At 34.5% G+C, this 288,358-nt stretch overlaps 2 protein-coding genes across 5 annotated transcripts; one reads left to right on the top strand and one right to left on the bottom strand.

Annotated features, from left to right (window-relative positions):
* Positions 1-52,421: 52,421 nt before the first annotated feature.
* Positions 52,422-260,774, bottom strand: CDK19 (cyclin dependent kinase 19). 4 transcript variants are annotated; one of them, XM_031964407.1, is made up of 14 exons: positions 260,429-260,497; positions 219,188-219,249; positions 191,919-191,994; positions 139,514-139,624; positions 136,987-137,127; positions 102,662-102,719; positions 95,113-95,244; positions 79,392-79,535; positions 79,134-79,203; positions 68,344-68,416; positions 65,002-65,099; positions 64,104-64,182; positions 59,911-60,192; positions 52,422-56,253 (listed from the first exon to the last, which is right to left on the bottom strand). In XM_031964407.1, exons 3-14 carry the CDS (start codon positions 191,940-191,942, stop codon positions 56,122-56,124), a joined length of 1,344 nt encoding a protein of 447 aa, XP_031820267.1. In that variant the 5' UTR covers positions 191,943-191,994; positions 219,188-219,249; positions 260,429-260,497; the 3' UTR covers positions 52,422-56,121. The 4 variants fall into 4 exon arrangements, with proteins under 4 accessions (XP_031820267.1, XP_031820265.1, XP_031820266.1 ...); XM_031964405.1 differs by lacking the exon at positions 219,188-219,249 and having other exon boundaries at positions 260,429-260,619; XM_031964406.1 differs by lacking the exons at positions 95,113-95,244; positions 219,188-219,249 and having other exon boundaries at positions 260,429-260,774.
* On the top strand, positions 157,474-185,938 carry LOC105750469 (DNA damage-inducible transcript 4 protein). The gene is given in 4 exon segments (XM_031967130.1): positions 157,474-157,636; positions 185,256-185,552; positions 185,555-185,632; positions 185,635-185,938. Coding segments are annotated over 4 exon segments (720 nt in total). The 3' UTR covers positions 185,817-185,938.
* Positions 260,775-288,358: the final 27,584 nt, after the last annotated feature.

Raw genomic sequence — 288,358 nt, 5'->3', positions numbered from 1 at the left:
AGTTAAGAAGAGGGTGAGAGGAAAAAAAAATTTCCCTCACTTTTGTCCACCATACTTTTCAGGATCCATGACCTCTAAGAGATATACTCTGAGAAAAAGAGGCTTTAGACTATCAGTGACTAGTTTTGTTTTGGTATTTTCATTCTGAGACCTTCAGACAACTTTCCAATCTAGTCATCCCCAAGGATATTTGTCCTTCTTGAATGGGCAATGTTCCATCAGAATGCAAAGATACACATGAAGGTACTTTCTGCAACCCTACTATCTCCCTGTTCCTAAGACAGTTTTTGATCCTTTTTTCTCTTTTTTCTCTTGAATTGCTCAATCTGACTTCAGAATTATGATGTTCATTTTAAGAAGTAAATATCAGCAATATCAGTTGTTCCTTGTAGCTAAATTATATTGACTATTTTGGAAATTAAAATACTGGTGTATTTCTTGGTGCTATTTCTGTACTTGCCTCTTTCTTCCCCCTGCCACCTTGTTACACAGTCTTCCTTGTTCTACTAAAAAATCACCAAAAGGCAAAATTTTAGCTCAAATCTTTTTGCCAATTTTCTTTTTTTTTTATTAAAGCTTTTTATTTTCAAAACATATGCACAGATAATTTTAAACATTCACCCTTATAAAACCTTGTGTTCCAAAATTTTTTGCCTCCCCCCACTCCCATCCCTAGGCAGCAAGTAATACAATATGTTAAACATGTGAAATTCTTCCACACACATTTCTACATTTATGATGCTGCACAAGAAAAATCAGATGAAAAAGGGGGAAAAAAATGAGAAATAAAACAAAAAGAAAGCAAACAGCAATAAAAAAGTGAAAATACTGGGGCAGCTAGATGGTGCAATGGATAGAGAACCAGCCCAGAAATCAGGAGGACCTGAATTCAAATTTGACTTCAACCACTTAAATATTTCCTAGCTGTGTGACTCTGGGCAAGTCACTTAACCCCAATTGCCTCAGCAAAAAAAAAAAAAAAAAAAAAAAAAAAAAAAAAAAAAAAAAAAAAGTGAAAATACTATGTTGTGATCCACACTCAGTCCCCAAGTCCTCTCTCTGGTTGCAAATGATTCTGTTCATCACAAGACCATTGGAAATGCCCTGAATCACCTCACTGTTGGAAAGAGCCATGTCCATCAGAATTGATCACTGTCTAATCTTGTATTGCAGTGTTCTCCTGGTTCTACTCACTTCACCTAGCATCAGTTCATGTAAATCTCTCCAGGCCTTTCTGAAATCATCCTGTTGGTCATTTCTTACAGAACAATAATATTCCATAACATTCATATACCATAACTTATTCAGCCATTCTCCAGCTGATGGGCATCACTCAGTTTCCAGTTTCTTGCCACTACAAAAAGGGCTGATATAAACATTTTTGCAGATGGAGTCCTTTTCCCTTTTTTATAATTTCTTTGGGATACAGAGGCAATAGACACACTGCTTTACTCCACATCTATCACTCTATCAACAGTCATATTGTATGACTTTTTTTAAAACTTGTAATCATATATTATATCATTTAATTTTTACATGTGTATATATAGGCATACATACATATTATATTTCTCCAACAAGATTCTAAAGTCTCTGCATCACACCTCTTTGACTTTCTCACAACTCCCAACACAGTTATTTATATAATTGCTGCTTAAAATATTTTAGAAATTCATTTTTTTAAAAACCCACAGTATCTTATTCATATCCAGATCTTGGTACAACCCTAATTATTCTCTCTTCACAATGACTCCTAACTAATCTCTTCCTTTCTTTAAAAAAAAAAATATTTTATTATGAACTTAACAATCACTAACTTTCAGTGACTCCTTAGTTTCCATAGGCTATGGTCCAAATTCTTTAGTCTGCCATCTAAGGTCTTCTTAGACCAACAATTAAAGTTCTCTAAAATCTGAACCCAACCTGACTTTCTAATTTTATTTTCTTCTATACAGATTTTTTAATTTAGCTAATGGTCCACTTAATATTTCTTGAATTCTCTTGTGTTTTTCCACTTCCCTGCCTTTATCTCTCCTGGGATACTTATCCTTTCTACCAACATAAATCCTGTTCAACCTTTAAGGTCCAGGCAAAGCTCTGCTTCTCTTGCTACAGCAACTCCTGCTACACCAAAGTTACCAAGGTAACTTTGCCTTTCTCTGAAATTCTTTTGGACTCCCTAGTTATGACACTTAAAGTCAATATGTAAAGTTAGGCACAACAGCCTCCCAATGCTTGAGTCCTATAAGTTGATACTTTTGTATGGCCCACAAATGATGTCATAAATATCCAAATGGTTCTTGACAGAAAAATGGTTTCCCATCCCAACCTAAGGCTTTGACCCAGTATGTTCTGGAGGTACAACTGACATAATTAAGAGAAGTTAGGATGAAGAGACTGTTTGGGGAGGAAGGTGATGAATTTGGTTTTAGAAATGCTGAATTTGAGATGGTGCATCAATATCCAGATCGATATGTCCAGCATTGAGAGATAAGAGGCTGAATCTTGGGAAAGGTCATGACTATAGAGGCACAGATTTAGGTGTCATTCCAGTAGAAGAGATCATTGAAACTGTGGACATAGGTAACATCACATATATGTAGAGTACATGATACTCAGTGCTTGTTTAATACTCTCAGTTGCTTCTTCTCTGATTGAAGGGCTAGAAGACAGAACAATGAATTCCTCTAAGATCTCCTTTTATAAAAGACAGACTTTTCCAGCTAACTTCATTGACCATCACCCGTTCTACTTAAATTTGAGTAGAATACCCTCTGGCAACATCCTTTTCTTTTTCTGTTTCCTTCTGTGTATTGTCTTTCTCCATTAGGTTGTGAGCTCCTTGAAGGCCAAGCTTGTATTTCTTTTTTTTATTTTTATTTTGGGCCAAATCCAGTGCCTAGCACATGTAGGGACTTAATAATTGCTTATTGACTGTTGAGAAAGAAGTAGAACACATTGTAGGCACTTAATAAATATTTATTGACTATTGAGAAAGAAGCAAAGGGCCAGGAAAGAATCTTGGAGAGGTCCCATTTTAGATTTGAGTTTGGACAGATGGTAGCAGTTTGATTTACTCAATATACTGATTCAGCACCAATAAGTTTAGTGTTTTGTTAGTACTCTCCAGAGTGAGTTGGACCAAACCTTCTGTTCCTTTGCTAGAGGCCATTTTTACTACAAGAACCTTTTTGGCTTAAAATTTAAAAGGGGTAATTAATGAGTACTGGAAGGTTAGGTTAAGATCCTATCTGAAAACCCATGCCTGAACATGATACCAGATTGAAGGGTCAGCTGACAAAGCTGAGGATTTATGAACTTCAGGCTCACTCCAGAGGAAAAGCATAGCACCTGTTTATCTGGGATCTGGCCCTATTTGTAATTGGTGCTGTAGAGGTTTGAAGTGGGGGTAACCAAGTTCTAAATGTAATAACATTATTAAGCAGAAAGATCAGCTCAGGGATTCAGGTGCTTAGAAATGAAAGACCCAGAATTACTTATATTCCTCTCCCAATATACCTTCCTACTCTTCTTTTGCCACTTCTAGGTCATGAAAAGGGAGAGAAAGGAAGGGATGTTGAGACATGCCTCATTAGTCATAGCATGTTGATTTTTTTATAAGCTTTTTTGGATGCCTTTTGTGTTACTTTTTCACTATACTCACTTTCTGCTTTTTATTCTTTCTCTGACTCTTTCTTTTACTCTCTGTCTCTGTCTCTTTCTCTCTTACAATTCAGGGAAACCAAAGGCTTCTGGTGATTTACTTTGTATCCCCAAAGAGTATCAATGTCTGACATTTTTAAGGACTTAGTGAATGTTTATTGATTGACTGATAGACCAATGAACACAACTGTGTTCCATATCTATAAAGCTCCTCTTCTTTAGTAAGAAGAGGGAAGCATACTTCATCATAATAAAACAATAATAAATAATAACAAAAATAACCATAATTTTGTTTTTCAGTCATGTCAGACTTTTCATGACCAGATATGGACTTTTCTTGGTAGAGATAATAGAGTGGTTTACCATTTTCTTCTACAGATCATTTGACAGATGAAGAAACTGCCTAGAATCACACAGGTAGTAAGTATTTGAACTCAAGTCTTCCTGATTCTAGGAAAAATTCTATTCACTGTACCTCCTAGCTATTCTAATAACATCAGTAATATCATTTAACACTTAAATAGCATCTACTATGTGCCAGGCCCTATGCTAAGTACTTTACATTATTTGTTTGACCCTCACAAAAATCTTGGGAAGCACCTGCTATTATTATCCTTATTTTGCACTTGAGGAAAGTAGTCAAACAGAGGTTACATGACTTGTTCAGGCTCCTAAATGGTGACCCCATTGCACTATTCATTGTGCCTACTAGTTGCCTAGGCAAGATTGGCACTATAGTTTTTCAGATGCCTTTTAATGATGTTTTCATTTACAAGATTGTTAAACCAACAAGTATTTGTTACATGATCCCTATGTGCCGGCCTCTGATATGAAGCCTTGAGGCTGCAAAGATAGCCTCTCCCCTAAAAGAGCTTATGTTCTAATGAAGCAGACATGTAAACCACTCAGCAGATAGCAAATGTAGAGAGAAAGTTGATGAGAGGCTCTCTTGAGAGAGGAAGACATGAACAGATGGAGATGATCAGGCTTCTTGGAATAGGTGGGACTTGAGTTGAATCTGGAAAGAAGCCAGGGGTAGAAATGAAGGAGAAGAGCATTCTATTTGGGAGGGACTAATACAAATACACAGCCAAGGTAGAAGATGGAGTTTTGTATTGAAGAAACTGGAAAGACATCAGAGCTACTGGAAGAGTCAGTGGAGAAAGCAAGGTATAGGAAGTTTGGAAAGATAGGAAAGGGTCACGTTATAAAGGAGTTTAAATGCCTAACAAAGAAATTTCTATTTGTTTCAGCAGATAATAGGAAGCTCATTGAACATGGGGTCAGACCTATTCTTCAGAAAAATCACCTTGACAACAGAGAGGTGAACATATATTATAAAATGTTGGCATGGATAGCCCAAACATACAAATTGGAGGTCACAAACACAGGAGTTGGAGACAGGAAAATAAAGGAAAATATCTTGAAACAATAAAAATCTTTTCAGAAATTAAAATGGGGCAGAGAAAAGGATTTCTTCAATTGTTCGAGGTCTGACTGCCATTCTTTGAGCTCCAAAATAATTATGAAAATCCTATTAAATAGTTCCTTTTCTTCTTAATCAATCGTCCAAGATCATGAAACCAGAGATTCTGACCTGAGAGAAGATAACCAGATTACTTACCTTGTAGTCATTCACCTCTTCTTCCCTGTTCAGGACAGGAAATAAACTAGGGATCATTTTCATTTTGATGAGGTTTAGATTTGGGGAACCCAAATGAAATTAGGGTTTCTGGTGGTCAGGGAATTAAATGAGGTCTAGTGGCAAGTTTGGGGTTCAGGGAGTCAAATGGAGTTCCCCTGCAACCGCTTGGGATTCGGAGCAAGGATAGGGAGTTTTGGGGACTCAACTTCTGGCAGTGCAGAGGTTCTCTGTAAAGGAATTTACAGACCTGAAAACCTAGATTAGAAAAATCTCCATAATATTATGGAGATTGGAAGTAAAGTTAAAGTCTGGTTAGGGAAATAGGTGAGGGTAAAGAGAGGATGGCAATGGAAAGCATATTCCAGTGGACAGATCTTTGGAAAATGGAGTTTTGCACTGAGAGAATGTAGTTCTCAGTGGGCAGAAGATCCTGGCAGTAAAGGGAACTGCCAAGGTCCATCTGCAAAGACCTTAGTTAATGGAAGCTCATTATATTACTTGTCTTGGTGGGGGTTGGGAACCCGAGCAGATCATCAGAATGGAGGCTGGGAGAGCCCAAGTTGACTCAGATCCGATGGGGGTTGGGACAAACCAGGACTTCCTTTTGGAAGTCAAAGGGATGCTTTTGACCAGGATTTGTGAATCAAAGGCCCTGGCATCCTGAACTGATAATTCGTCAGCCAGGAGGGGCTGGGAGTCTGAAAGGAATCACAAATCAATAGGAAATACAGTTTCTTAAAGGGACCACAACCCGCTTCAATTTCATCTGTAATTAGAATCAGGCTTTTATTCTCTCATAGAAGGCTCCAAGCAGGAGAATAATAGCCCCTTCCAGGACTGGGACATTTGCCAGCTGACTCACCTATTGGAAGAGGAAGAGGATCAGATATATTGTTCTTTGTTCCCCCTCCCCCCTTTTCAATTGTCAAAAAGACTCCCATTACAGATAATGGAACAATGCAGTAATAAAAATGGAAGACTTCAAATCCTAGAGCCTCAGGATAGGCAACCAAACAGTCCTAGAATCCCAGATAGGGAGTGGGGAAGGTTTAGGGAGAAGGGTTGTTTTTGTCCTCAGAGATAGCCAATAGCAGCAGAGAAAATGCTGGGTCCTGCACTTTCCTCCTGGCATATGGCTACCTGGCATTTTCCAAACCCCTGACCTTCTCTCAAGAGATAGCATCAGAGTCCTTTAAAGAATTTCACCCTTCAAGCAGCAACAAAAGGAAAGGAGAAGGCATTTTGGAAGCTCAGCTGTAAAATCCCTGTATGTTGGAATAAAACAAACTTCTTGATCTTTTTGACAATCCTAAAAGTTAGATGCTGCTTTTGCTCAGCACTCTTGCCCTTCCCATGTATCTCGGAGGCAACTAAGAACTCCAGAAACGGCTTCAGTGATAGACTGCTTGGACCTTCAGCCCCTTCCTTCTCTAGTCTATTGAATATCAATGAGAGAAGTGATTTGATCAAGAGAAAAATCTCTGAAATTTAGTGACATCTGGCATGAGTCAAGTGATTGATTTTTTTGGTTGTTGTTGCCTCTTAGAATTTTTTGTTAACAACAACAACAAAAAGAATCCACTTTCACAGGATCATAGAATTTTAGAGCACGAAGGGAATGGGGTATCCAACTGGTCCAGAAATTATTAAGCTTTTTTTTTGCGTCATGGACTTGTTTGGCAGTCAAGTGAAGACTATGTCCCCTTTTCAGAAGAGCATTTTAATATTCATAAAGTAAAATACATAGGATGACAGAAGAAACTTAAACTGAAATAAAAATATGATTTTCCCCCCATCCAAATTCATGGAATCCCTGATTTCCATGTTTAGACCCTCAGTACTCTTGGATTCTAGTGCAATTCATACCTGCAAAACAATACTGACTACAAACTAGGAGGCATCTAGCCTTTGCATGAAGACCTCAAAGCAGAAAAAATTTTCCAAAATTACCCATTTTGATGCTGTTTGAGTGGTCTAGATTATTGGCTATAAGAGAGTGTTAAGCATCTACTGGTCATTCTGCCATCTGGGGGAGGGAGTGGGGGGTAAGAGGTGAAAAATTGGAACAAGAGGTTTGGCAATTGTTAATGCTGTAAAGTTACCCATGCATATATCCTGTAAATAAAAGGCTATTAAATAAAAAAAAAAAAAAAAAAAAAGAGTGTTAAGAATCCCCTTTAAATCGGCCGCAGGTTTTAGGAGTGAAAGAATTCACTCATTCCCGAATTATTAGTTGCAAAATGAAAGTTTATTGTTAGATAGAAATCAGTTTACCAAGAGACTGATTTCTATAGTGGCAGATCTATGGAAAAAGGAATTTTGCACTGAGAGAATGCAGTTCTCAGTGGACAGAAGATCCTGGCAGCAAAGGGAGCTGCCAAAGTCCATCTGCAAAGGACTTTAGTTGAAGGAAGCCATTATACTGGGTGTCTTGGTGGAGGCTGGGACAGCCTGAGCAAGTCAGACCCAGTGGGGGCTAGTGGGTGGAGTCCCGAGTTGGCTCATCTACAAGCTGGATTTCCCCTTGAGCTGAAATTTGAATAGAAGTGAATGAGTTTCTTTAATTCAATAGGGTTGGAATTCTTTTGCTCAGGACTGACTCAACTCCACCTAAATAACAAGGTTTGTCTTGTTTCCCTCTGTTGGGGTCCCTCACTGAGGCAGAGTTGAAGGAGATTTTCTTCTTCAAGGATTTTTAGAGTTTCGGGGTCTCTTCTTCAATTTCACTTTGGAACAGTTTCTCTCTGTCTCTCTCTCTCTCTCTCTCTGTCTCTCTCTCTCACACACACACACACACACACACACCAGGGAGATAGATTTTTTTCTGACATGAAGTCGGCCTCAATTCTACCTACTACTCCAGGGCCAAACATAACAAATCTAATTTCTTTTCCACATGTCAGCCTTTCAAATATTTGAAAACAACTAATATGTCTCTCTTTTATTTATTTTGGAGGAAATTAGGTTAAGTGACCTGCCCAAGGTCACATAGATACTAAGTATCTGTGGTTAAACAAATAACAACAGCTTAGTATCAGGAGGCTAATCACCAACATTGTAGCATTGTACTTGAGATCTTAGAGAAGATCAGCCTTCTCTTTCTTTTTCCCTGAGACAATTGGGGTTAAGTGACCTGCCCAGGGTCACACAGCTAGGAAGCTTTAAGTGTCTGAGACCAGATTTGAACTCAGATCCTCCTGACCTCAGGGTTAGTGCTCTATCCACTGCACCAACTAGCTGCCCCAAGAGTAGCCTTCTCAAAAAGAACCCACATGTACAAAAATATTTATAGCAACTTTTTTTATGGTGGCAGAAATATTAGAAATTAAGTTCATACCCATCAATTAGGGAATGGCTGAATAAGTTGTGAATGTAATAAAATATTATTGTTTTAAAGGAAATGATGACCAGGCAGATTTTAGAAAAGCCTGGAAAGACTTACATGAACTGCTGAGTGAAGTGAGCAAAATCAGGAGAACATTGTACACAATAACAGCAAGATTATGTAATGATCAATTATGACAGACTTAATTCCTTTCAGCAATACAATAATCTAAGATAATTCCAAAGGACTTGAGAGAAAATACTGACCATATCAGCACTAGATGAGAACTAGAGTCTGAATCCAGAATCAAAGCATAATATTTACCCCCCCCCCTTTTTTTCTTTATTGTGGTTTGTCCCTTTTGTTCTGAGTCTTCTTTCACAATGTGACTAAGATGCAAATATATTTAACATGATTGTATATATATATAACTTAAATCACATTGCTTGTTATCTTGTGGGGGGAGAGAAAGGGAGAGAGAGAGAAAAATTTGGAGCTCAAAATCTTACCAAGATGAAAGCTGAAAACTATCTTTACATGTAATTGGAAAAATACTATTAAATAATAAATTAAACTAATAAATACAAACTAATGTAAAAAAAAAAAAAAAAAAAAGATCAGCACTCTCATTTTAAAGATGAAAGAACTAAGGCCCAAGAAATGCTTAGACCAGGATTTCTTTTTCTTTGTCATGTATTCTTTTGGCAACATGATGAAGTTTTACAGAATTAGATTTTTAACTAGTTAAAGGAAATGCTAAATTTCAATTAGAGGTTAATGAAAATAAAGATGTAATTTTTTTCTCACCAAATTTCAAGGATCCCATGAAATCTACCAAGAATATCTTATTAAAGTAGAATACTACGATGCAATAAGAAATTACAAACAGGGTTTCAGAAAAACAGAAGAACTTATATGATCTGATATAAAGTGAAGTGAACAGAACCAGGAGAACATTGTACACAGTACCAGCAATATTATGTGAAGATGAACTGTGAATAACTTAGCTATTCTCAGCAAAACAACAATCCAAGAAAATTCCAAAGGATTCATCATAAAACATGCTATCCTCCTCTAGAGAAAAAACTGATAGAATCTGAATATAGATCAAAGCATACTATTTTTAAATTTCTTTATTTTTTGGTGGAGTTTTTATCAGCATTTTCTTTTGTAACATGACTATTAATGGAAATATGTTTTGCATGATTGCAAATGTATAACCTATATTAAATGGCTTGCTTTCTCAGGGAGGGGAGAGAAGAAATGGGAGGAAGAGAATTTGAATTTTAAATTCAAAATTTTTCAAAATGAATGTTAAAAAGGATAATTTGGGTTTTTTTTTTAGTTTAAATAAAATTATTTTGAATTTTTAATTAAAACATTGTCAAAGATGAGTGAAAGAACAAAATTCTATAACAAGAACAATCTGACCCCATTCTCTTTTCATTGCCATTCTGCCTTGGGATAGTTGTTTAACAAGATAGGAGACATAACTGAAGTAGTCAAACAGGATGATTTTAGAAAAGGCCTTGAAAGATTTACATGAACTGATGCTAAGTGAAGCAAGCAGAACCAGGAAAACATTGCACAAAGCAATAACAAGATTGTATGGGAATAAACTACGATAGACTTGGTTCTTCTCAGCAATTTAGTGATCCAAGGCACTTTGGATGACTTTGGTGTATATATATAACTTTGGATAAAAAATGCTATCTGTATCCAGAAAGAGAGACCTATGGAGGATTAATGTGGATGTAGTAGATGTGGATCCATGTGGATCAATACACACTATTTTCACCGCTTTTTTCCCCCCATTTTGTTCTGATTTATCTCTCCCAACATGACTTATATGGAAATATGTAAAAAATGAATGTATGTGTATAACTTTAACAAAATTAAATCATTTTTAAAAATTAATAAATGAATGTTAAAAATTGCTTTTATAGGTAACTAGTAAAAATAATTTTTTTTAATAAAAGAATATGTATTAAGAATCCCTGGACTAGTTAGTTAATTGGCATTGGCAATCCCTTGAAGTAGATAAAAATGGTCTTCAGATTAATGTAATGCTGTTTCTGTCCTGATGGTAATAGAGGGATTGAAAAGGCAAATATAAGCTGCTGGAATTTAGACATCTTCAAACATCTACTTAACTACTAATGCTTAAATGAAAATAGGCATCATGGCATACAGTCTTGGAATCTGGAAGAATTATCCTCAAGCTCTGCCTTTGATACTTAGCAATTGTGTGATTCTGGGCAAGTCACTTAAACTCTGAGTATCCCTGGTAGCTCAGACTATAAATTTCAACACAGATATATATATATCTAGGAATTCTCTGTTCAAATGAAAGAACTTTGTCTAATTTCTTAGTTGAACCCCAATTCAAGGAATTGGATCTAACACAGTATAGCACTAACACTTAAAAAGCACTTTCCTCTGTGAGGTAGGTAGTGAATATATAATAATCACATTTTTTCTATGTAATAATATTTCATAGATGAGGACTGTAAAGCTCAGAGAGATCATGGTTATTATCATCATCACCATAGCTAATCTTTATAGATTATATCTTTATTGTATCTATAATATAATATCTATATCTATATCTATAATCTTTATAGAGCATTTTAAATTGTGTAACACTTTATAGCGTCAATTGATCTTCATAACAATCTATGTGATATTATTGTTCCCATTTTACAGATGAGAAAATTGAAACTCAACATGGTTTGATGATTTACTTCTGGTTATCCAGATAGGTTCAGAGAAGAGATTTGGACCCAAATTCTTTCCTTAAGACCCAAAGTTCTTTTCTTTGCAAGGACTTATTCATGGTTATAGGGCTATATATAGAAGTACCTGAGCTAGGAGCTGAATTCCAGTCTCCTGTCTTTAGGTACAATGCTTTTTTTCCACTAAATACTATTTTTGGAAATATGCAGCATGTGATCACATTAATCTACATAACTCCATTAATCTTTATTAATCCTAAGCATTAAGCACTTCTTAGACTGTTTTTTGCATGGATGAGTGACAAAGAATACACTTTCATACGGCAGGTTTTGACTTTAGATTCATCTAACTTGGACAAGGATCATATCAGCAACCCCTTCAGTAAAAAGTTGAGAAATTTCTGATTCCCTATTACCCTTAATTTGCCACATCAAGTATGTTGCCAGATTTCTATTTCTCCTGTATGTAGCTTGCTTTTTGTTTTTATTTAATTGATTAGTCATGTCCAACTCTTTGTGATTCCATTTGGGGTTTTCCTGCCAAAGATACTGAAGTGGTTTGTCATTTCTTTATGAGACAAACAGAAAAAAGAAAGCCTCTATGTACCAATGAAGTTACATCGCTTTTATGGGTTTGAATTTTCTGCAGAACTGAAGGTGCTACCCATTTTAAGATCTGGGAATTTCTAGGGTGGGGCCTTGAATCTTTCCCAAAAAGGGATCTAGACAGAAGCATCAACTAATTCACCAACTTACATGGTTGGCTTTGTCAGTGGCTGAGAAAGTTTCCTGGCTTGGAATCAGGAACAACTTAGTAACAAGAATTCATCATAGTAGGGTGTATCGGGAAGGACAAACAAAATGTTTTACAAAGGTATCATTTCATCCAATGTATCTTGATGAGCTCTGGTATTTCAATTCTTTTCCCACTCCTCCCAAATTTTCTCTCAGGCCTGCACTTTAGACTAGGGGCCAATTTATGGCTATGAATCATGGGGCTCAAACTTTTCTCCTTAGTCTCAGGACCAAGTTTCTCCTTTATCACTTGAGCTAAATAGATATAACATTGAAAGGTAGAATTCTAGCAGTGAGAACCTTGACTAAAGTCATGGTTCCACCTAGGGACAGGGAAGGACTTTTAGTCAGCTGTTGAAATACATTGCAAGGAACTATAGAGTAAAGCTGAAAGATCATCTAGTCTACCCCTTAATTTTATATATGAGGAAGCTGAGGCTTGGTGAGGTTATGACTTATTTAAAGTAACACAAATAGTAGTAGTACCTAGACTAGAATGCAAGTTTCCTGCAACCTCAATTTCACAAAAAAGATGCTATCTTGAAAATGTTTTTCCCAATTACCTGTAAAAACAGCTTTTTGCATTTATTTTTTAAATTTTAGTTCCATATATTTCCTTCCCTACTCATCATCCCCCTCCTTGAAAAGGCAAGCAATTTGATATAGATTATGACACATGAAGTCATGTAAAACATATTTCCACATTGCAAAACACAGACCAAAAACAGACTTGCCCCCACCCTGCAAAAAATAAAGGAAGTTAAAAAAAAAAAAAAGTATGTTTTGATCTGCATTAAGATTCATCAGTTTTTTTTTCTAGAGGTGGATAGCATTTTTCATCATAAAGCTTTCAAAATTGTCTTGGATCATTGCATTGTTGTGAATAGTCAAATCATTCACAGTTGATCATTAGTTCACATAAGTCTTTACAGGTTTTTCTGAAACCATCCCGCATGTCAATTAAAAACTCCATTTTAAAAAATTTTACAACTTATAATAAAGATTTCATGTTTTAAGGAAAAAGAAAATTATTTCTTTTTAGTTACCTCCAAAGAACTATACCTAAACCACCAAACTAATATCTAGTTGAAACTAACAATCAATTCATCAATTAACAGACATTTATTAAACTTTTTGTGCCAGACACTGTGCTAGGTGATAGAAATCAGAAGACAAAATAAAACAAACCCTTGCATTCAGGAAACTTAATTCTACCAGGGAAAATATTTTGTATTAAGTGATATATACAGACTATTCACAAAAATAAATGCATGGCAACTTGGAAGGGATGGTATTGGGAAAGACCTCTATGTTAAAATTGTGTTTCAGAATGTTTTAAAAGGTTTTTTTGCTCATGTTTTAAAAGCAGTTAAGATAGAAAGGGAAACTAGGTGACAAATGGATAGATAGAGTCTGAAGTCAGAAAGACTTAACTTCCTAAGTTCAAATCTGGCTTCAGTTGGGCAAGTCACTTAATTCTTGGTTTTAGTTCCTTATCTATAAAATGAACAAGAAAACAGCAAACCACTGCAGTGTGTCTGCCAAGAAAGCCCAAATAGGGTCAAGGAGAGATGTCTACGGCTGAAAAAGGACAACGATAACAAGAGAGAAAGTTTTAAACCCTGCGACCCAGAAATCATACCACTGGGCAGATACCAGGGAGATCAAAGACAGAAAGAAAAGATGTATATACACTAAAATATTTGTAGCACCAATTTTTTTGGGTAGCAGCCAATTACTAGAAACAAAGTAGTTGTCCATAAACTTAGATGGGAAAAATTATATCTTTATTTCAATACAATAGATTTCTTTTGAAATTTCCTATGTTTTTCACTTACTACATTTAAAAACATTATTCTAAGAAGGAAGCCATTGGCTTTACCAGATTGCTAAGTGACTTGTGGAAAATAAATGCAAAGGAACATTACTATGTCATAAGAACACTATCTTTTTTTTTTTTTTTAATAGCCTTTTATTTACAGGATGTATGCATGGGTAACTTTACAGCATTAACAATTGCCAAACCTCTTGTTCCAATTTTTCACCTCTTACCCCCCACCCCTCCCTAGATGGCAGGATGACCAGTAGATGTTAAATATATTAAAATATAAATTAGATACACAATAAGTATACATGACAAAACGTTATTTTGCTGTACAAAAGAATCAGACTCTGAAATATTGTACAATTAGCTTGTGAAGGAAATCAAAATGCAGGTAGGCAAAATATAGGGATTGGGAATTCAATGTAATGGTTTTAGTCATCTCCCAGAGTTCTTTTTCTGGGCATAGCTGGTTCAGTTCATTACTGCTCCATTAGAAATGATTTGGTTGATCTCGTTGCTGAGGATAGAACACTATCTTTAACAGGGTTCAGCCTAGCTAAGTACAGAGATGTTTGTCACTTAAAGGTGATGGAGTTGTTGACCACAGCAATTCATGAATATGGTCTACTAAGGATAGGGAACTTATTATCTGTATTATAAGAGGAAGTACTGACAGTGATGAAATCATAGATCCCCCAAGTAGTAAATCAGTCCACATTGTGGTGTGCTGCACTTTGGGTCCTCCATTAACAAAAATATTGGTGTATTGGTCATTGATCTAGAGTAGCCTTGAGAGACAGCATAGGGGAGTGGATAGAGGGCTGGTCTTGGAAGATTCGAGTTCAAATCCTATCACTGACATGTATTGGTCGTCTGATCATTGGCAAGTCAGTAAGTAACCTTCTGATGCAACTCTAATTTACAGAAGAGCCGTCAATTTGCATTGGTGGAATGAGTTGCCATTTAAATGAAATCTGACATCTGAACCAAGCCCCCCAAAAAAAAAAATCCAGCTGGAATAACAAGTTCAAAGATTTGAATTCTCATTCTAACTTTACCATTTAGTAGTAGCTATGTAACCATGAACAAATCTTTAAAAAAAAAAAAAAAAACTCTTTTGATTTCAACTTCCTTATCTATTAATGATAAATGTAGAGTCAGAAATTATATTATTACAAAACAGTGGTTATGCTTTGGTTAGAACACTTTATATGTTTAAATTATTTTATTTAAGAAAAACTTGGGTTGTCCATCTAATCCAAGGATTCTTAACCTTTCTTCATATGAAATATTGCTTTGGCATTCTGGTGAAGCCTGTGGACCTCTTCTGAGAATAAAGTTTTTAAATGCATTATGTAAAATACACAGAAAATTTCAAAGGAAACCATTTATATTGAAACAAAAATATAATTTTCCTCTCTTCCAAATTTGTGGAATTCTGAAATCTGTTTTCACACCCACATTTAAGAATTCCTTACTTCTAGTTAAACCCATATCTGCAAAAGAACATCAAAGTCTCCCCTCCCCAAAAAAAGTAGGCAGTTAGTTTCTGTTTGAAGACCCCGAAGCAGGAGGAAAACAACTACATCTCAAGGCAGCCCATTATACTTTGGGACAGCTCTAATTTTCTAATTTTCCTGCCATCAATCTAAAATCTCCAGTCTCTTATCTACTACCTCTCATTCAGTCCTTCAAGCCAAGATGAATACAGCTAATCCCTTTTCCATATGACAGCCTTCCAAATACAATAAGTTCTACTATAATATAGCATATGGTTCCCCAAAAGCACTGCACTGTGCAAATTCTGGCAGTAAAAACATAGGGGAAAATGAGTCTGGGGGTACAATGCTGAAAACTTTATCAATGTCATATAAAAAAAAAAGCTCAGAACTTAAATATGGCAGCACAATTTTCTACAAGTTAGATAGTTAAAAGAGAAAAATACTACATAGTGGAGTCACAGTTTTAGGGCCCGCATCCCAGGCTATCCCCTGCAGAGGCAAGTTGGACATGGCCTCAACTCCAGTCCCTGGGACTAGAAACCTTAGCAGAAGGTGGGGGGTGGGATTGGTGAAATGTTCACCAGTTTTTCTCAACTAATAGCTTTTACTGTTCCAGATATAAGATAATAAATTATCTTTGATAAATACTCGAAGTTTGCTTGAGGGTGTCAGAAAGGTTGCAGCTTTTGAATTATTATGAAAGTGGTTTTATGAATTCTCACAGTTTCTTGTGGGAAAAATTTTCCATAAGCAGGAGATATATATATATATATATATATATATATATATATATATTCCCTGATAAATCAATCCTATCAGGATAAATTTATATTTTTATAAGACATGTGACAGCAGAATTGATTGTACTTAATACTTAAGACTACTGAGTGTCTTATCTGAGTCTTCCTTTCTCTAGTCTAAACATATCTGGTTTCTCCAACTAACTCATAAAGCATAAACTCATGCTTCTTCACCATATTTCTTTCTTTTTTTTTTTTTTTTTTTTAATTTAATAGCCTTTTATTTACAGGATATATACATGGGTAACTTTACAGCATTAACAATTGCCAAACCTCTTGTTCCAATTTTTCACCTCTTACCCCCACCCTCCCTAAATGGCAGGATGACCAGTAGATGTTAAATATATTAAAATATAACTTAGATACATAATAAGTATACAAGACCAAAACATTATTTTGCTGTACAAAAAGAATCAGACTCTGAATTATTGTACAATTAGCTTGTGAAGGAAGTCAAAAATGCAGGTGTGCATAAATATAGGGATTGGGAATTCAATGTAATGGTTTTTAGTCATCTCCCAGAGTTCTTTTTCTGGGCATAGCTGGTTCAGTTCATTACTGCTCCATTAGAAATGATTTGGTTGATCTTGTTGCTGAGGATGGCCTGATCCATAGAACTGGTCATCTAGTATTGTTGTTGAAGTATATAATGATCTCCTGGTCCTGCTCATTTCACTCAGCATCAGTTCGTGTAAGTCTCTCCAGGCCTTTCTGAAATCATCCTGTTCTTCACCATATTTCTTGCTCTTCATTTTATGAATAGATGGCCTCTCTAAACCATGAATGATGCCCAGAACTGAGTATTTCTGGCTCGTAGTTGGGATTGGGGAGATTGATGAATGAAAACTAGTAGTGATGCTGACAATTCACTAGAGGTTGATTGGTTTATTTTTTAATTAATGAAAATCACAAGTTAAAGGTTAGAAAAGTGAAATTCATACTCAAGGGAAGTTCCTCAGTCCATTAAAGTAGGGAAATAAGAAAATTGTTGTTCAGTCATTTTTCAGTTTGTTGTGATGATCAAAGGAAATAATATTTGTGAAACACATAGTTGGTGGTTATAGTTCAATCACTTTCGATTATGTCTGAATCTTTGTAATCTCATTTGGTTTTTGTTTGTTTGTTTTGTTTCTTTTGACAAAGATCCTGGAATGGTTTGCCATTTCCTTCTCCAGCTCATTTTACAGAGGAGGAAACTGAGGCAAACAGAGTTGAGTGACTTGCCCAGGAAGTGTCTGAGACTAAATTTGAACTCAAGAAGATGAGTTTTCCTAACTCCAATCCCAGCATTCTATCTACTTCACCACCTAAATGTCCTAAATAACATTTATTAACCAAAATTAATTGTAAATTGTCTTTTACATGAAAGAATTTAACATTCAAATTTTCACAGAACTCCTAGAAAAAATCACAGCATATCTTTTCAGAACTACTGCTCTAAAACAATAGAAAATTACCAGAATCTTTCCTTAATTTGTTGAAGGCGGGTAGGAGTCGCAGGATTTGGAAATGAAATGAAAGACACTTTGGAAATCATCTGTTTGCTCAGTGAAAATGGACCAGATCTGCTGGAAATAGAAGTTAACATTTCAATCCCATGAGAATTACAGATGCATAAAATAGAAACAAATTCGATTAGCAAGAACAGTGAGTGTGTAACTGTCTCAAAGGAGAAGTAAGTTAAGAGAAAGGCATGATAGAAGGATGTATGAATGAGATGAGATAAGATCTCTGGTCTTCATAATTCCTTATGAATTGACTCCAGCACCAGGTGTAGGGAATTCTTTTCTAGTGATAAAGGTAAAGGGACTTTGGAACAGAAAGACAGGGAGGAAGAAAAACGCTGGAAAATGTAACAGCAAAGAAAGTTGCTATTTGTCTTATTTCTCCTTAACTTCCCCTAGCAAAAGTTGTCATATTAATGTCCATATATGTGCTGACAACACTGTTTTCACCCAGTATTAGTATCACTGATAGCAAAAACGTATGCTAATTTCTGCTTCATTAACCAAAGTAAAAATCATCTGTTTGCTCAGTGAAAATGGACTAGATCTGCTGAAAATGGAAATTAAAATTTCAAATCTCCATGAGAGTTACAGATAATAAAGAATAAGTAAATAGCATATGCTATTTTTTTTCTTTTTTTTTTTTTTATTTAATAGCCTTTTATTTACAGGATATATACATGGGTAACTTTACAGCATTAAAAATTGCCAAACCTCTTGTTCCAATTTTTCACCTCTTACCCCCCCACCACCTCCCCTAGATGGTAGGATGACCAGTAGATGTTAAATATATTAAAATATAAATTAGATACACAATAAGTATACATGACCAAAACGTTATTTTGCTGTACAAAAAAAATCAGACTCTGAAATATTGTACAATTAGCTTGTGAAGGAAATCAAAAATGCAGGTATGCATAAATATAGGGATTGGGAATTCAATGTAATGGTTTTTAGTCATCTCCCAGAGTTCTTTTTCTGGGCATAGCTGGTTCAGTTCATTACTGCTCCATTAGAAATGATTTGGTTGATCTCGTTGCTGAGGATGGCCTGATCCATCAGAACTGGTCATCATCTAGTATTGTTGTTGAAGTATATAATGATCTCCTGGTCCTGCTCATTTCACTCAGCATCAGTTCGTGTAAGTCTCTCCAGGCCTTTCTGAAATCATCCTGTTGGTCATTTCTTACAGAACAGTAATATTCCATAATTTTCATATACCACAATTTATTCAGCCATTCTCCAACTGATGGACATCCATTCAGTTTCCAGTTTTTAGCCACTACAAAAAGGGCTGCCACAAACATTCGTGCACATACAGGTCCCTTTCCCTTCTTTATAATCTCTTTGGGATATAATCCCAGTAGTAACACTGCTGGATCAAAGGGTAGCATATGCTATTTTTAACATTTTAAATTTGCCAATAGATCTCTTCTATTCTTTCTTGAAAAGGAAATTTATTGTTTTATACTTTGATTCCTCCCTGATGTTCTAAGATGGACACATAATAATGATTCCCCCCCCCTTTTTTTTCTTTTTCTATTCTGTTTTTTCTTATTTTGTATTTAGTTCAATTTTTTAAAATGTATATACCTTCCCATATTATTCCCTCCTTAATTCTTTATAGATTTTGGAGGGTGTTATATCCTTCTATGTGTGTATACATATATATAAATACTCTTATACAAATATATAAATACTTATATATATAGTGTGTGTTTACATATATATGTAACACACACAAATATATATTAATTCATTCCTGATATGAGTAGAATTTGAGAACTTCCAGTCCTCCAGTCCCATCTAATTTCTCTCTGTCAGTTCTTGCTCTTGCAATCTCATTCATATAGCATAATTACTATTCTTACCTTTTCTTACACAGTTTTGCTTTTTAGAGTCCCATTGTATTAAGCTCTAGTCCAGTCTTTCTTTTGGATTACCCAATTACTAATGACAATCTTAGGCATATGATTTACATTTGTACAATCTTATTGAGTCCTTCAAATTAGTCTTTGATGTTGGCTCTCATATATCAATTTTTTTATTGAGTTCAGGTTTGTTTGCAATAAAACCTGAAAATCTGACAATTAATTAAATGTCTTTTTTTTAATTCAGCATTATATTAATTTTGCTGGATATAATATTTTCACAACTCTAGTTCTTTTGATTGTCAATATATAGTATTCCAGGACCTGTGGTCTTTTATTGTAGCCACTGAAAGGACTTGTGTAACTCTTCAATTGTAGCTCTAGCATATTTGAATTGGTGGTAGTTGTTTTTTTGGTTGTTATTGTTGCTTGTAAATGTTTCTATTTGATCTAGGAGTTTAGGAATTTAGCAATGATATTCCTGTATGTTTTTCTTGTAAGATTTCTTTCAGGTGATGATGGATGGATTTTTTCTGTTTCTATTTTCTTCTCTTGTTCTATAACTTCAGGACAATTTTCTTCAATTATATCTTATATTATTGTAACATGAGTTTTTTTTTTATCTTAGTTTTTAGGTAGTCCAGTTATTTTTATGTTATCTCTTTTTGATCAGTTCTCCAAATCTTTTGCTTTTCTTATGAATGTCTCATATTTTCTTCTTTTTTTTTTCATTCTTTATATTTTCTTTTGTTTCTCAATCTCTTATAACTTCACTGGCTTTCCCTTGCCCAACTGCAGTTTTCAAGGAGTCTTTTTCATTATAATTATACATATCTCCTTTTCTAGTTGGTTGACTTGTTTTTCCATTATCTTGTTTTTCTTGGATTGTTCTTTTTTAAAAAAAAAAAATTCCCTCAGTCTCTCACATTTGATTTTTAAAGTCTTTTTAAAAATTCTTCTATGAATTCTTTTTGTTCAGATTACCACTTAACATTACTGTTTGGGGTGGCACTTTTTTTTTTTTATTTCTAGACTATCCTCTGAAAATGAACCCTGGTCTTCTCTATTCCCATAGTAACTTTCTATAGTTGGGTTCTTTCTCCTTTGCCTGCTCATTTTTTCAAAATAAGAGCTTGTTAGTGTAATGAGTACTAGGGTGGAAGGAGATGTGGTGCTTTTCATTCCATGTCTTCCTTCAGTTCTCCCCTGTGGAGAGTAGCTGCTCAAGTGTCTCTGGATTCAAATTACTCCCTCTTCCCTATAGATACATGTATGAAGGTTGAGTGGCTGCCCAAATTTCTGCCCAACCCATAAATAATTCAATGTTCTCCTTTTCCAACTTTCCTATCAGTGACTAATAGAGTTCTATCTCATCTTCTTTAATCTAAGGTTTTAAATATACAAATTTATTACTGGGACACTAACACATTATTGGTAGAGTTGTGAATGGATCCAACCATTCTGGAGAGCAATTTGGAATTATACCCAAAGGGCTATATAACTGTGCATACCTTTTGATCAGCAGTGTCTCTACTGGATCTGTATTCCAAAGAGATCATGAAAAAGGGAAAAGAACCCATATGTGCAAAAATGTTTGTAGCAGCTCTTTTTGTAGTGGCAAGGAACTAGAAACTAAGCTGATGCCCATCAGTTGGAGAATGACTGAATAAGTTATGGTATATGAATGTTATAGAATATTATTGTTCTATAAGAAACTATCAGCAGGATGATTTCAGAAAGGCCTGGAGAGACTTAGATGGACTGCTGCTGAGTGAAATGAGCAGAACCAAGAGATCATTGTACACAGCAAAAAGATTATTCAATATTCTATTCTGAAGGGTGTGGATCTTTCCAACAGTGATGTGATTCCAGCCAATTCCAACAGCCGTGTAATGAAGAGTCATCTGCATTCAGAGAGAGGATTTCAGGACTGAATGTGGATCACAACCTACATAGTATTTGTACCTTTTTTGTTGTTGCGTGCTTGCTTTTTGCTTTCTTTCTCATTTTTTTTTCCGTTTTGATCTGATTTTTCTTGTGTGACATGATAAACGTATAGAAGAATTGTACATGTTTGATATATATTAGATTCCTTGCTGTCTAGAAGGGGGGGGGGGGGGAGAAACGGAGAGAAAAATCTGAAACACAAGGTTTTTCAAGGGTGAATGCTAAAAACTCTTTGCATATATTTTGAAAATAAACTATTATCTTAAAATATAAAATATGCAGTTTATCACACAATATTTGGCTTATACCCTTATCTCCAATGAGTTTTTATGTTTTTAGGGACATCATGAGGTTCAAAAGAATAGATATTTTCCATAACCTATATAGTTAGGATATATTTCCCAAATAGAATTGAAGATAACCATACAATCTTGAAATTCCTGAATGGTTGACAACCTGCTGCTTCTAATGAAACAACCTCACAGCTGTCAGAGCCATTTCCATTAAGTTCTGAATACTCAGTTTCAATTTTGCCAAGGAAACAGATGTGTTCAAAGGCTGTTTGCAGAAGAGTTACCAAGCATCCCTCCAATATCAAGGTCATAAAGAGGAGAGAGGAAGAATCTCATCACATGGCAACTGGCAATCCCCACTCTGACTCCTGTAGATATAACTGTTGTTTCCTAGTTAATGGCCAGATGAAGGTTCACTGTGCCTGGTGGTTCTCTGTTATTTATGACATCACCATACGCTGTCTTTGTCAGTCTTCATTACCCACAAACTCTATTGCAATCTCCATATTCCACCTCAAACTGGCTTGCTATATAGTATTCTCATTTAAGCCTCTCTCAACATTCCTGCTATAATATCATTCACTCTCCTGGTTAGAAGTGCTTTGCTATATAATGTGCCTCCTTTCCTCTCCCCTTTTGGACTGGATTTGTGATTTTATTGTTGTAGGGAACTTCCAGTAAGGAAACTCCCTTTCTTAACAAGTCAGTATATTTTCTGCACTTTAATAGCCTCAGAAGGTTGCCTGGGGTACAAATACACTAAGTGAATTGTTGATGGTCACTCAACCAGAATGTGTCAGAAGAGGTACATAAAGCAAAGTCTTTTTGACTCTGAGGCTAGCATACTCTCCACTTTATTATGCTACCTTTCCCATAGGAGGACAAGAACTTTTTGCCAAACTCTTTTGTATTAATCTTCTGAGGGTACATAAACCACAGACTCTTCCCTGATCCTTGGGACCTTTCATGTAAAAATAAAAACAGGAAAACACTAAAGAAAGCCTAACATGGAGCTGCAGACATTGTACACACACAAACATACACATATTTAGCTAATCTTTTTAATTCAACTGGTCTTTATTAAATACCTATTCTGATGCCTTATCATGTCATGGAGGTGATCAAAGGCTATTTTGGAACACCAAACTGGCAAGGTTTCCAGTGTGAGCCTGGGAACATCAGTATAGGAGGGATATACGATACAGAAAGGATATCGAAATATAGGAAGGATATATTAACAGGATGGGCAGTTCAGGCTCAACAATATATGATATTGTATAACAATATAGACAATAATAACAATTGGGCTCAACACTTGTCAAGTAAATATAGATAGTTAAAACTGGAACCTACCACATGGAGCACAGGTGAAGATACCCCACTTGAGTTTGTCCTCAACCTGCTCTGCATCTCCTCCTCACCCAATATGAGGTTGCATTTTGTGATATTGGTACTAAGTGTAAAATTCCTAAATATAGATCTGACAGAGAGATGTTCTGAAAGGTTAAGCACAGAGTAACTGTACATTGCATAATAGGTATTAATCTGCATTAGTAGAGGAAGTTTCCTCAATGGAAATTCAGTTTAAAATCGCAGATCTGGTCCAAGAAAAAAAAATTGGAGAAGGGAGGAAGGAATATGTTATAGTAGAGTACTTAAAATAAGGAAGGTCTCCTCTACTTGGTACAAACAGTCTTTTGAGTATAAACCTTGAGCCATGAGGGGAAAAAACTTTATTACCTGGAAAATAAATTGGAGATTAGGTAAATCGCTTACTTTCTGTGGTGTAGTGGATAGAGTTCCAGGCCTATGTCAAGGGTTCAAACCTGGCCTCAGACATTGCCTAGCTGTGTGACCCTGGGTAAGTCCCTTCACCATATTTGCCTCAGTTTCCTCATTATAAAGTGATGCAAAGAAGAAAAATGGCAAAGCTCTCCCATATTTTTGCCAAGACAATTTCAAATGGGATCACAAAAAGTTGAACACAAACTGAACAGAGAAAGAGAGAGAGAAAGTGGAGAGAGGGAAGGAAAAAGGGAAAGAGGGAGGGAGAACTTTGACTTTATTGGTATAGGGAATTCTCTCTATTTATAGTCTTACAGAGTTGCCTAAAGCAGAAGTGTCAAACCTGGGATCATTTGGTTATCATTTGTTACCCATGGGGGGTCTCAACCATAATCCAAAGTAGATTAAAATGTTATTGGGAAATATTTAACAAAATAAACAAAAATACAACAGATTATAAATAATGTTAATATGTGGGTCATATTAGGGACAGGCAGTTAGATTGTGCTGTGGTAGATTGTCAGGCCTGAGTCAGGACACCAGAGTGGGAGTTCAGCATGCAGTCCTGGTGCAGGTCTGCCAGCACAGCCCCACCCAGACGTTAATCTCAGTCCTAGTCCCACACCAATAAAGCAGGAACAGATCTAGGGCTCTCTGAATCAGCATCAGTATTGGGGGTTTCTAGATCTCTAAGCTCAAAGACACCAAAGATGACTAGGAAGGTCAGCAGAAAAGGCTGTGGAGCCAGGGTGGGAGTCCAGCATGCAATCCCAGTGCAAGCCACACCAGCACAGCCCCAGCATTGGTTAAGTGGGACTCCATTGCTTTAGCACACTAGATCTTGCAGCTAAAGTGCAGCAGGGACACTCCTAATAATTCTAGGACAGAAAAGAGTGCTTATAGTCAGATTCCTAGAAGGATTCTGAAAACAGCTATACAAAACACCTAAAGCTTGGAGCAGGGCACCCTCCACCCTGGAAACAGAGCCCTACTTTAACAAAAAATTAAAAGCTAAGTAATAAGCTAGGAAAATGAGCAGACAACAAAAAAAACGTTTCTGACCACAGAAAGTTACTATGGTGATAAGGAAGATCAAAACACATACTCAGAAGATGATAACAAAGTCAAAGTATCCAAAGTCTCCAAGAAAAATAAGAATTAGGCTCAGGCCATAGAAGAGTTCAAAGGGGATTTTGAAAATCAAACAAGAGAGATAGAGGAAAAATCAATAAAAGAATTGAGAGTGGTACAAAAGAAAATCCAAAAAGCTGATAAAGAGAAGAATGTCTTAAAAAGAAAAATTGTCCAATTGGGAAAGGAGGTACAAAAGCTCAGTGAGAAAAATAATTCCTTAAAAATTAGAATTGAGCAAATGGAAACTAATGACTTGATGAGAAATCAAGATACAATAAAGCAAAATCAAAAAGATGAAAAAATGGGGGGAAATGTAAAAATATTGCATAGGAAAAACAACTGACCTAGAAAATAGATCCAGGAGAGATAATTTTAAAATTATTGGTCTACCTGAAAGTCAAGATCAAAAAAAGAGCCTGGACATCATCTTTCAAGAAATTATCAAGAAAAACTGTCCTGATATTCTAGAACTAGAGGGTAAAAATAGAAATCTAAAGAATCCACTCATCATCTCCTGAAAGAGATCCCAAAATGAAAATTTCCAGGAATATTATAATCAAATTCTAGACTTCAAAGGTCAAGGAGAAAATATTGCAAGCAGTCAGAAAGAAACAATTTAAGTATAATGGAGCCACAGTCAGGATTACACAAGATTTAGCAGCTTCTTTAGGACTGGAGGACTTGTAATATGATATTGCAGAGAGGAATGGAGCCAGGATTACAACTAAGAATCACCTACTGAGAAAAACTGAATATAAATAATTCTTCAGGAGGAAAAGTGAATATTCAATGAAATAGAGGATTTTTCAAGCATTCATGATGAAAAAAACCAGAGCTGAATGGAAAATCTGATTTTTAAATACAGCACTCAGGAGAAGCATAAGAAAGTGATATAGGAGACTTAAGGTTTATCTGTTTACATTCCTCCATGGGAGGATGATTCTTGCAACTCATTAGAACTTTCTCATTATTATGGCAGTTTGAAGAAGTATATATAGACAGAAGGTATAAGTATGAGTTGATATGAAGGGATAATATCTTTTTCTAAATGATGTAATTAAGGGGTGAGAGAGGAATATTCTGGGAGAAAGGAAAAGAAAGAAGTGAAATGATATAAATTATCTGCTATAAAAAGAGGAAAGAAAAAGTTTTTATCGTAGAGAGGAAGGGGGGAGGGAAAGGGGAGTGAGTCTCAAAGAGGAAATAACATACATACTCAATATGGGCATATAAAATTATCTTATCCTGCAGGAAAATAGAAAGGGAATGGGATGGAGTAAGGATGATAAAAAAAAGAAGACATATTAGGAGAGGGAGTAGTCAGTAGCAAAATACTTTTGAGGCTGGGGTGAAAGGAGAGAGAGAATAGAATAAATGAGGGAAAACATTAGCAATAGAAGTAAAAGAAGAATTTTGAAGCAAGGCCTTCAAAACATAGAGGAAACTGAGTCAAATTTATAAAAAATAAGAGCCATGTCCCAATTGATAAATGATCAAAATGATTGAAAAAATTGATAAAAGATTTAATAATATGGATAAAAGATTTAAATATGATCTATGTTCAAAGGACTATAAATTCATGCATGCCCTTTGACTAAGAATACTACTACTAGTCATGAATACAAAAAAAAAAGATTTTTTTTTAAAAGGAAAAGGATCTATCTGTACAAAAATAAATTTGTAGCAGCTCTCTTCTCAGGGCAAAACAATGGAAATTGAGGGGATGCCTATCAACTGAGGAATGGCTAGATAAATTGTGGTATGTGATTGCCATGGAATATTATTGTTCTGTGGGAAAAGATGAACAGGATGTTCTTAGAGAAAAATCAGGAAAGTCCTTCATGAACTCAAGTGAAATGTACTATATACAAAGTAATAGCAATGTTCTGGGATGACCAACTATAAATGACTTTGCTATTGTCAGCAATACAATGATCCATGGCTACCTTGAAGGACTTATGATGAAAAATATTATCCATATCCAGAAATGAAACTGATTGTGTCTGAATAAAGATTGAAGCATACTCTCTTTGTCTCTGTCTCTGCCTATTTTTCTTGAGGATTTTTTTTTAGGTGGGATGTCTACGTTTTCTTTCACAACATGACTTTTATGGAAATGTTTTGTATAACTTCCCATGTGGTTTCTTAATGGGGGTTAGAGGGGATAAGCGAGAGAATCTGGAGCTCAAAAGCATTAAAAATAAATGAAAAAATATTTTAATTGTTACTGGGAAAAATATTAAATAAAAACAATAAAATGAAATGTCATCTTAAAAAAAAGATATGCTGATTCTGAAGAAGGGGTGGAAAGATACTGAAGATACACTTTGCCAAACTTTACAGTTTTATGTATACTTGGTGACTGGTTGACTATTGACTTGGTGTGAATTTACCTTACCTAGTTCTGATCCAAGTTTTTGGAACTCAATATTAAATTTGGCTGAAATTTTTAGGTTTTCCCACAGCTATGGCTGTGGATAATAGTGCCTGAAAAGCATGAGCTGAGCATGAAGTTATACCCATGTATTGCAAGGGACAGGGAGGCTGGGAGTGAGATTTGTTCTCAGTACAAAGAATGTCAGTCATTGCCAACAGAATTCCAGGAGCATGGAAATTAAATGTCTCAAAACATGCTGGGTCTGGGCCACTTGCTACTCAGAATTGCAGGTGCTTAAAATACTCTGACGACTTGAAGAAGAACGTCAGAGAACTTGAAGGAGTCCAGTCCTGAAATTAGACCCCGGGTCTTTGAATCGTGACCATTTTGGACATAGAATGTGAGGCATGAGGAATGTATGACCAAAAGAGTCCAGGAGGGACAGAGTGTATGTCATGTAGTTATCTCAGAAGCCCCAAGCCTGCTGACAGAAATAGCCTGCTCATTCTGAGAGGTTGATCAGCTTACCATGACAGGGACATGGGCTGTATAATGAGGACCTCAACAGATTTAGAATGTTTCCTGAGCCTTCAATCATATGCAGCGTGGGGGCCGAGTTCTTGGAGCTGGCAATCACATCAGGACAGGCCATCAGGCTTCACCACAAGCCAATTTTGTTGGTTGGGACTCTATATTTAGCACAGAGAAACCATGATGTAATCTTCCTATTATATTCAGCTTCTTTCAGAAACCCAAGGCCCAAAGGGAATGGCTTAAGCAATGGGTAATATTTAGACAGGTGGTAAAGAGGCTGCTGAATAGCTTCAGAACCATCTATGTGTACTTTAGGGATTAGAGTCTTGGACAACTATTGTCATCATTTCCAAATAGACACAAATAAAAAGAACAAAATTTAAGAAGCAGCATAGAGGGGTGGAGAGAAGAGAATAAGCATTTATTAGGTGCTTACTGTGTGCCAAACTAAGTCCTAAATGCTTTATAAATATTGTCCTCACAGTAACCCTCTGAGGGATGTGATATTATTATTCCCATTTTACAGTTGGGGAAACCAAGGCAGATACAGGTTAACATGATGTGCCCAGGGTCACAAGCTAGAAAGCATCTAAAGGCTAAATTTGAATTTATGTCTTCCTTACTCTAGGCTCAGTGCTTTAATCTACTGAAGGCTGTGGAAGGCTTTAGACTCTAGGACAGACTTGATAATATAAATATAGAACAAACATGGAATGAATACTACACAATTCCAACAGTATTTGAGTATCAATTATTCAAATAGAGAATGATTTAAAAAGATTGCAGTGTTTTGTATAAATGTGTTTAATTTTATTAATTTCTTTTTAAAGTATTTTATCAAAGTCTTTTTTAAACATTACAATTAATTCTGTTTATAGCTCCTTTTCAACTCCCAGAGCTGAACCTGTTCTTTTAACTAGAAAAACGGCTAAGAAAAAATAACCAATATGTAACTGCATGTGGCAATGTAATAAGTCATCAACCAACAAACATTTATGAAGTGAATTTTGTTGTTGAAATGTTTTCAGTCACGCCAACTCTTGGCAACAACACTGGAGTGGTTTGCCATTTCTTTCTCCAGCTCATTTTACGGATGGAAAAACTGAGATAAATAGGGTGAAGAGATTTGCCCATGATCACACAGATTAGTAAGTGTCTGATACCAATTTTGATAAACTTCATAGTTTTGATAAACTTCCCTCTCTTTGCATGAACTGTACTTCAGTGGCCCCTGTGAACCAGTTTTCAAAAAATTTAAAGTTTTTGTTATTCTTATATTTTCCATATGATAAGATCCCACATCACATTTTTCTAACCTGAAAATTCATGTTTACCTGAGGTAAATATACCTATTAGAAATAAGCTGTCAATTAAGACAATGATCAATTATAGCGCTTCTCAGCGATATATTGATCCAAGACAATTCCAACACAATGGGATGGAAAATGTCATCTGCATCAAAGAAAGAACCATGGATTCTGAATGTGGGATCAAAGCATAATATTTTCACATTTTTTATTTGTTTGCTTTTTTTTTTCTTATGGTTTTTCCCTTTTGTTCTGATTTTTCTTTTACAACATTAACAATATGGAAATATTTAAAATTATATATAACCTATATCAGATTGCTTGCTGTCTTGAGGAAGGGGAGATAAGAAGAGGCAAAAAAAAAAAAATTAGAACTTAAAATCTTACAAAAATGATTGCTTTCCATGAAATTGGAAAAATAAAATACTGAATTTTTTAAAAAAAGAAACTGTTTTACATAAACGTGAGATTGTCTTTTTTATTATCTTTCTAGTCCTTTCTCAACATCACTACTCACTGTGAGTTCCATATTATTTGTATACTTTGACCACTTATTTCCAATAGTATTAATAATTTCTTGTATACATTTTGTTATAATAACTTTTTGGGCCAACATAAATCATAATCCATAATAATGTTCAAAAACAAATTAATAACTTTTATTCCTTCATTTTCTGTCAGTTTTTAAGCCTTCACCTATGTTAATTCTTTAAATGAAAAACATTAAATGATTGCTATGAGTCAAACACTATTCAGTAAACTGGAGTGAGGACCTTCTTGGAGGCCACACCATGAAGGTAGCTGTTTATTCTAGCTCTCCATAAAGGAGACTCTGGTCCCAACAAATTGGTACTTCCAAATTGATATAAACCAAATAAGGTAGATCTTGCTGAGGATATTACAAAGCCATTCAGGAAGTGGACTAGCACTTTAAGGATCTTAGAAATAGACAACAGAGTTCTTTTTGATTGAGAATTGGTCAGCTCAAAATTTTAACTTTTAATAACTCTATCTTTGTTACACTTGACCATATTTTATGTTTTTACCATATTTTCACTGGATTAACTGGGTTCTCACTTACAGCTTCCTGTCACTGGCTCTCCTAATCTTTCAAAGCTTCTAGTATCAGTTCACAACTCCTTTTTTATTTTTCTTTTCTTTTTTTTTTTCCCTTTTCTTCTTCTTCTTCCTTTTTTTTTTTTTTTTTTTGGTGGTAGGGGAGTTAATTGGGGTTAAGTGATTTGCCCAAGAACAAACTGCTAGTAAGTGTGAGACTGTATTTGAACTCACATCTTTTCACATCCTCCTGACTCTAGGGTTGATGCTCTATTCATTTTTGCCCCCAATCACCAGAATCAGAAACAATATACTTTCCTTTCATAGGACACCATAAAGAAAGGAATCATCAGGTGATTCCCTATTCTATCCATTATATTTTATATTTACCTTATGGATTGGCTGCTCCTGGATGAATAGAATCAATCCTGGGTGTGGTTATGCTTATTTTGGCTGTAGATAATATCACTTTTTTTTTCTTTTTTAAAGAACACTATATTTTTTGGGAAAGAGTCAATATCCCTCACCACCAAACTAGGACTTGAGACAAAGAAGGGGAAGCCTGGGGAGAACAGGCACTCCAGTTACTGGGATTGTTGAAACACAGGAAATTTGATTATTTATTTTGGAAACATCTCTCCTGAGCAGAGGGATGATGGCAAGCTATTGTACTGACCAGATTAGGTACAAGAGGAAATTTCTGGGCAGTTCTGCTTTAGAAAGGCTTGGGATAAACAACTTTTACTGGACCAGTGAGAGCCTTAGAGAACCTTAGGAAATCTTACCACCTGAAAGTCAGGCAATACCACATCTTCTACTGGCAAAAATGTGAAAAGAAGAGTGAATTTTAAACTGACCTCAAAGCAAGATGACCACTTTTTCTAAATCTGATTGAAGTTTATTTGAGGAAATATAACCATTTGCAAAGCTGAAATTTACCAGTCCTGTCCAAGTCGGGAAGAACCAATCTGAACTATTTGGGCCATTAGCTGTTTACTTAAAAAGAATAAATGAATTCTCACCCTCTCCTCTTCAAAATTGTCAGAGCAAACTTCTTAGGGACAAAACATTTTTAAGTACCCATGTCCACTGTTGTATTTATTCTTCTATATTTTTTATTCAGTGTTATAATCAGGGGGTTTTCCAAATATAATGAGACTTTGATTTTTAAGACCACTAACTGGTTTGCTGCACTTGTGTATTCTTCTCTGAGTAGTGGCAAAAAAGACTACTTATCTGCAAAAGGACAGATCCCTGAGTCACAATTCTTGGTCAAGTTCTCACTAACTATATTACATATACCTTACATGAACATTACATATACTTTACATGATTATGCCATACCTGGGAGGTCTTGATCCTTTATCTCAAAGCTCCAGGCCTGGAACTCCAGGGCCCCATGGTCCTGATTGTTGAGCACCTCATACAGCCCACTTTATCTAGGCTACATACAGCTGTGCTTCATGTTACTCCCCAGACACCTTCCTTGAAGGAATCAAATGAAATAACATATGTAAAGTACTTTGCAACACTTCATAAAGGCTAACTATCTTAATTTTTTTTTCTCCCCAGGTCCTTGACACCATTTGTATACCTACTATGTTTCCCACTCTTATCCTGTTTTTCGGTTCCAGAATCATACTCAAATTAATACTGTTATTACAATAGGAAAGGGCATATCAATCTATTGTTCTATAGCTCCACTTACCATTCCCATAATTACAAATCAAAATACTTTTCCTTGGCTACACAGAGGATTTGAGATTTAGAAATAACTAGGAAGTAGCATGGTAGAACTAGGATAAAGAAAGATAGATAAAGTGAAATTTTACCAGTCAGAGTCCATGGCCTCTATGGAGAGGAATCAGAAGTCCAGTGGGAGGAGAAGGTTGGATGGCAGGTAACCTGACTTGGAGATGACTAGAAAATGAATTTTAAAAATAAGTAAATGCTATGGAATAAGAGAAAGGAATACATTGTCCAGGAAGAGATCAGAAGGCAAGACAATAAATGAGCTAAACACTATGCTAGGAATACAAAGGCAAAAATGAACGCCCCCACCTTCAAGGAGCTTACAATCTATGTGAGAAAATAACATATATACATATAAGTATGGAAGGTATAAAATATGGTTTCGTTGGTGTTGAATCATTTCAATTGTACCTGACTTCCATGACCCTATTTGGGGTTTTCTTGACAAAGATTTGGAGTGGTATACCATTTCCTTCTCTAGCTCATTTTACAGATGAGGAAACTGAGACACACAAGGTCAAGTGACTTGCTAAGGCTGGATTTACATTTAGGTTTTCCTGACTCCAAATTCTATCCATTGGATTCATGGAGCAGTTCTAAATCAAAGTTCAGCACAAATACCAGTTTGAACAGAAGGCCTATCCCAATCCCTCTGATTATTAATACCCTCTTTCTACCCCACAAAATTACATTGTCTGTATTTGTATATCATTTATGTTTACTTTTCTTTATTCCTGTTGTTTCATTCATTAGAATGTAACTTTAAAAGGCAATGTTTTATTTTTAACCTTTGTGTTTTAAATACCTAGGACAAGTATCTATTACTAGATCTTTAATAAATACTCATTGAATGAATGAATGAATTTAATGGAAATTCTTTGAAATCTCAAAAAATGATATAAATGTAAGTTACAACTATTATGGGATAACTCATAGAAGTTGGATGGGGGAAAGTTCCATATGTCAGTTTTCCAATCTTTGATGATTATCCTTCATAAAAATAACAGAAGAGAACAAAAAGAACAAAAGAGAGATAGGTTGTGAGCAGGAAAGAACCAAGAGAGAGAAGTATTCCTTACAACTCCCTAGATGGAAGAAGAAACAGAAGCTATGTTGTCAGTGGAATAGATTATAGATTACTTGGGCATCTGCTAGATTTGACTTTATCAGCCCAAAACAGAGTAGTAGTTAATTATATCTTGATTTGCCTTAATGATCATTTCATTGTTCAAAAAATAGAGGAATTAACAAGGGGAATTACTATTCTGGATCTAATCCTCTTTAATAAGAAGGAACTGCTTTGTCCCTCATTTGAATGAAAGTTGTTTGAGGTTAGAGACGTCTTTCTGATGCTTTAAATTTTGTTTAGAGTCATTATTTAAAAGAATTTGGAGCAGTTTGGGGTAGTGGTTGTGGGGTAGTGGTTGGTTTATTCTGCCATCTTGGCTTTGCCTCCTTGATGCTTTATTAGAATAGAAATGATAGTAAACCTTGGGTGAAATAGATTTGTGATAGAGGATTTGGGAAAGTTAAGCATAACTTGAAATATGTGATAGAGAAGGACATGAAAGTTGAGCATTGTCTGACTGTCTCTGAACTTTTGGGAGAATAGATTTCAAATTCAAATAAATGCATTTATTAAGTATCTACCACGTGCCAGGCACTGTGTTAAGCACTGTGGATACTATAAAAGGCAAAAAATAGTCTTTATTCTCAAGGTGCTCAGAATCTATGGTGGAGACTACATGCAAATAATTATGTATAAACAAGATTATTGTTGCTGTTGTTTGTGTAATTTGTCCTGTGTCCTGGAAAAGGGTCATGATTTGCAAGTGAATTGGATTTAAGTGAAGCAGGACAGTGCAAAGTCCCAGGCTTATTTTCTTTAGAGTTATCTTAGTCCAGTGGCAAGATAAAGATCATAATGACTGAAGATGTATTGGAAGACCTTGGCCTTTTTAAGCTAAGGTTTTCCACAGGTCTCAGTTTGTCTGAAGAAATACTCATTTAGTTATTAAAAACTAGGTAAGGAATGAGACAAAATGACTAATATGGAAATGTTTTACAGAATTGCACACAAATAACCTATATCTGATTGCTTACTGACTTGAAGAAGGGGAAAAAGGGAGGGAGGGATAGAATTTGGAATTCAAAACTTTAAATAAAAATGTTTTTTTTTTAAATTAAAAAAAAGAAATGAGGCAAAAAAAATGACCTGGCTATATATACAGAATAAATTTGAGTTAATCAAAAGAAGGAAGGCTCTAGCATTAAGGGAGTTGAGGAAAGTCTTCTTGTAGATGACTTGTAGATAGATTTTTAGCTGTAGTTTAAAGGAAGTCTGGAGATGAAAATGTGGAGGGAGAGAATTCTAGGCATTAATTCTAGGCCAGGGAAAATGCCCAGCAGAAAGAAAAAAGATATGATGTGAATGCATAGGGAGCTCACAGACCAATTTTGATTTTAAAAAGTTGTAACAAAAGATGGGGGTGAGAAGAACAGATAACAGACTATAAAAGCATAGCATAAGCGTATAAGATTAGTGTCAATAAAGCTAAAACTCATTATGAGCTAAGTGTTCTGAGGAAAACTAGAATTATATTTAGGGATATTGGGAGAAAGGCTCAAAAAAGAACTAAGGACAGCTACTTGGGGAACACAGGATGGGACAATTCTAATTAATAAAGGAGAGAAAGTGGACTGGGCCTCTCTAAATAAGCTTCTATTTACCTCTGCCAAGGAAAATATCTTTGGACAGTCAAGGATGTAACAAAAACATGGATAATAGGGAGCTACATATATATCAAGACTGAAGTATCTACTTGCCCTTGTTAAAAAATGTATTGTAGAGTACTGAAAGATTTGGGAGAAGTGATTACTGTGCTGCTGGTAGTTGTCTTTGAAAGTGCATAGAGGATAGGAGAGGTACTAAAGTACCAGAGAATTTTGTTATAAACTTTAAAAAAAAGACAAGAGAATGGAAACTGTACATCATAGATCAATGAATTTGACTTTAATTCCAGGTAAAATTCTAGAACACTTTAATTAAAGGTAATAAACATCTTTTTAAAAATGCTATTACAAATAGCTAGCCTGCCTTAATTAAAAATAAGTCATGTTGGTTTAAACTCATTTTTTTCTTTGTCTTTTTTTGGACAGTTACTAGATTGGTTATAGAAAACATTTAGATATTATTTATCAATATTTTAGTGGAGCACCTGACAATTTCTCATGCAGTTTTTATAGAAAGATATGGGCTAGACAAAGAGACAATAGTTAGGTGGATTTGAAACTGGTTGAATAACTAGATTCCAAAAGTTATTAACAATTCAATCTCAACTTGGAAGGTCTCCATTAAAGCACTCTAGGGATCTGTAGTTGGCCCTACACTATTGATTAGTAACTAGAATATGGCAAAAATGGCATGCGTATCATATATGCAGAAGACACAACGCTGGGAGAGATGACTAATCTACTTCCTTGCTAACCAACATCAGCTGCTGATCATTTGGTAACAATGTCAAATAGTTCAACATCAGAAATCATGATGATTTTATCAATAGAAATGACAAAGATGTAGTGCCATCTCGTTTGCAGAGGCCTATTAGACCTTTCCTTCTCCCATCAGAAGATGAATTCTTTGGGAAAAGAGACTTTCTTGTTTTTCTACTTGTATCCCTAATGTTCTGTGTTCTGCATTTAACAGAATGCAGTTAAGTGTTACACTTAACAATAAACACATAACAAAAATTGTATCATTCCTTCTTTCATTCATTCTACTTCTACAATATTTCTTGTATTCATCCAAAAAGTTCTGGCTCAGGCTTCCCCAACTTCTCCACTGGACTATTGCAATAGCCTTCTAATTGGTCTCCCTGTTTCTAGTCTATTTTCTTTCCAATCCATTCTCTACACAGATACCAAAATAGACTTTAGTCTGATTTGTCCTTTTGCCAGCTCAAAATGACTTCCCATGCCTCTAGGATAAAATACAAATTTTCTTGGCTCGGCACTTACAGACCTTCAATGCTGGTTTTGGGCCTACTTTTCTAAACTTATTTCACATCCCTTCAAGCACTCTAAGTTCCCAACAAACTGGCTTGCTTATGATATTATCTGCTGCCTCAGTTTCTATGCATAAACTATTTTCTATCCCTAGAATGTACTTCCACTGTTTTAGAATTCTTAGCTATTTTTGAGGCTACATTTAGGTACTACTTACTGTGCTAATTCACCATATTTTTCCCAATAATATTTTATTTTTCCAAATCCATGTAAAGATAGTTTTCAAAATTCATCAAAATTTTTTTTTTACTTTCTCCAATTACATGTAGAAACATTTTATAGGAGTTATATATGTGCATTCTTTTTTTTTTCTTTTTTTAAACATTTCCTTATGAATCATATTGAAGGAGAAAAATCATAATGAAAGGAAAAAAAACACAAGAGGAAAAAAAAACAGAAGAAAAGAAAGAAAAAGTGAATATAGCATGTCATTCAATGACCCAAAGCAATCCCAATAAACTTTGAATGGGAAATGCTCTCCAAATACAGAAAGAGAACTATGAAGACTGAACCACTGAGAAGAAACAAATATGTCATAGTTGATCATCAACCAGTCTTACTGTTGCGACATATGGTGTTTTCTTGGTTTTACCTGTTTCATTGTAAATCATAGTTATACGTAGATTCAGTTATATGGGACTCTTCATGATCCCATGGACCATAGCATGCCAGGACCCTGTATCCTCCATCATCTCTCAAAGTCTGTCCAACTTCATTTTAATTGCTTCCATGACATGATCTATCCATTTCATTCTTTGCCATCTGCCTGTCTTTTTGCCTTCAATCTTTCCCAACAGCAGACTCTTTTCCAATGAGTCCTGTCTTCTCTTTATATGGTCAAAGTATTTAACCTTCCACTTCAATTTCTGACCTTCCACTGAATAGCCTGAAATAATTTATTTAAGTATTGACTGATTTGATCTTCTTACTGTCCACGAGACTCTCAAAAGTGTTCTTCAACACCATAATTTGAAAATGCTGAGTCTGAGAGGCTTAATTTTCCTTTTAGTCCAACTTTCACAATCATATGGCTGTGAAAAACTATAGTTTTGACTATTTGGGCCTCTGCCAGCTAGATAATACCTCTGCTTTTTAGTATGCTATCCAGATTTGCCACAGTTCTCCTTTCTAGGAGCAAGCATCTTAATTTCATGGCTGCAGTCACCATCTGCAGTAATCTTTCAGCCTAAGAATATAAAATCTGATACTGCTTCCATTTTTTCTCCCTCTATTTGCCAGGAAGTGATAGGGCCAGTTGCCAAGATCTTAGTTTTGGGGAATTTTTTTTATGTTAAGCTTCAAGCCAACTTTTATACCCTCCCCCTTTACCCTCATCAAGAGGCTTCTTCATATTCTGCCATCAAAGTAGAATTTTTGCATATCTGAGGTTATTGATTTTTCTCTTGGCAACCTTAATTCAGACTTTCAATTCATTCAGCTTGCATTTCACAGTGGTATACTTTGAATAAAAGTTACATTGAGTAACTTTAAGGAGACAACTCTCAGGGTCAGGAGTTTTGGGGTACCCCTGGTTTCCAAGTGTTCCCTATATATATCCTTCTGTATTTTTGTGCTTCAAGTCTGAGCCCATTCTCCCCAGGTACTTTCTATGTATGACTGGTATGGGGAGGAAGAAGAGAGAGAGAAAGATGTTTTCTACCAACTACTTTAAGCATGATCTTCCTCTCCCTTGTCTCTCCCTCCCTCTTCTGGAGAAAAACTTACCCCAAGCTTTGGTGGACGTTTTTTGTACTTTTGCCCTTGCTATACCTTCTTTTGTAAAAGTAAACTGAAACTAACTGGTTGATTGATATTGGGGGCTTGTAATAATATTAGAAACTCTTAATATTATCCCAAGTACCTGCATCATAAGAATAGCCAGCCAACCTATGGACTTCCAATCTATCAGTTCAAGGAGCAGGGTTGGGATAATATTAGAGTAACCTACAGAGATTCTCAGGAGAATTGAATGGAAGCTGCCCCCAAGATACATAGTTTAGGTTTTGATGCTGGAGTTTTTACTCAAAAAAAAAAAAAAAAAAGGTGGAAATAAATAAGTGAAATACTGAAAAATTAATCCTATCCACTTTTGCCTTCTATTTTTATAGCTTTGGGTTTTTTAAGTCTTTATTTGCATGATGCCCTTGAAAGAGAGACTTTATTTTTTTAGCTAATTTTTAAAAAAATATTTCATTTCCAACATTGTTTCTATTGGATTTGTATCCCAAAGAGATCGTTAAAAAGGGGAAAGGAAAAAAATGTTTGTAGCAGACCTTTTGTATAAATTGTATAAATTATAAATTGAGTGTATATCCATCATTTGGGGAATAGCTGACTGTTATGGTATATGAATATAATGGAATATTATTGTTCTATAAGAATTGACAAGCAGGCTGAAATCAGAAAAGTCTGGAAAGACTTCTATCAACCTGATGCTAAGTGAAGTGAGTAGAACCAAGAAAACATTATATACAGCAACAGGATTATATGATGATCAACTGTGATGGACTTGGCTCTTTTCTACAATTAGTTGATTTGAGGCGATTCCAATAGACGATTTGGAAAGAGTCATCTGTATCCAGAGGGAGAACTACAGAGACTAAATGTGGATCAAAGCATAGTGTTTTCATCTTTTGTTATTGTGGTTATTTATTTGCTTTTTTTTCTTTCTCATGTTTTTTCCCCCTTTGATTTGATTTTTCTTGTGGAAATATGTTTAGAAGAATTGCATATGTTTAACCTTTATTGGATTGCTTGCTGTTTAGGAAAAGGGAATGGAGGGGAAGGAGAAAGAAAAATTTTCTATCAATCAATTTTCTATCATCCCATGCTAACTCTATGGTTACAATTGATTCTTTCTCCTTAGGTAAAAATTAAAGAAGCAAGCTGATTTCTATTAGTAGTCCTATGTCTCTTCCTCCACAAGGACTTTAATTGTGAAGACTTTTGATGCTAATTTATCAACCTTGATTCATTTGTTCCCACTAATCTGAAAACAAGAATTTTGGAAGTCAGGCCTGTCCTGCTCTTTCAGTTCTGGGCAACGCTAATAAACCTAGTCAAGGAACAGTTTTGAAACTGAAAATATTTAATCAAGATGGAAATGAACATTAAACTAACAAAAACCATCTCAGCCACATTGCCATTCCTTTCCATTTCCTATTAAGTGGATAGGACTTCTCATGCTTTCAGTTCTCATGCACTCAATTCACTTCTCTGGTAAGGAAAGTTCAAGTTCAGCCTGTCGGTTACCCCTTCCACATTTCAATTTTCCCTATCATACTTTTAATATATGATGGGTCAACATAAGAAATTAATCGGGAATTTTGAAGGGGGAGTTTGTGGAAGCCTCACATGACACACAAGGATCACACAGAAAAATATTTAACCCAAAATTTACAAAAGGTACTATAAACATTTCACGAAAGAAAAAGAAAAAAAATCTTCTCTGATATGAAGGGAGGACCAAAAAATTTTATGTGGGTTTTCCAGATTGAGGAATCCCCATGTTCCTAAATCCCACATTGTGGAAGGGATAATTGTATATCTGGAGGGAATTTTGAATTATCCTAGGGATGAAAAATTCAGTGAAGGGTCAAGTTTGTGACTGGGATGAACTGCTTCCCCAGTCCATATCCATGGGCCTGACTCAAAATTATTTTTCTCCATGAGGTTCCTTTATGAACATGTCCATGACTATTCCATCTTATTGTGCAGAGGGGGAAAACATTTCCTCCCTGATTGTTTGAATGGAGAAGAGGGCCATAGTAACTTCCTGGCTGTTGGTGGGAAGAATTCCTTTCCTTCACAGGGAAGGACAAGAGGTGGGGAATATTATACATATATTGATCCCCTGCTCTGAAGAACCACCATTTACATATGAATAACTCTGGTTGTGCCTAACCAGGGCAGGGGAGGTTAGGGGAAATTGTCAACTTCACTATTTTTGTCTTAATGGTCTTTTTTTCTTTCTTCAGAGTATCCAGAGTTTAGAGTAGGAAGGGAACTTTAGAGATTCTCTTTCATTTTACAGGTGAAGAAACAGGACCTGAGAGAGGGAAAATTTTCTCAAGGCCACATAGTTACTAATGTGGTACTAATTTAAATTTACCTTAACATTTCTTTTTTCTTATAGTTTTAAGTCTGGTACAAGTAGGCTACCTTCATTTGCATTTTTTCATTAATTCCCTTAATCTTGATCTTCATTTTTCCAGATGAACTTTGTTATTTTTTTCTAGCTCTGTAATTTCTCGGCAATTTGATTGGTATGGCATTGAATAAGTAGATTAATTTAGGTAGAATTGTCATTTTTATTATATTAGCTCAGCCTAGTCTACAGCAGAATTATTGTGAGAAAAACAGGTGAATTTTAGAATGTAGCTGTAAGGTATTGTTTTTCTGCCTACGGCACCAGGCACCTCTCAAAACTGCTAGGGAAATAAAAATTTGTGGTCTAACATAAAAACATTCAAATAATGACAATTAGAGCTCTGCAACTTTTAACATTATGATTGCAGATAAGGACAAAAATAGTCACTATTTATTATTGACAAGATTTCTAAAGCCCTAGCAGTGTGAAAGTCCTTATATGAGAGTTTTAGATATCAGTTTTATACCTTTGTTAAGTAATTAATGAAAGATTAAAACTTTGCCAATTTCTCTGACTTTCTTAATGTTGAGGCTGATTTACTTGTTAACAAAATTGCATGGAGAAATGAAATGAGGCAGCTAGGTGGCACAGTGGATAGAGTGCTGGTCTTGGAATAAAGAAAACTTGCCATGAATACTTCCTATCTGTGTGACCCAGGGGAGGTCACATAACCTTTTTCTGCTTCAGTTTCTTAATCTGTAAAATGGACATTATAATAGCACCTATCTCAGAGGGTTCTATTACTACTACTACCACACCACTACAACCATCACCATCAATAATTATAGCTAGCATTTATATAGGATCTCTTATGTGCCAATTACTATGCTAAGTACTTTTAAAAATATTCTCTCAATTGACTCCCACAACAAATATAGAAGGTAGGCACTAGGGAAAAACAATAAAACCCCGACAAAAAGACCACAGGTCCTTGACAATTAGATGGTTCATAGACAAGGACTAATGATAGGAAAAGGCTTTTGAATTTAAGTGGGCTTCTGTTGCAGTAGGCCCTAGCTAAATTCCTTGTAGAATTCCTTGCACTGGCAAAATTATTGTGACTTCACAATTACTGTATCCAACCAGAAGGCCAAGCTACAGATGTCAAATCCCTGAAAGTTCTTTTTCTTCTATAAAAGAACCTGCTGGTACCCCACTTCTTCCCTAATACCTTTTTGGGAACTCCACCAGTTAATGGCATAATCCCCTGCTAATTTCTTTTAGGAATTTAATCCACTTATTAAGAGTCACAATGGCAAGTTCATTAAGGAATTTAATGAACTTACTTAAGGTGTCTTCCCCCTTGTAATGGTGAGTTCCCTAGAACTTAGTCCACATCTTTCCCCTTATTAATCACTACTCCCTTATAAAACTTAGCACACCAGTCAATGGTGTAATAATAAAATCTTTGCCTCCTGACTTGGAGGTAAAAGGCTGCAAATTCTTTTGAGACATCTTATGACATCAGCCCTAAACCCCAATGATTTGGGGGGAGTCAACTCCACACCCATACAGGGGAGAGTCCTAGAATCCCAACATATTTTGGAGGTTCGATGCTTCTACACTCCTATACCTTATCACTATTATTATACTCATTTTACAGTTGAAAAAATTGAGACAAAGGTTAAGTGACAGCCAAGGTCAAATACCTAGAAACTGTTCTGAGACCAGATTTGAACTTTAGATCGAACACTATCCACTGAACCACTTAGCTGCCTAAGTTGTTGTAAGGATAAAATGTGATAATATTCATAAAGTGCTTTGTAAATCTTAGAGCACAATGTAAATGCTGGTTCTATTATTATTTAAAGGCATTTATAAAAGTTTTAATAACAGCTTGCATATATAAGCATGATGTAAGGTTTATGTGATATTTTCCTCATTGCTATTCTAGACAGCAGCTAGCATAAGTATTATTATGTTGATTTTACAGAGGAAGAAACTGAGAGCTTTAGCCATAGAGAGGATAAGTGACTTTTAAGAGATCACACATCTGCTAAGAACAAAGATTTGAACTAAGGTCCTCTGACTATAAAAGCAATATCTTCTCCACGACACTATAGTATCTTTCAACCATGAATATTTTAACATGACATGTTCATCTTGAGTTTTTAAAAAGCATCCAAATATCATAAGAATACTTTTCATGCCTTTTCATAATGCAAAGAAAGGGTGCAATTATAGTAGATTGGTAATTTATTTGCTGGAACAACATTTGGCCAAAAAAGAAAATCTATAACCAGTGTTTTCATTCCTTGACCTTGAGGGAAAAACAAAAGTTAATTCTGTTGACTAGAAAAAATTTCAAGATTTCTGTCCTGTTTACTAGATCACAGACTAGAGAGGTGGCAACAGAATTTACTGAATTGTTTGGATGGGAAATGGTTTTGAGTAGTTATAAATTAGTAAATATGCTGTTTCTGACAGATAAGTGGTCAAAGGATATGGCCAGATAATTTTCAAAAGTTATAAACAACCACATGAAGAATGCTCCAAATCACGTAAAATAGGAGAAACAAAAATTGAAATGCTTCTAAAGGTATAGTATAGAGAAGGAGCAGGAAAAGATCCTATCAGTCAGATATAAGCACTTATTGTGTTGTGCAAATTAAGACATCTTTTTAAAATGCTTCATTAATATGCAGTCCTATTTTTATATCATTATCATTTCTTTTCCAAGCCAATAGAGCTCTCTCTTACAAGTAAGTACAATCAAACAGATCATGTTAACCATGATTAAATATGTATGCCTCATATTTACCTGAGGTCTATCACTTCTCTTTTGAAAAGTGGGAAACATATTTCACTATCTGTCTTCTGAAGGGTCCTGCATTAGTCATTGCATTAATCCAAGTATTGACTTTGTAAGTGTTTGTTTCATATTATTGTGGTCATTGTATATGTTGTGCTACAGATTCTTTGTTCTCTCTCAGTTCATACAAATTCATACATCTATCATATTAGCAAAGAAGACAAAAGATAAAAACAGTAAATGTAGGAAGTGGGAAGAGAGCCACTTTAAAGCACAGTTAGTGGAGTTACAGTAGTTTAATATATTCTGTAAAACAATTTTACAATCTTTTGATTCAGTGATCCCTCTACTAGAGTGTATAACCCAAGAAAGACAAACAGGGAAAGTCACAAATGTACAAAATTTTGCTAAGTAGCAAAGAGCTGGGAGCAAATTGTGTGCTTGTAGTTGAGGAATGGCTGACAGATTGTGATTTATAAGTAGAATAATAGAATATTAGTGCACTGTAAGAAACTAAGAACATGAAGTCAGAGACAGTTTAAGACTTGTATTAACTGAGACAAAGCAAAGAATCAGTAGCACAACATATATAAATGATTACAATAATATTAAAGGAAGCTTTATATTATATTTATATTTTAATTTATATTTATATAATATACAAAGAAACACTTAACATTGTCAACACCAGATTAATACAATGCCTAATGCACTATACTTCAGAGGACAGATGTTGAAGTATGTTTCCTACTTTTCAGAAGAGAGGTGATAAGACCACAGCTAAATATGAGGCATACATATTCAATCTTTGTGAAGTATGGGCTCAGTCACTGGAGGGCCTCAGGGTCAGCCAGAGTCAGGATAAATTAAAGTCCTTTAACTTTAACTTTAATTTTAAGGGAAGAAGTGAAGGAGGCAAACAAACAAAATCCTAGATTCTGGAGTCCAGAGTCACCAGCCTCTCTTCTCTTTGTCCTGCAGCCAAGTGCCTCTGCCCTCTCTCCCTCCGCCCTCCAATCCTTAACTAGGATTATTTTCACAGCAAACATTCAGCAAACTCCAACTGTGAGAAAAGCCATTTATCCAAATATATGCTAATAGAGTATTGTCTCACATCGAATAGGTACTTACCCTTAAGTGTTCGGTTGTGATTCAAGCATACCTCTACTAAGAGTATTTACTTACTTACTTGTTATAGAGGAGAGTTCTATTGATTTGGAAAAGAAGTGGTAGTAATATAAAGATAGGACTGTATATTAATGAAGCATTTTAAAAAGATGTCTCTAATTTTCTTTTTTTTATTATTATTATAGCTTTTTATTGACCGAACATATGCATGGGTAATTTTTCAACATTGACCCTTGCAAACACTTCTGTTCCAACTGTTCCCATCCCTCCCTCCACTCCCTCCCCTAGATGGCAGGTAGTCTCATACATGTTAAATATGTTAAAGTATGTCATATATAATATATGTGTACATATTTATATAGTTATCTTGTTGCACAAGAAAAATCAGATTTAGAAAGAAAGTAAAAATAATCTGGGAAGAAAAACAAAAATCAACCAAACAACAACAGAGAGTGTAAATGCTATACTGTGGTCCATACTCATTTCCCAGTGTTCTTTCACTGGGTGTAGCTGGTTCTGTTCATCACTGATCAATTGGAATTGAACTGGATCCTCTCATTGCCAAAGATAGACACATCCATCAGAATTGATAATCATAAGTCTTGTTGTTGAAGTGTTTAATGATCTCCTGGTTCTGCTCATTTCACTCATCATCAGTTCATGTAAGTCTCTCCAGGCCTTTCTGAAATCATCCTGCTGGTCATTTTTTATAGAAAAATAATATTCCATAACATTCATATACCACAATTTATTCAGCCATTCTCCAATTGATGGGCATCCACTCAGTTTCCAGTTTCTGGCCACTACAAACAGGGCTGCCACAAACATTCTTGCACATACAGGTCCCTTTCCCTTCTTTATGATCTCTTTGGGATATAAGCCCAGTAGTAACACTGTTGGATCAAAGGGTATGCACAGTTTGATAACTCTTTGAGCATAGTTCCAAATTACTCTCCAGAATGATTGGATCCATTCACAATTTCACCAACAACGTATCCCCTCCAATATTCGTCATTATCTTTTCTTGTCATCCTAGCCAATCTGAGAGGTGTGTAGTGGTATTTCAGAATTGTCTTAATTTGCATTTCTCTGATCATTAGTGATGTGGAACACTCTTTCATATGAATAGAAATAGTTTCAGTTTCATCATCTGAAAATTGTCTGTTCATATCCTTTGGATGTCTAATTTCCATAACATAATGAGTGATTATATCTGATATAACTATCTTTTTCTGCTCCCTCTCTATACCATACCTTTGCCATTCCTGCACACTTCCGTTATATTGGTTTGTTATATCAACTCTCATTCACCTTAACTCTAACCTCTATCCTACCTAAATGTTGAAGATGGCATTTTTTCTTGGTTCATTAATCTTTAAATCAATTCCCTTGCTTAGACTTGATTAGGCATCCCAAATTAGGAATCTTAATGGGCTATGATGAGGTCCTTCTATTTAATAGGTAGAAAATAGGTAGAGAAATTTAATGATAGATGTCATTCCCAGCTTCTCTCTCTGACTTTACATATTCAATTAGTTGCTGTCATCATCTGTTAATTTTACCTTGTAATGTCTCTTGTATATTCTTCCTTCCTCCTCACACAATGTAACCATCCGGATCTAAGTCCTTATCCTTTAACACCTGGATTAATAGAAGAGACTTCTTCTTGGTCTCCCAGATGAAAAAGTGCTTCTCATGCCTCCAGGGCATCTGCCACTCAGTTGTCAAATTGATCTTCCTAAAGTGCAGGTCACATCTCTTCATACAATATATTCCATTAGCTCCCTATTACTCTTAAGATCAAATATAGAATCTTCTATTTTTGCTTTCAAAGACTTTCAAAATCTGGCCCCTCCATACTTTTAGTCTTATTATATTTTATTTATTCTCTACATACTCTGAAATCCAGCATGAGTTAAAATTATAGTTTGTTCTGTTTCCCCTGACCAACCTTCTCCTTCTATTCAGTAAAATAAACAGTCCATGTAAAGGTAATAGCAGGAAAAAAGATTGCAAATGGGGAACCTGGAAGTCGCAAACTGTCTCAAAGGTCAAAGGGGCATAACTTAAAACAGTATCATATATTAACTAAAATTCACATGCTGGTAATATGTGCTTAATCGGGGAGACTATCTAGGCATTGTTAGTCTAGGTTCTGGTCCTGCAATATGTAAATTCCAGAACAAAATCCAGACCTTCATATCAATAATTTACTGATGATTTTGGGATGACTTTCCAGTTTTACTGATAATTCTGAGATGATTTCAATATGTTAATGAATCCCAAGGTACCACAGATTGGAATTGTCTGTTTCAAAACCATCACCACCACCAAAAAAAAAAAAAAAACAAACCTTCAAACTCCTGCCTACCCACCCAATACTCATCCATTTCCATTGAGTCCTTGCTTCTAATTGTAATTCATGGCAATGTAAGTAGTATTTTCTGCCTCTCCCTTTCCCTACTCTCTTCTGCCTTCCTTTACCATTTCATTCCCTGTCCCAATACCACCATCTGCCTCTCTATCACTTTTGCTGCTTGTCTCAGCCTTTCTGGGCTTTTTGCCCCCAAATCCTCTGTATTTAATTAAAATGTGATTGCTGCCCTGTTTCCCACTGCCAATTGTGGTCTTTCCCGGCGAGCACCCAAAAAGCCAGGCATGCCAACCCCAATTTTATAAATTATCTTTTCAAAATGACACTGCCTTCTCCTTGCTGTTCAACACTCCATCTGCATTCCTCCTGGCTGTCTTCCAGGCCTGAAGCACTCACCCTCTTCATTGCTACCTCCTAGATAGCTTCCCAAGTTTCCTCAAGTGTTGGCTAAAATTCCACCTTCTACCCATCTTCCTTAATGTAATGCTTTTCTCTTTGTCATTATCTTTCACTTGCTTGCATGTTGCCTCATTAGATCATCAGCTCCTTGAGGAGGGAATGGGTATGTTTTGGAGGTTTGTCTACTCTTTAAAATCTCTTTTTATATCCCCAGTGCTTAATATTATGCCTGTCCCATAAGTGGATACTTAACTTGTTAACTTGATTTGTTGACTTGGTTATGTCTATACAGTAACAAACAAATGTTCTGGAGAATATTAACAAACTACTGCATCTGGTGCACAGATCTTTAACATGAGAATTGGTTCTGCTTATTAAACATCAAAGCAATAGTTTCAAGTCATATTGTTCCTCTTTAATGAGGGACTTTTCCATGGTTGGAAAAATTAGTTGTCATGAAAACCATCTCATGAAGTTTCTACTGTGCCTTATATTTAACACCCCTTTGACAAAGCTGTGCAAAAAGGGGAAAAAAGATTTGCGGACGAATGATACAGAACTGGGCAAAAATGCCTGACTCACACCGACATGGATTGTATGTGTCCACGTTTCACACTTTACATAAATTTCTGCAGATGGATGCAGATCAACCAAAGTCAAATTTAGTACAGTTAACTGAAACACAACATATAGCACACCTTCTAGGGTTACCTTTGGTTGTTAAGAGTTCTAGCTTTCTCTAGTTTTAGTGTGGGATATTTGGAAGGTAGGTACATAAAGCACAGCTTGGATGCTCATTTGGTACGTGTATTCAGAGAGTCTAAAGGAACCATAAATCCACAACAGAATTTTATTTTTCCAATTACATGTAAAGATAGTTTTCAACATTCATTTCTGTAAGATTTTGATCAAGATCTTCACATTTTTTGTTTTTCCTTTCTTCTTGTTTTTCCCTCTTCTTCTGATTTCTTTCTCAACATGACTAATATGGAAATATCTTAAAATTATTGAGAAAGGAAAAACAAAAAAACGTGAAGATAGCATACTTCAATTGGTATTGTCTTCACAGTTCTCTGGATATGGATGGCATTTTCTATTTCAAGTCTATTGGAATTGTCTTGCATCACTGCATTTCTGAGAAAAATGATCACATAATCTTGTGGTTACTGTGTACAGTGTTCTGCTCCTGTTCACTTTATTCAGAATCAGGAACCACAAATCAAATAACAAAAAAATTAAGTTAGAATAGTAATGTAATTCACAGGATAATAATTGGACAACAGAGTCATCCTTTTTTATGTACTTTTATTAGAATATTTCTTTTCCCCCCTTGCCCCACTTCCTATAGTACTGAAATTGGGGGCACTAGAATGGATAAAATGCAGATAATAAGAAATAATCAAAGTGGTAGGGTAGATAATCTACAGACTTTATGGTTGGGGGATCAGCACTAGGTATTAATCAATCAACAATTTATTAAATGTCTTCTATATGCCAGGCACTATGGGAAGTTCTTGGATTATAAAAAACAAAAAAATGAAACAGTTTCTGCTCCTCAGAACACTTGTATTGTATCAGGAAAGAATATACATACATAGATGAATACATACAGAATAAATATTTTAAAAGTGTGGAATACATACAAAGAAAAATACAAGAAAAAAGTTTAGGCACTATCAGTCAGGGAGAGAGAAAAGTCTTCTAGTGTTTTATGGCTGTCTACAAGTTTTAGAAAAGAGGAGCAGAATTAATTGCCGATTAAGAAGATAGTATCTAAGAATGGGATTTGAATTTCTGTGCCAGATACAGAAAAGATGAATTATTTGCCAGAAACTGAGTTGCTATAATAAGGGCTAGAAAAAATTTCTTTCCCTAGAGACTTATTAGATATTTAGCACAGCTAAAAAGCAAGCCACATATAATGGAGACTTGTGGATTTATATATAATTCTCTTTTTGTTCTATGTATTCATTTTATTTGGTGTTTTAAGTTTAAAATTTCAGAATAGTTAAAGTGGGACAGTAGATAAAGCACCAGGCCTGAAGTCAAGAAGACTCACCTTCTTGAGTTCAAATTTTGCCTCAGACATGTACTAACTGTGTGATTGTGGGCAAGTCACTTTGCCCTGTTCGCCTCTGTTTCCCGGAGAAGGAAATGACAAATCATCTATTTCTTTGCCAAGAAAATCCCAAATGGGGTCATGAAGAGACAGACATAGCTGAAAAACAACTGAACAAAATAGATCCCTTTTCTATATACACACTCACTCAGATGTGTTTCTGACTGGGTCAAGAGAAGGTCCTGAAATATCAAAAATCTGGCATGGAGAAAGTAATAGGGGCTTTAGATTATCTGCTAAAGCTTTTACCAACTGTAAATTGAGCAGCCAATAAACTCATGATTTGCCTTTATGATCATTACTTCATTTCTTCAAAAAGTTGAAGATATAATTATGGATAGTAATTTTGAATCTAATTCTGAATAATAATGTAGAACTGATCTGGTAGAAAGGATCTGGTAGAAAATAACCATGGAGTTAAAATAAAATATAAATGGAAAAGCCCACCCTAGATTCTGGGGAGAAGATTTCAAAGGACTGAGAGAAAGTTGGTGGTATAGTTTAACAGAAAGCTAGACTTAGAGTTAGGAATAACCAGAATTTCAAACTTGCCTCAAACATTTATTAGCTGTGTGACCCTGTATAAGTCTTTAAGTCTTGGTTTCTTCACCTATAGAACAGAGATGATAATAATAATAATACTCAATGTCAGAATGCTTATAAAGCTTAAATGAGTAATATATGTACAATTTTTTACAACGCTTAAAGCCTTTGTTAGTTACTATTTATTGTCATTATCATCTTCATCATTATTATTCCTGGGCCTAAAATTTCATATAAATGATGTGAACAATATTATTACCACATAAACAAAAATAATTCTGATGATGAATAAAAGGAGGCTTGTCTAAAGAGATTAAAGGTGATGCCCAAGGAATGCAATAATCAGCATAGATGAAAACAAAACAAAACAAAAACAACATGGATGGCAAATGGAAATGTGCAGAACTGAGGACAAAAATATAACTGGAATATTAAAACTCAGAATTAGTTGTAGTTGGCAATGAATACTAAAAGACACTAGAAAGAGCTTTTAGAATTAAGTTTTTTACCAAGAGCAAGATCAAAGGAGGGACATCCCACTTGAAAAAAAAAATGGAATTAAAAGCAAAGGGTGACAGGAAAAAAGCACTATTCAACTTGCTTCTGTTTTGTCTAATTTTTCAAGAATAATGGTCTTTAGAGTGGGAAAGACTGAACAAAAATAATTACTAAGGAGTAAATGAGGAGATGAGAGAATACCTAGTTGCCTTCAACAAGTTCAAGTCACAAAGCCAGGACAAATCATATCCTCACAAATAAACTTAATGAACAAGAAATTATATGAATACATGTAGTTTGACATACTAACAGATGTCTACACAAACCTTTTAGAAACTGTCTTTTCTCTGAATATTTATTAAGTCCATTTATAGTTAGTCATAAACTAGCATATATTTCCTCTTTCCCCTAAATTGTATTGCCTTTTGCCTAAACAAATGAATGAATTATATGGAATGATATGTACTATCATGTGCTGGAAGCAGAAAATTCTTCAGAGTAAAAAAAAAAACAAAACAAGATATGATTTCTAGGGTGCATTAGTAGGTTCTCATAATTTTGCTTCATTTTCCTTCATTCATGTGAATGAAAAAAAAGTATTAGGTGCTACTTAATTGTGTTGGGAAAGTGTAGAGGGTTGGAACTCTAGAGAAGTAAACTTAAAACAAGGTATTAATTCAGTGGAATTGATAATGGTTCTCTAGTTCACATATATACTTAGTATGGTGATGTAATGGTTCTCCAAGTTCACACATATTCAGTATGATGTAAAGATGTAATTACAATAAGGTATGTAAGGGCTGAGAAGGACTGGAAATGGGACATTCTATCTTTGACCAGTCTCCTGGTGGCTCTCATACTTCCTGCACTAAGATCAAGACTGGGCCAGAAGAAAGAATCTATAGATATTTTTGACCATTCTCGTGGTGTCTATACTGCTGAGACCAAGGCTCTTCTGGAGGACCTCCAGAAAGCTAGCCTGAACATTACAGGAAAGCAATTTTTTTTCTTTTGAGAAAGATATTGGCAATCCTATGTTTTAAGCAGACAGAAAAATGGGATTCACTAAACTAAAATTTATATTGAAGGCATCCATTTTGAAAAAAGCAAATGAGACTATAGCTAGTTTAATTGTTCCCTCCACCAAAGTAAGGCTCATTTCTTCCCACAAAGTATGCATAGCAAGTTATAGGAACATGATAATATGCTTTCAGTGCATTCATAAAGTAGTATGATGCTAATGGCCTGTTGTCATCAGAATTTTTTGCAACAGCAGTGAGAAGTGCTTAACCACTCATGAACTTTTGCCCAAGTGAGTGGAGAAGAGGCTCAGCCTGTAATTTCAAACTTCCTTAAGTAGGAAATCAAACAAAATTCACAGTTTTGAATATTCATTAAGACCATATTCCAGCTAATCAAACAACAGCCCAGACTTAAGAAAATCAGTAAAATGGAAGTAGAAATGTTATACTTAATGATTTTGTACTTCTGGTTTATTTCATCATGTAGTAATATCTTTTAACAAAAAATATTTGTAAGATTAACTTGCTTAGTCACAAAATGCAAATCCTGTAAAAAATAGAATACATAAAATGGGAGAAAATTCCTAGAGAAGAGGCTTTTTTGTCTGTTTTTGTTTTTCCCTTGAAAATAGCTTTGTTTTCATATATTTAAAAAATGTCATTTTCCTAAGAACACTTAAAAAAAACCCTAATTTTATCCTTGAGGTTTTGCAAGCTTGATTTCTGTGGTTTTGTGATATCATAAACATCCTAAACAAAATTACAGACTGCTGCTCTGTGGGAGACCATTTACACCCTCCGCAGTCCCAGTGTAATCTTTATAATCTTACAAGTACACTAATCTCATCTCTAGTTTCTTTTCTATTATTATTATAAATGTATATTATTTCAGATTTTAAAAATTCACACAGAAACAAAGTCAATTAAATTTTATTACAACCAAGAATATAAAATAAATGCAATTAACTCATTTTTAGTTTCAACAGTCATTTCGAGAACGATGTCAAGACAACTCAAATGCAGTAAACTCTTAACTCGAAAGTAAGCAAGCGGTTCTTCCTGCACCCCTATCAGAAGGGGTACAGCTGTCTGGCTACCATGTCAGTAGGGTAGCAAACCTTTGCGGCAGCATGAAAAGCATATATAGTACTCTGTGTAATAATCAGAAAATGAAGAATGCGTGCATGTAATTATTGAAAGAGGAAACAGACAGGCACACTTTCACAAATAGGAAACATTGGGAAAATACAAACTAGAGCAATTTGGAAAGTATATACTACATGACATATATAAAAAGTTATTTAAATTGCTATTAAAAAGGACATCTTCAGTCCACATTTTGTGTAATACTTTTAGTGTCTACACAGACAGATCTTTTAAAAAAATTAAATAGTATTAATTTACTAAATATTTAAGAGATAACAGTGCATTAAGGATTTTTTTTTCCATATAGTAATACATATCACTCCTTTGTAGTGATATCATAAAAGAGTATGTATGGCCTTATGTACAATACATTATTTTTTTTAATCCTATAACAATTATCTTTGCTTAATGATATTTGTGGACCATTCCTGAAGTTTTATAAAGGGAACCTAAGCTGCTATGTTTTATATAAAATTTACATGTATTTGAATACTTCGAAACTCTTTTTCTGAATGCTATTTCTGAACCCTCACCCATCAAGAAGACAGTATTGCAGATATAGTGCAGGCAGGATTTGCAATTTTCATAAAATTTTTCCTTCATTGTATAGTTTTTTGCTACATACATTTACTCAAAGTAGACAAAGTGGCTTATCTGATTCCCCTTTCTGTCTTTTTTTTTTTTTTTTTAATCCCTTTAACAGAATCACATCATTACAGGGAGTGATCTGTTGTTTTACTAAAGGAACCAGGCCATAAACAAATAAATAAGCAAATGTTACTTCCTATGTTTAACTGCAAAATGTGAAATGCTTTTGTGAGAGCAGAGAAGCTATGCAGAAAGCCAAAATTCCAAGTACTAAGTATTTTTTCAAAAATCACACAAGATACAAAAATATACTTCCTAGTCCTTGGTCTTTGCAAGTTACTGCATTATCTTTTTACAAAGGTAATTCCAACCTCATTATATCAGCCCTGACATGAGGAAGTCTAACCTTTACTCTTATATACCTTATAATTTTAGAACACCTTTCTTCTAGATATACATTCATCTCACTGTAAAAACCAGAGAGAAAGCTGTTGTAAGATGATTTGCAATAGTAATGGCAGCAAACATGCCAAAAAACAATGCCTATTTTTACTTCATTTCCTGTTTTAATTTTAAATACCCTGGTTTGGGGGTCTCCATACACTCTACCTTTGAGCATACAGAGAAAATATTTCTCTTATTTCAAATGAAGTTATGTTCATTTGGGTATAGGAAAATTGAAATGTAAAAATGCAGTGTTTTCAAATTCTGCCCTTTGAAGTGAAATAAAATAAATTAAAACAAAAGCAAAATTGTTCTAAAACAAGGTGAGAATGAGCATGCTGACCAAACCAAAAAACCCTAAAGCCAAAAACTAATAGGCTCTAATAAAATTCAGTACCAGTCTATAAAATTCATGACATACATAGTACTGTGAAATGTTTGCAAATGTCTCAAGTACTAAAGAGTATGACATTTTGGCCTCTGTTTCTTTTGCTTTCTCTTTGTTTCTCTCTCCACCTATTCTCATCACCACCTAAAAAAGTAATCTCTCCTTTAGGACAGGAATACTTTCCTTCTAAATTCCTAAAGCACTTGGTTTAGCTTGGGCCACAATAGAGAATATTGAAAAGACCTTTATTAGCATCCCAAGTACAATTTAATTTGCTTTCATTGCATTTACTTTGGTGCTTTCTCTCTTCTGAAGTTGGATTCACAATGAAACCTCTCTAATAGAACACTGCTTGCTTATAGGATCAGAAACTGAAATAACCCATCCTTAATGGGTTTATTAACACCTAATGATCTTGTTATAGCCTGCCTATAAGGCAATCATCACAAGATGTGGAACTCTTCACCACAAAGGACACCTTAGTTTTATTTCCCCAACTAGAATGTAAGTCCCTTTAGGACCTGGACCAGGGTTCTGCATTTTAAAGGGTATCTAGTCCAACACTAGGCACATAGTATGTGCTCAATAATTACTTAACTGACAGGTTTATATTGTGATTTAGTGTATATGATAAACTTATAATGTTGGCATGACTATAATGATTTAATTCAACATGCACTTATTGAATACCTACTATGTGCAAGGCACTGTACTAGACACCGGCTCTTAGCTGCTTTCTCACAAAAAGAACGAAAGGGGAAAAAATTTCGAACAAAAAATTTCTTTGAATGCAGCCTGTGGCCTGGTCTATAATTAGTCTTCATAGTTTTTATAAATGGTTAATTATTAACTATAAACCTTATGCCGAGAGAAGTAAGACCTTCTGCAGGCCAAAACAATACATTATTAGTGCAAAATGTATACTGGATTCTCTCTAAAGTTTTATTTTATTTGAGTCTAGACCTAGATTATCAAAATCAGGTAGATGAGTTCACAAATAGTAAAAAATTGTACATAATAAATCAAGGTTATTTCTAATTCTGGAAAACAATTTGTGAAATAAGGCTGGTAGCCACTTCCATGGTTAAAAGCATTCTGAAGAACCCAGATATTTTCTCTCTTCTACTGTGATAAGAGTTGTCCATTTTTATATTACTTTATAAACACTAAAAAAAAAAAAAATAAAAAAATAAAAAAAATTTACCTTCCCCAAATCATTACTTTTCTTTTGAGCAGGGGCTCCTACAACTAAACAATGATGGGATGTCTGATTTGAGGACTATGGTAATTGGAATATTCATGATAGCTATTATAGTCTTACAATTATCTGCCTATAGATTTTAGGCACATTCATAAAGTTTTCTTCTAGGGCAAAAGAAATATTTCAGTGCAATGTAAAGCCTCTTAATAGAAAGTTGCATCAACAATAGCAATATTATGTATACATAATACTTATCTTAAATATGAAAAAATCTAGATGTTTTAACATGCTTTTGAAATAGTTATATTTAATGCAAAGTGAATGGGAATCATCAAATTTGTATTTTAAAAGATTAGTTTGTAAGCTTCTATTTGATTAACTTTAATTATTTAAGCTATTTATGCAAGCTGGCCAAAATTGAAAAAAGAGATAAATCTTTAGAGAAGCCAACTGTATATACAATATGCATGAAAAATTTTCCTTTGAAAGGTTAGGTAATGCACTCTTTAATCAACATTCACTCCTTTCTAATCAAAGTCTAAGGTAGTTAAAATGTTTTTCTTGCCTGCTGGTGTGAAAGGCCAGAGGACAACATTTCACCAAAGTTCTGAAACCTTAACTAAGGTGGTCTTAGCTACATTAAAGGATGCCCTAGAAAAATATAAAACCATAAAACTTAATTACTGAAAACTATGTGAAACAAGACAATGATTCTTAAAATGGTGCTCCCTATGGATGATTAACATATCAATCACAATCCCTTAATTGGTATTCAGTTCACTAGTATGAAACATATTAATTGTATGGACCTAGAATGTTTTTCTGTTGTGGGTTCTCCCCTCCCCCCTCCCTTTAACATACCTTCCCTGAAAACTAGACTAATAAAAACAATCAGTAAATACTCTGGAATAGTTAAAATGTTCTGTTTGTGACATCCATGAGCAAAACAGTAACATCCTGTGAAAACAACGTAGTGCTTTAAAAAGGTGCATTTCATCTGTGTTGCTGAACCAATATGCTTAGTATAAAACTATATACAGCTGAAATTCCAATCTAAAACATTAAAATTCTATTAAAGAGCTTTGAAAAGATTAAATCATGACAATTGCTACAGCATGAGAAAGGTGCACCAGGAATCCTTCAAAACAATACTGAAGGTTAGAAAAGTTAAGTGCTGGGTTTAGATCAGACGTTTTATCAGAGTAACCACAATGGAACACATGCATGGGGAAGGGAGCTGGGAAACTTCACAAGGACCTTCTTTAAGCTAATAAAGAAGGATGATAAGTCCACTGCAAAATACTCAGTCAAGAAGGTTCTTCTCATAAACTTAAGAATCTTCAATCTGTATCACAGTTGGCATTTTTGGTTCTTCTCACTGTGACCTTCATATTGCTAGAGCCTTTGACTTTTGGTTCATTCATTCCATGCTGAGGGGAATCTGCTGGGCTCCTCAGTACCGGTGAGCCTGATGAGTTGGATGGTACTGGGAGCTCTGCTGAGATGATGAGGAATAGCCCATGGTACTCTGGGACTGAGAGGATCCCTGAACATTGCTTTGGTAACTCAGGCGTGAACTGGAGTGCTATGAAAAATACAAGGAAAATTGTTGTCAGAGGGACTGAATGTTCACAATGATGACTACAATAACAATTGAGGAGAAGTGGGGGGGGAGAGGGAGAAAGCTAGAGAGAGGAAGGGGTGGGGAGAGAGGGAGGGAGGGAGGAAGAAGGAAAGAGACAGAGAGAGAGAGAGAGAGAGAGAACATTTTTTTTTCCCCCATCATTAGGCTTCTGATTTAGAGGGAAACAAGCAAAATAAAGTAGTTCTTAAAAAATACATGTAAAATACATATATACAGGTATATAAAGTTTATATAACTATATAATACACAATCATATTATTGAATTCAAAGGTTTTTTTTTTAATCTTTCATAATCCTAACCTTTCTGAGTAGAAAATATTTAAAAAAGGAAAAAAATGTTTCTAGATAAAGAACAGATTAGGACTGGGTGGATTAAATGGCTGTAGGAAAGAAGGCATTATTGATTTTAAGGAGTCTTTGGGATGATTTCTGTTATGTGAAACATGGAAGGAAAACACTGTGCACAGAAAAATTTTAACTAGGAATTTAAAAATGTAGAAGACCTTGAATTGTCTTTGGAGGATGGAGAGAAGAAATAATAGGTAAAGATGTCCTCTTACTAGTGTTCAACACTAGTTGTTAAACTTGATTTGCAACATATTAACTAAAAGAACAGTACAATAAAATAGTCATGGTAAAAAACAATTTGACAATCCCTCTCTACCTCCCTGCCTTTCAATTATATAATTATAATAACTTATGATGCAGAAAGTACTTTTAGCAACGTTGAATTTCTTAACTATTAAATATATTTAACTATTTCCATTCATAAAACACTGACAACAATTTATATTAGGATGTGACTTAACATTATATGCAATTCCAAAATATTCCTCTGTGTTCTACAGACAAGAATTTCAAGGATACTTTCTAGTTAAATAGATCGCAGAGTGCTTGGTTTACAAGTACTGATTGTACTAGACCACAACTCATAGCTGAGGCATTCCCAAAAGGTTTACTACAGTACAACTACTGGCATGAACTAAAATAAAGATATAACCTCTCTGCAAAAAATAAGAGAAGGCTCTCTGACTTCATTTATGATATGGGGGGGGAGGGAGGGGGAAGAGAAGAAATCAATTAAATAAAATCAGGGCCAACAAGTTCACAATCATTTGAAATACCCATTACAGAAAAAGAAATGGGCTTAGTCTTAAGACCTGAATTTAAGATCCAGCCCCAGTACTTCTTAACAATGTAACTATAACTTAAACTTGTTCTTTTCCCTTTATTTTCCTTTTAATGGAGAAGATGGCCTTAATGATTTTAAATTTCCTTTTTGCTCCAAAAAGTCTCTCTAAGTCCAGGAAACTAAAGCTCAGGCTACTAAAGTATGTTATTCAAACCTTATTATGTAGACTGTGTCATATATGTGAAAATAAGTTCTTGAAAAGGTCAAGATGACAAAACACAGAAATTGAATTACCATAAGATTAATATTAACAACGATTACTTTTCAAACTCTAGAGAAAACTTCTGGGTTAATTCATTAGATATGTCAAAACAACAGGCCTTTGGTACTATGTTTAAAAAAAGATTCTGTAATGTGGTAGAAAACAAATCATCTGGTATAAGAAACAAAGAATATCCCAATGAAAGTCTTTTTCTTTAAATTGGTAATTAAAAAAAAAATCAGCATATAGATTATCCACTGCCTAGAAACATTATGTTAAGGAGGTATTTGCTTTATCAGATGGCATGGTAATTCTAAGGAAGAAGACTGAGGAATTTTAAGCTTTATAGTAAGAACCATTCTTAATTCTGGCGGGAAAAGACAGAATTTAAGTTGTATTCTCACCATTTAATTGCTTAACTAAAACAAACAAATGGCAGCAAATTCATGAAGGTGACCCAAAATATGATTTAAGTCTTTTGCTCATCTACTGGGAACAAATAGACCTTAAATGGGAGGGGTGGAGAAGGAAGGGGGAGGGGAGACTAAATTTACATAATACACATAAAGACAATAAAATACTTTTATCCTGGTTGCTGAAAAAGGCAAATTATTTTTACTCAATCAAATTTGAAGTCTTGATTGGTTTAATGATACAAAGTATAGGTATAACATTTCTACTTGCATTGAATCTTGCAATTTTCAGTGAAGATTATTGTGGGGAAAAAAGAAGTGTGTTGAAATGTTCAAAATGGAAAGCCAAAAAGTAAGCAAACCATCTATTACGTTTTTTCTGATTGCCACATCTTTCCCACTTCATGCTAGACCCTTACCTCCTATTTAATGATTTTTATTCCTTTAGCATTAAAAGCATATCTTCAAGTTTCTATAGTCCTTCTGCTTCTCTTTTTTCTAGAGGATTATGTTCTTTAATTTAATCATCTTTTTTCCCCCTTCATGCTCCATCTTTGTTTTCTTTTATTTTACTGCTACTCTGAAAGTTTTTGTTACTAATTTCCATTATTTATTTTTCTTTCTCCAAATACTGATCTTTTTCAGCTTCCTTTTTTTCCCTTAAGTCATAGTTTCTTAGTTATAAGGTGATTTATAGTCTCAAAATTTTATTCACTTAAAAGTTATTTTTTTTAGAACTTTTAAAATCTGACTTCCTTTCTCTTCCATTATTATGGCTAGCTCCCACTGTCTCCTATTAAAAGAAAATCAGTTCACATAATTTCGTTCAAAGTAAAGATGACTTTTCTTCCCTTCTGTGTCTTAGTTGCTTATGTAGGTTACTGCCTGATTAAAAGTAGATAGGCAGCTCCCAAACAATCAAGGGAATATTTTGTCTCACTCCATGCCTATGAATAAAAAGAATGAAACCATAACAGATAATTAACTCATGGTACTCTTGGAATTATATTAAATATGATAATACAACTTTCATTTCCATGTAAAAAAATATATCAAGTAGCTCCAGCTTTTGGACACATCAGATTGTAAAATTCCCACCTCAATAATACTTCATTTTACAAAAGGAACACAAGTAATGTTGGTAAAGCTATAAATGAATAAAAAGTATTCTAGAAATCAATTTGGAACTATGCAAAGTCAAGTGACTAAAATACTAATACACTTAAGACTCAAAAGACTTCCTTGCTGGGAGTACACCCCAGCAAAGAATAAGAAAGTAGGTACCCATAAATGGGGAATGGCTAAACAAAGTGTGCTACATGAATGTAATGGAATATTAGTTGTTCTGTAAGAAATGACAAATATGATGAGTAAAGAAAAGCTCAGAAAGATTCATATGAATTAATATAAAGAGTAAAAGATAATATGACTACATCAATGCAAATGGAAAGAAAAAACCACAAAACAAACAAAAGTGGTTGCTATAAAATTACAAAATACAAATTTGATCCCAAAGAAGAGATAGCTATAAAGACACCTCTGCTCTTTGCCTTAGCAAAAGGGTATATGGGAAATAGAAGGATGGGAGAGTTATGAATGAAAAACATTACATATAACATCAATTTTTTTTGGATGTATTTTTTTAAAAGTTCTTTAGGGGATCATTCTATAGAATATGGAATTCTATGGAATAAATCCAATTAAATAAAACTCTAAAGTAACTTATTAACATTTTGATCATTTTATAAAATAAATAATTGGCAAAAGGTCTCAAAACCACAAGCTAATACCTGATATTCAGAAGGCATGACAGGCCCGCCTGAGTTAGTGCCTGAAGGTCCTAGCCGTGGTTTCTTATTTGGAGGCACTGGATTAAGGCCTGAGTCCTGGCTGTGCTGGAGCCCTGCCCCAGTACCCCCTGCTCCTGCTCCTGCTCCTGCTCCTGTTCCATTTGTCTGAGTGCTGTTTTGCTGTTGCTGCTGTTGCTGCTGCTGTTGTGGTGGTGGTGGCGCTGCCTGCTGTGGCTGCTGAGGTGCTGTTTGTTGCTGATGTTGATTCTGCTGCTGCTGATTCTTTAAAAAAAAATTAAAAGGCAGGTATGAAATTCAAGTATGATTATTTTGTTACATGAATACTATTTTGAGTGTTATTATTTTTATTTCTTGAGTACTTAAATTTCCCTTGTCAGATCCAGTGGGAGTGATTCAAAAACAGTGGAATGAAATAGGAAGAGCAGGTAACTGGATACATTTCCTAACAGGGAGCTATTTAGGCTATAGAAAATGGTTTCAAGGTAAATTTGGCATATTCTACTGGTTAGGATTTTTTAATACTACTACCCCAAAGTAGGTGACATTCTGAAATCAATCCTGTACAGATTAAAAACAGCTACAGGGAATCTTTTCCATCTTTACTTTGGAAGTTATTCAGAGAGAATGGCAAAGACAGAAAAGGTTTAAAAGAAGATAGTAATAACATGATGAAGTGAAGCCAGGAAGCTGCTCAAGCTCTCCCAGTTTCCCTCCAAAACCTCATGAAACCAAGCCTCTGAACAGAATCTGATAGAATAAAACCAGTCTCCAGCTCAAGATATATTAGAAGGACTTCAAGAAAGTCAGACAGTGGCCAGGAAAGCCTATGAGAGGATCTTAATCAGCAGATCAACAACTGAGACCCTTGAGCCTATCTCAGTAGCAGAGCAGACCAGTGGGGCAGCCTCCAGATCCAGCACAGAAGGCACATTGTCAGTCCAGGGAAATGAGAATGCTGCCTGAGAGACCAGGCAGGGCTACTCCTACTGTGAGCAAGATACCAAACACAAGGGGCCCTTGTGCTCAAAGCCAAGGCTCAGAGAGCACAAGAAGATTGGGACAGCACCTCCTGAAGCCCAGGGGAAGAACCTGACCTTAAAATTCACAAAAGTGAAGAAAGGAAGGGAAGGAGGGTAGATGGAAGAAACAGGAAAGAACTTTGACTTTAGAAAGTGATAGGAAAAAGCAAAATACTAACTCAAAAGAGGACAAAATGACCACATGGGAAATCTCATCAAGAATCAAACATACTAAAAAGAATGAAAAAATGGAAAATGTAAAATACTTCATTGGAAAAACAACTAACCTAGAATATAAATTGTGGAGAGGAAATTTTAAAATGATTGGTCTACCTGAAAGCCACAAATTTAAAAAAAAAAAAAAAAAAAGTCCTACAGAGTATTCTTCAAGAAATCATCAAGGGAAAATGCTGATAACTAGAACCAGAGGACAAAATAGTCATTGAAAAAATCCATCAATCACCTCCAGAATGAGATCCCGAAAGGAAAACCCCAAGAAACACTGTGGCAAAACTCCAGAACTATAATCTGAAGAAAAAAATACTGTAAACTGCCAGGAAAAAAAACAAAACAAAACAAAACGGAAAAACAATTCAAGTATCAAGTAGCCACATCTCCTCCCTCAATCCTTTGCATGATTATCCAAGATCTGGCAGGTTCTACAATAAAGGACTGGAGGGCCTTCTGGAATAGGCAAAGGAGCTGAAATTACAACCAGAAATCAACTATTCAATGAGGCTGAGCATCACCTTTCAGGGGAAAAGAATCAAGTATATACAGGGGAGAATATAGGATGGAGGGAAATACACAGATGGTAATAATAACTATGAATGTGAATGGGATGAACTGTCTCTTAAAATGGAAGAAGATAGCTGAATGGATTAAAGCAGAATTCTACAATATTTTGTTTAGAAGAAACACATTTGAAACACAGAGATATATTCAGAATAAGCTTTAAAGGCTGAAGCAGAATTTATTATGTTTCACCCACAGCAAAAATAAATAAATAAAGAAAGAAAGAAAGAAAGAAAGAAAGAAAGAAAGAAAGGGTATAGCAATTCTGATTTAGATAAAGCAAAATACAGATTTTATCAAAAGAGATAAGAAAGGAAACTACATCTTGTTAAAGGATACTAGACACTGAAATATTATTGATACTAATTTTATACACATCAAATGGCACAGCATCCAAATTCTTAGAGAAGAAATTAAGTCAGTTCAAGAAGATACAGACAACAAAAGTATACTAGTGGGGTAACGCAAGCTCCTGCTCTCAGAATTAGATAAATTTAACCATAAATGAACCAGAAAGAAACTAGGAAAGTTATCCCATTTTAAAACAAGAAACTGAACAAGTCATCAGTGAACTCCCTTAAAACAAACAAATAAACAAACAAAAAACTCTAGGGTCAGATGGATTTACAAGAGAATTCTACCAAACACTCAAAGAAAAATTAATTTGGGGGAAATTAGCCAAACTATGAGAAAATAGCCAAATTCCTTCTGTGATATAGAATGGTGATAACACAAAAGTAAGAAGGGCCAAAACAGAGAAAGAAAATTACAGACCGATCTCCCTAATGAATATTGATGCAAAAATTTTAAATAAAATATTAGAAAAGAAATTATAATAACTTATCAGCAAGATAGTATATACTAATCAAGTGGGATTTATATCAGTAATGCAGGGCTAATTCAATCTAAGGAAAATTACCATTAATCATATCAATAACAAAACTAACAGAAATCATTAATTTCAATAAATGCATGAAAAGCTTTTGACAAATTACAGCACCTATAAAAGAGCATAGGAATAAATGGAGTTTTCCTTAAAATGTTAAGCAGCATCTATCTAAAACCATCAGCAAGCATTATTTATAATGGGAAGAAACTAGATGCATTCTCAATAAGATCGGGGTAAAACAAGGATTCCCATTATCACTACTATTATGAAATGTTGGCTTTAAAAAAAAAATTAAAGGAATTAGAGTAGGCAATGAGGAGATAAAACTATCACTTTTTGCAGATGATACACTTAGAGAATCTAAGAGAGTCATATAACCATCTATAGTCATGAAAAAAATGCTCTAAAACGCTAATGATTAAAGAAATGCAAATGAAAACAAATCTAACATAAGATTAGTTAAGATGACAGGAATAGATAATGATAAATGTTAGAGAATGTGGGAAAACTGGGACACTAATTTGGAATAATGCCCAAAGGGTTATAAAACAATTTCATACCCATTGATCCAGCAGAGCCACTATTGGGTCCGTATTTCAAAGAAATAATAAAAAAGGGGAAAGGACCCACATGTCCAAAAATGTTTGTAGCAGCTCTTTTTGTGGCAAAGAACTGGAAAATGAATATATGTCCATCAACTGGGGAATGGATGAATAAGTTATGGTATGAAAGTAATGGAATTGTATTGATCTATAAAAAATGATGAACAGGCTGATTTTAGGAAGGCCTGGAAAGATTTATATGACTTAATGCTAAGTAAAACAAGCAGAACCAGGAAAATATTGTACACAACAAAAGCAAGATTGGGTAATGAACAATTACGATAGACTTGGTTTTGAGTTTTTCTCAGTCGTTCAGTGATCCAAGACAATCCCAATAAACTTTGTATGGAAAATGCCATCCACATCCAAAGAAAATTATGTAAACTGAATGTAAGTCAACACATGCTATGGTCATTTTTTTTTCTTCTTTTTTTTTTTCTTCTTGTGGTTTTTTCCTTTTCTTCTGCTTTTTCTCTCCCAACATAATTCATAAGGAGATATGGGGAAAAAATACCCTACCCGTTTTTTAAAAACATAACTGGGGAAAATAATTTTTTTAAGTTAAAAAAAAGATAGTAATGTCACTCAAATGCATCTAATAATAATTAGCTATAAATAATGATAAATAGTCTTGAGCCTATAACTTTGTTTACTATATTTTGGACTTATAAGTATATTTTACAATACCTGGACCTCCCTGAGAACTGAAGGAAACAGACTATTAACTATTTTTCTGGGCATAATAATTGTACTTGCTCATTTATTACTTGCTATCTGGAGAAAGTTGTGGGAGTGACTGGGGCAAAGGGAGATAGCAAGAAACATGAGCAAAAAAAAGGACTTTTAATTATACCATGTAATTTGTACCTTGTCTCCTTTTTCTTCAGGCTCATCCTCATTAAGAAATTCTCGTTTGGGATATGGAATCTGACAGCCAGCAAATACACTGGAAAACACCATAAAATAAATGACTATGAATTATTTCTCAAAACTACATATAAATCTTTAAATCTTGCGAGTGTAATAATGTCATGTGGTTGCTCACCCTTCCCTCATTTCAATCTATGTCTCTCTATGTTTAACCCCAATTTGCCAATACCATCTGGGTGCCTTTCATTACAATATCTCTCCATAGAAGCAAAAATACAAATACAATTATTTATGTTATTTTAGTGCCGAGTTGCCATCTCCAAACTCAAGCCTTATGACAATAATAATATTTTGATTTCTAACAGCTAAAGTTGAACACAATTTGCCTGTACAACTGGAACAAATTTCTCTGAGAGATATTTGTTCTATTTCTGAATCAGTGCAGAAAATTGCTTTAATGGGTATGACAAAGATGATGATGATGATGAGGTACTGGGCATACAGCACAAGTTTCCAATTTTGTATTCCTTTACTGGTTTATTAGCTCCTTGCAGAACTAAGGCAACCTTAAGAGGCCACTTGCCTCTTTAAACTGTAGTTCTGCATCATAAAACTGAATGTTCTCTCTCAATAACTTGTTGAAGGTTTTTCTCATTCTATACCTGACCTGGTTCACAACTTATTGAAATTTGTTTGTTTTGTTTGGTAAGTGGGGTGGACAGAGGGAAACCCAGAATCCCAAATTCTTTTTCTCTATAAATTTCTCTAAGGTAAACTTAGGAGAAGACGACCCTTTATTTTCAAGTACAAATTCTGTTTTAAAATGTCCTTTCTGTGTTCAAATTTTTATCACTACATACAAAGAAGGTAAAAAGATGTGGGGTGGGATACGTACTCTGATGTAGGTAGAGGGTCCTCTTGGAAATAGGGATCCTGCAAAGCTTGTTCTGAGGTAATTCTCTTTGTGGGATCCATTGTAAGAAGTTTCTGAAGCTAGAGACATGACAGAGACATGGAATGAATATTTAAAATTAAATTTGGTAGGTATAGGTAGAGGGTATATATGTGTGGGGAAGTGGATATAATGTATGTATATGTGCATGCATGCATGTGCATTTTACAAAGGTATACTCTGGCTCACTTAATCATGAGAAGAATTCACTTATATAATATGGTTATATAACTGGCAGAAATCATCAGTTGAAATATTTTATCATTTCCTATTCATGGCAGTTACTAGAAATGAATTCAGAATGAGAAGAAAAAGTATTTCTTTGTCAAAATAGGTGATACAGGAGAAAAAAAGAAATGGCAATTTGAAGACAAAGAGTCAAATTCATCTTCTAACACTATTTGTATGACCTTGGGCAAATTACTTAAGTTCTCTATGATTCAATTTCCTCATCTGTTAAATAAAGTGGGCAGCTAGATGGCCCAATGGATAGAGTACAAGGCCTGTAATCAGGAAGTCTTGAGTTCAAATCTGCCCTAAGACATGTAGCTATGTGACCCTGGACAAGTCACTTAGCCCTGTTTGTTTCAGTTTTCTCAAATGTAAAATGAATTGGAAAAGGAAATGGCAAACCCCTGTAGTAGCTTTGCCAAGAAAACCCCAAATGGGGTGTGGAAGAGTTAGTAATGACTGAAAAGACTGAATAACACCAAAAAATAAAGTAGTTGAATTAAATGCCCCTAAAGGTCTCTTCTCTCAATATATGATCCTTTGTTTCAGATATTGAATTTCTGTGCATCAACATCATAGAAAAGATCTGAGAATAAAACTAAATTCAAACATTATTTATTGGGAACATACTATCTATTCAAATGGATGGTATTACACATACAAGGAAATAAAAGTAAAAAATACAGCTGCTATTCTCATTGAGCTTTCAAGTTTCAAGTTTAAGATACATGAGGAGACAGTTTAGGGATTAGAGAAAGATTATTTAGGAAGAGCCTGATGAGAGGAAACAAGAAATGAATGTGAAGTAAACAAGATATCAGGCCTGAACTAGGGTGGCATTAAGAAATGGAAAGTAGGAATGGAGTATGACAATCTTGTTTGAATTCGTGGTAACTGGAAGGATTACCAATGCAATCAATATACAGAAAAGCCAAGAAAAGGAGCCAGTTTCCTTAAAATTGGGGAGTGGTGGGATAGCTAGGAGAAGATACTCTAGGAGGGCGTTGGAGATGCTATTAGGAGATAGGTCTATGCTAGAGAGAGAATTGGCAGGCAAACATCTGCACAGAAGTAATAGCTTGTGCCACAGAGATCAGTGATATCAGTAAACAGTACAGGGAAAGAAGACTAAAGACCAAACAATGCCATATCTAAGAAGCAGAAGAAAGAAGAACGAATGGAGGGGAGAAGAAAGGAATTATCAAAATAGCTACCACTATCAAATACAAATGCTTCTGTTGAGTATGTAAGTCCTTCACAATTTGAATGCACATTCTCATTCCACTATCATGAAAACTGATTGCATGGTGGTTTCTTACACATGCCATTTCATCTCTAATCTCTGTTCCTTTGCAAAGACTGTCAACATACCAAGAATGAATTCTCTTCTGATCTCTACCTTTGTGAATCCCTAATTCTGTAAGGCTTAGATTAAATGTTCACTATGACACAAAACCACTCCTAATATAATACCCTCAAGCTGCTGGTGTCTCTGTTACTTTATATATTTTTTGAATATGTGTTGCATGTACTTTTATGTGCATATGCCATCTTCCTTGATAAAATGCAAGCTCTTTGAGTACAGCAATTTTTGTTTTTGTCATCGATTCCCAGTACCTGGTATACAATAAACATTTCATTACGGCCAACTGATTACCACCTTTATGTATAACATATATAATATAAATATATATAAAATATATATTTATATATAAACATACTTTTATCAGAAACATTTCAAAGAGAAAATGGTGTTCAACAAAGTCAAATGCAATAGACCACAGAATCAGTTTTAGAACTGGAAGAATCCTTGAAAACACACCAAGTCAACTTCACATTTTACAGATGAGGAAACTGAAGTAGAGAGGTCAAGAGAGTCCCAATGGGTTCCACAGCTATAAGAGCATCTAGGGGAGATTTGAATCCAGCTCAAGAAAAGATAAGGAATGGGAGAAGAAAAGGATACTACATTTAACAATTAGACTGTAAGAAGACAGTTTCAGTAAAGTAGTGAAGATAGAAATTAAACTGCAAAGAAAACAGGCATAAATAGGTAAAGCAGAAACAATGAGTACATACTGCTTTTCTGAAAGACTTAAGGATTGAAAGAATGAAGACAGGACACTAATTGGAAGGTGTATCAAAAAAGATTTTAGAATGGGGAACCACAAGCTGAAGAGGAGTTAGAAAATAAGTAAGATGTAAGGAATAGGAGATTAGTGATGAAGCAAGATTTTCCAAGAGATAAGAAAATATGAGATTTGAAGATAGACAAGGCAACAAACTTGGGCGGGGGGGGGGGGGGGGGGGGGGGGGGGGGGGGGGGGGAGGGAGGGGGGGGGGGAGGGAGGGAGGGAAGAAGGGTTGTTGGAAAAGAAGGCAACAGAATATACAGGGAAAGAATGATCAAAAATGTTGGTGGAGCAGACAAAAGATAAAAGAAAAATTTTGAGGTGAAGAGGAAGGTATTTGAGAGAAAGGAGAAGGAAGGGAGAAAAGAGAATTTGCTTTTATGTAAGCAAAAACTGTGTGCCAGAAACTAGGCTAATCATTTTTCAAATATGTTTCATTTGATCCTCAAAGCACCTTTGAGATAGGTGCTATTATTGTCCCTATTTTACAGTCCAATAGTACTGAAGCAACTGCAGTTAAGGAGATAATGTGGTAATAGATTTGAATAGTTCTTTAATAATACAATAGATTCAATGATTAGTAAAATTTTTTAAAAAATTCTCTTAATGCTGATTAGAACTTTATATCAGTGAGATTCAAAAATTACCATAGTAATTCACAGTTGGAAGTGGTGATGAGGGGAAAAAAATTTCAGGAAAGAAATGAAACAAGGATCCCCCTTTTGCTATGCAAGTTCCATATTGTTACAAAACTGTAATTTTTTATAACCATAAATTTTCTTAGAGGGGAATAAAAAGTATAAATTCTTCAATAAATTATTAAATGTCATAACACAAAGTTCTCTCCCATTCTCATGAAATTTTAAAAAAGAGAATAGTTATTTTTTCCTGATAAATTATTGCTTTAAAAAAATAAACTTACCAAAAGGAAAACTTTGCTGTCAGGCTTCACTTTGTGTTTTTCCATATATTTTATGAGGCTACTATTGGCATACCTGAAAAAAAAAAACGCATTAAAAATTATATTTCAATAGTTATAAAAATCTCTGATTAAGAAAATCAGTCACCAGAAAAAAGTATTAAATATTTTGTCACCCGTGCCTCATATAATTTTTCCTTTTAATAGCGGATGTTTCAAAGCTGTCTTTCTTATGTACATGTACATTCAGTAAAAAAAAATTTATCTGTGTAATGACTGAAAGTGGTATTGAGAGTGAAGTAACAATGGGTAAAGGAAAAGTGATAAGTATTTCTATTTTCTTGGTCTTAATATTAGACCTCCTCTTTCTTTGGGCAATCTTCACCATTTTTGGCTCCTATGTTTTCACCCCTAAAAAAGAAATCTGTAGGCTAATATGATTACTGAAGCATCCTATTGTTCTATTCCAACCAAGTTTTTTCAATCTGATTGGAGGGCTAGAGGGCAGAGTGACAAATTCTTCCCAATGCCTTCCTTTAGAGAAGACAGAAACTGGACTTTATTCCACTTTACATCTTCTTCTCTTGCCTAGTTTTAAGTCTGTAAAATTTTCATCTCCTTTAGAACTCCCACTCCTGCTTTGCCGTCCCCTTCTTTTATGTATAAGATTTTAGATTGTAATCTCCATAAAGGCAGAGACTATCCTTCCTTACTTCCTTGGTTCTTTCCTTCTCTCCCTTCTTTAAAACTGGATCCCTCAGTACTTAGCATGGTACCTAGCACAAAGTAGCTACTAAATAAACATTTACTGGATTATTAGATTGGTTTGTAAAATGTAAACTCTTTGAGTGTAAGAATTTTTTTTTGGTCATTTTTTTCCTTATTCCTAGTACTTAGCCCACCATCACAAAAAATGAAATGTATTATAGTTTAACAGATAGAAAGCAACTTGTTACTGATGTAGGAGCCATCCCTCAATCAGCTATTTGAGTATAGTTAGATTACCAACTTGTTACAGTCAATATCAAATGAATACAAAACTAGAAGGAAATATATTATATGAACCTGAAAGAACGTCAACTTGACCTAATTTAATCAAATTACTGATGTCAAATATCAGAAAATTAAGAGGAAAAAGGTATTGAAAGTTTAGCCAATTACAATAAAAAGAAGACCAAAAAATTTCTCAATCAAATAAACATTTATTAAATAACTTCTATATGACACTCAACATGCCAAGACTGGGTATGCAAAAAGGAGCAAAAGAAAGTCCCTGCCTTGAAGACTTCACAATCAAGGAGACAACCAAAATATGTAAAAACAATCTATATATATACGATAAACAGGAAACAATTAATAGAGAGAAGACACTAGAATTAAGAAAGTTGAAGAAGACTTCCTGTAAAAGGTAGGATTTTGGAACAGCCAAAAAACCAGTACCACTGGGCTAAAGTGTAAGGGAAGTAGAATATGAAGATGAGGAGAATGGGAGGCAGAGGAGGAGGAGAATTCTGAATGACAAAAGGAACATTTTGTATTTGTTCCTGAAGGCACTAAGAAGTCACTAAAGTTTACTTGGGGAGATAGGAGAAAGGAGAAGAGGTGGTAATGAGGGGATGGGAGGGAATGACATGGTCCAATGTGTGGTTTAGGAAAAAAGACTTTAGTAGATGAATGGAGAATGGATTGGAACAGGGAGAGACTTGAGTTAGACAAACCGACCAAAAGACTAAATAATTCAAGTATGAGGTGATAAGGGCCAGAACTACAGTGATGGCAGTATCAGAGAAAAGAAGGAGGTGTTTCAAGATTTTCAAAGGTGATGTCAGCAGGCCCTGAGAAAGGACCTGATATTATGAAATGAGAGATAAGATAATAAGGAATCCAGGATGATTCCTAAGTAGTGAGCCTGGGGGATTTAGAGCATAGCTCTTTACATTAACAGGGAATTTGTAAGGGAGGTAGAAGGAAAGATAATGGGTTCTTGTTTGAACAAAATGAATTTAAGATATGTGAAAGGCAGCTAGAGATGTGAGATTGGAAATCATCTGAGAGACTGGGGCAGGATAGTTAGATTTGAGAAACACAACACAGGGAAGATAATTCAACTCATGGGAGCAGTATGGCCAGGGGGCATTATCTTGATGAATACATAGCAAAGGAACTTGAGGAATTATCAGAAAAGTAGGAGAATCAGAAAAGAATAGTGTCCCAAAAACCAAGAGAGAAATGAGTATTAAAAAGGAGAAAGTGATTAACAGTGTCAAAAGTTACAAAGAGGTTAATGAAAATGAGGATTAATAGAAGAGTCTCAAAAATAATCTTTGTAAGTAAATATTTGGCTTACTTGCCATATGGAAAGATATGGCAGGTTTGAAAAACCCTTAGAATGGCGGTGAAAGTGAACAATAGCTCATTATAAAATAGTAAGAAGTTGTGGAAAGAAAAATCAGTTTAAAGAAAGATTTTTGAGAGACCTAAGTTATCCAAAGGGAGCATTTAAGATTGAAACTGTAAGGTAAATTCAGCAAAGATTTACAGCAAAAATTAGAATAACTAAATATTAGTTAGAGTAACTAAAATACTTAGACTCTAACATCACAATCCTAGATATGCTTTTTTAAAAAAGGTAGAAATGTAGAAGTAGAAAAGTAGAAAGAAAATAAAGATGGAGAAAGCAGTTGGATTAAATAATTGCATGTTGGTGACAACATGTTTAAAAAGTCATCTTTTTGACAATGTGGAAGAATTGATTCTCACAGTATCTGAAGGCACATGTGAAAAAAAATTTTTTTTTCTATTCTTCCCTAGCTTTATAATTTCATTGGTGTATACAATTCCCAGTGATCAAACTCGTTCTACCAAAGCAAATCAGAAATCTCTTTATAAATTATAATATTAGAGTTGATTGGGGCACTGAAAGGTTAAAAGACTTGAAAACAGTCAACAAGACATATAGTGCATGTGTCAAAGGCAGAACTGGAACCAAAGTTATTCTGACTCCAAAACTGGGCTCTTTTCCCACTATGCTACACAGTCTATCATCATCATCATGAGGAACAGCATCATTAAAAGGATTGAGAAAATCAGTAACTATTTGCCCATATGCCTAAATTCCCATCTAAATAATATTATTAAGAAAATAATCCAAGGGCAGCTAGGTGGTACAGTGGACAGAGCACTAGCTTGGAAGTCAGGAGGGCCTGAGTTTAAATGTAACCTCAGACGCTTAACTCCTAGCTGTGTGATCCTGGCCTAGTCACTTAAGCCCAATCACTTCAGCAAAAAAAAAAAAAAATCCATACGTTCATTATAGGGACTCCTTTGATAAGGATATTAGAAGAGAATAGGCAGTATTTTATAACCAATATACTACAAACCATATTTTTATTATCAAAAAAAATGATTAAAAGAGTATTAGATTTCAATGTGTTTACTATTTTGTTAACAACAAAACTTTATTTTTTTTTTACTTTTTTATTATAATAACTTTTTATTGACAGAACACTTCCTGTTCCGATTTTTCCCTCCCACCCTCCACCCCTTCCCCTAGATGGCAAGCAGTCCTATATATGTTGAATATGTCCTACTATATCCTAGATACAATATATGTGTGCAGAACCAAACAGTTTTCTTGTTGCACAGGGAGAATTGGATTGAAGGTAAAATAACTAGGAAGAAAAAACAAAAAACAAAAGTTTTTCATTTACAGTGTTTTTTTTTTTGGGTGTCCATCATTGATCAATTGAAAAGAATTAGGTCTCTTTTTAAAGAAAATACTTCCATCAGAGTTCTTCAATAGTATTGTTGTTGAAATAAATATTCCCTTTCTGCTATTTCATTAGATCAGTTTCTAAGTTTCCAAATTTTTGTTTATCCTTGGTCTTTTTAAAAAATATTCCATAAATTTATACCACAATTTAAAATTTCCCAAATGTGGGATCATTCTTTTCCAGTTTTAGCCCTATGAAAGGGCCAAAAATTTTGGTACATAAGGGGGTTTTTTTTTAGTATTCCCGGGTATGGTAGTAGATGTGGGTCAAGAGTATGAAGTTTGATAATTTTTGGGCATTTGTTTTCTAGAATGGGGATTGCCAAATACCATGTGTCCCAGTTTTCGATCCCTCCAAAATATTTTTTTTTCTGTATTTTGCAACTGAAGGTTATAGGGTATCTCAGAGTTGTTTAATTTGATTTGATTAATGATTTGGAAAACTTTTTCATTGAGGGTATAGTTGAATTTTCATTAAAATTGTTGTTCATATCCTTTGACTATTTTCAATTGTAGAATGGTTGTTTCTTTAAATTAGAGTCAGTTTTCATAATTTTTTTGGGAAATAGGTTTTTAGAATTTAACTGTGAAGATGTTTTCCCGTTTGTTGCTTTTCAATTTTGTTTGTTAGTTTTGTTTGTACAGAAGTTTTTAATTTGATGTAATTTTTTTATTTTGTGATCTTGGTTTGTTTGTTTTGGTCAAAACTTCCTCCCTAAAGTCTGAGAGATAAATATCCATGTTTTCCAATTTTATTTATAATTTTATTTTTAGTTTAAATATGGACCCATTTTACTTTTTTTGGTTTAAGTGGGTTCTTAATTTTGCTACTTTTAGTTATCCCGTTTTTTAAATAATGAATTTTTACCCAAAAGGATTTTTGTTTGTAAACTTGATTGTAAGGATATTTGTTTTGTGAAATTTACTGATTAATTTAATCTTTTTTAGCCAATACCAAATGGTTTTGGTGATTGCTTTATAATATAGTTTTAATCAGGTAAGTAGGCATTTTATTTATTTTTTTTTTTTTTTAATTTCTTTGAGATTTTCAATTTTATTATTCCATAAATTTTGTTGTTATTTTTTCAGATCATTAAAAATATTTTTTTTAAGTCTGATGGTATAGTATAAATAAATAGATTAGTTTAGGGAGTATTGTCTTTTATTATATTTGTTTGCCTATCCAGGAGACTTAATATTTTTTCCAAATTATTTAAGTCGATTTTATTTTGTGGGAAAGTTTTTTGTAATTTTGCTGATATAATTTCTGGATTTCCTTTTGGAGAAGATTCCCAAATATTTTATGTTGTCAAAGTTATTTTGAATGGAATTTTTTTGTATCTTTGTGTTGGATTTGGTTGGTGATGTATAAAAAATGTGAGGATTTATAGGGGATTTATTTTAAACTGAACTTTATGTTATGAATTATTTCTAATAGCTTTTTAGTGAATTTTTAAGTTTTTCCTTTTTGGTTTTTTATTCTATTTTAATTTTCTCATTTTTTGTTGAGGTAGTGTTTAACAATATTAAATAATATTGGTGATAGGGCAAACTTGTTTTCACTGCAGATCTTACTGGAAAGGTTCCAGTTTTTCCCCGGGTTTATGATGCTTACTGATGGTTTTAAATATATGCCCTGACTATTTTAAGAAAAAGTCCATTTATTCCTTATACTTTCAAGTGTTTTATTAGAATGGATGTTGGATTTTATCAAATGCTTTTTCTGATCTATTGAGATGATCAATGTTTTTGTTATTTGGTTATTGATATAGTCAATTATGCTAATAGTTTTCCTTTATTGAACAGTTCATTCTGGTATAAACTACTTGGCCATAGTGTATTAATTATCCTGGGATGATTTTCGTAATTTTTGCTAAATTTTTGTTTTAAGATTTTGACTTATTCATTAGGGAGATTGGTCTATAATTTTCTTTCTCTTTTTCAGCCACCTGTTTAGGGTATCAAATTTGTTTGAAAAGGAGTTTTTAGGACTCCTTAGTCCCTTATTTTTTCAAATAGTTTATATAGCATTGGGGTTAATTGTTCTTTAAATGTTTGGTAGAATTACATGTAAATCCATCTGGTCCTGGGGATTTTTTCTTAGGGAGTTGGAATAGCTTGTTCTATTTCTTTTCTAAGATGGGACTGTTTAGGATATTTACTTTTCCTCTGTTAATCTGGGAAACATATTTTGAAGGTTTTCTTTCATTTATTTGTTGTTTAATTTATTGCCATAAAGTCGGGCAAGATAATTCTAATTATTGCCATTTCTCTTCGTTGGGGTTCTCCTTTTCATTTTTAAGACTAAAATTTGATTTTCCTTTCCTTTTTTTTAATCAGATTTACTAAGGATTTGTCTATTTTGTTGGTTTTTCATAGAACCAACTCTTAGTTTTATTAATTAATTCAATAGTTTTTTTACTTTCAATTTTATTGATCTCTTTTATTTTTAGAATTTCAAGTTTAGTGTTTGACTGGGAGTTTTTAATTTGTTCCTTTTCTAGCATTTTTAGTTGCAAGCCCAATTGCTGACCTTCTCTTTTCTATTTTATGCAAGTAGGCCTCTAGAGATATGAAATTTTCCCTTATTACCGCTTTGGCTGCATCCCACACATTGTGGTATGATGTCTCATTATTGTCATTTTCTTGGGTGAAGTTATTAATTATGTCTATGATTTGCTGTTTCACCCAATCATTCTTTAGTACGAGATTATTTAGTTTCCAGTTATTTCTTGGTCTACTTTCCCCTGGCTTTTTGTTGAGTGTAATTTTTATTGCATCGTGGTCTGAAAAGGATGCATTTATTATTTCTGCCTTACTGCATTTGAGTTTGAGGTTTTTATGTCCTAATATATAGTCTATTTTTGTATAGGTTCCATGAACTGCTAAAAAGAAAGTGTACTCCTTTCTGTCTCCATTTTGTTTTCTCCAGAGATGTATCATATCTAACTTTTCTAGTATTCTATTTACCTCTTTGACTTCTTTCTTATTTATTTTGTGGTTTGATTTATCTAATTCTGAGAGTGCAAGGTTGAGATCTCCCACTATTATAGTTTTGCTAACAACAAAACTTTAATCTGAGAAAATACATGCTAAGGTTTTCTTACCTGCAGGAATTCTGCCTAAAGGAATGTATATCTTGGGGTTATGGGTTAGATTTATTTCTTAAAGACCAGGCATTAAATCCAAATCACTCTATATCTCCCTGATAACAAAAGGTCTCAGGTAAAGCCCCACTTGGTCATTGTTTGGGCCCAGATTGGCGTGAATGTAAATAGCAATTGTTTCTGTTTTGCCGGGAATCTATGAGGGTCTTCCCCTCTCAGATTGATTTTCTTTCTTTGGACTAGATAAAAGAGGCCATTCTTTGCCTCATTTCTTACCTAGCTTTAATCACTGATTGGGCTTTGCCTCAAACTGAGATCTGTTAATAAAAAAAAACCAACCAAACAAACAAACAACAAAAAAAAACACCTTAGCTTTAAAAGGCCAAGGTCTCCCACTGCATCCAGGGACATTTCCAATCATCCTGATCTATTATCTAGTCACAGGACCCAGTGGAGGCTCCTGTGGAGGACAAAGTAAGATTGATGACTCTGCAAAGCCATGTCTCACTTAAATTCAATTTACTCGTATGTCATGGCATCACTCCCCTGATGTCATGTTCCTCTTTGAGAAGGAAAGACAAAAAAAAGATAATCTCTGACACAAAACTACAATGAGTTAGATACAGAATTGAATGGAGAATATGCTGAATCACACAGAAAACTGTTAGGTTCTATTAAGGAGCCTAAGTTTTTCTTAAAACAAGGACTCATTTTTTTTATTACCAACATTTTTCTGGCACTGTTGTAAGCCTAAAAAGCAGGAAACATTAGCTGCCAAAAATTAGTGATAGATCCATCAAAAAACAATGGAGATGGGGGGACGGAGCCAAGATGGCGGAGAGGACACGCATTTCTTTCTGACCTTCTCCTACAACCCTCAGACTAATTAGCAAATTCAGCCTTTGAATTAGCTCTGGACCAGCAAAATCCACAAATATTGGAAGTGCAGCAAATTACCAGCAGGAGATAATTTTGAAGATCGAAAAAACAGGCAGCGAAGCACAAGCAGCACAAGCACAGATACTGGGGCATGCAGGCAGTGCAGACCTGGGACAGTGAAGACACTGAAGAATCTATTGGGAGGAATCTACACGAGTACTGGCTACTCTGCCCTGGTTACAAGCCAGTAGATCAGCAGAGAAGTTATAAAACATCCAACATGAACACAAAAGGCAAATAATGAACCTTGAAACACAAGAATCTCATGGGACCTGGATACGCTCACCCAGCACTGGGAGTGAGTCAGCACGGACCCAGCGTGGCTGAGGCTGCTTATAGAGGAAGCTTGGACAACCTCCCTTGTCCTAAAAATAGATTTTAACTTTTAAAAAATGAGTAAAAAAAGCAAAAGAAGCAGGACCATAGACAGTTTTTATGGTGAAAGAGAAGAACAGATTTTAAATCCTGAGGAGAGTAAAAGCAGGTTGTTTCCAGATGATGCCCTAAAGGGTGATATAAATTGATCCCCATCACAAAAGGCTCTCCTTGAAAAAATTAAAACAGATCTCAAAAGAGAGCTAAAAGAAAAATGGGGAAAGGAAATGAGAACTTTACAAAAGGGTTTGGAAAAGAAAACAAATTATCTGAAGAAAATTTATTATAAAATAGACTTAGTGAAATGGAAAAAGCATATTACTCCTTAAAAAATAGATCTGACAAAATGGAAAAAGAAAATAACTTCTTAAAAAACAGAATTTGTGAAATGGAAAAAGAAAATAGCACCTTAAAAGACTGAATTTGTGAAATGGAAAAAAAATCCATAGAACAACTCATTTAAAAATTCAATTGGACCAAAAAAAAAAAAGTAAATGAAGAAAATAATTCACTAAAAATCGTAAGTGAACAAATGGAAATGAATGACTCAATGAGACATCAAGAATCAGTCAAGCAAAACCAAAAATATGAAAAAACAGAAGGAAATGTAAAATACCTACTTGGGAAAACAACTGACCTGAAAAAATAGATCTATGAGAGACAATTTAAGGATTATTGGACTTCCTGAAAACCATGATGAAAAAAAGAGCCTAGACATTATTTTTCAGGAACTCATAAAAGAGAACTGCCCAGATGTAATAGGATCAAAAGGTAAAATAAGCACTGAAAGAATTTATTGAACACCTCCTGGAAGAGATCCCCAAATTAAAACTCCAAGGAATATCATGGCTAACTTTCAGAACTAATGGACCAAGATAAGAATATTGCAAGCAGCCAGAAAAAAAAAATTCAAATACAGAAGAGCCACAATGAGGATTACCCAGGATCTTGCAGCTTCCACCTTAAAGGATCAAAGGGCCTGGAATTTGATATTCCAAAAGGCAAAGGAACTTGGAATGCATCCAAGAATAAACTACACTGCTAAACTGAGCATTTTCTTTCAAAAAAGAAGATGGACATTCAATGAAATAGGTGAATTCGATTCATTTCTGATGAAAAGACCAGAGTTGAATAAAAAATGTGACTTCCAAATATAGAACTCAAGAGAAGAATAAAAAAGTATAAAGAAAAGAATTCTTGAGAACTGTATTTCTATTATGGGTATACATAGAGAATGCATGTGTAAGTTGATTTTTCTGATATAATATAAAAAAGAAACTAAAGGTGGAAAGAGGATTATACCAGAAAATGGGCAAAGTGGAGGTAAAATGAGGGAAATTACATCTCATGGAAGAGGAAAAAAAATTCTATTATAATTGAGGGAAAAAAGGAAGAGGGATGAGCATTGTGTGAATATTAGTCTCATCAGATTTGGAGAGATATTAGACATATTTGGATACACAGAGTAACTTCTCTCACCTTATAGAAGAGTGGAAGGGGAAAGGGAAAAAGGGAGGGGTAGGCTAATAGAAGGGAAAACATTAAGAAAGGGGGAGGGGCTCTAAAGAGGGAAGGCTTTAAAGCAAGTGGTGCTCATAAGTAAAATACTGAGGAAGAGGGAAAGGGGAAAAGGAAAGAGAAAAGTATAATTTGAGATAAATAACATGGCGGGAAAAACAGAATTAGTAATCTTAACTGTAAATGTGAATGGGGTGAACTCTCTCATAAAGCGGAAGTGGATAGCAGACTGGATTAAAAGCCAGGCTCCTACAATATGTTGTTTACAAGAAACATATTTAAAGCAGAGTGATGCAATATCAATACTAAACATATATGCACCAGGTGGTTTCGCATCTAAATTCCTAAAGGAGAAGTTAAGAGAGTTACAAAAAGAAATAGACAACAAAACTATAATAGTGGGAGATCTCAACCTTGCATTCTCAGAACTAGATAACTCAAACCACAAAATAAATAATAAAGAAGTTAAGAAGGTAAATAGAATACCAGAAAAGTTAAATATGATAGATCTTTGGAGAAAAGTGAATGGAGACAGAAAGGAGTACACTTTTTTCCCCCCCTAAAAAAGCATTCCTTTTTAAAAATGGTCTAAGATACCCACAGTCTTGTTAATATGTTTTCCTGCCAGTGTGGAATTTCTAATAAACTCTTAGATGGCATCTTTATTCTTCAAATAGATTCTTTACTTACTTATTCTTCATCAATTCTAGGATACATCAAATAAATATATCATTTTTATTTTCTCTCCCCCATTCATCAGTCTAACTCTTTGATATTCAATGATACATGTTATTTTATCATTTTAAATATAGTAATAAAATCATGTGACCTTGAAGTACTTTTATTGTACTAGAATAGAAGAAATATTTAAAGTATCTATTGATAATACCTTTTATATATCTAGAATCCGTCCTTTATTTAAAGTCTTTTTTCTTTTTCATAACTATTGTACATGAATCATTTCCTACTTTCACAAACAATGATTCACACCTAGTAAAAAGTATGATTTAAAAAAAAAAAAGCTTCAAACATTCTCATTGGGAGTTTTTGTTCCGGCTATATTTTACATAAAAAGTACTTACGTTGTTCTTCTGAAGTCTTTTTGAAGTGTGGGATATTCTGGCATTTTTCTAATATCTTCCCAATCTTTATCTTACAAAAGAAAAAAAAGTTCTAATTATGGACACAGATTGATATAAAGAAGAGATATTATGGTTTATCCTTCCTTAATATTTCAATGGTTACTGGATCCTAAGATATAATTATCTTAAAAGCTCACCATCATATTTAAAAATAAAACATACATATTATACACATTTTCTTTAATAAGAACAAATTACCTGCTGGGAATCCCATGACACTAAAAATACGATCTAGTTGATCATGATGAAAAGGATTGCTTGTTTTAATATCTTCTTGACGACAATGAAAAATAGGCTCTGAAGTCAATAGTTCAGCAAATATGCAACCAATTGCCCATATATCTATGAAGGAGGAAAAGACAACTTATCATATGGATGTATTATTACATTCATTGATTTAAATTCTCTTTATCATAGAAAAATTAAACTCTACATATATAATTTAGTTTGTTCACTAAATAACTGAAAAGAACTACATCAAAGATATTTACATATATATGGTTAGTACATACACATGAGAGTCAGTGTTGCATAGTAAATAGCATGATGGTTTTAAAATCAAGAAGACTCAGTTTCAATTTCTACCTCAGACTAGCTATTTGACTCCAGAGAAAATGAATTAATCTTTTCTTTTCTTTTTTTTGGCGGGGGGGAGAGAAAGGGAGGCAGTTGTGGTTAAGTGACTTGTCTAGGGTCACACAGCTAGTTAAAAAAAAAAAAAAAAGAGACTAGAATTGAACTCAGATCCTCCTGATTCCAGGGTCACTGCTGCCTCATGACTAAACATTTCTGACTCTCGTGTTCTTCACTTATAAAATGTGGCTTATGTGAGTTCCTTTCTCACAAGGTTATTAATGAGGATAAAATGAGATTATCTGCAAACTTTAATGACCTACATAACTGCATGCTAATGTTGTTGCTAAGATGGCTGTATTGCCACATTCCAGGTCAAAAACCAAACAAAAAATATTTGTAAATTTCTAGGTAAAGGTTACTTTTTAGCTATTGTCCTCAGTAAGCAATGTATTCCAGTGACTTAGAGCAAAACACCATTTTCCAAATACCAATGACAACTTAAGCACCAAGATATTCAAATGATAACTTAAAGCAGAACATGATGCTCCAGATAATGATATTATAAAACAAAAACTCTAAATATAGTTGTTATTCTCCTTCAAGATAATCAAAAACATAGTGATAAAGTAGTATTTATGAAAGCTTTTTTCAATCTAAAAAGCAGTACATACTACAACAAATACCTAGAAGAGATCCAACTTTTATATGAAAGTCTATCAACTTTAGCTTTCTCAGTGTATAGACCCAAATGCTAGCTAAGTAACACTGACAGCAGGGTTTAAACAAGTCTAACAAATGTGATTTAACAGTTCAGCAGACTAACTAAATAAAAACAAATTCTTATTAAAAAACATGTCAGATTTTATTATTTGTTATATGAAACAAAAACACCTTATTAGAAAATTAGTATAAAAATTATTTAAAATTCAAGTCACTGAATCTCAGGAATAGTATATCCCATTGAAGTCATATTTTCAGATAACAGAAGCTAACCATTTCAAGCAAAAGAACCATTTTTGCTAATATATTTCTTCCTTAAATAAAGATAATAAATGTTTCTTATAGTTCAGGCTCTTTGTTATAATATTCTTTAATGAATGAACAGTTATATTTCTTCTTGTGGGTTTCTTATTTCCTTCCTCTAGGATAGACCATTATTAACTTTCCCTCTAACAACACTCTTCTAGGATGCTATTTCTATTCTGCTAATAATAATTTATCTTAAAATCACTGAGGTTCTGAGTGAAGTATACAATTATAGCATAAAGGATTGTGGTATTTATTTCTGCTAACTTTCCTGTTGAGTGGCTACAAGTCTAATCTTCATTTAAAGTGAGGATAACTATATTAAATCTTATGAGTGATCTCTATAAAATTAATTTACATAAAAAATATGTATGGGCGATTTATGAACAATCTGAATATACATTTATACAAATTTTAACACAGAAGCTGCTGAATGAAATTATCATTTAGAACAGAATCACCACTAATTACAAAGGTAAAGTGTAAAAAAAATTTTTAAAGAGGGTCTAACTTTTCATTTGAAATGGGATGATGGTACTATCTTAAGAATAAAATGTTTATCATTTTAATAAAGAATATTCATTGAGAACTTGCTATAAGTAAAATAGTACAATAGATACTATAACAATACCAGAAAATAAGTAAAGCTCCCATTCTTAATGAATTTATAAAGAACTGGCCTAGGAAAAGAAAGGAAATGCAGAATACAGGGTATCAAGCTGCTTATTGTTTTTTTTTTTTTTTCTAATTAAGACAGAATATTTTTCTAAGCAAGAAAAAAATTTTATTTTTTTAACACAATGTAATTTAATATATTATATAATTAATAAAATTAATTATTTTAATATAATAATATAGAATAGAATAGAATTTTTAAACTTTACATTTGAGAGGACTCAAAGCTAAAATATATCTGAAGGTTTTGTCATTGCTTGTTTAGTCATTTTAATTGTGTCCAATTCTCCATGACCCTGTTTGGGGTTTTCTTGACAAAGATATAGGAGTAATCTGACATTTCCTTTTCTAGCTCATTTTATTTTTAAGATAACCATAAAGTTAACTGACTTGCCCCAGATCACACACCTAATAAATGTGTGAGGCCAGATGCTCATTCCAAAGAAGAGTTAAAAGGGCCATGGTGGTTATATTCAAATGTTTAAAAGAATGTCATGTAAAAGAGGGATGAATCCTACTCTCATTGGTTTTAGAATTAAGAGCAATGGGTCAAATTTGCAAATACAAATATTGTCCTGATGTAAGGAAAAGCATGTTGCCAGTCATTATACTCAAGTAAAAATTCAATCCAGGAGGTAGTGAGTGAGTTCTCTCTCATTAAGAAGTCTTCAAGTATAAATGAGATGATAACTTATTGGGAACATCTTAAAAGGGGTTTGGGGTTGGAAATAATCCTTCCATTTTATGATTATATCTGATTTTAAAACTTTTGGTGAAGAAAAGAATAAAGCTGTGCCAAACCCTTTAGCAAATTAGGTACTGCATCACCTCTAAAGTGCTAAGACTGTTAGAAGTGTAATGTAGTACTTCTGGACTTTAAAAACATCTTTTTGCCAAGTCATTTTCCTTTCTCATCCTGAAAGTCACTGTCAGGAACCTGCTGAAGCCTCCTGAGTAGGGAAGTGAAATCTTGAGATCAATGCTTTAGGAATATGTGGGGATATAAAATTTTAATAAAGTTGGACTAGAAGCTTAGAAAATTATTAAGAGGTTGTTACAATAGTCCAGATGCACACCTGTGTTCTCATAATAAGCATGGAAAAAGCTGGAGAACACTCAGCATGGAACAGGGTAACAAAAGACAAAATAATAAATGCTGGAAGAACTAAGAGAAAAGACAGGCACGTGAACATATTGTGATATTGTGATATCCCAATATTCTATTTAAAAAAAACAGAAAAACTTGTGACTACAATAAAAAATTTATTAAATTATGCATGTTCTTTGACAGCTAGGTAGTTGCACAATGGATAAGACTCTTATTCAAATCTAGCCACAGAAAATTCCTGTGTAACCTTGGGCAAGTTACTTAACCTGTTTGCTAATGGAGAAGAAAACAGCCAACCATTTCAGTATCTTTCAAGAAAGCCCCAAGTCCACATGGTTATGAAGAATCAGACACAACTGAAAAATAACATTTTTAACTCAGGAATATGGTGCACATACCCCAAGGAGATCAAAGATAAAGAAAAAGATGACATTTATGAAAATATTCATTGTAGCCTCTTTTGTGATAGTAAAGTACTAGAAGAAAAGTAGGTTTTCACTAACTGGAGAATGGTTAAACAAATTGCAATAGATACATGTAATAAAATGTTATTCAGTTATTTTAGTTGTATCTGGCTTTTCATGACCCCAATAGGGGGGATTCTTGCATAAGAGTGGTTTGTCTTTTCCTTCTTCAGCTAATTTTACAAATTAGAAAACTGAGGTAAACAGGGTTAAATGACTTGCCCAGGGTCATACAGCTAATAGGTGGCTGAGGCTCAGGAACATGACCTAGGATTTTATTCACTATGTCACCTTAAACATGAATAACTCAGAGAAGCCCTGGGAAAATCATGTGAACTGATAAAGATTGTAGTAAGCAGAGCAAAAAGAGCAATTTTTACACAATGACCACAAAAATGTAAAGTAAAACACCAAAGGAATTGAGCAATATGATTACCAATTATAATTTCAGAGGACAGATGGTAAACCATGCTCCTTCTCCTCCTCTTGGAAAATAGACCATAGAATTACTCATAGCTTTTCAGCCATGGACAAAATGTTGGTTTATTTTGCTTAACTATCCATCATTGGATAGTTAAGCAAAATAAACAAGACAAGAGAGTCTTCCATGGTGTATTTTTGTTTATCCTTCAATTTTAGACCTGCTAATGCTTTCCATCTATGGAGATACTCCAGACTAAGGTCCCAAACAGACCCAGGAACCTAATAGATAGCAAATATTCCCCAAAATAAGTCTCACTGTGTATACTAAAAATCAGGACTTCTGAGACACACAGGCAACCATGCTACAGAAAGGGCTATAGGTGTGGCTTACCCACATCATTTTGGTACAGTATATTTCCTGTCTTAACCCAGTTTCTGAAAGAAGTCATCAGATAAACTGATAGAGTTAAATTAACAGTCAGCATAAAAAATTGGAGCTCTTACTCCAAGGACTATTATGCACAAAAGAGCAAAAGGGACTTTACACCTCACAGAGTTAGCTTGGTGTGAGAATATGTGTAAACTTGCTGAAGCAACTCCCTCTTTTAACTAAGATCTGTCAGTCAGTCAAGAAAGATCACTAAGCATCTATAACGTAGCAGATACTTTATTTGAGCCCTGGGAACACAAATAGGTTTAAAAAAAAAAAATCCTTGCCTTCAAGCAGTTTATAATCTAAAGAGAAAAGACAAAAGGAAGCTGAAAAGATGGGAAGGTATTTAAGGAATGATGGAGAAATCAAAAAAGTCCCAGAGTAGTGCAGTCAGGTAGAAAATGAGAAGTTTGGACAGAACTCTTTCTTTACTTAGATGCAGGTTCTGGTATACAAAGAACTATTGTTCAATTTGTAGAGTGCTTCACTCCCCACTTTGTCAGTCACCCACATTCACAATCTTAATGTCATCTTTGACTCCTCATTGTAATATTTAACTAATCAGTTATCAAAACTTATTTCAATCTTCACAATGTCTCTCCCTCTTCACTCATATAACGCCTAGTTCATGCCCTCTTTGCCTCTCACATTACTGAAGCCTATTACTGGGCAACTCTGTTTTCAAAATTATTCTTTCTCCATTGTATCCTCCTCTATCCTGCTTCTAGTCAGATGCAAAAAGCCTATATTCCTATGGTGATAATAGTTTTGTAGAAAAATAAATGTTTCTTTTATTTCTTAATAAAAAGCAACTGAGTAAATGACATGGGTGAGGAAACATTTATTTTTTATTTCAGAAATTATGGGCAATGGAGTGGAGAATTTAAAAATTAATTACATTATTCTGATATCTAAATGGTCACTGCCTATAATTTGGTTCCATTGAAGGAGATAGGATGGGGAATGAGTTTGGCACCAGAAAACTTCAGTTCAAGGATCAACCTTAAATACCAATACAATCACAAACACGTTGCTCAACCTCTTTGACTTCAGATTGCTCATCTGTAAAATTATGGAACTAAAATACATGATATAAAGTTCCTTTCTAGTTTTAAATCTATGAATCTAGATGAATGTGTAGAATAGGATTAGACACAATTCCTTTGTAAAATATCCCCCAACCTCCTGAACCATTGATGGAATATAGTTTCTAGGGGAGACAGTAGTAGGGAGATCCCCCTGACGTTAAAGTGCTTTTGTTCTAATAATCTGTCCATCAATGACTGTAAAAGTCTTCTGGCCTAGGATTATAATAATAATTCTTCCCTTAGACATTAGGGAAGATATATTAGTGATCCTGAGACTTTCTTACCTTAGAGTGTTATTGTTCTAACAGTCTTGTCTGTCAATGATTCTAAAGTCTTCCGGCCTTAGGATAGTCCTAGATCTTTGGTCAGATATAACCAAATTCCTAAGACCACTACTCAGTTCTACCTTTAGGTCATAAAATTAGCATATCAATGACAAGAACTGGATAAATGGAAATGGATAAAATCCTTGCTCCTGGTCCTTTCCTAAAATTCTTTTGGAACTTAGCCCACTTCAACTGCAATTACAATAAACTTTATCCTTTGACTTGGATATGGATTCAAGCCTGCAAATTCTTGAGACCCCAATCTTTTGCAGTCTCTTCTGAGCCTTAACATGATGCTATTTGGTGCAAAGGAGAAAGTATATTTAGGTTGGCCTTGAAAAGGACACTGCATCTTATTACATTGCAAAGATAGTTTTGGTTTAATAACAATGAAAAAATATAAATATGTTCAAAAGAGAGAGGTTTCAATCTTTTTAATGCACACACTGAAAAGAATCTATCAAAGGTAGTGTTTTGCTAAAGAGCTATATCATTTAGGTAGTAAGGTTCAGAAGCTCACTTCTAATAAATTGTAAACATTAAGCTAAAGGACAAAAGTAAAAAACATTTACCTCACAGTGAATGTGTATGTGTGTGTACACACACATACCTTATTACACTTCAGTATGTGGTATTCAGTTTCTACAATATTAAGTTTGGCAATGTGTTTCATAATTCTGAAATAAAATACTTTGAGGACCTGCTTAATTTGATTTTCTTATTATTTAGCATGTGATCCTAATATGATAACTTCACCCTGTTATGGTCAAGGGCTATTGTAAAGGGCTGAAATTCTTGAGTAGGTGCACTTGGACAACCAAGCATTTAAGGCTAATTACTTATTGGACAATACTCTATTTGTATATGAAAATGGCCCACCCCACTATTCTGTGCTGGCTCAATGATTGGTGTATATATAGAATTGTAGGAGGGAATAGGGAGTGGAGTAAGACAAGCCAAAGTAATTTTTGGGCAGGAGACAAAGAGGAGAGGTGTGGAGATTCCTGTGTCCATTCCCTTAACTTCTACCCCTAAAGACCAAGGACTTTTGCTTATCCTGATTCTGGCTGATTCTAAGTTATCCAGGGTGCTAACGCGGTCATCACATTTGGTGCCCAATGTATGGACCAAGGACCCTCATTTCACTGAAGAAGTCTCCTGTGACCAGGAAACAGGGTGAGTATTTTAATACACAAATAGGGAACTTACTTTGTTAAGGGCTAAACTAGTAACCATTTCTAGCTGAAATGGGGCAGATGTTGGGAAAAGATTCTTCCCCCAGACCCACCCCTGCCCTGAGGGGGCGCTATAGAAAGTATATTTAAGTTGATCAAGGGACAAGGCTTAATTGTAACTTGGTTGCAGATCTCTAGACTCTTGGGTACATTAGAGCGCATGTTCCCTTGGTTCTTAGAGGAAGAAGAGATAGAGCCAGATAATTGGAAGCTGGTAGATCAACTAGGTGAATACTACAATGATAAAGATTCTCATTCAATTTCCAAGGAAGCATTCTACACATACAACATAATACAATTGGCCTTAAAGAATCCTGCAAGTTATAGAAAAAAGGAAAATTTTAAGAATGGCCAGATGAGGAAGTGTGAGGAAAAAAAAGATTAATGACATTATCACCAGAGGGCATGAGGAATTAAGTCAGGTTCAAGGGCGTGGTGATTCTCATTCTCACAAGGCAGTTTCAACTCTACCTACTGAACAGATCCTTAACCTGCCACCATCAACTTCACCTTCCGGGATGGAGGGAGGAAGAGTAGTGGGAGGGGCAATGACTCCACCAGCACCTTCCCCAGCAATCACCCCCCATGACTAGATTGCAAAGAGCAGTACTTAAAGCCACAGAAGAAGGACAGGATTTAGCTGATTTGAAAATAAAGGTGTGTATCCTGTGATTCAACAGTTTAACTCTTCAGGTCAAGAAAGTAGAAGATACAGTCCTTTTGATATAGACATCCTCAAAGACCTGAAAAAGGCTCGCACTATTTGTGGGGTTACATCAGCTTATGTTAAGATGTTATTACAGAATTTGGCTTATGAAGTCTTAACCCCGAGGGACTGGAAATCTATAGCAAGGACATGCTTAGAACCTGGACAAAACTTGTGGTGTTCTGAATATAGTGAGCACTGTAGGATACAAGCCCAACAAAATAATCAGAGTGGAGTTAATCCTCCAATCACCTATGACCAACTAACAGGTTCTTATGCAGAAATTTCAGTACAGATTAATTACCCCTTAGTAGCATATAAGCAAATTGCTGCTGCTGCTATCAAAGCATGGATTTTTCTCCCCAGTTAAAACGACAAGAGTAAGGACTTCACAAAATTAACACAAGGGCCAAATGAACCCTTTGCTGATTTTGTGGGACATTTGCAAACAGCTGTTGTACGAACTTTGGTAAAAATGCAGCAACAGAAATTATGAGAAGACAACTTGCTAAAGAAAATGCTAATGAGGTTTGCAGAAGAATTACACTAGGACTGTGCAAGGATGCTCCTTTAGAGGAGATCATAAGACGCTGTGCCACGGTGGGCACAAATGCCTTTTATAGCCAGGCTATGATGCAGACTTCCCAAGATCCCAACATGGGAAGAGAAGGTTCCTTTTGGCAAGGGACTTCCAGAGAAACTAGTCAATGCTTTCAATGTGGTAAAGTAGGGCATCTGAAAGCTCAATGTTGGCATAGAGACAGAGTGAGAAAACAGGGTGGGAGAACAAGACCCAATACCCCATGTCCAAAATGCAACAGAGGCTTCCATTGGGCCTCAGAACGTAGACTGATTCAGGGAAACGGGATGAGGGGCCCAAGGCCAAAAATACTTGGGGCATGATGGCAGTCAATGTTGCACCCAAAGAGTGCCGAGAAGTCCAATATCCAGATATGACCAATCAGCCAGGAAGCCATCTGATGGGAGAAAGGGATTACAATTGGGGAGAATAGAGCTGCATGCAGCTGGGACAACTGAGATACCCCCTGGAGAGGTGAAATCTGTTCCTCTCCAGAATATGGATCCCTTGCCTCTAGGCACAGTAGGCTTGACCATTTCACCTCCTGAGTGTACATACAAAACAGTGTCCATCCCCACACTGATGTGGGAAACCGGGGAATGTGCAGATAATATCCCAGTCACTAATACAGGTAGACAATGTGTGACTTATCAACCAAAAGAAGTAGTAGTATCAGGTTTACTGATACAGACTCTCTAATAAGCAATCTGGTCATAGTAGCCCAGATTCTGACTCCAAGCAACAAAATCCAGGAATATATTGGACAACAGCTGGATTGGTAGACACAGGTGGAAATTGTACAGTCATTAGAGGTGCCAACTGGCCCAGTCACTGGCCAAAGATTAAGGCAGACACCTACATGTCTGGTGTAGGAGGATCAATAGCAGCTGAGATGGACTTATGAAGGCGAAACAGGAGTTTTTGTTCCTTTTATAGTTGAAAAAATCCCCATCAATCTCTGGGGAAGAGACAATTTACAATTAGGATTAAAAACGAGTACCTTGTTTTTTTTAGGGAGGGCTGCTGTTGAACCCTCCCAGCACAACTAGTGAGTGAACCTCCCAGCACAACTAGAACAAAGCCTTACTCCTTACCCAGTGCTTGCGCTAGAATTTTATTAAAGGCCATTAAGCGATCAGTACAATTATCTGGGATAAGACCTGACAAGATAGATATGCACCTTTTTTTTACTAATACACAAATTAATGTATGCTGTGAAACCATCCCAGAGTGGCAAATTTTATTAGAGGCAACATGGAACAGTGCAAAAAAAGATCAGAGTAGAAGCTGAGCAATGAAAGTTCTAATAGGATTTGGCCACTCACTAATTATGTAACTTGGCAAGTCATTTAGCATTTGTATTCTAATTTTCTCTTTGGTAAATGAAAATGAAACAACTACATTTGTATGCAATTCAGGCACAATTATAAGAACTATTCAAAGACAAGGCACTCTTAATGTATTTAATTTATATATAAAAATATATAAACAAACAAAAGTCTTGAAAAAGTTTGAAAAAAGAAGAAAAATTTTGCCTGTAGAAAAATCACTGTTAAAATTTTCTAGCTAACCATTAAAACTGATGATGGGTATCACTTAATTAGGAGTTGACTCATTCTAAATTTCTCTACTTCAATGGTAAATGACAGAAATTTTTATGTCTGCTTCTGTTTGGGCACAGGAAAAGAGATAACATCTAATTAGCCAACGAACAGCATTAAAATGAACAGACGATCAAAATACTATCAGAAATTATGTAGCTTCTCAATTTCACTTTTGCAAAAATCTCTCTCAATATACTCCTCTTCACAGATTTTTATCTCCACAAACCTAGATTATTACAGTGGTCTGCTAGTTGATCTCTCTCCATTCCAATCCATCCTTCATTCAGCCAAAGTGATTTTATTAAAGTGTAGGTTTGACCCTGTCACTACCTCCCTTTATCCCAACAAACAAAACCGGTTATCCTACGTCTCCAGGATCAAATGCAAAATTCTCTGTTGGGTATTCAAAGTCCTACATAAGATGACAGGAAAAAATAATGATGATTGTTGGAGGGGATGCGGGAAAACTGGGACATTGATGCATTGTTGGTGGAGTTGTGAACGAATCCAACCATTTTGGAGAGTAGTTTGGAACTATGCTCAAAGACAAACTGTCATACCCTTTGATCCAGAGACTTAGGGATTATATCCGAGATTATAAAGAAGGGAAAGGGACCTGATGACGAATGTTTTGGGGCCCTTTTTGTTTAAAACTGAAACTGAATGGATGTCCATCAGTTGAGAATGGCTGAATAAACTGTGGTATATGAAAATTTGGAATATTACTGCTGTAAGAAATGACCAACAGGATAATTTTGGGCCTGAGAGACTTAACCAACTGATGCTGAGTGAAATGGAGGACCAGGAATTATATAATTCAACAAAATATATATGATGACAGTTCTGATGGACCACCTCCTGCAAGGAGATCAACCAAACATTTCTAATGGAGCAGTGAACTGAACTAGCATGCCAGAAAAAGAACTCTGGGAGATGATAAAACCATTACATTGAATTCTAATCCCTATACTTATGCACACCTGATTTTTTGATTTTCCGTAATTGTAAAATTTCAGAGTCTGACTTTTGTACAGCAAAATAACGTTTTGGTCATGTATACTTATTGTGTTTAATTTATATTTTAATATATTTAAAATCTTCATCCTGCCATCTAGGGAGGGGTGGAGGGGAGGGAAAATTGGAACAAGAGGTTTGGCAATTGTTAATGCTGTAAAGTTACCCATGTATATATCCTGTAAATAAAAGGCTATTAAAAAAAAAAAAACAAAAAAACAAAGTCCTACATAATCTCCCCCTCCCCATCTCAAACTTTTTTCAATCTTGTTCCACTTTATATCACTCCACCCCTACCCCTAAATACTCTTCAATATAGTGAAACTGGATTCCTTGTTGTTCCTAGAACAAAAACCTCCAACTCCTGGCTTTAGGCATTTCCAGTTGCTGTCCCCGCATACTTAGAAAGTCTTCCCTCTTCTCATCTCCACCTCCTAGCTTCCCTGACCTCCTTCAAGGTCTAACTAAATTCCTGCCTTCTACAAGAAGCATCTCCCAACACTTAAAAAGGATCTGAAGTTTTTCCTCTGTTGATTTTTTATATTGTATATAGAGTATTTACATTTTCTTGCATGAGATTTCCTCCTTTGTATTATAACCTTTTGAGGGCTGGGACTACTTTTTAACTTTTTTTCTATCTCTAGTACTTAGCACAGTGTCTAGCACTATAAATGCTTACCAATTGACTATATTGCAATCAAGTTTTTCTATTAGCTATTCTCACAATTATACTCCATTTTCCACTTCTGCACATTTTTGCCTTTACTTTTCAAAAGAGCTGATTCATCTTTGCAGATGGGAAATATTTTGTTTGTCTTTGCATCCCAAAAGCCAAGTACAGTAGTAAACTTTGCATACTGAAAGCAACTAAAAAATATTTGTTGTGTGTGCTTTTGGATCTAAAACTAAAATTCACCAGATAAGTTTCAAGTAAGGAGAGACATTTTTGGGATACTGTCAAAAATATATGGGCCAAATCTAGATTGTTCACAATGTGGCAATGCAATAAATATGGACCAAATTCACTAAATGTTCTGCTTCCTCATTTCTGCCTTTCTACTATCTTTATGGGTTATATCTATATAAATTTTTAGAAAATATCTTCTCTTCTATTACATACTAGAACTTAAGACTAAAGATGACCCTATGAATTATTTAGTTCTATCTTCATAATGTAAGGACCTCTCAAGAATGGATATATATCTGCCAAGGGCCAACTAAGCTAAGCTGTAGTAGGCCTACCACCATGTTGGACATTAAGGTAATTTTTCTATCTACACTGACAAAATAATAGATCATTTTAACTTGATAATATAAGTAGGACTAGAATATGTTTTTTTCTCAACTACTTCAAAGGATTCCTGACTTCATCAATATTAAGTACTTCTTCCATGAAGTTGGGTCACAAACTTTCTTAAACTATCCTTCAGGAGCTCATGTGCCCCCCACAGAAAATCCATTATTTGACAGCCAACATTTGATTTAATGGTTATCTCTTTACTATGTTGGTCCATGATTCAGTCAATATCCAACTTCAAAGCCTTTTCATCTTAATAGCATCTGACGTAATTTAAGCTAGTACTATACACTAAGTACAAGGAAACAAAACTGGAAATCTAACATCATAGTCCTAGATGCAAAAATGAATGAATGAAAAAATACTTATTAAGTGCTTACTATATGCAAAGTACTGTGCTGGCAATATGAATACAAATTCATACAAGTTCTGAACCTTACTTCCTAAATACAAATTTTAAAATGAGATAATTCTGCTTTGAAAGAGCTTATATTCTAATATGAAAAATAATACATATAGGGGACCAAAGGCCAGAGAAGGGATTTTTGATTTAGAGAGTCATAAAACTGATAAAATGATCCACAGGGAATCCTTAACAGAAGTAAGAGTAACAAAGTAATCTATCCAAAGCAGGAGGCAAAGGTAAAAGGGAGAAAATCTTATGTAGGAAAAGGACAGATGAAAAAACAGGAAGAACAAAAAGAGAGACATGAAGAACAGGTAGAGTAGAGTAAAGGCACATACAGGAGATTTGTACTTGACAACACTGTGACGGCTCTGAGGAATTAATTTTTAAGATAACTTAAGGAGGGGATGAACACTAAGACAGGAGGGAAGGGGAGGATTTATTTTTAATTTATTATTAGTAGTAGTAATAATTATAAATGGGAGAATTCTGGGAAGATGATGGAATAGGCCAGAAAATTCCAAGCTCTCCAGATTACCCCCACAAACAAGGTGCTAATAAAATTGTACCTCAGGACAAACATAGACCAGTGAAAAATAAGTAAGACTTGGGGCAGAACAAGTAATTTATAGAGGAACTCAAACAAGACTTCAAAAATGAAATAAAAGACAATGAGGGGAAAAAAATAAAAACCATCCAAGAAAAACAAGATCATGGGGGGGGGGGGGGGAGAGGGGGGAGGGAGCTAACCAATTAGAAAAGGAAATAAAGTCTTAAGGGAAAAAATTCTAAAAAATTAGAATTGGGCAAGGAGAAACCAGTGAAATTAAAGCAAACCAAAAAAATAACAACAACAACAACAAAGAATGAAAAAATAAAGGAAATGTGAAACATTTTGTAAGAAAAACAACAGATTTGGAGAACAGATCAAGAGGAGAAAATATAAGAATAATTGGACTCCCTAAAAGCTCCAAGAAAAAGAATCTTGACAAAATAATGGAAGAAATAATCGAAGAAAACTGTCCCGGAGTGACAGAACAAGAGAGTAAAGTAGAAATAGAAAAAAAAATCCACCAATCACAACCTCAATGATATCCTACATGGAAAATGCTGCTATATAATTGTTAAATTTTGAAAAATCCTTCTTACCCCACATCAAAAAGAAAATTCTACAAGAAAAAAAAAATAAAACAAAACAAAACAAAAATTCAAATATGCTGGAGCTACAATTAGAATTGTATAGGATACAATCTGTAGATTAATGGGAATGGGATAAAGAAGAAGGAGAAAAGTGGAGAAAGAAATTGAGAAATCCATGAGTTGAGGGAGGTGACATAATGGCACAGCAGGTTAAGGAACTGAATTAAAGTACAAAAGTAAGCAGGGATAGAAAATAAGAGATATACAAAAACACCGTAACAAAAAGCAGGAGTATAATTCGTTAGGAAAAAAAATAGAACTAATAATCATTAAACTCAAATTCAAACTTAAAGATTCAATCAAGAGGGAAATATATTTATACAATAGCCATGTTAATATTATTTTTGATGCATATCTACATGTGTAAATGCATGTATGTATGCTTATGGCCATGTATGTAAATATGTACGTGGATATTGGTGTGGATGCATGTATGTATGTATACACACATGTATTTAACTGTAGCCTACTTGGGAGAGGTAAGGAAAAAAGGAAAAACTACATAGCAGAAAACAAAAGAATAATTTACGAGAAAGCAAAGAAAAGATGGATGTCATGAATATAATTTCTTCTGTTATTATATGTGGTTTGTTGAAATGGAATTTTGTTATATATTTTGAATTTTCCCTGATGTTCTGCTGTGCACATGACAATGTTTTGTATTTTATTTTTCTTTTCTTTCTTTTCCTATTTTGTTATTTCTGTGTATTTAGTTTTAAATAAATATACGCAACCTAAAAAAATAAGTTGTAAGTTATTAAGGGAACATCAATGACTATTTATATGCTTAAGTTACCATATATAAAAATGATTATGAGAATGAACTACACACAAACACACACACACACACCTTCAGGATGAAAGTAAGTAGAAAGATATAAATAGGTTTTTGCAGGTAACATTCTATAGTAGACCTATGGGATTCAAAAATTAAAAAGCATTATTCTTATTAAAGTATTCCATTTCTATTAGGGTAACAGATTCTTAACTATCCTTAGGCTTGAATGGAATGAACTAAAACCATATCTTAGTTCACATCCCTTTATAGGCCTTAATTTTTAGACTTATACAGAATTCTAGAATGTGTAGCAATATCACCAGGTTACCAGAACTGAAGCTCTTCTTCAAGATATTTCAGCTCCCACAGTTACGTTTTTGTTTTTGATATAAGATCCCATATTCAGTCATCAATTCTTAGCACTCTGATGATAAAATTGTCTATGAAAATTGCTTTATATATCTCAAAGGAAAAAAAGCCCAAGGCAAATGACAGCTATCAATATTATTATTATTATTACTTCTTAAGTAAACTGTTCCTGACTCCTGTTCCGAGAAAATATACTTCTAAAAAAGAAATATTACAATCCCTCTCCTGGTCAAGATGATTATCTTTTCCCCCACCTAAAAATTCCTCTACCCACGTTATTGGCTTACTACTTTTTTTTTTTTTTTTTTGAGGGAAACTTCTAATCTTCTACCCACATAATTTTGTACAAAATAAAATTTGCATTCAATCATTTCCATAGCAACAGGATCACATATTTCTGCTATATGAAAGAGAGTTCTTTCCATTAAAGGGACCATATCCTGTTTCCAAGAACCAAGTCTAAGCTTACCAAAAAAACTTTTTGAAACAACATGAAATTAGAATATAAGTTTTTAAAATAAATAGCTTTGTCTAACAAGACTACTTCATAACATTAAAATATTTAAGATAAGAGTATTGCCAAGGTGGTAAATTATTTTAAGCTAACTTACCAATGGCCTTTGTATAATGCCTTGCACCAAGCAACAGTTCTGGAGCTCGATACCAAAATGTCACTACTACTGGATCCAAGTCTGCTAAGGGTTTTAAGGGAGAATTGAATAATCTGGCAAAACCCATGTCAGCTAAAAAATAAAACAATAAAAATAAATCAACTTAATATGTTATACAAAACAAAATATTGCTTTTTAGCATTTTCCTATTTTTAAAACAATGTTACTCAAACTGGGAAAACATTTTTATGTTCAAAGGTTCTGATGAAGGCCTAATTTCTAAAACATAGAAAACTGACCAAAATTTATAAGAATTCAAGCCATTCTCCAATTGATAAATGGTCAAAGGGTAATTACAGATGAAGAAATTGAAACTATTTCTACTCATATGAAAGGGTATCCCAAATCACCATTGATCAGAAAAGAGCAAATTAAGACAACTCTTGAGATATCACTACACATCTGTCAGACTGGCTAAGATGACTGGAAAAGATAATGAGGAATGTTGGAGGGGATGTAGGAAAAGTGGGATACTTATACATTGTTGGTGGAGTTGTGAACGGATCCAACCATTCTGGAGAGCAGTTTGGAACTATGCTCAAAAAGTTATGAAACTGTGCATACCCTTTGATCCAGCAGTGTTACTACTGGGCTTATATCCCAAAGAGATCTTAAAGGAGAGAAAAGGACCTGTATGTGCAAGAATATTTGTGGCAGCCCTTTGGTAGTGGCCAGAAACTGGAAACTGAGCAGATGCTCATCAAGTGGGGACTGGCTGAATAAAATGTGATATATGAATGTTATGGAATATTATTGTTTTGTAAGAAATGACCAACAGGATGATTTCAGAAAGTCCTGGAAAGACTTACATGCACTGATGCTAAGTGAAGTGAGCAGAACCAGGAGATCTGCTCCTGGTACGCAGCAACAAGATTATCCGATGATGAATTCTTTTTTTTTTTCCTGAGACAATTGGAATTAAATGACTTGCCCAGGGTCACACAGCCAGAAAGTGTTAAGTGTCTGAGATCAGATTCAAACTCTGGTCTTCCAGACTTTAGGGCTGGTGCTCTATCCACTGTGCCACCTAGCTGTTCCATGATGATCGATTCTGATGGACATGGCTCTCTTCAACAATGAGCTGATTCAAATCCAATTGTTCAGTGATGAAGAGAGTCATCTATCCCCAGAAAGAGGGCTGTGAGAACTGAATGTGGTTCACAATATAGCATGTTCACTTTTTGCTACTGCTTGTTTACATTTTATTTTATTGCTGCTTCTTTATTTTGCATTTTCTTTTGCTGCTTTCTGCAACAAGATTATACGATGACCAATTTTTTTTTTTACTGGTTTGATTTTACTTTTCTTGTGCAGCACTATAATTGTATAAATATGTATGCATAGTTAGATTTCAAATATATTTCTACCATGTTTAACATATATTGTACTATTTGCATTCTAGGGGAGGGTGGGGGGATGGGAGGGAAAATTGGAACACGAAGTTTTGCAAAGGCTATTGTTGAAGAATTGTCCATGCATGTTTTGAAAAATAAAAAGCTTTAATTTAAAAAAAAAATTACTTTATTCTATAAATCCTTATATTAATGATGCCTAGAAGTCTAAACTTCCTAAAGCATAAAATCAGCCCTAAGCTTATTTTTGTGTTTACGCACACATGTACACACATGCATTTCATTTAACAAACATTTATTCATAAATAATAACTGAGCTAATCACATGCATTATGTGTATATATAAGAGTCTTGTATATACAAGAGTCATAGGGATACTAAAAAAGTAGAGACTATCCTCCATTTATTCCATAATTAATCCCTGGAGATTTATTGTAAAGTCTTCTCATAAGACAAATATAATTAATAGCTATATTCTTTGCCAAAATGTTGCCATCAAATAAGTTACAAATACAACCAACCAATGGGCTATAAAAACCAAATAAATAATTACATGGATCAGTATGAATTTAAAATAAGAAAATTGTGTTGCAAGTTCTATAAAATAGACATAAATGTACTGTAGATAAAGATTACAAGAGGAACCACAAAATTCAACAGCTATATTGAATCATAAATCTGCTATAAAATATTACGACCATAGTAAGAATTAAATATTTAATTAATAATGATTATGTTTTTCTTCATAGAATTTGAAAGGGATTAATAGAGATGATCCTACTCTCTTAAAAAGCCACACAATTAAGTTTAAGCTGATATTTTCTCTCATCTCAATAAATTTCCTAATCACAAAGATAAAATCATTTCATTGATCTTAAAGCTGCTCTGCTTTTAGTACAGTGATAGTGTTCAATAAATATTTACTTCCTTGATATGATATTCTTCTCACTAAGAAGTTTTATTGTTATTATTGTTTAAACTAAAAAAAACTAAACCAACATTTCTCCCTTTATCTTGTCTTACCTCTTTTTCAAAATGTTTTCATCTTTCAGTTAAGAGATTTAAACTAGATATCCTCTAAGTCTCTACCATTTCAAATTCATATGTAACTGTATTTATTTTAGATACCACGCCTCACAAAATCAAGAAATAATTATTCTACTAGGTACTTTGTTGACAGCTATCACAGTATTTTACTTTTAGAGAGCTACAGAAACAATTTGTACATTATTATAAAACTTTAAGGAGAAATCAAAACATTTTTCCCAGAATACTATAATAGACTATATAATAGATTAACTATTAAATTCACCTACTGCTTTCAGTATCTTGAAGCACTCTTAGAACTGATGAATGTTAATACTAATCTATTTAAATAGGATATACACAAAAGCAAAAGATTTAAAGAAATGTAAACAGTTATATTTTACCTTATTTATGAATTCTTCATTATATTCAAGGATTGTTTTTTGAAGAAGTACAAGTAGAACAGAAGACTCTAGAGAACAGGGGCTCTTTCAAATTTATTAACATACCCCAGCAACTAGACTGAGTGTTTTAGAAGTGTTTTATAAAAGCACTAAGCTGAGCTGAATTAAACTATCTCACCTTGAAAACCTTAAAAGTAAAGATGGGCCAGGATGAATGGTTCCTACTGAATACTAAAGAAAAATAAAAACTTGATAAATGGGATATAGATTGAAACTATATTAACCTCTGAATGGTATATTAAGGGATTTGAACTTTATTCTATGAGTATGAATAGTACATTAGAAAGTACAATGGACTAAGGATTAGAAAACACAGGTGCTAATTCTGGTTGTCATGCATTAGCTATACAAGATTTATGATTCAGAACAGCTGTCAAACTAGTACATTTTTAAACTTTTTCCACTCACGACCCCTTTTTTGCCCAAGAAATGTTTATGTGATTCCAGGTATATAGATATACAAAATGGGTAAACAAATCAAACACTTACTGATAATAAATCATAAAGATATTTGATTTAAACAATTCTTTGGTATACATATAAGTTTACCAATTATTAAAAACAGAACCAAATTTGTATACTTATGAGATGGATATGCTTGTTTATTTTGACATAAAAATCTTCCCAGAATATTTGATACCTTTTACTATTACCAAATTTTTTCATGAGCCCTTTCAGTTACTTTCTTTTTCATTTTCAGTTACTCAATCCCATGTGGGATTTAATATCTAATAACTATTTAATAATTATTTAATAATAGTTTAATAACTATTTAATAGTTAAATAGTTTAACTAAGTTTAATAAGTATTGAACTATAATAGAGCAAGTCACTTCTCTTCTCTGGAACCCAATTTCCTTATCTATAAAGTTAGGAATTGAGTTAGATAGTTTCTAGCTCTCTTCCAACTTTAATTCCTAATAACAAGCCATTAGAAGTTTTTATGCAGGAAAATGACAGGACGAAATCCATACTTGGAAAATAAAGGCAAAAAACCCACTCAGGATGGCTATTATTAATCTGAATAATCAATTTCTTTTCCTAAAGACGTTTTGTAAAACCCCAACTTTCACCCTATTCTCAAATTATTTTCTGTTTACATACTATATTTCCAAGTACAATATAAGTTCCTTGAGTTTGGAGAATAATTGGTTTTTGCTTACTTTTAGTAAACAAATTAACAAGCATTTATTAAAAGCTTAATATGTATCAGGTACTATGCTAAGCACTGGGGCTACAAAGAAAGGTAAAAATACAGTCTCTGTCCACAAAAAAGCATACATTCTAGTTGGGGAAACAATATGGAAACAAATAGACACACACAAAATCTATACAGTGAAAATGGGAAGTAATCTCAGAGGGAAGACATTAACAGAGTAAGAAATTTAAAAAGGCCTCTTGTAGAAGATGGAATTTGAGGTAAATCTTAAAAAGAAGCCCAGGAAGTCACGATGCAAAAATAAAGAGGGAGAGCATTCTAGACACAAAGAAAGTCCAGTACAAAGATAGGAGATTATGTATTATTAGCAAAGATTAGGAAGAAGTCCCATACTGCTAGATTGTAGAGTATGTTGAGAGAAATATGTAAAAGCCTGGAAAGATAGGAAGGGATCAGGTTTTAATGGGTTTAAAATGCCAAGTAGAAAATTTTATATTTTATGCTGAAGGAAGTCACTAGAAGTTACTGAATAAGACGGTAAAACATTCAGATCTGTGCTTTAAGAAAATGACTGACAACTGAGTAGAAAATGGACTAAAATGGAAATATTTGGGGAAAGAAGATAATAAACCAGAAGGCAACTATTAGAAAAAGCAATAATCCAGATATGGTGATGAGGCCCATAGTAGTCGAGTGATAGAAAAAGGGGATACATGTAAAGTTGTTATTAAGTAAATATGATAATACTCAGCAAGAAATTGGATATGTGGGGTGAGTGCAAGTGAGAAATCAAGGGTGACATTAAGGTTGCAAGCATGGTGACTGAGAGAATCAATATTAAATAAAAAGCTGGCCTGGGAGCCAGGAAGATCTAAGTTCTAAATTTTGCCAGTGACCCAAATTGGTTGTGTGGACCTGACAAGTCACAATCTCTCAGTTGTCTAGTATTAGATGAAACTTGTACTAGTGAATGGAATTTCCTCAGGCTAGAGTTCTCTATATCAGTATATCAATTACAGGTCCACAATCTCCATTTTTATCCCTAGCATCTAGTGCAATACTTTGCAGATAGCAGGTTTTTAATAAATATCTGTTGAATTCAAGTGACTGTAATAATAAGCCTGAGTAAGAAAATGGAAGTAGTTGTAAAAAGGAGAAATTTTGAAAGAAAAATCACTAGGATTTGATGACTGGTTAGGTATAGAGGGCCAAAAAAAAAAAAAAGCCAAAGATGATGCTCAGGTTTTGGAGTGAATAGAAGAATTATAATGCTGTTGATAGAAATGGGTAAGCATTCTAGTCATTAGTTTTGGACATAATGTGTTTGAAGTGATTGGACACAATTCAAGTTGAAAGTTTAACCAGAATATGGAACTAGATCCTGAATGAAAAAACCAACTGGTAAATAGAGATAGTCATGGATTAATTTTCTGAATAAACAAACAGAAAGAAGAGTTAATAGTTAAGAACGAAAAGCCTTTTCAACTTCCAGTTAAAATATGAACAGGGGACTGGAAGGTTGGGGAGAGGAGAGGAATAAAAAAGGAGCTAAAAGAGAACAAGATAGGGAACATCACAAAAGTCATGAAGGAATTAGAACAAATGTCTGACACTTAAAACTGTAAATACTACAAAGTCATATAGGAAAATTACTGATCATAAATAATTTCATATTGGAGAGTTAAAAAAGGAATACATAATAAAGTAACTAGAGGGAATGTGTATGTACATACTCAAGGAATCTAGTAGGAGAAGGAAATATGAAAACAAAGGTTTGAGTACAGCAAGGTGAAGCAAAGGTAAGTGACCTATATATGAATGGAATAAAGGAAAATGAGTGAACACAGCGGAGAAGTAAAGATACTTCAATGAAAAGAGGATATGTGTGAAAGCATATGTAAGTCAGAAAAGGATGGGTCCCATGTAAAAATGTTAGCCTTCAATGATTACTTATCTCTTATGATTCAAGCAAAGATAGACCTAACTTGAGATGAAGAAGTAAGTACATCCATCAAGTTTGATGACATCAGGTTAAGAAGTAGAATTTAGGTCTTAAGAAAAATGTGAAATCTAGAATCCAGATTTTTGTAGTTTCATACATACATACATACAACATACATTTTACAAAGCACTTATCAGGGGATTAGAAGGAACAAGCATTAATTAAGCTCCTATTATATGCCAAGAACTGTGCTAAAATATTATCTCATTTTATCCTCAACAGCCCTGGAAAATAGATGCTCTTCTTATTCTCATTTTACAATTGAGGAAACCAAGGCAGATAGGGATTAAGTGACTTGACCAGTTATTAGATGACTGAGGTAAATTTGAAGTCAGATATTCTTCACACCAAGCTCAGGACTCTACTATAGTATATTACCTGGTTACTAATATTAATATAATAATCTAAGTGAGACTAGAAAGTTTGAAACAGAATTGCCTTACAGGTGAAGAAATTGAGACCCCACCCTGAAAGGTTGACTCATCCAACATCATACAAGTGGAAAATTGGCAAGCAATATCTAAACTGAAATCTTTGACTAAAGTTTGAATTCTTTCAAATGCATTGTTTGGTCTTAATCATGGACAGGGGCTTTAAATTTAAAATTTTATATATATATGTGTGTGTGTGTGTGTGTGTGTGTGTGTGTGTGTGTGTGTGTTTGTATAAAAATATAAACACATTTAACATATATTGGACTATCTGCCAAACTAGGGTAGGGGGTGGAGGAAAAGAGGGAAGGAGAGGAAAATTTGGAACAGAAAATTTTGCAAGGGTCAGTGTTGAAAAATTACTCATGCTTATGTTTTGTAAATAAAAAGCTTTAATAAATAAAATAAAAGAATAAAGATTATGAATTTCTGGGATATGCTAGAGATCAGCAGTGGCATATATATGATATGATCAACTAAGTTTTATAACATGGTGCATACTAGGCACCAAATGTGTATGGAATTATCTGTTTTAGATACTAAAAGATCATTATGCTGAGGAGGTAATATTAGTAAAGTTGAGTCTGAGAATTTAAGGTTAAGTGATTATGTGTATGGATTTTTCTTGCACTATGTAAGATACTACAAGAAATTTAATATTTTAGTAACTTACCAATGCTGCTCTATTTTAGATTCATGGAATCTAGAACACCAGCCCTGAAGTCAGGAGGATTTGAACTCAAATCTGGCCTCAGACACTTAACACTTCCTAGCTGTGTGACCCTGGGCAAGTCACTTAACCCCAATTGCCTCAGCATAAATAAATAAATAAATAAATAAATAAATGGATAAATAAATAGTTAGATGAATAGAATTTTATGGATATATATATAATATTACACACACAAAATACATTTTTACAAAAAAATGTTATGTCTAGATTTTCCAATACTAAATTTCTGCATAATTCTCATAAAATTTGATATGGTATTAATTTTATAATTAATAACTATTACAGATGCTCTAAGCAATAACAATCACAATAAATTTACCTACCTATTTTGACTCTCCCCCTTTCTGGGCCTTCTCCCATTACTAGGATATTTGCTGGTTTCTAAAAAATAAAATAAAATATTCAAACAATTAAATGAATACTCCTGACATGCTCAAAAACTATCAAAAATGTTTTCATAAAAGGATGGCAATATCAAATTAGTATTTTGTTCAAAATGGCAAACCAATTAGCAAATGTTTACTGAGACCTTAATATATGTCGTTTGTATTTATTTCAAATGAATACTAACAGCTATTGTCAGTAAGAGTTATGAAAACTAGATGTATTTTAGAGGTAAACCTGATTTATATAAAGTCAATATTTAGACTACATTTTTATGTGATACATCATAAAATTACCATTTTTAGAATGAATTCTCTTACTATAATACTTTCACATCATAAAATTGATACATCACTAATACATCATAACAATTTTAGAATAAATTCTCATCAAAATATTTATGCTAATTTTTAAATCTAAACATTTCTTTCATTAAAATAAATATAATACTATCACTTTTAATACATAAAGAAACTATGCTGGGGGGAGGGGGGAGGAAATTCAACAGTTTTCTAAACAGACATAGTTGACAATTCTCTCAAGCTGCCCTTACACAAGCATGAGAAATATAAAATAATTTCATGTGTTTTATTCTGATTGCATCTGTTCCAAGATTGTTATCCCTATAATTTTAAAGAGATTTAGAGGGAGACCCTAGCACAGGATGGAAAGGTAAGAATGGATTGTTATCTGTACTCATTCAGTGCAACTCAGCGAATACCTCTTCATAAATCCAAACTCTGGGTCCATCAAATATGCTAAATATGCTCTAGATCTCTAACATTGTGTTGGATGGAATATCTGAAGTGTCAGTTGCTTACCTTTTGCTCTTACTACACAGTTATCTCACATTCTTTTCTGTACATATAGTATCACTCCATGTATGCTATTCCTGTGCAATTTTTCATTGATAACATGCTATAATGTCCTCTTAACTAATCATGTAATTTACCATTGCCATCTGCGTAATCTGCAGTTATTTGAGTGCAATGATTTTATGACTTATTGGCACAAAGAATAATTTCATTCAGCCAAGGAGCAGAAATCCACAAAACCCAGTCTATCTAGCCAGCCTCAAGTCACCAATCCATACACTCAGATACCAGCCCTGACCATCTTCTTGCCATTTACTTTGCTTCGTGAAAGTAACATCACTCTTCTTCTTGAAATTTTCCATATCTTGTTTCTAGATATTATGATGAAGAAAACATTACCACTCCTTCTAGAAAAAATTTTTTTAAGGCAAAACACTTTTCCTCCTGGTCACTATTTCCCTTTTATATATTCCTAAAAATTGTCATAGGGCTTGGCAAAAATGCATAAAAAAGACTTTTCATTCATCAATTCACTGAAAGGATAATGATATTTTAAAGGGAAAATTTAGGTACAATACACAATTTCCTAAAGGCAATCCAGTCTACATGACACCTTTCTAGGACACTATTGAACTATTGTATTTGTCCAAGCTGTATATACATTGATGAGCCAACTATAAGCTATTTAGTCAACTATATTTTATACTATGAAAACCTCTGAAAAATGAAACCATTCTGAACCACATTTTCAGACATGATCAATATATGGATTTATTTTGCTTAACTATCCTCATTTGTTACAACAGGGCAGTAGGGGAGAGTGACGGTAATAAAATTTTTAAAAAACAAAAAAAGAAAAAAGAGTGAATATTTAATATACACAAAACTGAAATCAAGTTTACAAAGGCACTGCATAATCCTTTTTCACTTTTTATTTGCATAAGTAAATGTTCAAAAGTATTAATGTTTTTCAAGCTTATAATAACAAAAAACAGATGATCCACAAAATGATGTTGATTATTGCCTTGAGAGACATAATGCCAATGCTATTAATTCATTGTATAAAGTTACTAACTCAATTACTATCTGCTTAATATGTGGATAAAATCCACAGATATCATTAATTTAATTTTATTAATATGAATAACAAAAAACTTTAAAATAATTATGGATTACACAGCAGAGGCTTTATAAAACTCTTGGAATTAATGAAAATAAAACTGCCATTTAAGAAAAATGAATTATTTGCAGAACTTTGGGCTTGATACAGGTAAAACTTTGGCACCTGAGAAAATGAGCATTTTTAAAACTTCATCATTAACAGGGAGTTCTCTAACAAATCCTTCATGACTCTAGGAAACAGTTTAGCAAAAATCTCTCAGTTTTTACACCATTAGAATCAAGTGAACCACACTGAATCCATCTTGTGACTTAATTTTGGATCAAATTCACTCCCTTTTTGTTCAATTATGAGTCTAATCCAATGTCTGTCTTGTGAGAAAACTCTATTCAATTATGGAAATCATGAAGAAACTTTATTGCATTGTTTGAATCTAGCGTTATATGACTGAGAAGCTGAACTACCTTTACTTGTTGCTTAGAGACTCTTAAGTAAGGATTTAGGTTATGCTGACCAGAAACCCATTCAGATCCAAAAACTAATGCAAGGAATTTTCACACAATTAAACAAATCAAGAAAACCATGCCTTGTTTGAAAGTCGGTTCCATATTGGCCAATCAGTTACTGAATCCTAATTCCTTTGACTGAACACAAACAACAAGAGACAACTTTTTTCCTTACTTTGAGGTATGAAACCTGTTTAAGTTCTCTCAACTTGAAAAGTTACTAATTTTTTTTTCTCCAATTAGAAATCAGAATACCTAATCTGAAGAATACAAGCCATTCTCCAATTGAATCAAATTTTTTTAAAAAAATAAGCTACTCTCCCATTGACAAATGGTCAAAAGATATAAAAATAAGTTTTAGATGAAGAAATTAAAACCATTTCTAGTCACATGAAAAAAGTGCTCTAATCCACTATTGATCAGAGAAATACAAATTAAGGCAACTTTGAGGTAGCCCTACATACTTCTCAGATTGGCTAAGATGACAAGGAAAGATAATGGATGCAGGAAAACTGAGACACTAATACATTGTTGGTCGAGTTGTAAATTGATGAAATCATTCTGGAGAGTAATTTGAAACTATGCCCAAAGAGGTATCAAACTGCATATCTTTTGATCCAGCAGTGTTTCTACTGGGCTTATATCCCAAAGAGATCTTAAAGGAGAGAAAGGGAACCACATGTGCAAAAATGTTTGTGGCAGCCTTTTTTGTAGTGACAAGGAACTGGAAACTGAGTTGATGCCCATCAGTTAGAGAATGGCTGAATAAGCCATTATGATAAATGAATGTTATGGAATAAGAAACAATACTCTATATAAGAAACAATAAGCAAGATGATTTCAGAAAACCCTAACGAGACTTACATGAACAGATGCTAAGTGATGTAAGTAGAATCAAAAGAACAATGTACAAAGCAACAACATGATTATGTGATGATCAATTCTTATGGACTTGATTCTTTTAAACAATGAGGTGATCCAGGTAAATTCCAATAAACTTGTGATGAAGAGAGCCATCTGCACCCAGAGAGAAGACTGTAGGGAATGAATGTGGATCACAAAATAGTATTTTCCATCTTTTTTTGTTGTTGCTTGCTTTATTTTTCTCATTTTTTCCCCTCTTTGATCTGATTTTTCTTGTGCAGTATAATAAATATAGTAATATGTATAGAAGAACTGCACATGTTTAATCTATATTGGATTACTTTCCATCTAGAGGTGAGGATGGAGAAGGGTGGGAGAAAAATTTGGTATGCAAGGTTTTGCAAGAGTGAATGCTGACAACGATCATGTATTTTGAAAATAAAAGCTATTATTAAAAAAACCTCACACACCAAAAAAAAAAATATATATATATATATATATATATATATATATATATACTTGACTTGAGAGCAGTTTATTACCCCAAAGACTACCTTTCAACATGTCTGTCATTTACATATTAAAATCATTATATGTATACACTAAAATAAACTGCTTATACAGATTACACACACACACATATATACACACATAATTTCTTTGACCCTATAATTATTTGTAAAATGAGAGATTTATGCTCACCAAAAATTATTTCTCATCATCACAATGATATCAATTGCAGAATATAAATGCTTTCTTGAATCAAATTCTGGAACACTTTAGAGGCTGACATTCAAAAGAGTTGGCCTTAACAATCAATAGGGGGGGGGGGGGAACTGGAAAAGAATGTCTAATGCTTCTAACTAAAGAAGCATGTTGAAGGATGGACCATAGAACTGGTCTTTTAGAAGATAGCTTGTAAATGAATAATGAACTAAACCAGTTCCTGAATACAAGGAGATGGAGTTGGTTTGCATTGGTTTGGGGAAATTTTATGGTGTTTTTAATGAGTCCAAGTTTATAACAAAATAAAAGTTTACTAAGTTTGCAAACAATTCCACTTAGGCCAACACTTTACATTACACATCACAATAAGCTTTCAAATATGAAAGGTTATATAATTAAAAAAAATACACAAAAACAAATAACTTTCACAACAACTATAGACAGTAAAAAATTCTTAACCAAAACAAGAGACAAAAGAGATAATAAAAGATAAAAACTTTTGCACAAACAAAATCTAGTGAAGAAAAACGATTAATGGGAGAGAGGAAAAATGCCATCTTTTTTCAAATGTTTCTGAACAGTATGACATCCAAGATACAAACATATACATATGTACAATACATATTCATACATATATGTGCATATGAGTATGTAGGTGGTAACACACTACATATATACATATACACACATATACGTGTGTGTGTGTGTGCAAGTGATGCAAATCATTAGACCATTAATCATAAGTGACGCAAATCATAAGACCATTAATACTAATTTGGGATTGGGGAGAGGAAGCTGGTACAGAGAATTCTTTTTAAGATCTTATGAGCCCAAGAAATTATTTTATAAATGTAGAAAAAATAATGAAGTTCATCTGGAAGAACAAAAGATCAAGAATTCAGGGGAATTAATTTTTTAAAAAAAGCCAATAAAGGTGGTCTAGCTGTGCTAGACCAAACCAGTGATCATCAAAACCATTTGGTACTGGCTAAGAAATGGAGTAGTCTATCAGTGGAATTGGTTAGATTCACAGGACAAAATAGCCAATGACTATACTAATCTAGTATTTGACAAACCTAAAGACCTTAGCTTTTGGGATAAAAAATCAGTATTTGACAAAAACTGCTGGGAAAATTGGAAACTAGTATGGTAGAAACTAGGCAGTGATCCACACCTAACACCTAACACTATATATCTAACCAAAACACCACATACCATGATTGAAATGGGCTCATGATTTAGACATAAAAAGTATTTAGACATAAAGAATATCACTCTTTATGATATTACAAGCAAATTACAAAAACATAGGATAGTTCACCTCTCAGATCTATGGAGAAGGAAGAAATACATGATCAAAGAAGAACCAGAGTTCGTTATTGAATACAAAATAGATAATTTAGATTATATTAAATTAAAAGGCTTTTAAACAAATAAAACTAATGCAGACAAGATTAGAAGGGAAGCAATAAAATGGGAAAACATTCTTACACTCCAGGGTTCTGATAAAGGCCTCATTTTTAAAATATATAGAGAATTGACTCAAATTATAACAATTCAAGCCATTCTCCAATTGAAAATGCTCAAAAAATATGAACAATTTTCAGATGAAGAAATTAAAACCATTTCTAGTCATATGAAAAGGTGCTCTAAGAAATATAAATTAAGACAACTCTGAAGTACCACTGCACACCTCTCAAATTGGTTAAAATGACAGGAAAAGATAATGAATGTTGGAAGGGATGTGGGAAAACTGGAACACCAATATATTGTTGGTGGAGTTGTGAATAGATTCAGCCATTCTGGAGAGCAATTTGGAACTATGCTCAAAGAATTATCAAACTCTGTATACCCTTTGATCCAGCAGTGTTACTACTGGGCTTATATCCCAAAGAGATCTTAAAGGAGGGAAAAGGACCTATATGTGCAAGAATGTTTGTGGCAGCCCTCTTTGTAGTGGCCAGAAACTGGAAACTGAGTAGATGCCCATCAATTGGAGAATGGCTGAATAAGTTATGGAATATGAATGTTATAGAATATTATTGTTCTTTAAGAAACAATCAGCAGAATGATTTCAGAGATCCATGAACTGATGCTAAGTGAAATGAGCAGAATCAGAAGATCATTGTACATAGCAACAACAGGATTATATGACTGATTTTGATGGACATGGATCTTTTCAACAATGACATGACTGAGGCCAGTTTTAATGATCTTGTGATGGTGAGAGTGGTCTGTACTCAGAAAGAGGACTGTGGGAATTGAATGTGGATCACAACATAGCATTTTCCACTTCTTTTTGTTGTTGTTTGCTTGAATTTTATTTTCTTTCTCATCTTTTCCCTGCTTGATCTGATTTTTCTTGTGCAGCAAGATAATTGTATAAATATGTATGTCTATATTGGATTTACATATATTTTGACCATGTTTAACATATAGATCAGGAGAAGAGGAGGGAAAATTGAAACACAAAATTTTGCAAGGCTTAATGTTTAAAAACCATCCTTGCATATGTTTTGAAAAAAAAAAAAAAACAGAACAAAAAAAAAAAAAAAGAAAAAAGATATGATGAGCAGTGAATACCCTAATGATGGCATTTGAAATATTTGGGTATGAATGGGATAAACTGAGGTAAAGATTTCTCATAAGAATGTGGCCTCAACCTATACCTTAATTATAACTTGAAACTTTGCAAAAACAAGTTGTGCTATAGCCAAAAGCTACAGGTGTTCACTTATCTTAGATAAACATACATTTCCCTCCTGTTCCCCAAGACTTTTTTTGCTACATTAATATTTAAAGTTTGAATGAGACTGATTGGATGAAGTATTTCTCAGTACTGAGTCACATGATCCCTGTTCCCAGAACTGGGACCTTGGGAAGGTCATCTGATCTCTGAAGGGATAAACTTTGAACCCTGAGATACAGGAAGTTGCAGGAAGTGACGTGACCTGTGGGAGGCAGCCAATATTGATGACCATTGGTCAAGGATGGTTACGTCCTTTTAGTCTATCAATGAGAAGGGTCAAGTCTTTTGCTTTTAAGCCCTGGACAAGCCAGAAGCTGGTCAGGTTCCAGGAGCACATGACGGAATTGAGATGGCTACCAGGTGTGTGTCTGGGCCTTTCCCTGCAGGGATTAAAGAAATGCTTTTTCTTTGTACCTGATATCTCTGATTAGTTAATTGGGAAGGGGGTCTTGCACCAGGCCTGTCCCAGACAAGGTAAATGTGGTAAAAAGTGTGTCATTGGCTACTGTTTTTAGTCATTGGGTAGTTTTTTTTAAGTTATTCTCTGGGTAGAATAGATGAGCCTAGAATTCCCAATCAATGGGAGAAAAAGTCAGGAAGGGATGGGGGCTTCCACATTAGAATCCCTATAGTCCTGTGTATTGCAGTTTGTGCTTGCCACTCCTTTATTGGGGATACCTTATCTGTTGGAAATTGCTCTTTCCCACGAGATCATAATAAATTCTTTTTTTGCTTTTTTTTACCTTGAGAGATTCTGATTTCAATTTGGGTAGGGGTCATTGCTGCCTACACAGCTTTGAGGGCTCATTCTGGTATATTTCCTATTCATGGGGGGTCTCTTCCATACTGAATCCTTGGGCAAACACCCTGGGGAGAATTTTCCCGAAGTCCTTAAACTTGACTGGGGAACCCCTGCTGTGATCAGGTAAATTCCCAAAGAGAGATACTTGGAGAAATCAAAAAGGAAAGTAAATGGAGCTTCTGACCAGGCTAGTGAAGATAGAGAATTAATTCAGCTCAGGAGATAAGCCAGCAGAGAAAAGTTTGGAATGAGTTACTTAAGTTGTATGCACAAGCAAGAACTGGTGAACCAGGAGACTCTAAGCGGTTTTAGTTTTTAAGAGTGCTGTCATTTCCTTTTGGTACCATTGGGTGAATCCTCCATCAAGGGGGAGAAAATATTGTGAACCATGGGAAAGGAACAATCTAAAGTAACTAGCTCCAAAAACCAACTAATGTCCTAGAAGATAATTCTTTAGGAAGCAGACTTAATAATTGAGATGAAGTACCAAAATATACAGGGAAGAACAAAAAGAAAATCATTAAATACTGTTACTTTATTTAGGCAGGCAATGTCTTCTGAAGAAAGTATGGATCCCCTCAGGACTGGGTGTACCAAGAATTGAATTTATATGTAAATTCAAAGGAGTCATTTAATTCTGAGGAAAGTATGCAGGCTTGTGCAGGAAAATGTATAATAAAGGAGGAAAAGGAACTAGAGAAATCCCATTCTTCTCTGAACCTTCTCATGGCAGTGCCACCTCCCTATACCCCTAGACAGTCACTGCTCCTATGGTGGTGGCTCAATTACTCCCTTCCTCACCTCCATGCTGGGGAGAAGCCGATAAAGGGAGCTTGATTGATTTAGAACTACCAACTATTTCCTCTCTTTAGGATCCTCCTTCATATTAAGCAAATCTTAAAGGATCAAGAGAACTTTCCACTCCCCAAATAGACTAACTAATTCCCACTTAGGGAAGTCCCATTTGCCCAGGGAAGAATCAAATTTGTGAATGCTCCCCTGTGTAGCATGGAAGTGGAAAACCTTAAAAAAGAAATGAAGGCCCTTTTAGATGATCCATCTGGGTTACCAGAACAATTCCTCGATCCTAACATCTACATTTGGCCAGAATTGATGTCAATTTTAGGGATTGTCTTCACAGAGAAAAACAAGGGCAGATTAGCAGAGCTGCAATGCAGGCCTAGGATGAGGCCTATTCAGTTGCACAGGGAGGTCCCAGAGGAGAACAAAGACTTACCTTCAGGATCCTATTGGGATTATAACATTTCAGGTCATAGAGAAAGTATGAGGGACCCAAGACAGATGATTGTTCAAGGTATTGGAAACAAATTAGACAAGAAAAAAAGAGACACCCTCAGCCTTTCTAAACAGACTCATAAAAGTATGAGGAAGTATTCAGGATTATGAGAAAATGATGTCACCATCCAGAGCCTGCTAAGAGTATATTTTGTCAGGGGGCACCTAAGTGGTACAGTGGATAGAGCACCAGCCCTGAAGAGGATTTGAGTTCAAATTTGGTCTTAGACACTTAACACTTCTTAGCTGTATAACCCTGGGCAGGTCACTTGACTCCAACTGCCTCAGCAAAAAACAAAAAAAAAACCAAAAACAACAAATATATATATATATATACATATATATAAAGAGAGAGTCAAAAATTTATGGCCAGATATAAACAAAAAGCTCCAGAAGCAAGAGGGGTGGTCTATTATAGATGGCCAAGTGACAAAAAGAGTAGCTAAATCTATAATTTGAAATCGGCAGAGTTCAGGGGACAAGTTATTCTGGATTCCAACCTATGGTTAAGAACAGAGGGAGAGGTTACTCAGGGAGGATTCTGACTTGCTTTGAATATGGACTAGAAGGGCATATGAAGAGGGCTTGCCAATTTTTAATATGGTAAAAAGTGTGTCATTGGCTATTGTTCTTAGTCTCTAGGTAGATTTTTAGTAAGTCTCTGGGTAGAATTTTAATCTCTGGGAAGATTTCCACATTAGGATGTAGTCAGGATTTCTTAGCCAATGGGAGAAACGGTCAGAAGGAAATGGGGGTTTCTGCATTAGGATCTATATAATCCTGTATTTTGCAGTTTGTGCTTTGCACTCCTCACAGAGGACACCTTGTCTATTGGGAGTTACCTTTTCTCGAGAGATAGTGATAAATCTTTTTTGCTTTTCTACCTTGAGAGTCTCTGCTTTCAGAGACTACTCTCTGACTGGGTAGAGGTCACTGCTATCCCACACAGGAGTGAGAGGGTAAGAACTGGAGACAAAAGTAATCTTAAATTCACATTTTGCATTCTAAAATTCTTATATTCAGAAACAATACAAGTAGTGGGTTTCAGGACAGTTCAAAAACTCTAATTGAGCTCTAAAGCATAAATACCATGTATCATCGAATGTAGTAACCATATTGAACAATGTTTCTGTGAGAAAATACATTTAAGAATTTCACCACATAGTTTTGAACTAATCCAACCATTCTGGAGAGCAATTTGGAATTATGCACAAAAAGTTATCAAACTGTGCATACCCTTTGATCCAGCAGTGTTACTACTGGGCTTATATCCCAAAGAGATAGTAAAGAAGGGAAAGGGACCTGTATGTGACAAAATGTTTGTGGTAGCCGTTTGTAGTGGCTATAACCTGGAAAATGAATGGATACCCATCAACTGGAGAATGATTGGGTAAATTGTGGTATATGAATGTTATGGAATATTATTGTTCTGTAAGAAATGACCAGCAGAATGAATACAGAGAGGCTTGAAAAGACTTACATAAACTGATGTTGAGTGAAATGAGCAGAACCAGGAGATCATTATATACTTCAACAACAATACTGTATGAGGATGTATTCTGATGGAAGTGGATTTCAACAAAGAGAACTAATTCAGTTCTAATTGATCAATGATGAACAGAATCAGCTACACCCAGAGAAGAACACTGGGAAATGAGTGTAAACTGCTTGCATTTTTGTTTTTCTTCCCAGGTTATTTTTACCATCTGAATCCAATTCTTCTTGTGCAACAAGAGAACTGTTCAGTTCTGCACACATATATTGTATCTAGGATATACTATAACATATTTAACATGTATAAGACTGCTTGCCATCTAGGGGAAGGGGTGGAGGAAAGGAAGGGAAAAATCGGAAAATTATTGAGGGGAAGGGATAATGTTGTAAAAAAAATTACCCATCCATATGTACTGTCAATAAAAAGTTATTTTAAAAAAAGATTGAAAAAAAAATTCCACCACAAATAAGAAAATAAATCTTCCCCTAATCCCTCCCCCCATTCATAAAGTATAAGTGATGGTTATATGACCCAAGACTTTTGTTAGTAGCTCACTTACCAGGACAGCAGCTCTAGAAAGCCTGAGATGACAGGGTACAGAAAGAACTGGACAAATATTAAGCAAGGAACATGAAAAGGGAACAAGGGGAAGGATTCTGAGGGACAGGAGCAAAGATTTATAGGGATACACTCTTAGAGACATTGTATGGCTCCCAATCATTTCATATTGGGAAGAGGTGGGTGGACCCCTTGATCAATTTGTTTCCCTTTATACTAGTAAAGATTAAATTGTTCCTTACCTTTCTTTCACAGAACTGTGAACACTGAAGAGCCAAAGAGACTACTTTGTATATGCACTTCATTTTATAAATAAGGGAACTGAAACAGAAAAGTTAAATAATTTCCCCATGACCATGTTTAAAGGTAAATGGCACAGAAGGGATTTGTAACTCTGTTACTTCTGATAACTCTGACTTTGGTGAAGTGTGACCATCTAGACTAGGAAATGGTGAAGAAGAGAGTCCTAAGTAGCATAAATTAAGAGAGAAAGAATGATCAAAGGCTTAGAAAACTTACTATTAGGAGGGTGAAAGAGAAGGAAGAGGAAGAGCAGCTATTCCTATATGACACATGCATAAATAAACTGAAATAAATATACCTGGGGTTGCCGATAAGGAAGTACAATATCATGACAGTAAAAGTAATAATTAGACTCATGAGAAAAAAAAGAAGAGATGGCCCACAGAGAGGAATAAATTTGAAGAATGTCCATTAGTAAATAGTAAAATTAGAATTAAACATTTTTCTAAGACTTTCACATTCCATTCTTTTATTTAGATTTTTATGTAACGTATAATCCTGAATGATAACAAATCACCTCTATATCTGTAAGAAGCTGAGAATTATTACTGTTTCACCACTACTCATCTTTTCAAAAGGGTAAGCCATAACTATAGTTCTTCCTTTCTAAATTAAAGGAAAACGATTCAAGTTCATCAGGGACTTGAACTGCATTTGAATGAATATTTCTTAACATTAATAGTTTGTTGATAATAATTACTGTAGTAATTTACATGTATATATTGCTTTGAAACCTTAAAAGCATTTTCATATCACCTCATAATCAAAACGAAAGTGGGGTTTCAATCAGAGCAAGTTATATTCAGCCTCTACAGCTTGAATTTAAAGAAATAGTTAAATCATCATACTCTACATAATTTTGGTTGAGTTAGTTTCAGCAGTGGTGAATTTAAATGATGTTATATTCTAAAGAAAAAGGAATCTGCCCCCCTTTACCTTTCAGAGTGAGAAAACGGCACAAAAGCTGTTCTGACCTAGTTACATTCCAATTAACACAAACTTGCTTTATTAAAAACTCTTCCCCTCACTGTGAACACAAAACGCCAGCTGTGAAAGAAAAGCGATACTGCTGGGTTTGCACACTCTGGTTACCATAGTAACTGCAGAAATGGCAGAAGTTGAAAGTTTCGTATTTAAGTTATCAGCAATAAAAGCAAACAGAGAAATCGATAAGAACTATTCTAATTTGAATCGTATTACAAAGGAAAAAAACACACCAAGAGATTTTATACATAATAATATCAAAGTAAACTTTTGAAATATGACATAGAAGCACAATTTTAAACCATTTAGTTAATTCTTGATTTATTTTTATACTGTTTTATGTTATAATCACAACTGCTTTTTCTCTCCCTTGTAATCAGAAAATTCAAAGTATTAAGATAGATTTCTATTAGTTGATATGTATTACAAAATAGAACTTGTGATTATTAAACATCTGCAAATTTTTCGATAAAATAATGTTTAATTGAATACTAAACACCTAAGTAAAATGAAAAGTTAATGTAAGACTCAAAATGGTTGTCCAACTAGACTATACAGTCAAAGATGTTAGAGAATTACAAATATAAGCATAACTGTTGATAATCCTGAAGTAAAAAACGATCAGAACAAAATAATGATTCTGTAAAAATGGACAAATTTACAGTAATATTAACTACATGTTCTTTTAGCTATAATGGTGGCACATATTTCACCTCACATCTGATTCATTTTATATTCCTTTCCTCATGCTATTCTATTTTGTTTCTATTAAACAAACAAAAGAAACGTCCATTGTAAAGTGCAGCACAAAGAATGATCTATTGTGAAATGAAGGATCCTGCTACATGCCTTAGTCACTTGCAGTATTTCAATACATCTAACTTTAAAAAAAAAGGTTTACAGATCAATTATTATAGCATTCAAAATATAATGCAGTTGTCTACTTTCCTTTTGCATCTTATTAGTACATCAATAAGTAAAAGACTTGTGATTTCATCATTTTCATAATTTTCTTGAGAAACCTTTAAAACTTTTAACATCTTAGAACCATCAGAAGTTCAAAGAAGTATTTATGAGCTCCTGAAAGCTAGTACATATCAAGAGTCAGCATTTGAATTGAGGTCTTTTTGACTCCAAATCCAAGCTTTATCCACTACTCTATACCTTTCATTTTAAAACATCTAGAAAATAAGAACATGTGAACTTCCATTCCTATATATGATTCATGAAGCCCAATATTCTGCATTGACTTACAAACATAAGGGATGTCTAATATATATTAATTTTTCTTAATATATCATGGATGTCATTCATGAAGATATCTAAACTTTTTACATTTATATTCATTTACATTTTTATGTTTATCCTACACTTCTTGAGGGGACGATTGATTCCCTAAGTTTATAACCCATCATTCAAAGTAAGCTTCTTTTCATTTATCCTAACCTAAATAATTGAGCTTCATATAATGTCCCCTTGTTGTAGTACATACAATTCCCAACTTAATAAGTGTTATATTTCAAAATTCCATACATAAAGCATATTGAAATACAAAGTGTTTTCAGTATCAATATGATTAGTTCTCACAGATACAATATTCTAAATTATGTTTAAGTTCATGAGAAAAAGCAATAATAAAAGATTAAAGGTTTTAGTAAGATTTTTATGGAGATTCTGAAGGGGGCTTTGGTACACAATGAGGGTTCTTAGAAACTGTTAGCATTAAATCTTTATAGCATGCAATTTTACTTCAATCCTTACAGCTTTCTTTTTTTCTTTAGTAAAAGTGAACCACTATCATTACTCATATTTTTCAGTCATAATTAGCCTCATTTATTCTGACTCATAAATGAAATGGGATAGTTAAAGATAAGGTAACCTTATTACCTTAAACAAGGAGAGTGGTCTCCAAGTTGATGAAGGGAAGTATGACATTGATGTTCATGGGGCATTGGCAAATTAGGCATTCATAAATTCAGAAATGTCTACTAGAATTTTGATGTTCACTTTGCCTCAGGTGCATCTCCTTTTTAAAACTTTGTCTTTCCTTTTTGTCAAACTTTAGCCTGAGATTGACTACATTTGCAGCTGAACATCCTACAGAAGGAGGGAAGTATTGGAAAGAACTTTAAACTGGCAACTTTTCTAGTTCTGACTTTCCACATAGTCCCAGCTATGTGGCCTTAAAGAAGTCAGAACTCCAGTCTTCAGTTTCCACATTAAATCAAATTAAATAGCTAAATGTCTCCTAAAATTTTTTTCATCATCAGCATTATATGATTATGATTCCCTAAGCATTTACATAATACTTCAAAGTTTGTAAAGCACTTCACAAATACTTTCTTATTTGAGTCTCACAAGAACTATAGGATATTTTTATCCCCATTTTACAGATGAGGAAGCTGAGGCTAACAAAAGTTAAACAATTTGCCAAAGTCACACAGCTTAATAAATGTCTGAGGCAGAATTTATTTTTACATTTACTTTTCTAATTCTCCATAAAGTATTTTTATACCTTAAAATTTTCATTTAGGAAGTATATAAGAATACTTCACATTTGTAAAAAGGCTTTTTTCCCTTCATTATTATTTTCCTCCATCACTTAAAGAATATTATCAGCTATAAGAGCTCTAAATCTATGATCCTGTAATTCCTACAGCTAAATGAAGTTTGAAAAAAATCTAGTAAGTACTAGAACTTATACTATTCTTGTTCTCAGAAGGGTGATTCTTCTTTCTCCAGTTTTTCTCCCCCTCCCTTCAACTTATAGTACATAATGCTGTCGGACTAATCTTCCCTAAATACAATACTGTGATGTTACACTCACCAGTATCTGTGGCATGAATTCCAATTTTGTGAGCTGCCATTCAAAGCTCTCTATCTTAATACCGTATACCAAGATAAGATCAAAATGGGTCCATGATTTAGACATAAAGAACGAGATTATAAACAAATTGGAGGAACAGAGGATAGTTTATCTCTCAGACTTGTGGAAGATGAAGAAATTTGTGACTAAAGACGAACTAGAGACCTTTATTGATCACAAAATAGAAAATTTTGATCACATCAAATTAAAAAGCTTCTGTACAAACAAAACTAATGTAAACAAGATTAGAAGGGAAGCAACAAACTGGGAAAACATCTTCACAGTTAAAGGCTCTGATAAAGGCCTCATTTCCAAAATATATAGAGAGCTGACTCTAATTTATAAGAAACCAAGCCATTCTCCAATTGATAAAAGGTCAAAGGATATGAACAGACAATTTTCAGACGATGAAATTGAAATCATTACCACTCATATGAAAGAATGTTCCAAATCATTATTAATCAGAGAAATGCAAATTAAGACAACTTTGAGATACCACTACACACCTGTCAGATTGGCTAAGATGACAGGAAAAAATAATGATGAGTGCTGGAGGGGATGTGGGAAAACTGGGACACTGATACATTGTTGGTGGAGCTGTGAACGAATCCAACCATTCTGGAGAGCAATCTGGAATTATGCCCAAAAAGTTATCAAACTGTGCATACCCTTTGATCCAGCAGTGTTTCTACTGGGCTTATACCCCAAGGAGATACTAAAGAAGGGAAAGGGACCAGTATGTGCCAAAATGTTTGTGGCAGCCCTGTTTGTAGTGGCTAGAAGCTGGAAACTGAGTGGATGCCCATCAATTGGAGAATGGTTGGGTAAATTGTGGTATATGAATGTTATGGAATATTATTGTTCTGTAAGAAATGACCAGCAAGATGAATACAGAGAAGCTTGGAGAGAATTACATGAACTGATGCTAAGTGAAATGAGCAGAACCAAGAGATCATTATATACCTCAACAACGATACTGTATGAAGATGTAATCTGATGGAAGTGGATTTCTTTGACAAAGAGACCTAATTCAGTTTCAATTGATCAATGATGGACAGAAGCAGCTACACCCAAAGAAAAAAAACACTGGGAAATGAATGTAAACTGTTTGCATTTTTGTTTTTCTTCCCGGGTTATTTCTACCTTCTGAATCCAATTCTCCCTGTGCAACAAGAAAACTGTTTGGATCTGCACACATACATTGTATCTAGGATATACTAGGACATATTCAACATATATAGGACTGCTTGCCATCTAGGGGAGGGGGTGGAGGGTGGGAGGGAAAATCGGAACAGAAGTGAGTGCAAGGGATAATGTTGTAAAAAAAATTACCCTGGCATGGATTCTGTCAATAAAAAGTTATTATTTAAAAAAAAAAAAAAAAAATAACTTTTCCTACCCAATTTTGTGTTTTTGGAATCCATTGTACTTGACCCAACAGCAATCTTTCTTTCAAACTACCTTAGTAATTACTTGATTATCTATTGTTAAGAAATTATTTTAATAATAGTATTTTACATATAAGAAAAAAAAAAAAAAACAAAGCTCTCTATCACTTTGGAAAAACTTGCTTCTAAGAAGTGCCAGAAGAATTCATGAAGCTGTGGTAACTTGGAGCTCTATAAATGGGTTGCATAATGTCCAATGAGTCCTCAATGTAACAAGACAATCCTTAACTTTTCAAATCATTATTCTAAAGTTTTTAATCTTTTCATTCTTCCTCAAACTTCTCATGAGACCCTTTGCCCACAATCTCAGAGATGAAGACTTTGCCTCACACGTCACTAAAAAGATTGAAGCCATTTGCTAAAAAGAGCTTTTTCTCCCTTCTACTCAAGCAAAATCCCGGTATAAATATCCTTAATCCTATTTTTTCTATCACTTTGCCTAAATAGACTGTATAGAGCAACTATGCTGAAAAGTGACTGTATTTATACCCATTCAGGCTTCTTAGGCTCAGATTGCTTAGGCTCAGAATTATCCAGGGATAATTGACATTATTTTAGGACAAGAAGAAAAATTTTCAAAACGGTGCTAATTAGCTACAAAGACATTTCCAGTTCAATACAAAATAAGCATTCCCATTAAGAAGGGAATGTGGGGGGAGAAACAGTATGGGGAAATAAATGTGTTCCCTTTAGTGGTTTAAATTTCTTTCCTTCGATTCCTAATAGGTTGAAGATCACTCATTGTTAGTCTACTCACGGCTTCTCTATCCCTGCCCATTCCTTAAATCAAAGATACAGAGGGGTGAAGAATGTTACAGTGAGAGTTTGGAAGAAGGAGTTTCTTTAATTTTTGATCAATTAATTCAAGTCAATTTAACAAACCTTTCTCAAGGAACTGCTATATATAAAATACAAAGTCAGAACTAGGAGTTCACAAAGACAAAAAAATTAAACAGATTTTAACACTCAAGAAACTTAAGGAAAGGATACAATATATATACAGGTAAAGACAGCATAATACGAGGAGTGAAATAACACTAACAACAGAAGAGAATCAAAAGATGATTCAACTAAGTCAAAAGATCTTAACCTCAGGTCTGAGAACTTGTATATGTTTTAAAAATGTGATAATTATATTTCAATGTTTTCTTTATAATCCTATTTATTTTATGACTTTAAAAGCATTATTCCATAGGTTCACTAAATGAGTCCAGGTTAAGAAACCCTGTCCTAATGGGAATCTCTAAGAAATGAAGACAAGGAGAACATGTCTATCAGACACAGGAGATGGCTTCTGCCAAAGAACTTAAGTTGGAGATGGAATGTGAAATTTGGGGAATAGCCAACAGGCTAGTTTGTCTGAAATGTAATGAGTGTATAAAAAATAATATATGAAATAACCCATCAACAAATATTTATTTAGGGCCTTCTTCTTAAATCACTATTTTAGATGCTATAAGGGAATGATGTAAGACAGTTCCTAATTATGTTCAGTTTTTTATTATGAAATTCAATTAAAATCTGCAAACCCCAGATAAATCTCATATATACATTAGGCTATTTATAATATACTAACTGAACTATCTTAGTTTATATTTTAGAAGACCAGTTTTATAAATGGAATGATTAGTAGGAATTATTAGCTTTAAATTTGGTTGCTATATTTTTGAGCTACCTGGAGTTAATTTTGGAAAAAGCAAAAAGTGATTGTATGAAAGAAGCCTGGTGAAGCTGCTAGAAGGGTTGTGAAATATGTATTGGTGGAATACAGTGATCAACCAGTACTAAGTTCACTGTATAGGACCTAAAGGATTGAAAAACTCTGTCGACTACAGATTAAAGCATATTCTAGGCTGCAGAAAACTACCATGGGTTATTGCTGGGAGCACCCAAGAAAATGCATGTTACTCAAATTAGGGGGGAAAAAAGACACTCGTAGCTATTTCTGCAACATATTGGGTCATAATGACCTGGCAATGAAATGTTCTTTATCAGAAATAAGCTTTTTTTTTTTTTTTGCCTGGGTACATTCCAAGGACCAAAGTACCTCATCACTATCAATAAATCCAAATTGTTTTTTTTTTCCTTACTCAGCTGCACTGATTTTCAAAAGATACTATTTTGTATCATGGTTATAATAATGTAATAATTTGCAAATCAAAACACTGATAATGTTTGATCATGACCTAATCTATCACTTAAAGGCTTGTTAACAGAAGCAATAAGAAAATTTAATTCTCAACACATTTTTCACTTAAAATATGCAAAATGCTTTTCTAAATTTCTGTATTTCAAGTTAAATTTCCCTGGGGTTCAGTTAACTCATTTGTAAAATGAACAGATTAGAACACATTACCTCTTGAGGTTGCTTCCAGCTGTGTTCACAGGATTATATGAACAGTTAGAGTGAATAAATGTCTGCTTCAATCTACTCTAAATTTGCTTTTGTTTTGTTTTGTTTGTTATTTTCACAAACCTAAGACTATAGATAAAGAATGCAATTCTCTAAGAGTTTTTTAGAGAGAATCTGCTTAACTTAGGAGAATCTGAAGGAAGGAATCATGTGAAAGGCTGGTAGTATGTTATTAAATGAAGGGGGGGGGGGGGGGGGGAGCCAGAAATATACATCTAAAAATAAAGGACTGAAAAAAAAAAAAAAAGAAAAAGAAAAAATACACATAATAATGACAATGACAAATAATCCTAACTGATGTTCATCCTCACAGTGACTTCCAATTTTTTAGTTCTTTCTCACACTATCACCTTAGCACAGGCTATACTCTTCCTACTGAATTGAATTCTACATGACTCTCCCACTTTGCAACTCCTTTGCTCCCTTGTCCTATAGATAACCACACATATATGGTTTCATTTACAGGTACCTTAGGTATAGTACAGAAGAGCTTTTGGCCTAGAATCAGGAAATACCAAGTTCAAAAATACCATTAGCCACCACTAGTTATGGGACTCCAGGCAAGACACTTAATCTCTCTATCTCAGTTTCCTCAATTGTAAAATGGGTATAATACGAGTACCTACGTTCTAGAGCTGTTGTGAAGATCAAATGGAATAATATTTGCTAAAAAAAATTTTTTTAGCACAATACCTACTTATTTTTCAGTACAACTGAAATTGTCAGTGTCCAGCTCTCTGTGACCCCAATTAGGGTTTTCTTGGCAGAGATACTGGAGTGGTTTGCCATTTCCTTCTCTAGCTCATTTTCCTGGAGAGGAACTGAGGCAAATAGGGGTAAGTTGATTTGCACAGGATCACACAACTAGTGCATGAGGCCAGATTTGAACTCAGGAGGAAAGGGGCATATTTGAGAAATGTTTTAAAGATAAAATCAAAAGGTTTGGCAACAAATTGGATATGGAAGATTGAGAAACAGCAAGGCATTGAGGATGACAACAAGATTAACAAGCCTAGGGGCACCAAAGAAAAGAAATGGAAAGAAGGATGAAGGAAAGAAATTAGGAGTGAACATTTATATAATGTCTCCTACATGCCAGCATTGTACTAAGCTCCTTAGAAACATCTCATTTAATCTTCACATCCCCCTGTAATGATTAAAGAAACTGACAAACATTTTTTTCCTTTCTGATCCGATTTTTCTGGTGCAACATGACGTCTGTGGAAATATGTAAAGAAGAACTGCATGTCTAACATATATTTGAATTACTTGCTGTGTAGGGGAGGAGGGGGAAAAGCAAGGAAAAAATTTAGAACACAAAGCTTTGCAAGGATGAATGTTGAAAATTATCCATGCAACTATGCTCAAAATGTTATCAAACTGTCCATACCATTTGATACAGAAGTGTTTCTACTGGGCCTATATCCCAAAGAAATCATAAAAGAGGGAAAAGGACCCGCAGATACAAAAATGTTTGTGGCAGCCCTTTTTGTAGTGACAAGGAACTAGAAACTGAATGGATGCCCATCAATTGGAGAATGGCTGAATAAATTATAGTATATAGATGTTATGGAATATTATTGTTCTATGAGAAATGACCAGCAGGATGATTTCAGCGAGGTTTGGAGAGACTTACATGAACTGATGCTAACTGAAATGAGCAGAACCAGGTGATCATTATATACAGCAACAGCAAGATTATACAACTATTAATTCTGATGGACATGACACTTTTAAACAATGAGATGACTGAGGCCAGTACCAATGATCTTGTGATGAAGAGAGCCATCTACACCCAGAGAGAGGATTGTGGGAACTAAATATAGATCACAACATAGTATTTTCACTCTTTTTGTTGCTGTTAACTTGCATTTTGTTTTCTTAATTTTTTTCCTTTTTGATTAAATTTTTCTTGTGCGGCAAGAAAACTGTATAAATATGTCTACATATATTGGATTTAACATATATTTATAAGAAGGAGAAGGAGAAGGAGAAGGAATAGGAGGAGGAGGAGGAGGAGGAGGAGAAGGAGAAGAAGAAGGAAAAGAAACTGAGACAAGTGATTTGCTCACCCAGGTAAGTTTCTGAGACCAGATTTGAATTTCAGTCTTCCTAACTCTGGGTCTAGTGCTCTATCCACTGCTTAATAAGGAAATCTGGAAGGATTGGGGGAGAGGGGGGAGGGGAAGAGAGAGAGGGGAAGAAAGAGGCGGAGGGAGAGAGAGAGAGAGAAAAGTTTTGGATATACTGCCATATTGCTTACAGGACAGATACATACCATTGGATTTGTGGAATGTGATCAAAAGTAGTTTCTGTACAGACAGAACCTAGAAAGAACTAAGGTATAAAAATGGAATTTAAAGGCCCTCCATTGGTGTCATCCACATGAACTCAGCCAACAATATGTCAACAAATGGGCCTCAAAAAATGGCTGAGTCATGCAGACTTATTTGTGGAAACAGGATTTTATTCAATTCAGGACCAGAACACTGTCACTAGAAACTATAGGAAGAGTTGTCTTTAAGACAGACCTGTAAGAAGACCAAACTTAGATCTCAACCTTGCAGTCTCAGAACTAGATAAATCAAAAAGAACTTAGAGAGGTAAATAGAACACTAAAAAAGTTAGGTATGATAGATCTTTGGAGAAAACTAAATGAAGACAGAAAGGAGTACACTTTCTTCTCAACAGTCCATGGAACCTATACAAAAATTGACCATACATTAGGACATAAATACCTCAAATTCAAATGCAGAAAGGCAGAAATAGTAAATGCATCCTTTTCAGATCACAAGGCAATAAAAATTACATTCAATAGAAAGCCAGGGGAAAATAGACTAAAAAGTAATTGGAAACTAAATAATCTCATCCTAAAGAATGAATGGGTGAAACAGCAAATCATAGACACAATTAATAATGTCACACAAGAGAATGAAAATAATGAGACGACATACCAAAATGTGTGAGATTCAGCCAAAGTGGTAATGAGGAAAAATTTATATCTCTAGAGACCTACTTGCACAAAATAAAGAGAAAACCAATGAATTAGGCTTGCAACTAAAAAAGCTAGAAAAAGAGCAAATTAAAAACCCCCAATCAAAAACTAAACTTGAAATTCTAAAAATAAAAGGAGAGATGAATAAAATTGAAAGTAAAAAACTATTAAATTAATAAATAAAACTAAGAGTTGATTGTATGAAAAAACTAACAAAATAGATAGTCTTAAAAATGAAAAGAGAGCACTTTCCACTAATGAAGAGGAAATTACAGCAATAATTAGGAGTTACTTTGCCCAAGTTTATGCCAATAAACTTGATAACTTAAATGAAATGGATAAATACCTTCAAAAATATAGGTTGCCCAGATTAACAAAGGATGAAGTAAATTGGTTAAACAGTCCCATTTTAGAAAAAGAAATAGAACAAGCTATTAACAACTCCCTAAAAAAAAATCCCTAGGACCAGATGGATTTACATGCGAATACTACCAAACATTTAAAAAACAATTAACTCCAATGCTATATAAACTATTTGAAAACATAGGGAATGAAGGAGTTCTACCAAATTCCTTTTATGACACAGACATGATACTGATACCTAAACCAGGTAGGACTAAAACAGAAAAAGAAAATTATACACCAATCTCCCTAATCAACATTTGATGCTAAAATAAAATCTTAAATAAAATATTAGCAAAAAGATTACAGAAAATCATCCCTAGGATAATACACCATGACCAAGTAGGATTTATACTAGGAATGCAGGGCTGGTTCAATATTAGGAAAACTATTAACATAATTGACTACCAAATTAACAAAAATGATATGATCATCTCAATAAATGCAAAAAAAGCATTTGATAAAATCCAATACCCATTCCTATTAAAAACACTAGAGAGTATAGGAATAAATGGACTTTTCCTTAAAAAAGTAACATCTATTTAAAACCATCAGTAAGCATCATATGTAATGGTGATAAACTGAAACCATTCCCAATAAAATCAGGAGTGAAAAAAGATTGCCCACTATCACCATTACTATTCAATATTGTGTTGGAAATGCTAGTTTCGGCAGTAAGAGATGAAAAAGAGATTAAAGGAATTAGAATACGTAATGAGGAAACCAAATTATCACTCTTTGCAGATGATAATGATGGTATACTTGGAGAACCCCAGAGATTCTACTGAAAAACTATTAGAAATAAACCACAAGTTTAGGAAGGTTGCAGGATACAAAATAAATCCACATAAATCATCAGCATTTTTATACATCACTAACAAAATCCAACAGCAAGATACAAAGAAAAATTCCATTTAAAATAACTGTCAATAGTATAAAATATTTGGGAATCTATCTGCCAAGGGAAAGTCAGGAACTGTATGAGCAAAACTAGAAAACACACTTTCCACAAAAATGAAGTCAGATCTAAACAATTGGAAAAATATTAAGCGCTCTTGGATAGGTCAAGTAAATATAATAAAGATGACAATACAACCTAAACTAATATATTTATTTAGTGCTATAACAATCAGACTCACAAGAAACTATTTTAATCACCTAGAAAAAATAACAAGAAAATTCATTTAGAAGAACAAAAGGTCAAGAATTTCAAGGGAACTAATGGGAAAAAAAAAATCAAATGAAGGTGACCTAGCTGTACCTGATCTAAAACTATATTATAAAGCAGCAGTCACCAAAACCATTTAGTATTGGCTAAGCAATAGACTAGTTGATCAGTGGAATACATTAGATTCACAGGACAAAGTTGTTACACCCCTATGGACTACTCTAACCTGGTAGGCTCCTCTTAATGCCCGTCTGTCAACAGCCCGGTTAGGCCACACTTAGCCATCTTCCAGCACCAACCCAGATCCCACAGAAGCAGACCACCATTAGGCAGGGGTGAAGTGAAAGGGAACTTTATTCTTAGATAGTACATATTTATACCACCCTGAAGATCTGGGGGAATGGAGAGGTCCTTTAGGAACCTGGCATAATGGAATTGGCCTGAGAAGAAGGAGGGAGGTGTGCTAGGCTTTGAGAGCAATAAGGAAGGAGGTGGTACCTGGGGTCAGACACCGCCTCCTGGGGCTAAGCCCCACCTCCATATAGGACTCATCTGCCCCTCAGTATCTCTCATCCCTCAGGTCGTCCCACTCGCCTCGAGCCACATTACTTGCTCCCAAAGTCTTTTTAACCCTTACAAAAGTAGTCAATAACTATAGCAACTAGTGTTTGACAAACTCAAAGACCCCAACTTTTGGGATAAGAATGCACCATTTGACAAAAACTGCTGGGAAAATTGGAAATTAGTATGGCAGAAACTAGGCATTGACCCACACTTAACACAGTATACCAAGATAAGGTTAAAATGGGTTCATGATCTAGACATAAAGAATGAGATTATAAATAAATAAGGAGAACTTATGATAGTTTACCTCTCAGACCTGTGGAGGAAGGAATTTGTGACCAAAGAAGAACTAGAGATCATTATGGATCAAAACATAGAAAATTTGTATTATATCAAGTTAAAATTCTTTGTACAAACAAAACTAATGTAGACAAGATTAGAAGGGAAACAATAACCTGGGAAAACATCTTTACAGTTAAAGGTTCTGATAAAGGCCTCATTTCCAAAACATATAGAAAACTGACTCAAATTTATAAAAAAATCAAGCCATTTCCAGTTGATAAATGGTCAAAGGATATGAACAGACAATTTTCAGATGAAGAAATTGAAACTATTTCTAAACCAGGAGATCATTATATACCTCAACAACGATACTGTATGAGGATGTATTCTGATCAAAGTGGATTTCTTCGACAAAGATAAGATCTAACTCGGTTTTCAATTGATCAAGGATGGACAGAAGCAGCTACACCCAAAGAAAGAACACTAGGAAATGAATGTAAACTACTTGCATTTTTGTCTTTCTTTCCGGGTTATTTATACCTTCTAAATCCAATTCTCCCTGAGCAACAAGAGAATTGTTCGGTTCTGCACACATATATTGTATCTAAGATCTACTGTAACCTATTTACCATGTATAGGACTGCTTGCCATCTGGGGGAGGGGGTGGAGGGAGGGAGAGGAAAAATCAGAACAGAAGTGAGTGCAAGGGATAATGTTGTAAAAAATTACCCTGGCATGGGTTCTGTCAATAAAAAGTTATTTAAAAAAAAAAAAAAAAAAAAGGAAATATGTATAGAAGAATTGTACATGTTTAACATATACTAGATTACATGCCATCCAAGGAGGAGGATGGGGAGAAGGTTTTCCAAAGGTGAATGTTGAAAATTATCTATGCATATGTTTCGAAAATAAAAAGCTTTAAAAAAAAAAAAAAGAAAAAGGAAACTATTTCTACTCATATGAAAAGGTGTTCCAAATCATTATTGATCAGAGAAACGCAAATTAAGACAACTCTGAGATATCACTACACACCTCTCAGATTGGCTAGAATGACAGGGAAAGATAGTGACAAATGTTGGACGGGATGTGGAGAAACTGGGACATTGAAGCAGTGTTGGTGGAGTTGGGAACAGATCCAACCATTCTGGAGAACAATTTGGAACTATGCTCAAAAAGTTGTCAAACTCTCCATACCCTTTGATCCAGCAGTGCTACTACTGGGCTTATACCCCAAAGAGATACTAAAGAAGGGAAAGGGACCTGTATGTGCCAAAATGTTTGTGGTAGCCCTTTTCGTAGTGGCTAGAAATTGGAAATTGAATGGATGCCCATCAACTGGAGAATGGCTGGATAAATTGTGGTATATGAATGTTTTGGAATATTATTGTTCTGTAAGAAATGACCAGCAGGATGAATACAGAGAGGCTTGGGGAGACTTACAAACTGAGGAATAGAACCAGGAGATCATTATATACTTCAACAAGATTATACGATGAACAATTCTGATGGATGTGGCTCTCTTCAATAATGAGGGGATCCAAATCACTTCCAATTGATCAGTAATGAACAGAACCAGCTACACCCAGCGAAAGAACACTGGGAAATGAGTGTGGACCACACTACAGCATTTACACTCTGTTATTATTTGCTTGCATTTTTGTTTTTCTTCCCAGGTTATTTTAAACTTTCTTTCTAAATCGGATTTTTCTTATGTAGCAAGACAACTGTATAAATATGTGTGTGTGTGTGTGTATATATATATATATATAGTATTTAAGATATACTTTAACATATTTAATATATATGGGACTATCTGCTATCTAGGGGAGGGGGTGGAGGGGAAAAGTTGGAATAGAAGTTTTTGCAAGGGTCAATGTTGAAAAATTACCCATGCATATGTTTTGTCAATAAAAAGCTATAATAAAAAAATAGAAAAAAGAAATACAAAACAAGACAGAAAAAGACCAAACAGTGATCAATGTAGGTTACACAAGGAAACATTCAAGGTTATGGAACGTACAACTGCAGAGTATAAAACTTTAACATCAACTCAAAACTGGTAACTATAATTATGCATAATAAATTCACTTATTTTTATGGACTGTCAGATAATATATCCCATATTAGAAATAAAGACATCTAAGTATTCTGAAGAATTCAAACAATAAGCCATACTAGAACTGGACCATTATCACAAACCAAGTTCTTGACCACAGACAACTCTACATGGTGCCAATTTAAATTGACGACAATATTTTAAATAGACATAGCCATTCCAAATATACATATTCAACAAGCTTAGATAAAAAAAGAAACACATTCTTGTCCTGCCATAGTAGATGCACCAAGGATGCTCTCACTGAGCCTAAAGATAATAAACTTGCATCTTAATATGTTTACTCAAGTAGTGAAAGCAGTCCCTTTTATATACCTATATAAGAAGCCTTAGAAGACTGGCTATAAACTAAAAAGATAAAAATTAAATAACAGTAATCACAGTGGCTTGTGTATGTATGTATGTATGTATGTGTATGTATATATATATATATATATATATATATATATATATCACATTTACAAAAATGTAAAGTGTTCTACGTAAATCATCATTTGATCTTCACAAAAGTCATTTATGTTATGCAATTGTTTATGGATGGGGGGGGTTTGGTTTGTTTCTTTCTTTTTCTGGTCTGCTGGTAGTATCCAAATGCCAGATAAAAAAAAATACAAAGGATCTCAGAATCTTAGAAGTGAGGCTCTTGGCTTTCTTTAGAAGAGACAAATTATGGAATGTAATGGAATTCAGTGATAGTATCAGACATATCAAAAAAAGAAAAACATAATTTCTTTGTGTCCTAAGAATAACATAGGAAAGCACTGGCAGGTTCCAATAAACTAGAAAGATTTCAAGTACAGAATAAGTAAAAAACTAAAAACAACTTAGTTGAGTTTGAAGAAGTTCATTATAAGGTTATAGCCACTGGATAATGAAATTTTTCAATCACAGCAAGTCATGAGCCACTCTGACAAGATGGGGATTGTGATTTGTATTGATGGAAGATGTACTCTCACCAGTGTAGCACAGCTTTATGTTAGCCTGTCTAACCATATAACTAATATTTCTTTTAATATTATATATATATCATTTTCAGTTATTTTCACACTAACACTGATTAAAATGGATTTTTTTAAGCTAACATATAATTGACCTACCATAGACAAAAGATTTTATTTTTCAAAAAAATTTGTTGGGCAATAATAACTTGTAATTTTTTTTTTTTTTTGGCTGAGGCAATTGGGGTTAAGTGACTTGCCCAGGGTTAACAGTTAGGAAATGTTAAGTGTCTGAGGCCAGATTTGAACTCAGGTCCTACTGACTTCAGGGCTGGTGTTCTATCCATTGTGCCACCTAGCTGCCCTCATAACTTGTAATTTATTAAAGAAAGCAAAATTTTGTTTTGTGAGTCTTTTCTTTTGTTTATTTGAGGAAATTATATAATTGACTAATGGAATTTAAGTTTCTGGTAAATTAGACTCAGAATTTTCTCTCTTAAGCCTAAATATGGGCAGTTTTAACAACAGAACTTATTGTCAATTTAATGTAAAAGACCCCTAAAACAAATTTCTGGGTAAATAAAATTAAGTGACATTTTATATTTAACAAGAATGCAAACTATAATAAGCAAATCTCCATATGAATCTGATGGATTTTGTCATGTTATTGTTCTATTTGATTTACTTACAGAATTTAATTTAGAACAAAAAAAGGTTTGTAAGAGCAAAAGGGAAATACAGAAATATAAAAAAGAAATATAGGTTATGTGATACAATAATATTAAGCATTTTAATTATATATCACATTTATAGAGTTGAGGGTTTTCTTTGTAACATACCTATAAAAATAGAATGTTTGATTCTAATTTGAAGTTTGCTAATATTTCCAACAATTAATGAATTTGTTTTTGCTGGGGAGGAAGAGGAGGGGGGAGAGAAAAGAAAGTTATCTGTCTTTAGGACTGGTTTCAGTTATAAACAGCAGATATAAAGGTTTGTTTTTCTCACACAAATAATACGAGCAAAAGCTACTATTATAAAATAGGTTAATAGAAAACAACTATAGGTTATTGCTAAAGCTTTTGACAACTCCAAAATCACACTAGAATACAACTATTAAGACATGAAAATTAACACAACCAAAATAATACCATATGTATATTTTGGACTCTAGTCTGTCCATTAATGTGTATAATCCATCATATATAATCAGAATAACTAAAATAAAGCTATTTCCTACTTACTAGAAAATAAGTGTTCCATTTCCAGTAATTATATATTATCTGTTAATTTAAATAAGGCAATTTTAGTTTTATAAAACAAAATCACTTGGAAGACAGAGTAATATACTCTTTAATCTAAAAATACCAATACTATATCCCAAAGACATCAAAAAAAGATAGTGTATATACAAAAATATTTATCAAACAGTCTTTAGTAATAACAAACAACAGGAAACAAAAAGTGAAAATCCATATATTGATGGAGTAAGCCGGATCAGAAAAATAATTCATACACTGGCCACAATAATATAAAGGAAAATAATCATGAAAGACTTGGTCCAACCAATTACAATTTCAGAACACTGATGGTGAATCACATCTACCTCTTCCTTGAGAGAGATATAGAAATTGGCTTACAGTTATAGCTATGATCAATGTTTATTTATTTTGCTTAAATATAAACATGTTATAAAATAAGAGTACTTTTGGGGGAGTAAAGAACAGAATTTTTATTTTATTAAAAAAGAAAAAAACAGAAAAGGAAGACAAAACAAAACATTGAAATATGCCCAAACAGAACATGAGGGAGGATTCAAAATATGTAACAATAAATTACCAATTCAAGAAAGGAAATAATGGAAGAAATTATATTCATGAATATCTCTGCTGCACACATTTTTTAACTTTATTCTTCTCCCCCCTTCCCCCTTTCATGCCCTGCCAACTCTTCCAAGCAGGCTATATTAAGCTAGGATATAATTATGTGTGTGTGTATGTATGTATGTATAATTATGTATGTGTATACATACATACATACATATGTACATATATATAAATATATACATATATTTAGGTATAGATTTATATATACACAACACAGATACCTGCCACTTACACATACAAATATCTTTCCTATCCCTGTTCTCTTTAATTTTGCTCCTTAATTTGCCTTGCTATTTACAGTCCCCACTCATGGATCCCTTCCTTGTTTCCTTCACTCACCACCCATCCCTTCCCCCTTACTTCTTAATAAATTTTGGAGGGTATTATACCATTCTTGGTATATATGTAGTGTTGCCTATTTAATCCATTCCCATTGTGAATATGTTTCCAGAACTACAAGCTCTCCTCTTTCTAATGCTTCTGTGTCTATTCTTTCTCTGTACTTCATTTGGATAACATAATTACCACTTTTACTTTAACTCTGACCCAATCTTTCTTTTGAGCTAGTTGCTAATATCAATTTTATTTAAACATATATAGTACACATTTCCATGTATCAAATATAAATAATCTCTTCATGTTAAGCTCTTTAAAATGATCTTTGACATTGGCTTTTATATGTTAAATTGTTTATTGAATTCAGGTGTGCTTGAAAGTTTTGAAAATCTCCAATTTTGTTGAATATCCATTTTTTTCATTCAATATTACAGATAATTATTCTGGATATGCTATTTTTGACCGCAGGCCTAGTTGTTTTGATTGCTGGTATATATGATGACAGGACCTGTGGTCTTTTATTCTGGCTGCTGACAAATCCTATACAATTCTAGTTGTACTTCTAGCATATTCTTTTAGCATGTTTTTTCTTTGTTTCTTACAAAATTTTCTATTTGATTTGGGGGTTCTAAAATTGGATGATAATATTTCTATGTGTTTTCCACAAAGGATTTCTTTGAGGTAGTGATCAGTGAATTTCTTTTTTGACTTTCCTCTCCTGTTCTATCACTACCCAATAATTTTCTTGGATAATTTCTTGCATTTTTGTGTAAAAGTTCTTTTTTTGTTCATAGCATTCAGGCAGTACAATTATTCTTATGTTTTCTCTTTTTGATCTATTCTCCAAATGCTTTTTTTTCTCATAAGATGTTTCATATTCTACTTTTTCCATTCTTTATATTGTTTATTTTTTTTGTTTTCTATAACTTCACTGACTTCCCCTTCCTCAATTCTAATTTTCAAAGAGTTATTTTCATCTTTAAGATTCTCTCCTTTTCTAGTTGGTTAACTTTGTCTCAAAATCTTGTTTTTCTTGGATTTTTTAAAAAGTTGTCCTCAATGTCTCTCATTTGACTTTTAAATTCTTTTTTTGAGTTTTTCTATAAATTCTCTCTGGCCAGGGAGCCACTTCACTTCAGCTCTCCCCTCTGATCAAAAACCCATTTCACTTTACACAAGTTAATCCCCAGCCTGGGGACATTCTTTCAATCTTCCAGCGTTTTATCGGGAGGATTCCTGTTCTGCCCCCAAGTCTTCTTGATCTTTCACCAATCTATGTTGATCTTGAGATACAAATGTGTTTGTGGAAGAGCCTGAAATGTACTTACTTACTTTGCCATCTTCCCAGAATCCTCCCCAACAGTAATATTTTTTTGAAAAGAAAAGGACATCAACAAAAGCACTTCAAATAAAACCAATAGCATATAGTTGATTAAGGTCCTCATTCCTGGAATGCTGGGCATTAGGAGGGAAAAAATTGGAACAAAAGGTTTGGCAATTGTCAATGCTGTAAAATTACCCATGCATATAACTTGTAAATAAAAAGAAGAGACAGAGAGAGGAGAGGAGAGGAGAGGAGAGGAGAGGAGAGGAGAGGAGAGGAGAGGAGAGGAGAGGAGGAGAGGAGAGGAGGAGGAGAGGAGAGGAGGAGAGGAGAGGAGAGGGAGGAGAGGGAGGAGAGGAAAGGGGGGAGGAGGGAGGAGAGGAAAGAGAGGAGAGGAGAGGAAGGAGAGAGGAGGGAGGAGAGGAGAGGAGGAGGGGGAGAGGGAGGGGAGAGGAGAGGAGAGGAGAGGAGAGGAGAGGAGAGGAGAGGGAGGAGAGGGAGGAGGAGAGGAGAGGAGAGGAGAGGAGAGGAAAGGAAAGGAAAGGAAAGGAAAGGAAAGGAAAGGAAAGGAAAGGAAAGGAAAGAAAAAAGAAACTCTTCCTGACTCGAAGCCCAATATAACAACAAAACAAAAATATTTGAAGTGGGGAAAAATAAGCCTCTTAGTTATAAATTATTAAGTGTTAACTTCCATATTCTAAAGGTAAGAATAGAGGGCAAAAAGGAGGCTGAGAGATTTTTTAATTTGAAAGCTTTGTTAATAGGCAGTAAAGTTTTTTGTAATCTATTAACAGAGTTTCAAGTAGTCAATTTTTTCCTCTCCCCTTTCAATTCCTCCCCAAGAGAAAGAATCTGATAATTAAATATAAAATTTTTAAAATTTTCCAATTTGTCATGTTGTCCATGAAAAATCAGACCCTAAACCAATAAACAAAGAAAATGTGAAATACTATTCTTTGATACAAAAAAAAAAATTACTGACACACAGTATCTTAATATTCTAAAATATTTTATATAAAATATTATATCATTCAAGCTTCACTATAATTCTGTGAGTTAAGTACTAGAGATAAGAAGAAATGGCCTCAGAGAGGTCAAGTCATCATATCAAAGTGAGACTGAACTCAGTTCCATTTATGCTGCTTTACTTTTCATATGACTTTTTTATACAAGGAGATAGAAGGACAAAAATAGTCTCTGTCTCTGCCTTCAGTGAACTGACATTCTTCCAGCAGAATATACAATGTACACAGACAGGCATAAAAAGTTACTTTGGGTAGGAGAACACTAACAACAGGCATCAGGTAAGGTTTCAAAGAGGAGCTAAAGCCTTGAAGGAGGAAAATCCTAAAATGTACAACACTTTATGATACTACTCCTACCAGTGGTTGGTATGACATCAAAAAAGAAGAAAACACATTTAGAAACATCATGGTTTTCCCAGCCTCACTGATCCAAGGAACAGCTAAGGAAAACACTTGTAGCCAGATTTGTCTTTCTTGTCAAATGTTATATCTGACTTTGGAGTTATTAATGATGTGACATATTATAAATGGGTGCATCGCATCCTTGCAAAAGAGATTGCACGTTAGAGAGAATATCCTACCAATCAACCAAATGGTTGATGCCTGAATCAAAGAATGTTAGGAGAGAAAAGAATCTTAGAGAGTGTGAGCCAGAGATGGGAGGGAGGGAGGGAAGGAAAAGGAAGGAAAAGGAAGGAAAAGGAAGGAAGGAAGGAAGGAAGGAAGGAAGGAAGGAAGGAAGGAAGGAAGGAAGGAAGGAAGGAAGGAAGGAAGGAAGGAAGGAAGGAAAAGAGAGAGAGAAAAGAAAAGAAAAGAAAAGAAAAGAAAAGAAAAGAAAAGAAAAGAAAAGAAAAGAAAGAGGAAGGAGGGAGGAAGGGAACATATCTGTAGAAGATGCTGTTTAGAAGAACATTTAGAACATATCTGTAGAAGATGCTGTAGAAGATCAGTTTAATTAAGTTACACTTGTTTTTTTAAACCTAACACTACATTTCCTATTGCCACATTTGCTCAAATCATCCTCATTCCTAGAATACATTCCTGTTGTAACTTCACCCGTTTTCTCCAAAGTGGCATCTGTTCTGGAAAGGATTATTCCTCAAATTAATTTGTTTTAATTTATCTATGTGCATAGTACATCCTCTTGCACAATACCCTTCCAAATTCCAAAAGATTATCAGCTCTTTGAAATCAGGGCTCTTCTCCCCCATATCTAGTAATAGTAACTTGAATATGACACTTAATAAATGATGAAATTATTGAACTCAATAGTCTAACTCTGATCTTGATGAATTGAAGGAAGGATCATAAATAAGGAAAAGAACAAATTGATTAACAAGGATCATTCCATACCAAATGGTATCACTTGAGTGCTCTCCATCTCATTCATTACTTTTAAAATAAACATTTACTCATCAAATGAAAAAAATCTGAGTGCATTTGGTTAGCTTAGATTGATGTACAATATTACATGTAATAAAATCACAACCATTGGACTCTCCAAAAACGAAAAGAATGATTCACAAGAAGACTATCCAACAGTCTTGGGCAAAACCAAAAGCAAACACCAGCTATTAAAAAAAACAACAACATATCAATTATAACCATAAACATATGCATCTACCAAGAAAACTACCAATTTAATACAATTAAAGTATAAGAAATCCAAAGAAAAGACTGCAAATGAAGAGGGTATGTTGTTTGTTGGAGAGGGAAAAGTATATCAAAAACAAAAATAAAAACAAAAACAAAAACAACAAAAAAACTAATATAACGAACTATTATTACATTACAGAATGTCCATATGCCAAATGTAGTAGCAACAGCAGCAGTAGTTGTAGTAGAAATAGTAAAAGTATAGCTTTTATAGAGTGCTTCAAATTTTGCAAAGCATTTTATATATATGTCTCTATGTAGTCTCTACTTTCACTCACAATATAGGGCACAATTATCAATACTTCCTAATGAATTAAAAGCTTTTTTCATATAAAGGAAAACACTTAAATTCTGGCTGGTTTTTCCTAACAAAAGATATATACCACATGGTAAATCACTGTGAGTTGATAATGCTATCTGAATTCCTTTTACCGGATACAAAGTAATTGTTTCAGTTAAGATCTTGAGGACTGAAACAATGAGAACTCAGTTTGTTTTCCTTTTTGAAAGTTTTTACTAATAATGAGCAACAATAACAGGAAGAATAGCAATGATCAATATGTACTTTTGAAAAAATGTAACCAAATCATTTAACATAAAATTGATCTGATAAAGAACAATACTTACCAAGTCTCTGTGAAGCACCCAGTTTGCATGGAGGTAATGGATTCCATCAAGAATCTGGTAAAGCAGTGATTTAACCATGGATCTTGGCAACTGCATCGGTTTTTTATTTGCTTTTGAGGCCCGGTGAAACTTAATAATATGCTAGAAATTTTGTAAAAGTTGCTTTATTTATGTACAAACTTGACAAAACAAAAATTTCTATGTACTCCTACCCCTTCCCACTTACATAAGAATGAGATTATAATTCCTTGGTTTCTAAACGCTTGAACACTCAAGACAAATACATAATGAAAAGAAATTCAATTAAATCAAATTAAAATTCAATGTGTGTTGTGAATAAATATAGACTACTAAAGATTTCTTTTCAAACAGGAACAAAAAACTGTTAAATCTTCCTATGGATATTAAAAAAGAATTTAAGCTAGAAAAGATATTAAAAAAAATAATTCAATTCAGTAAGATTTTACATTTTATTATAAGATGCCCAATCCAAATCACCATTTTACAGGTATAAAGCAAGATATATAGAAATGGGCCAAAACCAGGACTGCTTCTATTCATAGTCTATTCCCCTAAAATGAGATAGTTTTGGTGAATTTTTCCCTGACAAAGAAAATCTAGCTTCTCTTTACTCTGTTACTACGGAAATAAAAACTCCCAGTTAACAAAAACAAAATCCTGTTTTAATAGAGTCAATTAACAATGACAGGAAAAAATAAAATGCAATAAAATATGTATCATATGGTAGTTTTTAGCATATTATAATCTACATTCTTTTGCCATGTAATTAATAATTCATTCCCAGTGGCTATTTATATAGTCACTGAGAGTCAGGCAGTTATAAAAATTGATCCCACTGAGATACACATATAAGGAACCAGAGTGCTAAACTAGAATTCTAACATATTGGACTTAATGTTTGCAATTTCCCTCTCTTTTACCAAGTTTTTGTTTCTCAATAGATAATAGTTTTTTTAATATTGCTTTCTTCTTGCCTCACTTTTAAATTTCTTAGCTGAAAATGTTACTTTCTAATGGTCTTTTTCTAGTCAAATATCATCTTTTCCCATTCAAACATTCAAGCCTCAAATGGATTGCAGATAAACTTGGCAGAAAACAGAAACCCAAACCAAAAAAACTCACCTATCATCCTACTTCACATAAGTGAAAACACTATACCACTGTATTCATAAAATTCAAGTTTTTCAGAGCTAAGGGAAACTTTAAAATTCTATTTTTTAAATCTATAGGTTATCTTTCTTAAATATGTATCAAAGTATATACAAAAACACATAAGATCAAAAGCTCTGTTCAAGGAGCATATAAAGACTGGTAAGAGATAAACATACTGTCTGTGTGTGTCTGTGTAAGAAATATAATAAAATTCATGAATTAACATATACCTTATGGAGACAAGACTCCACACATCTATCTATAAGTAGTCAGAAATTTGCTTAGAAACCTTGCTGGGGATGGGGAACTTAGATGGGTTTATTGTTAAATGAAATGTGATATAAAAGCAAAAAAGGTCAATAAATTTTTAAATGTAGTATAGATTTATACATGGATAACATATGGATCCATGGATAACAAAAAAACTTCCATCACACCATTTCACAATGAGAATTCAGTCTTGTCATTAGACTTAAAAATTATTCTATTAGATCCTCAATTTTGTCTTTCTTTGTATCCCAACTGCACGAATTTCAGACACAGGGTCTGAAACACGGCAGGAGATGAATAAATGCTTCCTGACTTGTCAATAGACCCTGATATTTTTACATTTAGTTATCTCTGTCACCTTTTTTTTTTAAACATCCAATATTCTAGAGTACTTCAAAAAGTTAGAATAAACTTTGGACAAGAAATAGTACTTTTGGTTTCTTCTGTATATTGTCATATCATTAAATTTTATTATCAACTCAGAGAAATTCCTATAAAGAGAAACAAACATATATTGATATTTTATTTACAAGCTTGTATGATATTTGCTAAACTTTAACTTGGAAACTGAACTATATATGAATGTGAATAGGGAGGGAGTGGACCTGTGATTCTTAAAGGGAAATTCCTAATGAGGAAACTCCAACAAAACAGGTCAGCACATTCTCAGAAACTTTGTCTTAAAATAGTTGCCTCAGGCAACTAAGAGGTTAAAAGTAATTCGGTCAAAAATCAAATGCAGAACATTAGTTAAATTTGAACTAAAATATGTATCACAAAGTAAACATGAATTTCCTTTTCTTAAAATCATTAAGCTTATTAACTATATAAAAAACATGTTAACTCCATTTCTTAGACATAGTGAAATATTGTATTACCTAAACAAAATAAGATGACATACACATTATATTTTAATAAAAATTGTATGTCTAAGATATATACATAAAATTTCAACACTTAACTCATCAACAATAGTCATGGAGACAATTTCTGATTCTGTGTATTAGCCTACTTCTACTACATAAACAAATAAAATAATCTACAGGGAAAAAAGTTTAAATATGATCAAGAAATGTGAACTTACCCATAAATCATGTTCTGCATAATCAAACAGCAGCCAAACCTTTCTATCACTATGAGAAAGGAACACTTTTTGTAATGCAATCACATTAGGGTGCTTCAATTCCCGCAAAAGCTGAAAAGAAAGTAGAAGCACATGAGTATTTCCATTGAGTAAGGGGTAACATCGTTCTTAAGATTATATTTAATGAACAACTACTAACTTGGAGGGGAAAAAAAGGTTAATCCATTTATTTCATGTTGAGTCAACTGATAAATAAACTAAATTTTTATAATCTGAATTCACAAAAATTATTTAGTTTATTAAAAAGCAAGAATATCCATCACTCAGCTTTTTTTGAAAATATCTTACCCTCTTCCTTTACTTCTTCCTTTCCTTTCTTTCCTTCTCTCTCCTGCATAATCCCTGAACTCCAGGTCCAATGTTCTGGGTGCCACCTAACATAGGCTAGATAAATCTTCTACAAAGGTGGGCTTTTAAGCACAGAGCTTCTGACATCATGGGTAATGTATTTCTTATATTGGATTTAAGTGAGATAGAATTGTAAGTCATTACCTCATGCTCTCTTCTACAATAAACAAAGTCTGGCAGCAAGATAAGTCAGAACAATTGATGATAGTTCAGTAGATAACTCTGATGTCTTCAATGTGTCTATGAGTTCCAAAGTACCTGTTTCAGCTGACCACAATTATTGGAACAAATTGTTCTATACCACCCATTCTGCCAGGGGAAGGTTTCACATGCTTAACTTTGATTCTGCTAGACACAGATTACATTTTGCATTCTTTTCTATTACATACTTTTTTGTCATAGAATTTGAAATGCATTATGCACAATTACATAATGTACTGTTAAGGGACAGGTCAATTCTCCAAGAGCCTCCACTGCTGTGGATCATAGCATCTGAAGAAGTTGCAGGGCAGCCTTTGCTGACACAGGTGTTGTGGCTGGGAATGAGATAAACTGGAGGCAGAGGGAAGAGAAGAGAGGTCAGATAATGCAATGGCCTCTCAGTCAGATCAGAGAACAGCAACTGCCTCTCAGTCTCCTTGTATCATCCTCTCACAGGAGGAGATCTATTCTGCAGGTCTGGCCACTGTCAGGTGGCTCCTGTATATTCCAACAATGTACCTGTCCTAAACTTTTATATTTTGCATTTACATTCTGCATGTGAACCCCATAATGTCAACATTTATACAAATTTTTAAAGTCTATATAACATTTTATATACATCTCAGGCAAGTCTTATCTGTGAGAAAGGTTCTAGAGGTATTAGCATCTCCATTTTATAGGAAAATTAGTCAGAAAGCTATTAAGGGCTTTATTCATAGTTCTCTAAGGCTGCTAAGCATGAAGAAAGTAGGAAACAAAGTCTTCTTGAATCCAAATCTAGAATTTTATTTACTATGTTATGCTATCCCTCTAGGGAGACAATTATATCATTTTAGCACAATGGAATGAAGACAGATGGCATGGTTATCACATATGTGAATCATAAAAAGCTTTGAATGACTGCTATTAAGATAAATAGTGTTTAAAAAAAAAAGCTCTTTGGCATAGTAAATAGCATACTGAATTTGGAGTGAGTAATACCCAAGTTCAAATTCTGCCTCAATCACTTTCCATCTTTGTATACCCCAACAAATTACTCAATCAGCCTCTATTTCTTCATTTGTAAAATGAGGTCAATAAAATATTGCCCCTTCAAGATTACTGTAAGGATCAAATGAAATAATATAAATAAAATACTTTTTGAACTTTAAGGCTCTACATGAACGCCAGATGTCATTTATAAAGGTCAGGAAAGATGGACTAAATCTAAAAAGATGACATTGAATAATAAAAAATACAAAGTCCTCCAAAATAAATTATAAAAAAATAAACTGAGGGAGATGTGACTAGAAAAAAATTTATAAGGAAAAAGACCTACTGAGTTAAGTAGTCTTTTATCCTCTAATCATCTTCTCTTTCCAGCCACCTTTCTACCAGGATTACAGACCATTAAAGATGTTAACTCTTTCAGTCTGAAAAGTCCCACCTTTGGCAGTTTGCCTGTTCTTATGGTTAGTAACAGCTGGAGCTGTCCAAGATATTAGGTCACTCCCTTGCCAGGTTAATCTCTAAGCTTCAATCCTTCCCCACTGTTTTTCTGCTACTGCAATTGGAAAAGGAGTGTCAATTCACTTCACTATAGTTCCACTTAGCTTCCCTGAAAATAGCATGACATTGTAGACAAAAAAAAAAAAAAAAAAAAGTAATATAATTCTAGATTAAAAAAAAAATAATAAAAGTTTAGTGTCCAGGGAACGGAAATTAAGGTTTCATAATTTTCTCCCCTGATCAGACAACACTATTCAGGTTTGGGTATCACCATTTTGGGAAGGGCACTAATATACTAGAGATTATCCATAACAAAGCAACCAGATAGCAAAGACCTTGAGATCATGTGGACAAGGCAACTAGGCGGTACATCAGATAGAATGCTATATTTGAAGATAGTTAAGACCAAAGTTCAAATTCTGTTTGATGCTTTTGCTAACTATCCCCCAGGGCAAGTCCCTTAACTTCACCCTTACTTTCCTCTAAAAGGGGATAATAATAGCACCTATTTCCTAAAATGATGTCTTGAGGATAAAATGAGACAACCTACATAAAGCATTCTGTAACAGTTAAAGTATTTTATAAATGCCAGGACTAATGATGATAATGATGTTGATGATGACAACAATGATCCATTAGGATCCATTTATTCAAAAGGAAAAAAAACTTGAAAGGATTATAAAACTGTCTTCAAATATCTGAAGGTATGTCATGTGTGAGAGTAAACTTTGCATGGTTGAAAATTTGGAGCAATGGGTGGAAGTTGGGAAAAAGAAGCAAATTAGACATGATATAAAGAACAGATTCCTGTCAATTACCTAATTGCATTGTTAATTGGTAAGTGAATGAGTAAATGAATACAAAAGCATCCATTAAATGTTTACTGTGTTGAACATTGTATTGAATTCTGGGGATAGAAATCTAAAAAGGAAGACCAACCATGAAAGCTAAAGAAACCTGGGAAAAGGATATGATACCTGAATATCAAGGACATGTTACCATTTCCTTCTAAGTTTAAAAAAAAAAAAAAAATCCAACCTCTCAGATCAAAAGGTACATGTGCCCATATGAGTAACATAAATAACAAACAAGAGTCTGTTGCATATCAGAAGTAATGTGTATGGTATCAAATACTAGACATCCTATAGAAAAACTGAAGAAAGTAGGGTGCAATGAATAGAAGCAAAGTAAAATGAGTGAAAAATTCCATTTGCAGAATTCAAAGCTTTCATAAAGAGCCAAACAAGCAAGCAACACAATTTATTATTTTAAAAATACCTTATAGAGTACTCCATTTTACTGCAAAATCAGTTATGGTGTACTATATATTCAATCAGAAATGGTGAATTTCTGGGCTATAGGCCAAATCCAGTCCTAGGTTTTATTTCATTTGGCATGTAGCACGATTACTATATTAAGTACCTGTTAGCCACTCTTCTTCCCACCACTAAATTCCCCAGAAAAGACAAGGACCTCAGGAGCCAAAGTGGATGTGTGGTTTCAATCATTTATTTAGCTTCCAGCAAGTTTTTTTGGTGGTATTCACAATGGTAAGGAGAATTAAGGTGTGGATCTTAAGAAAAATGAGAGGCTTAGAAAGTTATAGCAAGAAGCCCTATGATAAGAGTAGTAAAAAACACGAAACTAAGGAAATCAAGCAAACTAGGTTCTAGACCTGGTTTCCAGTAACTGTCCTGAGTTATATACTTCAAAGTCCTGGTTTGTAGGAAACTTAATATCTGTGAAGTGATGTTCAAAAACATCTACCCAAACCTATTCTATAAGGCTTTTCTGAGGCTGAAATGATATTATATTTAAGAAAGCATTTTTTACTTGGCATGCAATGTTATATAAAATATTATTTAATAAAATTATTATAAACTTCCTAGCGACATCTTCTCTATTTTTTGAGCTATATAATTATTTAGCTTTTTTTTTGTACACATTTTGTCTCTACAACTACATTACAAATTGTGGCTTACTTCTTTCTATATACTCTCAATGATTTCATGAATTTAACTACTTTCTTTATGCAGATGACTTTTTAATCTACATTTAAACCATGGCTTTTCCTCTGACCTTCAGTCCCCATGCCACCAATTGTTTGTGGGATATCTCCACCTGTCTATCTCATAGATATCTCAAACTTGACATGACAAATACAGAAGTTATCTTTCTTCCGAAAATCACCCTTCCTCCTAGCCCTATCCCCATTACAGTCTAGGGAACTATCACTCTTCCATTCCCTTAGGCTTAGAAATTGAGACAGTTAGTCATTCTTGACTCTCCTCTCTTCCTTACTCCTCTACATATATGCAAACGGTTGCCTGAGATGTATATAAAATGTTATATAGACTTTAAAAATTTGTATAAATGTTGACATTATGGGGTTCACATGCAGAATGTAAATGCAAAATATAAAAGTTTAGGATAGGTACATTGTTAGAATATGCAGGAGCCACCTGACAGTGAGAAAGAGAGCTACTTTGCACAGTTGGAACACAGAAGCAAAAAACCAGAAAACACACCAAAAGGATTAATGCTTAGCCGACTACTTTGTATATGCAAATGAAGTTATTTTTGAAATTGATTTATTTGAAAAGATTTAAGAAGTAGTAATAAAATAATAAGTGCAGCTAAGTGGTACAGTAAAGATCCACTGTACTGGATCTAAAGTTAGGAAGACCTGAATACAAATCTGGCCTTAGACAATTACTAGCTGTGTTACCTTGGGCAAGTTACTTAACCCTGTTTCCCTCAGTTTCTCATGTGTAAAATGAACTGGAGAAGAAAATGGTAAACCTCTCCAGTAAAACCACAAATGAGTCATAAGAAGTCATACACAACTAAAACAATGCAACAAGAACAATAAAATACCAATTCCTGTGCAGCATACAAAATAACTTGCATATACATCTAACAGATTCCCTTCAATTTGACAAATATTTAAAAAGCACCTATGTACTAGACAAAGTATAAAGGCTTAAATTAAGCAAAACTAAAAATAACCCCTTCCCTTAAGGAGCTTTTTGGGTAAACACCCACAGAGAGGTAAAGATGAGGTCATTTCAATCTAATGACCCATAATTCCTTGCTGTTCCTCACACAGATACTAAATATCCTGATTCTAAGTGTTCTCACTAACTGGCTTTTCCCCCAATTCCACTAATCCTTTCCTCATTTCCACCTCTTGGCTTCCTTCAAATCTCAGGTCAAAGCTTCACCTTCTGCAAAAAGTATTTTCTAGTCCTCCTTAATTTTTTCCCTCTAAGATCACCCTACTAGTTTACATAAAATTAAGTCTATGTAAGAGATACAGGTTATTGATTGAATAAGATAGCCTGACTGGACAGGTGTTTCCATGTTATCTCCCCTATTAGACTGTGAGCTGCTGGAGAAAGACTATTTTTTACCTTTCTTTGTATCCCCAGTGCTTAGCAGATTGCCTGGCACATAGTAGGTGCTTAATAAAAGTAGTTATAACTGACTTGCAGATTGAGAGCCAGTTTGTGGGAGGCTTTGAATGTGATAATCAAAGTTCTGAAATCACAGATGATACATGCTTTTGTTTTTTTTCCTTTTTGCTGGCTCAACTATGAAATAAACAGTATAGCCTATGACAGGGGAAAGCATTGCATTGTCATATTCTAACTCTTGGCAAAATTACATTTCAACATTAACATTTTTAGTGGACTTTGACATTTCCTATTTTACAAATATTTGTTCAATATTTTATCACCTAAGTATAAATAAGCTTTGATCATTTCCAAAAAGAAGTTAAATATATTGCAATTTTTGCATGGCTCTATCTACTCATGCAGTGACATGATCCCTAATAGAAGCCTAAAGAAGAACATGCAATAAACATTCATGTTTCTCATTATTTCCCAAGGGCACCTAAACTTATTTGAAGGTATCTACTTGTAGGTTATCTTATTCAGCCACTAGCCTCTACCTTTTACTAGTCTATATGTAAGATAGTAGCTAAAGAACTTCACAAAAAAAGAACCTACCAGGATTTTAGTAAGCCATTTGAAAATTTTCTCATATCATACCTATAGAAAAGTTAGCTAACTGTGAATTGGATAAAAGTGGAGTTAAGTATATTCAGAAATAGTAAAGAGATGCTTGCCCTTGCTGAGGTACAAATTTTTGTCAGACCTGGACAAAGGCAGATAGCATGTTTATGCTATTTGTGTATGACAGCTAAAAAGGACAGCTAAACACACTAAATTTAGGGTACAACATGATACTGGGATTAAAAACCATTAGAGATATGGAGTCAGAAAACTGCAAAATATCAATTCTGCCACTGTGATGACCACGTATTTTAAAATCAGTTGGAGTCAGGAATTCAGGTTAAGGGAAAATCTTCAATCCTTATTCTTTTTGAGATGAAAGGGGATTAGCAATGTGTGCAGCTGCAACAAGACGCCAGCCAGCAGTCTCTCTCAGACTCTCTTCCTGCCCCTATGCTTCCACCCACCAAAATTGTCATTTTCTATACAACACATCAGGACTTGCACAAAGAGTAGGCGGGGGCCATTCTTTCTCTAAGCATATATATTAATAGAGTATGGTCCAATTACTATTTAGCCTCCCGTGCTTGGGGTCTCAGTGCATCAACTCGAGCTTCAGCCCACTACATGCCACCTACCTCATATGTAGTTTTGAACTTCAATATTTTTTTCTTTAAAATTAAAATATTAGATTAGACAGAGGGCTTCTCTGGGTCCTTCCATTTAGTCTTGTCAGGCTAAAACAGTAGGTCAGATCTAAGATGATGAAATTTAAAGGAGTAAATGTAAACACTGTTCTTGAATTCAAAAATAAAAATTTACATAGCACCTATTACATGTCAGGCACTATGCTAATCATTTTACAAGTATTATCTAATTTGATCCTCACAACAATGCTAGAAGAAGTAGATACTATTTATTAACCCCACTTCACACTTGAAGAAACTGAGATAAAATATAGTTTAAGTGGCTTATCAAGGGTCACCGCAAATGAATATCTGAGGCAAAGTTGGAATTTGAGTCTTCCTGAAACTAGGTACAGACCTCTATCCATCTCAGCACTGAATTTTTTTTTCTATTACATATGCCAACAAATTGAAAATATAAATGTCAGCAAATGTGAAAAAAAAAAGTCCCAATTCAGTGATGTGACACATGGATAAGTTCAGGCCTGGAATGACTTATAATGATTTAGAAAATAAAAATTAAACTATGGTTTTGGCAATGTGAAAATCTGGTGGTCCGTCAGCCAGCCCTCTCTACCACTAATGCCAACGTACACATTTCTCCTAAATTCCCTTTCCACCTTAGTATGGTGCCCTACATAGTATTGGCTTATAGTCCTAGATAAAATTCTACTGTGAAGATCGCGTATTTTAAAATCAGCAGGAGTCAGGAATTCAGGTTAGGGGAAAATGGTCACTCTTTATTCTCAGTGAAGAAGGATCGGAGGTGGAAGAGAATCGGCGATAGCAATGTGTGCAGCTGAGTCAAGAAGCTAGGTAGACCAGCAGCCACACAAGCAGCAGCTAGGAGTATGGAACCCAGGCCCAATCTCTCCCAGCTTCTCTTCCTGTCTCTCTCTGCCTCCACCCACCAAAATCGTCATTTCCTATACAACACATCAGGACTTGCAGGGAGAGTGGGCAGGGACCATTCTTTATCTAATCATGTATATTAATAGAGTATAGCCCAATTACTATTTAGCCTCACTTACTTGGGACCTCAGTGCATCAACTCAAACCTCAGCCCATTACATTCTACCTTCTACAAAAAGCTCTTCCTAATCTTTTAATTCTGGTGTGATTCCTCTGATTATTTTCTATTTTTCTTGTATATAGCTTGTTTGTACATATTTATTTGCATGTTTTCTCCCAAAATTAAATTGTGAACCCTTTGGAAACAAGGATCATCTTTTGCCTTTATTTGCATCCCAAGCACTTAGCACAGTGCCTGGCATATAGTAGGCATTTATTATTAGTATGTGGAAGTACCTGTTAGTAGAAATTTTCTATTTCTCTTTAAGTTGGTTGACATTCCTTACTTATAATGGATATAAATGAATTCTTTAAATCTTTTAAGCTCATAACTTGTAGAGTAAAAGATTTTGTTTCGTTATTTTCATTTGTCATCTTCTTCTTTCATGTAAAGCAAGTATTAGAAAAGGCAATGGATAAAAGTGCAATGTACAATGTTTTTATGTATAATTTGGGAGAACTATTGTTATGCCACAGTTCTCTTTTATTATCCTGATTCAGTTTCACTAACTATGCTGCCTCAGTTTTGCTAAACTGTCCTTCCTCAGTTTTCCCAATTGTTCTGCCTCAGTTTATAACTGCTCTGCTCAACCACACCTTCCTCCTAATCATGATGATCCAGATTAGGAGAAAGACCTTCTATCTTAGGCTACATCAGAATATTGGGTGCCTCTCCCCACTGTGTAATCCCAGTTATCAGATATTTCCCATGCCTCCCCTCACCCTGTCAGAGCCAGACTGTTAGTATCCACTCTCAGCACCTTGACTCTACCCCTTGTGTCTAAGTCACATGTATATATGTCATTAAGAACTCACATTGTTTGCTGGATTCTTGGAAATGATAGTCTCATTCAGCCCTGGGACCAAACCACGGATCCATTGGGTCCCAGTAAATCTCTCTCCCCCTTTCAAATAAAATATTAAATACTCTCTAATAGCTATCTTGCTTCAGTTCCAAAAAAAAAAAAAAAAAAAAAAAAAATACCAAAGGGTTTTAGTTAACTTTAGGCTCAGTGCAAATCAACAGTCCAGACATGGCAATCAAAAAAGGAAATACAACTTAAGGCTGCATTTAAAAAAACATAAAGTTTGGGTACTATAGTCCTAAAAGGGTCCTGATAAACAAGAGTACTTATTGAAGATAATCAAAATAAAATAAAAACACAAAATTTGAAAGATCTTGGCCTGAACAAGAAAAATACAGAGACAAGACTGCTGTCTTCAGGTATCTGATGTCAGACAGAAACAGGATTAAATTTATTTTATTTTATAAATTTATAAATTTTATTTTATCTTGTCCCAAAAGGCAAAATGAGGGTCCAAGAATAAAAAATAAAGAAAAAGTGATTTTCACTGAAGGAAAAATGTCCTTATCAAAACTGTCAATGGTTTACTTGAATTTATTCATCTCCCTATTCCTGAAAGTCTTCAAGTTTAGGTTGGATAACTACTTTTTGACAATGTAAAGAAGATTCTTGTTTAGATATATAGTTTGGCCTAGATTACACCTCAAGCACTTCCAACTCTAGGAATCTATAACTCTATTACTCAATTTAAGATTAAAGATTGTTTAAAAGTTTCTACAAGAATCCTTTGGGAAGCTAACTCAAATTCAGAAGATTTATAAAATAGAATCATCCAGAAGGTTTTGAGGGTTTTTTTAAATATATTTCCTTCCCCATCAGTGCTGCTTTGCTCTTATATTATCTAGAATCTCTACAATTCCACTTTCCTCACAGTCTCCTTTAAATTAATCAATCTTTTGTCTTTCCCTTTCCTGTTCTCGTTGTTTTATTTCTCTCTCTCACTCTCTCTCTCTCTCTCTCTCTCATACACACACACACACACACACATATCTTACTGAGACACATGCAAAATTCTTTATTGGATTTATAAGCAATTGAAAAGGTTTTGCACAAACAAAATTATACAGTTAAAATTAAAAGGGCAACAGTTCAATGAACAAGCTATACAAAAATATAAGAATAAAAGATATTCTTTAATAAAGATCTGAAAAATATGAAAAAGTTGTCAGAAGAAAAAATGCAAGCTACCAAAAAAAAAAAAAAAAAATCATCCAAATAAGTAAAAGAAAATATTTGCGGATGGAGCTATGAATTGACCCAACATTCTGAGAAGTGTTTTGAAACATGTCTAAAATTCACTAAACTATGCATATCTTTTGTCCCCAAAGGAATCAAAGAAAGTGAAAAGGAATCTAAACATGTAAATATTTATAGCAATTCTTTTTGTAGTAACCAAGAAATAGAAATGAGATGGGTGCCTATAAATTAGGAAATGGTTGAATAAATTGTGGATGCATCTAATAAAATATTACAAAAGAAAAAATCGTGAAAGGGATGGTTTCCAAGAAATCTGGAACCATAATATGAACTTGATTGGGGAGGGTGGGTGGGGAAGAGAGGCAGACAGAGAGAGTGAATAAGACCCCAGCAAAAGGTCATGTTTCTTCTAGTTACTACAGGGTCTAGGTGGGCCACAGGGCCCTCAGGGGCATTGACAAGAGGAGGCTTTTGTTGAATTTAAATTTCCCCTTTGTTTCAAGGAGAAAACAAGACAATTTTAGCAGTTATTCTACATAGAATTTTTACAGTTAAGTGACTGCTCACAATCATTTTGGCAGATGGGTTCAATTATTATCACCTTACAGAAAGTAGGGGCCTATATTGCTACTGGAATACAAGAGTGGGGTTCTCCCTATTTTCAAACTCTCTTAACAGATTACAAAAGATACAACTGCCTACTTAATATATTTTTCCAACTGAAACGTAGAAAGTAGACTAGAAAGACAGGCTGGTTGACTACCCCACTCATACTGCCACATTAGTTGGTGCCAGGAACACCCAGACTTTCCCAGGCTGATGAGAGCAAAAGGGCTGGTGCCTAGATCTCCCTTAAACTATATCTGCGCCTCCTCCAAAATCCACTGAAGAGGAGAGGAGATACAAGGTTCTCAAATGGAGAGTCCCCCATCTAGAGAGAAGTGGTTGGTCAGGGTTCAGGGGTTCTAAATAAGTAGGGTGAGGGGGCCCTTAAATTTCCCCTAGTCTATCCACAGAATCTTAGGGTGTTGATGGTAAGGGAGTGAGCTTACCTTAAATTAGAGAGGGTCAGCAGAAGGGGGGGGGGGGGGGGAGAGAGAAAGAGGAGGAGAGAGGTAATTCCTGGAATTACCCCACAGTCCCAGGAGTTCTTTCCTGAAATCTCAAATTGACTAATTGCCCATCTCCTTAATGATTAAACATAAAAACTCCACAATTTGCTAAGCTGTTTTAATCATCTAGCTTTATTTCTATAACTGCAATTTGGCCAGTATTGGGACCACAGAAGGGCTTTTTCTCTTTTTTCCCCTAAGGTGTAAGGTAGTAATGCTAATAAATCCTTCCCAATGTTCTCACTAATTGCAGCCCTCAGAAGTTTCCTTGTAGGGCTGTATTTAAATCTTCCCAAGGTAATAGAATTTAACTCATACAATACAGACACTATGCAAACAGAGACTACTGTGCTTTTTTTAAGTTTAGAAATGGACTCCCATCTTTGCCACACACTGAAAAAAGTTTCTATTCCTATAGCAATGTGTCTCCACTGGATATGTCCTAGGGAAACAAAAAGTGACAAGTGTTGCCAAAGGAAAGTATGCCAAAAGATGGGCCCAGTCAAGAGAAATATAGTGAGCATGGTAATTACAGAAACTCACACAACCCAATAAGCCTTCCTATAAGTCCAGGGTCCTCCCAGCTATAGAAGAACAAAGGGAAATGGGGCTTACCTTGAAATGAAGTGAGTAAATTCAGATTCTCCCCATATGAAGCCACCAAATGATGGGGCATGGAATGTAGACAAACTGAACTCCAGAATTATACTGGGGTTCCAAAACTCTCCCCATATGGGCTACCAAATGTTGTGGAGCAGGGATTGGAACCAAAAAAATATAATGAAGTTTCAGGTTGGTGTTGCAAAGGTTTAGACCATCAAACTGAGAAGCAAATATTTTATTATGGTCCTGACAACGGGCTAGTTTCCAAGAGATTTTTAGTCATTGAGAGGGAAAAGTTGGGCTAAGTTTCCTAACAGAACTCACCATTAATAAGGAGGAAGACACCATTAAAGCAGACTAAATCCCAATAAACTAGTTCTATAATAAAGGGAAAGACACCATGAGTCAGGCAAAGTTTCTAGAGAACTTGCTGCCATAAAGTGGATAGTTCTTAATGAACCCACAAAGAAGTAATGGTACCAGTAGGTTCTTTTATAAGAGAACAATAACTAAGGGGACTGACATAACTTGGCCTTCTGACTAGATACAGTAACAGTGGGGTTACTAATCAATGCAAGGAATTCCAATATAGTCTTGTCAATGTTTCTCCCTACTTGCCTCAGGAACTAGCTTATGGGAATTCAACTAGGCAAGGCCCATTGTAACAAAGGCCCACATAAATTCAAAGGCATTCTCCTGTTAATGCCCTTCCCCCTACAGCCTACCTAGACACTGGGCTACTAGCAGGGACATAGCCTTTTGCTGGGGTGTTATTCACCCCATCCCACTCATTAAGCTGATGCAGAGTAAAGTAACCAGAACCAGAGAACAGTCTATACAACAATAACAACAACAACAACAACAACAAAAAAAAAAAAAAAAAAAACCCAAAAACTTTCAAATGAGAACTCTGTTCACAATTTCTCCAGTTATTTCTCCAGTATTAAGCACCAAAGGAGACAAAATAAGAACTGAATGCATACTTCTTCAATCATCTACTCCAGTTTAACTTATTGTAATCCAATCAAGCCATTTCCACCTCTTCATGATCCTGTGGGCCAAGTTTTCTGAATAAAGATACTGAAATAGTTTGCCTTTTTCTTCTCCAGTAGATTGCAGTAAACCTAGATAGCCCAAGGTCACAAAGGTTAAATATTTAAAGCTGAATTTGAACTCAGGTCTGCCAATCTTCTTTCTATAGAATCACCTAGTTATCTCCACCTCATGCATATAGGCAGTTCTAATTAATCTCTATGCTTTACTGGATAGTTAAAAAAAAAAAACCCTTCCTTTTTTTGAGCAAAGAAAGCAAAGGAAGGCTCCATTAATTTCCATTAAATTTCAAAATTTGTGAGTTATTTTTGAATGAGGAAATATTTAATATTAAATAATGTATAATTACAATATGATTGGAAAAGGGCATAAACCAAATGTCCAAGTGAAATTTAAATTAAATTTCAGAAGAGTGGACTTAATATTGTCCAGTTATATACAAACAATACAAAATGAAAATAATTTGAGGGCATATCATTTCAGTTATATTGCAAACTTACAGCAGATGGAGTATACTTGCACATGCGCCCCCCCCCCTTCCCTCCCTCCCTCTTCTCTCCCTCCTTCTCTCTCTCTTTCCTTCTGCCCCCCTTCCTTGTCCCTCCGCCTCTTTCTGGTCTAAGTATTACTGACTGCTGAAGATGAGTACAGGACCCTTGAGGAAAATAGGCCAAGAAGATACAAGATATAGGTTTCTTTGCTTAGAGAAAAAGGATAGTATCACTGAGGCCAAAAACTTCTATCAATTTAGATGGAAAACCTCTTCTGTGTAATAATGCATAAAAATATTTTTAGTTAGCATAAAAAACCAAATATCTTTCATTAACAGAAAAAAAAACTACTATATTTCAACTGAATTGAGCAAATCTGTATATCAGATAAAAAATAAAATCCCGTAATGGTTTTAGTTAATAAATTACAAGATACAAAGCTACTATGAGTACATTACAAAATATTGTTATGCAAATATGCTAAAATAACAAGTAAAAGACTGGATTAAGAAAAACTGTTCATAAGTAATATATCAGCTTTTCATACACTATTATTGTAACCAGCAAAGTACATATAAAGAAAAGAAAACTACATCAATTTGTTCATTAACAAACAATAACAGTATGGTGATATATTTATATTTAATTTTCATTTCAAGAAAGCTGAAGAAAAACATGGGGGAAAAAACAATATCCAATTCTTTAAGTAATTAGTATCCTCACAAAAATAATATCACCAACATTGAATTCTATTTTTATATCCCATTCATCACACTAAAAAAAATAATCACACTACGATAATGAACTATTTAATCAGTTATACTACACAAGATACTCAAGCATTACTTTAATGACTGATTTTAACTTCCAAAAACATAATGAGAAAATATCTGATCTGGCATAAATTTTTTCCATTTCAATTCAACAACTATCTTTTATGCAACTACTATATGCAACCTTCATACATAATAACCAAGTTCCTAAGCAAAAAGACTTCCAAAAGCAGCTTCCTGAAAGGACATGGGAAAGCAAATATAGTAATGGCAAAGCTTCTCAGCACTATACAGAACCAGGTAACCACAGACAAAAACAAAATAGTCCCTGCTCTCAATGAGCTTACATTCTAATGAACAAAAAACAAATACACAAATAAATAAATGCTATAAGGAAGAAATACTAACTGCATGGAGTGAAGGAATAATTAAAATTTTGTGGTTTTTTGTGAATGTGCATATATATGCATTTTTGTTTGTGGAGCACCAGACCTGGAGTGAGGATAAAAACGATTTCAGTTTATGCCTTCAACACCAAATACTTTCCATATAGGTAACATGAGCAAATCATTTCATCTCTCAGATTTTCAGTTTCCTCATCTGTAAAATGAAGATAATAACAACTGTAGTATTTACTTCACAAGTTTGCTGTAGGATCAATAAGGAATATAAAGGTCAGTTACGACTGTTATTGCTGTGACTTATAATTATGAGATGAAGAAAGCAATATTGCAAAAGCCAAGGAATGAAAAAGAAAAAAGGATTAAAGACTTCCTCCCAAAATACAGATGGCAAAGCAGGGTTAGTGAATGTTGGAGGGCCATATAAGAGCTGAGAAATCATTTGGTCTGGCTCTGCAAAGCGACCACAGGTGATAACAACCTCCCATTGCTAGAGTTCTTTGAATTAATTTTGTAGGGACTTATATGTTATAAATATCCAAATAAGCCTTGGCAGGGGAAAAAAAAAAAAAAAAGGCTTCCTATCCCTGTTATAAAAGAAGGAAAGGAACTCAGATCTTAGTGTTAGTAGCAAAGTTCTCTCTACCTAGAGAGAAGAGTGTGGTAGAGTCAGAAATTAGAAGAGCTATAAGACAATAATTTAAAACAATGAGAAAGTCAGAAGTTTTTTAAGGATAGTATGTATAGAACTGTAAAAAAAAAAAAAAAAAAAAAGAAGCTCAAAAAACTGGGTCAACTTTCTCAAGAAAAAAAAGGGAATCTACTGAGAGGAAGATGTGGTATGATTATGGGGAGATTAAAAAAATTCAATACAGCTGTTGTGAGGAACATGTCAGAGAGTAAATGAGGAAAAAATAAAAGCATTCCTATGTATTATCAGGAGTCTGGTTAAGATAACATCAAGTTGAAGTGAATCCAGTCAATACTAATTATGGAACATGTTTCAGCAGCATACAGCAATATAGGAGCTTAGAAATGGTGGTGCAAACAAGGGTTCAAAGTTTGGCAATATAACAAAAAATGGATAAAAGGGAAAGAAATTCAAGGGCAGAGATAAGTTTATGATTATGCTTGTCAACTAAATACCCAAAGGTGATGAGAAGAGACTAATTCCAATAGAGAAGTAATGATCTGGATTCTCTCCATTTATGAAGCTAACCTTCTCATTTATGTCTTCACTGTTCATCTACAAAGTGTAAAAGCCTTCTAAATGATTTCCCTACCTCAAGCTTGTTCCCACTTCATTCAGCTTCCAAAGTGATTACAAAATTGGCCTAACCATGCTACCTTCTACCCAAAGAGTCCCAAAGAGTTCCTCATTACCTCCAGAATCAAATAAAAACTCCACCAGACACTTAAATATCTTCACACCTACCTTTCTTCCTACCTTTCTTAGATGTGAGCCAACAACACTACTACTTTGAGTTTTGTTTCTGCTCAAATCCTTTTTCTAAATAAAGTCTCCCCAGCCACTAATGCTTTCCACTTACAGACAACCTTTCGTATATATGTGTATATGTATGTGTGTGTGTGTGTGTGTATATGTATCTTGCATTTTAAACATTTATCCCCATTAGAACACATACTCAGTGCCTTGAACATAATAAGCTCTTAATAAATAATTAGTGACTGACTGAGAAAGGAGAAGAGAGACAAGGGTACTTAAGAGGACACCAATATGTATACTAAAATACCCAAGTAAAGTGAGTAAACGTAGTGGGTGAAGTCATAATGATGGAATGAGAGAAAGCATTTTTGCCTAACTCACTGAGCACACCTACTAGAAACCAAGGTAACAACCTAGAAAATGCATTAGGATCTAATTCTGATCCCAAAACCCAGAAAAAGTCACTGTGCTATTTTTCCAGACCAGGGCAACCTGGCAAGACAGACAAAAAAGGTTTGCAAACATTGGGTTACAAGAGAGGGACTGACCAGGAGCAAAGGCAGGAATGAAGACCAGAATACCAAGGGGGAAAAAAAAGATATCTCAGGGGATCCCTGAATTAGCACTAAGAAGCAAGATAAGATGCCATCTGCCAACACTGTCTCATATTACCTAGTTCTGGGTCACAGATTCATGGTGAAAAAGAGCAGTCACAAAGGGATAAAGTGCTGACTCAGTTCTAATCTTTAGCCTCACTGTGGCAGGTAAAAGATGAAATGACTGAAGAAACAAAAGGTTCAATCTTCTAAGCATATTGATTTATTAAGCAATACATGTGGCAACTGCCAGACCAACTGGGACTAGACTTCCTCAGCTTAGGTACAAAAACAGAAATATTTATATATTAAGAACAAATAAATAAGGCCAATAAAAGATTAGGGAAACATTTCTAATTGGATGAAAGATTCTAAGAAAGGTTCTAAGTTGGAAGAGAGAGAGTAAATAGGTACAACTCTTTGAAATCAGAATAAGGTGTCATACCCCATATATCTGTAATAATCAAAGGAACATGAAAACAATAACTGATTGATGAATATAAGGTCAATTTCCAGAGACATATTTATAGGTTGCTTGAAATGTACAATTATGAGAAAACTTTGTGCATTAATCTCTGGATTCAACCAATACAACCTAGGTTCTTAGTAAAGGGTCTTTAAATGGTAGGTAGAGATGATCCAACTTTCCAGCAATGCAGGGCTAGGATCAAACAATGTAAACAATGTAAGGAGGCTTCTCCCCAATTCTCATAATTAAAGTTTTTTCACAAGACAAAAATTGAACTAGATCTATAACTAAATAGAAAGGTTCCAGAACCAAGTCCCAAGAACCACAAAAGTCAGTGTGATTCACTCAATTCCTACAAATAGCCATCTGGACCAGTTCTGATGGATCAGGCCATCCTCAGCAACGAGATCAACCAAATCATTTCTAATGGAGCAGTAATGAACTGAACTAGCTATACCCAGAAAAAGAACTCTGGGAGATGACTAAAAACCATTACATTGAATTCCCAATCCCTATATTTATGCACACCTGCATTTTTGATTTCCTTCACAAGCTAATTGTACAATAATTCAGAGTCTGATTCTTTTTGTACAGCAAAATAATGTTTTGGTCATGTATACTTATTGTGTATCTAAGTTATATTTTAATATATTTAACATCTACTGGTCATCCTGCCATTTAGGGGAGGGGGTGGGGGGGGGTAAAGAGGTGAAAAATTGGAACAAGAGGTTTGGCAATTGTTAATGCTGTAAAGTTACCCATGTATATATCCTGTAAATAAAAGGCTATTAAATAAAAAATAAATAAATAAATAAATAAAAAACAAATAGCCATCTGCTATATTAATCCCCTCAATACCCGCATTACACACAAGCCTGCATTGGAATAACCAGGGTGGGAAACTAAGACCCAAGAGAAGTCAGTTCACAGCTGTTCTGAACCTGCACAATTTCTTTGTGAGCCAACAGTGACTGAATCCAGAAGCAGTCTACTGAAACTCAATTACATAATAAGCTAACAGAAAGAAATTCAGGTCAGGCATTTGAAGAGTTCATACCAGAAGGGCAGTAAACTTCTCCATGGATCGCACAACTGTGGTAGTTATGAAAGCAGCAAGACATAAAAGACAAAAGCTCAGAATACACCTTCCCCCTGAAAGGAAAACCCAACACTACCACAAAGTCCAGAAGCAGTCTGGAAAAATGAGGAAAGAGAAAAATACTCAATCACAAAAAGATGACGGTAAAGACCCAAACATAGAAGACAATGACATCTACAAAGCCCCCAAAGTAAAATGCAGAATGGACACAAGCCCATCATGAATTCTTAGAAGAGGCAAAAAAAAAAAAAAAAAAAGATTTTTTATTTTGTTTCCTGGATTTATAAATAGTATTTTTTTTTCTAATTACATGAAAAAACAATTTTTAATGTTCAATTTTTGTAAAATTGAGTTTCTTCTCCCCTAAGACAATGGGCAGTTTGATAAATTATATATGTGCTATCATGTAAAAATAAACAATATTAGTCATATTGTGAAAGAAAAGGAAAAAACATTAAAAAATAAAACAGAAATAATGTGCTTTTATCTGCATTTAGACTATCACATCTTTCTCCAGATATGGATAGAATTTTCTATCATGAATCCTTTGGAACTTCATTGGATCATTGTATTGCTGAGAAAAACTAAATCAATCAAAGTTGATCACTGCACAATATTGCTGTTACTGTGTACAATGTCCTATATATTCTCTTTACATCAATTCATGTACGTAAAAGAGTTTCTTTTGTTTTTTTTTGCTGAGGCAATCAGGGGTAAGTGACTTGCCCAGGGTCACACAGCTAGCAAGTGTAAGTGTCTGAGACTCAGATCCTCCTGACTTCAGGGATGGTGTTCTATCTACTGTGCCACCTAGCTACCCCAAGAGTTTTTTTTAAAAAAGAATAGAACAGATTACTTTAAAAATTAAAAGAACACTAGAGGAAAAAATGGGTAAAAAAAATTAGAGCTGCAAGAAAGATAAGAAAAGAGTTATTAATAACTTGGTAAAAGGGATACAAAACCTTACAAAAAATATATAAATCTTTTAAATTAGAATTGGTCAAACAGAAGTTAACAACTCTAGAAAGCATAAATAATAAAACAAAGTCAAACGAGAGTAAGGGATCGAGAAAACTGTTAAGTCAGGTTCTACTGAATTTCCTAAGAAGAATGTGAACTCCTTTGAGGGCAGAGAAAGCTTTTCCCATTTTTTTAAACTTCAGAACTTAGCTTCAGAAATAATGCATTTAATGAAAGCATATTGACTGTTGCCGAAAAAGGAAAAAGAATGACCTTGAAACAAGTAAGCTACCACAAAAATTACATGAACTGAACAACAGAAATGTAGTAAATCTCAAAGGAAGTGAAGTTGCTAAGTGGCAGAGAGAAAAACTGGAAGTTTGGTCCAATATTGAGGAGGTTAAGAAGAAAGATTGGACCAGCGACAGAGAATTGAAGACAAAACATGGAGTACAATATATAATCTATATTGGATTGTCTTGAAATGGGATGAGTTAAGGGAGGGAGGGAAGAATATTTAGAACGCAAAAGTCTTACAAAAATAAATGATGAAAATTATCTTTACATGTATTTGGAAAAATAAAATACTAGTGGAAAAAAAGAAAATACAGGATTTTCTGGGGTGAGTCACATTTCTGAGAATGCAAAAGATAGGAAAGAATAAGAGAACAAGGGAAAAAGAGAAATTTGTTAAGACACCAAAGTAGAATAGGCAATGGTACTGTCCTGTTAAACTGACATTGAGGGTGTTAGTAATAAAAGAAGAAAAAAAGCAAGACCAAAAACTATGAAAAATAAGTAAAATAGGAAAAACAAACAACAAAACACAAAACAAAAGCAAACCAAAAAACCACACATAATTACTAAAAAAGACTAAATAAAGTTTTGAATAGACATTAGTAGATTTGGAGCTGGAAGGAACCTCAGGGACTATTTAGTCCAAATATGATGCTTTATAAATGTGTAAACTAAGGGGCATGATACCTTAAATGTCTTGGCCAAGGTCACACAAGTGACAAATAGAAGATTAGAACCTAAGTCTTCCAGGAAATCTGCTCTGTTTCTAAAACAGCACTTTCTTGGGGCTCAAATCCTAAATCAAAAAATTAAAGAACTATTTGGAATACTTTATTATGATATAAATTATACATACTTTTTAAGTTCAATGGAATTAGCCAAAGGTGAAATCAAATTTTAGTGTATATTCTAAAAGATTCAGCTATTTGTCCAATCAAAATCATCACTCTTTTTGTACCATTAAATTCAGTGGTTAATACAACAATGAGATGGAATTAACTAAAATGCAAATTAAAACAGCTCCAAGATGCTTTCTCACCTTCAGCAGATAAGCAAATGGAATAAAAAAAGGAAATTACAATTATTGTATGAAAGCCACACCAACAAAACCATTACTGGTCAATTACTTCAATAATTATATAAAACAATTTGGAATTATATCCAACACTCACTAAAATTTGCAGAACCTTTGACCCAGTGACATAGTACTATAATGAATAAATCTACCTGAGAATCAGCATTCCTTACTTATATTATTCCTTTTATAACTTCTGATTCCATAGATTTCATAACATGTTTTTGTTTCCTTTTTTCCCCCAAAAAAGTTGGAGTTAGTTGGATAGTGACTGAAAAAAGTTAAAGCTGACAGGTCTAAAGCAAATAAAGAATTTCCTATACATATAAAGTACTAAAAATAGTTTTACTTATTGATAAAAGGATTTTAAAATACTTTTAACAATGTTCAATATTAATACAACATATCACAGAAATTTTGCAATTATTTCCATTTTTTAAAAATGAATTTAAATGCACAAAATATCCTAACATTTTTGTGACTATCTCCATTTAAGGACCTTTATTTGCCCATTTATTCTCATTCTCTCTTTTTTAAAAATATGTTAATTAGTCATAGTCTTCTGGTCCTTTTTCTTTCCTTCCTTCTCTTTATTTTAGGATTATTTCATACACGTCTTCCTAATTCTCTATTTCCTTGTATTTGTCAACATCTTAAGTATATTAAAATATTCCATTACATGAATGTATTACAATATTTAGCCATTCCTTTATTCCATTTAGATAATTTAAAATTTGCAATTATAAAAAATGATGAAGACAATCTTGATAATCTCATTTAAATTCAACATTATAGCATAAAACTATTTTTATGTCTCAAAATAACTTTCAATAATTTCATAAGTATTTGCTGTTCTCTCCTCCAATGGTAGAAATTTGTTTGAATCATTCTCTTTTTCCTCTGTATGAGCATTCTACCTTGTAGGATCTTAATTCTACAGATAGTAAATTCTTGAAAGACAGAAAATTCACTTTTAAATCTTTTTATTCCAAGTTTACCATGTTCTTTGCACATAAGCAGACATTTAATGTCTAATTGAACTCTGAATAACTCCATTTTAAAACTATAGAACCTATTCAATGTGGACATATTATATAAAGATTTACCTATTGGTTAGCATCTAGTCTGTTTCTGAAATCCCATGAACATTCCTAAAAGTACAGAACAGAATAAAAATATAAATTAATCTGACAAAAAATTTTCAAGATGAATGACCTAAGATTGCCTAAAAAACAGTACAGACATTAGGAACACTAAATTTATGCATTCCTATAAATAAACAAACAAAAGGAATAGTTTCTAACCAGAAATTCAGTTCTCTTGTTTTTCCATAGAACTATGTAATGATACAAGTTAAAACACAGCTCTACATGTATCCTGGGCCTATCCAGATGTGGGTGTGCTTCAAAGTATAATTCTCCATGCAGGAATGCATTTCAATTATATCTGCTTATGATTAAGGCATAATACTTTGGCCTTCATTTTATATAATTTTATTACTCAGAGAAATGTCTGCACAATTCTTAAACCAGTCTTGAAATTTTATGATACATGTGCCATAAATCTTTCATCCACTTAACATGATTCACTTTTTGAATCCTTTGTTAGTAAGGAATAGACAAAGGAAAAAAAAAATCTCCATTTTTAGTTTAGATAACCAAGTGATTTTATAATACTACATGAACCAGAACTTCTACTGCCTTGGTATTTCAAAGAGTTACAACTGGCTTTTTTCTTCAAACATTCTAAATTTGTCTTTTAAAATGAGCAAAAATGAAAATTTTAGGGCTGCAATTAATTTGGAACTGAAAATTAAAGGATATCAGAATATCACAATAGAACTCTGTATATCAAAATAAATTTTAGAGCACATAGAGATTTTGAAGACCATCAAGTTTAACCCCTTCATTTTACAGATGAAGAAACTAAGCCCCAGACAGACTATATGGATAACTTCTCAAAAACCATTTTTTCAATAAGTGGCAGTCAGGACTCTAATTTAAATCTCTTAATTCTCACTTCAATACTCTTTCAATTATATTGAAATTTCTGAACATAGAAAATCAGATTCGTTCTGAAGTTTCTACATAATTTCATAATCTGTATAAAGGTATATTCTAACAGCCCTTTACATAACAAAGCAAAAAAATAAATCTAAACCTAATCTGAAACAATTCTATTTACATTCAGGAATTATTCATTACCATTCCTACCCAAACCATATCAAGATTCCCTAAAGTAAGCCATCAATATCACAAAAAATTGGCAAAATTAATCCAACATTAAGATTACAACTTATTAAGATTACAACTAGGAAAAGAAGGGCTATGAAAAGAATAACTTTTAGCTTGAAAAACTGAATCCAAGGACCTATAGTTCTGAATGGCTCAGTTGTATGGTCCTTCATAATTGGCTTCTGTAAAGCACAAGACAATCTTATGAGAGCCTATCTCCTCCGGCTCTATAGTAACTCACCTGGGAGTCATTTTTGTATCCTCTGGGAGGAGCTCTGAGTCCATGCTGCTCTAGCACAGCGAACCCCTGCTGGCTTCCCCTTTAGGATCAGGATCCAAGTATGAGAAGCAACTCTGAACAGAACCCTGGTGTTCATCAGTCATAAGACAGATCAGCTCTAAATAGAAATACAATATAGATGTCACCCCCAAAACATATAATACATGAATCTAAAACTAAAAAGTATTAGACTTCATTTCACCATTAAGTTAAAACACTGCACACACAAAACAAAAGAAGGAAAGCCACAACTGACTTCTATTTATCAATGTCCACAATATTTTAAAGAGAAACATTATATCTTTATATTAGAAGCTAGTTACAAAAAAAATTAAAGGGAGGGGGGGGCGGGGTAATAACTTTTTTTTTTGATAAGGCAATTGGAGTTAAGTGACTTGCCCAGGGTCACACAGCTAGAAATTAAGTGTCTGACCTAGCTACCCTGGGAATAACTTTTTAAAAAAATTTTTCTATGTAAGAAATCTATGTCAAAGAGCCACCTCACTGATGTCCTGATGTTATCTACAGTATGGAGATAAAGACAGCTTTGTGTGTGTGTGTGTGTGTGTGTGTGTGTACATACACACATACACAATAGCAGTGGATTGAGACTTCACAGGAATAGGCAATTTGGTCCACCAATACAGGTCAGCATCTTCTCTGCAACTAATGTCTTTTGAGAGCTGCCCTAGGGTTGTTCATGTGAAGGACTGGCCAAGAGTTGCATGACTAGTATTTGCCGGACTTCCTGATTCAGAGGAAACTTTCTACCAACTATTTAGTTTCCTTATATACATATATTTGTTTAAATAAAAAGATGCAGTGCTCACAACTGTCCATAAGAATGGGTCAGGAAATTCATTATTATTTTTCTATCATTAGCTGAGCTTTTTACATCTAATAACTTGTTAAAAGCAAGGGCTTCTGATTTGATTACATTATTTAGTAAACGAAAGGGTAGTTTAGATTTCACAAGTACACTTTAATTATACAAGTCTTTCATTTTATATCTCAGCATGAAGACTTTACTTAAATTAAGCTTCAGCAAGATTCTCTAGGCCGTTACAGGAGCTCTCAGGTTACAGGAATCTCAGATTCCAAGGCTCAGGGCAAATCATGCCATGAGTTCATTTCTTGTCCCAATTAAAACATTTCTGGCAAATTCAAATGAACATTAAGAGCAATTCTGGAGAAATATCACAAAAACAAAAAGGAATGAAAGATTTACATACAAAATGCTAAATAAAAACATGTATTTGGCTCTATTCTTTGCTGTGGACATCATCAGCCAATGTCTGATCTCTAGTTCTATGTACACATGCATGAAAGAATGAAGTTTAATATAATAATAATAATAATACAAGCAGCTATTCTCCAAAAAGATTTTAACACAACCGCCAGTTTAAAATTCCTTTTTTCTTTCTACTGAAATATACTAGAACTCAATCCTAGACAGAGGTTCTTTTAGTATTTCAGAATCCCTTGGATGCGATCCAAGAAGAACTTGACTTCTACTGGCTTTTTGCTCTTAACTAAACAATGTGTTATTGACTTTCTGATATATTTCCATCAAAATTACTTATTTTGTGGTGTTTTTAACTAAGTGTTTTGTGGTGTTTTTAACTAAATGTTAAAAAAAAAAAAAAACTAAAGCTCTTTGGTTTAGAAATGCTTTGAAGGAAGAGGTTTAAAACTTCACCTAACTTAATAAAAGTAATGTAAAAAATCTTAGGGGTTAGTTTCCTATTTACCTTTAAAAAGGAGCTTCCTCCTTCCCTAATTACAATTCATTGCTTTTTCAGTCAGTAATAGGAATTTCAGTCTATTTCTTACTATTCAGTCTCTCCCACAATAAAAGATAACCTACAAATGGATTCCTATTTAAGACAATTTCATATTAAGGTAAATCATTAGTAAGACAAAAACTGACTCCTCTCTCGCTTAGGTTTTCATGAGTATTAAAAATGAAAGTACACTGGACTCAGGATCTAAAACACTGGAGAGGAACAGGATCACTCTACCATAAATCAAGAGGGAAGCATACTTTCATTTCAATTTCATTGAAATGAATTTCATGAATTTCACAATTTCATACAGAATTTCAAAAGATCTTCTCTTTTTAAAAAGTGATTGTCACTATCAGTCAACTTCAAATCTTTGTAAAATTTACTTACAAACTTTAAAAAACATTACTAGGCTATAAACCCCAAACAAAGGAAAAATTTTTTAAAAACCCAATATAATTCCTGAAGTATGTTTTGTTTATAAATATTTTAATTTCAAGCTCCTAAAATAGTCTGGCATCATTCAATGGCATTCTTCACTAACAAAAGCAAGTTAAATTTACTAAGAAGTATATTATTCTCAAAAGAAGGAAATGAAACAATGCTAATTGTGTTTTAAATCCTTGGAACTTATTAAAAATAACCTGTATAAACAACGTTGTGGGTTTTGAGATTAGAATAAGTGGAAGAAGAATAAAAAAAAATCATGGCAATTAATTAGATTTTTATGTGTATAGCTTCTTAACTGCTATGATATGACAAAATCTAAGAAGTAGAACATGAGAAAGGGACCTTCAAGGAAAATTCAGATCATCTCAAATATAGTAATAATCTTGGAGAAAGGATAATATAAACTTTACAAAAGCAGATGGGAAAATTTGATGAAGTCAAGCCAAGGTTTTTCATAAAAGTTTGGAGCAGAGACCAAGACAACCTAACTAAAATGGTTCAGAAGGAGAAGCTAAATTAATTAGTGAAATATAATTATAATAGCACAATTCAAATTGGTCTTTAGGATTTTTTTTACTTTATTGCTTTAAAAAAACTTTAATAAAAATGTTTTGACAAAACAAGCACCTCTCAATAAACCTTCAAAGTAACTTCCCTTTAGAATTGTTTTGCTTTGTTAAGCAAAATAATCTTAAACAGCAATTATGACTAGGAACTTTCTACCGTTTACTCATAACAAAAATCAAAGAAGTGTGTTCTAATTACACCTATAACCAATATTGGACAATGAACTCTCTTGTTTTCAGTATTACTTTCATTTACATCATTATTGTTATTGTGTGTAGAGGGTCCAGACTCTGAAAAGGTATACTTGAACCAAGGACAGCAGCATACTTAATTAAGCACCTACTCTGTGTGAAATAATAGTTCTCTAAACATATACTTAATGTAATGGTGATGTAATGGTGATGTAATGGGCAGTTGGCACATGCTCAGTGTGCTGTAGTGAGGTATTTAAGGGAGTCTCGGACACAGAAGTCTCTCTCAGACACAGAAGTCTCTCTCAGCAACAGACTCCAGATTCCAGCTTCCAAACTCCAAACTCTTTGATCAGCCTCCTGGTGGTCCTCCTGCCTTCATCACTTCTCCACTAAAACTAAGAACTCTGACTGATCCAGAGAGCTAGACCAGACATAACCATTGTGCATACTGTTCTTTTGTTTCTTTAATATTCATTAGTACATATAGGTCTTCCAACTTGATAAGAAGTCTTCCTATTTATCATTTCTTATAGCACAATAATTATTCCATTATAATCATAAATCACAAGTAGTTCAATCATGTCCCAATGTATAAGAATATAATTAAGAAAAAAAAACTAATAGCTTTGGATTTTCCATACACCTATATTTACCACTTCATTCCTCCACCAGCATTAAGAGAGACATCCTCTTATAGAGACTGTACCTATAATTTCATTCCTAAAGGAAGCTCCAAAATGATGAAGCTCCCTCTACTTACACAAGTAACAAATTCTCTGAATCTTACAGTTTTAGAAAGTTATCTATAACATTGAAAGGTTAAACAAATAATGGGCACATAATCTGTTTCCAGCTTACTACAAATAGTGTCATAATGACTATTTCAGTACCTGTGGAACTTTGTCATGTATTTTTTAATGTCATATATAAAGCTAATAATGGGATTGCTAGATCAAACGTTATAACAATCTTGCATAATTCTAAGTTACTTTCCAGAGAACTTGGTTTAATTCACTCCATCAACAATATAATTGATATGTCTATCTTACCACAGATTCTTCAACACTATTTTACAACAAAAATTACAACAACCTTTATTGCTTTAAAATTTACAAAAAAAAAAAAAAAATTTCAACAATGCTTTATGGTACAGTGATACAAAATAGTTTTATAATCATTTTACAGACATAAAGAAATTCAGTCTTAGAAAAGTCAACTGATTTGCCATAATTACTCATCTAGGTAAGTGAGAAAAGAGACTCAAATCAGGTTTTTTTTTACTCCAAAAATGGTGTTCCTAAAGACACTATGCTGTCTTTAAAAATGGATATTGGAAAAACAAAACTAGTTAATAGAGAGTGGAATTAAAAATTTATAAATTAAGAAGTAGCTTCAACCAAAGGATCACATAAAAGGTATTTCAGAGTGGAACAAGAAGGTGAGCATTGTCAGGAGAAAAAAGACCAAGTTTTTACATGAAGACAGTGAAAGTAGATCAGAAATCCAAAAAGAAAATAATCTAGTTTTCCAGAAACTTTAAGAAGTTAAAAGGATGAAGTCAAATTGGAAATGGAGTAAAACTTGAAAACATAAAAAACTATAGGCCATTATTAAAAGAATCCAAAGTTCAAAGCCAAAAAGGAGTTATGAATTATAAACTGAAGCCAATCAATTAATATTTATTAAGTAACTACTGTGTGCTAGGTAATGTAGTAGCAGCTGGGGGTATAAAGAAGGGATAAACTATTAGTGCAGAGCAACGTGAATTTTTAGGCACAATGAATATATCAATTTGTTTTTCCTAACCATATTATTTATTTTAAAAGACAGGTTTTAATGTTTGGTTGAGATATTTATTAGATGGATTGATTTTTCTCCCCCAACACGATTCACAAAGCAATATGTATTAATAATTAATAAACTTACTGGGGCAGCTAGGTGGTGCAGTGAATAGAGCACCATCCCTGAAGTCAGGAGAACCAGAGTTCAAATTCGGCCTCAGACACTAAACATTTCCTAGCTGTGTGATCCTGGGCAAGTCACTTAACCCCAAATGCCTCAGCAAAAAATAAATAAAATAAAATAAACTTACTACAATAAAAAAAGAAGAAAAAAATAAATTTAAAAAAAGGGATGTTAGAGGGAAAAGTAGAAGGGAAGGAAGAAGAAGAAAGGAAGGAAAAAGAAGGAGGGAAGAAAGACAAAGGGAATCATTTATAAAGTGTGCAAAAGAGAAGAGAGAGTTCAATACCATTGTGTCAAACACACACACACTCTCTCTCTTACATGATTAAGTTAATATACAATCTGTATTGATATATTTTCTTTTTCTATTGCTCTTTGGATATGAATATGTGTTTGTCAAGTTTATAATTAAAAAAAAAAAAAAGAAAATGATAAAAAAAAAAAATGACAAACAGGGTAGTTTCGATTTGATTCTAAAGGTAACTGGAAGCCAAATGAATTTATTGAAGAGAGAGAAATGACATTTCAGACTTGTGCTTTACCAAGGTTTTTTTGTTTTTTGTTTTGTTTTGACAACTGTATGGAGAGTAAGAGAGATAAGAAACTAGAGCAGGAAAATCAATGAAAAGGTTATTATGACGTTAATGCAGGTCAAGATGGCAAAGTGAAGCTAGGAAGCTTCTCAAACTTCTCATTTTCCCTCAAAAATCACATGACACCAAGCCTCTGAACAAAGTTTGATGGACTGAAACCACACTCCAGCTCAAGATATATTGGGAAGACTTAAAGAAATTCTGATCAAACATAGGGCTTAGGAGAAACACAGAAAGGTAAAAAGGAAAAAAAAAAAAAAGGTTAAACTATTTACATCCCTAGATGAAAAAAAAAACTTGTAACTCTTGAGAACTATATCTTTTATTGGTGCAGTTGGAGGGAACAAAATATATAAAGAGCGTGAGTATAAATTAAATCTGATGTGATAAAATCAAAGAAAAAGATATTGAGGGTTAGGAAAAATATTGTAGTAGAAGAGGAAAGCAGAGATAAAACGGAATAAATTGGAAGCACAAAGGACCTGTTACAACAGAGAGAAAGAAGGGAGCTGGGGGGATGAGAATTGTCTGAAGTCTAATGTCATCTGTTTTGGTTCTAAAAGGAAATAACATTCACTCAAGCTGTGTGTAGAAATTAATCTCACCCTATAAGGAAGTAGGAGGAAAAAGAGGAAAGAAAAAGGAGAGGCTGGATAGAAGGGAAGATAGAAACACTAGGAGAAAGGACTAAGAAAAAAGGAGAGATAATAGAAGGGAGGGCAGGTTGAAAGAAAGGTGGGTCACAAACAAAATACTACTAAGGAGGGAAACAAAATACTACTAAATAAGATGGAGAGAAATATATAGCTGATAATCCTAACTATGAATGTGAATGGGATGAACTCTCCCATAAAATGGAAGCAGATAGCCAAGTGCATTAAAAACCAGAATCTTCTAATATGTTGTTTACAAGAAACACATATAGATACATATAGAGTAAGATTAAAAGCTAGAGCAGAATTTATTCTACTTCAGCAAAAGGAGCAGGGATGGCAAACCTGATCTCAGTTAAAGCAAAAGCAAAAATAGATCTAATTAAAAGGAAAGTACATCTTATAAAAGGGTATCATAAACATTTAAGTAATATCAATACTAAATGTATATGCAACAAGTAGTACAGCACCCAAATTCTAAGAGAAAATAAACCAGTGATAGGAAAAAGTAGACATAAAACTGTACTAGTGCAAGACCTAAAACTCTCCCTCTCTCAGGATTAGATAAATTGAATCACTCTATGACCAAATGAGATTTATACCAGAAATTCAGGACTGGTTCAATAGGAAACTATTACCATAATTGAACATATCAATAATATAACAGAAATCATGTGATAATCTCAATAGATGGAGAAAAAACTTTTGACAAAATACAGCAATTAGTTCTATTAAACACACTAAAGAGCATATGAATAAATGGAGTTTTTCCTTAAAGGATAAGCAGAACTAACTAAAATCATCAGCAAGCATTATTTGTAATGGAGAGAAGCTAGATGCATTCATTCCTCATAAGATCACGAATTTAAAAAGGATGCTTATAATCTCTATTATTCAATATTGTACTAGAAATATTGGCTGTAGCAATAAGAAAAAGAAAGTTAAGGAACTAGAGTGGGCAATAAAGAGATAAAACTATCACTCTTTGCCGATAATTTGATGGTATACTTAAGAGAACACTGGACAATTATCCAAAAACCTACTTGAAAGCAAAGTAGCAGGATATAAAATAAACCCATACAAATCATCAGCATTTCTACATGTTACTAACGAAGCCTAGCAGCAAGAGATAGAAAGAGAAATTCCATTTAAAATAACTGTAAACAAAATAAAATATTTGGGTGTTTACCTGCCAAGACAAACCCCAAAAACTATATGAACACAATTTACAAAATACTTTCCACACAAATAAAATCAGATTTAAATAACTGGGAAAACATCATTTGTTCATAGGCAGGCAAAGCTAATATAATAAAAATGACAATTCTACCTAAATTAGTTTATTTGTTCAGTGACATACTAATTAAACTGCCAAAAAATTATTTTATAAAGCTAGGAAAAACAATAACAAAATTAATCTGGAAGAACAAAAGGTCAAGAATATCAAGGAAATTAATGAAAAAAAAAATACAAAAAATGATAGCCTAGGAGTACCAGACTTAAAACTCTATTATAAAGCAGCACTTATCACAACCATATGGTACTGGCTAAGAAAATGAATGGTGGATCAGTGGAATAAGTTAGATATACATGACACAATAGTCAATGAGTATAGTAATCTAGTGTTTGATAAGCCACCAAACTCCAGCTTCTGGGATAAGAACTCACTATTTGACAAAAATTTCTGGGAAAACTGAAAAATAAAATGTCAGAAGCATGGACCTATATCTTACATCCCATACCAAAATAAGGTCAAAGTACATGATTTAGGCATCAAGGATGATACTATAAGCAAATTAGGAGAGAAAGGGATAGTTTATCTATCACATCTTTGGAGAAGGGAGGAATTTATGGACAAATTTAAAAATAGAAAATATTATAAAATGCAAATTTGACAACTTTGATTACATTAAATTAAAAAGGGTTTTCACAAACAAAATCAATACAGCCAAAATAGAAGGGAAGCAGAAAGCAGGAACAGCCAGTGTTTCTGATAAAGTCTCATTTCTAAATTATAGAATGAAATCAAATTTATAAGAATACAAGTCATTTCCCAATTGATAAATGATCAAAGGATATGAACAGACAATTTATAGATAAAGAAATTAAAGCCATCAATAATCATATGAAAAAGTGTTCATATCCTTTTATGAAGGGGCAGCTAGGTGGCGCAGTGGATAGAGCACCAGCCTTGAATTCAGGAGGACCCAAGTTCAAATATGACTTGGACACTTTATACTTCCTAGCTGTGTGACTCTGGGCAAGGCTCTTAACCCCAATTGCCTCAGCAAAAGAAAAAAAAAGTCCTCTAAATCACTAATGATTAGAGAAATGCAAATTAAAGCTACTCTGAGGTACCAGCTCATACCCCTCAGATTGGCTAAGTTAACAGAAAAAGATAATGATAAATGTTGGAAAAGACATGGAAAAACTGGGACACTAATGCATTGTTGGTAGACTTGTGAAATGATCCAACCATTCTGAGGAACAATTTGGAACTAAGCCCAAAGGCTATAAAACTGCATATACTTTTTGATCCAGCAGTGCCACAACTGGGATTGTTGTATCCCAAAGAAATCATAAAGAAAGAAAAAGGACCCACATGTGCAAAAATGTTTGTAGCAGACCTTTTTTTGTGGTGGCAAAGAACTGAAAAAATGAGTAGACGCTCATCAATTGAGTAATGGCTGAATAAGTTATGGTATATGAAAGTAATGGAATATCACTGTTCCATAAAAAATGATAAACAGGTTTGAAAAGATTTACATGAATTAATGCTGCGCAAAACAAGCAGAATCAGGAAAATATGCCATAGCAACAGCAAGACTGGGTGATGATCAGCTATGACAAGACTTGGTTCTTCTCAGCAATTCAATGATTCAAGATAATCGCAATAAACTTTGGATAGAAAATGATACCCACACATCTAGAGAGAGAACTATGGAAACTAAATGTAAATCAACACATGCTATGTTCACTTTTTTTTTCTTTTTCTTTTGGTTTTTCTTCCTCTTGTAGTTTTCCCTTTTGTTTTGATTTTATTCTCCCAACATAAGGAAATATGTAAAAAAAAATAAATAAATAAAAAGTACATGTAGAACTAAAAAAAAAGTCTTTTCTACATATAACTGGGGAAAAAAATTATATATTAAAAAAAAAGGCTCCTACACCATTCTCCAACAGATAAGTGGGCAAAGGATATGAACAAAAAGTTCTCACAAGAAAAATTGCAATGTATTCATAACCACATGAAAGAATGCTACAAATTATTAATAATAAGAGAAATGTTCTCAAGTTTGAGATTTTATTCTACATTCTGTAAACTGCCAAAAAAAAATTTTTTTTTTAATTGGCAACAATTGATGTTGTAGGGGCTGTGGAACGTTAGGCACTAAATACACTGTGAAGCTGTGAAATGGTAGAAATGTTTTGGAAAACAATTTTTAATTAAACAAATAAAGTAACTACCTTTACCCGAAAACAATTTCAATAAATCTGAGAGGGAAGAATGAAATTGAAGAGAGAAACTTTGAGAAAAAAGAAAAAGGAAGCTGAGGAATTAGGCAGTTTAGGATTTTCAGGTTCCTTAAAGACCTGAAAACTAAAATAGAAGGACATGAATTCAATCTCTGATCTTCCCAATCCAGACACCAAAATGCTATACCTAATGTACAAGTCTAACCATATCTACTCAAGAAGTTTCATTGACTCCCTATTACTTTAAGGATAAAAAACAAATTCCTCTATTTAATATTCAAGTGTTCTGAAATCTGGCTTTCCAGGTTTGTTTATATACTATACCCACATTCAAATATCCTATTCACTGCTCCCCTTCCATTATATTGCATCTTCCATGTGTGTTCTTCATAAATTTCCCTAAGCCTAGCGTGCTCTCTTTTATTGCCTCTGCCTCTTAGAATCTCCTTCAAAATTCACAAGTATCTCCTCCAATGAAGCCCTTTCCAGATTTTTTCAACTTCTAATGCCTTTTTCCATATTACTTTGTACTTACATGTGTACATAGTACTTCTCCCAAAAGAATATAAGGGGTTGATGTTTTTTTACTGTCTTCGCATTTCTGGTAGTTACTACAGAACCTGGCAAACAATACTGAATGAGTGATTTCCTTGTGCCTCTATCTGGAAATTTAATAGTGTTTATCTGTAAATATGCTGTATATAGATCCAGGAGAACTGAAGTTCTCCAATAGAATTTTTGGGTTTGTTTCTGTTTTTTTGGTCTTTGGATGCAAATACTTAATATAAAACAAGGCAATTAATAAATACCTGCTGAATTGAACAGGAAAAGGTCCAGTGACCAAAATAAATGTTTGTTGGATCAAATAACATCAGCATGAATCAAGGGAAAAGATGTTTCAGTGCTATAAAATTAATTGCAGTTATTTAAATACAAATTTTCAAAGAGGATACAATAGTGGAGGAACCAATAGTAGAGTGGTTTTTCAGATGTTATTGTCTTTGAAAGAGAATGAAAGGGACAGCTAGGTGGTGCACCAGCCCTGAAGTTAAGAGAACATGAATTCAAATCTAGGCAAGGCACTTAACTCCAATTGCCTCAGGGGGAAAAAAAGGGGGGGGAGGGGGGAAGAACTAAAGTCAGTTAAAAAACAAAACAAAACAAACAAAAAAACCTTGAACTCTCTATTTGCCAGGAAAATCACAAAAACTTTTCTGAAAATGTTTCATCATCTGAAAAATCAAAGTAACAACCTTATGAAGTTCAAATAATTCACAGCCTAAGTCTTCAGCTTCTCAATCTAGTACTCTTTCCCTTTGTTCTATTTTAAATTCAACAAATCCTTAATCTATACTTTGGTTTCCTGAGTGAGCACAGTTACCAGAAGGTAACATATACAAACAACTGGTACAATATGTTGCAATAGATATGATTCTCATTATAACTTTAAAAATAGTAATTCTGCTTAATTAATTGGTTCCTAGTAAGTTTAGTTAGTGTTGTCTGTGTCCTAAGACCTAAACATACTGTGATATATTTAAAAAATTAAATTCCTAAACCTTAAAAGGCTTAAAAGGTTAAAAAGAGAACTCTGGAAGAAGGTAATTACACCCAAATGAGGCCCCTGAAATAGCCAACTGGCATTTTTCTATAAGTTAACTGCAAGGTAACTGAAACTTAAGTACATTTAGAACTTTCCTGATTCCTGATTATTTAAAAATTTATTTATTAAGGTTATACATGTATATTCATTTTTTACATATTTCCATGAGTCATATTGAGGGAAAAAATCATAACAAAAGGGAAAATCCACGAGAAAGACAAAAAGAGGTGAAAACTGTATGTTTTGATCCCCATTCAGTCTCCATAGTTCTCTCTCAGGATGCAGATGGCTTTTTATATCAAAGTTAATTGGAATTGACTTGAATCACTGAATTACTGAGAAGAGTTACTTGCTGATCTTCCAATAATTGTTAAGGCCTTCCATCCAAAACCTTATATTTGTTTTGTAGATGTCATCTCTTCTGATAGAGTATAAATTCTTTAAAGGCATCATTTGCTTTATTTTTGTCTATGCTGGTTGCTGGCTTTGAAATTTTGCAGGGGACACTGACAGTGGCCAGTATGCCAACAAAATGTCTATATAGCCTTATATTGCCAACACCTATATTAGACTGTTAGATCAAATTGTTAAGGCTTCAAATTTCAGCATACCTATTCAATGTAGTATATAATAATCTATTCTCCAAACAACAACCAAATAGTATCTACAGACACTATTTTACAGGATTTTTTCTCCTCACTGAGAGAAAAAATAGGTCAGACTTCTACTGTCCCTTTACCTTCATTATTTATATTTATATATTTATTTATTTAAGTGCTCCCCTGCTCAGTGAGTAGAAGATATAGAACCTATTTCCAGGGTTACTAACAGCATCCTGATTGCTTATAGGATAGAAAAAAAGAACTCATCCGTAGAAACAACATGATTTTGAGCACTGGAATCAGGAGACTCAAGTTCTAATGCCAGCATTGTCACCAATTTTCTATATGACCTGGAGGAAATTTTTAATCTCTCTAGACTTTAGTTTTTTCATTTAAATAATAAAGTATGATGCTCTATAAAAGCCTTTTCAGCTCTGAGTCATAGACCAATTCGGCTAACAAACTATTATTGTAAAATGTAGCCATCTCCCCTTAATCTTTAAAAAGGGGGGAAAAAACAGGACAGGCCTGAACACTAATCTCAATCTCGGTTTACACTGCATGGTGCTAGGAAACACCCTCACTCTGTAGTTATTAAACAATCACTTCACAAGAAAATCTTCAAGGGCAGATATACACCAATGAATTTAGGTATATTCAAATGAGATGGCAGAATGGGGCACATATGCTTTTCTACATATTCCTAGAGGAACTAATTCAGAATGACATGAAATTAATTTAATATATGTATCCTATGATATCAATAAACATTTTTTCTACTTATTCTGTAAATATAATAGTCATTCAAAAGTTCTATTAATGTTATTTAAAATGTTTCTAGCTATATAGCTGCTATGGAAAATGTATTTCCTTATATTTCTCCAATTATTTTCATTACTTCTTAAGGATTTTCTTTGACAACTTCATGAAACAGAATGTTAAGATTTGTTCTCCCTTTTCTCTTCCCCATGATTACCAAACTGCAACACTGAAATCCATATTTTCCACTGGTTTGAATAATTTCAAAAATTTTTAAGCCTGTATTGCTACTAGTTCTGTATTATACACAATCCAGCTTCAAAGTCAGTTGATTCTGTAGGATTTTTTTTTTTTTTTTTTTGAGATTTTCTAATACATTTGTCATAGTGGGCATTTTCTTCCATTAATAACCTCTCCTTTTTTTCTCCCATATCTTTTAATTCAATTTCCTCATTTAATTGTCAAAAACTTTTTCAGGCTCTTCTTTTATAGTCAGTCTCTTGATTTTCTTAAGTCTTTTCCATTTTGCTTACTTTGAATATGTTATTTCTTCATTTGTAAGTGTGAGAACGATTTCTTTTTCCAATTTCATGGAGAAAGGGAGGAATATAGTAGAAAGTACATTGGACATAGCCAAAGGCAGGGCAAAAGGGGACTGATAAAAACACTTGATAAAGAGTCAGGATTCAAAAAGATCTTGATAGGCTAGAACATTTGATGAAATGAGAGATGAAATTTAATAGAAAGAAATGTAAAGCTTTACATAACTGTGAGAATAAGATGGGAAAGGTGAAGATAGATATATTTTAAGAAAGACTCTGTAGAGAAGCCAGATACATTGTAAAAGAAAGCAACTAAGATGATCGAAGGCCTCAATTTCATTCCTAATAGGCTCATTGCATTATACTTTGGATTTGGAAAGAGCATTCAAATACATCTAGTCCAATTTCCTTGTTTTACAAATGAAGAACTCCAAAAAGATTGCTATTTCTATTTTACCGTACTGCCTCTTAGGTAAAAGAACTGGGTAGGTTTAACTTGGAAAGGTGAAGACTTGAGGATACATACGATTTTGTCTTTAATCAAAAGTGGAATGGGCTACCTTAGAAAGCTCTTTTATTAGGTCTCTTCAAAAAAAATGCTAGATGACCATCTAATGAATATTATAAAGGGGATTTTTTTTTCATATTTAAGTTGGACTAGAATTCCAAAATTATATTACTATGTGAATGATGCTTGGGAATAATATTTGAAGAAAAACAAGCTTAATTAAATATAAAGAGTGAAGAAATTACTTAACGATATTTTGAAAGAAACTTCTAGCAATTTTTAAAGGGATGGTGACTGATTCTTATTACATCTGATCACAACCTAAAACTTTTTCTCAACATAAATATATTACAATTACTAATAAACAGTTAACCTTACAAATAAAACAAATAGTAAGGGAAAAGGAAAGAGAAAAATATTTATTAAGAACCTACCATGTGAAGGGCATTATACTAAGTTCATTTCAAATAACTCATTTGAGCCTCACAAACTTGAGATATATTTACTATTCTTATCCCATTTTTATAATTCAGGAAACATCTAGACAGATTAAGTGATTTGCTCACATAGCTAACAAATGTTTAAGCCAAGTTTCAAATAAAGGTCTTTCTCTCTCTCAGACCTGTATTCTTTGGAAGAAAAGATAAGGGTCAGGTAGGAAGAAAAAGCATATATCCCCATAAGTCTCCCAGGTACTAGATACCCAAGACAACTGCATCTATACCCAATCTTATCTTTCCAGTTTCTAATTACTCCTCTGCCATGCTGCCATCCAGCCACATTGCCTTTTTCTCTGTTTCTTCTGTGTAGTAGGTCATCTTCCATTTTCATGCCTTTATACTAAACACCCTCCATGTCTGGAATGCACTCTGTCTCATTATATCCACTACTAGAATCCCTCACTTCCATCCAGATGCAGATCAAGTATCACCTTTTGAAAAAGCTTTTCCTTATGACCTAACTGTTAATACCTTTCTTCCTTCCCTAATTGTGAGCATTTAAATTATCTTATGTTTATTTTGTATTTATTCAATACATACATATCTCATTCTAAGATCCAGAAGAGCTAGAATTTTCTCACTCTTTATCTGCCTATTTCCAACAGCAAGCACAATGCCTAAAAACTAGTAATTGGTAATTAAATTCTTACTAAATGATTTCATTTTTACTTCCTTGGGTTTCAGTTTCTTCATCTGTAAAGTAAAAGAAATTCTATCATTTTATGTTCCCCATAAAAAAGCATAATTTGCTAATTCAAGACCAATGTAAATTCCCTAAAAAGCCAGATAAGGATTCTTTTATGTGTAGAGACTAGTTATAAATGATAATCACAATCTTCTCTGGGAATTACTAGACAAATGTTAACTGAAAATCTCTGAAAAAAGGTCAGATGTTTTGCCAGAATCCTTCAAATTATTCTTTAGACTAAAAATTATGACGCTACAATAAGAAGCTAAAATAGGAGTTCTGATTAAGATTATGAACTTTTGCAGTCTTGAAATCTCAAGGCTAAGGAATTAAATTTTATGAGTTGAAGGAAGGAGCATGTCATCAAAATACAATGCTCTGTGTTTTAAAAAAAAAAATCCAGATCCAGAAAGATAAATTCAATTTCCTTTAAAAGTTATAACTTTCAATTCTTTCACAGTTAAGCCCTGCTCTAAATGATGAGAAAGCTAGGGGTTAAGTGTGTTTTTAACAAGTATTTGACAAATATTCATATTCTAAAGATGGTGGTTTTAAATGTTTTATTTTATAGTAAGTGGCTTGGCAATTGAATTTGCATAAAAACTATGTTATATACAAAATAATATTTTAAAAACCCTTCTTAAATCTTTTTGGGACTTTGATAAAACATGAAAACCAAAGTATGGAGTCTCATTTCCAGATTCCAGCACAGAATGAAGTCTGCAGAGGAATAACTAGAATAAGAATCAGTCCTCAAATAGGAACTGATCGTTTTATTGCTCTGAATCAGCATAATTTTTCCAAATAGATGACAATAGAAACAGAAAGAATACACTTCATCACTTCCTGAAACAATATTCCATTAATTTCATTCCAAAATTAAAATTCTCAGAAACAACAGAGTCAAAAATGCAGAGCTTAGATATATCAAAGAAAAAATACTGCAAGCAGCCAGAAACAAAAAGTTTGGCAACTTCAAATACTCAAATACTCAGGAACCACCGTCAGGATCTGACACAATTTAGCAGCCATCACGGTGCAGAAAACTTAGGATACAACATTACAGAAGGCAAAGAATAAACTCATAGATAAGCATTACTTAAGCAGCAAAACTAAGTATAATCCTATAGAGGAGAAATGGACTTTTAATGAAACAAAATTCTCGATGAATAAAACTGCATAGAAGTTTTGAAGTTCAAATGCAGGAGTGAAGACAAACAGAAAAAGCATACGCACACACAAAATCATAAGAATCGTAAGATAAACTGCTTACATTTAAATACAGGGAGATGATCATCAAGTGTCATGAAAGAATATAATTACTTAAGTTCTGGGAGTGCTTCAGTTACATCTTTTAAGACTGGAAAGAGAGAGACAGAAGAATACACATGGAGAGAAAGAAGAAAAAGGTTAAAGGAAATTATCTCATGCAATTAGGATGCAAACGTAGAAGGATGTTCAAGGAGAAGCTGGCATTGTTCACTTCACTGTTATCCGAACTCATCAAAGGCAGGAAAAATACATAAATGCAAGCACATCCAGAGTGGAGTACAAAAACAGAAACATGTCATTCAACAGGAAAATAACAGGGAAAAGAGAAAAGGAAAAATTTGAGGGAGAGTAAGTTATAAGGAAAAGTGGATCTAAACAAAATGAAATCTAAATAAGGGTGCACAAATATATTCATAGTACTTTTTGAAGTGGAAAAGACTAGAAATGCCTCTAAACTGGAGAATGCTTGAAGAGTTATGGTATATAAATGTGATAAAATACTATTGTGCTATAAGAAATGAAGGAGGGAGTGGTTCCAGAAAACCTAGGAAGACTTATATGAACTGATAAAATGATGTGAACAATTTATACAATATTAATATGATAAAGGCAAACAACTCTGAAAGAATTGGGTCTTATAAGCTAATGACTAACTACAATTCCATAGGACTAAATGATGCATCATGCTACTTACCAACTTACCTACCCATTGTAAAATGTACAGAATGAGACAAAGTTTTTGATTAAGTCAATGCAGAAATTTGTTTTGCTTGATGTCTGTAACAAGATTTGTTTCATTCTCATTTAGGCATGGACAGAAGGGTAGGGAAGAAGAGAGAGCAGACCTTTGCTTCAGTCTACACCATTACAACAGTCTACTTACCAGTTGAGCCCCTGACTTAAATTCTCATCCATAAAACCTATTCCTAAAGCATAACTCTGGCCATCTTTTCCTTCTCACCTCTCTTTGGCAACTTGGTATGTCCCTATTATATGCAGAATTAAATATGAAATCTTTCTTTTGTTTTTTAAATTCTCAATCGGTACATATCAAATAAAAAGCCATATTACATCTTTTTTTCCTCCACATTAAAAATTAGTGTTTAATGGAAAATTTTTTTTAATTTCCTGTCTGATGGTAGACTTTAATCTTGTTAAATCGTATGGATTAGAAGTATATTAACTGGAAAAGAGATGGATCAATTGTGTAGCAAGAACAAGGGTAACTGGCAGCTCATATGCTCCACTGGCATCTGCACATTGTCAAGAGTAAATCTAAAGAAGATCCATAGCACATAAAATGACTTTCTGTAGAAGATTTACAATATAGTATTACACAGGATGAGAAGGCAAGCCTAAGCTGTACTGCTGAAAGGAGTATACAAATTGGTAAGATCAGAGAACCAACAAATATTAGTTTTTACTAACTTTCACTAACTTAGTATTTTTAAATGATGACAAACAAAATTTGGGTAACTACAATCTCAAAAAAGGATCCTGTCACAGACTTTATAACAGTGGATTGGACTAAATCACTAAGGTGGAATATGAATTTAGAAAACCACAAATATGTTTTATATTTGTATTTAGTCTAGTAAACATTTCCAAATTATATTTTAGTCTGGTTCTGGCCACACTTGGGAGTTGTGCAGACTATAGGACTGTAAGGCGTTTGACATCACTGCTCTAAGATACATGATATGGCAAACACATTGAATAAGAGAGAAAACATGCTCATCTGCTTTTCAGTTTTAAACTGAGAATAGTAAACAAATGACTGCTAGAGAATCATAAATGCAACAAAACAAAATATACTGGATTTTGCTACTTATCACTACACTTAAGGAAATAAAAACATAAAAAAATATTGTTTTTTAAACTCTAGATCCAATACCTCTATCCATTGTATCACCTAATAGCTACAAACAAGTTAAACTCTTCCCTTTAAGGAGCTTCTATTCTAAAAGGGAAAAACAACACTTATAAAGGGAAGAAGGGCTCGCTTAAGAGCATCATGTATTTGTCTCCTTCCCAATGAACTATATACCTGGCATATCATACCCTGGCATATCATGAATGGAACTATTTTTGGTAACTAGTATAAGAGATCCTGAGGAGAGAAAAAAACTTTTTTTTAAGAATATTTAGAGTTCAGTAGACATTGATTAAATATTAGTTCAAACCAATAGTTTTAAATTCTGATTCTTCAATAACAGAAAAACAAAAGTGATTTAACTGATTAAACTACAGGAATAGGCAACTCAGGTAAGGTGCAATGTCTTTTTCAAAATTTTAAGCCTCAACTAAAATTAAATCATAAACACATGTGTATACATATATGGAAATTTTACACATGCACACACACATAAATGTGAAGCGACAGTACTCTGGACATGGCAATTATAAAATTGTGTTTAGCCTTCAAAAGTCTTGTTCTAACACTCCTTGAGACGATAAGATGTTGTATTATAATAGTTCATTAAAGAATTTGCATTATACTGAATATATTCAGATCCCCTAACTACACTCTTCTGCAGCAAGTATATGTATTTAAAACTTTAAGGGCACTAATAGCATAGCACAGAGATGATAAGACACAAAAACTGACACTATATAAAATGATATCAAAAAGATTAAAATAGGCTATATATGCCAATAATGAATCTCATGATTTATATCCTTAAATCTTGAACTGTGAGTGAACTCTATTATGTATTTTATATACAAGCATATACTATCTTATAGCAATAAACAAATCTCAATACATACATATAGTGATGTTAACTTACAGACAATTGAATACTGCCTAAATTATGAGCACTAGAAATCACTGATTGGGTGAAGTACAATTGCTTGAGTATTATAAATCTGACTTACTTAAATTGCTTATAATCTCACTCTAGTGCTGGTAAAAAGTGTTTCTAATGCCAAATTAGCAATCTTCCATGCAAAGGGAAATTTTGCTTTTTCTCTTTTAATGGAAAATTTCCTAGCTGTTTATACCACTAAACTAGGTATCACACTTGGCACATGAACAAAAGAAGAAAGACAGTTGAAGCAGTTAGAAAAGACTGACTTGTTCTACATTTTTCCACCTGTAGTCCCAGAGTACTAAATGAGTAAATCTTTTTGCTAAACTAATAATGGAAAAAAGCCTACAACAGCAAAAAAGGTACCTCACACCGTCTAAGAGGGCTTTTTATAATGTCTAATATTATTTAAATGTCTAACAATACTGTTTAAAAAAATGTACTTAATTGCTGTGAGTATATGTGTGTGTGTGCGCACGCGCGCGAGCGAGTATGATATGTATGTATGTATTCCAGGATGTGTGGAAGCCTATTAAAAAGCAAATTATACTATATTTAGCAGAAAGGCTTTTAAGAAAATTTATTCTTAGTTTGGTATCTTTTTGTCTATCAATAGTAACCAAAGTACCTACTTTATTGGACAAATGATAAAAAGAAAGCATGGATAGAAAAAAATTTTCATTTACCCTAAATCCTTAAATACTTAGGGGCAATAAAATGAAATTTGACTTTAAGACAGCTAAATATTGTACTGAAGCAGAACATAATCAGATACTTTAATCTCTACCTCTCCTACAAAAAAGTTGGACTTAATGGGCAGCCAATACTCCAGATATCAACTGATAATGAAAGCAACTTGAATAATTTTCAAATATATATATGGAGAGACAGACAAACAAATAGATAAAGCTTTTCATGTACAGCCATGACCTGCCTTGTTCCAAGAGCCTCCTCCAACCTGAAGACAAGGTCTATATCAAAGTCAACTATCCTAAAACTTATTGGGAACCTGAATATACAGGCCCTTTCCAAATTCTCCTCACCACTAACATCTTACATAGTAAAGATCCATTGCTTTTTAATTGGATACAAGCTTCACAATATTAACTAATTCCCATTCCTTGATTCATTATAGTTCTTGATCATCACTTCTGTCTGGATCTTTTAAACACTGTGCCAAATAACAGAAAAGTGGATCACACCAGAGAACAGGATTTGCCCATCCAGAGCAAAGAAAATCAATAACAACTCTTGTGTCTTTTGTGAATGAAACATAGTTTCCTTTTAGATCGAAGTAAAAATGGCTAGATAGTTTTAGTACTACAGCATCTTGTGTGGATACTCTTCTTGGTCCAGCATCCCAGAAAAAGCACAAACCAATTTAGGACCTTGATCTAAAAACAATGCCATAACTTCCATTTCCCGGGCAGCAAAAGACCTAAACTTGACAAATACTTGAGTCTATGGAAATGAATGTTTGCATTAAGGACAAGGGATTCTTGTTCCACTCCATATTCATTAATATTATATAGATTCCGTGGACAAAATATCTTGAGTTAGCAAGGGTTTGTCTGTGCCATAATAGAACAATAATATAGTTGCATCCCACAATTCCTTAATGATCTTACATCTATTATTAGATATTTTTAAAAATTCGCTTAATAGGCTGCATGGTTTTGTCAAAGAAGCAATCTGTTCTGTTGGTTACTAACAGCTTTGGCATCAATAAGTTTACACAATGGATTATACATCTTTGTTGTTATTCTTGTTTTTCAATTATTCAGTCACATCTAACTTCATGACCTCATGGACCATAGCACATTAGGCCTTTCTATCTTCCACTAACTTCCAAAGGCTATGCAAGCTCTTATTAATATTTGTCATGATATTGTATATCCATCTAATTCTTTGTTGTCCCCTTTTCCTTTTGCCTTCACTATTTCTCAACATGTATATAAACTTCAGCTTCCACATTTGGAACCCAGTAGTCTGAATTATCCAATGAATAACCTGAATTAATTTCTTTAAATACTGATTGAATTGATCTCCTTTTTAAACAAGGGACTCTCAAGTCTTCTCTAGCACCGGAATTTGAAGATTAATTCTGCAGTACTCAGGTTTTCTTCCAAATCAATTCCTAGAGTCACACATTGCTACTGGAAAAACCATAACTTTGACTATACAGACCTTTGTTGGAAAAATTGGTGTCTTTGCTTTTTAACATATTACTCAGATGTGTGATAGTTTTCCTTCCAAGGCATGAGCTTCTTAATTTCATGGTTGCAGTCACCATCTGCAGTAATTTTAAGCTCCAGACTATGAAAGCTTCCATTTCTTCTCCCTCTATTTGCAAGGAAGTAATGAGACCAGTGGGGAAGATCTTAACGTTTTTCTTTTTGTTTTTATCTTAAGCTTCAAGCCAGTTTTTACACTTTCCTGTTTCACCCTGATCAAAAAGCTTAAATCTTCACTTTCTTCCATTAGAGTAGTATAAGTTGCATATCTTAAGTTTATTGATATTTTTTGCCTCAACCTTAATTCTGTATTTTTAGTTAACTATTCAGCCTGGTATTTCACATGATATACTCTGCATATAAGTTAAGTAAATGAGGTGATAGTACACAACCTTGTTACACTTCATTACAAATTTTAAATTAACTAACTGTTCCATGTTTAGTTCTAACTACTGCTTCTTTACCCGCATGCAAGTTCCTTGGGAGACAAAGTAAGATTATCTGGTTCTTCCATCACTTAGAAGACTTATCCTATTCTGTTGTGATACATATAGTCAAAGGCTTTAGTGTATTCAATAAAGCAAACATAAATGTTTTTCTGGAACTCCCTTGATTTCTTCAAAATCCAATAAATGTTGGCAATTTGGTCTCCAGTTCCACTGCCTCTTCAAAAATGAGTCTGCTCTTCAGTTGAGTCTTCCTTCACATATTTCTGTAACCTAAGACTGCTAAATCAGAAGCATAATCTTGTTGGCAAGTAAAATAAGTACAATTATTACATATTTTAACATTCTTTTGCACTGCCCTTTTTCGGGACAGGGATATAAACTGATCTTTTCCAATTCAGTGATCACTGTTAAATTTTCCAAATTTTCTGCTATATTGAGTGTACCACTTTAACTGAATCATTTTATAAATTTTTAAATAGCTCAGCTGGGATTCCATAACCTCCACTAACCTTCTAACAATGATTCCTAAGGCCCACAGGACTTCTTTTTCTAGGATGTCTAGTTTAAATTTGTAACCACAAGCCCTGTGATGTATAGAACTTTCTTGTATAGTTCTACATATTCTTGCCATATATTCTTTCTTAATTTCAAGAGTATTTTATTTTTCCAATTACATGTAAAGATAATTTTCAGCTTTTCTATAAGATTGTGACTTTCAATTTTTACACAGAGACAGAGACAGAGAGAGCGAGAGCGAGAGAGAGAGAGAGAGAAAACGAGAACACTGCCTAAGAGAATTAGTAAAGCAGTCGTCATCCTAAGAGGAAAAGATCCCAAGAAAGTTCTGACTGGCCTGAGTGATTCACAAACACCTCCAGACTACTTTTGCTGAATCAACAAACTACAAGCTCTAGGGGTATCTGGGTTTGGGAGGCAGCCTCTGGGTGAAACTTTCATTTCACCTATGGGAGTCTAACTGAAAATGAGAAGATTGAACTTCCACTGTCAAGGGACATCAAGCAATTCTTTTGACCAAACCTATTCTACACTGTACTGCAGCTGCAGGGAACAAGGAGCTAGCACATACCTGGTGAATACAGTAGCATAGGGATGCACTTGCTGGAGAAGAGCATCCCTGGTTTCAGTTCCAGGGCAGAGTACAGTTGTAGTTTGCAGCCACCTAAGGGACTGAAAGGAGCAGAATCATTTGCTGGACAAAGATAGTGGCCTATCAACGCCTGGCCTGGGCGACAGTGGCCTGAGTAGAGGGGCTAGGCCGCTGCATGAGTCTGGAAAGCTCCAACTGCAAATCACTGGACAGCTGCAATAGTGGCTTCAGCCTGGAGGATACAGAATACCTGGACAAAGCATTGCAGCTCAACTTTGACCAACTCAGTGGCACAGAGGACAAGTACCTATTTATCAGTCTGATGCAGCTGCTCCAGGAGACTCTGAGCCAGGCCAAGCAGGCCATCAAGTGGGCGGCCCACCTTCTGATGCCCAATCAGCTAGTGGCCCAGGTTGGCAAGAAGCTCCTACACCTGGCCTACAGCAAGCCCTTTGGGAGGCCCTGCTAGACACCTGCGTGGAGCAGGGTTAGAGCAGCTACACCATGGAGCAGGTGGACGTGAACACTGGATTGGTGACCACCAGTTGACCCTGGAGCTGAGATTAGATTCTTGCCTCTAACCCAAGATCCAAGGACTTTTCAGCACCGGGCTGTCCTCCTTCATCCCTGGTTTCAGCCAGTCCCTTAGCCTGAGCACCAGCTTCTGAATCATTAAGAAACTGTGTGATTCAGAGCAACTTCTCCTCAAAGAATACTGAGAACCCAGTCTTGCCTCTACCCACAGGACAGTAGAGGAAGAAAGGAGAGAGGGGCGCCGCAAGCTAGCTGAGGTGGGGAAGGGCTGGGGATGTCTTTGTGCACAACTGACTAGAGCCACCACTGTGGAGGAAGTCACTCATAGAGCCCAGGGGTGTGTGCAGGGTTGATGGGAAGTGTAGAGCTGGCTCCCTGCAGGGGTCAGCCACAATTCTCCAAACTAATATGTAGCATGAATTTCCTTATTTTATTATTATTGTTATTATGACTCACAGTGAAGATGACAGGTAGTAGGGTGGTAATGTTGTACAAAGCAAAACTGAGCAGGTGGGCTGTTGGTCCTGGTCCCTTTGCAAAAGGGGGTTATGTGTGCTTGTGTTTCATGGGGGGTGACAGTGAGGGGAGTTCCTAGAGGATTGTTCTCATTTTTGTCCTGTGTGACTTAAAATCAGGATCTGAAGGGCCAAGTGTGTATGTTTTTTGGATCAGCTTCACTACTAATAACCTGTTTTTAGGCAGCTAATTTAGAGACTCACACAATTGTTAGAATACTGGAAGGGTTTGGGTCTTGGGAATCTGCAGAAATGATTGCTAGGAGATTCTGGGGACAACCAGTGATGGTGTGGGCTGGAACAGTACACCTACAGTAGTGCCATATGGGGTTTCCATCTAGCACCATTTATGTAAATACACTTGATGTTCAAGTATCAAGATCTATGCAATATTTTTTATTTTTCTAATAAAAATAAGTTTGTTATCCAAAAAAAAAAAAAAATAGCTTTAATGGATAGACAGATAACTGGGTCCATGGCTTAGGTTTCTAAATTTTATTTATGTCAGAGTTCAATTTATCTATTGCTTTTCTTCCTTGAGAAAACTGCTAGGATTTTGAGTGATGATGGACTTCAGCATGGAAATTTTTGTCATCTTCTACTTGTGCAATATTTTCCTTTTGAAATTAACTAGGGTATGCCTAGTAGAGTTGAATCTCAAGGTTCTCCCCTTCAGAGTTTTTATTTTCTAAATCAAAGTTTGTTTTTATTCATACTGAAATATTATAATGAATGATTTCCTAGCATATGATATCAATTATTTTTTGTTTTTCTAAACTTCTTGCAACACTTAGTTCTGCAGTTGCTACATCTTGATCAACAGCTGATTTCATTTATTACCCCATTCTTTCAAACAGTTATTTTCTGAGCTTGTTTTTCTACTGCATTATGTCTATTGTTCATTACTGGTTATTTGGGAAGGGAAGATCATTTTCTATTATATTCTTCATACATGAAAGAATCCAATATATTTATTCAGGTGTTACCAACAAATGGGTGCAGACTGCAGCTCACCCATAGCTTCTCAATCTGTGCAGTTCCTCTCTATGTATTCTCATAAAACCTCCACAAAGTGGCTCAAGTACAACTTTCAGACTATCCATATTATCCCTCTCTCATTACAAAATTAGCAATACTTTGATCCATTGTACACATTCTTCTTACCTGAAGAATACAAGAATCATGTCAAAATGACTGACTTTGAACCTTTTATGCTGTTTTTCAATTCTAGTTATACTTCCACTGGTGATTTTGTATTTTATTAAGATATTCTATTGTTCTTGTGCTTTTTATTTTTTTTGCCAGTATTCCCCGTTAGCAAACTTCTTTAAATGTGTCATTTACCCATCTGAATAAGTCTTTCCAAACATTGTTTTTCTCCATTTTCATTTATTTTGATAGTTTCAACATATTTCTTCACCTTCTTCATTTTCTGTATTTGCTATGGCTTTTATTAAGTTTTTCTTCTCTTTGAAATGTACATTGTTTGCTGGAGAGACTTGTGGTACCCACTTCCCTGGAACTTCTCACAATGTCATCTTGACTGCAAAACCATAAATGACTTTTAAAACATGACTTCAATCCATCTCTATGACCCATAGATTGCACAAATGAACATATAATAAAAAAAAAGGAAGCAGAAACCATCATGAGGTACCTACTCCATGACAGACAATGCATTGACATCAGTGATACAAAAAACCAAAATAAACAACGATCCTGTACTCCAGTACACAAAATAAGCAACGCAAGAAAATGAAGAGGATGGAAGACACTAGCAGACAAAGAATCTCAAGGCTTTGAGATCCCATTTACCCTTTCTTTATTCTTTGAAATCTACTATCCCCAAAATACGAACTGCACATTTATAACTCTAATCTACAACAAAATCCAAAAATACAATTATTTTCAAAACTTTTCATCATTTCTATTTCATTAACCAAATACTTTCCCACTATTCAAAATCAGATCCAAAAATAACTGCTGTTATCACTTCTTGCAGCTTTTGAAAAAAACTTTAAGACAAATAAAGAGCTTAACTTCTGCTCTACTTTTATCAGTATTCTAAAATCTAAGGAATCAACGTCAGCCATCTTTATTAAGGCCATTTATACTTCTAAACTAACCCTTGTGATTTTTTTTTATTTTGTCATTATGTTTCCTCATACTAGCTTGGTAGTATGTAGTGTCAAACAGTGTTGCCGACCTCAACATTCCCTAGGGCGAACAAGATTAAAATGTAATTAGGTAATATTTAACAAAATTTTTAAAATACATTAGAAAAAAGAAAATATTAATGTTATATATTAATGGTTTTCTAAATTAATAAGTGGCTGGCAGAGATCCTAATATATGATTTAGTCCCCCTCCTCCCCAATTGTTTAATACTACTGCTTTACATGATATTGTCTCTCCAATAATTATAACCCAATTTCTTCCTCCCTACTAAGGTCATGGCCTTACTTAAGCAAAACTTTTTGATACATAATAATAATACATTACAATGTTCCTTTTATTTAAGATCTAGTTTTTGTTTAAAAAGTGATATACTTTTTCATGTCCATAATCTAGAGTAATACCTTTGATTAAATTTTAGGGATATTTATACAGCAAAATTTACCTTCTTGAAATAAATTTCTAGTTTACCTTCTCATCTATACTCTAAACATTTACATAAAGACATCTGGGGCCACAGATTTTACGACTTTACCTTTTGGGTACTATCCCCTTGAAAATCATTGCCATCTCTAATGATATTCCTCCTATAAAAGCACCTACTACTCTCTATAGTATTTGGTTTGGGAGAAATAGGTGGGCTCCATTTCATTCTTACCGCTCCATTTTCAGTTTAAATTCGTCTTGAGAAGATTAACATATTATTTACTAGTACCAAGGAAATGTATACCATCCCTGTTCAAGAGTTCATCATTCCAGTATATAAATTAGGGTCAGAAATCTAAATTCCAAATCTGAAAAATAATTTGCTCAATCAGCTATCCATTTAGAAATCCAGCCCTTTCTTCCAAAGCATCTTATCAGCAGTAGTGATAAATAAATCAGCTCTGTCCCCTTTCGTCTTCAATCCTTTTCCCTATACTCCATAAATCTCAGAAATTCTTTAAAGATCCCTTCATGCAATGTAACTTATCATCATCAAATGTCAATTCTACCAAGTTTGGGAAGGTTGTTATATCCTGAATACATGCCCAAAAGGGGAAGCATTTCTTTTTACTGATACTACTAGGCTAATAAATAGCCTCCATGATATCCCTTAGCAAGAAGTCACCAAACATCACAATGAAAATGCTCTACGTTAGAGGTTCTATTGATCTCATATAAAATTCCTTCAAATCTAAAAAGCTGTTTCAGCCTTTTTTTTTTCTCTCAAAAGAAATACCCTCCTTTCCATCCTCCAAGGAAAATATCTCATCTACATTATATACTTTTCTTCTCTGTGCTACCCTCTTTATCTACATTGTGAACTTCTGTCTCAGATCAGGATCCCCTCTGTCTATTCAATTTCTCTTTTCTTCTTAGTTTTCCTTTTGAAGTACTTCCATTATTTCAAGAATTTATTCTCATAAGACATGATGATCAGGCTAATGTCAGAAAAGTTTGGACAGATTTACATGAACTGATGCTGAGGAAAGTAATAGCAAGATTATGTGATGATCAACTATAACAGAGTTAGCTTTTCTCAGAAATGCAGTGATCCAACACAGTTGGAATAGAAAATGCCATCTGTATCCAGAGAGAGAACTATGGAGACTGAATGCAAACCAAAGTATGGTATTTTCATCTTTTTTTGTTTGCTTTTTTTTTTCTCATGGTCTTTTCCTTTTGTTGTCATTTTTCTTTCAGAACATGACTAATGAGGAAATCTGTTATAAATTACAGGTATATATGTTATAAGTATAACCTATATCACATTACTTGCTGTCTTGGGGAAGGAGGAACTAAGAAAAGAAGGGGAAAAAAATTGAATGCAAAATTGAACAAAAATGAACCATCTTTGTATGTAATTGGAAAAATAAAATACTGAAATTTTTTTTAAAAAGAATTTATTCTCAGATAACCTAGAGAAGAAGAGACATATGTCTAGCCCTTTCAGTTTCTCTTAACTGGAAAGGTCAACTCTTATTTTAAATCAATGTAAGAGTTATTATTCTGCCCTGAGAGAAACATGAATATAGTATATACAATATAAATTAGGCATTAAAAAATATTGATTATTGATTGAGTGAATGTTCTCTTGCCTTCCATACTTGCTATTATGGAGACACTAACATTCAACACCAAATAACTAAATGTTCATTTGCCCGCCAGGTAACACCTGGTGAAAAGCCCTTTTTTCTGAGCTTTTCCATCCTATTTTATGTACTTTATCCTATTTATTTGCTTGGTCAAGTGCAACTTATATGCAATTCAGAGATTCCTGCCAAAACACTAAACCAAACAGAAGCTCTCTCAGCTCATGTCTACAAAGCATTAGGAAGAAATCCTGTAATTTTTTTTTCCTCTTCCTTTATGTGCTCCTATAAAAAGCTCAGTCTTTGACTATTCTCTCATCTTGACTCTTCAATCCATTATGAAGAGTTGGTGAATATGCCTCTGCTGCTGCTTAAACAGTTATACAATAATAAAATGAAAAAAGATAAATGTTTCATCTCACTTTGAAAACTAATTTGCTCAGTTTTAGAAGAACATCTCTTTACAATTAATTCATACAGTGAGCAGTCAGGAGTGAATTTCTAGTTACAATTTAACTCTAGAATTTTATCAGAGTTATAAATGTGTCTTTTGCCACATATGTGTCCCGATCTTGAGAATCAAGAGGCAAAATTACTATGACCAAGTTTAAGCTAAGGTGTATCTATAACCTGAAGTTTACAGGAGAATCTGGGACTGTGATTCAATGCAGAAGGGTAATTTTAAAAAACTTAGCTTTATATTAGTACCCTAATTTGAAAGAAAAGCAGGGAGTTTGGGAAAACTTTCATCTTAATTCTGATGACGCATCATTTCTCTTTCCTTTTCAACCATTATGTTCTCTTCTTTTCTAGTAAGCAATTTGTGATAAAGTTTTGCTTTCATGAAATCACCAGTCCCAAAGGTTACCAAAAACAACTCTTTCTACAACACTTTTGTTTTAGAATTTATCAGCATAAACTTATAAAAACTTTGCTATAGTCATTAAAGAATGCATAGTAAATTTAAAAATTACCTTTGTAATGCATTTAAACATTTTAATAACAATGTTTAATTGTTTAATGTTTAATAACAATGTTAAAATGCTCACAATAAAAATGAGTCACCATAAAGGAAACCAATTTTAACAAATAAATGTTCTTCAAATTTTCTCCTATATTGTATAGTCAAAAGGCTACAAATGCTATCACTTTCCTCCTTTTTACTTGTACTTTTTAAGATTTGTATTCAGCTCAATACACTGTAAGCTTCCTACTTCCCTTCATAACTCCTCCTATTACACAGAAAAATGAAATTCATACAAAACAAATAGTCATTCAATCATCACTTGGGGTAAGAGACTTCTTATTAATAAAATGCACTGTGATCTTATGAATATTTTCACCCGAATAATACCACCAGATTCACTACTCAAAAAGGAATGCGGCCTCTTTCACAAACATTTCACTTTAGAATCACTGAATACTTTTGAAATTAACATGTATTCATAGAAAGTTTCTCATATTAACACCATCTAAAATAACTAATATGATAAAATAAAGAACTATGTTTGTATCCACTTACTGCAATCTCTCTACAAGCCGACATGGATATTCCTGTGCCTTCAATTTGCTTCAATGCATATTCCTTTTCATCTTTTCTGCACATAAACAAAAAATCATTATTTTATTTTTCTATAATTTATCTTTAGATTTAAAAATTTTAAATGCAGATATAATAATTTCCCTAAAATCAATTACAAAATGAAATGAAAAAAGAATCCTCAATGTTAAAATGTTTACAAAATCCTGTGCAATGCTTCATAAATATTTTTGGAATTTTTCTAGAAATTCTAGATAGGATAGAATTCTCGAATTCTAGAAAGGTAAACTTTCAAGAAGAAATAAACACTGACTTGTAACAAAACCATTGATATAAAAATGTTACTATACTGAGGTTATGAGTTTTTATCAGTCATCATAAGGGTCTACGAATACAGAATTCCATTAGAATATGGAACAATCAACAAGTATATATATATATATATATATATATATATATATATATATATATATATACATACATACACACACATATTATATATATATATATGCAAGGTGGCAGTATTGGAAATCAAGAATCAAGAGCTATACTTTTCAACGACTTTTATAGAAAGTACCATCCACATTCAGAAAGAGAACTATGAAGGTTGAATGTGGATCAAAGCATAGTATTTTAAATTTTTTGCTTGTTTTTTTTCCTTTAGATCTGTTTTTTTTTTTTTTTTTTTTTTTTTTTGCCCAGCATGACAAATATGGAAATATGTTTAGAAGAATTGCACTAATATTTAACCTATATCAGATTGCTTGCAATTATATGGGATGGGGGGAAGAGGGGAGAAGAGGGAGAAAAATTTGTAACACAAAGTTTTGTGAAACTGAATGTTGATAATCTTTGCATGTTTTTTGGAAACGTGAAATACCATTAAAAACAGAAAATAAATAAAATAAAACTTAAAAATGAGAGATTTAAAAAAAAAGAATCAAGAACCTATAGAGGGGAATATTTGCTAGCTAATATGTCCCAAGTTATTTTCTATGGCACAAGACACAAGGCCGAAAATACCCAATAGATATTACTATTATTACCAGAACTTTGTTTTATATTCAGTTATCAGTTTACCCCTTCCTTAAAAAAAATTACTAGTTAACAAATTCTACCACTTGAAACAAAAAAACTCAAAATATTCTATTTCTAAAAATAACATGCTACAAGAAAAAAAAAAAACATTTAATGTCATTCTTTCCCACATATAATCATTCAACTTCTGTTCAGATGTTAGAAGCAGAGATGAAAAATAAGGACCAAGTAACCAAATATCCAAATAACCAAACTCCAAATTATTCTTTATCCTACAATATTGTATAGGTTAATGTAAGTTAGCATAATTTGCATGCTCTGATTTTTTAAAATTCCATTACAACAATGAATGTTTTTAAGGATCAAGTACTTGGTACTACAATTTAGTTTAATAAATACTAATAAAAAATGTTATCTCAGAATCCAGACAAAATTTTCACATAAAACCACAATAACTTTAATAAGATTTCACACTTTCCCTCACATGAAATACTACATGAGCTCAAAAATTGTAGTTTTATTTTTAATTCTGTAAGGAAGATACAATCTGGATGAATAATAGTTGCTATGGGAACCATAAGATTCTTTTTTTTACAAGTGAAAGAATAAAATTATCACATATTTATGCCTTTTGAATTCTAAATCTAGACAGTCAAAGGAACTTAGGGAATACAGTATGAAAAAAAGAAGTCAACAACTCAACCAATGTTTATTAAGCATCTATTATATGCACAGCACAAAGCTAAGCATTAGAAAAGATACATCCCTGTCCTGCTATAACCTATATTAGTTTGCATGCTGTTGTAGGGACAGGGGAAGTAAGGGAGGGAGAAAAAATTGGAACTCAAAATCTTACAAAAATGAGCGCTGAAAATCATCTTTACTTCTAAGTGAAAAAATAATACAACATCTAAAAATTCCTAACCTGCCCCCCCCCAAAAGAGAGAAACATACAAAAAACACAAAAAAAAATATAAACGGCAACTAAAAAATAAACTGCTTGGGGAAATAATGTGTCCCTTATAAACTCCATAATCAGAGGGTTACAGAAGAAGTCTAAACAAATATAAAGAGTAAAAGTGATTGTTATGTTTTGATGATCAAAGCTGGTACCACATGGTTCCAGTATGCCCCTGGATAAGACCAACCTTCATTCATCCTTCTATTTTACTGTAATTTGATTAACATTTATTAACATTTCTAAATACTTGTTGTAACTATGGGAGAATTAGGACAAACTCTGCTAGAACCTATTATCCCCTCAATCTCTCATTTTGTATCTCCCATCCTTCTCTCAGCTAAACTACTAGAGAGGGAAAAAAACTGGTTACACTCTGCCTCCACTTCTTTCTTTCCTATTGATTCAAGACTTTGTAGTCTGGTTTCCTACTTCACCACTTGTCTCTTAACTGATAAATGGGATAGTCTTTTCTCAGCTACCCCACACTCCCAATTCCTCTCACCCTTTTCAATTTCTTGATATATATATGATACTTGACAATCTCTCTCCTCCAGAAGTCTGTCCTTTGACCCTAGTCATTTCCCTCTCTATACTCACTCTTGATGACTCCATCAGCTATGATGAGTTTAGTTAATTTGAATTCAACTAAATATCTCCATGTAGATTACAGTAACTAGCCCATTTCTGCTCTATGCTTCAGCACCCTATCACCAACTGCATATCGGCGATGCAAAAGTGAATATCCTCAAAATATCTCAAATTAAACAAATCAGAAGTTCAACACATACACACATATACACAAAAAATCTACCATTTCTTCCACCTGCCCCATTTCTATCTAAGCATCACTATTTTTTTCCAATTTCTCAGATTTATAACTTCAGCAATATCCTTGACTCTATGTTCTGTCATCCCGAACAATCAACTGCCTCTACTGCTACAAATTATCTTACTAAAATAAAAAACAAAAACCTTCTTCTCGATACAGTCACTTTCTTAGTTCAAGTTTTCTTGACTTTTACATGAAATACTATTATAAGTCTCTTACTTGGATTCTGTGCCTAAAGTCTGGCCCCATTCTATGACATCCCAAACTTGGCTGATAGAGATTTTCCCCAATTGTGGACTCTTTCAGTCAATAGACTTAATGGTTCTCTTACTACCTCTATAACATAAAATATTCTGTTCAGTTCTCTAGACCCTTCATTTGCAAGCTTTATCTTATCGTTCCTGTTGATTTTCTCATTAATATTTTTTATGAGAATAATCTTTCTAAACATTTAGAACCTTTAAAATACTGACATTAGAAGGAGAACAGAAGCTCTGAAAGCCTGAATGTGTGTATCTGTCTCCAAAAGAAATATTAGGGATTTAGAATTATGATATATTCTAATTTATATTTTAATGTATTTAACATCTACTGGTCATCCTGCCATCTAGGGGAGAGGGTGGGGGGTAAGAGGTGAAAAATTGGAACAAGAGGTTCGGCAATTGTTAACACTGTAAAGTTACCCATTCATATAACCTGTAAATAAAAGGCTATTAAATTAAAAAAAAAAAAGAATTATGATACATTAATAAAAATTGCTTCTGTCTAAAATACAAAGTGCAGTATTAATATTTTTCTTCAACAATTACATGGCTTCTGAGGCCCCTTCCAATTCTAGATCAACAATCCTATTATCACTACTTTAAATTCATAGATTCTATTTTTCTTTCTCTCTCCAAAATAAAATGTAATATATGAGTGGACAGATGCACCAAAGCACTATTGGGATGGAGCTAAAAAATGACCAACAATTTTGTAAAACAATATGGAACTTTTCCCAAAATGTCACTGAATTAACTATTCCTGCCCTTGAATACAATGACACCCCTACCAGGCATATATTCAAAAAAAAAACAAAAACTGAGGAAAAGAACCAATATATGCAATAGATACAACTTTGAAATAAACAGAACCAGGAGAACTTATGCAATGAATATAATATTGTAAAAAAAAAACAAAACAACAACAACAACAAAAAAAAAAAAACACTTTCTTTAATTGTCCCTTCCTGAGAGGATAAGCAATCAGATAAAAGTTATACATGTACAATTATGTAAAACTTTTCTATATTAGTCATTTTGCAAAAGACGATTCAAAATAAAAAAGAAAAAAAGTAAAAAATTACATGCTACAATGTGGATTCAAACTATATCGATTCTTTTTCTGGAAGAAGAAATCATTGTCTTAGAAGAAGAAGAAATCATCATTGTCTTAGAACACTGTATTGCTAAGAATAGCCAAATCATTCATAGTTCTTCACTGAACAATATTACTGTTACTATATACAACATTCTCCTCCTTCTGTTCATTTCACTATGCATCAGTTCATGTAAGACTTTCTAAGTTTTTCTGAAATCATCCTGCTTTTCATTTCTTAATGGCGCTATAATAATCCATAACAATCATTGTTTAACCATTCCCCAATTGATGAGAAACTCTTTAAAGAGTGCTTTGTTCTTATTTAACATGTTTTGGACTACCTGCCCATCTAGGAGAGGGGGTAGAGGGAAGAAGGGGAAAAATTGGAAAAGAAGGTTTTGCAAGGGTCAGTGTTGAAAAATTACCCATGCATATGTTTTGTATGTAAAAAACTATAATAAATAAATAAGCATTCTATGTTCTGATCACCATGGTGACTAATCATGACTCCAGATGACTGATGATAAATCTTTACAATGAAATGGTCTAGGAATACAGAACTAGGCATGCATTTTCAGAGACAGCCAATACCAGTAATTTTAGTGTTTACTATGTTCCAGGCACTATGCAGAGTACAAAGAAATAAAGAAAGCAAAAATGATATTTCAAAGAGCTCACATTTCTGTAGATCAAGAGTGGGAAAAATCTAGTTCCCTATATAAAGCCTGTGAAATCCTTTGGTCTGGCCCTCTCAAGGCAACTGTAGGCAACAATCTCCTACTTGCTTGTGTTCTAAAAGTTGATAATTGTCCCTGAATGATGCTGTAAATATCCAAATGGCCCTTGGCAGAAAAAAGGCTTCCCACCCCTGTTATAACTAGAATTACGTTTAATAGTAATACGTATAAATGAAAAATAATCTTTGGGAGTGGGAGCAAATGAACAGGGGCCAAAAGGACCTTCAATAGAAGGTAGGATTTGGAATGTCTCAAAAAAAGCCAAGGAAGCCAGGAAGCACAGGTAAGGAAGAAAAGAATTGCACGAATGAATGAATGAATATCTGGTGAAAAGACAAAAGAAATACTGTATCATATCTGAAGAACACTCAGTCAGCTAAGATTTATTAAGGGCTTACAAAATGCCAGGTATTATGCTAAGCACTCTGAGTAGAAAGACATTCCCAGCTATCAAGGAGTTTTTCCTAATAGCAGATACAAATACAAATACAAAAAAAGGAAGCTAAAGGGAGTGGGAGAGGGGAAAGTTACTCTGTAAATAAGTATTTATTAGTGTTCTAGATACTGTGCTAAGCAGCAAAAAAGTCATTGATCTCAAGATCACTTACCTTCCTCTGGGGGAAAGACAATAAACAATTATGTACAAAGAAGCTATATGTAATGTTCTTGGTTGGTTTATTGGAGGTCTTAGGAGCAACCTTCATTTCAGTAATCACCACAAGAACAGCAAGGTGTTAAAGTCCAAATTCTTTATCGTCTCCTTGCTTAGAGTCCGGGGCAGCTTTCTTGGAGGCCTTACAGAGTCTAAGTTTCAATGCGGGGGAGCAGGAGGACAGGCCAACCACCATAAAGCTCATGTGAAGGTGGAATGAATCTGTCTCTCCTTGGCTCCGAGAACTTGAGCTCCTGGGTCCAGTCCTCTTGTCTTCTCTGGCTCAGCCTCTAGCCCAGTCTATTCCACTTTATATGCTCTATTCTAATTACATTATCATAGGTGCAAATCTGATAGAATAGGTGTCAATCTTGTGGAACTATATTAAGTACTGAGTACTGAGTACATGTACTGATCTAGAGAACTATTAATCACCATTTTAAACTAGATATCTATTGTCTTCATCAATTCCACTGAGTTATTAGCACCTTGTAAGAATCCTTGTTTTAAGTACAAGGTTCTTGTACATAACAGCTATAGACAAGGATAAATAATAATTAACAGAGAGAAGAATTAAGAAAGGTTGAGTAAGATTTCCTATAGAAGATAGGATTTTACTGGGCCTTGAAAGAAGCCAGGAAGTGAAGATGAGGAGAGAACATCATGAAAGAGGAAAACGCCTGAAAAAATGCCTAGAGCCAAAAGATGAAGTGTCTTTTTCATGGAATAGCAAAGGATGTCATTGTCATTGGCTCAGAGTATGTATTGGGGAATAAGGTGTATGAAGACAAGAAAAAGGAAGGGGGGAGGAGAGAGAACCACTTACATTATGAAGAACTTTGAAAAACCAACAGCAGATTTTGTATCTGATCCTGGAGGTGATAATAGAGAGTAACTAGAGCTCAATGAATATAGGAATAACATGGCAAAACTTGTACTTTAGGAAAATCACTTGGTAGGTGAATGAGGATATATTAAGAGCAAAGAGAGACTAAAAGCAGGCTGACACACCAACCAGCTATCCATCAGTAGATGACAGTATCAGACATATTTGAGATATGCTACAAAGGTGAAATGGATAGGCCTTGACAAAAGATCAGATATAAGAGATAGAGATAGTAAGAAGTTGAAAATGTTACCTAAATTATATACCTGGGTAAATGGAAAGATGGGGGAGTTAAGGAGAAAAAAAAGTTCTGGACATACTGAATTTAAGATATTTACCAGACATCCAGTTTGACAAGTCTAAAATGCAACTAGAAACTTGAGACTATATATCAGCAGAGAGCCTGGGACAAAATAGGCAGATTTTAAAATCATTAGCATAAAGATTATAATTAAATCCATGAGACCTGAGAAGATCACCAAGTGAAGTAGTACAGAAGGAAAGAGAAGGCCCCAGACCTTGTAAGATATCTACAGTTAGAAAGCATGACCTAGAATATCTAGGAAATGGAAAAAAAAAAAAATAGTGGTCTGATAAGTAGGAGAAAAACCAAGAAAGATTGATATCTAAAAAAAACTTTGAGAAAATATTCCAGTGGAAAAAAGTCATCAACAGTGTCAAAGATTGTAGGGAAATCAAGAAGAATGAAGACTGAGAAATGCCATTGCATTTGTCAATTAAGAAACCAGTTGGTAACTGATGAGAACAGTTTCATTTGAAGAGATAAAGGTATTTGGGGGAGGGGGGAGGGAAACTGTAGATAAAGTCTAAAGAGTCAGATACACAGACAGGAGACAAAAGAAATATGGTCATCCTAGAATCCTCCTCAAAATGGAGGACCTAGACTTAACTCGGCAATGAACAAAAAGAGCAAACATTGTACATTAATGTCCCAGATTAAATCCATATCACCTTTGCTAAACCATTTTCGTCTCCTGAGGATTCAGAGAATAAAGAGGTGGCATTAGCTCTTAACCTATGAGGTTTAAGTCCCATTTAAGTAGGGTCAAAATGGCAGTAGTGAACCTCAGACTAAACTGAGGCCGTTCTCTGGCATCCTTCCCCCCATGCCAAACAAATCCACAAAATAGAAGCAGAAATGAATCACATCAAATTGATATGTTTATTATTTATTTATTTTATATTGTTATTTATTATGAGTTGTCTCTGTGCCAGGCACTGTGATAAACACTGAGAATACAAAGAAAAGTAAAAATAGTTTCTACTCTCAAGGAGCACAGCCTAAAAATAATGGGGAAAGAAAACATGCAAACTGTTATGTACAAATATAAGACACATAAAGGATAAATTGGAGATAATATGAGAGGGAAATCATTCAGATTATAGGGGGCTAGGAAAGACTTTAGAGGAAGGTAGGACTTTTATTGAGACTTGAAGGAAGCTGGGGAAGCTAACAGGCAGAAATGAGGTGGAAAAGAGTTGTAGGCATGGGGGAGGGGAGGGGGGAGAGAAGGGGACAGCACCAGGGAAAGTACTTAAGAATCAGAAGATAAGAAATGTATGAGGAGATGGTACAAACATGTAGTACGTGGCAAAAGATGCAATATGTGGAATGAGAAAAAGTAGTTTAGGATGATAAAAAAAAATTAGATCAGCTAAGAGATTCAAAAATGAGAATATTTTAACTTCTTTTCTTTGCAGATCCTGATCCCTGAAGCCACAGTCCAGGAAAGCAACCCTTATGAAAATGCAATCTGATAATTTCTGCAGGTACTACACACTTGTCCCCTTTCCAAAAACAGCTAATGAAGATAGCAAAAAAAAAATTCTCACCACCAAAGTCCTTTATATTATTAAATCAGAAGTACCATTTTATTAATGGAAATGACATTAAAGAAGATGCATTATCATCTACTTTGGTGTTCTACCTCAAGGAACAGAACTTTTCTATAAATGTTTCCTCTTCAAATTTAAAAATAGAGTTCAAATTTTAATATTTCTAGCAATTAGGATAATGCTTTACACTTGGTAAATGCTTAATAAATGATTGTTCTTTCACTTATTCATTACAACCAAAACCAAATACTCCAATTGAGAAAAAATAAACTACGAACATCCAAATCAAAATGTAGTGAATCAGAAATAAAGAGAACTAAAGAGGAAAGAACTGATGAAAAGAATTTCAAGATGATAAACTAAATCAATTTTTTAAATTCCTCTAAATAGTTTTAATACACACAGAATACCTTTAAAGTTTCTATACATCATTATGGAAGATTTTTTCCCCCACCAATTTAGTTCTGCTATTTGAATCCTACCTTACCGATAGAATAGGTCTCAAAATGGTTCGTTACTGGGAGTCCTACAACTAACTTACCAACTTTAAAAGCAATATCCTATTTAAATGTTCTCCAAGTCGTCAAGTGTTAGAAGCCTTTCTTTTCATCATGATCCACTCTACTTAGCATAGGAGAGATCTTCAACAATAGGAAAGAACAAGGAAAACCAATACTGAACCAGCCTAGATGGTAAATTAGAAGCCTAGAGGGTAAAGTAGAAGAAGGTGATTATAATACAGCTTCTTCCTTTGACTATTCCAAGATCTAAGGAAATTGCCAAATCAAGTAATGATCAAGGAGAAAACAAAATATCAGCTCAGAAAACAGGAATAAGAGCAACCTGCTATCTATGTCTTTTTAAATTCAAAGCTGGGCTGTGGATCCAGTAAGAACTTAAAGTGGGGGGAGCATTTATAAAATACTTAAGCACATTTTTTAAAAAGTTCAGATGATAAAAAGAACAATTTGGGAGGACAATTTCAATGTTAAAAGATGTTTTTTTAAAAAATTATAAGACTGGATTAAATCAAGAATAGCCCTTATCACTATTTTTTGATATAGTGCTATAAATACTAGCTACAGAATAAGACCAAAAAGAAAAAGAAAAGAAACTGAGGGAATAAGCATAAACAAAAGAAAATTGTTGCTTTTTCAGAGATTCAACTAAAATTAACTAAAATAAATATATATAGATATAAACATATTATTTATGTTTACATATATATTAAATATGTAAATTATAAAATAAAATAATAACCTCAACATAGTAGGATAGAATATAGTAACCTCAGTATAGTAATACATAAAATAAATTTATATAAGTCATCAGCTTTGTAGTACATCACCAAGAAAGACCAAAAAGAGATAGAAATTACATTCAAAATAACCACAGAGTATAAATTATTTGGGATGCCAACTATCAAGATACACCAGAATTTTAGTAATATAATCATAAAATACAGAAATAAATGCAGGCCTAATTAGGAGAAGGCAAAAAAAAATCTAGCTAAATTAATTTATTTATTCAGTGCCACAATAATCAAATTACCAAAGGGTTAATTTAAAGAAATAGAAAGAAATAATAAAATTCATTTGGAACAAAATGTCAAGAACCTCAAAGGAAATAATGGGGAGTGAGGGCAGGAGGAACAGCAAAGTTCTAAACTAAACTAAAATGCAATATAGATCAGAACTATTTGTTACCAGTTAAAAAATAGAAAAGTCACTTTGAGACAGATTACATATACAAGATAGAGAAACAAAGTAATAGTAGCATAGTATTTATATTAAGCCACTGGGTCATTGTGCCAAAAAGCTTCTGGAAAACCTAGAAAGAAATCTGACTGAGATATGATTTAAATCAATATCTCATGGCTTATACCCACAATAAATTCCAAATGGACACATGACATAATTATAGAAAGGCTCACAAGAGCGAAAATGGGTGCTTTTGATGATGGATAACTGAAGAGTTTCTGCATATAAGTGAAATTAAGAAATCTGACTGAGATATGATTTAAATCAATATCTCATGGCTTATACCCACAATAAATTCCAAATGGACACATGACATAATTATAGAAAGGCTCACAAGAGCAAAAATGGGTGCTTTTGATGATGGATAACTGAAGAGTTTCTGCATATAAGTGAAATTACTGAAGTTAACAGTGGAAAGGAAGCAATAAGTAAGAGAAAACCTTTGCAACAAATAAAAGGTCTGATATCCAAAAAAAATTAGGAACTAAATGAAATATATAAGAACAAGAACCATTCCTCAACTGATAGTCAAAAGATATGAACAGGAGTTCCCAAAGGAAGAAATATAACCATTCAATCATAAAAAAAAAAAAAAAAGTCTTCAAATAATAAGATAAATTCAAATTGAAACAAAGTTCCACCTGACATCCACCAGACTGGCACAGACAAGAAAAAAGATAAATGACAACTGATAGAGGGAATGGAAAGGACATGCATGTCATGGGACTCAAATAAAAATGAGAGGTCACTAAACCATACATAAACCATCCCTATGGAGACATACTGTGAGAAATAAATTTCTTGGACTCAAAAAGAGGTAAAGTTAAAAATCTATTTTATTACACACAACTGCAGAAGCAGGTATGTTCTATTCCAGAATAGACACACACTAGGATAAAAGAGAATCAAACATTATATTTTTATTCCCAAGCACAAAATCCCTCCTGTTTCCCCATGTGCCAGGTAATCCAGGGGTACCTAATTTCCTATACTGCTTATTATATATTTACTCCTAAAAATGTTTCCCTACAACATACACTGCATGATCGTTAAAATGAGGTACGCTGGGAAGGAGAAGTTGATATTGTGAGCTAATTGTACATGAGCACTTCAAGCAAAGCTTAACTTTTATTCAATTTAACTAACTCCTAACCTTGAACAGAATATGACAGAACAAGTTTCATTCCATTTTATCGGTTCTTCTGCTAATCTGAATTTATGGAGACAAACAGTTCATTATATCTCTCAATTCTAACTTATAAAACTATATATTAACATTTTACATGTTGTATTTTTATTTATTTTCTGAAATATTTCCCAATTATATTCCAATTAGGGTGAGTTGCACTTGTATATTTACACACACATACTCACACATATATACTAGACAGTCTCTGATGTCACTTTCAGCTCTAAATCTATGAGCCTATAATGTACTACTGTAAGGTTGGGAAGTGGTCCAGTTGTTCTGAAAATATACTATAGTCATGTATAAATATATATATAAATATAAATATATATACTATAGTCATGGATAAATCACTAAAATGTACATAGCCTTTGAGCCAAATGTACCAATGTACACTAGTAGGCTCTTGAAGTGCTCTCTAAATATAGCCCTGAAGGGAATCATAGAATTTAGAATTAGAATGATTTTACACAGTTATAGAGGGAGATGACTTTATAAAATTATCTACTACCATCCTCTCTTTCTATTGATACAGAAACTAAACCTCAGAAGAGAAAATGATTTCTTCAAAGTTATATGGCTATCAAATTAAACAATTATCTCACAAGTCCCAAGTCTTCTGACTCCCACAAATGTTCCACCTTCTATTTCTAAAGAGAATATAAATCAAAACAATTCTGAGGTTTCACTCAAAAATGGACAAAGATGACAAACAAGATGCATCATCAACACTGGAGGGGTCCAAAGCAATGAAATCTATATTTTGTCAAATTTAAGAGTTAGAGTTCCATACAAGTCTAGAAATCATGTCATAGAATAACAATGTAAAGTCAGGAACTGGATTTAGTCTATCAGAAAACTCCCATCTCAGGATGATCTTATTTGGGAAGACTGATGAAGGTTGTTATAGTAGAACTAAAAAGAAAAAAGAATGAAGAGGGCCAAATCAGCAAATAGAAGCATTTTCTAATAACTAAAATTCTCCAAGTATGAAAGAATATTCTTCAAGAAACTTCTATCACTAATTATCTTCAAGCAGAAGTTAGACAGCTATCTCTCATAAGTATTATATAAAAGCAGATTCCTAAATCATACAGGACGTTGGCTAATGAAACCTCTAAAGTTCTGGTTCTATAAAGATGAAGATGAAATTGAAATTAAGAACTAGATGTTCCCTTCTGCAATTGATCTGCAGAGATGGGGGTCAAATATCTATTTATGAGATTGTTTCCCCCAATGTATTGATTTTTTGCAGATTTTCTCCATATTTATATATTTGTTTCTTTGTTTTGCTGAGGCAACTGGGGTTAAGTGATTTGTCCAGGATCCTACAGCTAGGAAGTGGTAAGTTTCTTTCTTTTTTTTTTAATTATAACTTTTTATTTACAAGTTTTATGCATGGGTAATTTTACACCATTGACAATTGCCAAACCTTTTGTTCCAATTTTTCCCCTCCTTCCCCCCACCCCCTCCCCTATATGGCAGGTTGACCAATACATGTTAAATATATTATAGTATAAATTAAATACAAAATAACTATACATGTCCAAACAGTTATTTTGCTGTACAAAAAGAATTGGACTCTGAAATATTGTACAATTAGCCTGTGAAAGAAATCAAAAATACAGGTGGACAAAAATGGAGGGATTGGAAATTGTATGTAATAGTTCTTAGTCATCTCCCAGAGTTTTTTCGCTGGGTGTGGCTGGTTCAATTCATTCCTGCTCCATTGGAACTGATTTAGTTCATCTCATTGCTGAAGATGGCCATGTCCATCAGAATTGATCATCATATTGTTGTTGAAGTATATAATGATCTCTTGGCCCTGCTCGTTGCACTCAGCATCCGTTCGTGTAAGTCTCTCCAGGCCTTTCTGAAATCATCCTGATGGTCATTTCTTACCGAACAATAATATTCCATAATATTCATATGCCACAATTTATTCAGCCATTCTCCAATTGATGGGCATCCACTCAGTTTCCAGTTTCTGGCCACTACTAATAGGGCTGCCACAAACATTTTGGCACATACAGGTCCCTTTCCCTTCTTTAAGATGTCTTTGGGATATAAGCCCAGTAGTAACACTGCTGGGTCAAAAGGTTTGCACAGTTTGATAGCTTTTTGAGCATAGTTCCAAATTGCTCTCCAGAATGGCTGGATGTGTTCACAATTAGTGGTAAGTTTCTGAGGTCAAATTTAAACTCAGGTCTTCCTCACTTCATATACCAAACTATTAATAGCAGCATTTGTTTTAAGTAGTAAAAAAATCTAGAAAGAAAATAGATGTTCATCAAATAGGAAATGACTAAACAAACTGTAATCCAGGGGTAATTGGTGTTCTGTAACAAACCATAAATAAAGTGGGAAATGAGCAAAGGAAAAAATATGAACTGATGTAAAGTAAAGTAGGAAAACACACACGACTACAACTATATACAGATAGATATAGACTTCTATATCTACAAATAGAGATAGCTATCTGTAGCCCGTAATATAAAGATATCTAGATAGATAGATGAATTGATATGTGTATGGAAATAATGATGAAACGTTACAGCAAAATATAATAAATGTACAGCTTTATAATCCTTTGGGCATAGTTCGAATTGAAGAGCCATTGTTGGTCAAGTTGTGAAATGATCCAAACATTTCCGAAACTTGGAACCATGCCCAATGGACTATAAAACTACAAACCCTTTGAGCCAGCCACTACTGGGTCCATATTCCAAAGAGATCATAAAAGAGGGGAAAAGACCCACATATCCAAAAATGTTTACAACAGCCCTTTTTTTGTAGTGGAAAAGAACTGGAAATTAAGTGGATGTCCATCTGTTGGGGAGTAATGGTATATGAATGTAATAGAATATTATTATTCTGTAAGAAATGATGAGCAGGGTAAGCAGACTTCTATGAAGTAATGCTGAGTGAAGTGAACAGAATCAAGAGATAACTGTCCCAACAAGATTATGTGATGATCAATTGTGATGGACTTGGCTCTTCTCAACAGTGAGGTGATTCAAGGCAATTTCAATAGACATGGGATGGAAAATGCTATCCACATCCAGAGAGAACTACGGTGAGTGAATATAAATGGAACCAAAGTATTTTCACATTTTGTTTTTTCTTTCTTGTGAATTTTTTTTTCCCTTTTGGCATGAGTTTTCTTGTATAACATGGCAAATATGGAAATATGTCTAAAAGAATTTAACCTATATCAGATTGACTACTGTCTTGGGGAAGGGAAGGGAGAGACAAAATTTGGAACACAAAATCTTACAAAAATAAGCATTGAGAGGGCAGAGACAAGGGGAAAGAGCAAAGACAAGAATTTGTTCAAGCTCTCCCTCAAAGTGCTCCAAATTCCTTTAAATAATGGCTCTGAACAAGGGTAAAGAATCACTGCGCCCCCAAAAAACCAGAGTAAAACATTTCCACCCAAGGGCAACTTAGAAGCTCAACTGAAAAGGTCTGTGGCATGGCACTGGAGCACAGCCACAGCCCCAACCCCGGCCAGGCCTCTGAATCAGCAGCAGTAAAAGTGGCTTCCAGAGACACCAGGAAGGACTACAAAGGTCAGTGGAGAAGATCTGTGGCAACAGGATGGGGATCTGTGTGCAATTCCAGTGCAGGCCCAGTTAATGGAGCCCCAGCCCCACTGAGCACACTAGATCTTACAGCTAAAGTGCAGCAGGGACACTCCTACAGCTCCAGGGCAGAAAAGAGTCCTTGTGGGTCAGATTCCTTGAAAGATTTCTGAAAACAGCTGCACAAAACCTCTGAAGCTTAGTACAATGCAACCTCTACACAGAAAACTGAGCCTTACTTTAACAAAAAGTTAAAAGCTAAGTAATAGGCTAGGAAAGTGAGCAGAAAACAAAAAAAGTTTCTGAACATTAAAGTTATTATAATGACAAGGAAGATCTAAACACACTCAGAAAATGATAACAAAGTCAAATTTCCTACATCCAAAGCCTCCAAAAAATTGGGCTCAGGCCATGGAAGAGCTCAAAAGGGATTTTGAAAATCAAAATAAGAGTGACAGGAAAAATTGGGGAAAGAACTGAGAGGTGCAAAATAAAATGAGGAAAAGAATGCCTTAAAAAGCAAAATTGGTCAACTAGGAAAGGAGGTACAAAAGCTCACTAAGGAAAATAATTCCTTAAAAAAATAGAAATGAGCAAATGAAAACCAATGATTTTATGAGAAATCAAACTATATAGTAAAGCAATCCTCCTCCCCCCCCCCCCAAAAAAAAAGAAAAACTAGGGGAAAAATATGAAATATCTCATTGGAAAAACCATTGACCTGGAAATTATATGGAAAAGAGATAATCTGAAAATTATTGGTCTACTTGAAAGTCATGATCAAAAAAAAAAAAAAAAAAGAGGCTGGACATCATTTTTCAAGAAATTATCAAAGATATTTATCAAAGATCCTGATATTCCATAACCAGAAGGTAAAATAGAAATGGAAAGAATCACCAAATCAACACCTCAAAGACATCCCACAATAAAAACTCCCAGGAATATTATAGTCAAATTCCAGAATTTCCCAGGTCAAGGAGAAAATATTTCAAGCATCCAGAAAGAAACAATTCAAGCATAGTGGAATCACTATGTCAGGATAATACAAGATTTATCACTCTACATTAAAAGTACTAGAGTGCTTGATGTATGGTATTCAGGAGAGCAATGAGTTAGCTTTGCAGCCAAGAATCATCTACCCAGCAAAACCGAGTATAATCATTCTGAGGAAAAGGTTGTCTTGAATGAAAACAAGAGTATTTTCAAGCATTCATGATGAAAAGACCAGAGCTAAAAAAATTTGTTTTCCAAATTCTGGAGAAGTATAAGGAGATAATTAGGAAAGTGACATCATAAGGGACTTAATAAGGTTTACCTAATTACAACGCTACATGGGAGGATGATACTTGTAACTCAATCTCATTATTATGGTAGTTAAGAGTGTATATTGGCAGAGGGCACAGATGTGAGTTGAATATGAAGGAATAATTTTTTAAAAAAATAATAACAATTAAGTAGTGAGAGAGGAACATACTAGGAAAAAGAGAAAGGGAGAAGTAAAAAGATACAAATTATCTATCATTAAAAAAGAAGTAAGAAAAAGGTAAGGAGAGGGAAGTAAGTGAATCTTACCCTTATCAGAATTGGTTCAAATAGGAAAAAAATATATAAACTCAATAGAGGCATGGAAATCTATCTTATCCTGCAGGAAAATAGAAGGGGAATGGGATATGGGAAGGGAGGGAGGGTGATAAAAGAGAGGGCATATTGGGGAAGGGAGTGGTCAGTAACAACAAAATAGCAATATTTTGAGATGATCAACTAAAAATGACTTTGCTATTCTCAAAGCTCCACTACTAGTCTGAAGGACTAATGATGAAAACTCCTATCCATACCCAGAGAACTGATTCTGTCTGAATACAGACTGAAGCATTCTCTCTCTCTCTCTCTCTCTCTCTCTTTGGAGACTGTTGTTCTGTTTAATTTCACATATGCTTTCTTAATAAGGGTTGGGAGTGGGTACAAGAGAGAGAGTCTGGAACTCAAAAGTATTAAAACAAATGTAGAGGCAGCTAGGTTGCGCATTGGATAGAGCCCCAGCCCTGAAGTCAAAAGGACCAGAGTTCAAACCTGATCTCAAACGCTTAACATGGCTTAGCTGTGTGACCCTGGGCAAGTCACTTAACCCCAACTGCATCAGCAAAAAAATAGATAATTAGTCAAATAAATAAATGTTGAAAACTATCTCTATCTATATTTAGAAAATAAAATACTATTGAAAATTTAAAAAAAAAAATGATGGATGGCTCTTCCGCAGATAAGGATACAGTGGGAAACTTAACTGATATAAAAAGAGGATATCAATGTTAGGATAAAGTTGTTGGGATGAATGATAAGATGCTGAATCAATCAACCTCAAACTTTGGACTAAATGTTAAAAGTACTTTTAAATTATAATGGCAGTATACTGGGATAAGGGTTCAGATAGACTGAGGATGTTCATCTATAAATTATCAACCTAGTTCAAAATTGTGTGGCCCTTCAATAAAACTCAGAAAAGCAAGAACTGTCTTATAAGTGAGAGAGAAGAGGCCTCAGCTTTGGCGGAGTTCTCCTTTTGAACTTCTCATCTTGTCAGCAGTTTCGTAGCATCATCTCCAGATCACCTGAGGACAGTGTCTATTTTGTAAACTAAAAACAGACCAGACATAGATTCACAGCTCTAAAGAAAGTCCAGCAAAGAAATACACCATGCCTAAGGAAAATATCTTAAGAACCCCACAAATGAGGAAAAAAAAACTTTCTATAAATAATAAGAGTTATGAATAACCTGTGAATAATCCCTTCACATTTTGTGCTGAAGGCCATTTTCTTAGCAGAATCTGTATGAATTTGTAAAAGAATATGTCTAGAGGGAAGGGAGGAGACTATATCAATTGTACTGGAAGGAAGGAAGAAAAGGATACCAATGGAGGATTAAATAGATGATAGAGAAAGATACCACAATTCCTCAAGAAAAAAAAAATTTTTGACCCAAGATCCAACTATGAGAATGTGAGTTGAGATGAATCCTCAAAGCTTATATGAATTATAGTAGGAAAAAATATTTTAATAAAAAGCTTAATGTATTTGTGTAAATCCAGGAGGGATCTTGATTGTTCAAAACTGAAATGAAATCAGTCATTCATAGATCATCTAACAATTAACAAAAAGATTTATTTAGCCATAGTAGGGAGAGGATATTCAATGAAACTCTACTGAATGAACATCAGATTCTCTCCTGCCTCTGAATTATCCTTAATGGTCAGATAGTCAAGCATTAAAAAGTAGCTAGAAGCTCCTTGTGGCTTTCTGTACTCAAGCTATCAGAAATCTATATCAATATGCCAAATCTTTAGTTCCCTGAATCAATTAAGTCTCAAGAACCAATTAAATAGTTTTTAAAGAAAAAAAAAAATTGGCAACTCCACATAGCAGGGGACTCTAGCAGATACTCCTACCACAGTATTCTTCTCCAATACTATTGAAATTACAGAGTTGAATGGACACAATAAAAATTATCCTTTTTGCCTTTCAAAATATTTTAGTTATTTTCCAAACACAATAATTGTGATATTTACAGCTAAGAAACTGAAAACACCAAAGCACAATTAATAACAATAATAAATAGACATCAAAATATGCCTTGAATAGTGCCCATTCAAAAAAAAAAAAAAAGCCAACAATTATATCTTTCTAAAAAAAAAAATAAAGAAAGAAAATTATGTGGCATTATCTCCAAATTCATATGCCCAAAAGAACTACTAATGCTGATCCCTCAATAATATTTTTCAAATTTCTCACTCCAATATGTAATTATTTCAGGATTGAAGAAGTTTTATTTCATCATAAAAGTAAAAACCATTATTATATTTCAAAATCAATATAAACATTTAAAGACATTATGTACTAAAGAACGGCACACTATCACCTTTGCCAAATGAAATACAAAGAATTCACAAATAAAGATTCTGCTATGGCAAATTCCTTTTCATTGAAATTTGGAATTGTTAGTTCCCAAAAGCTAATGTTAATTGCCGTGATAGTACTTCAACATCACAGCTACATTATAAGCCATAATCTTTCAATTACACCTGAAAGGGAAAAACCCATGATTATACCTTTTAATTTACATCAATACCTTCGGGTACCAACTAACACAAAGGAAAAATTCAACAACGATATACATTGTATAATAATTCAGGCAAGTACATCCTATCTAAGTCCAACTCACAAACTTTTTATTTAGATCTACTTTTTCCAGTAAAAACAGAAAAGAGTGAATGAAGGGAATAAGGAATAAGGGAATAAGCAGTGAACCAAGGTACATTTTTCCTGATTCCTAGGAAAAGTTTCAAATTATAAATCTCAGATTTTTATTGCCTCTAGTGGATGATTTCAAACACAAACCTTGACACAATGATCTCATACTTCTTCAGAGATGGTACTCAAGGAGAAAAACCTTCAAATGCTAGAATATTCCCACAAGGGTATTTGGGCCCTGTATTCAGGAATCCAATAACAGCGGTACCTCAGCACTCTCTCCTTCAAAATTTGTCAACTTTAGTATGACAGATTTCAACAAGAAAAAAAAAATGCTTCAGCACTTCATGTTTGCTCAGTACTCTTTGCATGGTAGTCTCACTTGTATCATAGGGATATGAGATTACCCAGGAGTACTGCCCAGCCCCCAATGATTATCAAGTTGGAGCTATATGCTGGAGGACAGATCAAAGGGTAGTTTCTGCAGGATAATATGGCTGCCACATATAGTCTCCTGGATCCCAAAACAGTAGGACTGGAAGTGCATAGCTCAGCAGGAGAAACATCAGGAGCAGGAGCAGTAGTGCAACAGCGGTGAGAGCCCAAGAGTCAGTTGGCAAAGGATCCAGGACTCCTGGCAGCCTCAAGTCCTGGGCTGCAGCCAAAGCCCTGCTCTGCAGAGAGTATAGTACTATAGCTTCCACCTTCACATCCAGCCCCCTCTTCCTACAAGAAGCTTGAATGGCATTGTGTGGGGGGAGTATATAAAGAGGGAGGTTACTCCCAATAACTAAATTGAGTTATTCAATTGGAGGAGTCCAACTGGGCTGGGTTGGGGAAACAGTAACAACAAAATTGTCACCTACAATTCAAAGACTTGTTTCTTCTCAGTAGTTCAATGATCCAAGGCAATCCCAATGAATTTTGTATGAAAAATGCCACCAAGATCTAGACAAAGAACTACACAGGGACTAAATGTAACACATACTATGTTTACTTTTTTTCCTTTCTCTTCTGTTTTTTTTTTTTTCCTGTCTTTTCTGTCCTGCCTTTCATCCTTCACTCTAATGTCCAGAAGACCCAGTTAATGCTCCAGATTAGATGATAAAGGGGTTCCTCCCAATTCCTCCCATTAGATAAGGATAGAAGCACTCCAGCCCACCTAAAAGTGAAGTCCTATTGTCTAAGTTTGCCCAGAAGGGCTTCCTAGACTCTCAGTGCAACCACTTAATTGCACTCCAACACAAATGGCCACCTACAACTCCAGTCATTTTCTTGCACCCAAATTCCTCATCCTCTTTCCAACTATACACAATTGCACTATTCTCTTTCCAATTACTACCTGATGCCTAGGGACAAATCTACCCCAGGCTGAACATAGATATAATCACTCAATTTTCTCAATGATTAATATAATCCCACCCTGTCATTCCCTTCCTATCCGAGGAAGTCTCAACTTTACTGCCATTTGGCTGCTATTATCCAATCTCCCTGTCTACATGCCTTACTGGCCATTCCGTTATTCTTATCCCCCTAAAGTCCCACCAACATCCCATTTTAAAATCCCCAAGCCTTTCACTATGCTCGCTGAAATCCCTGTTCCAAAGTTAACGAACCAATTTTCATCCTAAATCTCTTTTTCTAATTGTTCCCACACCTTTTTTCAATTACTAACACAAGACTCGCTCCTGATGACATAGCTTCCCTGACTATCCTTTCTGGCACTGGTTGCACTTTGCTTCACACATACCTGTATTATGTGTTATACCTGTTAACTGCGATGGAAGAGTTTAAATATTCCTTTGTCCCCCATTGCCATGTGCAGACTATCACCACCACTTAGTAACTTCCCTTTTTTGAGGTTCATTAAATTTATATTTATCACTCAAACAAGGTTCTAGTGGCTACTACTGCCTACTGATTTCTAGGACATTCTCTTTCCTCCCTCATTGAGTTCAGCTCCTAGCTCAATATCTCCCTTCTCCTCAACTCCTGTCCGCATTATAGATTCAAGAAATATATAGATAACTTCCTTAAACTCTCTTAACCTTCCAGTTAAGTTACTGGTTATTTTCTATGACCTACTATTTCCACCCCACCAGAACCACACCGAGGTCATATCCTTGATCTTGTTTTCACACACAAATGAAATAATGATGCTCATTAACTTTTAAAATTCCATGATCCATTCTCGTTCCATTTCTCCCTCTTCCTTACAGTCCCCAAGTCTCTTCTTCACCATGATTTCCAATCTGAACCAGCTTAACTCAATACTGTTCTTCTTTCAAGTCTCTTGTCCCTTATCCTGTCAAAGAGATTACACTGTTAAGTCTCAGTTTGGATTATTTTCACTATCTCCTGCCTTCATTCCCACTCATATACTGCTGATGAAAAACATCTCTAACCAGTGCTGAATAGAACCTTTCAAATTCATGTTACACAGCCTTAACTGGACTCTTACTGCATATCCTGCATATACACCTCACTAAATATCCCACTCACCACACCATCTTTTCTAAAGCTTTTCATCCCTCTTCAAACCTTCCATGATTCCCCTACTCTACATCCTTTGTAGAAAAGGAAATGTGAGAATAAGTCTTCACTAAACTCAAAAACAAAAACAACAACAACAAAAACCCTTTACTTGATTTGTTCATTCCCACTAGCTACTGTTTTATCTATCTTCCCTTTTATGGATGAAGACTATACAATAGGCCCATCACATCCTCTTCTCTCATTATCTTTTTGATATCTACAAGCTGGTTTCTGACCTCATCATTCAATGGAAATTTGCTCTCTCCAAAATTACTAAGGATCTCTTAATGCTCCTTAACCTCCCTGCAGTTCTTACTCTGGGGTCCACTCCTTTATTCTCCTCCCATCAATCAAACTATTCCTTCTTAATCTCTTGTACCAACCACCTGTGGGCATACTTCTCTTTCTTTTAATCTACTTGGTGATTTCATCCAATCAACTCTCATGAATTCAACCATCATCTATATGCAAATACTGTTCCTTAGACTTTCAGTAACACATCTCCAATTCCTTGTAGGCATCTCAAACCGGGGCAGCTGGATGGCACAGTGGCTAGAATGCCAATACTGCAGTCAGAAGAACCTGAGTTCAAATACAACACTTAACACTTAACTGTGTCACCCTGGCAAGTCACTTGACCCAAGTAGCCTCAAAAAAAAAAAAAAAAACCTTTCCCCTCTTCCTAATTTACCTTGTATTATATCAAGGGTTCCCCATCCTCCCAATCATTCAGGCTTACTGTTGGATGTCCCCAACTCCTGTCTCTCAGATCTATATATGATTGGATAATCAAATACCAGATCCTGACATTTCTATTTTCAAATTATCTCTTGTATTCTCCCCCTTTAATCTAGTACTGCTAATACCCTGGGGCATAAAGTCTCATCATCTGATACCTTGACTATTCCAAATATTCTGCTAGTTCATCTCCATGTGGCAAGTTTTACCCAAGTCTAACTTACAGTCAGCTATAGAACTGATGGTCCTAAACAGTATAGGTTTCAAATTGATGTTTCTAAAAAGCATAAGTCTGATTAGGTAATTATATGCCTCACAATTAACTCCAGTGGTTCCCTATAATTACAGAATCAAATATAAAATCCTGTTTATTTATAAGTCCTTTATATCCTGATCTCTTACTACTCTTCTAGTTTTCTTACACTTTACTCCCCTCCATGTATTCTTCATTTAGTGAAACTAGTCTCCTTGTACCTCACACAAAACATTCCAATTCCTAATTCCAATTGTTGTCTCCCAATGTCTGAAATTCTTTCTCTTCTCAGACCCAGCTTCCTGACTTTCCTGTATTCCTTCAAGTCTCAGCTAAAGGCCCACCTTCCACAAGACATCTTTCCCAGTCTTCCTAAACTTACATGAACTGATGCTAAGTGAAATGAGCAGAACCAAGAGCTCATCAACAATGACACTGTATGAGGATGTATTCTGATGGAAGTGGATTTCTTTGACAAAGAGACAATCTAACTCAGTTTCAGTTGATCAATGATGGACAGAAGCAGCTACACCCAGAAAAGGAACACTGGGAAATGAATGTAAACTGTTTGCATTTTGGTTTTCCCTCCTGGGTTATTTTTACCTTCTGAATCAGTTCTGCACACATATATTGCATCTAGGATATACTATAAAATTAATTATTAATTAATAAAAATTAATTAATAAAAATTAAATAAATAAATAAAAACTTTAATACTTTCCTTCTGAAGCCATTTCCAATTTATATTTCATGTATCTTGTTTGTACATAGCTATGTAGATGTTGTCTCTTCCATTAAAACGTGGGAACCTTGAGAACAGGAACTAGTTTTTGCCTTTCTTTTTACCTCTACTGCTTACCATAATGCCTGGCACAGAGTAGGCTCTTAATAAGTGCTTGGTGATTAGAACCTTCTCTTTCCTCATAATGATCTTTCCTCAGACTTCATTCTTCTTGACTACTGAATTTGATGCTAGTGACCACTTCTCTTTTTTGCGAAGTTTGTTATTCTATTACTCTCCTTAGTCATTCTCATTCTCATCAATTGAAATATATACAAGGTACTTAGCACAGTGACCAGACCAGTACGCATTAGTGTTTAATAAATGACTATTTTCTTTCCCTTATTCATATTTGTCTCCCCATTTTTCTTAAATCTCCTTTGCTAGTTCTTCATATGCATCATACTCCCTACCTATAGATGTTCCTTAACATACTATTCTGTCTTGGGCCCTTTCTTCTTTTTAAACCTCTTCTATTATCCTGCTTTTGTAAATGTCAGATTCTTGGACATTATCATCTCTATGCAGATGATTTACAGACAGATACATCTATATATATACATATTAAACCACATTTTCTCCCTTGTATTTTAGTCTCACACCACCAACTGCCAAACTTCATTTCAAACTAGATGACACCTGAAATCCAACATGCCCCAAACTAAACTCATCTTTTTCCCCCAAACCCTCCTCTCTACCAAATTTTGCTATGTCTCCCCATGGCAATACCACCCTTCCAGTCTCTCAGGTTCATAACCATACAGTCCAACCTAGACTTCTCCTTTTCCCTCCTCAGCATAAGTATCCCAATTGCCAGATTTTAACCATTTCTACCAAAGCATTTTGCATCCAACTCCTTTCCATTAACACAACTACTGCCAGGGATTTCAAGTTCTCATTGCCTCTCATTTCCATTGCAAAATGAAACTGATTTATCTCCCTACCTAAAATCTCTTATCGTTCCCAGTTCATTTTATTGATGATTTTCTGCTAAACTGAGTTTCCTTCCTTCCTTTTGCCTCTAAGAGCAAACATAAATAACTTAAACTTTTGAGGTCCTTCACAATTTGTATATAATCTACCTTTTCCAGTCTCATTTGATATATAAACTGCCCTAGAATACTCTAAAATCCATCTAAAATGATTTGTCATTTCTTACCATGATGACATTACACCTTTGTTTTAGCTATCTTATGTAGCAAAAATATACTCCTTTCCTTTTTAAGTGCAGCTCAAGCACCATCTTCTAAAGGATACTTTTCTTGATTTCCCCCCAACTTCTAAGGTCTTCCCTCTCACACTACCATCCAGTCACTTTATTTTTGCTGTTTTTTTATTACTATTTTTGCTATTTTTTTAATTTATATTGTAAGTATTCATCTATTTCATTAGAATTTAAGTTGCTCACATGTATTATTTGTAGACCCAACACCTAGAATAGTGATTATTTACCAGTTCTTTAATCACATATGGATAATTTTATTAAATGTTTAGTAGAAATTTAGAAATCCCTAATAGTACAGTTTTAATTTTGGAAAATTCAGTAGATGAACAATAGAAAATACTTAAAATAATTTTTATCATTGGCTATCAACAAAGTAGAAGATAAATTATCATTTGAACAGATGATTGAAGAACTATAAAAATTATTTCATATGAATATCTCCAAGAAGAATTTTACCAAAAATGTATAATCTATCCAGGAATAGTTTATGGAGAGTGCAATCTCTTTCTTAAAAAAGTGTGCTACCTGGTCAGAAAAATACAAGGAAGTTATTAGCAAGGGGAAATTATAATGGACTTATTAAGGTTTATTTATTTACATTCCTCCATAGGAAGATGATACTTGAAAATCATAAGAACTTTCTCATTATCACTGCAGTTAGAAGGAATATAGAGAAAGGGTAGAGGTATGAAATGTATATGAAAGGATAATATCTAAAAAAAAATAATAAAATTAAAGGATGAAAGAGGAATGCAGTGGGAGAAAAGGAAAGTGACAAGGGAAATAGCATAAATTATTTGCCATAAACGGGCAATAAAAAGCTTTCATACTACAGGATAAGAGAGAGAAAGGACGGGGAGTGAACCTTACTCTCATCAGCATTGGTTCAAAGAGGAAATAACATACAGAATATAGAAAATCTATCTTATCATGCAGAAAAGTAAATTGGTAAGGAGATACAATAAGGAAGGAGGTAAAAGAAGAAAAGGCATATTGAGAAAGGGAGAGGTCAGAAGTAAACCACTCTTGAGGATGGTCAAGATGAAAAGAAAGAGGAAATAGATTAAAGGGCAGGGGAATACAGTTAACAATAATAAATATGTAAAGAATATTGAAGCAAGTTTTTCTGATTAAGCCTCATTTTTGAAGTATTTAAAGAACCGAGTCAAATCTATTAAAAATAGTAATTTCCCAGTTGATAAATGATCAAAAGGCATGAACTAAGCCCAAAGGGTTATAAAATCATGCATATCCTCTGACCTAATAAAATCACTTCTAAGCATGAATCCCAAAAGATTTTTTAAAAAGAAGTTATATGTACAAAAATATTTATAGTAGTTCTTTTCTTAAGACAAAGAATTATAAAATGAGGGGATGCCCATCAATTGGGGAATGGCTGAACAAATTGTGATGTGATTATGATAGAATATTGTTGTTCTATAAGAAATGATGAGCAGGATGCCATCAGGAAAACCTAGAAAGTTCTCCATGAACTCAAGCAAAGTGAAACTGGGTATACAGTAATAGCAAAGTTGTGGGATGATCAACTGTGAATGACTGCTATTCTCAGTAATACAATTACACCAAGATTACTTTGAAAAACTTATGAAGAAAATCAGTATCCATACCCAGAGAAAGAACTGAAAAAAGACTGAAAATAGACTGAAGAACACTTTTTTTTTTCCCTTGAGTTTTTTTGAGGGGAGAGTTTCTATGTTTTCTTCTATAATGCGACTTTTATGGAAATGTTTTGCATAACTTCCCAAGTGACTTCTCAATGTGGGGAAAAAAAGGGAGAGAATCTGGAATTTAAAAACAAATGTAAAAATTTGTTTTACATGTAACTGTTTTAAAAAAGACTAAAAACAAAAACCACCCAAAAAATATGCTGTTCATGAATTTTCCAAAGAAGTTTTATAATCAATTTCAAGAATTCACAAAAATTATTATCTTCATTTGGCATTTCAAAGTCAAACTCTTTCTCTAAAATATAAAAAGGATTAACCAGAATTAAGAATTAACATTTACTAATATGTAAAGGAATAATTAAGGCGTATAAAAAGGAATTTACAAGTGTTATCCCCTTCCAGGGAATTAAAAAAAAAAAAAAGAAAAGAAACCTGAGAGAAAAATATTGAATACTCAAAGGACAAGAAACTAGCATAATTACAATAAAAAACGAACTTTTTGGCTAGTGAATCTGATGCTACGAAAAACTCTTTTCTGAAGTTTCCCTTCATATAATAAAATTTTAAGTAAAATATTCTTGTAGTAAAAATACTTGCTATTAAACTAGCTATAATCTAGATTATCTCTCAATTAAATATGAAGAACTACTGCTAGGAAAATATGTTAAAATAATACGTATCACAATAAACCTCTCTTTTTTCCTAATTATCTTAATAGAGCAAAATAAAGAGATGCTATTCGTTAAGGGCAGAAGTCAAGATATTCAAGTCCAAAGACTTAAAGATAATTTCATTTTATAAGGATTAGGTATCATATGTTAGGTCACTATTTAAATTGTTAATATTTTTGCCATCCTTCCTGAAAAGCAGCATTATGTCATGTCACCCAACCCAGCACACACACACAATGACACCAGAAGGCAGCACTCCTCTTTACCTTCTGCTGAATATTCTGCTACCTCCAAGGCTTGAGGTCCATACAGGAAGCCCTTCTGGAATCTATGAACATAGCAGAGGCAAAAGGCAGAGAAATTTATGTAGATTTGTTCTACTTCCCAAAACAAAAAATGCCAAATGCCTATTATAAGTTTACACATCTTCCCAAAAAGAAAAAATCAGTTGGATCTTTTCAATATACAAACCAAAGCTGCATTAGTAACATCCAGATATTTATTATACAGTTAATGAACTGAATTTTAAAATATAAAAAATTTAGACTTGGCTCCAGGGATAAAAAAATGTATAATCATAAAATGTAAATATAAATATTTTAAGTAAATAGGTTATGATAATTAAAATGAGAGAAAATTTTAAACACAAAACTTCAATAAATTATTCCCTAAGTGGAATTTGAAGGTCCCTAGTGCTATGATTGCCTTTATCTAAGACTTTTTAAGATCGGTAAAAAGCTAGAAAGGTAGGAAAACATCTTCCCAGTAAATATTTAAAAGATCCTAGTGTTTAAACAATCTTGCCCTCCCCATCTTTCATGGAGCTTGAATCTCTCCTTTTGCAATGGCCCCTTTCAAGACAATTTTCAGATGATGAAATTAAAAACATTTCTATTCATATGAAAAAATGTTCTAAATCATTATTGATCAAAGAAATGCAAATTAAGATAAGATAATGATAAATGTTGGAGGGGACTTGGGAAAACCGGGACACTACAAAAACAGTGTATAAAGAACATATTCATTGTTGGTGTTCGCCTCTTCTATTCTGGAAAACAATTTGGAACTATGCCCAAAGGGCTATCAAACTGTGCATACCTTTTGATCCAGCAGCGTCTCTACTGGGCCTGTATCCCAAAGAGATCATAAAAGAGGGAAAAGAACTCACATATACAAAATTGAAGCAACTCTTTTTTTAGTAACAAGGAACTGAAAACTGAGTGGATGCCCATCAGTTGGAGAGTGTTCGAAATAAGTTAAGGTATATGAATATTATGGAATATTATTGTTCTACTCTAAGAAACAATCAACAGGATGATTTCAGAGACACTGGAGAGACTTACATGAACTGATACTAAATGAAGTGAATAACATTGGTAACATTGTATACAGAAATTAGATTATATGATGATCAACTCTGATGGGCGTGGGTCTTTTTAACAATAGGAGATCCAGGCCAATTCCAATAGACCAGTGATTGAGAGAGCCATCTGCATTCAGAAAGAGGGTTGTGGGGGCTGAATGTAAATCACAATATAGGATTTTCACCTTTTTTATTATTTGCTTGCATTTTGTTTTCATTTTTTACCTATTTGATCTGAGTTTTCTTGTGCAGCATGATAATTGTGAAAATATGTATAGAAAAGTATTGGATTACTTGCTGCTGGTGGGGGAAGGAAAGAGAAGGAGAAAAAAGTTGCAAAGGTAAATGTTAAAAACTATTATTGCATATATTTTGAAAATAAGCCATCATTTTAAAAAAAATTTTAATTAAAAAAAAGAAATGGGGGAGTAGAGGTGAGGGGAGATTGGCACAATAAAGATTTAAAAGAAGAGGAAAAATAGGTAGAATGATACTACAATTATAAAAGATTCCAACAAAACAAACAAATTTTCATAAAATGGGAATTCCATCCAGTGAAACATTTACATTTCAAAGATACATGGAAATATAATTTTTTAAAATGAACTGAGGAGAAATCAGATAAATATAAATTTTTTAAAATAGGAGATCTACAAAATAAATTTAGTGCCAAATAACCAAAGGTGCTTAGCTGCCATTACCTTAAAATACTTAATATGACAAAAATTAATTTCAACTTCCACAAAGTCCCATTCATTAAGTCATCAGGGTAACCCAGAGTTCTCAGAAGCAATGACCATATAGTGTAAGCTGCAGGCAGGGTTGATCAAAGTGTTCTAAGTATAGACTTGATAAGAGAAAAAAGCCCTATGCCTAAAGGGGTATATTATCAGTAAGTTCCCTATTAGCTAATGAATTCTTTGGCCAAAACAATCCATGAAACAAAAAAATGCTGTCAGTCCTATGCAGCCCTCTGCATAGGGTAAAAAAAGGGTCTGCGTGTGACAAGAATGATAGAATCTTCATAGAAAGTCTTCAAACTAACAATTATTGATATTGTATATGTAGGATTATTGTCCGAAACTCAAAAATTGAGATTCTACTAAAAGAAACAAGATACATCAACATTGCAGACTTCATTATGAGAGGCATTCAAACCAAAAAAAAAAAAGAGAGAGAGAGAGAGAAGAAACCTGAAGCTCAATGAAAAAATATAGCTTACAAGTCCTTGGAGAGGCTACCAAAAGTGTTAGTTGATTTCATCATAATTAAAACATTTCATGAGACATTTGGGTCGTATTTTGCAGTGTTCATAATGAACATGAAGGGGGAAAATTAGCCTTGACTTACAGATCAACATTTATTGTAGAGAATGAAGAGGTACAAAAAATTCTATTTTGTAAGCTCCCCTGGGCCTTAAGATATTAAAAAGGTCAAAGATTTGAAGACTAATCAGAAATTTCATGTTTATCAATACTTTCTTAGGAGAGACAAAAAATGGAAAATATCAAGACATCACAAAAATGAAATTAACAAAATCTTAACTCATGGGAAATAATAGTTTCTGACATTAGAATTATATATAAGAATTTATGGGTATAGGCAATTTAACCAGATAGAACAAAGATTAAAATCAATGACTAATACCTTCATTAAGAATTATTCCCCAAGGTACCATACTGATAAACAGGAAATACAAAAAACAAAGATATTAGCCTTGATTATAACAATTTCCTTCATTAGTTTAATATCAAAAATTTAATGTTAAAGTAGTTGTCTTATCACCTCAGACTACAAACATTTTATGTCCTTGCCAAGTAGAGAACATGGCAGCCAATGGAAACATTAGTACAGTAATCAATTATTAAGCAGCTATAATGGTCCAGACCTGTAACCCTGGAAAAATAAAGGCAAAAACCAATATCTGCTCTCAAAGAACAGTCTATTGGGAGAGACAACATGCCTATACACGTGTGTGCATGCACACATGCATACATGCATATATGCTACATAATGCAATAAAATGAATACAGGATAGAATACTATTGAGAGTGAATATGAATTAAGCCATAGTATTTTCACTTTTTTGTTGTTGTTTGCTTTTTTTCTTTCTAGTGGATTTTTTTCTCTTTTGGTCTAATTTTTTTTTTTTTTGCACAATATAATTAGTATGGAAATATGTTTAAAAAGATTGCACATATATTGCCTATATCAGATTGCTTACTGTGCTGGGGAGGAGGGGAATAGGGAAGAGAGGAAAACTTGGAACACCAACTTTTACAAAATGAATGTTGAAAACTATCTTTACATATATTTGGAAAAATAAAATACTATTTTAAAAAATTTAAAAGAATGAATTTACCGATTTCTCTTATGTAACAAGAGAATTGTATAAATGTTTATATATATACTAGATTTAACATATTTTAACATATTTAACATATATTGGATTGCTTGCCATTTAGGGAAGGAGGTGGAAAAAATCTAAAACACAAGGGTCAATGTTGTCAAATTATGCATGCACAAATTTTGAAAATGAAAAGCTCTAGTAAAATAAATAAATGTTCTTCTTCTACAAAAAAAAAAAAAATGAATGAATGTAGAGTACTAAGTCAGGAAGACTCTTCAAATCTGTTCTCAATATCTTACTAGCTGTGTGATCATAGGCATGTCACATCACCCTGTTTACCTTAACTTCCTCACCTATAAAAGTTAGAGAAGAGACTGACAAACCACTCCAGTGCCTTTGCCAAAAAACAAAAATCAACCCCCCCAAAAAAATCTGCAATTGGGTTCATGGAGAGTAGCACACAACTGTAATGACGGAACAACTATCTATCACATATATGCATACTTATATACATATATTTATATACATATATACATACTGCATATAAAACATTAAATTTATATGATAAATTAGAGATAATCTCAGAGGGAAAGCCCTATCACATTTAGAAAGAAAAGGGGGAACACCTTTAACTGAAACGTGAAAGTAATCAGGGAGTAGGGTGTAGAGATTAAGATGGAAAGGTTCCAGGAATAAAAAGTGGGGAAGAGAGGAGTCAAGGGAAACTAATATAAATACATAGAGCTGAGATATATCTTGTGTGAGGAATGGCAAGAAGGCCAGTGTCAATGGGTCAAAGATTACATGGAAGAGAATAACGTATAAGAAAACAAGAAAGAGAAAAATAGGAAAGGTAATGAAGGATTTCAAATATCAAACTAGATTTTAGGTTTGATCCTGGAGATAATAGGGACTAGACTTGCCTGAATTGGTAAATTAGAGGAAGGAATCAACTTGACAGTTCAGTGAAGAATGGATTTGAGTGGAAAAAGTCTTGAAGCAGGGACACCAAACCAGCAGGGTACTGTGATTGTCTAGGTGAGAGATAAAGAGGGCCTATACCAAGGTTGGGGTACTGTCAGAGGAGAGAAAGTTGTGTATACAATATATAATATACAGATAGAAATGATATAATATGACAAATGACTGGATATGGGGGTGAGAAAGTAATAAGTTGAGGGCAACATTGTGAGGCAGAATGACTGGGAGACTTTCTGGTGGTACCCTTCACAGTATTGAGGAAGTTAGGAAGAGGGAAGGGTTTGGGGAAAGATAGTTCAGTTTTGGGTATGTTGCATTTAAGACATCAGTTTAAAACATTTAAAATACAAATTCCTTTATAAAAGCACTACCAGTGATCCCTAGCTAAACATAAAAGGTATCCAAATTCTACTGGGCTTCATTTCCATTTCCTCTCTCAGCTTCAGATGGCAAAAAAAAGGAAAAGCTTTAAGATGGTCAACAGCACACAACCTTCCAAGATAGGTTTAAAACCACAATGGTAAGAGTTAACTTTAAATCCCAAACAAAGAAGTATTTATCTCAGAAGTATTTCACAAGGAACTTTCCCAAGTCAACTTCAAAAGTCATCGATTATTCTCTTTCCTCCACCCCACACAATCAAATATTTGCCAAATTCCATCAATTCCATTTCCACAATATTTTTCACTTCCATCCCACTATACCACTATCCACACAATCTCATTCAATCCTTCATCTCTTCTTGCCCAGAGACCATTGATCTGAATCAATCTACTCAAACAATCTACTAGGGCACAAGAAAAAAAATTAATATATTTATATTTGTCATCAAAAAAAATTTAAGCCTTATTAATATTTAATATATGGATAGATATTACACCTTTACTCATTTGTCTTCACTATGTGGTGGTTTACTGCTATTTGCATGTACCCAATTAAGGAAATTTAAATAATTATATTGTACAAATTAACTTTAAAAAGAAAAATTGGGGATAGCTAGGTGGAGCACCAACCCTGAAATCAGGAGTTCAAATCTGGCCTCAGACACTTACCACTTCCTAGCTGTGCGATTCTGAACAAGTCACTTAACCCCAATTGCCTCAAAAATAAATAAATGAATGAATGAATAAATAAATGGACAAATTAATGTTTAAAAGGCAACTCCAGTTTTAAAATACCAACATCATAAATACAATCAAATAACAAGAAATGGAAACTGACACTTCTTAATAAAAGACAGAAATAAATTACAGCTGACAAAAAGTTGGCCAAATATAGACTAACATTAATATTTGAAATATATATCAACATCCACTATCAATTTAAGTCTACAGGACTGAGAAATTTTATTGTACATGTACACTGTGCCTTCAAATGAAAGAATAACTAATACAAAGCCATCACTATTATCAAGATATCTTAAACTTAAATTTTGGTTATCCAAAAGGATATGTGTATCAAACTATATTTTTAAAAACACAGAAGCATATTCAATTTTTGTCAATGAAATTTAATGCACATATAATTTAATAATACAATAGTAAATTACATATGTTGAATATGTCGTAGTATATCCTAGATACAATATATGTGTGCAGAACCAAACAGTTTTCTTGTTGCACAGGGAGAATTGGATTCAGAAGGTAAAAATAAACCGGGAAGAAAAACAAAAATGTAAACAGTTTACATTCATTTCCCAGTGTTTTTTTCATTGGGTGTAGCTGTTTCTGTCCATCATTGATCAATTGAAATTGAGTTAGGTCTCTTTGTCAAAGAAATCCACTTCCACCAGAGTACATCTTCATATAGTATTGTTGTTGACATATATAATGATCTGTTGTTTCTGCTCATTTCACTTAGCATCAGTTCATGTAAGTCTCTCCAAGCCTCTTTGTTTCATCCTGCTGGTCATTTCTTACAGAACAATAATATTCCATAACATTCATATACCACAATTTACCCAACCATTCTCCAATTGATAGGCATCCATTTATTTTCCAGTTTCTAACCACTACAAACAGGGCTGCCTCAAACATTCTTGCACATACGAATCCCTTTCCCTTCTTTATGATCTCTTTGGGGTATAAACCCAGTAGTAGCACTGCTGGGTCAAAGTGTATGCACAGTTTGATAACTTTTTGGGCATAATTCCAGAATGGTTGGATTCGTTCACAACTCCACCAACAATGTATCAGTGTCCCAGTTTTCCCACATCCCCTCCAACAATCATCATTATTTTTTCCTGTCATCTTGGCCAATCTGACAGGTGTGTAGTGGTATCTCAGAATTGTCTTAATTTGCATTTCTCTGATTAATAGTGATTTGGAAAACGCTTTCATATGAGTGTTAATAGTTTCAATTTCATCATCTGAAAATTATCTGTTCATATCCTTTGACCATTTGTCAATTGGAGAATGGCTTGGTTTCTTATAAATTAAAGTCAGTTCTCTATATATTTTGGAAATGAGACCTTTATCAGAACCTTTAACTGTGAAGATGTTTTCCCAGTTTGTTGCTTCCCTTCTAATCCTGTTTGTATTAGTTTTGTTTGTACAGAAGCTTTTTAATTTGATGTAATCAAAATTTTCTATTTTGTGATCAATAATGGTCTCTAGTTCAACTTTGGTCACAAATTTCTTGCTTCTCCGCAAGTCTGAGAGATAAACTATCCTATGTTCCTCTAATTTATTTTATAATCTCGTTCTTTATGTCTAAATCATGGACCCACTTTGATCTTATCTTGGTATATGGTGTTAAGTGTGGGTCCATGCCTAATTTCTGCCATACTAATTTCCAGTTATCCCAGCAGTTTTTGTCAAACAATGAATTCCTATCCCAAAGTTAGGATCTTTGGGTTTGTCAAATACTAGATTGCTATAGTTGACTATTCTGTCTTGTGAACCTAACCTGTTCCACTGATCAACAAATCTATTTCTTAGCCAATACCAAATGGTTGTGGTGACTGCTGCTTTATAATATAGTTTTAGATCAGGTACAGCTAGGCCACCTTCATTTGACTTTTTTTTCATTAATTCTTTTGAGATTCTTGACCTTTTATTGTTCCATATGAATTTTGTTCTTATTTTTTATAGATCATTAAAATATTTTCTTGGAAGTCTGATTGGTATAGCAGGTGGAGGGAGGGAGGGGAAAAATCGGGACAGAAGTGAGTGAAAGGGATAATGTTGTAAAAAAATTATCCTGGCATGGGTTCTGTCAATAAAAAGTTATTATAATTTAAAAAAATAAATTAAAAAAAAATAGTAAATTACATAATAGACATAAAATAGGGGTCCATTGTGAAAAAAAAATGATACAATAAGATACACGAGAAAACAAATATGGAGACTACTGATTCCACTTAATACATGAGTGATCTTATTCATAATATTCTTATTCAGGTGCTGTGAATTAAGTTTCTTCCAGGATAAGTCAAAACTTAAGTCTCTCCAATCTACTGGCTTATTTTTCTATCTTCCATCTGCTTACTAACACAATTCTTAAATATCATTCTGATCCTCAGTCCTCTACAAAAACAAAAAACAAAAAATCCACCTTCGGTAGCTTCCTACTCCCTATAGAATGAAAAGTATAAACTCTTGATCCTGGCATATATCTAATATTTAGTACTTGATGATTTACATAGCACTTTACATAAAACTATCTCTTCTGATCTTTGTAACAATCTTGTGACATAAGTACAACTATTATTCCAATTTTGAAGATCAGGAAATCAAGAGAGGTTAAATGACTTGCCCAATTTCATGATGAGGAGAGATACAAACCTAGACTATCCTTACTTCACACCTCACCAATCTTTCTACCTAACTGCAATACTATTTTCCACCATCTGCCTCCAACCTACTATCCTTGCAGTACAAGCACATCTCATTTTCTGCACTTCATTTTATTATAATTCAAAGATATTCAATTTTTTACAATTTGAAGATTTAAAGCAACCCTGAATCAAGCAAGTCTATTGGTGCCCATTTTCCAACAGCATGTGCTCACATTATGTCTCCCGTGTCATATTTTGGTAATTTTCCCAATATTTCAAATTTTTCATCATAATTGTCTTATCTATAACTCTGATATTGCAATATATTTATTTTGGGGCAATACAAACTATATCGATATAAAACAGCTAACAATCAATGAATGTGTGTGTTTTGACTGCTCTAGAAACTAGCCATTCCCTCATTTCTCTCCCTCTCCTTGTACCTCCATATTTCCTGAGACATAACAATACTGAAGAAAATTAAATAAACTTAGTTGATAAAGCAATAACAAGGTTTTTGAGGAATGTGATTAGCATCATATGCTAGAGAGAAATCTTTCATGAAAGGAAGAGTCAGTAGATGCAATAAACTTCATTATTGTCAGCCATCCCAATCTTCAAACAACAGTGGCCATCAACATCAAGACAAGACACTCTACCAGCAAAAAGATTACAATTCACTGAAGGTTCAAATGATGGTTAGCATTTTTTAACAATAAAGTATTTTTTTAATTAAGGTAGAGATTTTTTTAAAGACGTAACTGTACACTTAATAAACTGCAATATGATATAAACATAATTTTTATGTGCACTGGGAAACCAAGTCATGTGACACACTTTATTGTGTTGGTCTAGAACCAAAACTGCAATATCCCCCAAGTATACCCATATAATTTTATGCTACACTCTATCATGTTTACTCTTGTATTCCAGCCAAATAGAACTACTTCCCATTCATCCCACATTCTCAACTTAACCTTTTCTCTCTCCAAACTTTGGCTCCCACTATTTCTCGTGCCTTTAAATCCTTCTCCATTCATTAAAGTCCAATTAAAGCTCAAATGCTATATCTGCCATACTTCAAGTTTCTGGGAATATTCAAGCCTCAACTTCTTGTGATTACTATATTCTCCTTTGTATAATAGTTATTTGTGTATCTTCCTTCTAAAACATAAACTACTCCAACATAAGCTATGTTTTATCTTCCTTGCCATGAGAGTAAATGCATGTTTGTTAAACTGTTTTTCCCAGGACATGGTCAGAGTATCAGAAGAACAGATGACATAGCTGGAGGGGCAGATGGAAGTCTTTGCATAGGCTCCAATACCTAACTGTCATAAGGAAAAGCTGGAGAATATTTGTTTCAGAAAGGGGAGTTCAAGCTGGCCAATTCCACAAGCATAAAATTAGAACTGATCAGCAAGACCTAGAACAAAAAAAATTTTATGCAGGAAAAAGGGCCATGTCACAGAGCACAAAGATACCCTATATCTTCTAGATAGAAAAATGAAAATACTAAGAGCTTTTGTAAATTGTGAACTATAAAACCTTTTTTATTTACTTCTGTCCTGTGGGACCCTGAATATTCTATACAATAATATACTTAGGTTTCCTGAGAAATTCCCCTTACATACTAAGTTGTCATGGAAAGGGGAAGAACAAATAACTATGGTCTTCTCTCTACCAAAAACTATCTTACACAAGGAGAAATGTTGGCAGCTTTAAAACCTGAAGATGGCACCACTGAGCTGAGATAATTTGCTAAAAGGGGGAAAAAGCCATATTCCATGGCTCCAAATGTTCATTTATAAATGGGAATGTTATTTTCTGCTTTTTTACATTCCCATAATTATCCCAAGTGATCTTCCCTATACCCCCTCTAAAAAGCCTTAAATATGACAAATAGAATGGTGTATATGTGTGTGTGTGTGTGTGTGTGTGTGTGTGTGTGTGTGAGTGTGTGTTGTGTTATGTGTGTTTGAGAGAAAAGAAAAGCTAATTTGGCATATGATTATTCCTACCTTTTTTTAATATACTTTTTGGGAATTGAGGAGGATAGGAAAAAGGAAGAAGGGAGGTTAATTTCAGCTTTTTTCAAAATTTTCTAAGATAAGAGACAAGAAAAAATTTTGACTTTTTAATTTCCATGTAAATATAAAATCATATCAATCTCAGTAGCCTTATTGGTCCTTCTACACCAATGAGGGCCTCTCTACTCCAAAAAGCTGATCAATTCTCCTGTCAGTGGCACTAGTTATAATATATACTCATTTCCACCCTCAACTCCAAACTTTAAATCGTAACACAGTGTAATACTCTGCTTTCCTTAAGATCCTTTTTTGTCACCATTTCTCCATCATACTTTTCTACCACACAAATTTTTTCTACCCTTATCACTTAAGAGCACCTTTCCTCTCTAGCCCAAACTCAGCTTCCATCTTAGCCTTGTTGCAGAAAACCATTATCAACTCAATAGAAATAATATCTAATATGGGCAGAGAAAGGAAAGAGAACAGAGAACTAGGGAAGGAAGAAAGGAGGGAGGGAGAGAGTTTCTAAAGATTGCAAAATCTCCTTTCCAAAAATTCTTGACAGATTCTTATCTCTGATGGGAAGGCAAAAAACTATTCTTATCTCAAACCAGGAGACTGAAATCAGTGATCCCTCCAGAAGTCCATCTCTATTATGAAGGGGGTTAGGGGAGAATGGGGGATGGGGGGGTGGGGACAGTTTTTAACTCCAAGATAGTGGAGACCAGCCAGAAAGTTGCTCGAGTTCTCCCAGTTTCCCTCAAATTAAGTCTGGAAGTACAGAACCTATGAAGAATGAAACAATTTCCAGTTCAAGATAGGTTAAAAGGACTTCAAAAAAACTAAGTCTCACTGGGGTGAAAGGGGTATACAACCCAGTTCAGATGGTGTCTAGGAAAGCCAAGAGAGGGTTCTTAATTACAAGAGGATCAGCAATCAAGTCCTGTCTCAGTAAAACAGTAGCACAGTACACAAGTGAAGCAATCTCCAGTCCCAGGACAGATAGAATGTTGCCAAGCCAGGGAAACCAGGCAACAACAGGCAGGACTAGGTGTGGTTACTTGCAGCACTCCTAAGAAGTCACCAAACACAAGGAGCACTTGTGCTGAAAGCCAAAACTCAAAACTACACAAGAAGCTTGGGACAGCACTTCTTTTGCCCGAGGAGCAGAGGTTTAAATATCACAAAGGGGGAAAGGGGATTGGGGAAAGAAAGACAAAAAAAAAATTAAATGAGCAAGAAACAAAAAAGAATTATACACTTAATCAAACACTACTGTGTTAACAGAGAAGACCAAAACAGCTAAAAATCCCTGTATGTTAAGCCTCAAGGGGGATATGAATTAGGCTCAAAGCCAAAGAACCTTCTTGGGAGAGTGCATCAAAGATTTTAAAAATCAAATAAGAAAGAAAAAAGAAAAAAAGTAGGAAAGGAGTAAAGGATGAAAAGAGGAAGGAAGACAGAGGAAAAAGGAAAGGTAGAGAGAGAAAAAGAAAGAGAGAGGGAAAGGGAGGGAGGAAAAAAAGAGGTGGGGCAAGGGAAGAAAAGAAGAAAGAAAATCAGAAGGTTCCAAGATATGACAAGCTCCAAACATCACAAAAATGACTACTGTACCCTAATAGAAAAAGTCTTTTTATGGATGTGGGAGGAGAACTATCAACAAGTCATCTGTATGTGCACACCCAGACTATTACTCATCAGAGCCAAGATAAGAATTTATAATAATTTATTAAATAGTAAATAGTAAAGAGAAAAAAATATGATATGTAGTTTAGAAAATTTAACCCTGACCAAGCTAAAAACAAAAATGGGAAATTCACAATAGAAATGACATCAACATCACTTATAATAATTCAATTCTGAAATAAACCAACATAAATTGCTATAATAAAGTGAACAAAAGCACTTAGAAAATACCTTGGATCACAAACATTGAACTAAATAATGATTGCTGCCAAAGCCAATACCACATTAGAATATAAACACCAGCAAAAATCTTTAAAAGAATGATGGATGATTATAAACAGCATCATCAGTTTGTCAATTGAAAATCATTTATTAAATGCTCACTATGAGCCAGGCATCATGATAATAAGTAAACAATAAGGATACAAAGAAAGGCAGTAAAACAGTCACTGCCCTCAAGTAGCTCACCCTCTGATAGGAGAAACAATATATAAATAAACTATAGAAAATAATATAGGGAAGAGGTAGGAAAATTTGAGCTAAATTTTAGAAGAAGCTTGGAGACAGAGGTGAAAAGGAATAGCATTTCAGTCATGAGGAACAAATCATAAAAAGGCATAGGTTTGGGACATAGAGCACCATATTGAAGTAACAGCAAGGAAGCCAGTGTCAATATAGATCAGAGTGAAGGAGGGACATAAAGAGGATTGGAAAGGTAGAAAAGGAATAGGTTATGAAGAACTTTAAAAAGCCAAAAAAGAAAATTTTAATTTGATCAAAGAGATGACAGAAAAACATAAGAATTTACTGAGTTGAAGGATTATGAATATGATAATCTGAATGAAAGATTGGAGTGGAGAAGAGACTTGAGGGAGGAAAATCAATTGCAAGTCTACTACAATACAAAGAAAATACCAATAATAATAGTAAATGGCAGAGATGGAGATGAGACAATAATAGAGTAAGAGGAGAGATTTTGTAAAGATTAAAAAAAAGTTTGGTAGCAGATTAGATATGTAAAATGAGTATAAATAAGAATAATAATCAAGGCTGAGACTTTGGGTGACTAAAAAAATGAAAGGAGATGGAGTAGAAGTAGAAGACCAAAGGTAATAGGAAAATTTAGAAAACAATTGAGGGAGAAAGATAATGAGTTTTGTTTTGGAAATGCTTAGCTTGAGATGCCTATGGGACATCCACCAGGAGACAGACAAAAAGCAATTAGTAATGTGAGCTTGCAGCTCAGGAGAGAGTTTAAGGCTGGCTTTATAAATCTGGGAATTATATGAACAAAGTTGATAAATGAACTCATGGAAGCTGATGAGATCACCAAATGAAACAGTATAAAAGAAGATGGCATAAGAGAAAACTTAGGGGGACATACCCACAGTCATTAGGCATGAGCTAGCTGAAGAAAGAGAAAAAGAAACTGAGAAGTAGACAGGAGAACTAAAACCCTAGAAAAGAAACCAAGCCAAGAGACTAACTGACAGATTGGGAAAGGCCATTAGAAATAGCAACTGATAACTGTGAAGAGAACAATTTCTGTCCAAAATTTCTGTTCAAAAGCCAGAATTCAGAATGAAAAAAGAAAAAGTAGAGGCATCTAAGAGAGGTAACTTTCTCAAGTTTAACTGAGGAGAGAAGTAATATGGACTATACAAGTAGGGATGATAACATCAAGTAAAAGGTTTTTGAAAGAGAGAGGAGATACCTGTAAACAGCAGTGAAGGTGCAAAATGATAAAGATTGAAGCAAGAAAATGAGGGTGACTGGACAATCTACTGGAGAAGCTGAAATAGAGTAGGATCAGTAATGCAAATAAAATACTACTTCATAATTAACTGAAAGATAAAGAATACAATAGGAGACTTGGGCTTTTTAAGCTTAAGGTCTTCAACAGGTCTCAGATTCTGGAGGGGAAAGTGAGACAGGTGACCTTGCACAGCCCTCCCTCACTCAAATCCAATTCACTTGCATGTCATGGCATCACCATTCTGATGTTGTGATCCTCTTCGAGAAAGAAAGACAAACAACAACTACAACAGAGAACACAAGAGCTCACTGTTGGGAGTACAAAAAAGCATTTGACTTGGTAGAACAAAACAAAAACAAATGTTGCCTCCATCCATATATCAAAAGTATTAAAGATTCTTTGGAAGATGTTACCACCAAAAAAACCCTATCCTATCAATGACCCTCTGTTAGAAAACATCAGGCATTTCATAAAACAGGGAGATATATGCTTGACAAAAATATTTGCCTCTGTGACAGAAAGGAGTTCAAGTTAAAAAAGGATTCTTTATAGATAGTGAGGTCTTCCAGATGCTCCAGTTTACATATAACACTTTGGTTAGGTGTTGTCCATTTTCGAAGACGACCAAAAGGACACCACTATGTTAAGAGTCAAATTACAGTGACGGACTGTGGTTGATCAGACGAAAAGGAGCTCAGAAAGCTCTGCCACAAATCTCTAATTTTACACATCTCTAATTGCTTCTGACCTAATTCAATTATGTTTTGCTCACAGAGCACAGCATCTTCTTTGGTAAGAGCATACCATGCAGGATGGTCCTGTGCCAGTGTCTGCTATGTCATACCATCAATTTTAAAGTTCTTAAAAGTGACCTTAAGAGTGTCCTTCTATCACTTTTTCTGACTACCTTCTGAGCACTTGCCCTGTGAGAGTTCTCCATAAAACAATCTTTTTGAAAAGCATATATTTGGCATTTGAACAATGTGACCAACCCAAGAGAGTTGTGCTCTGTGCAACAGAGTTAGAATTCTTAGCAGTTTAGTTCGAAAAAAGAGCTCAGTATCTGGTTTCTTATCCTGGCAGGTGATCTTCAAAACTTTCCTAAGACTAATTCAATTATGATATAGGGTGTGTTCAAGGAACACTATTACCTCTGTTGTGAGGGCTGCAAGGACCATTACAGGGCTGCTTTCCATCTCAAGTGCCTACATGAGCCACCTAACTCACCTGTGACTCCAAGAAGCTGTAGCATGCACAGCAGCCACACCCGGGCAAACTGTTTCAGCAGACAGACTAAACCAAGCTGAAGGTAACCAAAGGGTCTCAAACACTCCAGTGAATTTGGGGGGAGTGTCTGCCCCAAGCATATAAAGACTTCCCCAGGTGGAATAGGCAGACTATATCAAGCTCCAACACATTTCAGAGCTCCTAGAATCAATCCCTCAAAGGAGTTTGGCTTTTTCAAATAAACATAACAGACAAAATAAATAATGTCTTTTAATCAGAATTAAAAATGTATCTGAATGGACAACCTCTAGAGATGCATATCAGAGATAAATAACATGGATGAAAATAAGTTCTGCCTTTTGAGTCAGAAAAAGAAAGGAATTGGCACAAAATCACAAACTTAAAATTAAAAACTAGACATCATAAGTTTAATCTTTTCATTTTACAAAGAAACTGTAACTTAGAAGTTAAATGATTCACTTGTGGTCAAAAAGGTAGTAAAAAAGTCAAAAGATTTGAATGTTTTCCCATTCCAAATTCAATGTCAATTCAAGGGAAAGATGTTGTCCTTCTCAAAAGTAAAAATGTTAGGATTTCAATACAAACTGGCCCTATATCAAACACAGCAGAAGTACTCTAATAAAGCACTATAAATAGTAAAGGATGAAAAAGCTTGGATAAAAAACTATTAACTCATCTCAATTTGCATAACTGAGATAATTGACAACACACCTAAGATTTATAAATAATTTATAAATAATAACAATGTTCTTAAGATATAAAAAGACTTTAAATTTAGAATGTTAGTGGATAATTTCTTTCCCACAACAAAAGCAGCCTTTTGTCACAAATAGTCTTAAAATAAAACCACATTACTACTCTGATCTCAGTTCAGAATCTGAGTATTCATCTACATAACATTTCATATTTGGAAAACAGCAGTATAGGTATTTGATTTCTAAAGATTAGGAAATTTTGGACTGTGCAAGTATTAAATCATGAGGGAAAAAAATATACCTTAATTCTAGGTTGATATTTTACATTATTCAGAGACTTGAGTAAAGCTGAAGGAAAAAGCTGGGAAAAGTTTCAAACTGGAATGCAAAGAAAATAGGTAAACTTGACTTGAAGCTTTACTTCCCTCAAATTTTTACAATAGTATTTTCATTTCAAGTGTCGCCAATTCCCACAAGAGAACTAGTCAATTATCTGTATGAATATTACTCTGAAATAGCATGAATAATTAAAAAGCTAATTAAGCTTTGTGAATTTTATTTAATAAATATGAATTAAGTGCCTATTGTATACCAACCAGGCAGAAAATGGGACAAAGGGAAGGGAATATTTATACTGTACGTACAATATGTCAAGCACTATGTTTTGCTAATAATGATTATCTCATTTGATTTTCAGGATAACATTTTGTTTTGTTTTGTTTTGTTAAAGCTTTTTATTTGCAAGATATGTGTATGGGTAATTTTAGAGCACTGGCAATTGCCAAACCTTTTGTTCCAATTTTTCCCCTCCTTCCCTCCACCCCCCTTTCCCCTAGATGGCAGGATGATCAATACATGTTAAAATATGTTAAAGTATAAGTTAAATACAAAATAATTATACATGTCCAAACCGTTATTTTACTGTACAAAAAGAATCTGACTCTGAAATATTGTACAATTAGCCTGTGAAGGAAATCAAAAATGCAGGCAGGCAAAAAAGAGGGGGATTGGGAATTCAATGTAATGGTTCTTAGTCATCTCCCAGAGTTCTTTCCTGGGTGTAGCTGATTCAATTCATTACTGCTCTATTGGAATTTATTTAGTTCATCTCATTGTTGAAGATGGCCACGTCCATTAGAATTGATCATCATATAATATTGTTTTTGAAGTATATAATGATCTCCTGGTCCTGCTCATTTCATTTAGCATCAGTTCATGTAAGTCTCTCCAGACCTCTCTGAAATCATCCTGCTGGCCATTTCTTACAGAACAAAAATATTCCATAACATTCATATACCACAATTTATTCAGCCATTCTCCAATTGATGGACATCCACTCAGTTTCCAGTTTCTGGTCACTACAAAGAGGGCTGCCACAAACATTCTTGCACATACAGGACCCTTTCCCTTCTTTAAGGTCTCTTTGAGATATAAGCCCAGTAGTAACCTGCTGGGTAAAAGGGTATGCACAGTCTGATAACTTTTTGAGCATAGTTCCAAATCGTTCTCCAGAATGGTTGGATGTACAGAATAATATTTCATGTAAGTACTGTTATCATCCCTGATTTACAGAAGAGGAAACTGACACAAATAAGTGAAGGGACTTGCTCAAAAACAAGAGACTATTGTCTCTTATCTTCAAAAACACACATTTATAGTACAACACATATGAATACATTTTTTAAAGACGCAATATGGCATTATTCTTATGAATTTATTCCACCCAACAATTGTGAACTATTAACTACATTGCAATTTGTGATCTTGTTCTTATTTAAAAGTATTTCCATTAAAAGTCAAATAAAACAGAGAAACAAAAGTAAAATCATTCATTAAAAGAAACTAAAACCAGAAAAAAAATAAGATTTTCTTTCCATCTGACTAAGAGGCTCCATGTGAAATTTTCTCAACTAGAAAAAAAAAAAATCAAACTGTTTTGGCTATTACTGACTGCTACTCAATTTTTTTTTTTAATGTTAGGAAAAAGAACAAATAGATTATACTTGCTGGAAAGAAATGTATTTTATTATACTATCTATGCTAAATGAAAAGGATCCTTGGGTCTTTTATACTTGTAAAATAATCTTCTGGTTTCTAGATAGGTTCAGGGTATGTGGATAAACACAGAGACAGATGGCTAAAACCATCAAAACTGACCTTGAACATAATATAATGACTACTCCAGATCTGGCAAAGCTAAGTAAGAGAAATATATTGTTAACCTAAATTTCTAAAATAAAATAAAAGCCTCCACCCACTAACCAAAGTTTATCATTCAAGTAAGGATACAATTTTGAAGTTGATAATTGGGTTATCATGACACTTAGGGAGGCCTCTAAGATTTGCCTTATACTTATCTTTTAAAAGCACACATTCACATTTTTTAAAAAGAACTCTATGTAATAATTGATCAGTAATTCTTTTTTTTTTTTTTTACTTTTTGGGGATAAAATTTTTTTTAAAAATAAGCAGTTCTACCCCTGTCAGACTGGCTAGAATTACAGGGAAAGATAATGCAGAATGTTGTAGGGAATGTGGGAAAACAGGGCCACTAATACATTGTTGGTGGAATTGTGAATACATCCAATCATTCTGGAGAATGATTTCGAACTATGCTCAAAAATTTATCAAACTGTGCATACTCTTTGATCCAGCAGTGTTACTATTGGGCTTATATCCCAAAGAAATTTTAAAGAAGGGAAAGGGACCTGTATGTGCAAGAATGTTTGTGGCAGCCCTCTTTGTAGTGGCCAGAAACTGGAAACTGAGTGGATGCCCATCAATTGGAGAATGGCTGAATAAATTGTGGTATATGAATATTATGGAATATTATTGTTTGGTAAGAAATGACCAACAGGATGATTTCAGAAAGGCCTGGAGAGGCTTACACAAACTGATGCTGAGTGAAATGAGCAGGACCAGGAAATCATTATATACTTCAACAACAATATTATATGATGATCAATTCTGATGGACCTGGCCATCTTCAGCAATGAGAGGAATCAAATCAGTTCCAATGGAGCAGTAATGAACTGTACCAGCTACACCCAGCAAAAGAATTCTGGGAGATGACTAAGAACCATTACATTGAAATCCCAATCTCTATATTTTTGCCCAGCTGCATTTTTGATTTCCTTCACAGGCTAATTGTACAATATTTCAGAATCCGATTCATTTTGTACAGCAAAATAACGGTTTGGTCATGTATATCTAATTTATACTTTAATATATTTAACATCTACTGGTCATCCTGCCATCTAGGGGAGGGAGTAGGGGGAAAGAGGGGAAAAATTGGAACAAAAGGTTTGGCAATTGTCAATGCTGTAAAATTACCCATGCATATAACTTGTAAATAAAAAGCTATGAAAAAAATAAATAAAATAAAAATATTTCAGAGTCTGATTCTTTTTGTACAGCAAAATAACAGTTTGAACATGTATAATTATTTTGTATTTAATTTATACTTTAACATATTTTAACATGTATTGATCATCCTGCCATCTAGGGGAGGGGGTGGGGGAGAAAGAGGGGAAAAATTGGAACAAAAAGTTTGGCAATTGTCAGTGCTGTAAAATTACCCAGGCATATAATTTGTAAATAAAAAGCTATTAAAAATTTTAAAAATAAATAAATATATAAAAGTAGTTCTGTCACATAGGTAGTCAGTGTCAGGAGAAGGATTTGAACCTAGCTTCTCTAACTTCAGAATACTCTTTTAACCACATCATATGGCCTTTCATCTTATTTCCACAGGCAGAAGAGCATTTCATTAAAAAACACTGCTAATAAGTTTTCTCTCACATGCTTATCTTCATTAATTTCGAGAGTTAAAAACTCTCTAAGTAAGCATTAATTTTAAGTATTCTTCCAAAATAAGAAATGAAACTCTTTTTTTCTTTCATCTTTTCCCTGAAATAGTGAGTTACTTCAAGTAATTTTTTAAGCTTTACTTTTAAAAGTTTTAATGTAGACAGGAAAATTTAACGATAAATGTTAGAGAAGAGATAAGAAAACTGGAATATTAATACACTGTCGGTGGAATTCAAACTATGCCCAAAGGACAATCAAACTGTGCTATGCACTGGATTTGAATCTGAAATGATCCCCATGTGCATTAAAAATGTTTTTAGTGGCCCTTTTCATAGTGGCAAAGAACTAGAAACTGAGTAGATGCCCATCAGTTGGGAATGGCTGATTAAGTTATGGTATATGCAACAGGATGATTTCAGAAAGGCCTGGAGAGACTTACACGAACTGATGCTGAGTGAAATGAGCAGAACCAGGAGATCATTATATACTTCAACAACAATATTATACGATGACCAGTTCTGATGGACCTGGCCATCCTCAGCAACGAGATCAACCAAATCATTTCCAATGGAGCAGTAATGAACTGAACCAGCTACGCCCAGAGAAAGAACTGTGGGAGATGACTAAAAACCATTACATTGAATTCCCAATCCCTATATCTATGCCCACCTGCATTTTTGATTTCCTTCACAAGCTAATTGTACAATATTTCAAAGTCTGATTCTTTTTGTACAGCAAAATAACGTTTTGGTCATGTATACTTATTGTATATCTAATTTATATTTTAATGTATTTAACATCTACTGGTCATCCTGCCATCTAGGGGAGGAGGTGGGAGGATAAGAGGTGAAAAATTGGAACAAGAGGTTTGGCAATTGTTAATGCTGTAAAGTTACCCATACATATAACCTGTAAATAAAAGGCTATTAAATTTAAAAATAAATAAATAAATAAAATGTTATGGTATATGAATGTTATGGAATATTACTGATCTACAAGACTTACATGACCTGATATAACTAAAGTGAATAGAACCAAGAGAATACTGTACATAGCAACAACATTATGTGACGATCAACTCTGAAAGACTTGGCTCTTTTCAACAATGAGGTGATTCAGGCCAATTTCAATAGATTTGTGATAGAGAGCCATTTACATCCAGAAAGAGGACTAAGGGGACTGAATGTAGATCACAACATAGTATTCTCACCTTTTTGTTGTTTGCTTGCTTTTTTTCCCTTTCTGATCTGACTTTTCTTGTGCAGCATGATAAATGTGGAAATATGTATATAAGAGTTGCACATGTTTAATCCATATTAGATTTCTTGCTCTCTGGGGGGGGTGAGGGGGGAGAAGAAGGGAGAGAGAAAAATTTGGAACACAAGGTTTTGCAAGGGTGAGTGTTGAAATTATCTTTGCATATTTTTGAAAAAAAAAATGTTTTAAGTTTTTATCTTCTTGGAAACTTTTCTTAAAAAAACGAAGAGTTGATAAAGCTCCCAAAGGTCCCTTTTTCAGCTTGTATGGTTCTACAATTCTAGGGCTGTCATGTAGTTTTCCTCTAACCTATATTATTTTTCTCTGCATTTACATCATCCAGCACAATGCTTTAAACTTCAAGGATAGTTGATAATTATTTGCTGACAGAGTGAAAAAGAAAGCTGCTGCCTCTCAGTTGCTCAACTACACACATTGAAAAGTTTAAAAAGTACATCCCAACAGTTCTTAATAAATAAATGACTTATCTTTTCCCTCTATCATTACTTAATTACTTTATAAATAGCAGGGCAGCTTATGTTTCATATCCAAATACATCACAAATACATGTTGTCCAACCTCAAGGTTCCTCAATGCAGAAAGAAAATAACATCAGTTCTCAAGCCTTCAACACTTCTACCTTTCTCTCATTTAAGGACCATGGATTATTTTAATAAGAAAATTAAAGTCATAAATTTTCATCTCAATAACCTCTTATCCCACTTTCTCCTCCTTTCTCCCAGTTTGTGCCTTTTCTTTCTCAAAGAACACATACACTTGACTATAGAATCAAGTTACTTCCAGCAGACTGCACAATCACCCTCTCAAATCTTCAACTTATCCCTATTGGTTTTGTTTTTCTTTGTTTTAAGAGGGAGAAATGGATAATTCTGACCAAAAAATATGAAGAAGAAAAGAGGTTCATTGGAGTATTTTTTTAAGTTAACAAACTAAAAGCTAAAAGAAAACACAAGACAGCTTTAAAAATTTCATGTTGAATTTATTGTCTATTATTTATTAGCTATTAAAAAAAGAAAAATTATATACAAATCAGCAATTTAATACATAGCCCTCTTTTCTACGCTTATAATAAATGCACATTTTATTTGGTGCTTTTAAGTTCAGAATTTTTTAATAAAAATATATGAAAAAAAATTTTAATTGCCTTCAAGTCTTCCCCATACTTAAAAAAAAAAAAAAAACTTCAGTAAAACCCACAATCCCTCATATATATCTCTCCTCTCTCAGCCAAACTCTTGAGAAAAATAAGGGGTTATTATTTTTCAAGCACTGTACTAAGTGCCAGGATAAAAAAGGATAAAAAGAGCAAAAATAATCCCTACCATCAAGGAGCTCTTGTTCTAATAAGGGAGATAATAAACTAGGTAGATACAAGATATATACACAGCAAATTGCAAGAAATCTCAGAGGGAAAAGTACTAGCAAAAAGCTGTCTGCCTCTAATGCCTCCACTTATTCTCCGCTCAATTATTCTTCAATTTTTTGTAACGTGGTTTCTGTTCTCTCCAAAGTTCCCAAATATCTATTAATTTCAAAATCCAACCATCTTTTCTTGATTCATATTCTCCTCCTTGAATTCTTTGCTACATCTGACACGTGTCTATCCTCTCTTTATTAAGATTTTATTTAGGCCCTTTTCCCTCCTTCTACTCTACTGATGATCATCAGTTTCATTGACTTTTACTTATTTTTTCTTAATAAGTGACTCCCAAGTATACACCCAGCTCCAATATCTCCCCTATATTCCAGTCTCACATCACAAACTGACTACTGGACATTTCAAAGTAAATATTCCCAAGACCTGTCATTTCCAAAACTGAATTATTTTTCCCCAAAGCCCTCTCCTCTCTTAAACTTCACTATTTCTGACAAAATACAATCCCTCTAGTCATTGAGGTTCAAAACCTCAGTTATTTCTCCTACCATACATACTGAAGTTGCCAAATTTAACGTCTACCCCCTCTCTCATCTGATTCCTCTCCACTGTCATACATCATGTCATACACCATCTTACCAAAGATCCCAATGCTCCAACAGACTCCTAATGGTCTCCAAGTCTCAAATTTCTCATCCATCACTCCAGCCCATCCTTCATTCAGAAAAATAATTTTCATTAAGCACAAATCTGACCTTACTCGATTAACACTATTGGCTAAATGGAGCAGTAATGAACTGAACCAGCTACGCCCAGAGAAAGAACTCTGGGTGATGACTAAAAACTATTACATTGAATTCCCAATCCCTATATTTATGCCCACCTGCATTTTTGATTTCCTTCACAAGCTAATTGTACAATATTTCAGAGTCTGATTCTTTTTGTACAGCAAAATAATGGTTTGGTCATGTATACTTATTGTGTATCTAATTTATATTTTAATATATTTAAAATGTATTGCTCATCCTGCCATCTGGGGGAGGAGGAGGGGGTAAGAGGTGAAAAAGTGGAACAAGAGGTTTGGCAATTGTTAATGCTGTAAAGTTACCCATACATATAACCTGTAAATAAAAGGCTATTGGCTAACTACTGCTTCCAGGACTGAATATAAATTCTGTTTAAATTTTAAACAGAAAAGCCTCATTTCCAAAATATAGAGAGAATTGACTCTAATTTATAAGAAATCAAGTCATTCTCCAATTGATAAATGGTCAAAGGATATGAACAGACAATTCTCAGATGAATAAATTGAAACTATATCTAGCCAAATGAAAAGATGCTCCAAGTCATTATTAATCAGAGAAATGCAAATTAAGACAACTTTGAGATACCACCACACACCTGTCAGATTGACTAGAATGACAGGGAAAGACAATGTAGAATGTTGGAGGGGATGTGGGAAAAATGGGACACTGATACATTGTTGGTGGAATTGTGAATACATTCCAGCCATTCTGGAGAGCAATTTGGAACTATGCTCAAAAAGTTATCAAACTGTGCACATCCTTTGATCCAGCAGTGTTACTACTAGGCTTATATCCCAAAGAGACCTTAAAGAAGGGAAAGAAACCTATATGTGCAAAAATTTTTGTGGCAGCCCTCTTTGTAGTAACCAGAAACTGGAAACTGAGTGGATGCCCATCAATTGGAGAATGGCTGAATAAATTCTGATATATGAATATTATGGAATATTATTGTTCTGTAAGAAATGACCAGCAGGATGATTTCAGAAAGGCCTGGAGAGACTTACATGAACTGATGCTGAGTGAAATGAGCAGGACTAGGAGATCATCATATACTTCAACAACACTATATGATGAAAAATTCTGATGAACATGGCCCTCTTCAACAATGAGATGAAACAAATCAGCTCTAACAGAGCAGTAATGAAATGAACCAGCTATACCCAATGAAAGGACTCGGGGAAATGAGCATGAGCCACTACATTGACTTCCCAATCCCTATATATTTGCCTGCCTGCATTTTTGATTTCCTCCACAGGTTAATCGTACAATATTTCCAAGTCCAATTCTTTTTGTGCATCAAAATAACTGTATGGACATGTATACCTATATTGTATTCAACATATACATATTTAACATGTATTGGTCTACCTGCCATCTGAGGAAGGGGGTGGGGGGAAGGAGGGGAAAAATTGGAACAAAAGATTTTTCAACTGTCAATGCTGAAAAATTACCCATGCATATATCTTGTAAATAAAAAGCTTAATAAAAAATAAATTTAAAAAAACTTTTTTTTTAAATATATATTTTTTGATCAGACTTCATCCTATCTTTCCAGACTTATTGGACATTATTGCCCTTCTCACTCTGTAAAAGCTAGTCGAATTAGCTTTCCGTATCCTTCACATAGGGCACTTATCTCCCTACTTTTCTACTTAGCTGTAACACAAGATGGAAATATACTCCATTTTCACCTCTATTTCATAGAGCTCCTAATTTCCTTTAAGATACAACTCAAGTGATTTAGGCCAGTTCCAATGATCTTGTGATGAAGAGAGCCATCTGTACCCAGAGAGAAGACTGTGGGGAGTTAAGTGTGGAACACAACATAGTATTTTCAATTTTTTGCTGTTATTTGTTTGCATTGTTGATCTGATTTTTCTTGTATAACATAATTGTGGAAATACACATAAAAGAACCACACATTGGATTACTTGCCTTCTAGAGAGGGGGTAGGAGGAAGGGAGGGAGAAAAAAAAAATTTTTGGAATACAAGGTCTTGCAAGGGTAGATGTTGAAAACTGTTTATGCGTATTTTTTATTTGAGTTTGTTATTTTCAAAACATATGCATGGATAATTCTTCAACATTTACCCTTGCAAAACCTTGTGTTCCAATTTTTCTCCCCCCTTCCCACTCCCTCCCCTATTGGCAAGTAGTCCAATATGTGTTAAACATGATAGAAATATGTTAAATCCAATATATGCATACATATTTATACAATTATCTTGCTGCACAGGAAAAATCAAATCAAACTGGAAAAAAATGAAAAAAAATGCAAGCAAATAACAGAAAGAGTGAAAATGCTATGTTGTGATCCAAATTCAGTTTCCACAGTTCTTTCTCTGGTGTAGATAGCTCTCTTCATCACAAAATCTTTGGAACTGGTCTGAATCATCTCATTGTTGAAGAGAGCCATGTCCATCAGAATTGATCAACGTCTAATCCTGTGGCCATGTACAAAGATCTCCTGGTTCTGCTCATTTCACTAAGCATCACTTCATATTGTCTTTCCAGACCTTTTTGAAATCATCGTGCTGATCATTTCTTTTTTTTTTCTTTTTGAAATATCTTTTTTTTATTAATTATAACTTTTTATTAACAGAGCATATGCCTGGGTAATTTTTTACATTATTCCTTGCACTCACTTCTATTCCGACTTTTCCCCTCCCTCCCTCCACCCCCTCCCCCAGATGGCAAGCAGTCCTAGACATGTTAAATATGTCACAGTATATCCTAGATACAATATATGTGTGCAGAATCGAACAGCTCTCTTGTTGCACAAGAAGAATTGGATTCAGATGGTAAAAATAACCTGGGAAGAAAAACAAAAATGCAAATAGTTTACATTCATTTCCCAGTGTTCTTTCTTTGGGTGTAGCTGCCTATGTCCATCATTGATCAATTGAAACTGAGTTAGATCTTCTCTTTGTCAAAGCAGTATCATTGTTGATGTGTATAATGATCTCCTGGTTCTGGTCATTTCACTTAGCATCAATTCATGTAAGTCTCTCCAGACCTCTATGAAATCATCCTGCTGATCATTTCTTAAAGAACGATAATATTCCATAACACTCATATACCACAATTTACCCATTCTCCAACTGAAGGACATCCATTCATTTTCCAGTTTCTAGCCACTACAAAAAGGGCTGCCACAAACATTTTAGCACATATAAGTCCCTTTCCCTTCTTTATACTGTTTTTGGGATATAAGCCCAGTAGAAACACTGCTGGATCAAAGGGTATGCACAGTTTGTTAACTCTTTCATATGCATATATTTTGAAAACAAACAGCTAAAAGAAAAAGATACAACATAAGCACTATCTTCTAAATCTAAATGAAGCTTTTTCTTCATCCCTCTACTGCTACCATGTACTCAGCTACTTTTAATATATTTCATTCACATTATATTTATGCTATACATATTTACAAATTTACAAAGTTCTCTCCCATCCCATTAGAATGTTAAGCTTCTGCTGTGTATGAACTGTTCATTTTTTATACTTACATCCCCAGAACTTAGCACAAAGCCTTGCACACTGTATATGTTTAATAGATATTTAGTGACTAATGACTTTAGAGCCAAATTTAAGATACATCTTTTAACTTTGCCACTAAAATTTCTTTACACAATTTTCAAATGCAATTTTTTGAATTTTATATCATCTATCCTCTACCTAAGCCTTATTCTGTTCCTACAAATCATGTCACGGGGATTACCCTTGTTTCCTAAAAGCTATTTCAGAAAATACAGGCATTTCTTTCATATGAAACAAGAAGAGGAGCAGAAGATGCAGAAGAATGGTGAGGGTGTAAGGATGAAACCGAGCACAAGACAAGATTAGAAGGGAAGCAATAAACTGGGAAAATATTTTTATAGTCAAAGGTTCTGATAAAGGCCTCATTTCCAAAATATATAGAGAATTAACTCTAATTTATAAAAAAATCAAGCCATTCTCCAATTGAAAAATGGTCAAAGGATATGAACAGACAATTCTCAGATGAAGAAATTGAAACTATTTCTAGTCATACGAAAAGATGCTCCAAGTCATTATTAATCAGAGAAATGCAAATTAAGACAACTCTAAGATACACACCTGTCAGATTGGCTAAGATGACAGGAAAAAATAATGATGACTGTTGGAGGGGATGTGGGAAAACTGGGACATTGATGCATTGTTGGTGGAGTTGTGAATGAATCCAACCATTTTGGAGAGTAGTTTGGAACTATGCTCAAAAAGTTATCAAACTGTGCATACCCTTTGATCCAGCAGTGTTACTACTGGGATTATATCCCAAAGAGATTATAAAGAAGGGAAAGGGACCCGTATGTGCACGAATGTTTGTGGCAGCCCTTTTTGTAGTGGCTAGAAACTGGAAACTGAATGGATGTCCATCAGTTGGAGAATGGCTGAATAAATTGTGGTATATGAATATTATGGAATATTATTGTTTGGTAAGAAATGACCAGCAGGATGATTTCAGAAAGGCCTGGAGAGACTTACACGAACTGATGCTGAGTGAAATGAGCAGGACCAGGAGATCATTATATACTTCAACAACAATACTATATGATGACCAGTTCTGATGGACCTGGCCATCCTCAGCAACGAGATCAACCAAATCATTTCCAATGGAGCAGTAATGAACTGAACCAGCTACGCCCAGAGAAAGAACTCTGGGAGATGACTAAAAACCATTACATTGAATTCCCAATCCCTATATTTATGCCCACCTGCATTTTTGATTTCCTTCACAAGCTAATTGTACAATATTTCAGAGTCTGATTCTTTTTGTACAGCAAAATAATGTTTTGGTCATGTATACTTATTGTGTATCTAAGTTATATTTTAATGTATTTAACATCTACTGGTCATCCTGCCATCTAGGGGAGGGGGTGGGGGAGTAAGAGGTGAAAAATTGGAACAAGAGGTTTGGCAATTGTTAATGCTGTAAAGTTACCCATGCATATAATCTGTAAATAAAAGGCTATTAAAAAAAAGAAAAGAAAAGAAAGAAACGGAGCACAAAGATTCTGACCAAAGGCACAAGCAGTGGCATAGTTGCACCTGTTAAATGTCAGGCAAAGGAACACAAGGTGAAGTAAAAAGGCTGTGGTTGCCATGGAGAAAAGGCACACCAAACACTGTCAAGCCAGCTCCCTTGGGGCTAGTCCAATTTGCCCCATCCTAATTAAGGATTGCTCTGACAGAAAAACACAGTATCTAGTGGGTTTTAATCAGATACTTTAAATAGAGCCAACTAGTAGACCATGACTAGCTAAGTTAAGACACTTCATGGACAGAAGGCTGGTCAACTAAATCCAACTAAATCATAAAAGATCTATGACCTGAGTTGGATGCTCCGCAACTGTCAAAGTCCACTCCCTACTCAAACTTGAGGGAGCATTGTGATTTAAAGACTTAACTTTGAGTTAGTTCCAATTCTGTCTAGCTGTATTATCCTGAGCAAAACAGGATACCATCCTCAATTTTCTTATGAGTGAAGAAAGGTGTTAAGACTGTACAGCCTCTGAAATTCCTTCAAATCTAAATTAATGATCCAGTGACTCTTAGATTAAATATAAACTCCTCTGTTCAGTGTTTTTAAAATTTTTTAAATTAAAAAGTATAAAAAAAAAAAAAGAAAAACAAGCAAAAACGCTTCACAGTTCCAAGGCTCTTGTAATGAAGAAAGCAATCTACACCCAGAGGGAGGACCGTGGGAATTGGTGTAGATTACAACATAGCATTTTCACTCTTTATTTTTGTTTGCTTGCATTTTGTTTTCTTTCTAATTTTTTTCCTTTTTGATGTGATTTTTCTTTTGTAGCATAATAATTATAGAAATATGTACAGAAGAAATGCACATGTTTGATAATATATTGGATTACTTGCCATCTGGGGAGGAGGTGGAGAGAAGGGGAAAAATGTTTTAAAAGTATGTTGAAAATGTTTTGAAAATAAAAAACTTTAATAAAAAATAAATAAACAAATAAATGAAAAAAAAATATGGGCCCAAAATATGTTTCCAATTTTATTGTACATTATTGCTCTTCTTTACATATTCTCTTGGCCCTCTAGTTTCTTCATACAGAACCCTTCCTCTCTCAAACCCCTGGCTTTGCATAGGATGTCTCTTTGCCTGGAATGTATTCCCTCTTTACACCCTTACAGCTGATATCATCCTTTATACCAGTGGTTCTCAAAGTATGGTCTAGAGAATCCTGGGGATCTCTAAAACACTTTAGAGGGTCTACAAATTCAAAAATAGTTTTTATTTCCAATATGGTAAATGTCTATCAATATAACCCAGATAAACAAAAACACTTTGGAGAGATCCTCAATAACTTTTAATAGGATAAAGATACTGAAAACAAAAGTTTGAGAACCACTGCTTTATACAAACCCTTTTTTGGATCCCATCTTTTAGAGCTTCCCTCATACCATTACTTTATATTATACCCATAATATATATATAATATTATATATTATACCCATAATATTTATTTTGCATATACATATATAGTTACATGTTTTCTTTTCTGATGGAATATTAGCTTCATGAAGGCAGGAACTGTCACATTTGTCTTTTTCTCTAGTATACTGCTTGATACAAAGCAGACATTTAATAAATGCTTAAATGATTAGAGAATAACAGATCATATATACAGTGCCTGGAACTGGAACATACTAAGTGCCCAATAAAAATTTTATCTAAGCTTATTGATACAATAATGAAAACAAACTACTATTCCACTGATTAACTTGAAGGTTACTTAGTCTAGATTTTTGTTTAAAACTAAATACTAAGAAATCGACTTTTGAATTAGTATCTTAATTTATTTACTCAAAGCAATAACTCAATATCTTTTCCCTTTCAACATCCAAACTTTCGGTAGAGACACAGGCTAATATCCAGGTTTCTACTGGGAGCTCATTAGGAGACTTCCCCTCCTCCCCTCCACCACAGGGATTGTTAACACTCTTTGTCCTCTCACTCTTATTTTAGATAGACTGACTGCCCAGCTTGGGGGATAGCAGGAATGGGCTGAAAATATGAAACCCTCTGGCTGGATCTCAGTGCTAGGTAAGGACTCTTTCCTGAACATCCTCTTCACCTTTTTTCCATCAGACAAAAATCAGTAGATAATGATACAGTCCCAGTTGGGAAAGGAAAAGAGAGACATGAGACAGATCAGAGTTAAAATCCAGCCTTAGACTCTTAATTAGCTGTAAGACTTTGGGCAAATCACTTAACTTCTGTTTACTTCAATTTTCTCAAGTATAAAATATGAATAATAAAACCTATGCGTTGTTGTAAAGTTAAATTGAGTAAAATACTAAAGAAATTGGTTCAGAATTTATAACTTTAAGAGCAGAACTGAATTTAGTGTCTTAGCTTTTAAGTTATATGCTGTTCTTTGGATCAGGGTTTCTTACCATGAATCAGTGGGTGCATGGAGAAATGGTGCAAGGGATGCATGTGTGAATTTGGATGAAAAAAAAATTACATCCTCATCGGTAGAGGGTCACAATCAGTGGGGAAACTCTGGGTGAGATATAAGACCTTTCAGCCCAGAGGGAACCTTGCTAACAATGTCTGGTTTGGTTCCCCATCTCCCCTAAGGACTCTCAGCCTTCCCTAAGAAGTAAAGGGCGGGGAGGGGGTAGGGGAAGGCAGTGATTCACAATTCATAAAGCAATGGATATTAAAAATAAATTTTTAAAAATAAAGGAGCTAAAACCCTTCAATCTAAGCTCCATCGATCTTTGGAGCAATTTAAAATTTAAAAGTAACCCTCTCCCTACGTTTCCTCATGTAATATAGCAAAGGAGAAAGAAATCAGTGGAGGAAACAGTGATCTCAATCAGGCAAAGAGAAGTCAGATTCCCTGGGCCAAATCCATTACAATCATTACATCATAACAGCTTCAATGAAGCTTGATATAACATTTCAGGTGCAGTATTTGGCCAATCCTAATCCACTAAACAACCCTTAAGAGATATGCAAAGCAGAAACCAAAGTCTACTAGCATTGGAAGTCTGATCTTCTGATTGCTGTTCCAGTACCTTTTCTACTATAAGTATTATTTCCCAATCTGACTAAGTTTCATAATATCAAAAACCATGAAACATCTTAAGTATCACCCTAGCATTTATCACACAACTTTCTATTTTCCTGTCACAACACTAAAAACGTAAGAGACTTAAAATATAGGAAATAAAAGCTAAACAGTTTTCAAAATACTTGTTAGAAAAACTGCACAAAAATTAAGTTATCCAAACATTATGAAAGTCTTCCTTCCATAAGATATAATGCAGCTTGTATTTTACTAGAGAAAATCAAAAGCAAAAATTCAAAAACCTGCCCTTCAGCCAAGAAGAATAAACCCAATTTTTACTCCTTTCAGATTAGTCCTCTTGAAATGCTATTATAACAACTACAATAACACAGTAATGTCCTTCCTGCATGCTGAAGATGCTTTAAATTCACTCAGTAAAGTATGAGCTTTTCCACCCCAAACCCAGGCAGTGACAGAATAATACAGATTCAACCCAACTGCATCCAGTTCCCCTAAGTATCTGCATTATAGTTGGTCAAAGTCACAGTTATACTCTGTGAATACAGAAGAAAGCAAAATTAGCTAGCCCAAATGGGGATTAAGTCCATGACCTGATTAGCACCATGTACCAGCAAAGTAAGATAACTAGCCACAAAGCTTCATTTTAGTAACAAAATGAAACAAAGGGAAAAAAATAATAAGCATCAATTTGGTGCATTCCTTTAAAGGAAGCTCCATTTATTAGAAACAATTAAATTATACTTTACAAGAACAACTACTATTTAATAATTATGCAGCTTTTAAATTCTCTCTTTGATCTATCTAAATTACTTTCTGGACAAAAACTTGAATGCTCAAGTTAAAAAAAATTGCTGTACACTTGTATCCTGAATTACATCCTGCTTTTTCTCTTGAGACAATCTTTCATCCTGTACAATTTACACCACATAAACATACTCAGAAAACAGTCCTCACAGGAATTAGTACCATCAGTTTTTTATTAAGGACCAAAGTCCTTTAATGCCAAGTTCACTATTTTTAAAAAACTGTTCTAGAGTTCAGAATTGGCCTTAGAAAATAACTAATACATTAACAGTGCAAAATAGCAATAGTAATTATATTAATTAATAATAATTAATATTATAATTATTAACTAATATTAGTATTAAAATATTAATTCAAGAAAAACAATTTTTCATTCCCTCCATGCAAAATTCAAAAATAACATTTTCCTAAAACACACAAGTATTTCTATGCCGATTTAATATAACCATATAATCAACAAACAATCACATTAATCTGATCCTACAGTAGACAGAATGCTGGCCTTGGAGTCAGGCAGACTTTGGTTTAAAACTTCAGTGGCAGCTAGGTTGCTCAGTGGATAGTGCACCAGTCTAAGTCAGGAGGACCAGAGCTCAAATCTGACTTCAGACACTTAACACTTCCTGGTTGTGTGATCCTGGACAAGTCACTTAACCCCAATTGCCTCAGCAAAAAACAACTTGACTCAGACTTTCAAAAGCCGTGTAAACCTGGACAAGTCATTCAACTTCTACCTGTTTTCTCCTCTATAAAATGGCAACAATAACACCATGTATCTTTTGGGATTGCTGTGAGTATCAAATGAGATATTTGTCAAGTACTCCACAAACTTTAAAGCACTATATCTGCTATTGTTACTAATTATTACTAATAATGATGATATTTCAAAATAAAATAACCAAACACTAATCAACTCCAAAGGTTAGTTGAAAAAGGACAATAGTTACCTATGAGGAATTTATTCATTGTCTATTCTACTGATAATGCTCCCGTAAACTGTCTGCCAACAGATCTTTTGAGAAATAAATTAATGGTGTTGAGCTGTGCCTAAATAGACTACATAGAACTTTGAGTTTGATAAAAACACAATACCCCCAAACATGGATATGTTTTATGCTGAAATACATAAAGCACATCTTGTATTATGACTTGTATTATATCATTTTTAGCAGTTTGAACAAAGTCAATAAAATATTTACAAAGTTGAAGAATACTATTAACAGAAGCAATAATTCAAAAACAAAACCACAGAATGATTTCTAGAGAGACCTTATTGACAATGAAATGAAGCAATTTTCCTTTATCTGATAAAAATAAGGCTTCACTGCTAAATGAGATTTTTTTGGTAAACTTTCACAAAGCAATACCAAAAGACTTTGCATATATATGTAATCTACTTTAATTCTGATATATAGAAAGGTAAAAAATACCTGGAATTTGTACTTGTAAAAAACTTGGAGGTGGGTATTTTATTACATTTTGTTTTTTTACTTCTGGAAACATGATCTTTTATAAGTTTAAATGCCTTTTTCCTTAAAGAAACAATATACTCCAAAAGCAACTTCAAAATCAAAATCAGCTAACTTCATGAAAAAAATTCATCCAGGAATCTGTTGGAGTCCTCTGTCTTAAAGCTTGAGTAATGAATATAATACGAATACATACATACAAAACAAATACAACCCATACATGTAAAGACATGACAACTCTTCTAATGTTTTATAAACTGCGATAATAAAATAAGTAATATTTTAAGTGATTTTTTTTTTCTGGTTACAATATTGTGCTATATAATTGTTTTTCTCAATACACAGTTTCCGTATTACCACTAAAAAGCACTGATAGATTGGCTCAAAGAAACATTATTAGGAATTTTCACATTATTAGGAATTGACCAAGATGAGGAAATCTAAATTGTTAACTAGATTCTTGCTCAATAAATTAGCGAAATGGCACACAACTTGCACGGCTTTTCCATTACAGAAATTAACTGAAGTCTTTTTCTTCCAATTTTCTCACTTTCAATTCTTTGAATCAACCCTACTAAATGGGAGTGCTTAAATGTTAAAATGGATTCTAACCTAAAGCCTTTACTGAATTTAGTAAAATATTTAATGATTCTTTTAGTAAGACACAAAAATTATTACATTCTTAAAATGTCCCTTCTCATTAAAATTTAACTTTACCTCAAAAAGAAAATGCATTTAAGAAAATCTTATTAGCATGTAATTTTGTCCAAAAATAATAAAAATAAGCTTATACATTGACTATATTAAAAACTTTTTATTTATTCAGCTACACCCTGAATAAACAGCATTATTTTAGTTGCTTTTCTAAAAGTGATCCTATCTCTAAGTAGACTGAAATAGGAACAATTCTTGTAATTTTACTGATAAGGTAAATTTGGGCTAAAATAGACAGCTTATCTACAACTTATAGTCTTAGGAAGATGCCTAGTGCCAACTCTTGAGTTGTTCCATGTACCCATCAGGACATGTCAGAGGAGGAATTTGGTCCAGAGCCAGTTTTCTATCTACTACACAACAAAAGATACTTAAACAAATCAAAATGAAAATGGCTAGGTGGAGCAGTAGGAACTTTAGCACTGGCACTGGAAACAGGAGGATTCCAGTTCAAATCCAGCCTCATACATTTACTAGTTGTATAACTCTGGGCAAGTCACTTAACCCCAATTGCCTCACCAGGAAAAGAAAAAAAAAAATCAAAACAAAGATACAAAGACTTTAAGGTAAAAAAAAAAAAAAATACAGAATATGTAAGAGGCAAAGATAATAACCCTATTTTTAAATGACATTTTTAAAAAGAACAATTATAATCAGATTACATATACTTTGATCTAAACAGCTTATATGGTCAAAAATGAAGCAGGAAAAGCAGATGCCAAAGACAGTATATACATTCATTTATATGTGATGATTAAAATAATGAAAAAGGAGATTAAAACCAGAAGAACCTCAAAAATAACTGCCTATTTTCAAAATAATAATAATGGAAATTTATGTTGCATTTCACATAACTTATCTCATGTGAGGTTTAGAATAACCCTGTGATGATAGTGCAGTTATTATCATCTCCACTTTTCATAAGGAGAAAACAGGCTCCAAGTAGCTTCCCTAGGGTCACATAATTGATATCATAGTTAAGATATGAATCCAGGTTTTCTGGATCCTATTGATTAAAGTATGCAGCCTCTATCACTAACCTGTTTCATTTGTATAACACTATTATTTCTTATAGAAAGGAAGAAAGTCTTTTCTCAAGTACAAGTGGGATGAAGTTGCATAGACATTGACAATACATCTTGTTTAACTAAGCAACTAGAAAACTAAGCAAAAGTTCAAACTCCAAATATGATGGCACACACCCTACTTTTACTGTTTATTCTGGTTTCCTTTTCTTAGGACCATGTAGTGGAAAGAATGCTGGCCTTGAAGGCAGCAGGGACCTGAATTCAAATCCTACTTAAAAGAGGAGTAAGTGGTATAAAATTACTATATCTTATAGACTTCTGATTAAAACTTTCTAAACCTTAAATAACTACAAAAATATTATCATCATTAGAATGCTTATGTAAGACAGGCCTGAAGTGACTTACATAAACTGATGCTAAAGTGAAGTGAGTAGAACCAAGAGAACATTGTACACAGCAACAAAAAGAATATATGATGATTAGTTCTGATCAACTTGGCTCTTTTCAACACCGATTCAGGGCAATTCCAATAGACTTGTGATGGAAAAAGCCACCTGCACTCAGAAAGAAGATTGTGGGGTCTGAATGTGGATCACAACATAGTATTTCACTTTTTTTGTTGTTTGCTTGCTTTTTTTCTTTTTTTCTTTTTTTTTGATCTGATTTTTCTTGTGCAGCATAATTGTGGAAATATATACAAAAGAACTACACATGTTTAATATATTGGATTACCTGCTATCTAGGGGACAGGGAGAGGTTTTAAACGCAAAGGTGAATGAAGAAAACTATTTTTGTATATATTTTGAAAACAAAAAGTTATTAATAAAAAAGAATGCATACGTAAACAGACAACACTTAAAGTTTGACAAATTTCAAGCTAGTTGACATTTCTTCAACTAATTTATAAATTATTTCAAATGAAGATATATCATCTTTCACATCTTTCCACTCTTGGAAACTTACATAATTGTGGAAAGTATTCAGTGAGTTCAAGCATAAAGGCATTTTTTTTTTTTTAATTTAATAGCCTTTAATTTACAGGATATATACATGGGTAACTTTACAGCATTAACAATTGCCAAACCTCTTGTTCCAATTTTTCACCTCTTACCCCCCCCACCCCCTCCCCTAAATGGCAGGATGACCAGTAGATGTTAAATATATTAAAATATAACTTAGATACACAATAAGTATACATGACCAAAACATTATTTTGCTGTACAAAAAGAATCAGACTCTGAATTATTGTACAATTAGCTTGTGAAGGAAATCAAAGATGCAGGTGTGCATAAATATAGGGACTGGGAATTCAATGTAATGGTTTTTAGTCATCTCCCAGAGTTCTTTTTCTGGGTATAGTTAGTTCAGTTCATTACTGCTCCATTAGAAATGATTTGGTTGATCTTGTTGCTGAGGATGGCCTGATCCATCAGGACTAGTCATCATCTAGTATTGTTGTTGAAGTATATAATGATCTCCTGGTCCTGCTCATTTCACTCAGCAAGTTCGTGTAAGTCTCTCCAGGCCTTTCTGAAATCATCCTGTTGGTCATTTCTTACAGAACAGTAATATTCCATAATTTTCATATACCACAATTTATTCAGCCATTCTCCAACTGATGGACATCCATTCAGTTTCCAGTTTCTAGCCACTACAAAAAGGGCTGCCACAAACATTCGTGCACATACAGGTCCCTTTCCCTTCTTTATAATCTCTTTGGGATATAATCCCAGTAGTAACACTGCTGGATCAAAGGGTATGCACAGTTTGATAACTTTTTGAGCATAGTTCCAAACTACTCTCCAAAATGGTTGGATTCGTTCACAACTCCACCAACAATGCATCAATGTCCCAGTTTTCCCACATCCCCTCCAACAATCATCATTATTTTTTCCTGTCATCTTAGCCAATCTGACAGGTGTGTAGTGGTATCTTAGAGTTGTCTTAATTTGCATTTCTCTGATTAATAATGACTTGGAGCATCTTTTCATATGACTAGAAATAGTTTCAATTTCTTCATCTGAGAATTGTCTGTTCATATCCTTTGACCATTTTTCAATTGGAGAATGGCTTGATTTTTTATAAATTAGAGTTAATTCTCTATATATTTTGGAAATGAGGCCTTTATCAGAACCTTTGACTGTAAAAATATTTTCCCAGTTTATTGCTTCCCTTCTAATCTTGTCTGCATTAGTTTTGTTTGTACAAAAACTTTTCAGTTTGGTATAATCGAAATTTTCTATTTTGTGATCAGTAATGATCTCTAGTTCTGCTTTGGTCATAAAGACCTTCCCCTTCCACAGGTCTGAGAGGTAAACTATCCTATGTTCCTCTAATTTATTAATAATTTCATTCTTTATGCCTAGGTCATGAACCCATTTTGACCTTATCTTGGTGTACGGCGTTAAGTATGGATCAATGCCTAGTTTCTGCCATATTAGTTTCCAATTTTCCCAGCAATTTTTATCAAACAGTAAGTTCTTATCCCAAAAGCTGGGATCTTTGGGTTTGTCAAAGACTAGGTTGCTATATTTGTTGACTGTTTTATCCCTTGAACCTAATCTATTCCACTGATCAACTAATCTATTCCTTAGCCAATACCAAATAGTTTTGGTAACTGCTGCTCTATAATATAATTTTAGATCTGGTACAGCTAAGCCACCATCATTTGATTTTTTTTTCATTAATTCCCTTGAAATTCTTGACCTTTTGTTTTTCCATATGAACTTTGTTGTTATTTTTTCTAGGTCATTAAAATAGTTTTTTGGGAGTCTGATTGGTATAGCGCTAAATAAATAGATTAGTTTAGGTAATATTGTCATCTTTATTATATTTGCTCGCCCTATCCAAGAGCATTTAATATTTTTCCAATTGGTTAGATCAGACTTAATTTGTGTGAAAAGTGGTCTGTAATTTTGCTCATAAAGTTTCTGATTTTCCCTTGGCAGGTAGATTCCTAAATATTTTATATTATCAGTAGTTACTTTAAATGGAATTTCTCTTTGTAACTCTGAGTGTTGGATTTTGTTAGTGATATATAAGAATGCTGATGACTTATGTGGGTTTATTTTATAACCAGCAACTTTGCTAAAGTTGTGGATTATTTCTAATAACTTTTTAGCAGAATCTCTGGGGTTCTCTAAGTATACCATCATGTCATCGGCAAAGAGTGATAATTTGGCTTCCTCATTGCCTATTCTTATTCCTTTAATCTCTTTCTCAGCTCTTATTGCTATAGCTAGCGTTTCTAATACAATATTAAATAGTAACGGTGATAGTGGGCAACCTTGTTTCACTCCAGATCTTATTGGGAATGGTTGCAGTTTGTCTCCATTACATATGAAAGCATAAAGGCATTTTTAAGTTATCCCTAAGAATCTTGGGTTTTTATTTATAATCAAAAAAAAAAAAAAGTAACTTTATTTCTCTGTCCTAAATAAGGCTTGCAAATTGCATCTGTGTGTGAAGTCTTCTGTGAACACCCCACACAATATAGAATATCCACTTATAGCTATCATTTTAATGCAACTTTCCCTATCAATCTAAAATAAAAAACAAGACTAAATGTTGACACAAAGTTACAAGCTGAAGAATCAAGTTGTTGTCAGGAGATGGAAGCAGCTAGCTAACATTTACAAAGAGAACTTGACAACAGCAAAGCTTTGTTATTTCATTTGATCCTAACAACTCTGTGATGTACTTGCTATTATTGTAACCATATTACAAAATGAGGAACTGAGGTTTAAAGATTAAGTGCCTTGCCCAAGGCCATAACCAATAGGCAACTGAGGTTGAATTTCAACTCAGATCTTTCCTTAGTCCAAGTGCTACTGCCTTGTTCCCCTATACCACCACCACCTTGGGTGAAATTCTAGAAATTCTAGAAAGACAACATGCAAACAACTATGTACATATTTTTATTATTAGAGATAATTCATAGAGCAAAAGCTCCAGAATTAAGGAGATCCAGCAAAGGATTCTTGAAGGAAGTAGGATTTAATCAGAGGCCTGACCACAATCTAGAATTTAGGAACAATTTAATAGCAGAGTCCCACAAAGCAGCATGATACAGATGGATTTGGGTTTTTTTTGTAATTTTTAAAGAGAGTCCCAAGGACGAATACAGAGAGGATTGGCGAAACTTACATGAACTGATGCTGAGCGAAATGAGCAGAACCAGGAAATCATTATATACCTCAACAGCGATACTGTATGAGAATGTATTCTGATGGAAGTGGATTTCTTCAAAAAAGAGAAGATCTAGCTCAGTTTCAATTGATCAAGGATGGACAGAAGCAGCTACACCCAAATTAAGAACACTAGGAAATGAATGTAAACTGCTTGCATTTTTGTTCTTCTTCCCAGGTTATTTATACCTTCTAAATCCAATTCTCCCTGAGCAACAAGAAAACTGTTCAGTTCTGCACACATATATTGTATCCAAGACCTACTGTAATCTATTTAACATGTATAGGACTGCTTGCCATCTTTGGGGAGAGGGGAGAGGGGAGAGGGAGGGAGGGGAAAAATTGGAACATAAGTGAGTGCAAGGGATAATGTTGTAAAAAATTACCCTGGCATAGGTTCTGTCAATAAAAAGTTATTTAATTTAAAAATAAAAAATAAAAAAATAAAAAATAAAAGAGTCCCAAGGTTCTAGAAAAGGAAGCTAGGTGGCACAATGGATCATGTGGTAGGCCTAGAATAAAGAAAATCTGAGTTCAAATCTAGCCTCACACATGTAATAATTGTGTGACAATGGATAAGTCACTTAACCTGTTTGACAGCTGTGAAATGGAGAAAAATGCAGCCATAGCTTCCCAAGGTTTTTATGAAGTTAAAATGGGATAGTAATTATAAAACACCTGAAAATTACAAGCACTATTCTAGCTATTATTATTATAATAGCATCTACTTACCAGAGTTGTTGTGAGGATCAAATGAGATCATTGTAAAGTGCTATATAACTGTTAGTAATTATTATTATTATTTCAGCACCTAGCTGAAGGGTTGTTGTGAAGCCTAAACCAGATAATTATAAAGCACTTAGCACAATGCCTGGCACACAGTACTATATAAGTGTTAGCTGCTAAAATAATTATTATAATAAAAATATCTACTTCTCAAGGTTGTTGAGAGGATTAAATGAGATAATTATAAAGCAGCCCAGTGCCTGACACTAAGTGCTATATAGAAGTGCTATATAGATGTTAGTTGCAATTACTATTTTAATAATAGCACCTACCTATATGGATTGTTGTGAGGATCAAATCTGATGACAATTGTAAAGACCTTATCCCAGTTACTTGGCACATAGTAAGCTTTCCGTATATATGTCAGCTTTTATAATTATTTTGCTGTAGAATAACAGTACCTACCAGACAAGGTTGTAGTGAGGATTAAATGAGATGATAATTTTAAAGAGCTTGGTACATTATAAGAGCTATATAAATATTAGTTATTGCTACTACGATTATTGCTATTAATATTATTATAACAGAAACTATCTCCAAAGGCCGATGTGAGGATCAAGTGAAACGCTAAGCGGAAAGCATGTTGCACAGTGCCTGACACAGAGTAACATAAATATTAGACATTATTACTAAGAGTAGTTTGCTAGGGTGAGAAGGAGGAAGAGGAGGTCAGAAGAGAGAACGCTTCCCCAAGATTTGCAGAAGTAGCAACCCAAAAACCCTCGGGATCAGGGTCCTTCCCGTAGTAGCTAGAGGGACAAAAATCAACTCCAGATAGATCTCGGGGCCAACCCCACCCCGAGACGTCCCCGCCTCTGCCCGAGGCTCCCGCAGCCGGGTTTGAACTGCCCCCCCGGGAGAGAGGGCCTCACCCGATTGGAGGTCGGGGGACGCCCGTCACAGGCGTGCCCGCGGTGCCGCAGCAGCCGAGCAGTCCGCGCCGCGCTCTGCCCGCCCCTCGCTGTCTCCCCAGGAGACCAAAACCCGCAGACTCCTCCCTCCAGCCCAGGTCCGCTCGGGCGCCTCTTCGCCGGCACCGCGTACCGGGAGCGGGGAAAAGGCGGTCAGGGCGCCTCCCGCGCGGACCCCGAGCGGGAGGAAAAAACCAAGAGACCCGACGCTCCGTGCCGCCTGCCGCCATCCCGGGCGTGATCACACGCCCCCCGCACCCGGGCCCGAAAGGGGGACCCCCAGGGCTGGAGGCAGTTCCGCGCGCGCCTCTCCCCCCCCCTCTTCGTCCCCGCAGCAACCCCCTCGCATCTTCGGGCGGCTCTTACCCATCTTTCCGCCGCGCCTTGTAGACGTGACCGTAGGTGCCGCGTCCCACTTTACAGCCCTCGTATTCAAACAGATCCTCCACCCGCTCCCGCTCCGCCGCCAGCTTCGCCTTAAAGTCATAATCCATTGTCTGCTTTCCCCATAGAGGCGCGGGGGACGCGGGGGCCGCCGCCGCTCTCTCACTCACTCCGCCGCCGCCACCGCTTCCTCCCGCGGCCCGCCGCTCCACTTCTCCCCTCACAGACGCCTGGCGCCCGGGCGCGCGCACTGGCGCTCCCCCCTCCCCTTCGGTTCCCCCAACTCAAGCGTCCCTCGCCTTCAGCACGGAGCACCGCCGCAATCGCGGCGGCCTCCTCCTCCTCCTCCTCCTTCTCCTCCTCCTCCTCCTCCTCCTCCTTCTCCGCGGCGGCTCCCGCAGGCAACCTCAGTCCCGCCTCCCTCCTTCATTTCCGTGTTTTGGAACCTAGTGGGCCGCACCGCGGCTTCCTCGAGCTCATTAACTATCACACTGCCCGCCCCTTGAGAGCCACTGAGACTGCTGGGGCCTGTAGTTCGGGAGATGATGGAAATTATGTAATTTATCCGTCGAAAACATACAAATCCCAGAAGGCCCCGGGCAGAAGCTTCACCTTCTCCCCACACTCCCACACCCCCCACCCGGTGACCGCGCCTGCGTTATTCCGATGGCCCCTCCCACTTTGGGGAGAGGGCGAGTAGTTCTGAACGCTGTGACAGCCCGGAAAAAGTTGCAGTTCGCTCTCCCTAAAATAACTTAAGCAAGAAGCAGCTAGGCCATCCTACCGACACTAAGGAGGCAGTCCGCTAATTGGAAGGGTGAAGTGTGTTTTAGATAAACCTTAATTCCCTTCTTGGGTTTTGGAGGAACTGGGAGCGCGCGTCGGTTAAAGATGCTCTAGTGCAGAAGGTTGTTTATTTTCTAAGGCAATTGACCCGCCTATTTCTCCTCTCAGTTCCACAGCTGACTGGCCGGTCCTAGACTATGGGTCTCTAATTGGTCTGCTGGAATCCCAGCCTTTTGCCTGATTCTTCGTTCTGATTGGTCGAGGATTCTACACAGTCCTTCCCTATAGGCTATTCCCAGTCTATGGCAAAGCTAAAATCGCAGTTCAAATGTTGAACCCACAGCAGTTTGCTCAAGCTTGCAACGGTAGCATAAGGTGAGTGTTAACGACCAGAGCCGGCCAGTCATCCTTTCCTCTGACAGGTGCTGCTCCTCGCATGAAGCCTAAGAAGCAGAAACCATCCTGGCACTTGAAGGCATTGAATGTGCACAGAGGATGCAGCATTTTGGAACAATAGCGAAGATTAAAATTGGAAGGGTCATGCATTAACTAGGCACAATACTGAATTGTCGCAGAAATTATGAGGATTTCCACATTTAAATGAGTGGATTTTGAAATATTTTGAAGAGCAATCTCGCAGCAGGATTATAATGACAAAATTGATTATATTTTTGAACCTACCAGTTACAATTGTCAGGGCTTCAATTGTCAGGGCTTCATGCCAAAAAAGAACCCATCTGCATAAAAATGTGTGGATTTTATCTTCCTGTTACTTCTCTCATAAACTCCCATCTCTCCTTTGATTACTATCACCATCCTAGCGCAGACCTTCCTCGCCTCATTCCTGGACTATTTGAAATGCCTCAAGTCTCTCCTCACTTCAATCTGTCTTCTATTCAGCTATCAAAAATGATCTTCCTAAAACACAGGTTTGACCATATCATATATTCAAAGTTCTATAGCACCCTGTCACTTCCACATTATTTAGGCTTGGCTAACTCTTCCGGACACAAAGATTTTCTTGGAAAAGATACTGGAGTGGTTTGCCAGCTCACTTTACAGATGAGAAAAGTGAAGCAAACAGGGTTAAGTGAATTGCCCAGAGCCACAAAGCTAGTAAGAGTCTAAGGCTGGATGTGAACTACTCTTCCAGTCTAATCCACTATCCATGCTACCTAACTAGGTTAGTTAGGATCTTTTCAGAGATAGCAGATGTTATATGGGAGGCACTGAAAGTCTTCCCAGGGCTTGATGCAATCAGCAACCAGTCAGCAAGCATTTGTAAAACGATTCCTTTGTGCCAGAAATTATTTGGTAATGGGACTACAAATATTAAAAAAAAAAAAAAACACACAATTTCCACTCTATCTTATATTTTAATGGAGCATAAATAAAAGGACATATATGTGTGTGTATGTGTGTGTGTGTGTGTGTGTGTGTAAACAGAATAAACATAAATATAAATATACACAAAGTAGTTTGATAGGAAGAATACTAAAAGTTGATGGGTTGATGTGGAATGGAGAATTATGAAGGGCTTCATTTAGAAGATGATGCTTAAAGCTACATCTTGAAAGAGGAAGGAATTCTTTGAGGAGATGGTAAGAATATACAGTCTCAAGACAATGCAGAAAGAGAAGAATGAAATTTGTTAAAAACAGAAGGGTAATTTGCTTAAATATACTTTGGTAAAATAAATTAATCTCTTTTGTAATATTCTTCTCTACGTCCAATTCTTTTTGTACAGCAAAATAACAGTTTGGACATGTACACTTATTTTTTATTTAATTTATACTTTAATATATTTAATATGTATTGGTCATCCTGCCATCTAGGGAAGGGGGGGGGGGAAGGAGGGGAAAAACTGGAACAAAAGGTTTGGCAATTATTGCTGTAAAATTACCCATGCATATAACTTGTAAATAAAAAAGCTATAAAATTTTTTTTAAATATTCTTCTCTAAGATGTAATATTCTCTGGGAGCAGGTTTCTTTGGGGGCTTCTGGGAGCAACCTTCATTTCAGTTCAGTAATCACCTCAAAAGTAGCCAGGTATTAAAGTCCAAATCCTTTATTGTCTTCTTCAAAGTCTTGTTTCCTTTCCTTGCAGCCCAGTTAGCTTTCTTAGAGGCCTTCTGTAGTCTTGGTTCCGAGAGATTGAGCTCTGGCTTCTGAATCTCCCAGACTGAATCCTGGTTGAGGCTCCTAGCTTATATATGCTCTCCTAAAAGTATGACTCTTTTGGAACTATAATAAGTACTAAGTACATATACTGAACTAGAGAACTATTAAGAACCCTGTCATAGCCCTTTTTGTAGTGGCTAGAAACTGGAAACTGAATGGATGCCCATCAGTTGGAGAATGGCTGGATAAATTGTGGTATATGAATATTATGGAATATTATTGTTCTGTAAGAAATGACCAACAGGATGATTTCAGAAAGGCCTGGAGAGACTTACATGTACTCATGCTGAGTGAAATGAGCAGGACCAGGAGATCATTATATACTTCAACAACAATACTATATGATGACCAGTTCTGATGGACCTGGCCATCCTCAGCAACGAGATCAACCAAATCAGTTCCAATGGAGCAGTAATGAACTGAACCAGCTACGCCCAGAGAAAGAACTCTGGGAGATGACTAAAAACCATTACATCGAATTCCCAATCTCTATATTTATGCCCACCTGCATTTTTGATTTCCTTCACAAGCTAATTGTACAATATTTCAGAGTCTGATTCTTTTTATACAGCAAAATAACAGTTTGGTCATGTATACTTATTGTGTATCCAATTTATATTTTAATATATTTAACATCTACTGGTCATCCTGCCATCTGGGGGAGGGGGTGAGGGGTAAGAGATGAAAAATTGGAACAAGAGGTTTGGCAATTGTTAATGCTGTAAAGTTACCCATGCATATAAACTGTAAATTTAAAAAAAAAAAAAAAAAAAAAGAACCCTGCCATACAACCATTGTCTCTATAAATTCCACTGCCATAGCATCTTGTTTCAATCCTTTGTTTCAAGTTTAGAGTTCTGGCCCATAACATTTCCAGCATTCTTTTGTTTTTAGAATATAGGTGGTCATGACCTCCTTGATTCTCAAGGAGGTGAGAAGCCCCAAAAAAGAAGGTGATCACACCTTCCCTGACTACTCAAAAAAGGGGGGAAAACACCATAAAAAGAGGTGATCACACTCTCCTTGAAGTCTCAGGAAGGGAGATGAAAACACAAAAGGAAATGGGAAATCAAATCAGATTAGCCAGTTTCTGAAGGGTCTCATTCTTAAAACAGGTATAAATAAATCCATCAATATGGGAGGTATTACACATAATTTCATAAATTACATAAGCACATAGTAACACAGGCTAGTAGTGATGTAACAAATAACATGAATCAACATGAGGATTTATATAGTCCATAAGTTCTAGAAATAGTCCAAAAGGAATATATTGTCCATTAGTTCATGTGCCAGGAGTCCAATAATTCCTGCAAGTTTTGAAATCCTGCAATAGTCTCATCTTGTGTTAGGGAATCCAATGATTCCTGCAGATTTTGTTCTTAGGTCTTCTTTATTTTGAGGTTTTTTTCCTCTTTTTCTGTCTCTCTCCAGGTGCTTGTTGCCACCCATCTGATTCCTTCTCCATCTGTAGAGATACAAGCCAATCCTTTCTCCCAAGCAGTTAACCTATCTAGTCCCTTCTATTTAACACCTTCTAGATTTCTCCTCATCACCTTGCAATTACATTGGAGCTGCTCACACTGGATGCTGCCCTTCTGTTGTGTTAAAAAAAAAAAAAAAAAAAAGAAAGAAAAAGCCTGTATTCTCTCCAATTGTAATCCCTTTCTGCCATTTGATTGCTTTTTGGCTGATAGATCATGTATTCTCTTTCTGTCATCTGTTTGCTTTTTGGCTGATTGATCACATCAGAGTCCTCAACTTCTAAAGGTATAACCTGGGCTGCTATCATGCCCCACCTGTCTTTTGTATGATATCTTGGGGCTGGGCCCTACCTCTCATTTCCCTGGGTCAATTTACATTCTGCAGCCCAGTGGAAGCCCTTGTGACATTTTGGACATAGGGTTTTAGGTCTTCTCTCACCCTGTCCTCTCACACTCTTTGCCTACATTGGGCTCTCAGATGTCCTATTTTTCCACGCTGAAAGCATAGATGAGTTTCTTTAGAAGTCCCTTGCCAAGAGGGACCCTGTTTTCCCATGTTCATCATAGTCTAGGTATAATAAGCATTTGTGCCCACTGTGGCACAGCATCTTATGATCTCCTCTAAAGGAGCACATTTGTATAGTCCCCATATAATTCTTCTGCAAATTTCATTAGCATTTTCCTTAGCCAGGTGTCTGATCATAATTCTTGTAGCTGTATTCTTTCCAATCGTTCTTGTGACAGCTGTTTGCAAACGTCCCACAAAATCTGCAAAGGGTTCATTGGGCCCTTGCCCTATTTTTGTGAAGGCTTCCCCTCGATCTTTCCCTGGGAGGGTGCCCCCAAGCTTTTGTAGCAGCAGTAGCAATTTGTTCATGTGCTCTTATGGGGCAATTAATCTGTGCTGAATTCTCTGCATACTGACCTTCATCTGCTAGTTGGTCAAAAGTGATTTATACATTAACTCCTGTTTGTCAATTGCATCTGGCTTAAATCCTACATAATTCATGATACTCCAAAAGCCACAACAAGTTTTTGTCCAAGCTCTAAACATGTCCGTGCTATGGATTTCCAATCACTGGGGGTTAAAATTTCATAAGCCAAATTATCTAGTAACATCTTAACATAAGAGGATGTAGCCCCATAAAGAGTGCAATCTTTTTTTCAAATCCTTGCGTTTTTGCAAATCAAAAGAAGTGTATCTTCTCCTTTTTTGATTTGAAGAGTCAAACTCTTCAACAACAGGGTATTCATTTATTAAATCAGATACATCCTGTCCTTCATTTTTTGCCATAACCAATGCTTTTTGTAATCTTGTTATAAACTGCTTCATAGGAAGTACTGATTATGTTACTGCTTTTCCCCCTCCTCCTCCTTCTCCCTCCACCCATGAAGGGTTAATTGAGGGAGGGAGGGTCATGAGATATGAAATGCTCATCAGAATTATACTTAACTCCTTTTTTGTCTAATTTTTCATCCTTTTCACCTAGTTTATTTGGCATCTCCCCCTCCTGCTCTTTCTTCTTTTTCCTTATTCTATAACTTATATAATTGCCTAAAGCCAGTTGTATTAAATTGTATGTATAAAGTATATCTTTGGGAATTGAGTCAGGTCCATTTTCATTGTAGAATTGACATAGTTGCTCTCCTGCTAATTTCCACTCCTCTAGATCCAATTCTTTTTCCATAGAGAACCAAGGAGATGTGTACTGTATAGTTTCTAAAAGTTCAGTGATCTGCTCCCAAATTATAATCAAACCTTGGCTTTTCATAAGTCTGACAATGCTCTCTACACATTTTCCTTGAATTGGAAAAGAAGGCTGTTTTCTAAACATCTGTCCCATTTTAGCTGAAGTACAATTTTAGCCCTTTAACAAAGTTTCCTTGGCTATTTTTGTACTCACCCTAACTTCTGGTACCAGGAAACTTTTCCACTGAAATGAGGATCATGTCTATCCCATGTTCGAATGCCAAAATGTAATATTCTTCTCTAAGATATTAGAGATTCTCTTGTTGAAGTTTCCTGGGGGGCTTCTGGGAGCAGCCTTCATTTCAGTTCAGTAATCATCCCAATTCAGGTATTAAAGTCCAAATCATTTATTGTCTCCTTCAAAGTCTTGTCTCCTTTCCTGCGGCCCAGTTAGCTTTCTTAGAGGCCTTCTGTAGTCTTGGTTCCAAGAGCTTGAGCTCTGGCTTCTGAATCTCCAGGACTGAATCCTGAGACTCTTAACTTATATGTGCTCTCTTAAAGGTGTGAATCTTTTGGAACTATAGTAAGTACTAAGTACAAGTACTGAACTAGAGAACTGTTAAGCACTCTGCTAAACAACCATTATCTCTATCAATTCCACTGACTTAGCACTTTGTTTCAATCCTTTGTTTCAAGTAAAACATTCTTTGTTGCTTCTCACAAAAATAAAAAATCCCTTTTCCACAGTACATTTTCACTGTTCCTCCATTTCTTAAATTCTCCTGGTTTACATTTAAGTCTCAACTAAAATCCAGTCTTCTGCAAGAAGGTTCATATTATCTCCAGTTTCACCCACATAAATTTATTTGAATAGTCATTTCCATGTCTCTCTCATGAGCTTGAGTTCCTAAAGAGTTGGACCTGGGATTGGTTTTAGTTTTGTTTTGTTTTATATCCACATATCTAGTATGCTTAAGAGATAACTTCTTGGATGAATGAAAAAAATGAAAAAGCATTTAAATGCCTACATTGTGTCAGGTACAGATAAGAAAAACATGATAAACAGGCAGATTTCAGAAAAACCTAGAAAGACTTGTGATATAAAGTGAAATGAGCAGAATCAGGAAAATACTGTGCACAGTATCAGCAATATTATAGTATGATCAACTGAATGACTCAGCTCTTCTCAGTAATACAATGATCCAAGATAAGTACAAAAGATTCATGAAGGAAAATGTTATCCACTTCCAGTTAATGAACTGATATACAGAATGACACACATTTTTTCACTTTATTATTTTTTATGAGTTTTTTCTTTTTGATCCATTTTTTTCTTTCCAACTGTGACTAAGATGGAAATTTGTTTTACAAGATAGCATATGTATAATCTATATCAAATTGCCTACCATTTTAACAAGAAGGAAAGGGAATAAGGAAGGGAGAAAAATCTGCAACTCAAAATCTCATAAAAATGAATACTAAAAATTGTTTTGGCATGTAATTAGGGGATGGGAGGTAAATGAAGTACTATTTTTAAAAAGGCTTAGCAAGTTCTCACACCAAAGATGATAGTCCTTCTGGAATACCCTGTACATCCCAATATGTCCATAGTAGCAGAATAAATGGCAAGATTAGGCTGTACTAAATAGGCTCTCTTTTTCTGGTATAAAGCTAGATAAATTGTCATGCAGAATCTGGAGCAATCTGGAGCCCACTAAATATAATGATCTAGGTGAATTTTTCACTTAATCATCCTTTGGTGAGAATAATTTTAGCATGAAGTTCCAAAGCTGTGTGGAAGTTGTAAGCAAGAGTGGCCCAACAGAGGGTCACTATTTCTGAAGAAGAGAATAAAGGCAGGGGAAATACCTTGGGGAGAATGCTTGCATCTGGATTTTGCTCTGCTTAATCAAATAGGATCATAATAGGATCAGACTGCTTTTTTTGTCAAACACAAAAATTAACAGTGTAGGATATTTTATTCTCTATATCTTTGTGAGTTTTGTGAATATAAAAATCTTTAAGAAACCTCCTTTTATTTTCTCTTTCCTTTTATTTTCTTAAAAGGAGGTTTCTTAAAATATTTAAAACTATCTTCGATAAGTATATTATTTCTCTGGAGAATTTGTGGAAATAAGGAAATAGGAATATGAATCTAGACATAGATTTTTTTATTGCTTTTTTCAATACTAATATCTATAATTTTTCTAAGTATTCAGTAAACATCAAAAGTTCTTTCACATATATAGAGCATTGCTTTCATAACGCTCTCAAAATTTTGTTGTCTCCAGCATGGTCCGGATTCCTGTGTGCTTGATTTAGTTAAATTGCCCTTCTTTTGTCTTTATCATTTCTACTTCATCCAGGTGCTCATTCATCACTGTAATGTTAGGGTCCAAATGTGATGGCTTCACTGTCCTTGTTAGAGAAAATAGATTTTTTTTCTTCTATTTATCATCCTTTATAATGATGATATATTATTTGGATCTTTTCCTAAGCTTTCTGTATATAAATGTTTTCTCCACCCTGAACCGCAATGCTGAGACAAATGATTAATTTAGACCCCTATTTTATTCCAAGTTTATCTTCAATCAGTATTAATCAGTTTAGAGTGATTTCAGAGGGGTAGAAATTTTTAGCAATCATTAGTATTGTATTTATTAATATACATTTAGTCAGTCTACTCAATTGAGTATAGGAATTACATATATTAATACCTATTTCACATATCTTATATATAGGAACTATTGGAGAAGTTTACATAGTTTCTAAGTTATATTAAGCTCCAAACTTTATAAGCTATAAATTCACTGTTCACTAACCTGTTATTTTTTTTAATAGCTTTTTATTTATAAGTTATATGCATGGGTAATTTTACAGCATTGACAATTGCCAAACCTTTTGTTCCAATTTTTTCCTCTCTTTCCCCCCATCTCCTCCCCTAGATCACAGGATGACCAATACATGTTAAATATGTTAAAGTATAAATTAAATACAAAATAAGTATACATGTCCAAACCATTATTTTGCTGTACAAAAAAACGGACTCTGAAATAGTGTACAATTAGCCTGTGAAGGAAACCAAAAATGCAGGCAGACAAAAATAGAGGGATTGGGAATTCTATGTAATGGTTCAGAGTTATCACCCAGAGTTCTTTCGCTGGGTATGGCTGGTTCAGTTCATTACTGCTCCATTGGAACTGATTTGGTTCATCTCATTGCTGAAAATGGCCAGGTCCATCAGGATTGATCATCATATAATATTGTTGTTAAAGTATATAATGATCTCCTGGTCCTCTCATTTCACTCAGCATCAGTTCATGTAAGTCTCTCCAGGCCTTTCTGAAATCATCCTGCTGGTCATTTCTTATAGAACAATAATATTCCATAATATTCATATACCACAATTTATCCAGCCATTCTCCAACTGATGGGCATCCACTCAGTTTCCAGTTTCTAGCCACTACAAACAGGGCTGCCACAAACATTCTTACACATACAGGTCCCTTTCCCTTCTTTAAAATCTCTTTGGGATATAATCCCAATAGTAACACTGCTGGATCAAAGGGTATGCACAGTTTGATAACTTTTTGAGCATAGATCCAAATTACTCTCCAGAATGATTGGATGTATTCACAATTCCACCAACCATGGATTAGTGTCCCTGTTTTCCCACATCCCCTCCAACATTCCGCATTATCTTTCCCTGTCATTCTAGCCAGTCTACAGGTGTGTAGTGATATCTCAGAGTTGTCTTAATTTGCATTTCTCTGATTAATAATGACTTGGAGCATCTTTTCATATGGCTAGAAATAGTTTCAATTTCTTCATCTCAGATTTGTCTGTTCATATCCTTTGACCATTTATCAATTGGAGAATGGCTTGTTTGTTATAAATTAGAGTTAATTCTCTATATATTTTGGAAATGAGGCCTTTATCAGAACCTTTGACTGTAAAAAAATGTTTTCCCAGTTCATTGCTTCTCTTCTAATCCTGTCTGCATTAGTTTTGTTTGTACAAAAACTTTTCAAGTTGATATAATCAAAATTTTCTATTTTGTGACCAGTAATGATCTCTACTTCCTCGTTAGTCATAAATTCCTTCCTCTTCCACAGGTCTCAGGTCTTAAACTATCCTGTGTTCCTCTAATTTATTTATGATCTCATTCTTTATGCCTAGGTCACAAACCCATTTTGACCTTATCTTGGTGTACAGTGTTAAGTGTGGGTCAATATCTAGTTTCTGCCACACTTCACTAACCTGTTATAAAGTTCATTTGTCTAATCACAAAGATGCTGATGACCCAACACAGTGTAGGTGGAATGCCTTGATGTGATATGATGGGAAGTTTCTTCCAAACTATTTTTGTATCTCTAGACTACCCTCTCTTGCCCAACACAAGAAGGAGCCTATCGAGCCTTTTTTACCGTGGCTAGAAACTGGAAATTGAATGGATGCCCATCAGTTTGAGGATGGCTGAATAAATTGTGGTATATGAATGTTATGGAATATCATTGTTCTGTAAGAAATTACTAGGAGGATGATTTCAGAAAGGCCTGGAGAGACTTATATGAACTAATGCTGAGTGAAATGAACAGAACCAGGAGATCATTATACACTTCAACAACAATACTATAAGATTATGAATTCTGATGGACCTGGCCATCTTCAACAATGAGATGAAGCAAATCAGTTCCAATAGAGCAGTAATGAATTGAACCAGCTACACCCAGTGAAAGAATTATGGGAAATAAGTGTGGACCACAACATAGCATTTGCACTCCTTCTATTATTGTCTGCTTGCATTTTTGTTTCCTTCTCAGATTATTTTTACCTTCTTTCTAAATCCGATTTTTCTTGTGCAGCAAGATAACTGTATAAATATGTATACATATGTTGCATTTAGCATATACTTTAACATATTTAACATGTATTGGTGGTCTACCTGCCATCTAGGGGAGGAGGTGGGGGAGAGAAGGGGAAAAGTTGGAACAGAAGGTTTTGCAAGGGTCAATAATGAAAAATTACCCATGCATATGTCTTGCAAATAAAAAGATAGATAGATAGATAGATAGATAGATATAAAGGAGCCTATCATATGATTACTTTAACAGTGAAGATAACCTTAGTCTTGACTATCTTGCGACCACCCATGCTGATGCATCATTTCTGGCCCTCCTGGAAGATAAAAAGAAAGGTCTATCAACCAATGCAACTGTATTTTACTTTACCTCTTCTGAGTGTCTGAGAATCAAACCCAATAAAAGTAAGGCCCTGGGCAAAGGGGACATCTCATTGTGGAAAAAATCTGAGATATCATTCATTAAAGAAGTCTAGTCCTTTTAATAAATGTTTATTGACTTTGAGCTCTACCTGTTTTTCTTGCAGATTGGACAAAAAGCACAATACTATTCACTGTTTTATTAGATGGTCCTACTCAAAATTTTCTTTCATTCTCTGTAATATTTAATAACTCATTTTATACTCTAAACTGCATTGGCATTGGTTGCTATATATCTTCACTTGATTGAAAGTTAAGTATTTACTGATTGTAGATAATTCTGTATTCAAAGGTCTAATTTCAGGAATTAGAAAGGTGATCACATCAGTCTCTCCTGCCCATTTCTCATCATTTGACTTTCTAATATTCTTCTTGGATCTATGGTAAATCCATGTCTCTATTCTAACAAAGAAAAATCCCTTGACTTTGGAAGGCAACATGATTTTAGGCTGGATTGCTCCTCCTAAGATGAAGAAAAAGTCTTTTTAGTTGTGGCTATCAGCAAAAGTCTTAATTTCCTTCGAATCTTGAAGGTTTGAAGAATACTAATACCCCAAAATAGATGGCTTAACTCATGGACAGTTTTGGGAGGTTTTTTTTTGCTAAACCTTTGGCCTTGACACATATTAAGCACATTGGGGAGATAGCTGTTATATCAGAGCAGGCAGCTTGCCCAGTAAAGCTTCTCATACTTAAGAATAGCCTTGAAGAAGTTCATGTATTTTATAATATTAAAAGGGGCAAAGTTTGTACAGTGAAACCTCACAAAAGTTACATTGAGGGGAAAAAAACTATTGAAATTTTGATAGACAAGCTCAGAGTTTATGAGAAGTTATAAAACATGCTTCAAACACTATTAATTCAGTACATAACAAAGTACACGACATACTCAATATAAATTTTTTTTTCACTAGGGAGGGATAAATCTCTCTAGATGGGGATAGCAATTTCAGGATACAGTAAACAAGAAATAGATCCATTGCAATCTAGAGTATGAATTATCATTTAGCCTTACTTCTACAGGCAGAAATTTAGTACTATTTCAACAACCAGCAGAAATTCACTTATTAGGAGTACCTTGAATGCTATAGCAGTCACACAAGGCATTAACTAGTAACAGTAGCCTATAACAAGTTAGTTTCTAGTGTCTTTTGGTTTTTGTTGTAGCAAATTATTTACATGGTTAAATTTTCTTAGAAAATGGTGATAATTGGTATCAATGATTGTCCTTTTATCCATTTCCCATTTTTTGGTGTTATTCACATGTTTAAACAGGCTGGGTTTCAGTTGCCTCAATTATACATCTTATTTTCTCATCTTTATTCTTTCTTTCTAGTAAAATATTGATTTTTTTCTTTGTCACAACAAATCTGTAGTGTGACTATGATGTCTACATTGTTAACCAATCATTTTCTGTTATAATAGTCAATTTTATTTTTATGATTTTGTTCAGCGCTCAGCATGTCGAGCACCTTCCAATCTCCTCTTGAAAAAAGTATTTATGATACAATGGAATACTATTTTGTTCTGAGAAAGTTTGAAGAACATTTTTTCACCTTTATTTTTCTTCCTTTTTTGCAATATAATTAGTATGGAAATATGTTTTGCATGACTTCATGTATATAATGGGTATTATATAGCATGTCTTCTCAATGGGTAGAAGAGAAGCTAAAGGGAGAGAATTTGGAACTCAAAATTTTTCTTAAAAAAACAATATTACGAACTGATGCTGAGTGAAATGAGCAGGGCCAGGAGATCATTATATACTTCAACAACAATATTATATGATGATCAATTCTGATAGACCTGGCCATCTTCAGCAATGAGATGAACCAAATCAGTTCCAATGGAGTAGTAATGAACTGAACCAGCTATACCCAGAGAAAGAACTCTGGGAGATAACTAAGAACCATTACGTTGAATTCCCAGTCCCTATATTTTTGCCTGTCTGCATTTTTGATTTCCTTCACAAGGTAATTGTACAATATTTCAGAGTCCAATTCTTTTTGTACAGCAAAATAAAGGTTTGGTCATGTATATTTATTTTGTATTTAATGTATACTTTAATATATTTAACATGTATTGGTCATCCTGCCATCTAGGGGAGGGGATGGAGGGAAGGAGGGGAAAAATTGTTACAAAAGGTTTGGCAATTGTCAATGCTCTAAAATTACCATGCATATAACTTGTAAATAAAAAGCCATTAAAAATTTTAAAAAATATAATAATAATAATGTTTAAAAAATTTAAATTAAATAGGGGATGATTTCAGAAAAACCTAAGGACTTATTTGAACTAATGCAGAATAAAAGGAATCAGAACTAAGAAAACAATTTATACAATTACAACAATATTGTAAGGACATTCAAGGTGCCTCCTCCCTTCAATTGCCTGCTCCACAGGTGGGACACCTAATTCTGGCAAGAACCTACAATAAACTTTTGCTTTGCTCCTAGATATCTCTCCAGCTTTTTTTATTAAATGGTGACTCCTCACCTTTCTGGGCCACAGTTTTAATAAGTTCTCAAAATTTAGTAATTAAATGTATAATTATGCAGTAAACATTATTGCCATGCTTCTATGTTTCAAAACAAACAAACAAACAAAGCAATTATATAGCCAAGTGTGGTTTGCAGATGATGAAGAAAGGAAAACAGTCCAGGAATATTTCTTATCTTTGGATGCAAGGTAAAACTTATCTACTTTATTTTATCTACCATTTCTAAGGAGTCCTTTGAGACTTCCTTCTGTTCAGCTTCAATTTCCTTTTGATTTATTTTTTCATTTATAATTTGAATGTCAATATTACTCTGATTCCCATTCATAGGATTAAATACTTACCACTATATATCAAAGACCATTTAGTCCCACACTTCATTTTACAGTGAAGAAACTTTGGTCAAGGGAGATGTAGTGGCTTCTTGGATGTTACAATTATATAATTTGATTACAGAAATGTAAAAAAAAATAATAATTATAGCAAACATCAGAGGCCTGATTTGACTTTAGAGCTAGACCTCTTTTTTTTTTTCATTTGTATCATGGTCCCCTCCAAATGAACAACTTGTTGGTAATTAGGGCTTTCATATTTAGAATAGGAAGTACTATCAGTGTTCATAGATAGTCTAAAAATTAAATAATCTTTAATATTCTGTTGCTCCTTTTTCTATAACTGCCTGTGAAATGAAAAAATAAAAAGAAACCAGCAAAGGAATGATGGCCTTTTTCTATTTTTGACTGATTGTTCATGAGTAGTGACGACCAAAGGATTCAGCATGCAAAGACAACCTACTGGAGGAAAACTTTTCCTAAATATAATTAAGCTGGCCTTCAAAAAATGGGCTTAATTTGTAAAAGCCTGTATGTCCATACCAGAGCTTAAGACTCACTGGCATACCCTAGAACCAGATCACCTCCACGATGAAAGGCACTAGAGTATATCTAGTCATCTCCCTCCCTACAACTTTCACCCATAGTTCCTTGTTTGTTCCTTAGAGGCTTAGCAAAACCCTACCTTTTTCAAACAAAACTCAGTGCTGAATATATCAATTCAACAAATATATCAAATGCCTACAACCTGCAAGGCACTATGTTAATTAATGGGGTTTTCAAAACAAAAATGAAACAATATCCTTCCCTCAAGGATCTTTCATGCAATTCAGGGAATTTACCATATACTCATAGAAAAATGAATGCAAGGTTATTTTGTTGAGGGGTGAGATACCCTAATAACAATGAGGGTCCCTAGGCCAGTGTTGCAGATTGTCTCCAAGCAAAGTTTTACAAAAATGGGTTTATTTTCACTGAGAAGCTCTTTCTCTCAGTGGACCCCTTCCTGATTAGGAAGATTACAAAGATTGGGATACAGAGTTTTGATTTTATTTAGCCACCTATGATTTGGGACTAGGTAGCTATTGAGGGGCTAATTTCCAAATCAATAAGGATGGTGATTGTTTCCCAGAAAAAAGTGATTCCCAAATCAATTGGAGGTGGGAGTTTCCTATGGGAACCAGGTAGTTTTCTCAGAGCCCAGAAGGGCTGAAATTCAGGGTTTTTCCAACCCAGGCCCACCATCCTAAAGATCAGGGGGACACAGAGTCCTATTGTTTTGCCACAGTCTCCTGGAATTGTCCTGCCTCAGTTATTCTGCCCCAATCCCCAGGTTCCTGCTTAATCATCAGAATGTTTGATAAGAAGAAAGATCTTCTTAGACATCATGAACCCAGAGCCTCCCTACTTATCAAAAAGTCCAGTGCCTTCCCCCATCCTGTCATTGTTCTTCTTGATCTGAACTTACCAGAATGTCCTGTGCTTCCCCCCACCTTGTCAGAACCAGATTGATAATCTGTTCCCACTCTCAGTGCTCTGACTCGATCTACCCTCTGGTAGCTTGGAGCCATGTGTGTATATATACTTCATGGGAAGCACACATTAGCTGCTGGATGTGATTAGATTTGGGTGGTCTCAATTCCTGTTGGTCTAGAGGTTAGTTGTTAAGAATCCCCTTCAAATCTGCCTCAGGTTTTAGGAGTGAAAGAATTCACTCATTCCCGAATTATTAGTTGCAAATGAAAGTTTATTGTTAGATAGAAATCAGTTTACCAAGAGACTGACTTCTATAATGGCAGATCTATTGGAAAATGGAGTTTTGCACTGAGAAAATGCAGTTCTTGATGGACAGAAGGTCCTGGCAGCTGAGTGAGCTACCTAAGTCCATCTGCAAAAGACATTGGTTGGGGAAGCTGGGATAGCCCAAGCAGGTCAAACCCAGTTGGGGGCTGGGACAGTGTAGGCTCCCGTGCTCAGATTCTTATCAGCCTGGATCTCCTATTGGAGATCCTATTGGATCTCCAATTCCTATTGGAATTAACAACATTTAAAAGGGGTGCTTTTTGACCAGGATTTCTAATTGAATCAAAGACCATGGCATCCTGGAAAGATAACTAACTTGTCTAGTGTGATATGCCTTCCCCAGGAGGAGCTGAGAATCTGAAAGTGATCACAGATCGCAAGGAAATACAATTTCTTAAAGGGATCACAACCTGCTTCAGATATTTTAGGCACTAGCCCTGGGGGCAACATGCCCCCAGCACAATCTCTCACTTTCAAATAAAATAATAAAACTCTCTAATCTCTATCTTGCCACAGTTTCCCCAGCATTACACTATTACATCTATATGTTCTAACATTTGGAGGGAATCAAGGGAACCTTCACAAAGGAAGGGGTGACAGAGTTGAATTTTCCTTGAGTTATAGAAATATCTCATGCACATAGGAACATCTCATGTAGGTACATAATGAACCAAATTTCTTATTGTGGTTCAATTAAAGAATACTAGCTCTAGAGTCTTAAGGGCTTGATTTTGCATTCTATAATATTTATGCCCTCTTTTCTCATCTCAGCACTAAATTTGCTTCTTATCTCAGCAATGCCTGACGCTAGGCAATACCTTGTTACACAACTTTGGTATACAATGGTCACTTCCTAGAATAAACCCTTCCTAGAATCCTTATTTGCATATTATCCTGTCAAATGAACTATTACACTTGGGGTTTGCTCCTCTCCAGTTAAGTATTACCAGTGTGTGTGGAATTAACTGAAGAAAGACACTCTCTTGGGAATATAGCCTTAAACTAGCCTTTGTGAATTGAGACTTTATAATAACAAATAGAACCCTAGTTAAAAGTTACAGGTATAATCTTTTTTTTTTAACATTTTTTTATTATAATAACTTTTTTATTGACAGAACCCATGCCAGGGTAATTTTTTTACAACATTATCCCTTGCACTCACTTCTGTTCCAATTTTTCCCTCCCACCCTCCACCCCCGCCCCTAGATGGCAAGCAGTCCTATATATGTTGAATATGTCGTAGTATATCCTAGATACAATATATGTGTGCAGAACCAAACAGTTTTCTTGTTGCACAGGGAGAATTGGATTCAGAAGGTAAAAATAACCCGGGAAGAAAAACAAAAATGCAAACAGTTTACATTCATTTCCCAGTGTTTTTTTTTCTTTGGGTGTAGCTGCTTCTGTCCATCATTGATCAATTGAAACTGAATTAGGTCTCTTTGTCAAAGAAATCCACTTCCATCAGATTACATCTTCACAGTATTGTTGTTGACATATATAACGATCTCTTGGTTCTGCTCATTTCACTTAGCATCAGTTCATGTAAGTCTCTCCAGGCCTCTCTGTATTCATCCTGCTGGTCATTTCTTAAGGTATAATCTTAAAGAAGGGAAAGGGACCTGTATGTGCACGAATGTTTGTGGCAGGTCTCTTTGTAGTGGCCAGAAACTGGAAACTGAGTGGATGCCCAACAACTGGAGAATGGCTGAATAAATTGTGGTATATGAATATTATGGAATATTACTGTTCTGTAAGAAATGACCAGCAGGATGATTTCAGAGAGGCCTGGAGAGACTTACACGAACTGATGCTGAGTGAAATGAGCAGGACAAGGAGATCATTATATACTTCAACAACAATATTATATGATGACCAGTTCTGATGGACCTGGCCATCCTCAGCAATGAGATCAACCAAATCATTTCCAATGGAGCAGTAATGAACAAAACCAGCTACACCCAGGGAAAGAACTCTGGGAGATGACTATGAACCACTACATAGAATTCCCAATCTTTCTATTTTTGTCTACCTGCATTTTTGATTTCCTTCACAGGCTAATTGTACACTATTTCAAAGTCCGACTCTTTTTGTACAGCAAAATAACTGTTTGGACATGTATACATATATTGTATTTAACTTATATTTTAACATATTTAACATGTATTGGTCAACCTGCGCTCTGGGGGAAAAGGGAGAGGGAGAAGTAGGGAAAAAGTTGGAACAAAAGGATTTGCAACTGTCAATGCTGAAAAATTACTTAGGCATATATCTTGTAAATAAAAAGCTATTTAAAAAAATATCAAGTGTTCCTGGATAGGTCTATCAAATATAATAAAAATGATAATACTACCTAAGCTAATCTACTTATTTAGTGCTATACCGATCAAACTCCCAAGAAACTATTTTACTGACCTAGAAATAATAACAACAAAATTCATCTGGAGGAACAAAAGGTCAAGAATTTCAATGGAATTAGTGGGAAAAAAAAAAAGCAAATGAAGGTGGCCTAGCTGTGCCAGACCGAAAACTATATTATAAAGCAGCAGTCATCAAAACCATTTGGAACTGGCTAAAAAATAGAACAGTGGATCAATGGAATAGGTTAGTTCACAGATCAAAATAGTCAATGACTATAGCAATCTAGTGTTTGACAAACCCAAAGACCCCGGCTTCTGGGATAAGAATTCACTATTTAACAAAAACTGCTGGGAAAATTGGAAACTAGTATAGCAGAAACTAGGCACAGGCCCACCCCTAACAGTGCATACCAAGATAAGATCAAAATGGGTTCATGATCTAAGCATAAAGAATTATATTATAAATAAATTAGAAGAATAGATGATAGTTTTCCTCTCAGATCTGTGGAGGAGAAAGGAATTTGTGACCAAAGAAGAACTAGAGTTCATTATTGATATCAAAATTATCTATTTATTAAGTTTAAAAGTTTTTGCACAAACAAAACTAATGCAGACAAGATTAGAATGGAAGCAATAAACTGGGAAAACATTTCTATATTCAAAGGTTCTGAAAAAGACCTCATTTTTAAAATATATAGAGAATTTATCTAAATTTATAAGAAATCAAGCCATTCTAAGAAACAGACTAGTTGATCAGTGGAATAGAATAGGTTCAAAGGACAAAATTGTGAATAACTTTACTAATCTAGTTTTTTACAAACCCAAAGACCCCAGCTTTTGTCTTAAGAACCCATTGTTTGACACAAACTGCTGGGAGAATTGGAAATTAGTATGACAGAAACTAGGCATTGACCCACATTTAACACCGTACACAAAGATAAGGTCAAAATGGGTTAATGACGTAAGCATAAAGAATGAGATTATAAATAAATTAGAAGAACATAAGATAGTTTACCTCTCAGACCTCAGGAAAAGGAAGGAATTTATAACCAAAAATTAGAGATCATTATTGATCACAAAATAGAAAATTTTGATTATATCAAATTGAAAAGCTTTTGTACAAACAAAACTAATGCAGACAAGATTAGAAGGGAAGCAATAAACTGGGAAAACATTTTTTACAGTCAAAGGTTCTGATAAAGGCCTCGTTTCCAAAATATATAGAGAATTGATTCTAATTTATAAGAAACAAACCATTCTCCAATTGATAAATGGTCAAAGGATGTGAACAGACAATTCTCAGATGATGAAATTGAAACTATTTCTAGCCATATGAAAAGATGCTCCAAGTCATTATTAATCAGAGAAATGCAAATTAAGACAGCCCTGAGATATCACTACACACCTGTCAGACTGGCTAGAATGACAGGGAAAGATAATGAGGAATGTTGGAGGGATGTGGGAAAACAGAGGTATTAATACATTATTGGTGGAACTGTGAATACATCCAATCATTCAGGAGAGCGATTTGGAACTATGCTCAAAAAGTTATCAAACTATGCATACCCTTTGATCCAGCAGTGTTACAAGTGGGCTTATATCCCAAAGAGATCATAAAGAAGGGAAAGGGATCTGTGTGTGCCAAAATGTTTGTGGCAGCCCTTTTTGTAGTGGCTAGAAACTGAAAACTGAGTAGATGCCCATCAATTGGAAAATGGCTGAATAAACTGTGGTATATGAATATTATGGAATATTATTGTTTGGTAAGAAATGACCAATAGGATGGCACTCTCCTCTCTAGCTCCTGCCTTCATTCTGGGGAAGTTCAACATATATCACTTCCCTTTGTCCATATAGAGTGTTATATACTTACTTATGGGCACTATACCCAAAGGAATGTAAATTTTGATCCCTGAAATCTGGAAAGATATCTTGGGGTTTATGGGCTAGAACTATGCCTTAAACCCAAATCAATCCCAATAATGGGTCCCAGCCCAAGCTGCTACTTGATCATTGTTTGGATCTTGATAAGCTCAAAGTGAACATAAATAACAATTGCTTCTCTTTGGGAAAGAAACCCTTAGGGTCTTCCCCTCCCACATTGTCAACTAGTCAAAACACATTAGTCAAAAGAGGCCATTCTTTGCCTCATCCTTATCTAGTCTTAATCAGTGGCTGGGCCTCAGTCAAAAGCAAAGTCTCCCACTGCATTCATTGCCATCTTCAATTTACTGATCTACTGTAAAGCCAGAGAAAGTGAAGCAAGATAGAGATTTAAGAGTATTTAGTATTTTATTTGAAAGGGAGAGATTTACTGGGACCAAACCATGGATTTGGTCCCAGGACTGAATAAAACTATCATCTCCAAGAATCCAGCAAACAATGTCAAATTCTCAATGGCATATACACATGTGGCTCAGACACAGGGCATAGACTGAGGCAGGGGAGAAGTCAGAGTGCTAAGAGCAGGAACAGGGGACTAACAATCAGGTTCTGACAGGGTGAGGGGAGATATGGGGGATATCTGATACTTGGGATTACAGAATGGGGAGAGGCTCCAACATTCTGATGATGTCTAAGATAGAAGGTCTTTCTTCTTATCTGAATCATCATGATTAGGAGGGAGAGGTGGTTGAGCAGAACAATTATAAACTGAGCCAGGACAATTTAGGGAAACTGAGTCAGGACGATTAGGGAAACTGAGTCAGGACATTAAAAGAGAACTGTGGCACAACATTATATCTTGTCGCTGAGGCCAGATAGTTCCCAAGGCGAAAGGCTTGCGACTTTGCACAGCTCACCTCTCATATGTCATGGTCCACTTCAAGCACAAAACAACAATCTTGACATAATTTATCTCTTCTTCAGTTCCTGCTTTCATTCTAAGGAACTTCAAGACATTTATTTATATTCCCTCAAAGACTCTGAACTCATTCATTACTCAAGACTTACTCCTTAACCCAAAGGAGTTACAAAGATGATCATACCCTTCATCTTGCTATCATTCATGTTCCGCTTTGGGGCAGCTAGGTGATATAGTGGATATTGAATTGGCCCTGGAGACAAGAAGACCTGAGTCCAAATTTAGCCTCAAATACTAACTACCTATGTGACTTCAGGCAAGTCATTTCCGGATTACCTAAGCAGGCTAAAATCCAAAAGAACTTAGCAAAGAACCAGGAGCAAGAAGATAATTTTATAGGAAAAAAATCAGATGCTTCATGTCACTGATTTGCTAAATTTATGGCCCAGAAGTAGAACTGAGGGGTGGTGTCAATAATTTGGTATCATTGACCAGCAGATCACTTATCTGATAGTCAGAAATGTTTGTTGACAGATTATTAGAACAACAGCACTACAAAGTGTTGGGGGGGGGGGGGGGGGGGGAAGAAACCATTGGAATCACTGATTCTAAAGTCAGAAGACTTTAGAATCATTGACATATTGTTAGAACAAAAGCCCTCTAAGGTCAGGGCAAAGCTCCTTACTGCTGTTTCCCTTGGAAGCTATACTCCATCATTTTCCCCTCTCAAGTAGTTTGACCCCACAGTTCATTTGGGACAAAGGGACTGAGATCTTGAATGGAGCTGCTTCATGCTGATGAGAGATATAGAGCTGTCCCTGCCCTATGGGATCCAGACAGACTAGGAGAGACATGAGACTTGAAGATGGCAGCAACAGTAGCATTCAATGGGTTTCTGAGTGTCAGAATCAGTTAGCCAATAGTATTCAGGTTGCCCAAATAATTGGAAATTCATGGCTTGGAGTCTGGAGGAAATAAATTTCACAAGTAGGCTAAAAATTCAGGGGAAAATTTAAATGTGTTAAAGAATTGCTATGGTCCTTACTAGGGACAATAACCAGGAACCCCACCCAGAGAAAGACTTGGGAGTGGCGTAGACAAGGCTATCATGAATGTCTCTCATCCAGACAGCTTTTCCTCAAATAAATACCAAAGAATATTTCCCCAAAATCCTTGTGGATTTTGTCTCCTCTAAGGAGTAGGGGTAATGAGTAAAATAGTAGCATTATACACAAAGAAAGGAGTGCTCAGATGGCCTAGGGTGCAAGCTGTATAATGTTTGAAAGACATTAAGCATTGGATAGAGAAGATGATATTTGGAGTGGATAAAATTAATCTTAAATGGGTTTGATCTCCTTCAGCAAAACCTCTTAACATTTTCAGTTTTACAAGGGAAGGCTTTTACCCAAATATTAAAGGTGTCAACAAAACCCAAAAGTTTGAAGTCCCTGAGAAGGAAGATATGTGTAAAATCTCTCTACCAGTCCTCCCCTAAATATGTACCCCTTCTCCAGATAGGGGGCAGTTGGGGGAAGTTAATAGCCCTTTCATAATTTATTTGGGCACAAACTGGGCAAACATGACAAATCTGTTTAATTGTTTCTCCTAGCTTGTGAACAGTGAAAATAGGTTTCACAAGAGATTAAAGAGCAGCTTGATTTAGGCCAAAGAGAAATTTCTCCTGGCTGGCCTCTAAGATTAGAAGTTGGTCTGAAAGTGTTTGAAACCACCCAGGGAGAAAAGAGTTTGTACCCCATTTCTTTAGCATGGGCTTGTTCCTGGGAACTATGAAAGAGTGTAGAAGTCAGGGAGTTCTGGAATTAAAGGTGCTATGGTCAGGGGCAAACAGGCAGGATAGCAGGCAGCTGCTGTTTTCCTTGGAAAGTATCTGAAAGCCTGTTTCCTTTGTCCTGAAGTGAATTCCCCTTCTGTTGTTCTTTATAAAACATAATAAAAACTTCTCTAGGTCCATGAACAATTTGTAATAATTGTGGAATTTCCTTTACATATTTAATGGGGGACTTATTTATTTTTGTTATTAAAGTCCCCTTTCTTTCCATGTAGCCCCGTGAGCATGCAAAACATGAAGGGCATATTTGGAATTAGTATAGGTGTTCACTCTCATTCCTTTCCCCAATTCTAAAATTCTGTGAGGGCAAAAATGCTCTGAACCCATTGGGCATTAGAATCTCCAATAGTTGATCTAGAGTAAGGGCTGTGGCAGCCATTACTCTAAGGCAGGAGAGTCACCCCAAAGATACTATGCTTCTTTGAAAAGTAAGCAAGAAGTCTGGGATATAGTCCTAGGGACTGAGTCGAAACCCCTAGGACCTGGTCCTGCCTTCCCTCAACATACAGCAAAAAAGGCTTTAGGTAGGACTAAAGTTGGGTAAGAGATTAGTTTAGCTTCCAGGGTCTTAAAAGCCTTGGCCTGATCAGGGCCCCATTCAAGGGGAATTGAATAGAATCTGTAATATTCTCTATAAAATGTAATATTCTCTGTTGAGGTTTTCTTGGGGTTTCTGGGAGCAGTCTTTGTTTCAGTTCAGTAATCACCACATACATGTGCAGCCAGGAGCCAGGGGTTAAAGTCCAAATCCTTTATTGTCTCCTTCAAAGTCTTGTCTCCTTCACTTGGGCTCAGCTAGTTTTCTGGAGGCCTAGCTCTTTCCTTGGTTCCAAGAGCTTGAGCTCCCTCCTGCCTTCTCTGGCTTCTGAATCTCCCCGACTTCCAAAGGTTTGTGCTTCAGCCTCCAGCCACAACAAAGGTGGAAGATGGAATGAATCTGTCTCAGCCTCTAAGAGCTTCTAGTGAGCTTGTCCTTCTGGCCCTGAGAGCTTCTAGCTTATATGCCCCAGTATACACCAATCATATCACTAGGAAACCATTATTTGTTGTAGGATTAAATCAATGCTAAACTAGATTTAACCATCATCTCCAATTCCCCTTAGTACCTTGTTTCATGTTCTGGCCCATAACATCTCCTTGTAGGATCAAACCACATACTGAACTTTGCTAAATTAGATAACTATTGTCTCTATTAATTCCACTGACTTAGTACCTTGTAAGAATCCTTTGTTTCAAGTTCAGAGTTCTGGTCCATAACAAGAACCATAGAGGGGCTTGGCAAAAGCCAGAAATGTCCAGGAAAGTACACTGCTGTTTCTTTGAGAAAGATTCAGGGAATGATAAGATTGCTTCCTCTCCACTATGAGTAAAAGGGAAGTGGGAATTGATTCAAGGCCCAAATACTTAATAGACTGATAGGCAATGTGGGCCTTTAGTCAAAGAAACTTCATAGCCCTGGAAGGGGCTTTTCAGGATTTTTATGGCTGCAGCCAGAGAAGCCTTTGCAGATCAAGCTATCATCTACATACTGTGTTGACAGTGCCTGTCCAAATACGTGGGGGCTGTCACAGAAGCCCTGAGCTACTCCATATTATGGACATGACTACTCATGTTAATTGATGAGAGTTATGGTTTTTGCCCCTGAATTTTCCCCTTCAAAGGCAAAAAGAAATTGTGAGTCTTTATGCAATGGTATGCAAAAGAAAACATCTTTAAGGTCTAAGGTAGAAAACCATTGTGTCCCCTGGGATACTTGTATTGGGTTCTTGGCTTCTACTGATCATTTGCTCTGATTATAGAAATTTGCTATAAGGGAAAAAAGGAAGGACATGATTATAATAGCAACAAAACAGGTCTTTCAGGATTCATCCTGAGAGCACATACAGAACAAGATAAAGTATCCTTACTTCTGTTGGACAACCAATCATGTAGTAACAATTTCATCTCATAGCCAGACTCAGAAATAATCAGGTAGGAAACAAAGAAACAGAACTGGGAAACTGAGTCAGAAGTATCCCACCTTAAGCAGAGGCTAAGATTGTCCTCCCAGTTCTTTCCCAGATAAGATGTCCACCTATAGAATTTAAAGAAGGGATTACTCTGAGTAATTTATGGCAGTTCTCTCAAATCGTGTGTTACTGACTAAATGATCAGACAATAAAATTCAAAACTCAAAAGAATATCAGTTAACAGTACCAAGAATCCCTCTAATAGTAAATCGTACTAATTGCATCTTAGGTCTAGATACATTATTTTTAAAAGTTTAGGACTTACACACTTAGAAGATTTTGTTTCACATTTTTTTGTTGTTGTTGTTGTTTTCTCGACTTTAAACTCATCCTGGTGCAGGGATCAATCATTAAACAAGCTTATAGATTCTTAGTAAATACATTCCTTGGTTAGGAACTATACATTCTAAACAAGCTCATTTCTCAGGGCTGATGATCTTGCTTATTCTGAGGATTTCAAGAAAACTGAAAAACTTATAAATTAAGGGGAGGTGACAGAGACCCCTGAGAAGGGACTGAGCTTGCTGCTGCTGTCCACCTCAGCTATTATTAGTGTTTTCATTATCTCCCCCAATTCTGCGATGGGTAAAAAAAAATATTGCACACCTCATACTTGGAAGTGAACTGATGGGGCTTTCACTTTATCCCTCTTGTTCCACACACAGTAATTAACCAATTTTAGGTTTAATATGATGACAGTAATTCCAAATAACTTAGTTAACAATTTTAGATTTTTCCTATTAGCCAAACAGTCTTAGCTATAATTTCCTCTTAATTTTCCAACAAAGATGAAAATACCTAATTCCCTAGATTACACTTACAAAACATTATAAAACGGGATTAGCAAAATTAAATAAACTTTTTACCTTCTTTTTGTTGATAGGGCCCTCAGAGGTCTGATTCTTTGATAACTCAAAAGTAGGCTGTTTGTTGCCAGTGTTTTTCAAGTAGCCTCAAACTGCTTTTCAGTTTTCCTAAAATTCCCAAAATCTTAGATCATCTATTAACAGATTAAATATTAAATAGATTATAATTTACATAACTCTTTAATGGGCTTTCATTAGAACTCTTTTAAAACTTCTTTTACTATCATTACTCAACATTGACACTATATGTTAGTCACATCTAATAACCCATGTAAAGTTACCAAATATGAAGCAGTTATATCCAATAAAATAGTTAATAATCATATGGCAAGTTTTATGCTAAGCACTTTTACAATCATGAGATCTTCATAATTATTTCTTTTTACAAATCAGAAAACTAGACAAAAATAAAATAATTTGCCATAAAGTACATAGCTAATATATTTCTGCAACTGAAGCAGAATGGTGGGCTTACCAAATGCAGAGGCTGACTGGCTTTCTCCCCTTATACTGCTGTCTGGATGGTTCCAGGTGTACCCGAATTCTTCCCAGATAGTTCCTGCCCAGAACGCGCTGAAGGATGGTGTGACTGATATCAGGATCTCCCTTTGATGGTAATTTCAGGTCCAGGACTCAGAGAATGCTAACCATGGAGCTTGACCCCCACGCCAGCTCTATTCTCCCAAGCTGAGTTGGGGAGGTATATGGGCAAGGTGTGTGGGATCCCCATGACTGTTGCTGTTTCCCCTATTTTTACAGGTGGGCAGAATTTGAGTATCCCTACAATTCTTTAGCATTCTCTTTTCTTAATGTGATCTGAGATGAGAGGAATTAGCAAATGGAGGCACTTGGGCTATATTGATCTTGTTAGCAATCCCCACAACTGAGATACAATCAGCACTCTAACGAGTGGAGTAAAAGATTCCCTTAATACCCTCTGGCATGCTTTCCCAAAGGAACAGAAGAGGACTTCGGACAAGATAGGAGTCAAGGAAAGATTAGCAAAAAGTTACTATTTATCTTGTTTGGTTTTTTTCTTTTTCTTTTCTCTCAGAATGGGGTAAATTTCTACAATTATTCCCAATTTTTCAGGAATTTTTCTTGCAATCTTAAAATGAACAATTACCAACTTCCTAATTATGCTTTCAAAACTTTGAGAATCTGCTAAGATTTTAGTTTAACTTTAATTAGCTAACTTTATTTCTGTAGCTCCCAGCCAGACCTTAGGTCCACAGGAAAAAGTTAGGCTTTTTCCCTTTTTAAGGTAGGAATCAGGGATGTTAAGAAATCTTCCCAGTATTCAACTACAACACAGAAGTTTTTTTGTTGGCTGGATGAATTTTAAATTCCAGTTAACAAAATCTAGCTCACAGAACAAACATGACACAGATATTCTGCACAGAGATGCACACAGACAAAAATGACATGAAAGAGACTGTCCCATCTTTGCCAAAAGCCATCATCTCCTCTGGCATTCCAATGAAGATGAAAAGGTGGCAAAGGTTCCCTAAGAACTTTGCTGAAAATTGCAAGTATTGTCAAGGCTGGACATTACCAGGCAAGGAAAATTTGGGAGCTCACAATAACCCAGACAAGCCTTCTTTGAGTTGGTTGGGGTGTCCCAGGAATAGGATTGAGGGAGAAAAAAAGTGAGGAGCTTACTTTGACAAGGAAGGATCAAGCTAACGGAGTCTGGACTCTCCCCATACTAAGCTACCAAATGTTGAGGTTCAGAAGGGACCCCAAAAGATTAGGGGGTACAGACCAGTGTCATGAGATGTCTCAAAAGAATTTGAACTCATACTCAAGTCAAGGAACAAAATTTATTATAATTATAATGCCAGTTGAAGCAGGTTAAGTTCCAAAAGAATTTAGCAAAGCCATTCTCCAATTGAAAAATGGTCAAAGGATATGAACAGACAATTCTCAGATGAAGAAATTGAAACTATTTCTAGTCATATGAAAAGAT

This window comes from Sarcophilus harrisii, chromosome 4 (assembly GCF_902635505.1).
Source record: "Sarcophilus harrisii chromosome 4, mSarHar1.11, whole genome shotgun sequence".
Taxonomy (NCBI): domain Eukaryota; kingdom Metazoa; phylum Chordata; class Mammalia; order Dasyuromorphia; family Dasyuridae; genus Sarcophilus; species Sarcophilus harrisii.
Note: the sequence above shows the minus strand (reverse complement) of the source record. Positions and strands in the feature narration are given on the sequence as shown.

What these genes read in the sequence shown, in the direction of transcription:
- CDK19 (XM_031964405.1), bottom strand. Translation starts at nt 260,556, where the DNA reads ATGGATTATGACTTTAAGGCGAAGCTGGCGGCGGAGCGGGAGCGGGTG. An exon ending in AAAGACTTCAGAAGAACAAC is followed by an intron (nt 68,417 to 79,133) that starts GTAAGTACTTTT and finishes TTTTTTTTTCAG; the next exon opens with GTATGCCAATAGTAGCCTCA. An exon ending in CTGAAGAAAAAGGAGACAAG is followed by an intron (nt 60,193 to 64,103) that starts GTACAAATTACA and finishes TTTTTTTTAAAG; the next exon opens with AATCAGCAGCAGCAGAATCA.